This window comes from Pithys albifrons, chromosome 6, assembly GCF_047495875.1.
Source record: "Pithys albifrons albifrons isolate INPA30051 chromosome 6, PitAlb_v1, whole genome shotgun sequence".
NCBI lineage: Eukaryota > Metazoa > Chordata > Aves > Passeriformes > Thamnophilidae > Pithys > Pithys albifrons.
This window is the reverse complement of record NC_092463.1, coordinates 11,366,782-11,597,464: the sequence shown is the minus strand read 5'-3', so window position 1 is coordinate 11,597,464 and position 230,683 is coordinate 11,366,782. Positions and strand designations below refer to the sequence as shown.

General features: G+C 42.5%; 5 protein-coding genes, 1 long non-coding RNA gene and 1 other non-coding gene across 18 annotated transcripts; 4 read left to right on the top strand and 3 right to left on the bottom strand.

Annotated features, from left to right (window-relative positions):
- Positions 1 to 18,770: 18,770 nt before the first annotated feature.
- Positions 18,771 to 65,119, top strand: WDR20 (WD repeat domain 20). Of its 5 annotated transcripts, none has more exons than XR_011697988.1 (4): positions 18,771 to 19,056; positions 47,011 to 47,193; positions 51,663 to 54,735; positions 63,963 to 65,105. XR_011697988.1 is itself a non-coding variant. In XM_071557487.1 (4 exons), exons 1-4 carry the CDS (start codon positions 18,808 to 18,810, stop codon positions 54,672 to 54,674), a joined length of 1,716 nt encoding a protein of 571 aa, XP_071413588.1. In that variant the 5' UTR covers positions 18,771 to 18,807; the 3' UTR covers positions 54,675 to 65,119. The 5 variants fall into 5 exon arrangements, 4 of the variants coding, with proteins under 4 accessions (XP_071413588.1, XP_071413590.1, XP_071413591.1 ...); XM_071557487.1 differs by having other exon boundaries at positions 51,663 to 52,940; positions 54,669 to 65,119; XM_071557488.1 differs by having other exon boundaries at positions 18,802 to 19,056; positions 51,663 to 52,940; positions 63,963 to 64,948.
- LOC139672843 (uncharacterized) lies at positions 60,125 to 89,649 on the bottom strand. 2 transcript variants are annotated; one of them, XR_011697989.1, is made up of 9 exons: positions 89,565 to 89,649; positions 85,102 to 85,209; positions 82,932 to 83,033; positions 82,762 to 82,827; positions 76,989 to 80,439; positions 72,510 to 75,413; positions 65,393 to 71,773; positions 62,767 to 62,876; positions 60,125 to 62,530 (listed from the first exon to the last, which is right to left on the bottom strand). It is a non-coding gene; the product is annotated as an uncharacterized lncRNA (long non-coding RNA). The 2 variants fall into 2 exon arrangements; XR_011697990.1 differs by lacking the exon at positions 65,393 to 71,773.
- Positions 89,650 to 90,830: 1,181 nt separating this feature from the next.
- Positions 90,831 to 90,904, top strand: TRNAI-AAU (transfer RNA isoleucine (anticodon AAU)). Its single transcript has one exon. It is a non-coding gene; the product is annotated as a tRNA-Ile (tRNA).
- Positions 90,905 to 91,722: 818 nt separating this feature from the next.
- ZNF839 (zinc finger protein 839) lies at positions 91,723 to 104,762 on the top strand. Of its 2 annotated transcripts, none has more exons than XM_071557486.1 (8): positions 91,723 to 92,356; positions 93,265 to 94,188; positions 96,174 to 96,425; positions 97,178 to 97,270; positions 97,620 to 97,772; positions 98,841 to 98,981; positions 99,803 to 99,941; positions 101,587 to 104,762. In XM_071557486.1, the coding sequence occupies exons 1-8, from the start codon at positions 91,901 to 91,903 to the stop codon at positions 102,582 to 102,584; spliced, it is 3,156 nt and encodes a 1,051-aa protein (XP_071413587.1). In that variant the 5' UTR covers positions 91,723 to 91,900; the 3' UTR covers positions 102,585 to 104,762. The 2 variants fall into 2 exon arrangements, with proteins under 2 accessions (XP_071413587.1, XP_071413586.1); XM_071557485.1 differs by having other exon boundaries at positions 93,262 to 94,188.
- A 688-nt stretch (positions 104,763 to 105,450) lies between these two features.
- CINP (cyclin dependent kinase 2 interacting protein) lies at positions 105,451 to 112,246 on the bottom strand. Of its 2 annotated transcripts, XR_011698155.1 has the most exons (6): positions 112,209 to 112,246; positions 110,554 to 110,722; positions 109,216 to 109,342; positions 107,534 to 107,663; positions 105,785 to 106,062; positions 105,451 to 105,466 (listed from the first exon to the last, which is right to left on the bottom strand). XR_011698155.1 is itself a non-coding variant. In XM_071559387.1 (5 exons), exons 1-5 carry the CDS (start codon positions 112,213 to 112,215, stop codon positions 105,860 to 105,862), a joined length of 636 nt encoding a protein of 211 aa, XP_071415488.1. In that variant the 5' UTR covers positions 112,216 to 112,246; the 3' UTR covers positions 105,729 to 105,859. The 2 variants fall into 2 exon arrangements, 1 of the variants encoding a protein (XP_071415488.1); XM_071559387.1 differs by lacking the exon at positions 105,451 to 105,466 and having other exon boundaries at positions 105,729 to 106,062.
- Positions 112,247 to 112,284: 38 nt separating this feature from the next.
- On the top strand, positions 112,285 to 218,793 carry TECPR2 (tectonin beta-propeller repeat containing 2). Of its 5 annotated transcripts, XR_011697986.1 has the most exons (22): positions 112,285 to 112,369; positions 114,093 to 114,233; positions 117,298 to 117,582; positions 117,705 to 117,833; positions 118,231 to 118,362; positions 119,312 to 119,469; positions 120,553 to 120,865; positions 121,651 to 121,783; positions 123,075 to 123,503; positions 124,150 to 125,144; positions 126,610 to 126,793; positions 128,789 to 128,962; positions 131,145 to 131,325; positions 132,694 to 132,835; positions 134,150 to 134,390; positions 135,159 to 135,248; positions 136,079 to 136,312; positions 139,915 to 140,063; positions 152,813 to 152,954; positions 153,883 to 154,032; positions 154,288 to 155,166; positions 155,804 to 156,541. XR_011697986.1 is itself a non-coding variant. In XM_071557480.1 (21 exons), exons 3-21 carry the CDS (start codon positions 117,364 to 117,366, stop codon positions 154,443 to 154,445), a joined length of 4,353 nt encoding a protein of 1,450 aa, XP_071413581.1. In that variant the 5' UTR covers positions 112,285 to 112,369; positions 114,093 to 114,233; positions 117,298 to 117,363; the 3' UTR covers positions 154,446 to 156,541. The 5 variants fall into 5 exon arrangements, 3 of the variants coding, with proteins under 3 accessions (XP_071413581.1, XP_071413584.1, XP_071413583.1); XM_071557480.1 differs by having other exon boundaries at positions 154,288 to 156,541; XM_071557482.1 differs by having other exon boundaries at positions 112,328 to 112,499; positions 154,288 to 156,541.
- On the bottom strand, positions 172,525 to 174,266 carry ANKRD9 (ankyrin repeat domain 9). Its single transcript, XM_071557484.1, is given in 3 exon segments — positions 172,525 to 173,616; positions 174,088 to 174,190; positions 174,192 to 174,266. Coding segments are annotated over 3 exon segments (1,104 nt in total). The 3' UTR covers positions 172,525 to 172,690.
- Positions 218,794 to 230,683: the final 11,890 nt, after the last annotated feature.

Here is a 230,683-nt window from a genome sequence, read left to right as displayed (position 1 = left end):
ACCAGCCTGCGAGCCGAACAAAACCGAGCCTCTTGGTCTGTGCGCTTGTGCAGCGTGGAAAGAGCCAGGGGATCGGTTCCAAGCAGCTCAGCAGACCTACATAGCTATGCAGTTACTTAAGGATTTAAGCGCTAATAGTAGACACAAGGCGGATGCCTGTGCTGTTGGGTTTGTAACAGCCCAAAGCCTGAAATCCACTGGGATTCTCTGCCTGAGTGTGGCCTTTGCCAGCTCATCTGGGAAGTTTCACCTGATGTTCAAAGGACACCACAAGAGACATCTTTATGCATACATTTATACATCCTGCATAAAGGCTTTGATATGTGCACATCTCATTATACCCAGCAACCCTGATTGCAGCATTTAGCAGGGTGGGTATTTTTATATCCTGAATGACCTGATCAGGAACAGGGAGTTAAATGCAGGTCTTCGATGTCTCTGGAGAATGATCTGCATCCCATGTGTTCCAGACCAGGCTTCTAAAACTTTCTTCTTGGAGCTGATCCACTTTTGAGGATATAAATACCTAGTGAAGCTACATGTTAAAACTGTACACTGATGTAACTATGAATCTAGACAATCTTCTGCTCTAAAGAAGAGCTATTTCTTGGAGGATTAAAATGGATCTTGTTTCTGTAGCAAAAATTCATCTCAGGTGTAACTTCTTGGCATTTTCTTTTGGCTCTTGGATGTACTCCAGACTTCTTCCTAGTTCAGCATCTGTCTGACTTGGGAACTGATTTTAATATGCCTAATCTGCCCTCCTCCTAGTTAAGCATCCTGAAATACACTGGGTGACATGAATTAGGTATTACAATACTTGGATCCATTCATGCATTTAACCAAGGATCCTCATGCTGAATTTACTATTCTCTGCATCCGTCATCCTGCAGTTTGACCCAGACAGGCAAATCTGATTGAGTTGTAGCCTACAAGGCCTGATTTTGTTGCAGCATTGTGACAAGAAGATACATTAAGTGCAGGTATAAAGCATCATGAAGGACATGTCAAGGAATTGAAATTAAAGCTTGTTTTGTTGCAGTTTCTGTAGTATCTGCATCAGTGTCTGCCTTGGTACAATGACTTACAGGACTGCCCTTCTAAATCCTGGTGCTCCAGCTCTGATCCAAGCAGTTGGCCAAAATACAGGACCCTGCAGGTTATTTTAATTAGAAGGAAAAATTAACTGTGGTGTCAACAAGAGCATAAAAGGGTGTATAATGAGCTGCTGCTCAGCCCACAGGAGAAATCAAACTGTAAGGGTGAGGTTATTTACCCACAGTTCTAAGCCACTGAAAAGCCTGGATTTCAGCCAACACTCAGCCTGGAAAGTTTTGCACTTATGTCTGGGTCACCCTTTTTTACTTACTCCAGCTGCTTGTTTTCTGTATTTTCTTCAAGTTTGATTTTGAGGTGCTTCTCAATTAATTTCTTTTCCTTTTCTCTCAAATACATGCACTTGTACAAAATAATGTGCACCAAAATGCTTTCTTCCTCCTTTCTTTGCATAGTGACTGTGATTTCAGTGATCTGACAGCTGCTTTGCTTGTCTGCTTCCATAAAGCAGCTTAATGGCTTTTACCACTATCCTAATAAAGTGTGGCAGTTGCACCTAAGAACACTGGTGTAAGTTTCATGTTCTTCTTAGTTTAAAAATAGTCCTGGTATGGTATAAATTCTACAGGATGTGCCTTTTACACTGCAAACTTTCTTACCTTCAGTTTGCATTGACTGAAATGCTTTCAACATTTATTTGCATTAAAATAACTTCTGTATTTTAAGAGAACTGCTAAACTATTACAATGTATGGAAATCTATGCAAGCATTTTTTACAGTAATAGCCTACCAAATTTACTTTTGTGCTCTCCTTTTGAGGCGTCCAGAATTATAAGGGTGCCACTTTTATAAAAATATTCAAGCTGTGTAAGAAAATATTTTCCTTTGTAATCTCTTGATTAATGTGGGTCCAGTGATTCAGACTTAGGGATATATGTCATTTCAGACATGTAAAGAACCCATGGAAGGTTTTGCATATGTCTGCAGGATCATGTGCTTTTATACTGTCTAATCTAGCAGTCACATCATTCTGTTTTCTCTTTTGTGGTTGTGTTATTCAGCTTTCAAAAGCAGACTCATTTCTTTTGTCAGAGTTGTTTGACAAGTGCACTGGGAGAATGTAATCTCATACCAAACCATCTAAGTTTTCCCAGCTCTGCTTAATCCAAGTTCCTCTGTGCCTGTGTAAAACAAATATTTTCTTCATGACTTCTGAATACCCTGTATTCTTCTTGTTCTGTTACACAGTGAGGGCTGGTGAAGACAGAGACTTTGTTCCTATGGTTACCCTATTTTAACTGATCCCAGTTTTGTATTGCTTCACTTTTAGGCCTAAAAAGAAATGGTTCCAAACTTGGTTTGTGTTAATTTGGGAGGGAAATCTAAGCAAGATGCATTCATTTTTCAGGCATTATTGTGCTGGTTTTCATTAGGGTAGAGTTGATTTTCTTCACAGTAGCCAGTATGGAGTTATATTTTGGATTTGTGCTGAGCACAGGGTTGGTAATACAGAGATGTTACTGCTGGGCAGTGTTTGCACATCATCAGAGCCCTTTCTGCTCCTCACGGGGCCCCACCAGTGAGGAGGCTGAGGGGGCAGAAGGAGCTGTGAGGTGACACAGCTGGGACAGACCCCAACTCACCCAAAGGACTTTCCACACCGTGCAGCTCCACCTGGCATTGCTGGTTCCCTGAGCACTGGCACCATACTTGTTCTCCATATATGTTTGCATCCTAATAGGAGTTTTAATTACACAATTTCATAGAACTCCTTGCTATGTGAAAGTTACAAAATTTTAAATGAACAAAGTGAAAGTTGGCTGGAAGGAAGTTATTTAACGTTCAAAGTATTGAAACAACACCCAGGAAAACCAGGTTTTATTCAACTGGGTTTTATTCTTTATTCTATCAAAGGCTTCTTCTGTGTTGCTAAGACATTTTTATGTTGTAAAGAAATTAAAAAACATTTGCATAGAGAATTCTAACTCTAGCATTTCACTAATTTTTGAGTGTTTGGTGTTGTAGCCTTAATGCTTTTATAATATTACTTTAAAATTAATTTTGTTTGAGTTGTGACAAATTTTTGTTGTTATCTCAGTACTTCAGTGTTTTCTTAAGGAAAACAAAACAGCAGTGACTGAAATTACTTAAGAAGTAGATTTCAGAAGACTGACATAAGTAGACAGATCTGATAATACATGTCTAGTCTGATTTAACATACAGAATTATGCATGTAAAACTGTGTTATCATAATGAAATGTAAAGCTGGCGAGGGATCTCTGGCTGAGCAAAGCTTCATGCTTGCTTAGAACTGTTTCCCAGACTGTCTTCCTTCATGCTTTCTCATGTCTTGCTGGAAGCTAAAGTGATCATCAGTTCTGTAGGTCACAAAAGAAGGTTATTCATGCTAGAAAGAGGATCGAAAGTCACTTAGAAGAAATATTTTTGCTGTGAAAGAAATGCTTGAGAAGCAGAGAACAAAATCGATCTCATACAATGTAGTTCAATTGTAGGACTGCAGGTGGCAGCAATAATTGCATGGACCCAGGGCAGTGAGTGCAGATTCTTTCTTTTCTAGAAGTTTTTGATTCCGAAGTGTGTGTCAGGAACTGTGAAAATTCTCAGTCGTTGCCCTCAGAAGGAATTTTAAAGGGACTTAAACTGTTGAACAAGAATATATTTGTTATAGCAGAAGTCAACAATTCCACTACTAACAAAAGTCAATTATAGTTTATATCATATATATAGGTGGTGTGGGAAAGCTGAGAGAGTGAGCATGGGAAGACCTGGATTCAAGGAACATTAAGAAGACCACAGAGTAATTGTTTATCTTATAATAAATTACTTCATATGGTGTTTGTTACAAAATTATTAGGTTAGATTAATAAAACTCTAAGTTTATAAAACTCTAGATCTAGGTTTATAAAAGTCTAATTTGATATTTTACATTGGTCCTCATCTTAATGTTCCCTTGTGACTGGAACAAGGGATATTATCTCTATAGTTTTAGGCCTTATATCATGTTTTACACTTTCTCAGAATAAATGCATAATTATACATGACTTAGCTGAAATTATACGTACAAAGCAAGTATTATACCTGTGCAAACTTAGCAACACAAGACCCCTTCATCCTCCAGCAAGTTAAGTGTTTCTTTCAGTATCTGATTCTGCTCTTTGTTTTAAGAGCATTGCAGGGTGACTGCAGTACCTGCTTGCTGAAATGTGTGCAGTTTCTGTCTTGCATGGGACCAAAAATCCAGGACACAGTTTCTTGGTTTGGGGAACAAGAGTAGAATGACATGCCCATCAGAACCCCCTTAAATCAGAAATCTTCCTTAAATCAGGAACAGTTACATAAAAAATTTAGCTTTGAAGGGAGGACAAGAGGTATGGTGGCAGCTGTAACTTTTATTATCTGTAATTAAAAACTCTGTTCTGTTCATAGGCATAAGTTTCAATAGATCCTAGTTCAGAAGGACAAAAGGCTTGGAGAAAAAGCCCTTCCAGGGAGCAGAAGATTTGACTAGAATGTCCCCAGACAAACAAAATCCTAGACTTCCCATGAGGGTGGTAAAAAATGATAGTGATGGTGAAGTTACATCATCAGAAAAGTAAGTTAATAGAACCTCTGCATCAACAAGCGTGGAAATAAACCTGGACACTTTTTTCCCTGTGTAGTTTCAAGTTCTGGGAGTTGGGTTTGGTGTAACAGAAAGGGCTGGGGGGTTGGACTGTGTCACAGCTGAGTGCTATTCCTTATTTACCAGCAGGTGTGGGTATGTCTGGAGGAATTACACATCCCATTTTGTGTGCATGGTGGATTTGGTGACAAAACTCATTCAAGCCACCTTCTGAGCAGTAGAACTGAAGACTCTCAAATCTTAAATCTAAGTTAATTCAAACTAGGAAGCCATATACTATTGGTCAGGAAGAATGTATTTAGTACTTCACTAACATTCTTGATGCAACAGTATTTATTTTTCAAATTAATGAACACATGTCATTTCAGAGTGGAGTTAGGTAATTAGGACATGACAGAAAAATTGATAGTAGGAAATGAATTTTTTATTTGTTTTAAATAGATAGTAAGTTCTAGTCCCAGATTTTAAGCAGGTAAGCAGAAGGATTACATATTTTTTATAAAGATTTTATATAAAGATTACCCTGAGATTAGCTCAGTTGGTTAAAAATTGGTTGTAATAATGCCAAGGTCATGGGTTCAGTCCCCTGTGTGGGCCATTGACTTAAAAGTTGGACTCAATGATCCTTGTGGGTCCCTTCCAACTCAGAATAGTCTGTGAATATGTGAATATATATTATTTCATATAGATAAGTTATATTTGGGATCAAATTGCTCTAGTGAATTCTGCAAAAGCAACAAGAAAAAATGTTGGAAAGGCCTTTATACTTCAGGAACACTTCCAACATATCTACTCCTTAATAAACAGAGTTCCTAGAAACAAAGAGAAAAAACCCTTCCTTGAAAGGTTCACCTAAGATATCAGAGGCTTTAGGGAAAGAGTGAGAGCAATCTTACACTTTCAGATTTAGTTGTGAATGGAATTTTAGTTGTGTAAAGAGGTGAGGAAGGAGGTTTACTAAACAATGATAGCTGGAGTTAGGATGAGCTAGGTTAAAAAAACAATTATGCATTTTTATTGAGTGTACTGATCATGCAATAACCTCAACCATCCCACGTCTAAGAGGGCCCAGAAATGTGAAGGATTGAAGAATCTTGCAGAACAACTGCTTAAATTGGTGCTAATCTGATAAATGTGATTCTAGAAAGAATTTAAAGGGAGGACTTTTAGTTATCATTAAGTTTGAATTATAGCTCAAAGTAGCTCTGGTATCACACAGCCAAGTTCGCTTGGATCTGACCAGTATGGAAGGAGCTGTGTGAAAAAGGTCTATGAGAAGTCTTGGCTGAGGGTGTCCCATCTTACCTTAGGAGCTGCATGGTAGCCTTGGCCCTTGGCTGGGATCCCTCCTGAGCTGTGCCTGGTTCAGCCTTGGGCTTTATTCTTCCCAGCCTTGCCTTGCAGACCTGACTTCTTGCCTCGTCCTTGGATCTACCTCATTATTACAGATTTGTGTGGCAATCAGTGAGGGTGAAACATCACTGGACTGTGTTATGAGCCTGCTGCACTCCTAGAAGTTCAGATTGCATCATGAACATCTGCCAACAAAGGTATTAAAAGTCACAGAAATGTAAAAGATCTGCAAGACCAGGTTCCACATTTCTCAGGAAGGGAGACTGCATTTAAAATAGATGTCCATGAAGTTATTTCTTCCTACTATTTCAAACATAGGATATGGTCCTTGCTTTGGCACTCTATATGTGCAAGAAAATTACAAGAAATTAATTTTAATGTGTCCACATGTTCTGGATAAACTCTTTAGTACATGGTTCATGGATACATTTCATTGTATTAGTGAGATATGGTTAAGGAAAAAGACAAGGTACTAAAATTATGGAATGCTTTCAGATAATCACGGATTAAAGCCTCACAGCTGTCCATGATGAACACCCTGCTTAGGCACAGTTTAATGTTATTTTCTTGCTCTGTCAGATCAAAAGATTTATTTCTTGTGAAAAAAACAGAACTCTGAATCCGAGCTTCTTCACAAAAGAATGCTGAAAAAAAGAATAATAGCAGTAAGATATTCTGATTAAAGCTAACTGTGAGTAGGTACTTGGAGAAATTTTGTCAAGAGGTGTGTAAGTACTTGATTAATCATATACAAATTTATCTGTGGGCTACAGAAACCAGGCATAGTGAATGAGATGGGAAGTCAGTTTTCATCTCTTTCAAGGAGATGCTTCCTGCCATTCTGAGGCAAATCTTCTGATGTAACTTGGCTCTTTATACTGAAATCCTGCTTTGCAGTCAGCTGAGCCGAAGGTATTCTTAGCCAGTTAATATGCAGGTCAGTATAAAGCAGCTGCTCCACACTGGGAAAGTAGGACAGACTACAGTTACCAGAAGTCACCAGGTTATTTCTTCACCAGAGGGGTGCTAGTTAGTACTTGCCAGGAGATACCTCTGCCTTTTTTCCTTCATCATTGACAAAAGAAAAAATGGAAGAAAACCCCTCCAGAATGGCTATTTCAGCTCCCTGGGAGTTGCAATGACTCTTGTGATTGACAAGCTTAAACTCTTTCAGATGCTGACAGCCCAGGATTTCTTCATCTCTGCTTTATTTGCATTGGATATGTCTGGAAGAGTGAAAGTACTTTTATTTTGTCAAAATCACATTATTTTTAAAATGTCTAGTGTTTAAAATAAAAGCAGCAAGTTTAACCAGTAAAGTTCTTTATTATAAAATAAAATATGAAAAAAAAGACAATGCATTTTCTATGTCTTGTTTTTGCTGTCCTTCACAGTAGATCTATACAAGGCTAAATTGCAGGAAGGGGCATTAAGGGATCAGAATAGTAAAAGGAGGGATCCTTCAGATTTCTTCCACAGGGCATAGCTGCTCTTTCTAACAACTTATCTAAAATTGCATTTCCTCAGACCATTTGTTCAGAATGAAATGCCTCTCTTACCTGTGGTTCTATAGAATTGTTCAAGTTTGATTCATCTGACTGAAATACAGTTTTGAATTTATACAAAAAGTAACCATAATGACTTGGCTTCCTTCTCCTTAGTTGTCCAAGACAGAAAATTACAGTGGGACACTCTTCTCTAGAAACCTCTGCATTCACATTCCTACTGTATTATTTAATTGGCATGTTACTTTCAACTTGATGAACTTCCCTGCATGTTGCTACCCTTGTAAGAATTAACAAAATTACAGGTTTGTGAGAAGTATTCCCAACTCTGCTTTGCAGTTTTGTAGAATTAATTCATTAAATTATACTTTTGAAAGCATATCTAAATAAGTCAGGAGATTTCTTTAGCCCCAAAATGTGCAACTTTAGGATATATGAGTATAAAATGCACAGCTGGAGTTTATTGCTTCACCTGCATAATTAGGATCTTCAGCTACAAATGTGTATTTTCATTATCACGTAGTCCAGATTTTAACAAAAGCATAGACTGTGTCTTACTATATCCACACAAAAGATAAATGTTTATGTTTATAAGCCTTCCTCTGGGATGGTGAGTGAGCAGTTCAGCATCTTGATTCAACTGATTCCGGATAGAACTCTGTCCTACACAGGCAGTGTTACAGAGATCATGAGGAAAGCAAACCAAGAAATTTCCACACAACTGATGTAGAGTCCTTCTTGTAAGTGTTAATGCTGGCAGTACAAAGGCAGCTTAGTTAATGTTGTACCAGTAGCATCTGGGAATGATGTAAGGATATTAGGTATGCAACTAGTGTTGCAAAGCATGTACTATTAGCATCTCAAACAAGGCACTTACAAAGAGTGTAAATGGATAGCTGATGAATTGAGAATGCTTCTTCACAATTTGTTTGATTTGCCTTTCTTCCAAATATTCTCCTTGGTCTTCCTTCAGGTTTAGGATGATCTTTGTTCAACAGTCATGGGGTTCCCCAGGAATGAAATACATGAGTTTTAGTGACAGCACAAATGGCTGAATAGCAAACTTTTCCTGAAATTTAGAGTTAATATAATTGTAGTAAGAGATTCTTATCACTGCTGACTACCTGATAATGCTGAACTGGTGTTTTATATCTATTCTGTGCTCCAACAAATGCAACAACTACAGCAATTACACCATTTCAATGTGTATTTTCTCCAGCTTTCAAAACCCTCATGAAGCACAGCAGTACAACATAGGAACTGCAAGAGGGAGTTTATAATGCAGAAATTCATTAAACTTGACCTTTTTCTTTAAATGTTACACAAACTAAAAATGAAGTGCAGCAGGCTTGCTGTATTGTGTGGAACATGTTCATGCTCTGCTATACAAAGTTCAGTCAATGGTTATTACTCAGCCAGGCAAATGTGCTGCTAAAGGTGAGAGACACATCAGATTGTGCACCTGTGCCCCCACCCTGTTCTGCAGTACGTGCACTGCACTCTAGGCAGCCTTGAGATGGAGAACAGCGAATTCTGTTCAGGAACATTTATTGTTATCAGTGACAGCAAGAAAGCCTGGAATGAAAGTGACCTTCATCCTCCCTGTCTCTGCTTGTGACCACGGTCACACCTGCAACCAGGGAGCTGGAGAAGAAGCTGAGACACCAGGGACCAGTCCCAGAGACACCAGCACGAGCAATGTTTCTGTAGCAGCTCCACTGCTGGACCTGAGTAATTATGGGATCAGTTTTGGTCAACCTGTGCTTGAATCCATGACAATCAGGGTGCAATTGTGCTTGTCAGGTCAGTCATTCCCAGAATCCAGCTTGTTTGGATCCGTCACAGCCTTAAGTCTGATTCTGTCCAGAGACCACAACAGAAGTCTTGAGCATTCTCAGGCTAAGCTTTAGAATCCAGGCAGTGTTTTAGGGGCTGAGTCACAGTATTAGCCAGATTACTTGCAACCAGTGATTTGCTAATTGCCTCCCTCAGAAAGTTTTTCTTGCTGGAATAGAAAGTGTTGATGAGCAACTATTTCAGCCTGGAAGGTAAGAATCTTCTCCTCTTCACTCATGAGCTGATCTTCAGTTTGCACGGAGTCAATAAAGCTGAACCCTCACTGAGGGTACCCACACCTACACGTGACTATGGCATATGTATTTTTCAACTGAATGAAAAAATAAAAATAATTTGCCTTGAGAGCACAGGACAGGGAAATGTAATTATTATTTCAGGTGTATCATTAATACTCTGGTATATATTTTAGATTTTCACTTCTCTCTGATTTCTTGCTTAAGATGACTGTAATGTAGGATGAATAGTTTAGTCAAGAGGAAGTCAGTAGGATTTCTAGTGTAGTCAGATTGCATTATAGAGCAAAAAGGTCATCACAAGGTTGGATTTATTATCATTAATTTCTCATGTAAATTCTGAGGCATCCCGGAGATAGAAGTTTTCAGTTATGACAAAATAGCCAGGATTTTCACTGAAAATTTTCACTCCTTTAACTGAAACACTACCTGTACAGGAATAATCTGAGGTAATTCTGTAATTTTAAAAATAAACTTGCAATTGCTCAGGAAGAATAAGAGATATTAGATTAGTTGGTATAATGATGAGACTAATATAGATTTCTTTATAATCCCTTCAAATCAGAATAATACTGCAAGGAAACACATTTCGTTGAAGAGATTTGTTATACTGTAATGTCCCTCTTGTTGATCATTTAACAGAAACCAAGTCTGAAGCCACCTAAACATGTAGATTTTCTATTTAAGCTCCTATTTCATGTTCCTTTTAAAGTTGTGCTTAAACAGCCCCCTTTATTCATCTCTTTTGAATAAAGACCACAAGACCCTTGAGTCTGGCTACTAGCTGATTTTGTTTTGCCCACAATTCTCTCCTACCACAGCTGTGGGAAGGAAAGAAGACAAGAAACAGAATAAATTATAATTTAAACTGACTGGAAAGGTTATGATGAGATTATGTTTGAATTTTCCACAGGGAAGTGATGGAAAGAACCATACTGCAGCTACATCTCAGCTTACATTAGAAGAACAACTAATCTTCATCAGCTCAGTCTGGCAGTAAAAGAATCACTGCCATCACTCATCTTTCTGCAGAATCTTTCTGCAGAATTTATGTGGTAACCTTCAAACCACACTTTTTAAAAAGTAAAATCAGCTCATCACTTGGTTTAGACATGCAGCAGGAAAAGGAGAGTAGAGAGAAACCAAGCGAGATTCCTTAGGCATGGAGCAGGTATAGACAGGCACTGAGAGTAACTTACTCCAACATACCATGTGTCAAGGCTGACTGGGTTTGCTATCCCATGTATTAGAGGCAAGCAGTTACCTCACTGCTGGTTTAGAAACTGTGATCCTGATCCTGCACTCCAAAAGAGCTTTTATAACACTTTATTCTTACAGAAGATAAGTAAAATGCTACCCACTCAAAACAGTGTTGATATATGTTGACATTGCACAAATATAAATTTTATTGTTAAGGGTAAACTTAGAGAATCACAGAGTGCTTGAGGTTTGAAAGAACCTCTGGAGGTCATTTCATCCTGCTCTGCTCAATCTGGGCCACCTGGAGCTGGTTACCCATTACTATGTCCACTAACAGCTGCTCTGAAATTAACTAATTGATGGGCTGTAATTCCATCCCTTTGCAATCACAGAAAGTGGACCACAGCCCTTCTCAGAAAGAGTCTTAAAGGTAAACTTTCCATAGGAGCAGCTGGTTCTGCCCCCCTGGCACTTCCTCAGCTCAAGGAGCAGAAATGGAGGATCTCTCTTTTGGTGAATGGGGACAACCAAAGTGCATTGATGGGCTGTTCATGTTTCTGAGTGCAGATGGAGGCAGTAGCACCCTGACTTGTAATATTAATCCATTAAAGCCAAAGAGAAGCTTAGGAAGTATGTTAATAATATGCTAATGAGGATGGTGCTTGTGCTATTGGTACAATGGGCAAAGGGAGGAATGAGGGTCTCTGTGAGTGCCCCACCACCATCTGAGAGCTGGGACATGAGAGGGCAGCTTCAGGTCTCTCCAGTTTGCAATGCTGTCAGAATTCACCAGATGGGGCTAATACAGCAAATATAAATATTCTCTATAAAAGTCACACTGAAAAAATATAGAGATGGGTAGAGAGAGCAATATATATTTGTGTATATGGCATAGAAGTTTTAACCTTCTAAAAGTTGCATGGGTGTTTTTTAAGTTAACCCTTTATAATGAGTCCATTATTTTTAATAGATACTTTATTACAGTAATTTTCCATGAATTACATGTTTAACTATACAACCATTCACCACCACCCCACAAACCAATAGCTGTGTCAGGAAATCTGTGGGTGAGGTCAGGCTTACTTATAGAATTTTGTAAAATTCTAAACAACTCTAAAAGCACATTTATAAAAATGGAAGTTTTGAGTTGACTTTGATTCCTAGATATTATGCTTTTTTCCTATGTTCATATAAAAATACAAATGAAAGTTGTAAAAATCAGCCTGTTTATAAATGTCTCCAGCTTTTGCTTTTCCTGTGGTACACTGATAGAGGGACTGCTCCTATTGCATAAATCCATGCCCCAGATTTAGTTTCATGTAGTGACTCTGAACGTATTTAGATATCACAGTAAAGTTTTAGTTAGAACTGATTAAAAAAAAGAGAAATCCTACATGCCAGTGCACCTCTCAAATGTCCTCATCTGTTCAAATCACTGAATTGGGAAGTTAGTATTTGAAAATTAAAAGTAATTGCCTGTGAAAGATGTCAGACTAGTGCTCTCTGTATTTTACTATATCTTTAAGAAGCAATTCCATCATTTTTACTATCGAAAGGGATGAAAATACACGAAGATTTATTATGTGTCTACCCTCTATTTAATTTTAGCATGTTATACCTACTTACAAAAATAAAAATGACAGTGAACAAGTAGACTTCAGGTGGTTCAAGCAGCATAGCAGCTCTTGGAAAATGACATAAATCATGTTATATCTAGCACTCAGCCATAGAAAGATGGAGGCAAAAGACAAGGAATGTCACAGGAATGTGCATACCTGATTACTGACAAGTGCATGTTACATAAGAACATAACAATGTGTGAGCTGGATAAGGATGATAGTTTCAGATAAACCAGAAAAGCAGGGACCCAAGAGGAAACTCTACACAGGTAATAATTTAAGCCACACATTTCTTTAGCAATCCCATCACTTGTTTTATGTATGCAGCAAGAGAAAGGGAGTAGAGAGAAACTGAGCGAGTCTTATTAGGCATGGAGAAAGTCAGACTTCCATTTAGACAACCACTTAGGCTGCTGAAAGCCTCAATGCTGGTAATTTTTTAAGATTAATTAAAATTTTTGTGTGATGAAATTATAAAGTACATATGATAATGATGAAAGAATACATGTGTCATAGCTATAAATACCCATTCCCTTCAGCCAACCTCTCTTTGTCTTGTAGATGACAAAACCCTTATCTTAAAAAATATACCACCAGAAAAAATTGTATTGAGAAGTTTTGTCTAAACAGTTACACAGAATCTTTCAGTTCCTTGATATAAGTCCTGGACAGCAGATGGACGGCAAAGACAGGAATTTAACTTAAGTCCTTCCTGACTTGCAAATGAAAATTAATGACCACATGAGCATAATGAAGCCAGCACATAGTGATGACCAGAATGGAGCCAGCACATAATTCAGGGAAATAAGCTCTTATTTCTTTAAATGTGCCATGATTCAACACCACTGAACAAACAGCCTGTGCTGTAGCCAAAGCTCCTGTGCTTCAGTGAGCTTACAGAAAACCTCATAAAAAGTCCCATTAGATGACCATTTATCTAAAACTTCAATGCTTCATCTAAAACAATTTGGAGACAGTCATTCCAGCCATGGAAATGAAATTATGACACTGATGGAGAATCTCCTCCCATGACTGGACAGAAAGCAGCCAGCCGTTCTTGTTCTGAAGCTCTCTGCAGCCTTTGAGATGGTGCTGTCTGATGTGGGAAAGGTGATAAGAGAATGTAGAACATGCTAACAAGTTTTCAGTTCCTCTTTGAGGATTATACCAAAGCTACAGAGAAAGATCTCACCATCAGCTAGGGGGAGACTGAGGGACCTGGGATAAGTTTAAGATGCCCATGCACTTACCTGTCTTAAATGCCAAATGTTCAGAGGCTCCCAATTCTGGTCACCTTATAGAATGTAATCACTTTTTTTTTCTAGGCTGGTAATGCTTCCCTCTCATGGCTATTAAACTGTTCTTTTAAAGGACGCCTTTCTCAGCTTTCCTTATTTCTTGTTCTGCTTATGGACTCTTAAATCACACCCTGGCAGACACTTCTTTTGCAGGGCTGACTGTAAACTGACTGTTGCTCACACCAAATGCAGGTGGCTTGGCTGACCTGCAGCACCCATCAATAACCATGTATTATCATGACTGGATAACCACAAGCTTCCCAAGGAAAATCAGCTGAGTGAAACAGCTGGTTCTGATGGAAGAAAAAGTAATTTTGAAACACTTCCTTACTGAATCTTTTGTTTCTTAAGTTACAGACATGTAAGGGTCTACTCTAGGCTGCAGTGTATGAGTGTTCTTGGCCTTCTCAGTGGCTCTACAGTCTCACACTGCAAGGCTGTCCAGAAATTCCAGTTTTGAAAGAAACTGAGTCATTGTTGCTGGCCAACCATTGGACCTTATTTATTCACAGGTTTGTCATCCCTCAGCTGATTACAGCAACACTCTGTGTATGGATAGTATGTCTTCCATATCTAGGAAGTTTTGAGAAGTACATAACACTGTAGCACATCTTAGGAACACAACCCATTTGTAGGCATAGCAAACCAATCTCTCTGGCTTTCCATAGAATTTAAATTAAATTAATTATCTCAGTCTTATCTTCAGAGAACATAATTTCCAGGACAACTACAGCTTTGAGATAATAACTGTTGGTGACCAGAACAGCACTCTTGGCTATGGAGGTAGGGGAGTCTTTTCGGGACACAACTTACAGACAGCTGATTGCAAACAGCAAAATGAAGTTTTCCAAGGTCACAACAGAGTTCACTGTCATCCAAAGCCAACAACAAAGCAGATTTATTTTACCTTGACTTCTTCAATCCAAATGTTTGTTTTAAAAAATATCCACTTATTTTTCAGTAGTTAAACCCCCAACTATGGAAACAAACTGTTTAACACGCTCTTGCTCTTGAGGAGGGAGGAGAATACAAACAACATGCAATGAATTCTAGCAGAGACTTCCTTGATAACACCTTTTCACTCTGTAATACATAATGCATTATCTCATGTATTTGATGTCAAATGTATGCAGTGGTTAAGAAGAGATTCTTAATGCAAATAAGGGGCTATGAAACCATGTCATAAACAATGTTTTCTCATTATGAAAGCAAGTTAGATGTACTCTAAAGACCGTATAAGTACTTGGATAGTTATTTCCACACTGACATTCTTCTCACCATATCAAAAGGAACTTGCATGCCATCCTCCTCACCAGAACCAAACTTTTGCCTAGTTTAGATGTGTCACTTACACATTTGTAGCCTCTGTCTGCTGGTAATTCACACACATTCAAGAGCTGTTAATACTTGACAAATTGCAAAGCTTTTGACTCTTGGCTCTTAAGCCAGTCACAAAGGAAATACCTAAATTGCTTTGGGCATCCAAAGTCCCGGAAAGACTTGACAGACCTACTATAGTTGACAAGCAGTGCAGAGATGGCCTCCTGATTCCTGCATCTTAATCTGAAGGCAGTGCATGCTGAAATAGAGACTGTTTGCATGAAGGAATATGGGTGCAACCACCACCCTCTTTTTTTTTTTTTTTTTTGTCTCAGGAAAGCTGGTAAAAGCATCACTAATAGCAGTTGTTGCACTTCTTGAGAAGTAACCCATGGCATTCAAATTCAAGCACAGTAAAGTTTTGTTCGTAACTGTGCAGTAAAAGCACTATTAATATTACATTCTGAAAAGTTGCAGGACCAATTTTGCCCTGTATAAAGCACTCTCCACTCTATTTTATTAACATTAGTGAATTTTGCTCATGTCGGTTTTCCAATTTGCCAAAATATTTGTGAGAAGTAAAGGCACAAGTAAAGGCAGTAAAGGAAGTAAAGGCACTGCAGTGATACAACAGGGATTGTGTCTGACTTCACTTTATTGTCTGTGTGGTGCATAAAACTCATGCAGGGGTATCCTCATGGGATCATCTCAGAACTATCATCATTGTTTAGGTTGAAACAGAAAAACTTACAAGTAGTACAGGGAATTTTTTCACAAGACTTATCTCGGTAATCTCTTCCCCCCCCTAGTATTTGATGAGCATTGTTGATGGGACCGTACAATAGTGTTCTTGTGACTTGCAGCTGTGTTTTTCAAATGAATATTTGTCTTGGATTCTCTGCAGAATCTCTCAGCAGCTTTTATTGATGTTTCTTGTAAATGTTAAACACTACATCAATTCTTTGACTTTCTGCACCATCATGTACTGCTGATAACCAGGTACTTGTTAACTTTGTTTATTCTTTGCATCACACTCATTCCATCAGTGATGGATGGTCTGCTGTGGTTTCAGTATGATTTGCATTCCACACAGTTCCTCTACCTAAGCTGCCTGTTTCTTCTTCAAAATGATGTATCCAATGTTGTCAGTGTGTAACAAATAAGACATACTGAGTATGCCTGCAAGGAGCAACACCTTTTTATTATTATTATTATTATTATTATTATTATTATTATTATTATTATTATCATCATCATTATCATTATTATCATCATTATCATTATTATCATTATCATTATTATCCTGTTGTTAGATCCTTGTCTGTTTTGAATATTATTTAGAGATTCTTTTACTTCTTGCGCTTCTTTGCTGACTGAAAATATTCTGACCTTCTCTCTAGAAATCCATTCACGAAATTTCTGTATGAAACAACCATTCTTGAGATTTTTAAAATCATTTCAAGTCTGCTCACTTACTTTATGTGCTTTTAGGAAGTCATCAATACCATCTGGCAGGGCCGGCTGATAAGGTAACAAGGTCTGTTGGTCATTATTGATTGGCTTTATCTTAAGAATTTCAAACAAATCTTCAAGACCTGGCCTTTTGGAAGTCTAATTATCTGTACTTGTTCAGATATTCACTTCAGATATACTCTGCTCTGGAGAGCTTTGGCTGTTTCATGTCTCTTATGACCTACCTTGTACTAATATTTTGATGGTCAGCAGTAAGACAGTATTTATCTGCAAACAAAATCTCTTTGAACTAAATTGACTTGGAACTCAATCCCTTTAACCTCCTGGAGTCTGAGTGGACTTCTTCTGTTGAGCTGACCTAGTGGAAAGAAAGGGAGGTCCTGCTTCCCTCTGGCTCTGCTGTGCATTCCTGCCCCCTCCCTTACAGTCACTGTTTTTCATTTAACCCTACTCATTTCACATTTGCAGGAAGTTTCATTCTCCATCCATTTATCTTTCAGAAATGGCTCATCATGTGTTCAGGGGAGCTGCTGCTGCTGGAGCAGCAGATAGTCACAGTCCAGAAAGAAGAAAGCAGGGCAGTGCCTTCAGGAGCAGCCACATTACAGCAACACAGCTACAGCAGGAAACTCTACCTTAAAAGTATTTTTTTAAATTGTTAATATAAGATGATCTAACTCCGTGCTGCTTATCTTCCCCTAGTTGCACATTCCCACTCCTTCCTTATTTTGGCTGTAGCAATTCTGTGATGCGTTGGATCAGCCTGGTTGCTGATCAACACTTTGCTTCCCTGAGAACCCATAATTTCTTTGTGTGTGTTAGTTTTCCAGTGGATCTGACTCACGCTTTGGTTGCATGATTACTAGAACTGATGCAATGGAGGTAATAGAAATACCTGCCTGAAGACAGAGGGCAGGTCAAAGCCCTGTTTCACAGCTGGATCAGTCTTACATCAGTTTGAGTCAATCATAAGGCTGCAGTCAGACAAACTCTTTCAGCTGAAACTGCTGTAGAAGAAACAATCCTGCCTCCCTGCCCAGTGAATACAATCCTTTCCAGACCTGTGCCAGCCCATCTGACATTGATCTGGTTCACCACTCAACACAACTGGCTCCTGGTTTGCAGGATGATCAGAACAATGAGGTGAGCTATCTGACAACCAGTTTTTCAGGTTAACACTTCAGGCCAACTCCCAGGCCTGGCTGTGCCTGCAGCAGGTTGGAGGCTGGTGCAGAGGTGGAGGGATGGAGGTACCATCTCCATCAGGGCTCTCACCTGGGAGCCACTGCCCCCCAAAGAGCACTGCAACAGCACAGACACACACACAGACACCTGCCAGCTCCGACTGGCACCTCTGGCCCTGCCAGGGACCACCTCACCCCATCCTGAGCCAGCAGAGCCCTGTGGGCCTGCAAAGCCCTGCTCACACTTGCCAGCTGGAGCCAGTCCCACTCTCCCTGTTCCCCTCCGCAGCTGCCCTGTGGTGCCACCACCTTGGGTGACCCTGGTGAGGCCGTGCCTGGAGTGCTGTGTCCACGCCAAGAGAGGCATAGAACTCCTGTAGTGGGTCCAGCAGGGGGCAAGGAGGGTGATGAGGGGCTGGAGCATCTCTCCTACAAGGAGGCGCTGAGGGAGCTGGGGTTGTTCAGCCTCGAGAAGAGACCGAGAGGGGATGTTACCGATGTGTAAGTATCTAAAGGGAGCGTGTCAGGAGGACCCAGGCTCTGCTCGGTGGTGCCGAGCAACAGGACAAGAAGCAACAGGCAGAAACTGATGCACAGAAGTTCCACCTGAACATGAGGAAGAACTTCTTTACTGTGCAGTGACCGCGCACTGGGACAGACTGGCCAGAGAGGGTGTGGAGTTTCCCTCACTGGAGATACCCAAGAACCGTCTGTACGCAATCCCATGCCAGGTGCTCTGGGGTGTCGCTGCCCGAGCAGGGATGTCACCCCCCCGTGTCCCGCTGCGGTCCCTCCAGCCCCGCCCCCTCGGCTCAGGCTCCACCCCCTCGGCTCAGACCCCGCCCCCGCCGCCCAGACCCCGCCCCCACCGCCCAGGCCCCGCCCCCACCGCCCAGGCCCCGCCCCCGGGCGCGCGGGCGCGGCGCGCGCGCAGTCTCGCGGTAAACAGGCCCCTCCGGCCCCGCCCCCTCGCACCGCCCCCGCGCGCAGGGGCCGCGCGCGCGCCGGCGGCTGCGCAGTGTGGGTACATCCGGGCACTGGGGCAGGATGAGCGCTCCTTTCCAAGATGGCGGCGGAGGGAGGAGGGAAGGAGATGAACGAGATTAAGACCCAGTTCACCACCCGGGAGGGGCTGTACAAGCTGCTGAGCCACTCGGAGTACAGCCGGCCCAACCGAGTGCCCTTCAACTCGCAGGGCTCCAACCCCGTCCGCGTCTCCTTCGTCAACGTCAACGACCAGAGCGGCAACGGGGATCGGCTCTGCTTCAATGTGGGCCGGGAGCTCTACTTCTACATCTACAAGGGGGTCCGCAAGGTACCGGGGCAGCCGCGCCGGGGGGGCGGGGGGCGGCAGCCGGGCCGACCCTGAGCGGGGTCCGCTCCCCTCGGGCCCGCACCGGGCCCCGACGCCGCCGGGCAGGGACAGGGCAGGGGCAGGGGCAGCGACTCCGCTGGGCAAGGGCCGGGGCAGCAGTTCCGTTGGGCAGGGGCAGGGGCAGCAGCTCCGCTGGGCAGGGGCAGCGCCCTCCTGGGCCGAGCGCGGGGCCGGCGCGGGGGCCGCTCCGATGCGGGGCCGCCGCCGGGACCGGTGTGTGCTCGGCCTGCGCGGGGATGCGGTCGCTGAGGATCGTGCGGGAATGAGGGTTGGCTTTCCCTCGCTGGGCCTCCTTCACCTGCCGCTTCAGGTCAGAATTTGCTGGACACACTAATGCCTGTTGTGATTATGGTGGTGTCAAATCCCTGCTTCCAGGATCCCTCCAGCCTTGGTTGCGTGGCTCAAGCGTTCGCTGCAATGTTAGGCCTTTATTGTGACTTAGAACTGTGGGCTGGTTTTAGTATTGTTTCTAAATGGGAGCGGTGCAGTGAGCCGAGTCTTAAATACCACATAATTAACAGAGAGAAAGTTGCTTTTGCAGGAAAGAACCATTGATGCACTAGAGAGAGAGACTCCTTATGTGTTGTTGTTGGATGCAGGACAGTGCATGCATTTGATCTCTCAGGTCACCATATTTATGTTGTTGTTCATAACAACAATTATTGTTTCTTAATGTCCCCGATTTTACGGGATTCAGAGAACAATTTGGGATTTGTTGTGCCAAGTGAATGTGTGTCACTCCCAATACAAACACAGATATGATGATTGTCAGATTTCTGTTCTGTTTCAAAAGTGTGTGGTTGTTATTTTGTGTGCTTGGGCTTCAGCTGCCCTGACAGGAATACCTTGAAATGTTCTTGCTCTTTGCCCGCCGTTCAAAGTGGGATGAGGGCACAGGGAACTGGAGAGACGTGCACGGGGCTGTGCAGGAAGCTCGTGGATGAGCAGGGAATTAGGCCTGGATCTGCTGTGTCCTGAGCTCCTGCCTCAGCACTCCTTCTGTATGAAATGCCACCAACAGGGAAATAAAGTCTACATGATTATTTGTTGGCTGTGACCTGACAGATCTGATATGTCCTGTATAGCTACATAGAAAAGTGTATGTGTGTATTTTAGTTTCACCCTTTAATGACTTTTAGTAGTCTAGTTGTGTTTCAGATAACGTGTGGACAGTAGTTTCTTTAAGCACACAAGGAGCATTTCGTGTGAAACTATTTGCTGTTTACAAGCAGTTTCTACCTTTGCAAGATATTGTGGGGATTAAAGTGTCTGAAAATCTGTGTCCTAAATTATTGGCATGTTTGTGTTCTGATATCCTACCTTTGTTTTTAACATGCAGAGTAACTGCAGAGTTCTCTCCCTTAACTCACAGAGCAGACCTTTATGCAGTTTAGTAATGGTACATGTGATTCTTGCAAGTCCTCTTAGTCATCTCTTGCCACACATCTGAAAAATAAAAATCTAAAGCCTGGAACTTCATTGAAAATAGAGTGGAATAATTATTTCAAATTACTGAAATTGCTTTGAGCTGAGTATTTGAATATTTTTTTGATGCTTGAAGTTACTGGTGTGATACAGAGTAACTGAGACATGTAAGTTTGTGAGCTTGTGAACTCTGAGGCGTTTGTGTCTGTGTTAGTGGGTGAAATGCTTTTTTCAGTGCACAGAGTCAAACATGGGCACTGTTAGATCAGAATTCATGTCAATGACCTTTTAGTGTTAACAATTTAAAATAACACTGTGTGTACTATATATATAATACATTAGTAAAGTCAGCCTAGAGAAAAAGCTGAAATAGAATGATTCATGCTCAAGGAGAATGTTTTAAATGAGAGTGGGGAAGATGCTCTGTTTTAAATCTGAAATACCTTCTGCCTTGGAATTTATTTTGAAACTATTCACTTGGAAGTAATTGTTATGTCTGTGTACAAAGTTGACATGGGAACAGGCTGACAGCCTGTCAACTAATCATTGAGCTTTTCAGAAGCAAAAGTTCTCTCCTGTGTCTGTCACAGGGGGGACAGAGCTGTGGTTGCCCAAATGGACAGATGGAATTCTGCCTTAAACTGGGCAGGCTGTCCCACTCTGCCTGCCCTCCTGTGTGTGGGGACAGGAGGGGGAGAGGGACCTGGTCTGTTCCAGACCAACCTATTTGTGATCCTCGAGTAACAGAGAGGCTGATAATGCCAATTTTAGCTGTTAGCTCACAATTATTTAAGTATCTCTTTAAAATTTACCTGATTACTTTAAGACTATAATTTTCATTCTGGCTAATTCATATTTAGAGTATTGAGTTGAATTTGGTGAAACTCTTCTGTGTGAATGTATTAGCTGGCTATGATTGTCTTCTTTTTTTAACATCTGCTGATTTCCTGATGATAAAATGGTGCATTTTCCCTAAAATTAGTGGAAGAACCACCAGGATTTTGTTTTAAGTAACCATGTCTGTTAAACACTGAGGTAATTCTTGCATCATTAATCCATTGCAGATCAACACACATCAGGGGAAAGTAACACTTAAGCCATGAATGGCACTTAAAAATAAATAATGTAATATTGAGTCAAATATACCACTTGAAAGGATATTTCTTGACATCAATGATGCTAATCTTATTTTAGTTTCTCTTGAATCCTGAATGCATTGCATCTGCTACAACCAGTTCATAAGTCACCTTTTTAAGTGAACTGCTGATACGTGTGTTCTGTTTAGGATATTTAACCTGTACAACAAAAATGTTTCCAGGGATGTTTCTGTAACTTTGATCCTTCTTCCAAGACACTTGGTGGAGAAGTTCCATCCAGGAGAGGGATGTGGAGGTTGAAGTACAGATAGACAGTGGTAATAGTTTGGTAGAGAGATGAGAAGAGTTTTGGACAGTATTTTGAGCTGTCTTTGGAGACTTTTTGAAGCAAGAAGGTATTTTCTCCCAGCTTTGTTCTTCGCCTCTTTAAAAGGGCAGCTGAAGTTTCCTGTTTCATGTTTCCATGTTGCTACTAAATTTTACTGTTGCCATGAAATTTACATGTTTCATGTTCTCTGTGTCATGGGAGGTCCATCGATTACGAGCCAGTGCATCGTTGTTTTTATGGTGAAACTCCTGCAGCTTTCTCTGTGTTCATGAAGCGGTGAAGGCTTCCAGAAAACTGCTGTTTTCTGATTTGGATCCACTGAAAAAGGAAACATACAGTTTAGTAAGGAAAAGTTTAACTGTAATAGAATGATCGAAGTATCTAATTGTTCTCAACTGCAGTCAGGGTCGGTGGGTTCTCCCTTTCTGTTCCCCTTAACTTTGGCTTTGAGGTTAGATGTATGCAGTGATCCCTGGTTAAACACAAGGGTATATTTTCATGAACTCAACTGATCTACCAAGAGCTATAACCCATGGTCTTGCAGGGTAAGATCTTCCTGGCAGTGTGCCCCTATCCCCTTGTCTCTGGCAGTGTCCAGCCTCTGGTGAGCTAGTTCAGCTTGCTAAGCCAGCAGAAAAGGACTTTCTGTGCAGATTTTCTCTTGATTTGGTGAGTTGAACTGTGTCATCTTGGGGTTAAATATTAGCAGATACAGTAAGAGCAAGGAAAGGGTTGGGGGGGCACTACCCCCTTCAGTGCCCTGGACTGTCTGCTGGGATCCACTACCTTGAGAAGCTTCTCCTGAATAAAGCCTCTACTTCAGCCTTAGGTCAGCTTCAGATTGATCTGTTCTTGGGGGATTGTTGACTTGATTTTGATTTGGAGAGTTATAGGTGATAAAGGAAGTATTTTCTATTATTTTAGATGTTTTTTTCTTCATGGAGTGAGGATATATAGTAATAGAGGCAATAGTTCACAATTTATTGTTCAAATTATGATGCATTAATGCTTTGGACAGGTTGCCTTTTCCTGCAACCCCAAATCAGGAGTGAGAACTGTTGCTTGACTCTTGCTTATCAGACAGTCATGGAGTTCTTTAATATGGTTTGTGGCTGGGCTTTGCAGAATGATTTATTAGTTCATTCAATAGTCTGGAAAAGGAGAGCACTATCTCATCTTCCTGGCCCTAGGAATGATTGACAAGACAAGACTTTCTAGACTGCTTTCAACATGAAGTATCAGATGCTTTTCTCTTACTACTGGGAAGCTGGTGCATTGTGTGATGCTGGGTGTGATGATGTGTTACCCTCTGTATGTTGTCAGAGTTCCTGGGTGAGTTGTTCTGCTGCTGTCCCTGCAATACAGAAGGCACACAGGGGTGGTGCCCGGTGCACAGTCTTAGCTTTTATATAATGTACTGGCAAGTTATGAAATTCAATTGTATAGTTTAACTTATGAAATTCAATTGTATAGTTTAACTTACTACATCAGTAAAACTTTCTGCCTTGTGTTTCAGTTCTGGCTGCCTGCTGTCTGTAACGTGTGGCAGACTTTCCTAACGTTACTCATTTCACTTATTGAAACTGTCTCACAAATTTTGTCTTTAGTTGTGCTTTTCTCTTGCAGTTCCCTGAAGCAGCAGCCTGTTAATAACCATGGAGTACTGTAGTTTGTTGCAGTGGTGTTGGAGTGGAAACACATGCAGGTGCTGAGCACAGCTCAGTGAGGCACGGAGGGCACAGTCTGCTGACTGTCTTCTTGACCTGATGTAGAACAGGTGGCTTAGAAATTTTGTTTGTACTAAGATGAAAATAATCTCATATCTCAGTACTTTTATTGAGAGTTGGCATATTAGCAGTTCCTGGATATCAGTAAAAAGATTGATGATGTGTAGGATTCCTACACAGTTCAGACAGGATATTGAGGTGCTGGAGTGAGTCCAGAGAAGAGCAACAAGGCTGGTGAAGGGACTGGAGCACAAGCGCTATGGGGAGAGGCTGAGGGAGCTGGGGTTGTTTAGCCTGGAGAAGAGGAGACTCAGAGGTGACCTCATCACTGTCTAGAACTACCTGAAGGGAAGTTCTAGCCAGGTGGGGGTTGGTCTCTTCTCCCAGGCACTCAGCAATAGGACAAGGGGAAATTTAAGTTGGAGATCAGAAAAAAATTCTTTGCAGAGAGAGTAATCAGGCATTGGAATGGGCTGCCCAGAGAGGTGGTGGATTCACCATCCCTGGAGATTTTTAAACACAGATTGGACGTGGCACTGAGTGCCATGATCTGGTAAATGGACTGGAGTTGGACCAAGGGTTGGACTCGATGATCTTGGAGGTCTTTTCCAACCCAATCGATTCTATGATTCCTTTGCAGTTCTCTAAATGACCTTTCTCCTGTCTGACGATACAGGAGCATTTCTGGTCCCATGAGAAGTGTCATCCTTGGTGGTCACTTTCGCTCTATAAACTGTCCCCTTGTTGCAGTGGCAGAGTGACAATGAGTGACATTTGTTACTGTGCTTAATACGTTGCTCTGGGAAGAGCAGTGCAAGACAGTCCTGGGTTGGAAGTGGAATCTGTGGAGAGAACCAGACTTTCTCAAGATGTGGTGGGAATGTGAGTTTGTTATTTTATATTTAGAGATCACAAAGCTCTGACAGGCCTCTGATAAAGCTGCGTGGTGTAATAGCGTACATGAGCTATAAAGTGGTGAGATCTGTAAGGATCTTGGAAGATACAGTAGTTCTGAGGCAGAGGGAAGCAAAGCTATGTCTTAGTTCTTAAACCAGTTCATAAACTTGTGGTAAGAAGAATTCCAGTCTCCCTAAATAGCTTTTTTTGGTGCTTAGTTTTCTTTCTTCCGCCTCCAATATCTGACTAAACTTCTTGTTCAAGTCAAAACCCCCAGAAATCAAAACAGACTGAATGCAGTTATTTACTGTGGGCATAGAGAACAGCTGAGTGTTGCCTTTGGCATTTACATAGTTGAAAACTTTAATTTGTCCTCTCAATTTTCCTAAGGTAAATAAATCTAGTTCTTTTAACCATTATTCTCAGATCATGAGTTCCAAATGTTTGATTGCTCTCTGTGTTGGCTTCTGTTAGTTTGTGTTTGTGGGGCTGTAACTGATACAGCACTTGCACAGGGACTGCAGAGCAAGGGAGAATTATTGCTTTCTGTGTCTGTCTTCTAATATTCTCACTAACATATTGAATAATGTTGACATTTTTGAATCCAGCTCATAGTGATGACTCACTTGGATTGTTTCTTATCATATTGCTGCTTTTCTCCATTTTTATCCTTGCTTTGATTTTGTTGTTGTTTATAAATGTCACATTGCATTTCATAGAATGTTGTTCTACTAAGTGTATTAGTGTTTCTATCTCCAACTCAGTGCTGCATAATGCAAAAAATCCTTCTAATCTTGATGTCATTCACAAATTTGAAGTGTACTCTCTTCCATTAATTAAAGTCTCTCATAGAACCTAAAGATCACGTGTTGCATTTGCTGCTGGTCTTTTTCTCTAGTCCAGTTACTTTTTTCCAGGAGACAAATCAGTTTGGTGGTTGCTTTTGGCAAGTTTACCTGGTGTGGTTATTCCCCCCTGTCTGGAGCTTGCAGTCAGATTTCTTTTTCAGGGCCTTTGATACCAAAGAAAGGTTTGTTACTATGACTGTTGAATTGTACTACAATGTGTTTTGCATGTAAATATTTATTTATACCCGAATCAAACATCGCTGTTATTGCCAAAGAGATGACAGGCAGGGCTGGCTAATGGAAGTGCCACAGTAAAGAGCAGAGCTTTTCTCAAGGGTATCCAGTGCCACCCTGCAGCTGGAACGATGCTGTCTGCTTAAGGAGTTAGCATAATTCACATTTCTTGGGTGTGCTGGATGTGACACTCTGTAAATCTGTTTTGTCCCCCTTCAAAAGGGTGTTGTAGATTTCTTTTCCAAGATATCCTATCATTTCTTGCTGAATATTTTTTCTTCTCTATGTTGTAGGCAATGGTTGCTTTATTGGGACTGGATTAGTCATGAAGGTGTTGTGGTTACATCAGCTGTACTTGTTGGTCTGTAGTTGTGAAGGTATTTGAGAGGTTCTTGGAAACTTGTTCAGGTGTTTAATTCAAGGATATACTCACCACTTTGTGATGTAGAGAGATGTTTTCTTCCTTAATCCTCACTGGGCTGTACCAGGGACTGATAAAACATGTTACAGAATATTCCTGGAGACTTTTCTGGAGGGTTGGTGGTGTTTCAATGACACTGCTGAGGGAAATAGTGAAGATTTAATGTAATTGCAAATATTTAGGTAGATTTCAGTGCTTCATTTTGTGTTGAGGTTTTTATAGAGCAACTAGGACTGTATTGAGTAAGAGGAAAGACTAAAAAGCTGCTTTAAAATGACAATTACACTGTTAAATGTTTCTTGCTGTGGAGGAGGATGAAATATCTGCACTTGACAGAGCTTGCAAGATGATTTTTATCTGGGGTCTGAGTCTGAGTTATAGGTAGTGGTATTTATTAGTCTGTAGGGCTTTTTCTTGTGCTTCAAGCCTGTATCTCAGCTGTGTGACTGCAGTGAGCTGTTGCACTGTGTTCTCTGAAGGATTCTCTCTGGGGTGACACTGCATTTATCTCTGGCTGCCTGTTTGGCTGGCATGTTCGAGGATGAAGACTTGGCTATGCTGGCCAAACCCCCAAATTAGTGTTTTTATGGGCAATGGATTTTTGTGTGTGTGGTTCGTTGGGCTTTTTTCTTTTTTTCCTCTGCAGTTATAATTTGTTTTTTTGTTTTGTATTGAAGTTTATTTGCGGTAATATTGCAAGTACGTGGATTCTGTTGGGAGAATTTAAATTGGTGTGAAACCAGTAATTGTGGCACTCATTCTTTGCAGATTGACACAACTTTAGTCACAATGTTTCACAGATGAATAGTGGTCACTTGTAACAAACACTTCTGTGCCTGCGGTGAGTTTTGTGGGGCAGCATTGTCAGAGTATTTACAGAAATGTTGTGCTGTGTGCCTAAATTACAAGGAGTTTGCATTGTACTTTTGACATCTGACAGTCTGCAAACAGTTAAATAGTTAACTGATAATAGTTAAAATGTACATTGAAGGTGTCTCAGACTCTAATTAAAGCTTGGCTAGACCCACCTCTGAGGGGATTGCCAGCCACAGTTGTCTTGTTTGACGTTCTAGAATCAAATTTAATGCCCTAGTTTGAAGTATTATTGTAGTTTTCTGGCTAAAGGGAACCATCTGAAGTTCTTTCTTTTGAAGGACATGTACCCAAGGGCCACTTGCTCTCCAGTTGTCACGAGTGTAAGTTGACACACTTGGGCAAATTGCTGTTTGACAATGGTGCCATTTAGTGCCAGTAGTGCCCAATATTTCCATTATCTATCCCCTTAGGAAGCTTAAGGAAAAGAGACAGTACTGCAAGGTAAAGTAATAATCCTCGGTTGTGTCCTTCTTGGAAACAGTTTTTTCTTTCCTCACACCACTTTCAGGATATGCCATCCATTTTTTAGCATCCACATCCCAGGCGTTTCTCGCCCCCTGTGGCTTCAGCCAGAGCAGCTGCTGGTGCCTTTTGGGCCCCTTTGAGCAGCTGTTGGAGCACCGGACACAGCCCTGAGCTCTGTGTGGGCAGGGCCACCACCCACTGCAGCTGGAGCCTCTCCAGGGGCACTGGGTAACCCATTGGGATTCCTCTGGCATTATTCAATCCAGCTGTTCGTAATGGAATGATAGATCTCTAATAGATACTTTCTGCAAATTGATTTCGGTTTGCCAGCTGTAATTGGTCTTTAATTTCATGAGTTAATCATAATGTGTGCATGTGGCTGTAATAGTCAAGGAAATAATACTTACAATTTTTATTATTATTTTTTAGCTCTGTGTGGGATTGGAAGGTAGTTCTTTGTTTAATAGTGCATAATTTTTGTACAACTAGAGGTTGTGAAGTGTTGTATTAGACTAAATGCTGGTCTAAGGAAGAAAAATAACTTAAAAATGCTGCGGAGTAGGGAAAAAACACTGGATGTCATGAGCAAACTTTGTTATCCCCGGTTTCCTACGAATAAAAAAAATGTAATTCTTATTATTTAATGGAACTTTACGTACATTTTGTCAGGAAAATGATACCACAGAGAAGTTTGAGAGGACTCAAGTTTATGACTTTAATGCTCTTTCAGCTAAGGAAAGGGAAAGCAACGACAACAGGAGAGAGAATTGATGTCAATATACATCAAACTGCATGTTACAAATCCCCAAGACTGGTGAAATGAACTGTTTGAATGATCCCTTAAGGACACTTTATCCTGCGCAGTCATGAGAATAACTTGGTGAATCTGAGCCATATAAGTCTCTTTTCTTCCTGACTTAGAAATGTAACCATAACAAATACAGAATCCTAAAAGTTGTAGTCTCATCTTCTTTTAAATGTGGGAGGTTTTTTATAATGATTTTTTTATGGCTCTTCTAACTAAGACTTTACAAAAGTTTTGCAGATTTTCTTGATATTTGAGGTGGGTATTGGAGCATGACCATGATGCAAGTTTGAAGCTGTCACTGAAGTGAAATTTTGGCAGAAGTTGTTGTAAAGAATTTTTTTTGTCTTGATTTTTCTGTGTTTCTATTGGTTACTGTCATTACAGAAAAATAATGATGCAATGATTTATTTTTTATGTCAGGTTAATAAGATGTAAATAACAGTTTAGATATTTGGAGTTACATACATTAGTGGTCTGAATGGCAAATAACTGCCTGTAAACATCAATTTAATACTGTATTGTGAAGCCATAGATGGAGGCTTAGTCTGCATTTGCCTTTCTGTCCTACAAGATAGCAAACAGTTGGATTTCCTTTTCAGACTTCCTTTTTAAATGAAAGTATTTCTAGAGGTTGCGTTTCTTTGCCCTTTGTAATTGGAGGGTGGGCCAGAGACCTTCAATCGCTACTTATTTGCACTTAAGGTGTCAAGAGGCTCTCTCTTTAAGAAATGATTTGAGGGCAGGAATAGTTACATGGTTAGGCAATATCACTTTTGAAGTTTGATATCACATACTGCCACATTCAGTTTTTCTTACCTGTCTTACAGCCCACTTTACATGTGTCAGTTCAAATTATTACTCTACTGCCTATAAACAACCCAATTATTATTTTAAGTGTGCCTGGTCAGTGTAGGATATTGATCCAGAAGATTTTCCCAAATAAGACTTTTGCAAATACAGGTGGAGCTTGTAAAGGGAAAATGGTTGACTAGAGAATTGTTGCAGTTTGATAACACCTGTGTATCTCAACAGGTGACTTCAAGAAATGTCTTGCTGTTACCTCAGAGTGTGAACTTACGCTCTTTCCCCTCTTAAGGTGCCTGTGCAGTTACATTCACACCAGTATAACACAGGATGGCCTTTCCAGCAGTGAGGCTGTGGCCTCTTGTGCAGGGTAACTTGTGTCTGTGTCATGTCCTTGCTGTCAGCCGAGTTTGGCAGCTCTAGCTGCTCAGCTGCTCCGGCTCTGCTCTCTGTAGCAGGGCCCGTGTCTCTGGCCTGTGAACAACAGGTAACAACACCTTGGGTTGGGTTGACATGGCCAGGGTTGGTGAAGGGGCCCACAGGGTTGGCTGCTGTGAGAAGCTGCCAGAAGCTTCCCCATGTCCAGCAGAGGCAGTGCCAGCCAGTCAGATCCTGCATGGACCCGCCCCTGGATGAGGCCGAGCCCATCGGGAATGACGGTAACGCCTCTGTGATAACATATTTTAGAAGGGAAAGAGAAGGTATTGCACAGAAGAAATTGCGGCCAGGGAGAGTGGAGCGAGAGTGAGAGAGGAACGACTGTGCAGACACCCAGGGCAGTGCAGGGGCAGGAGCAGGAGGTGCTCGGGCACCGAGCTGAGGCTCCCCTGCAGCCTGTGCTGAAAGCCGTGGGGAAGCAGCTGCGTCCCTGCAGCCCATGGAGGGCAATGTTGGTGCAGGGACTCACCTACAGCTGGTGCGTGAGACCCGTACTGGAGCAGCTGTGGGTCTGTAGGATACCTGTGCTGGGGCAGGCCCTTGGCAGGGACCTGCAGACTGTGGAGAAGAGCCCAGGCTGGAAAAGGTTTTGTGGAAGGACTTGTGACCCTCTGGGGGACCCACACTGAGGCAGGCTGTGTCTGAAGGGCTGTACCCTGTGGAGAAGTGACTCACGTTGGAGCAGTTCATATAGAATTGTCTGTGGGATAGACTCTTGTTGGGGAAGTTCATGGAAGACTGTTGGGAGGGACCCCACTCTGGAGCAGGGGAAGCACTTTTTTTCTAAAACAGTAGCAGGAAGAAGACATGGTGAACTGACTGTGTAACCCTCATTCATTGTCTCCGTGCACTGCTGGTAGAGCTGGGAAGGAGGGAGGGGTAGGGGGGAGGTGTTTTTAAGATTGGATTCTACTTCTGATTATCCTGCTCTGATTTTGTGAGCAGTAAGTTCCATTAATATCCCCAAGTTCAGTCTCTTTTGCCCATGTCAGTAATCAGTGAGTATTCTGTCTATGTCTTTAACTTGTGAACCTTTTGCTGTGTTTTTCTCTCCCCTGTCCAGGTGTGGAGTGGAGTGATAGAGTGGCTTTGGTGGGTACCTGACATCCAGCCAGGGTCAGCACACCTTCTGCAGAAAAATACTAGACTGGCACTGGTCTGGTTGATCTGTGTGTTATGTCCTGTTAGTCCTGAATTGATGGAGGCTTTGTGTGTACATGAGAGCCAAAGGGGAGTGCTAGTGAGATCAGGGCCTTTAGAAGGCCAGTTTTGTGAGGCTAGGAAATGCTTTTGCTGTGCTTTCCCTTCACTCGTTTGGGAACCCTTTCTTCATTTCTATCACCTCTGGCTAGTGAGCATCTTGCAGCTGTGGCACTTTGCAGTGCAAGTTGAGGAGAATTTAGGTTGGACAGTCTGCTGATGTGAGCGGTGGTGGTTAAAGGTGTGATTATCTTTGACAGCAGAGATTCGTAGGGTGGCTGGCATTAGTGTGCCCATATCGATGGGAGGGATGATTGAGTAGCTGGACTGTGTGCTCTGCTGGGAGCATCTTTAGCAAAAGGCCTGAGGTGTGGGCAGTGGCCCCTGAGTAGGCAGCACTGTCTCATCACTCCTTCCTACTCTCGAGGCAAAAATCAGCCTGAGGAAAGAGGCAGTGTTGTGTGACCATTTGGGATGTGTGAAACACTTTTAGCCCTTTGATGGTAATTATTAAATAAAGTGATTAATAGCAGGCAAAAGGTTGTGGGTTTGTTCCACATAATGTCCGTACTAGTGAAACTGTCAACAGTTACTTAAAGTATCTTAATACTTTGCTTACTTTAATATAAGGCTATTGAGAAAGCTGGTGCTGAAATTGGGAACATGTTGCCTTTTGAACTAAAAATTCTGAAGGAGATTTCTACTTTGCAGCTTAGGGGATATCCTAAAACTTGTACCTATGGGATTGTGGGAAATCAGAGTTCCCTGTATCTGGGTTAGGGATTTGGTCCTTGGTATTTCTTTTCTGGTGGCCTGTGCTCCTGTGCTTGTCCTGTAGCACTTTTCACTTGGGTCTTAATGAAATGTCTTCGGTCCCAGAAGGAACACGCATTGCAAATGAACAACTTCAGGGTAATAGTTAAAGCCAAGGCGTGATTTCATCTGTCTGCTGCCACACAACCACAGAAAGCACAAACCGGTGGGCCTCAGCCTGGTTTGGAGCACAGGTTACACATTGACTCAGTGTTTTGTTCACATAACTTCTGTGGCACTGTTCTGGTGCTCTCAGAATCGGAGCCAGATCCATCTTATTTTTAGTACTAAAGTAATTAGGGCTTTGTTCTAGTAATGTTTTCTTACCATGCTGCACCATGGTGGAATTACTGCCTTGTTAAAAACACTGTATCAAAAATGTTCAGCGTTATTGTAGGGCTTGCAAAATCTTAACAGTAACCAGAAAATACCTAAGTTGGACTTGCTGGACAGATGTTACAATGTTGTATTTGAATTTTATTGAGCTTTGTAATGAAAAAAATATTGATTAGCAATTAACTATTACAATTAAGTAAGTCTCTATAGCAACGGGGCAATGCAGGGTACAATTATTCAGTCTGCTTTCCTTAGCAGGAAATTTTTCCTTACAAGCAGTGAATTTACACTGCTGGACTAAAACATTGTTTTGTTATAGCAACGGATAATCCTCAGCTCTTTTGCTGCTACCTTTTTTTTCTTTTTTCCTCCTCCCTCCTAAAGAAATAACTTTCCCTCTTATGAACTGAAAAAGCCTTGTGGGAAACTTTCAGAAATAAGTACCAGTGTGGTAGAAACTACTATTTGCCTGTATGTTATTAGTATAATGAAGCTGTATTGTATATATTGTTTGCAATATGAATTTATACTTCTACCTGTTGACAAGTCTACATGAAACTGAACCTGCTCTGATTTGATGATGAAGATGATGGTGATGATCACACAGGAGCTTGCAAATTTCAAGTAAATCAATTTAGATAAGTTGTAATGCCAATTCCCCGAACTTTTTGTTATTTGTTCTTTGCGTGTTTAAAGTCTCTCTCTATGTGTTTTTTTTGTTTCAATACTTCTGAATACCTTTAGAGAAAGGAATATTCTATTTACGGCTTCACTCTTGCAATTGGGAACCATTCGTGTTTTGTCACGGGACCGCAGGTGTTGGTGGTTTTTTTGCCATAGAACACACTTGAAAAGCCAACTTCTAAATGTTACTATATTTTGATCTTTTTAAAGTTAGAGGAAATGAAACAACTTCAGTGATGAAGCTACAGCAGCCTTATTTTTAACAGGGCACTTAATTTAGTGTTATGTATTTTAATGATACTTTGGATGTGTGATCATTGAAAGAGGCAACAAAAGCAGTTTCTGCCCTTGTCAGTCACCTCAGTGTTTGCTGTTGGTGGGTGTGTGTGTTGCTCAAGTGCATTTTTCCAGTGTCATAACAAAACGATACCAGTGCTTTAGAGAAGAAAGAAAGAGGATTCAAAGGTGAAGTGAAAGTAGTGGCTGTGAAGGTGTGACTGACTGAAACACCAGCCCAACAGGTCAGGTAACTTTATGTGTGTCTGAGGAGCAGACGAGCAACTCGGAGGTGACGCTGCCTTCAAGTCCTGCAATGTTTCCAGTTTGTTCCATGGTTTGGGGGCCATCTAAAAGCAGTCTGCCAGCTCTAATTAAATAAGTGTTGCCTTTAACAAGTGTGATTTTCTAACCAGTTTTGCTTGCAGAGCTGAGCCAATTTAAACAATTTCCCAGTGAAAGTAATTTAGTAAGTGTTTAATAAGTATTGCAACTGAGTATGTAAACTGAGTAAAAACAACTGCTGAATTGTTCCAGAGTGTGGTTTTACTTGAAATCCATTTGATATTTACATACATGTTTTCCTTATTTAGTATATGTATCTAATCTGTTTAACTCATCTGAATCATCATGGCTCATTCAGCATTAAAACAGGTGAGAAAGGACTGATGTTCAGTGCAGGCAACAGTGTGACTAGACTGTAGGAGTAGGAGGAAATTAAAGGATCCACTGGAGAATAAGAAGCAAGAAGGAGATCAGAAAGGTAACTACTACTTTTTTACTTTAGAGCTATGAATCTGTTATAACTATTGAGAAAATATTTATGCTTAGTTAACTGTAATTCCTAAGTGAGCCTTGCAGAATCTAGTTATGAAGTGTAGTTAAGGAAAGAGATAATTGTTGCAGTACACTTCATTTTCTCAGTTCCTCAAAAGTGGAGACTAAAATGTGTGCCTCAGTGCCTTCCAGTCTTTACAGAAGGTGATGTGTTCTTTACACAGCTGGTGACAGCCCTTAAGTGGAATTGCAGCATGAACTTTATTCAGTGCCTGTTAATATTTGGTGTGCTCTGTGCTATCCTGGAATCAGTGCCTTTTTAATTCACTGTATTCCTAACAGTGAAAATATCTGCTAAAACCCCTTTGACTGCCTGTGACTCAGTGACAGGCAGGTGTTTTCTTCAGGCTTATCCTTGATTGTGTTCATGCAGAAGTGCCATTCAACACACACCCCACCACCATAGCAAAGAAATCCCTTTTCTGTTTTAGCTTTTGAAATGCTGACATAGTAGACTTCTGTGTTTTGCTCAAAGTAAAACCTTGTCTCCCTGTGGTGGGAAAGCATTAATGTGTAACATGAATTATATAGGCAGCTTTCTTTGAAGTTCGGGTGCTCAGCCTTTCCAGGGTAACACTTCGGCAGTAAGAAAGAGTGTCCTTGCAAGACGTGGCAAATTCAGATCTGTATAACAGATAGTTAAAGTGAGGGAATTTTAGAACGAGGAAATTCTGTTAGGAAATACTGAGAGAATTAAAAGCTTAGTTCTTTGTATCTGAGACAACTTCTGAGGAGACCTTCAGGCTGAGTCTTCTGGGGGTGGTTTGGGAAACAATGTTTTAGGTGGTGACACTGAGAGAGAGAAGGAAGAACGGGTACATGATGCTCATAATAACTCTGGGAGGCATCACTGTTCATGATCAGTTACTTTGTAACCAGAAACAAGCTGATACCACAACAGCGGCTGAAGTGAAAATTCATTTTAAAAATATGTACTTAGGGAACTTGTGCTTGAGCAATAAAACTTTGAAAAGATAACCAGAGTGTAGTGTTAGTTACAAGCTGAGCCAGCTTGTGATGCAGCTGTGAAAGGCTGGAGGAGATAAACGCAATTCAAAGATACATCAAAGGGGGTTTACCAGGAGAAAAAATGAAGTGACTTTAGTGCCATTGTACAAGGCATTGAGAAGGTGGCTTTAATATTGTATGAAATTCTGGTTGCTTGTGTTGAAGGTGAATTTCAACTCCTGCAACTGAGAGAGGATGGTGTCTAATGTAAAACTCAAGAAAGAAATGTGTGATTTTAAATTTTCTGAGTAAAGCAGTCACGGAACTTTCTTTTAGTTGCACTAAAAGAAAAGGAGGAAGAAGGGAGGGAATAAATACTACAAAACCTTCCCTTAGATGTATGAGACATTACCAGATCTGGCACAAATCCCAAACATGCAAAATTTGCTACTAATTCCGAAGGCTCCTGGTCTTTGACCAGCCCTGCTGTGAGCAGTTGCTGATAGTTGAACTGCAGGACAAAGATCCTGTGGTGTGATAGGCTACAGACCTTAATGGAAGTATGGAACAGATTTTTAGAAGAGGCAGAACGTTTCATCCAGAAGCCTCTTAGAGCTGAGCCAGATGAACAGAGTGAAGAAAGTTTATTTTTAGTGATATGAGTCCAACTCTCTGTGTGGTGCCCAGTGAGGCCACTGTGGGCTTTTAGATCCAGGAGGGGAAATGACTGTAAGAGGCTGAGGAGCTGGAGACAGAGATGTGTGATGCAAAAATGGGTGTGCAGCTGCCTTGGCAGATACTGTGGGGACAGCAGGCAATGCTTAATGGTAACGAAATGGGTACTATGACATGTCAGTAGTTTTGTAGGGAAGCTTTGCAGGGGGGTGTTTTGTTTTGATTAATCTTGGCGATGATTGTCTGTAGTCTCTAAGTCTGCATTTCTATAGATGGTGTTTAAGGTCAGAACTGTTTCATGCCATCTTTAACCGTGAGCAGAGTAAAGGATGATATTTTAACTGTACCACCAGGTAATACTGGGTGCATTCATTCATTCCAAAAGGAGGTGACCAGCCAACCCTTGCTCGTTTGTTTTTTCTACATATGGTGTAGTGAAACTGAAAAAGATGAACAGTGAGCGTGTTTTGGTTTCAGGTTTTCCTAATCTGGTTTTTAGTTACTTTTATATAAAATTTTAGTGTGCTGAGGTATTTGGTATGTTTTGTGGGAATCAGAAAGTATTCCATGTGCTTAAAACAGATGTTTTCTATTCACGATCCTGTGCTTGAGAGAAATGTTTGAAAAAAGATTTTTCCTCAGAATGGAAACTGAGAGAAGCGAGCAGCTGCGGTTTGGCTTTGCCCTGATGGTGTTAATCCTGGAATGTCAAGTTAGCCACTTACCTGGCCCCTCCTGCACCACAGCAGAACAGTTTCCTGCCAAGGGAACAGCTTTAATGCACGGGAACTGTCTTTGTCATTCAAATGTACTCTTGGAGCAAATTTTCCTTTCTGACATGAATGCAAAGTCTTGATTCACAGGAGAGGAGATAAGTGTCAGATAGAGGCTCTGCTGTTCCAGTGTAGCCCCTTATGTACTGGATATCCTCCTCTCCCCACATACTGAGTGCATTCTCTTTATTTGGTGGCTATTCATGCACATCCTTGGCAGTGAAGTTTCCCCATTACCCTCCCCTTTTGAACAACAGAAAAAATTCTTTGATGTTTGCAGTAGTTAATAAGGTGGTTCCTCCAGTGTGAGAATTGCTGCTTCCCTCTTTGGAATGCATTAGGATGTTAATGTATCTCCATCAATATGCAATGCTAAACAGTTCAACAGAATTTCAAGCAGAGGCTCAGGCTGCTTGGTTACCATGGCAAACACAGTAGGAAATTCATGCCAAAGTTTGGAAACTAAGATACGCAAAAGAAAACTTGTAAACTGAAATAATCACTTCAGAGAGCAAATGTACTTGTTTATTGTTTGTTAGAATCTGTTTCCCAAAGAATACAGTTTTAAAATCCTATTTTATTGCGCAAATCTTAATTGCCAGTTCAGAGTTGTGCACAAAGGAGGCAATATTCACAAGAAGGGAAGAGTGAGATTCTTTGTTGGTTTGCCCTCTAACTGTAAGGGCATTGAGCGAGTATAAAATAGGCTCTTGGAGACAGGGAATTACTTAAATACTGTAATCAAGGTTGCCATATTTTCAGTGTGCAATGTCTTGTTCCACAGATGTGACTCAAAGTCTGTCTCTCTAAACTTTATCTATATTCATGATTATATGTGTTAGATCATATATGGGTGATTTAAGTATATTTAATGATTTATCTATATTCATAATTGCACACACATATATATATTAATTATGTATGTGTATTAAAGATCTGGCTGTATTTAATTCACTTTCCCCTAGTTGCTTGTCTCAAGGCTTGCTAACATACCCAGGTCTGTCTGCCAGTGATTTAATGGGGTGATTTCAGTGTGGTGGGTTCCCTGTGCAATCAGCTGTGTGTGTATTTGTGCTGCAGCCCTGTCAGGACATTGTGGCAAAATCAGATACTATGGCATGTGATTGGCTCTCCAGCTTTCCACAGGTGTGCTCGCATGCAAATCATGCAGTTATTTTCCTCTTTCTGCATGTAAATTAGTGTGTGTATTTCCATGCATCTTTTCCAAAGTCTCATCCCCCAAAGGGGAAACTGTGATTTAGAAAGGCCAGTCTGTAGCTTGAGAGAGGCAGAACTTCCAGAGACTTCCTCAAGACTGAGGTTGGAGCTGGAGTTGGGCCTTGAGCTGAGCCTGACGTGTGATTCCACCTCATCGTTCATTGCATAACCCAGATTGGAGATTATGGGAGAGTTGGAGGCTCAGGGAAAGCAGTTCAGGTTATTGTTGAGAAACTATGATGAATTTGCCTCTGCCTTTATAGCACATGGATGCCTTGATGTCCTTATAACTGGGAAGGACTGTAACTGGAACATGGAATGTTGGAGTGATGGAACAAGCAGTTGATGAAATGGTGTTCAGTTCTTGTTATGAGTAGTAACTGTTAGGTTGAATTACAGGGTAGTCTGTGGGTTTTGCTGACCTCTTTAAAAAGGACTTTATAGTTAAAAGTAGAACATGAAAACATCTGAAAGCTTATACTGAGACTTAAAGGATAGTAAGAATTTGGAGGCCACAGGAAGAGAAGAACCATGCCAGTGATTTAAGTTGGAGATCAGAAAAAAATTCCTTCCAGAGAGAGTAATCAGGCATTGGAATGGCCTGCCCAGAGAAGGGGTGGATTCCCCATCCCTGGAGGTTTTTAAACTGAGATTGGACGTGGCACTGGGTGCCATGATCTGGTAAAGGGACTGGAGTTGGACCAAGAGTTGGACTTGATGATCTCAGAGGTCTTTTCCAACCCAGTCGATTCTATGATTAGCCACAGTAAATAGAACTCCCTTCATCCCTGTAATTTTTATATGTGGTAACTTATAGTGCTGTGATAGATCCATAACTTCATGAAGAGAAATAAAGGGGAAAAGCAGCAGAAGTTGAAGATGGACTGATTTGACTGACTAATTTGGGAGATGTAGTTGTGCTACTTGAAGGAGCAGGAGTTTGTGTTCAAGGAAAAGACTTGAGTCAGTTTGGAGCTACTGTGTGGAAAGAGGGGATTGCTGTAGGTGACAGCTTTAACTGATTAATACTTGAGTCCTATTTTTTCTTTATCGTAAGAAATCAAATGAGGAATATTAGAAACAAGATTTGAGTTAATCATATTGCATTGTATAAATCAGTAGGCCCATCTATAAGTGTTCATACAGTCTATAAAAAGTTATTATAGAGATACAGAGATATTCAGAGATGGTGGAAATTGTGACAGCTGAAAACTTTGATGGGAATACTGAGAGGGACAGGACTGCTTATTCCAGTAACCAGTGTAAGTGCTGTGGATGTGAGGGATGTTCGATATCGTTGTCTCTTCATGGGAACAAGAAGGTGTTCAGTAAAATCAGACGGGAACAGAATTCAGAACTGATACTTTTTTCCACATAATTAACTTTATCAGAGTGTCTTGCATCAGTAATCTAAGTGAATAACAACAGGAATTGCATGTTAATCTGGCAATATTTGCAATTCCACACAGTAGTTAATGCAAAAAAAATCCTCTAAGGGTTATTAAACATCCGTATTTGCAATTTCAATGGCTTTGTGAAAGAAATCTTGGGTGGACAATAATCCACTGATGCAAAGACTACATGAATTAATTTACTTCTGGAAAACATCTGCCCACTATGGAAGAAATGGTACTGGAGTGAAAAGTCCTGGATTATGGTCCAGTTCTACAGTCCATGATTATGAAGTATGTATGTGCCATAACTTTTTAAATCTGTATCTTAATTTTTAAGCTAATGAGGGGGACACCCATATAAAAATGTGACCTGTCACCCATGGTTTATACATAGCCCTGAGGAATCATTATTTTGAGCTTAAAACTGCACAGTGAGATCTCTTACATATATTCTTAAAAAGAGCTGAGTAGGGGGAGGAGAGGAGGAAGGTGTCTGCATCACATGCAAACATACGTGATTCTGAGCTGGGGTTTTGCTGGAGAGGTTTTTATCCAGCAGGCTGAGCTGCAACTGAGTCAAAGTTCTGCAGCCACCAGGAAGAGACAGTGATGCTGATGCCAGGCCTTCTCCCTTCTTCCTATTAAAGAAGGGTAACTAATTGCTTAAACCAAAATAGAATATCTAATTCAGTTCACGTCTGTTGGGAGTGTGTGTCATACAGTGACTTTATTCAGAGTTGTTTGAGTTTAACCAGCCTGTTTACAGTTTTAGTGTGGCCAAGTGCATAACACTGGAGTCAGTCTCCATTTTTATCTGAGTTGGTCCTGTCATGGACTGACATCCACAATGAGGTGAACTTTGCAAAAGGAACTGTGGAATATGCTTTTGTTGGCTGTTCTTCAGAGGGTTTACTCTTTATTTAGAGGCTCCAAAGCAAGTTAAAGCTCATAAGCTTTCCCCCCTCCTACTAATGTGTGATTCAAGTGCTTCTGGGGAGCAAAGGGAGCAGGTTTTCTTCTGCAGGTGTAATAAAAAATCGACTTCATTAAGTATGTGGAAACAAACACCTTGTGAAAAGTCAGGTTCCAGTGTCAGTCACTTCCCTGCAGCTTCAGTGGTTTGATTACAGTGCAGCTGAGGATTGCTGGAGCTGCTTGGAGTGCTTCCAGTCTGCTTCCTGGAGGGAGTGGGCACTTGGGTTTCTTCTGGAGATGGAGCTCTCAGACCTTGTCAGGACTGCCCAGGACGTGCTCTGGTCATGTTCAGTGAACACCCTGGGCCTGACCCCTCTTGGGGCAGCACTGGCTCATGTTGTGTGTTCGGGTCTTCCACTCAACCAAAGCAATGTTAGCATAGGTGAACATTTTACCAGAGGAGTGACACTTTCAATTGAAAAGGCCTTCAGTTTCTGAAGGAACAATTTCAGGGACTTCAGGGCTCTGCTGGGCTGTGGCAGGTGGAGGCAGCAGCAGTGCTGGCTGCTCAGAAGACAGGAGGGAGTTTTTTGTGTAGAGGGGTTCACAGCCTTGTTTCAACTTCTCTCAGCCTCCCTGGCCTGGAATAGCTCAGCTGTGTTAATATTCCTGTCCTGCTTTAATGCTCTTTGCCCGGTCTTATAGTTGATTCTATATGTACCTGTGAAGTCAATGGGGATTTGCAAACAAAAGAAATATTTTTGTTCTTTTTGGGAGTCTGCTGTTTGGGTTTTTGAACTCTTTTTAAATAAAATTCTACTTTTCCCAGGGTTATTGGTAGACTGGTGCTTTCACCTTAGACAACTTCCAAAAGAATATGCTGATCTGTAGAGTAACCTGATAAATGTTTTGGTTTATAGCCTTACTAAAATGGAGGTGACATTGTTATGGTGAGTTGTAAATCAAACACTCCTTTATATTCGTTCTTTATGGTGCTCACATCGACTTCCCTGATCTTGCCAATTGTATAACCATCAGTTCAGTTAATACGACAGAAATTTATTTCTAACTAGTGCCTGCTCTTTGCTCTGCCTGAGTGCTTAGAGTAATTTTTCTGGAAAAAGAATATGATTATTTTATTGCATCCTTCAGAAAACTACACTGATCTCTGCCTAAATAGGGATTTATGTCCAGTTGTCTGGACTGGAGCTTTTCTGTGAATGTAGGTGGTCATAGCTGTCTGCTGCATGAATAAATACTGAAATCTTCTTAAGCAATGCTTTTTTCCTTTCAAAAGTCATGTATGTCTTGTATGGCCCCAAGTGAGAATTAAATCTAGAAGGGAGAAGAATATCAAGTAGCTCCGCAAATTGCAAGCAGCTTTGTACAAAATTGATATTTAAGACTTTGTTATGGATGAATTGTGTGGAACACTTGAAAAAAATTAGGTTAAATAAAATTACTTGGTGTCCCTGTTTTACTGGCGGAGCTGTTCTTACAGAGTATCCTGGAAACTGTCACATGCCTTAAGTGTTCCTGTTCAGCATTTAATCAAGTGCTTTGTAACTTATAAAAAACCTTCTGCAGAGATACAGGAAACCATTTATGAGGAGCAGCGTTGCGAGTGGAAAGCTATTGATGCTTCAATTCACAGAACTGAAAGATCAGCTAAATTTTAAAAGGAAAACTGAAAATGAAATAATATTTTTTGATGTTTACAAATGTGACTTTAGTATAACACAGGTGCACTGGATGCAATGTTGCAAAGTGAAGACCTAAAATTTCCTTAGCAATGACTTTGCAAGGCTCGGGAGACACCTAAAACTACTCTGTGTGTAAACACACAACACTTACACAGCCCTTACAGCCAAGCACATCACTCTGGTGTGAAAAACCAGAACATACATTTAAGGAACCTGTTGCAGCTGCGTATAAATGGGGCAACTTCACAAATGGTAATTGTCTGCTGACTTTGTGTGAATCCTGAAGAGAATTTATACTTTCAATTTTTTGTTTCTAAGTGAAACCTGAGAAGCTTTCAAAGTAGTTTTGAGTTTTCTGGGGGCTTGTGAAGTGTCCCTGAACGTGTGCTCACTTGTGCACTACCTGAAGAGTTTGTGCATCTGAAGGAATGCTGGAACTGAGGTGAGTTCTTGCCAGATTTAAACTTTCTACTAAGCAAGCCAGTCAGCAGCCTGTCAGCTCATGTGCAGTTATATGTGTGGAAGCCAGTTTGTTGCTGACAGGCTGTGGCACTTTCAGCTGCACTGAAGCGTATTTTGTTAGGGCTTTACACTTGCAGGAAGTGTTGCCTGGACTTTCTGTTGTGTATCTTAATATAAACTAAGCAGAACTTTTGCTCTACATCAGTGTTTTTTGTAGTGAGAGACAATCAAGTTATTTCTGGAGGTTTTTTTGCTTCCTAAAGCTCCTTTAAGACATAAACCAGACCTGTGAAGTAAGCTGGGAGTAGCCATGTTGGTGCTTTGGTTGATCCTAAGCTTGGGATCCCCGGGGCATTCCGGTAGGAAGGGACCTCTGAGAGTTTGCAGTCAAACCTGCCCAAAGCAGGATGAGCTTTGAGATCAGAGCAGCCTGAAACAACAGTGATGTAACTATAAACTATTCTGCTGCTAATATGAAATTACCTGTATTTGGGCTATTAAAAATGTCTGGAAATCTACTCCTTTCATAATAATTAGAGAGATTTCCAGTTAGCAGTATTGAAACTGGGTTTTCTGGCAGAAACTTGTGTACAGAAACAATGAAGAGACTTTGCCAGAAAGTTCTCCAAGAGTGCCTGGGATAACTCTGCTTTGTGTTCCTCAGCTTTCTCTGTCCTCCGTCTAGTTCTGCAGGGGGGAGAGGGAGACCAGCCCAGACAGGGAGGAGGAATAAACAAGCCGTGAGGGGCCTTCTGTCTTGGCTTTCCCTGTCTCTGCCAGTGCAGTGAATGAGTCTCTGCCTGGCGAGGCCCTGCATGTCCATCAGGAGATCCTGCAGGGCAAAGAGCTGCATCAAGGGCTGCTTTGCCTCCCTTTTCAGCTGGGTTTTTAAAAGCACCTGTGAAGTTCAGTGCATTCACTTAGTAATAATTCTAAGTGCTGATTTCTCCTGTTACTTGTACAGCATTATAACATTCATAGCCTTCTCAGATTGTTCTGTTTCTAGACCAGGGACCAATAAATCCCTGGGCAGCGAGGTATTTGAGAGAGAGTAAGGTACAGATAATCATTTGTGAATTCCAAGCTGCAGAAATGCTGAGGAAATTGTTACCAGAAGTGCATCAACTTCATTCTGTGTCTTCTCCTTTATTGTGCACTAGAGCTCTACATACATAGCTAATCTGTAATCATCTGTTTGAGATCAATTAATTCTCTGGACAAGAGGGATCATCTTCAGAGGGTTTTTTGGCAATAAAATTTTTATTAAATGTTTGCCCTCACTATTCTGTCTCAGTCTCACAGCTATGACCCATTGAGAGCCAGTCTCCTGGCAAATATGGTATTAAATACTATTAAGGTATCTGAAGGAAGCATTTTAATAACTACAGTTGAAATTACCTGAAATTAGTAAATAATTAATTTGTGATCTTGGAGATGTTTTTCATTTTGGAAGGAACTGTAACATGTATGACTTTCATTCAAGTAAAATTTGCGGAAAGCTGCAAAACTAAGTTAGGAAAAGGAAAGATACAGGAAGAAATCACATCTGTCAAGGAGCATGATTAAATACTGATTTGAAATAATGTGATTCACTGTTTAAGCAATCTTGTTATGAAAGCTCTAAGTCTTGGATCAATAAAATGAATCTTGGACAGATATTAATCTGACTCTGACCTCAGAATTACAAACAGCTACAGAACAAAGGTTATTGTTGCCCATCCTAATCAGACATTTCAGACATCAGAATCTGAAAGCTTAAATATTTGCTTCGGACTAAGGTAACTTTGGGGTTTTTGGCCATTTTTTGGTAAGGTTTATGTACTTAAAGCTGTGATTAATATGTTCCCCTTGACTGCCTTTCTACTGGAAGTCATGAATCCAGGGTGGATGGGCTACTTTTAGACTGTTAGATTATGATTTTTTTCTTTCCCTCCCTACCCAGCAGAGTGGGAGTAAGTTTGCTAAAACAGCGTGCTCTGAGAGTTAATGACATGAGACTGGGAGGGCCCCCAAACAGTTACATGGTTCGTATTGTATTTCTAGAGTATGAATTAATCACAAAAATGTAAATGGCAAGTTGGTCAAGTTTTCGTCTATGAGCCAGTGTAAGGTTTAATCTGCTCAGACGGGACTTGGAAGCTGTTGATGTCCAAGGTGCTCCAGTTTTGCTCAGCTGTGTCGCTGACTTTATGCAGGTGTTGTGTGAGGAGGTTCCTCTTGTTGCCCAATAACTGTTCCTCCTCGTTCCTTTGCCCGTGTACAGACTGTACAGAGGAGCAGTCTTTTGGTGCTGCAGGTGTCAGTTGGCCAAGGGGCAGCCCCTTGTCTTGGTTTTCCTCCAAGGCTTACACTGGTAGGGCAGGATGGTGCTCATTCACAGCCTTGCATGGGTGCCACAGCCTCCTTTTAGTCCTGGTTACACAGTGTTGCTCTCACCATGACTCATCCACCGTGGAGCAGGTTTCTCAAATTGGAAAGGCTGGAATAGTGCAGCGTATTTTTTAGAAGAAAACATTAAAGGCACTGGGGCAGGAAGGGCACAAGTAGCTTGATGCCAGCTCAAGCAGAAGTGAGGGTGCCTGGTCCTGTGCCTTTAACCTCCATATCTGGTAACATTTAATCCCAAAATCTTTTTTGGTTTTTTTTTCTAAGTACATTCTTCTAGGAGGGAGGCAGTTCATATCACCTTGTTCTGTAAATAGCGTCAGATCATAGGATTTGACAATTACAGATGCAGATCCCATGTCAAAGCTCTTTCCTGAGAATCACGTCTTCCACAAAACAGCAAATGGATTTAGTGATGAGCTAATAATGCTGAGTCCTGGCCACAATTGAATTTTATGAGTAAGCACTTTGCTTGTCCTTCACAAAATCCAATAGCAACCTTCAACAATGCAGAAATAAAGAAAATGTCTCTTAGTTCTTATGGCCATTGATGCTACTCCAGTTAAGAGAGATCTAGACCAAAGGAGTAGTTTGTGCTTGTAGATGTGACTTATCTCCATGACACAACTGCACTGTAGCAGTAGCTGCATGTAAATAAGAGGCAAGGCATCCCTGTCAGTAGAAACCTGGTTAATTCTGGGTTGAATTAGTTTATTTATACTCCATTTAAGTTCAGACAGATTCTCACTGCCATCTGGTTCCCAGAGAACAGCTAGAACAAGCACAGTGAAGTCTGTGCTTAGATTTAATTTATCAGAATCTCACATCTTGCTCTATCTGTTACCACACAATTTCATAAGAAGGGGAACTTGAGGCACACCAAAGTTGTTGGACAACAAAAACAAAAGCTAGTGATATAAAACCTCTGTCAGACAAAAGAGCAAGGTGTAGTTTGAGTCTGAACAGAGCCACCTATTGATTCTTTGCCGCTTAATGGCACAGTGAGGACTCAGAACACCAACCTGGGAATACCCATGTCTTCTGCTGGCTGGGGGAGTCTGTGGTTCTCTGATCATTCAGGATGATTCAGGCTGGGTTGTGTTTATTCTGGAATGGGTCTTTGTTCTCAGGAATTGGGTCCTGCTGGAACTCCTCCCCAGAGGACACAGCCTCGAGTCTCACAGGTTTGGTTTGATTCTGCACTTACTGGAGATACAGAGGGATGTATCTGTGTGTTTCTGTAGAGTGTCTTCCAGATAGAAACACTACCTCAACTTTGAGTTATCTGTTGACATCACTTGTTTTGTAGTGACCAATCAGGACAAGGGAGTGTTACACAGTGTAAGACACAGCTGTGTGGCCTTTGGATTTGATCTTTCAGCTTCAGATTACAGATTTACATCAGTCTGTGAGTGCTCTGTGCTAGGCATTCACATTATCCTGCAATCTCCCAGTAGAACTACTATTCTATTTAATTTCTCCTTGAAGAGGTATTGGTAACATTCTTTTTTAGCTTGTAATGGATCTCTGGGCTCTGGAGAGTAACTTTTTAATCTGCTGACTTTAGAAGTTGTAATACATCATCTCATTTTGGAGTTTTCAAGCAGGAGACCATACACCTGATTAAACTGGTTTATAGTACATGATGTAAAACAGTATTAAGTGCAACTTTAATACTGTTGTGTGTCTATGGTTATCATGCATATCCTGTAGTTAAATTTGCCTTGGAAATGGCTCACCTCTGTAGCTAGGTGGGATTCTTCCCCACTGACAGGTCCAGTTTCTCTCAGTGTAGCTCCACGCATACCAAGGACCTGCTGCTCTTCACACCTCATCCTCAAAGGTTTAATACACTGGGCAATTTCTTTTATGTGAAGCTTCTCTACTTTCTCTTTTATTCCTGGCCTAATTTCCCCTGACTAAAAATACTGAAAAAGTATATATCAAAATTAGAATCCAAGCCCCAAATTTTAGCTATATCTGAGGCCTGTAATATTGTTGGGAATCTGCAGCTTTCTAATTACAGACTCTGAACCTCATAAATAGGGAGGTTAAAAAAACAAGGTTGAACCTGATGTATGATCTTGCATATTAAATGTGTGGGGTTTAATCTCTGGGTGATGAAAGGCTTAGTTGTCTGTTTAGAAGTGATATGGGGATAAACGTGGGTGACACAACTGAGAGAGCATTTTAAATTGCTTTTCTGTTCCTTTTGATTCTTCTGACACTTTAGTGCTAGATCTTCATTTGTTTATATTGAAGTTCCTCAGTTTTGTTAGCACTTACTTTGTCAGAGCTATACTTAAATTCTGTTTTCAGTGTCAGACACACAATTACGTTGAAGCTCAGTGGTGTAAAATGTATTTTACAATCCCAGTATCAGCAGTCACTGTTCCTAGAAAAAGCTCTCCTAGGATCTGGTTGATTATTTTTGTAACTATGGAGAACAATTTTGCATGTTTGCCTGTTATTAAAAGATAGACTTACAGAGTTCAAGAATCATGTGATTGAGAATATGCTGGTTTTAATGCAAAATCGGTTGTGCTCAATATCGAGAAAGCTGCTACTGGGAAAGTAGAGATATCTTGTCTCTGTGATGGAATGCCTCTTCTGGCAGGAGAAGCCTTCTGGGATCTTGAGGACTTGCAGCAGCCTTTGGTTGTCTGGTTTGTCATGTGCTGTAGCTGCAAAGGCAAGGGAAGCTGTAGTTTGTAGCAAAATTGAAAAACTCAACCATTGCATAATACAAAGAGATCTTGGATGTCTTTGATAAATACAGAGCTGCTTTTTAAGGTAGGGTTTGTGACTGCCTAAGTTGTTGGTTAGTATAAATATTCTTTTCAAATGGATCTGATTATGTGCACACATTGTGATAAACTGTCTTAATTCTGTTTGCTCTCTTTGCAGGCTGCGGACTTGAGTAAACCAATAGACAAAAGGATATACAAAGGAACACAGCCTACATGCCATGACTTCAATCACTTAACAGCCACAGCAGAAAGTGTCTCTCTCCTAGTGGGCTTCTCCGCAGGCCAGGTCCAGCTGATAGACCCTATTAAAAAAGAGACTAGCAAATTATTTAATGAGGAAGTAAGTAGAAATCTTAACATTGTTGCATGCACTGTCTCTGTGGTACTGAAGTTCCTAGGTTTTCAAAGTTCTGTAGCTGCCTACATAGCTTATTGCTCAGCTGCAGCCTTTATTTTACAGCTGTTCCATTGGCTTGGAATATCTACACAAAAATGCTATTCATGAGGGCATCTTGTGGGGTTTAAGATTAAATAAGGACTCTCTAGTTTGGGTAGTACTGCAACTAAAGTTGATGGCAGTTTACTAATGGAAATAAGGTCTACAAATCCAAATGTTTCTGTGTGTCCTCTGCAGCCAGTTGTTGCTGAGGCTTCTGGTTGCCAATGAAGAAGAAAACATTTAATCCCCTATTAACTAAAATATTACAGTCAGAATATTAAATAAGTTAAACCCACCAATTTTTATGGTCAGTTCATCACAGCAGAAACTGCCAGTATTGAGTATTCCTAAAGGCTTGCTTGGAGAGGAGTAGGGTATCAAGCTCAGTGCTTGACAGAAAGCTGAAGGCTTATGAGGTCTCAGCCCTGTGATGTTCCTGAAGGAAACTCTTCTGCTTTTTCTGCTGCTGTGCAATAAGGAAAGATAGAAGGAGTACTGTGGGTCCCACCAATGCCAAGTTACAGGACCACTGGCTCTGCTTACCTTAAAGTACTGGGATCTTAGAAGAGTAAATGTCCAGATCCTAACAAGGAAAGAAATCTGGTAACTGGGACAACTTTGGACAGCACTTTCTGCCGGGGATAAGTTATGGGAATTTGGGTGGTCTGAGGGAGGTGATTTTCGTTTGAGGAGATGATGTTTAGCTTCTTTTGTGTTTTAATCCAGCTCTGTAGAGACATGTGCAGGTCTCTTGTTTGCTTGTTTGTGGTATTTTTGTTTATTTTTCTTTTCTTTTTAGAAGTTCTAAATCTGGATTAGAACTTCACAGATGAAGTTAAGCTTTGCTCAGCTTTCAAACTGAGCAAATATATCTCTCCCTTCTCAGAGAGATGTGTTGCCTTGCCCCTTCTTTGTGCAAAGAACATTGAAATATTGTTCTCAATGGGGATGTTTTATAATTAGAACTAATTCCTCCTCAGCTTTCTAAAAGTAGCTACATGCAGATCAGAAGAGGGGTGTTTTTCTTCTTACCTGGCCTCATCCCAACTGCTCTGTCTCTGCCTGTGTTGAGTTGGAAACGTTGCTGGAGAATCTCTTGATGTTGCATGGAGTACCCTGTTGGTAGAAACCTCTCTAGCACGTTGTCCTAACCACTGACCCTCCCAAGTACAACCTGGTTTATTCCTGTATGATAATGGTGTAAGTATTGCTAATGGGAGCAGAAATACTTTGAACAGCTGATTTCATATCACAGAGTAGTTCCCACTCCTGTAGCTGAACCGTAGTTGCCTTTTGTCTGTGCTGTAGCCAGGTTACCTCACTGTGGGGGCAGTGTGTGCTTTGACAGGTGGAAACTTAAATGAGGTGATCTGTTTTCTACCAAGCTATTGTAATTTGCTCAATGCTACCAAAACTACAGACACAGCCTGCAGTTAAATGACAGATTTGTGTTTCCTGTATTGACCTTATCTGCAGTTATAACCAACTCTGATAAAACTTCTATATATTTTTAATCTGTCAATTACACTATTGAACTTTGCCCTGGATGTGTTTATAAGTTCTGGCTTGTATCTAAAAGCCATTTCAGAAAAACATCAGTGAGCACTGATGTTTGAGCCAGTTAATTTGCTCCTAGATGAAGGTGAATATATTTAGAGTTTAGGTAGTGTTTGAGAATAAACATTCCTTCCAAAGGTGGTCTAAAGGAGTGTTTGCATCATTCAACAGATCTAGCAGAATTCACCACCTGTCCTGTGAGTAATTTGGTGGTTCAGCTAGCCCAGAGCTCTGTTTGGACTATCACCTGTGATATGTGAAATAATTTAACCTGTTATGACATGGAATGTTATGTTGAAAATAAAATGCAACAGCCTTAATGTATTCTATCTTGTTACTCTTCCTCTTTTTTAATTCTATTGGTGTAGAAGACAAAAGGGACTTGAAAGGCTGAGATGAGTGATAGTGTGCAGCTCGTGGCTGCCTGCCTGAATCAGTCTGTATCAACAGTGGTACTCCTTCCAGCTCTGTCTAAATGAAACCAAACCAGCCAAGTACACCTCACAGATTCAGTTGTTTCTGGGTGGTAGTTTTATTACCCAACTAGCCAGTTGTTTCTTTTACCTTATTTTTTTTATCCTTTTTTAATTTAAACTGAAGTCTTAAGCTGCATTTCTTTTCCTAATAAATTTTTTCTGTGTCTGTGTTACCAAAGCTCTTTGTAAGACCTTAATACATAGTCAGTCCTCTATTGCCTCAATTTTTTCAGTCCTTTGTGGCCTATGCCTTTAGTTTTGTCCCTTCAAAACATGACTACCAAGGTAATCTTGGCTTGTCTTTCTGGCTGAGGACTGAAGTTCCTTCACCCACTATTTTTCACCAAACTGAACATAAGCTCCTTTTCCCACCTGCCTCCCTGATTTGCTGATCCTGCATTCAGTCCATTCTTGTAATGCATTTGCCAGTTCTGACTGCAGGTCTTGCTTTGTTGTGCGGCAGAACTTTGTAAGCCCAGCTGAAATCTTACAAAGCTTCTGAAAGTTATAACTTGAGTTTTTATCTTCCTGCTGAATTTAAAGCTCTGCTGTTTGAGAAGCGGGTGAGATGTAGGCACTTGCTACACATCAGTTTGAAGTCTCTCTGCATCGTGTCTCCTTGAGCTGATCTGTTCTCATTGCAAATGGCATTTTTCGCAGCCTCATTGCAGTACAGATCAGGTGTGTGGTTTCCCTGTGCAGTATTTAGGATCATGTAGCCCAAAGTGATTATGGACATAAAATGGCATTTCGGGTATAAAGGCTGAGTGGCTGCTCTCCCAAGTGGAGGTCGTGTGTCAGAATGAGCTGCTTTAGTAGAGGAGAACAAGGAACTTTGCATTTGTTGCCGTATGAGCCAATGACAACACCTGGGCTGATGTTCCCTCTCCGTGTTCTCCTGGTGTGTACCAGGTAACTTTCTGTCTAATTTCTGATATCATCATTATTGAGACCTGAGTGGTCTCAGTGAACACATGATAACCTGTTTAAAATATCACAACAGAATCATAGAGTATGTTACTTTAGAGCTGTTTGTTTGAAGGAAATTTGCCAAATGTAGTTACATCTCTCAGCTCTCAGGTACAACATGGCCAATTTACCAATGAGAAATTACAGGAATTAGACTTTTTGGTTTTACTCTGAGGTTGACAGCAGCAAAAGTACAATATAAAATGACCAGGTGCTGCTTTCCAGTGACAGTTCAGGCCCAGAATAGGTAACAGTCAAGGTAGGATCCATTAGTTTGGGGTTTTTCTGTGTGTTCTAATAGCATAGCAAGGTTTTCAGGGACTTCTTTTTTCTTCTTTGTTTGTAAGGCTTTTGTAATTTGTTCTGGTATCCCTTGGGCTTTTTGTTTTTGCATTCCTGCCTTTTGAGTAGTTCAGCTCTTCTTTCAGCTTATAATCAGTATGCCAAATGCAAATCTTGAATGTGCTTGTAAAGAATTATTTGTCTGCAAGTTGCAGCCGAGTGGTGCCATGGCCAGCTTGGTAAGTTTCAGAAGTCCACCAGAACTGCACTAGCAAACTCCAGGAGTCCAACTTTACCTCTCAGTTCTTAGAACATTAAAGACATTGCGACCAGGAATGTTTGTTTAATATGTGTTCATTCTTTTGCAATGATGGACTCTATTAACATGTTTTACTTTAATGGAAGCTGCTTAATCAGGTGGTAACAGTATTGACAGGTCCTTGGCTATTGAAAGAAAAATAATTGGGGGGTGGGGATTCCAAGGTGAAGAGAATGGTGCATTTTGAATTCAACAAACCATGTGCAGTTACCCACTGACTTTCCAACCACATGATAACAGTCACTGTGTATGCAGCCTTTGCTCTCAGAATCAGTAAAAGCTGCTGGAGGCTCCTAAGGCCTCTTTTTTTCAGAGGCTGGCGTTTATTTGTGATTCCAGATGAAATCAGACCCTGAATTTACTGTTGTTGATTTGTAACCTGTTTGCTGTATAATACGGATGAGTAACTGCCTTTTTTCCCTTTAGCTCGTTCACTGTTTTCCTGATTCCCTTTCCTGCTCTTCAGCCTTCACAGGGAGAAGTAAAGCTAAGAGCAGTACCTTTAGATTCATAGCAACAGGTTGGCCTGATTGGTCTTTGTGGAATGTGACTGGACCATAATAATAACCTTTGAAAGTACTGTCTCTGAAAATAATTTCCTCTTTACTGCCTGATAAGTTTTTGCAAATACAGTAAATAGTTCCTGTCTAGCAAGTTGAGTTCACTTTAAGAATTGCTCCTCATCCCCAGAAAGCTCAGATTTACAGTTAATCATGAAAACTTTAATTTTCAGACTTTCTGATGTGTATCTTCTTTGTTTTTCACAGAGACTAATAGACAAGTCCAGAGTAACCTGTGTAAAATGGGTCCCAGGTTCGGAAAGCCTTTTCCTAGTAGCTCATTCCAGTGGCAATATGTACTTGTATAACGTGGAGCACACTTGTGGTACCACAGCCCCGCACTACCAGCTACTTAAGCAAGGAGAGAGCTTTGCAGTGCACACTTGCAAGAGTAAATCCACAAGAAACCCTCTGCTTAAATGGACAGTAGGTGAGGGTGCCCTGAACGAATTTGCCTTTTCCCCTGACGGGAAGTTCCTGGCGTGTGTGAGCCAGGATGGTTTTCTTCGCGTGTTTAACTTTGATTCGGTGGAGTTGCATGGTACAATGAAAAGCTACTTTGGAGGACTGCTGTGTGTGTGTTGGAGTCCCGATGGGAAATACATAGTGACAGGCGGAGAGGATGACTTGGTGACAGTCTGGTCCTTCGTGGACTGTCGAGTCATAGCCAGAGGCCACGGACACAAGTCATGGGTCAGTGTTGTTGCGTTTGATCCATATACCACTAGTGTAGAGGAGAGTGACCCGATGGAATTTAGCGGCAGTGATGAGGATTTCCAAGACCTCCATTTTGGCAGAGATCGAGCGAATAGCACGCAGTCCAGACTGTCCAAAAGGAACTCTACGGACAGTCGTCCAGTCAGTGTCACGTACAGGTTTGGTTCAGTAGGCCAGGACACACAGCTCTGCTTGTGGGATCTCACAGAAGATATTCTCTTCCCCCACCAACCTCTCTCAAGAGCAAGGACACACACAAATGTCATGAATGCCACAAGTCCACCTGCAGGAAGTGGTGGAACTAACCCGGGAAGTAATGGAAACAGTATCACAACACCTGGAAACTCTGTACCCCCTCCTCTTCCTCGATCAAACAGCCTTCCACACTCTGCAGTCTCAAATGCTGGCAGTAAAAGCAGTGTCATGGATGGTGCCATTGCTTCTGGCGTTAGTAAATTTGCAACCTTATCGCTGCACGATCGGAAGGAAAGACACCATGAAAAAGATCACAAGAGAAACCATAGCATGGGACATATATCCAGCAAGAGCAGTGACAAACTGAACCTAGTTACTAAAACCAAAACGGACCCAGCTAAAACTTTGGGAACACCTCTCTGTCCCCGAATGGAAGATGTTCCCTTGTTAGAGCCTCTTATCTGTAAAAAGATAGCACATGAAAGACTGACTGTGTTAATTTTTCTTGAAGACTGTATAGTCACTGCTTGTCAGGAGGGATTTATTTGCACATGGGCAAGGCCTGGTAAAGTGGTAAGTTTTAATCCTTAATGCTGCATCAAAGAACTAGAACTCTGAATAGATAGTTTTCTTGAAATATAAATGAATGTTGAATATAAAATTTCTTTATGCTTAATGTAAAAAAATATCCTCAGAGCCATACTTTTGGATACTGCATGCCATATTTCTGAATGATTTGAAGTGTCTTGGATACAATTATTAAGTATAGTTGCCTTCCAGCAGAAGAAATAAATACTGTGCATCTAAACTATTGATCAGTGTTCTTATACTTAAGCATAACCACAATATGGTGAAAGCTATTTATGTAAAAATTGAGGTAAAACCTGTCAAACACTAAAATAATTATGATCCTTCTAATGTTTTCTACAAAATACAGCACTCCCAATGAGAGTAGCTTATGAAAAGCTGCTGCTTTTAAGTCTAATGAGAAATGTGAGCCTCTGAAAAAATTAAAACCAAAGTGTTTTATTCCTCCATACTTTCCTGTGGTGGTCTGACATTAATGTGAAACCACTTCTTACTGAAACATCAGGCATTTTATGCACAGATCTGTGAGCCCTGTACTGACTGTGGCTTTTGCTCTTGAAATTGTGAATCAGTATTATCAGGAACTTAATTTTAGCCAGGTCTTGATTTATATACTTAAGTTAGAGAAAATCCTGCAAGCTTTCTCTGAGTAGTTCAGTGTTCTGTTCCTGTCAGGTTTTAGGCAGTTTGGTCATCAGCAAGCTCCTGCTTTTGATGGCACCTGTTCCATCCATTGAACCTACATTAAAATCCATTACTAGTTTCAACTCTTGTTGTTAATGCACTTGAACACCTACAAAACTTTATTTTTCTTCTGTCCAATGTATAGCAAGCTAAATTTTAATGAAGCTGAATGTGGTTTTTATTAAAAAGTACTGTGTGCTCCAGTAGCTCTGTCTGCCAGCAAGAGCTCAAGGCAATACAGCTATGAAAACATTACCAGAGTTACGAGCAAAAAGGACCATTATTTCTGTGAAAATTTCTGAAAGGGGATGTAGATTATCACCTGAAGTAAAGGAAATTATCTGGTAATACCTGAATGTTGCCACGCTGGGCAACCAAAACGAGAATCTGTTGTACATGAGGTTTTAACCATTTGGTTCATGAATCTGACTTGGAGTGGAGGTGCTGTATATACTTGGATACCACATCTTCATTGCTATAAACCTGCAAGTAAAACTCAGTGATTTTTCTTAAAACTGTTTGTATAATGTAGGTTTTTTGAGATGTTATCAAATTTGTCACAACGTAGGTATATATAGAGAGCTGTGTCTGCTCTGCATCTTAATGCATATTTAAAGATTGAATCTCAAACTATGAATTGTAAACCCTTTTCTGGGTAGAAGAGAGGAGAGTGTTACCTACAAGTGTTTTTTTGCCTGAGAACTACAGATCCAGCTTAAAAAAATGAGCACCCCTTGAAATACTAAACTGTTTAAAATGTTTTTCCTAAATGAAAATACTAAAGCAGTTGTGCTTTCGTGAGTCAGTGCACTTCACATCTTATAAATTAACTTCAGATGCTTACAGCAGTGCCTCAGATTGCTATTGTGAGCTGTATTTTCTTTTTGTTCTAAAACCTTTGCATACTACTAAACACTACATTGTTGCATTTATTTTCAGTGGCTGAGGTGGGTTTTGTTAGACTGAGTATAACTTAAATATTTTTGTGTATTGACTTTGATTTGGAATATGACATTTCAAATATTTCAGAGATAAAGTATGCAGTACCAAAAATCAGGATTTATGTATTGGCCAATATGGAAAACTTTAATTACAGGTAAGTAATTTTCATGCTGAAGTTATCACTTTCAAAATTAATATATTGCACACTGATGTAAATGCCATATTGTTTAGGATGTATTTACTTAGACATTTTCAAATTAATTTGTTTTTCTGATTTCACTTGCATTTCTAGTGAGCTCACTCTGCTGGTAAAAACTAAATTTTGGTGGCATGTTTACAAGGCTTTGATAGGAAAATACTTGTGCCAGACAGACGTCATGAGCATCCTTTTTGTTTATAGGAAAGCACTTAATTTTATTTAATGAGAATTGTCAAAGTATAAAACACTCATGGTGATGTCTTTCTTACTGGGTTATGTGCCATCATTTCTGTTTCAGCAGCTGTTTAATCCTAGGCTGTCCCATTACTCTGGGGTTTAAAGTTGCTATTTCCAGTCTTCCTTTGAAATATGGATCCCCAAATGATCTCAAAACTGTCACTTTTTTGCCTGCCAGCTCTGCAGAGGGAAAGCCTCTGATTCTTGCTGCTGCTTCCATCACTGCCTCCAAGGGCCTTCATTAAACTGATGCCACTGCCAGCCTAAAGAAAGAATTGGATGGAAAAGTGAAGGAGGCTTGTGGTGTCCAATGTAATTTCCATTGAGCCAGTGCAACCTTTCCCTCTCATTTCCAATATCCATCAAAAGACATGCTGAATAATTGGACAGTGTATGACAAGTTCTGTTTATTTTTCTGGTTGGGCTGGTGTTGCCCTGAGTGGAAAATAAATCCAGAAGTGTCTCTTCAGCCATGTTCCTTATGATAGTGGGTGGGCTGTGCAGTGCTGACAGTGTCCTGGCAGTTTGTGTGTAAACTTTCCAAATTGCTGCTTCCATGTCTGCAAAATCATACCTTGAGCTTCCTCATGGCATGTGCTGTTCTTGCACTGCACCCCCAGAACTGCTCTGTGAAATCCCAGTCAGTGGGAAGTGAGTGGCAAAACTCAATTAGAAACAAGTTGGATGAGGCTCAGGGTTCACTGGTTTCAATTTTTAGTCTCATTTTTTGTTACCCTGTTTCTGTGGAAGAAGGTTCAGGGTGGTGAGAAAAATAGATTGCCTTAACCAAGAGTATGAGCTTTTCCTCTCAACATGCTGACAGTGAGCTGTCATCTCTCACCACTGTCCTTCCCAGGCCCTGGTGGGAAACCTAAATGGGATTACAGAACTGCTGGATTAATCTGAAAACACAGCAAAAGAATTTTAAAGGACCCACAGTAAACTTTATGTGCTGTCTTTATAGCTGCTTCAAACTGAATTACAGGGTCTGCAGAAGCAATTAAAAAAAACCCAACAAAACTGACCCACAAACCCCCCACAAAACCAAAGTGGTACCTGGATATGCAAAACAACCTTTCTCTGAACTTGGTGGTCAGAGGCACTACCTGTGTGTGACTTCTGTGTTTCACTTTAGAACTGACTATTCACAGCCTTGTACAGCAACTCCCTCTGATGTGAATGGAAGTTGCTGCTGCTTCCTGAGTGAGAAAGCTCAAGGTAAGATTGGCCATAAGCACCCCCAGGTGAAATGACAGTGTATAACCCAGCAAGAGAAACATGCCACCACTTTGTAAAACAAATGCACATGGAATTTATTTATTTGACTTATTGTACAGGAAAACTTAGACTTAAATTATAACATCCTTGAATTTTCTAGTTAACTACAATTGTAGTACAGTATCATGTTTTAGTATGACTTCTGTTTTAGTGAAAGTACTTAAACATTCATGTACTATATTTGAGTGAGACAAGCAGCTATACATACTAATTCTTCCTCAATGGAAAGGAGCATTTCATCATTACAATTGAAGTTCAATTGCTGGTATTTAAGTACTATCAAATAGATTTCTTTCAACGTGATACGGTATCTGTATAAACTTCAGGGATGATTATAGTAAACTGAAACACAGCTATATGACTTCAGGTTACCATGCTAAAATTTGGAGCTTTCTGTAATGTGCATAATAGCAGAGTTGCACACGGCCTACCCGCATTATCAGGGTGAGTTAAGCCTCGTACACTGGTGTGATATTTATAGCAAGGTGTGTGTGATGTGTGTGAGAGAGGTGTGACCGTAGTGGCTCCAGGAAAGCCAGGAGAGATCATAACCCTGTAAAGGCTTTATGATTAGGGTGTCTGGATTAGGAAATAACATGACTTTTACTAAACGCTTTCTAGAAAACCCATGTTCTGAATTATCACCTCTTAAAATTTGAATATGTACTTGGAATGACTGTATATGTCTGCCCCTTTAACAACATAAAGCTACTAAATTAATATTTAAAATGCTGGCCTGCTTATGTTACAATAATAAAATTTGTGTCAGTTAATTTACTGTCAATTTACATGTAAAGATTAAACTATTTTTTCTGCATTTTCTGATTCTGTATACTGGAGTTTGTTAAAGATTGACATGTTAGGTGATACTGTACAAAATTGTATTGACTACCTTTAGTGAAAATCAAAAGTAAAATTCATATGTATTTCCTTTTTACACTTCCATCTAATTTCTTGACAACTTGAATAAATTTCATAGAGCCTTTCTAACATGAACTATTGTTAATTTAACTGTTGCAATAATTAAGCTTTAAGAAGTATTGTTGGTATATTTATAATTTTAAGAAGATCATGTTTGTTTCATACTGCTTATTTTTAGCTGTTCTATTGTCACTGTTACAGCTGAAGAACTTTACTAAATACTTGACATTACAAAATAACTTGCTGGGGTTGTCCTCTGTATACTGATGTTAAATAAAAATGTGTGATTGAACTGTAAATGTAGATAACTTTCAATAGTCCTTTCCACATTTGAGTTTTAATTTATCTTGCAGTCCTTAGGTGGTCTTACGCTGTCACAGTGCTGAGCAAATGGCCACAGTGCAACTGTTAACTTGCCTTGCCTGAAAGTGAGAGGTTGATCACGTCTGTAACCTGCTCTGAGTAAATTTCACTTCATCCCAAGATGATGCAGATGTTTTGATGTTTAAGTCTTGATGATAAGGTCATGTCTCATGACAGCTTTTTTTTAGGACTAGAGTAACATGTAACAAAATACTTACAAAACCACTTTTCAAACTTGCTCAGACTGATTCAGTAGGACACAGACACGAATGTGTTTGGATTCTCTCATACCTGTCAGGCAGGAGCTGGGGCTGATGTTGTTCTTTCTGGGACTCTACAGGAGCTCTTTCCTCTGTGGACTCTGGTGCAGGGTTTGTTCTTGATTCCAGCTTTAGCTGTTGGTGTTTACCCCAGTGAATGCTGAATTTACAGCCCTGAGGATCTGGTTCATATGAATGATCCAACCATTTTCTGCCTAGAAAAACTGTGGCTAGTCTAGAATTAAACTCCTCTGAACTAGAATTAAACTAGTATAAAACTTTGGCTGCAAATTTCTTGGAGCCAATTTCGGTGAAGACTTAAGATGTTGCCCTTCCATCTGAGGGACATGGGAATGTGGCACCTTCCAGCAATGGTTCTGTGTTAAGTGATGAAAGAGCCAAACAAATGGTATTTACTGAAGTGTGTCAAAGGAACTTTTCAGGAATTTCAGTGTAAAAGGGAGTTACTTTGGGCCCAGTCTGGCAGGGAGGACTCTGTTTGTCTCTTATGCAACAACACGCCGTAGACTAAAGCTGAGGGAATCATCTTTCTTTTGTGAACTTGAGAACTTTGTGGTACTTCAGAAGGTATTGATCAACCACTGTCATATGTAGATGTGTACTTAAGAACAGGTGCCAGGAGAGGAACAAAATGCAATCTGCTGGAAAGCCTCTGGGAACATCCAATTACATCAAGTGCGGCAAGAACTGGTTGGTCAAACCAGTTTCTCAACACTCAGTGTGAGCCTGAAAGAAACCCAATTTCCACAGTTTTTGTGGTCAGAGAAGATATTTGGCAAAAAGATGTCTTGGAACAGGGAGGCATCATCTTACTTGTCTTTAATAGTGTTGCACAAACTTCTCAAGGAAATAACTTGTATGATCACATTATTTTCCAGGTTTTAAAGCTGAAATTTAGGTAGGTGCTGATCAACTTTATCAAATTCATTTGGCTCCTTTCTTCTCCTGCTAAGACCACACTCACTTTACAGCTAATCCAGGTGGGGTTGCCTGAAGTCACATGTGGTTTTCCCTGGTTTATCTCAATTTCATTATTTTCTAATCTGAAAGTTTTGCACCTTACTGACTTTTTTAGTTTGAGGAAACTAGAGAAACAGGAGTTCCTAAGCATTTGAGCCCTTGGTATCTAAATGAAGATTTAAGTCCTGTTGTTCAAACCAGGTCAGGTTTCTGCTGGCAAACCCTTTTGTTTGCCTTGCCAGCACACAAGTAGTTGCATCTTTTTCCCTCTTGGACTTGTGTATCTTCCATTCACCAATCATGTATTATTCTTGATGTCTGATACCACTGGGCAGATTTTTAGTTAGTTCTGCTGGTTTCTGCCAGCCTTGACTTTGCTTTTTGTTGACAATGAATGAAATGGCAATACAGGTCTGTTAGGGGGAAAACTCCTTTACATTCACAGAAGAGAAGTTGCAAGTGAAACCTTGAAGCTACTTACAGGTTCTGGTGTCAAATGCTTTAAGCATTTATACTTTTCTGTAGAGCAAAGGAAAAAAGACAAATGGAAGACAAATAATGCATGTCAGACTCATTTGGTGAACACACAAAGTAGTACATAGCTGATAGGGATCCCACTAAATCCCATGCAAACTGTTTGTAGCATATTATGTGAATGTTCATCATGTGCTTTCCTGAGCAACAACTTTATCTCCATCAGGGATTAATACCTGATTAGTGAGTATATGGAGTTCAGAGACTTTTGTTAATAAATGCTGATTCATTTGGATAAGAAACTGTTGGAGATTTTGTTCATGTAAACCTTAAAACCAGTTCAGCTGATTTGACTGCAGAATGTCAAACAAATGTGAGAAATCTCTTTCTGTTTGTGGCTTATTATTGCTCAAATACTGTAATGGATGTGGGCTCTTGTCAAGCAGAAGTCTCTATCTTTGCTACTTACTCCAGGAATATCACAGTTCTGGATAAGAATAAATTACCTATGGAATATTTTACAAACATTAAATTCACATTATTTCATATACTGGCAATAGTAGAAATGGTTTAATAAATCAGTGCCATTTTTGTGTGGGCATTTGTTAATTGGGCCATATTTTAATTGGTTTAATTGCATTAGTGAAGTGTACTATGAGGATTTTTTTTAGATTGGATTGTTTGTTGCATTGAACCCTTTCTTTTTCTACCTTTCACCTTCAAAACGAAGTGGGAAAAGGAGCAGTTTGACGTCCAGCAGGTTCCTCAGCCAGGGAAGCTGCTCCCCTGAGGAGTGTGCTCTGCCCAGGGCGAGGGCAGCGCGTGCCGAGCTCAGAGATGGCTCTCCCCTTGTGCTGCTCACGTGTCCAAACCCGCGTTTGTTATCTAGAGTAGTGAAACTATATTTGATTGCACCTTTGGCTTCAATTAAATCTGTTCTAATTTAAACAAAGAAAATACTAACTTAGGCGTTACTGTTGACTTTTCTCCTGGGTTTTTGTTTGGTTTGGTTTTGTTGATTTGGTTTTTTTAAATGCAGCACTTACATGCTGATCTTTCACAGAATTAGTTTCTGTTGTGAAACCTTGTGTTTCATGCCTTTGGAATAAACCTCCAGACTTTTCTCTGCAGCATATGTGGAATTTTTAAAAATGTATCTCACCCCCTCCCCAGTCTCAATCCCATGAAGGAGGAGGAGGGTTTGTCTTCCCTTTGCTGCAGGTCCAGTCAGACCAAGCTATGAGTGCCCTGGACCTTGGGTGCAAATGACCCTCCTGATCATATTTGTTACGGCTTTTCATTCCTACCCACACAAGCCTATTTTTACCAGATGTGCAAAGTCTCGTGTGTTTCAGGGAGTCAGAGAATGCATGGATAAAACAGGGGCAGCCCCAGCAGCTGGTGCTGCAACAGCCTGTGCTCATATTCACACTGACTGCCTTAGGAGAAGTGACGCCATCCTCTGAAGGCTGCATTGTCCCATTCAGATGGCAGATGGGATGGCACCCAGGTTGGGATGAACATTGTTTTATCAAATTCCTGCCTTGGATCGCATAACCCTTCCATTTCCCACTCCCTGCTAGACCCACATGCTGACAAAATAGTACTGCCACTAGAGCACTACATTTATTTACAAAACCTTTTTTGAGCAGTCTCCTAATTTGTTGGTGCTGCTTTCTCAGAGGATCTGTTTGTCCCTGAGCCCGAAGCTGCTGCACTGCAGGGCAGAGCTGTAGCTGCCATGGCTCTGCTCTTCCATGTTCCTGTCACAGCTGTTACAAGGGGGCAGCGTGGCTGTTGCCCGAAGTTGCTGCTGCTTCTGTTCCACTTTTTCCCACCTGTTGACCAGACTGGGTGGTTCCACCACAGCAGGCACAACTCTTGTGGCTTTATTCTTTCCTTACAGGGAGAAGCTTTTTATATTTTTTTCATAACCCTAATCATGTTATTCCAGAGAACAGTTACAACTGTTCTAGTCCCACACCCTTTGTGTTACAGACTAGACTCTCATAGGGGAACCTTTGTGTCAAAACAGGAATTTTATTTGAGCCCTCAGTTGCTTTTCTAATGTTGTTTTCTAAAGTCTACTGATACACCTCTTCAATAGCCTTGCTTGGAAGGCTCTGGTGTAATGGCAGAATTCTGGAGAATCTTTGTAGTTTCTCAGGATGATGCAAGACCATTTTGATGAAAATTCTGTGCCTAAACCCCAAATTCATATTCTTGCTTTTCTTGTATGAACATCTGAGATGTCTTCTGAAATGAAGTGTTTGGAAGAACTCACAGACTTTCTGGTCTCTCTCATGGGAGTGAAGTTCTGGGCAACTATTGTAGCCTAATCCAAATTCTAAGGCAGGACTTGCAAAGTTTTGTTCCCTCTGCAGAGTGTTCCACATCGGTGTTCCTCTGGCTCACCTGCTCAGAGCTGCAGAATTAATCCAGAGCAAGGACTGAAATACAGGGAGTTCCTGGGACTCACTGAAAGGCATCTGCACTGCAGTGCTGCTCTTTAAAGCAGGGAGCACTTGTGGCCTGGGAGATGCAACTTCTTGTTCCTGCATTTGGAACTTGAATTCCAGGGTGGCTGGTAGTTAAGAGACTAAGGCACCACATCGAATTTGAGTGTGTGCTGCCAGTTTCTAGAGGAGTTCTAGGAAAACAAATGACTCTTCCTTTTGTTTCCTAACAACTGCTTGTGTTACAGTGTAAATCCAATACGAGAATAGTGGTTATTTCTCCCTCTCTATAGAGTGGTTATGAGCCTGTTGAAAAAGACTTGATATTATGCCATCCCTGGTGCTTCCTGTGTGCTTATAAAGCACATATTTGCATATGAACAGTTTGGATTGCTGATTTATTGAAGACTGAAAATAATACCTTTGGACGTCTTTTTCCAGGGTACTTGAAAGTTGCTTAGTGGATGTAATCTGGCAAGAAAGACCTTCCAGTTGCTGCAGGATTTAATAGACTTGTGAAGAATGCTTCAGTAATGAAGTAGAGAGCTCTGATTCATCCTCGTCACTTTCCAACAAAACGTTCTTGGTAAAACATTTCAGAAGTGCTTCAGTGGCTTGTTTGCTCTAAAGTTCTGCCTTCTTTCACCATCTAGTCCTTAACTAGTAACTGGGAAACTTCTTGTTCTGGTGAAATATGCAGTATCTTTGCACAACCCGAATGTCAAGTGCAAAGAACAACCCTCTTCAGTCTACCTCAGCAGTGCTTGAATCACAAAACCCCTGTGTAAACAAGTACAAATGAAAGTGAGTGTTCAAGTTCCTTCAGGTGACATCTGTGGAGGGCACCAAATTAAACGCCACATCCTTTATTATGAATTTATGTCATATGAAATGTGTGCACATGTACACAAACACAGAGTCTGCTATGAATCCTGCAAACTATGCAGGTTCATAACATGTCTGGACTGGTAGACAGATGGTTCTTTAAAAGGAAGGGCTTTTGTTTTAGTAGAAACCTGATGACTTGAATTCAGCCAGTCTGGCCCGTTTCCACCTCCTCTGAGGTCAGAGTTCTCTTCCATCAGTCATGGCCTCTCAGTTCTTGGATCCAAGCATGAAAGAGCTCCTGTAGATTCAGAAGATGGGACATAATTCTAACTTGTATGCTACTTACTGTCTGAGCTTGTTTAGTTTGATGTATCTGAGCCCCAGGATCTTAATTTTGAGGTAAAAACCTAAGCTGGGAGCTGCTTAGGGGAATTGCCGGAAGTGCATTTATCATTTCTGCATGGAGAGGAGTTGCACGGGGATACTGAGTGTTGTGCTTCCTGCTGCCAGTGTGCCCCTCAGCCTGCTGGCACTTGTTAGAACTAACTAATGACCTTGAAAGCAGGCTAAATTGTATTTTCATATTAAGCTTTTCCTAAATAAGTCTCATAAACAGTTACTTTTATGTGAATGATTAAAAAGGGGCTACTGTGCATAAATCTGAAATGGAGTCTGTCCACTGGTATCTTGAAGTCTGTCCATAGGGTGTAGCTGCCTTAATCCAGAGCAGCAGCCCCTGTGCAGTGAGGGGTGCTGTGCAGTCGTGGGGCTGCGTCTGAAAGGAAATGAGGCTCTCCTGATTGGAATGGCAGCGTGGGGAAAGGAGCTGGTAAAGAGTTTTCCTGAATGTGAGCTTAAATTGTAATGGGAAACCTTTACTGAGCTCTTGTCAGTGTTTCATTCTCTCTTAAAATTACCAAAACAAATATTTGGTTAGATTATCTATTTTTCTATTCAAAGCTTGTAATACTCAATTGCATAAAAGAGATGGAGCGTTTCCCTGTCCGGTCAGGTGTCAAACTTGTTTATAGTGGAATAGGTTTGTTTGTCACTGCCCTAATAAAATGCTGATCACTTTTTTGGTGTATGGTTTTTAAAGTTTTGCAGTTCGCAATGACTCAAAGTGCAAGGTAGATTAAACCAAATGCTGGGATCAGATCCATTCCATGTCCTAAACGCACACACTTTGTTCCTGACTGAGAGCTCTTTGTGTGCTGCTTGGCTGAGACCGTGGAGGAGCCTGTGCAGGAGGGAAGGTGCTGATGTCTGAAGTAAGCAAGTGGTTGTAAAGAGAAACTGTACTCATTGTAGGTTCAGGTTAAGAACGTTATAAAATTCATGTCAGGTTCTCTTGCTGGATTAATGTAAACTGCTTTGTTTGCAGGGTTTATTGTCATCCCAAACCCAGGCCAATTCTCCAAGTGGAACTGTAGTATAGCATCACACTACTGCTAGCAAACCTCTGAACGCAGGACAAGAAGTAATGACAGTGGAACCAGGAGCTGTTCTTCAGGCAAAGAGCATCACAAATTGTAATGTGGCAGAGTGTAAACATGGAGTTTGCAAAGGACAAATGCCATGAGTTCTCACTACAGCCGACCCTGGTAGGCTGCTCACCCAAGGAAGACTTTGCATTGGAGAAAAAGCAAAAACCTTCCTTTGGTGCAGCAGGAAGTAGTAACACTTTTGGTTTTCTTTATACTTTTCAAGTCCAGTGTAATTTAATCTCTCTATATAAATATATAAATAAAAGATATATATATATATAGTGTAAAATAAGATGTTTCTTAAATTCAAGTAAGTTCAATGGTTAAACTAGTACTTTCACCATTGTTTATTTTGCACTGATTTTTTTAACCAGAGTTGGCTAGAAGACAGCCTGGAATGCACTCATGGAAAATGAAAGTCATTACTTTCTGGCTTCAAAATGTTATTCAGGAAGATGGATGCTGCAATCATAGATTTTTTTTAAAACAAAATTGTTTTGCACTTAAATAGTTTAATGCTAATAGAAAATTACTTTAAAATTGGTGTCCAAACACCAGAAAAACTATGTTGTGGAAAAAAGATCCTTTGTATCTATTAAACATTTATTTTAATATTGTTGTTTCCAACTACAATCGGCTCTGTATTATATGTATAAATAATGTAATTCAGTGATGGGGGAGGGGAGTAATGGATCATTACACTAGAAATTCTCATTCATTTAAGAAAGTGATATTTCTAATTCAGAAAATACATATTAAACTATCTTGAATATGCATTTTTTGTTTACTTTCTGTTCAAATTCAATCACTTTTCATGTAACCAATCCTTTGTTGAATTAAATGTTTGGTACAGAAATACTATCCAAACTTTGTAGAACACATTCCTTTCAAAAATATATCATCTAGAACGTTGCTTCATATTTATTTAATAGAGTTGAGTTTCAGTTAGGAAAGTGAAATGCAGTTGTTCTGTTCTCATTCCTAATGGTTATCTGCAAACACCTCATGCAGTTTAGTTTCAGTACATCACATAGCACAGGTCTCCCAGACAGCTCCATGGGCTAATCCTGTCGTCCCGTGTTTGGAGCTGGGAAGTGGAAGATCCCAGAGCAGAGGCTGTACACACTTTCTGACTTGGCAGGCAGAAACTGGGTCAACACACTGAGGCATTCTGAGACTCTTGTCTTACATCAGGCATCTCATTTATAATTCAGCGCTCTTAAACTGGTAAGTGTGACAGGGACAGACATATCCATGGATTTGCAGAGGTTAACGCTGCTTGTCTGAACACTGGTCAGTTTTAATCAGTCAGCAACACAACACTTACATTATTTCCAGTAGTTATTGCAAAGATTACACCCTTTCTCCCCCAAAAGATGTTGCTCCAGGTCAAGCCCTGGAAAACAGAAGTATCCATCACATCCTTCCCTTTATCCTATGTAGCAATGTTCACAACTGAGAGTTGTGGAATCCTGCAGGCAGAGTGGAATGGACTCTGCTGGTCTGGGACACTGAACTTGCCCGAAGGTGATGAGCTGCATCTGAGGCACATGCAAATATCCTTCCTGCTCTCCAACAGTAAAGCCTGGTAGATTTTTTTTAAATTACAAGTAAGCTTTAGACAGTTTCTGGCATGAGAAGTGATTTTTTTCCCCCAGAAAATTAATGAAAATTTCAGTAGAAGCAACTGCAGTATCTCCTTATCACTAAGTCTTACTCTTGCAATGCAGGAGCAATGTCGGCAACTGCCAGATACAAGCCAGGAATTGGTTGCCTACTTTATTCAAGCTGGAGCTGTACTTTACAATTCTTACCTATTTGTGTTCTTCTGAAATACGAGGGAGGGATGGGGAACATACTGAAACTGAGAGCAGGATTACTGTTCAGAAGTTTTGTTTTATTAACATTGTGGGTTTACCTGTGAAAATAGATAAACCTCATCACTGAAAACTCCCTGTAGACTTCTTTTATGTATGTGCTTCACACAGTCTGAGTCAAAATGAAACATATAAAAATATGCAATAACTTTAAAAGACTTTTTTCCTTCAGCTGGCAAAATACAAAAGCAGTATGGAAAGAACTGCAGAATCCAACATCAGGGTAACAAGAGCAGCTACTCCCATCTGTGTTGTCCCTGCCACAAATCCTAGTTCAGCAGCACACAAGGAATGTGTGTGTGTGTTTTCTTTTTTCAGCCTCTTCTTCACTGTTTGGGCAATGCTTTAGAAGCTTGAACTGCCCATATGACACTCCATATCATATGCAAAAAATTCTTTTAGGAAGAAATAGGATACTAATAACTTACCTGGAAAGGACTTAAGAGTTCTACTGTAGATACAGCTCTTAATAAAAAAATAAAAGTGAGTGGAACACAACCTCAGTATGGAAATGTAGGAAGATTGAGGGTAGGAACAATATTTGCCAGTTTGCAGTTTAAAGTTGGGTGTACTATACCTATAAAACAGGAGGGGAAACTCACATTTGCCTGTTTATCCACCAGCCAGAGAAGTGTAAATCGTCTCCAGAGGTTTAATGGCAAAGGACTTGTTATGAAATAAATAACTTGAAGCAGTGTATGTGCCAAACTCTGTAAGAGCCAACTAAAAGCATAAAAGAAATGAAGAAAAATTCCAACATGATCCTTCATTTCAGTTTTGCAATTTTCATAGCAAGAATGACCTGCTGAATGTGAAATTGCCATTTTCATGATAACAGCCTGACAGCACCAGATACAGAGTATGTGATAACACACAAGGTGTTACTGTGGCAGCCTTTTCTCTTCAGGTTAAAACTTACCAAAAATTCTGACTTCCTGTTTTCTCTGGTATATGATACATTAATTATGGAAGCAAACAGTGGCAATAACACTTCTGAAATCAGGACGGTACCAAACTGTGCAAACACAATTTGAGGGAATTTTGTATTTTTTAGTTGAAATACTTAAACGTTAGCATCTGTGGTTTGAGGCTTCCAGAAAAAGATTACAGGAAGCTACTAATACAATTAATATATCTCTATCAGGAACATAATTCTGATAATCTGAGCTTTGACCTACGGCTAGGTGAGAGAGCCCTGAGTGGGAACAATCTGTCAAATGTGGGTAGCAGGATTTGTCCTCTTTTTTTGTCAGGAATTAACAACAGTGGAGAGCAAGCTCCCTTGGATCCACTAAGTTACCTATTTTTAGACCATCATTTTTACTGCTGCACACTATGCTCAACTCCAAATATATCAGCACTAAGCAACTCACCATCTTTGTCCCTGGAAAAAAACACTGGAAAAGCTCATGGCACCTTCTGCTCAGAGTTCCAAAGGTAAGAAGTCTGAGGCTACTGTTACACTGTGTTGCCTATGGACTTGCAGTCCTTAATTCCATTTCCTAAGTGTAGCATTACACCTTCATATATATTTATATGTGTCTATGCTAGTTTTATATATATTTTTTTTAATATGTATATTTATATATTTAATATATACATCCTTCCCATGTACTCAGCACTGGTGAGGCCACACCTTGAGTGTTGTGTTCATTTCTGGGCCCCTCAGTTCAGCAAAGATATTGAGGGGCTGGAGCGGGTCCAGAGAAGAGCAACAAGGCTGGTGAAGGGACTTGAGCACAAGTCCTGTGGGGAGAGGCTGAGGGAGCTGGGGTTGTTTAGCCTGGAGAAGAGGAGGCTCAGGGGTGACCTAATCAGTCTAGAACTACCTGAAGGGAAGTCATAGCCAGGTGGGGGCTGGTCTCTTCTCCCAGGCACTCAGCAATAGGACAAGGGGGCACGGGCTCAAGCTCTGCCAGGGGAAATTTAAGTTGGAGATCAGAAAAAAATTCTTTGCAGAGAGAGTAATCAGGCATTGGAATGGGCTGCCCAGAGAGGTGGTGGATTCACCATCCCTGGAGATTTTTAAACTGAGATTGGATGTGGGGTTGGACCAAGGGTTGGACTTGATGATCTTGGAGGTCTTTTCCAACCCAATCGATTCTATAGTTCTATAAACCCGAGGTAGGTATTCAAACTAATACTGGATTGCCTTATTGTTGAAGTTCTCTGCTCTGTCAGTATGAGATGCTATAACAGGAAAACAGGATGAAGTTGGGAGATGATGAACTGGAAGGCTCAGCCAGTCACTGTGGTTTCATTTCCCTCCCTGCACTTTGGCGTGTCCTAGTCAGGAGCACATTCTCTGCTTGGAACTGGAGGAAAGCAGCATCCATCCAGCACGAGTTTCCATAAAATGAGGAAGAGCAGTTTTCTGTACCACTGTGTTCTGCTGTTCAGTTCCCCCTTTGCTATGGTGGTGTCACTCTGCTGGTGCAGAGCATTTCCTCCACTAAAACTGGGCTTATGTATTTGTTCAGTCCTAGTAAGGGCAATCTGCTGCTCCCCTGGCACACCGAGGACAAGCAGCACAGCACAGGTTTCCTGGAGAGCCTTGTTTTACAAGAATTCTTGCCATCACTGGGGTGTTTTTCCCTTCTTGCTATGGAGATTCTGAAAGTTTGCCATGAACAAACAGAATACATTGAACAAAGGTACATGCTGCAGGTGCACAATATTCAACTTGGATAGTCAAATTTCAATCAATACCAAAACCTTAATCCCACAGTATGCACCACATTTACCCTGTGAATAATTTCACATTTTAAAGAATCTGCTAGTAAATGTCACATTGATCCTCAGCACAGTATGTGAAAATAATGCTTTCTTCAAACCATGAGGATAAACATAAACAAGTGCTTTTAAGCAGTAGATGTCAAAAGGTTTCATAAAGAACTTGAGTCTCATGAGCTCCCCCACACTGAAAAGCTACAGTGCAGAATTTGGGCATTTGCAAAGCTGCCCAGAACCTGAATGGCAGAACAAGGAATAGGATCTCATCCCGTCACAACAGTATTGAAATGCCTCTTAAAAAAGCAACCAACCAACAAACCACAATAAAACCACCACCTACTGGAAGACCTCAAACTGAGTGAGAAGAATCATTATTTTCACAAATGCAGAGTCCCAGAAGGAGAGCTGAGAGCATAATGGGCATAACGTTTAGTCAAGATGACTCACATTTTTACAAGGCCTTTATGTTAACCTACATTTTAATGCATTGTTTGAGCTGCATCTTGACTGCTTAGAATAAATAGTTTGGGTTTGGAGCACCAATCTCAAACTGATGCCTAAGGGTTGGCTTAGTGCCTTGGACATGAGGTGCTCCCCAGTCTTTTCCTGGTGCCTCCCACAACACACCCCGTGCCTCCTGCTCATGGCTGAGCTTTGAACAGCAGCACCAACCCCAGTGTTTGGTTATGGAAAAAAATGCTGATCCCTTACCAATTATGAGCAGAATACTTCAATAACTGTTGAAAACCCAAAAAAAGTTACTTGCCAAACCTGTCCTGCATAAACACTTTGTAGGCAGAAGATTTTTAACTCCCCAACTGAGTATGACTTGCACACTCTTTTGTTTTCTAAATAACAAAACAGTTCTGTAACACATCACCAAATTTAAGTATTGCAAATTAATTAATGCAAATTTTCAGATCTCAGGAGTTAAAATCAATGGTATCAAGCTGGAATAAGGATTCTTTACAAGTAAGATAAGGATGTTGCCCTTTAACTCTTACAACAATAGGAAACTCACATTCTGTTAAATTGCTACTGATGGTCCGTGTGCAAAATTTCTGAAGTACAATAAGCTACTTGTCTTCATTGCACTTTTAAGCAACTGCAATATCAGTCCCTATTAACACTTTTGATTAATGTTAAGATCAATGGCTTGAAGCAAACTATGACTAAATTTTACTTGCTTTTGAATCAGATAAAAAGTTAGTTTAGTCTTTAGCTAGATTATGGTTATGTAAAAATATCCAATGGTTACAGAAACTGCATCAAAATCAAGTATCACATATGATTGCACAATCTGAATATTCTCAGTAAAACTTGAGATGGAAGTTGCTGAATGTAGCAGGAGAATAATTTCCAGAGCTGACCAAATACAAAAGTTAAAAAAAAATGCAGCAGTTAGCTGTCACTTGTAATATAATTTGGAAACTTAAATTCTGTAGATAACATTCCATTCCTAATACTTGAGCTCAAAGAATCCTTTCATGTTATTTTTAACCAACCTCCTCCTCCACCAGGTTCTAAAAGGAACAAATTCTTAGGAAGTTAAATGCAGAATGCTCTCTGTGCTCGACCAGAACAATGCCTTAATTAAATATTGACCCACTTCAGGAACAGAGTCCCAAAATTATAGGAAAGCAGCTCTCAAACCTGGTGGGGTTTTCCCACAAATCGTCAGAGCAACCCAAAATCAGGCACTGCTGTTCCTGTTAGATCTGACTGAGTCTCTTCACTGCACAGCAGTGCTTTCCCTCACTCCTCTCCCTTCCAAGGCAGGCAAGTGGAAACGTTTCAGGAAGATTTAAGTGCCTTCTGTTTCTCAGACTGTTGAGAAAGCAACAGAAGTTTGAAATACGCTTGAATGGGCAAGTGAGAGCCTACACCTCAGTGTGTGATCCAACACATCTAACAGGCTGGAATACAAGGGAAAACTGCTTTCCTCAGGGGCCTGGAAAACTGCAGTGTAGGAGTAGGACAGGAAGGCAATTTGGCTACTGCAGAAAAATTCAATTTTGGTAATAATCCAAGAGGAGATCCCGTTTGTTTTGTTTTTTTTCCTTGGACTTCCCTAAGAGAATGCTTTAAAAATAAATAAACAAGATTCAGTTTCTTGCTAAAAACATCCAGATAATCAGAAAAAAATAACTTGGCAAGATACTATTTCAGCTTGCTCTTTTATAAAGATTACTTGCCTCAATTGATGTTTCTTGCACTCTTTCCTAGTGGAACTTCTTACAAAGCCTACACTGATAACTCCAGAACTAAACTGGTGGAAAAAGTGGCTCCTCCTATGGAAGGAGATGGAATGCACAGCAGAAAATAATTTCAAAGCCTTCTTTGCTAATGGAGCAAAGTTTTTTTTGAGCAAAACCTGGATTTGAAAGTTTTTGATGCAGTACCAGCCTCCATCTCACCTTGTCAATATAGCAAACCCTTAAGGGTGACTATGTTGAGTATTTTTCACATAGCTGATATAGAAACAAATTTTTTATCAGATTTTAATCCTTTATTTTGTGTTAAAAACAAGTTTAGGATTTTCGCAGATATCATCTAAATACAGGATAATTAAGTTTAAAAATTTTATATTCTTATTTTCTCAAAATGTAGACTGAAGCCCTGAAAAGGCAATAGCACACTTTCTGTCTGGCACAACTTCATCTGGAAAACTCTTTAACCCAGAGGCAGACAGCAAAGGTTAGTGATACTTAAAAATAAAGGTGGAGCTGACCCTTTAAGTAACAGCAACTCTGACAAAAGTCTAGTGAAGGGATTATGAGGTATCAGAGCTTCTAAATTCTAACTCGTGTATGTCAGGGATTTGGGGGAGGGGGAACTGCATCAGACCAAATAAAGATCTGTGTTTAGGCAGACGGAATAAACCCACGTAATCAGCTTAAGTAAAACATTTGTTTCTAGCTAACAAGCTCAGTGCTACAAATTACTTTCTCTAAATGGGCTGACAATTCTTCCACTTAAATACTACCTGTCTTGGACTTGCCTGTGGAGTTTGGCACCAATACTGAGGTACTTGCCCTAATGTATGTATTCCTGATCTTCATTTTTCGTGCATGGTCAAAGCTTGTGTATCAGCTGCCCTAAAAAGTTTTGGGGAAAAAGAAGAGAAAAACACCAGTTGTGCTTTGGGTGAGGTCTGGACTCAATGCAAAGAATTATGTTGACTTAAGGTCTTTGTATTGCAAGCCAAGAACTCGACCTGGAAGCAAATTTCATTTCAGTCCAGGTCACACTCCCCCTACTTTTTGATTTTAGCCTTCAAGATTGAACTGAGTTCTTGGGAATAGGGGTGCTGGACTGCTGGATGCACAGCAGTTGTCTAACGGGTCAGGTTTTATCTTTGCAGAGAGAGAAACTTTTGGTGGGCAATTTGTGCACAAGAGGAGGTTTTCCTTTTTTTAAAGGGGAAATCAAGACTTGAAATTCTTGACCTGTCTTAAGCAAGTTGAGAAAAACAATTATTCATGCATATTTAGAGAGGATTATAATTTACTGAAAAGAAAGAATTCATCAGATTTACATAATCATTTCTTAGGGACAAATAAGTAGTACTTGGGAAAAAATGTTTTCTTTCCTAAGAAGTTACATTATTGGCCTTAAAGACACTCTGGAAATAAAAGGGCAAATAAGACTGACATGGGCTCAGGTTTCCTCTGCTCTGCCTCCAAGGACCATGAATGGGTGTCTGTCTCTGGAATAGAGGACACTGCTCTTGGGTCAGAATGGAATTCCCAGAGCAGAAATTGCTCAGAAATGCACAATTCTATTGTGGATATTTAAACAGTGAGATTAGTAACTATGGGAGTGCACACTTACTGCTTGAACTTCTTGAGAGCTGTGTTAGCAGGAGAGCCTGTAATGTCATAGAGTTTTTAAATTTGGTCCAGCTCATCAGATCCAGGAAAACTGCAAGGTAAGAGACAGTATTAGCCCTCAAGAAGACACAGTTAAACTAATTTAGTTGCATAGCTGCCAGTTTGATTAAAAAAGGAAGATAACATCTGCCAACAACTGAAGGATAACACATGAGCAGCAGCACAATACAACTGCAGGTTTGGATGGAAAGAGTAGTTTGGGCTTTTCAACAGAAACCTGTAGCTGCACTCTCCTCACTAGTGGGGGGTAAAATATGTGAAGAGAACATCCTTCTTGGTGAAGGGCAGTGAATCTGGGATTGTGTTTGCTTCCAGTAAAGTGGCAGATCCCAGAAGACAATGGGTTTTCCTCATTTTTAAGACAGCAAGAGTCAAACAGTCCCTCTTGCTGTGTCTGTATATAGAAATGTATATTTATAACACTCCAATCCTAACAAACAGGTTCTTTGCAACTGGAAAGATGGGAATTTGAACTGCATTCCTGAGCGTGATCCTCAGTTAATATAAAACTTGTACAGAGTCCTTGAAAACACTGTTATCATAACTGAGCAACCTGACTTTAGTCAGGTCCACTGACATTTGTTTCCTGCATGTTACTTTTTCCCTTGGGCTTATAATTTAAGAAACACTTCAGGAGCATCACATGACTCCTGAAAGCAAAACACTCAGCCCTCTTTATAGACAGGGTGAACTTTTTAGCTGTTTGCAGATTCAATCAAACAGCTGGCTGCACACACTGCTCTGTCTTCATAAAGCTTTGAGCAGAGGAAGGGCAGAACAGATCTGACTCACACTGTAGAGCTGTGTCAGACAGGCAGCTGGGAGTGGCTTCTGTGTGAGCTAAAAAAAGTGCTGTCTCCGAATGTAACACTGTAACATAGTGAACAAACAACTGTGCACATCACAGAAAAGTGCAATGCAGGAATCATGATTTATGAGAACAGAAAGAGGGAGTCCAAGATCTGAAAGATCAGCATGGCTCAGTAAGAGACTAAAAGTCATGCAAAGCATAGAGGCTTCTGCAAACATTGAACAGCAACAACGGCAAGATGCACTGAAAAAGAAACAATCCTGTCCATAACATCCTTTAGCTTGGCAAGTCTGCATCTCTTAATTTGGCATTGCCAAATAAACATCCCTCATTTCTCTCTGAGCACACCTATAAGGTCTCTGAAAATGTGCACTGGTTGCAAAGAGTGAAATTTGTTACATTAAGCTAAAATTACAGGGAAATATCTTTAAGGGGAGGGGTTTTTCCCTAAGAAAACTTCAAGTTTGCAGTGTGTAATTTTCCTGCCAAAGCCCACCTAAATCAAACTGAAATGAAAGACTGTAGCATTTTTTAAGCTTTTGGTCCCAATTGACTGTGCAAGAGTACTGCCCATTTGGGACTTTCCTATTAACAGTTTTCTGGCCCAAGGAGAACTGTTTCTACAAGTCAGCAGGCAAAGCATAATGGTTGTCATTTAATGTGATGGTGGTGGCAGCAGCTGCACTTGCCATGTGGAGGAGGAGGAGGAAAGAAGCAAAGCAAATGTTATCACTCCTGGTTGCATATTAGAGACAGCAGTGTGGGAGGAGAATAAAGAACTGCTGCTGTTGCTAAGGCACAAAGATATTGGAGAAATGCTCATGGTGGTTATTTTTCCTTTTTACTTGAAGACCAGGGACAAATCTTTTGAGTTATACTTTCATCCTCACCAAAAGGCTTAAAGGACTTTAATAATCTGGGTGTTCCTAACTCTTCCTTCATCAGAATCCAATTTCAAAATATTCCAGCACAAAAGGTCTTGAGCAGCACAAGTGTCTTAAACACTATACTGTAAATCAAAGTCCTAAGTCAGAGGGATTGCACTCTCTAATATCCTCTGTTTTTGCAAAAATTACTAGTAAGTCAAAAAAGAGGGAAATATTTCACCATCAAGTGCATTAACTGGACTGAGGATAGTTAGTGATGCTCATGAGAGGAAATGACCCATATTCCACAGAGAAAAGCAGAGAAAATCCAATTTTACTAAATATGAAGCCATTGAGGGGGAAAAAAAGTTCAAAAATGTTATTTTCTTTGCAAATAAAATGGTTATAATATGTTTTCTTGAACATGCAACTGCTTTATCACTAACCTGCCCCAGGGTGAAGAGAGTGCCAAGCCAGGCCGGATTTACGGCCTCCTGAACCCTCGGATTAACCATAGAAGCTTCTTCCACAAATCCATGGAAATGAAGATCGTATTACCACGTGCTCCTAATTTAAGTTATTTACCTTTAACTTGATTAATGATAAGCAAAACCCTCCACTGAACACTCTACCCTGTGATTTCATGAAAACACAGCCAGCACTCCCCATCCCAAGTGTGTACCCACAGAGTTCAGGTGCTCAGTACAGAGTGGGGAGGTGCATTCCAGGTGTGCCTGCTGAGAACAGACTCCTACGAGATTCCAAATCTCTGAATTTCAAGGTATGCTACTGCAAAAATAAATAAGGGCCTTCAACAAAATACAACCAGTGAAATATTCACTCAAAGATTTTCCTTCAATGTGTGAAGTGGTCATCATAAAAGAAATTGTAGATTACTTTAAGAAGAAACTTTCCAAAACACAGGAGTACTGTGACAGTAAAACTGCATTTACATACAAGTAGCTGCAGGCTTGAAGACAATCTGTGTTCCATTGTATGTGCATATACCATTCTGAACATCATTAAGACCCAAGAGTTAATTGAAGAGCATATGGACTATTACTGAAGAGAAGGCTGCTAAATAGGACATCTGGATTAAGTTATTAGAGTTCTTCTGTTTAGCAGTGATATAATAGGTGGCTTTGGCTTCTCCCATAAACTTCTGTGCCTTAAAAGAAAAATAAAAAATAAAATTTCATAAACTGAATTTAAAAATCCTTGCTTTTCAAACAGCAAAATAACCTTCTGCAACTGCCAGGAGAAATTACTCCAAAGAAGAAATATTCTGAAAGCCAGTATCTTCTGCTCCCTTTTGTGTGACTTCCACTAAATGCAGGAATTAAATGCGGAAAGAGCTGCAGAACTGAGCCCTATTGCTTGTTTCTAGGATAACTCAGAAAGGAAAATACACATTAGCAGAGAATAAAGAACAGGTTTTTAGATTGGAGGGAACACCTGTAATGCACCTGAGTTATTTCAGGTTTTAGCCAGTAACCAGCTTGCTGGTTTATTCCCCCAGATCAGGAATACAGTATTAGAGGTAGGTGTCTATGTGTATTTTTAAACTGTACCTTTATTAGTGAAGAAACATTACCTTCTGAGAGTAAAGAGAAAAATACTGATATACTTCATTTTTAGTTAAATATCCTCACATAAATTAATTTCATTTATTATTATGTTTTCTGATTTCACATCTCTCTGAAATATCCTATTTCTATACTAAGATAAAAACACCAGAGAGAAGCATTTAGTAAAAAGACAAAACATTATCAATGCTTCCAATTATTTGGGAAAAAAATCTTAAGAATCTTACAGAAATTAACACTTTTTTCAAAGTTATTAACAGCATAGTAAAAAAGTTTTATTTTGCGACCATGGTGAGACAACAGCAACAGGTATTGGAATGGGGAAGAGGCAAGTCCAGGAAAGGGAGGCCAGACTGTGCTCTGCTCCCACCAGGGCTGCCTGAGGATGGCAAAGGCCACCTCTCCCAGGAGGGCTCTGCTGCAGGGCCCAGAGCTCCTCTGGGGTGCTGGCAGCAGCTCGGGCTGCCTGCTGCCCCCCCTGGGCTCTGCTGCCCCCCTGGGCTCTGCTGCCCACCTGAGCTCTGCTGCCCCCCCCAGGGCTCTGCTGCCCCCCCCCAGAGCTCTGCTGCCCCCCCCCAGAGCTCTGCTGCCCCCCCCCAGAGCTCTGCTGCTCCCCAGGGCTCTGCTGCCCCCCAGGGCTCTGCTGCCCCCCAGGCTCTGCTGACCCCCAGAGCTCTGCTGCCCCCCAGGGATCTGCTGCCCCCCCAGAGCTCTGCTGACCCCCAGAGCTCTGCTGCCCCCCCAGAGCTCTGCTTCCCCCCCAGGGCTCTGCTGCCCCCCCAGGGCTCTGCTGCCCCCCAGGCTCTGCTGCCCCCCCAGAGCTCTGCTTCCCCCTCAGGGCTCTGCTGCTCCCCAGAGCTCTGCCGCCCCCCAGGCTCTGCTGCCCCCCAGAGCTCTGCCGCCCCCCAGGCTCTGCCACCCCCCAGGCTCTGCTGCTCCCCAGGGCTCTGCTGCCCCCCAGGGCTCTGCTGCCCCCCCAGAGCTCTGCTGCCCCCCAGGGCTCTGCTGCAGGCAAAGATGCATCTGGGCAAGGCCTTTTCTCCCCTTGCATGAGGCTGCTGCTGGCCCAGACAGTTCTATGTCTCTGCTTAGGGATGACCCTGAAATAGCTGTCTGCTGCATTTGCTGTACAGTTGCTGCTGAACCAGCTCTCTTACCTGTGTACGCAATCGAGATTTGCATTGCTGGTACATGTTGTTGTTAATTTTTCTCAGGTAATGGCTGTCTCCTTCCTACAACAAAATTTCAAGTTGTACAAGTCCTTTTTAGTGAAGAACAGAATACAAAAACCCTACTCTTCAGCTTCCACAGATGCACTGATACCACCTTTTTTGATTACACTATTTCTGTCATTTTTTTGCTAGCTTTGTAATCCATTTTCCACTCAACTTCAGGCATAATTTCGATTTCAGTGTGCACCAGAATAGCTCAGCTAACAACTGTCAATAGTCTGTAAGCTGCCTTGGCTTTTACTGCATGTATTTATTGCAGTATCTGTTCCCCCAAGTTCCATCAGAAGTGCAATATTTCACTTCTGAACAGCTAATTTCCTCTCTACACAAAGTAATTGTCCTTAAGGTTCAAGATTCATATCAATCACCTCAAGTTACCATAATGCTTAAATGACTGTGATTCACATTTGAATTGCAAATTAAAGGTTAACCAGTGTAGTTCAGCTTGCTGTTGCTGTTAGGCAATAATTACAGTTATAAAATTTATCTATTTTTCAGAGCCATTCAGTAACTGCTCAGCTTTTTTCTTTTATAGGCTCCAAAGGCCTTTTAATCTTGCTGTAATGCCTTTATGTAACGCTGCACTGCTATCAAGGGAGGCAGAAATGATCACATTTTTGAAAAACAAAGCAGGTACTGATCTGCCTGCTGACAGTGTATGAGTAATTGGCCGGGGAGGAGGAGGGAGATTATCAGGACAGTAACTCATTGAGGACAGCGGGCCTTGTGTTCCCAACTGATTACAGGGCTCCTCCAGGCAGCCACATAATCCACTGAGCAGGATTAGATCACGAAGCAGTTGGAACAGAGCACCATTTACATTGGGAATTGTAGTAGTGGTGCCCCCGTAGAGATAAATGGTGCCTTCAATGTCAGGATTTTTGTCACTTATAGTAGAAAAAATTTTATAAAATGCTGCTACTCAAATCAATTTGGATTATTATTAGTATTTAAGAAATCAGGCCTTTATAAAAACGTCATGCCCAACTGCTTTTTCATTACAGGTCACCAGTGAATACTGGAGCAGAGGCTGCTCTGCTTCCAGATTTACCATTAGAGGAACCTTCTGTGGCAGTAAGGGGAGTGAATGGTCAGGCAGTGGCAACTGAGGCCTCTCTCATTTCATCCTCCCCACCTCTCTCTCAGCCAGACTTTTGACACTGCTTGGAATGACCAAACTGTTCTTGATTAAACAAAGGACAAAACTGATTTTCAATTATTAAATGACTTGTGATTCCACTATGAATTAACAGCAAGAAAATTACGACTTCTTGTAAAAACAAATAGCCTTGTCTTCACTGAGGCAACGTGGATCTCTTGGCTTATTAAGGAAAAAAAAGTATCAACTTTCCACATTATTAGCATTACAGTGGACTGTTCTCCTAATTACATAAGTGTCTCCATGTACCTTATTGAATTAAAAATTAATTTTCAGTCAAGCCCTGCTTCAAGTTTTAATTTATTACAAAGTATTGTACAAACCACACTTGCCTTTCAATTTTTCTAACGGAAAGTTTTTTTAAATTGTTTTGTACCTAAATTAAACTTGATTTTGCAAAACACAGAGCAGTCAGGAAATGAGCAGCGTTGGCATTACTATGCACTGTAGAAATTTACAGGAGCCTACAAATCCTCTGAAATGTAACTACTTGAAAATGGTTTTGTGACAGAGCATGGCTAATGAACAACTTAATTGTCCTACAAATTAGTGATGCACTCCTTCAAATCACACTGCTGAAAATTCCAAAGGAACCCCTTCTACTTGCCATCATTACATAGAGATCCTCAGTCAATAAGTGTTCTGGCTCAGAACAAGATTAATTTTCCAGTTTAATTACATACCTGGACACTCTGTCATATTTACTGTTTGAAATGACTGACACGCCTTGTTACATTTCTTGGCTTTGCAACAAGCCACGACTAGAGTTGTTTGGGGAGAAAACAAAAACTATTTCTGCCCCATAGGACACTGTGGTGTTGCTATGTTTAACTCCAAAATTAATTTCTGAAAAATGCATTATGCTTGAGACGAATTAAATGTTTACATACTTCAAAATAACAAAATTTTTTTTGGTACTTATTATATATATCTCCATCAGAACCTGCTGATCATTTTCTTGTTTTAGTCTGTGATTTGACAGGTTCCATGCCAGGTGCCATCACCTCATACAAGATGAAAAAAAGGCACTACCATGGGAAACACAGTCCAGGCACAAAACTTGGAGCATAAAGAAGAATCAGCAATTTATAGAAGTTCGGGTAGACCTGGATTAATGTTCAGATAACTCCTAATCTGCAGCATTTCAGATTATTCACTGTTGAACACAATTTCATTTTGAACTGATTCAACATGCCATAGAACAGGAGGTTATTGAAACTAAGTGGTAGGAAATAATCATCTTATGCAAAACTTGACTTTGATAAAAACTGTATTTTAAAATTAAAAACCCCACATACTGAAACTATGATTCTAATTTCCATCTGAATACAATGCTTGATATAGCAGGATTTTTCCCGTGAAAAGGAAAGAAATACTGAGAAATGTAACCAACTGAATGTAAATACTTTGTTGTAAAAAAAAAAAGGGCAGTTAAAGGACAAATTTAAAAATTCTGATTTTTCATAACTGAAGTCCGGTATCTTTCCTGGAAGAAGATGCAGGACTGTTTTTAATAAACTGACCTAACTTACTATCAACAAGGACTCTCTCCTATATGCAATTATTCTTGGCCCAGGTGGCCATGAAGGCCAATGGGATCCTGTCCTGTATCAAAAATAGCGTGGCCAGCAGGACCAGGGAAGTGATCCTTCCCCTGTACTCTGCGTTGGTGAGGCCACACCTTGAGTACTGTGTTCAGTTCTGGGCCCCTCAGTTCAGAAAGGATATTGAGGTGCTGGAGCGAGTCCAGAGAAGAGCAACAAGGCTGGTGAAGGGACTGGAGCACAAGCCCTATGGGGAGAGGCTGAGGGAGCTGGGGTTGTTTAGCCTGGAGAAGAGGAGACTCAGAGGTGACCTAATCACTGTCTAGAACTACCTGAAGGGCAGTTCTAGCCAGGTGGGGGTTGGTCTCTTCTCCCAGGCACTCAGCAATAGGATAAGGGGGCACGGGCTCAAGCTCTGCCAGGGGAAATTTAAGCTGGAGATCAGAAAAAAATTCTTTGCAGAGAGAGTAATCAGGCATTGGAATGGGCTGCCCAGAGAGGTGGTGGATTCACCATCCCTGGAGATTTTTAAACTGAGATTGGACGTGGCACTAAGTGCCATGATCTAGTAAATGGACTGGAGTTGGACCAAGGGTTGAACTCGATGATCTCGGAGGTCTTTTCCAACCCAGTCGATTCTATGATTCTATTCTGACTTCTTAACAAGTTTATCCTGGAAAAACAAAATGTCTTATTAAAACCAGCAACCACGAAATGTCTACTTCAAACAACTGTATCTCACACACGTATCTAGGTCAGAAACAGAGTTACTCCTTTTGTCAGAGATCTGAACGCTCAATGTCACCAATATCAAGTTCAGAGCAAGTCTGTTCTATTGCACTGAGTGACAGTTGCATGCCAAGTTATTTAAATGAATCTCTCAACTGTTACAACATTACAAATTCTTAATTATTCATTTAAAAAAATCCTCTTTTAAAAATGAATTGTAAGTGCATGCCCCTTCATTGGCTGTACCCAACTCCTTTAGTGTTTACACAAGATCTGCTTTTAAATCAGCTTTATGGTCTCCAACCTGTTTCAACAAACAGCTCCAGAACTTCTAAATAAAGGAGGTGTCAGGGAACAATGTTATTTTATAAAGAAAACTTGGTAAAAGGCATTTTTACTAAATATAGAAACTGAAAATCATTATTGATGGGTTCAACAGTTTTGAAATACATAAGAATAATTTTATTACCTCATTGCAATCCTGACCTAACAAATCACAGAATGTGTCAAGCTGGAAGGGACCCACAGGAACCTATTTTAAGTTTTATTATTTGCTACATAAAGTAATTATTTTCTCTTTTGCAGTCAAGGTTGTTTGACTGTAGAACAAATGGTCCTGGACCTGACTCAGGGGAAACCTGCACCCATGCCTTAAACAAGTGGGTATATCCCACTGACAAGAGCTGTAGGGCAAAGCAGGACAGCACAGAATTGCCCCATGAGCTTTATAATCTGCAACAGTGAACAATCAAGTGAAAAATCATTAATTTCACTTTGTGATCTACACAAGGAGAATTTGTTGCTTCTTGAGCATATGCTACATATCTTTTATCAGCTCATAAATATCCATGTCCATAAATTCACATGTCAGTGAAAGAGAACCAGCAGTTTTATCACTGCAGAAACAATCAGGAGACTTTAACCTAGAAATTAAACTTACATGTTGATTTGTACACAGCACAGAAAAAAGTACTTAGTTTAACCAGAATTAAAATAGAGATTTTAATTTTTAATGGGTACTGTCCCTAATGGATAATGTCTCTAATGGATATGGTCTTTAAGTTTTTAAACTTAAGTGTGAGGTATCATAGTTTTAGTTTATGCTCTCTGAAGTGTCCACTGCAAACGTTACCTGAATTACTACATGAAGATTTTTGAAGGCTTGTTTTCTGGGCATATCACACTGTTCAGTATCAAGAACTTTCCAGTAAATTAACTGATACAATCTTACAATAAAAGAGAGGAAAGCCATTACAGCTCATATATGAAACTTTCTAGTTAGATCACCAGTAGTGTTCTATTGCATGGAAACGAGTATCTGACTGGATATCCCTGTTTTGCTGGTAACAGCAATTTTAGTTCTAATCACAATATAATACATCTGACACTTTATTTTCCATCTCACTGCCCTGCAGAGGCAGACATCTTCAGGTCTTCAGTTTTTCTTGTAAGATAGTTGCATTACAGTTCATCTCCCCTGCAATGCTGTGTTAACCTGGACAGTAAAAGGTGGAGGTACAGTCTGCAGTTCAGCTCAGACAGAGCAGGAGCCCCGTGAGTGCTGAGAGTTCCAGAAAAGACAAGCTGCTGACACGATTACCAGCTTCCCACGTGTTTGTAGGAAACAGGCCAGTCACTAACAGTGCAGTACCCGAGCCTTGAGCAGAGGAATAAACAGCCTGAAGGGCAATAAAGAATATTTTAGAGCAGTCAACAAGTTTTGTGTCAAGTATTTGAATAACGTGTCTGCTGTTGCACAGCAATGGAGTAAGTGCTGCCATAAAACGTGATCACTGTCAGACAGAACGTGTCCCCAGAGGACACTGAAGGGCCTCATGAGGATAAGGAACCCAACCTCATCACTGACTGATCTCTCTCCAAATGCACAGCTCAGCTGCTGCCTCATTCTGAGACCCAAACTTCTACTACTTGCACAAGGGTGTCTGTGAAGTTGCCCATGGAATGGTACCACCAAATAGTTTGCCTCGATCCCAAGTTCAAACTGGCAATTCAAACCACGATCTTTGAAGTACCAGAGTCTATTCCAGCAGAGAAGCTCTGAGTGTGCCTAACCACAGTGCTGTCCCAGCAGCCATGATGGGTAGTAAAAGTACTAAATTGGATATGGGACAAGGGATAAAAACACCAGCAAGTAGTACATATTATGAGACAATTTAACTACACTTAACATGTATTTAGTCTGTAATTTTAATATTGATGTTGAAATATTTTTGGTTTGCTGCAAAAGAGACAAAGGGAGACTTACATTAGACCTCCTTAAGAAAGGCAGGGATGTAGGCCAGAATTTGAGAAATGCGTTGGTTTTTTCATTCTGTTGAAATAAAAAGCTGGTTAAGTGTCTATAGGTTGTCTCTACACCCAAAAGTTGTTCAAATAAAGGAATAAACAAGAAAGAAATGAATGCATCATACTTACAAAATGACTTCATGTAAGCATAAAGATAGTAGGATATGGACTCAGGTTCCTCAGTACTAGCATTTCTCTCAGATTATTCCCTTGTTTCATACTAAAGTTGAACTGAAAAGAAAAGAAAAAGACTCACTTGGAATCAGGGACAGGATTATAATTGTCTGGGTTCCCTGCCATGAGACTGTCAGCACCTACTCCACTCTGTCACTGAACTTTCCAATGCAGGACCTGATAAATGGTTTGCCTGCTGTTTCTTTACTCAGCAAATTGGTAATTAGTAAATGGTTTTATTCCTTCTTGCAGCCTGGAGCAGCTGGACTTACCCAAACAAGAAAAGTAATAATGTGTTGTGCTCCAACACCCGTTCCCATGCCAAGGATCCACCTGGCAGGAATTCTGTGTTGCACAATAGTGTGTATGACACTGTTTGCTCTGTGCTGGTGCAGCACATTCCAAACATTGCTCAGCCTGATGCTTTGCCAAATTTAACATTTACAAAGACGTTTTGATGGTAACCTCTTACATGAAAAATAAACACTACTCAACTACTGTGTAATTATTTTTTTTCCCTCATAGACTTTAATAAACAAACAAAAACCCTCATGTTACAGAAGCTCTGTGGAGGAAGCAGGAAATAAAGAGCTTTGCCCACTATTGAATGTATCAGTGCAGGACACACACGGCTTTTCACAGTCAGACAAAGCAAAACACCAAAACAATACTTTTCACTTTGAAATGAGGATAAATACCTTTCATGGGCAGGTTCTGCTTAAAACATCATTATCTGGTAGTAAAAGAATTCACCAAAAGAATCTGTCAGTCAGTTTATCAAAGGGCTAAAGGCCTGGAAGATGTTTTTAACCTGCTACATGAAGGAGCCTGCCTGAGGAGCCCCACACTGAGCTGTGTGCATGTGTCTGTGACACAGGTAAGGACAGAGTGTCAGTGCTGTTGTGATCATAAACTGGACAATTTTGTCAATTGTGGGTAACGTATAAATGGACCTACACAGCTCTAACAACAGAGAACCAGAAGACACATTACTTGAAGATATTGGAGTCCTCCTTTTTCTTTTTCAAACTACAATCATTGAAGCTCTGAGTTACATTGTGAAACCTCCCCTAAGAGCAGAATGTCCCATTTTACTTTGTACAAATGAGTCATTCCCAGTGATCTATAACTACCTGAAGGGAAGTTCTAGCCAGGTGGGGGTTGGTCTCTTCTCCCAGGCACTCAGCAATAGGACAAGGGGGCACAGGCTCAAGCTCTACCAGGGGAAATTGAAGTTGGAGATCAAAAAAAAATTCTTTCCAGAGAGAGTAATCAGACATTGGAATGGGCTGCCCAGAGAGGGGGTGGATTCACCATCCCTGGAGGTTTTTAAACTGAGATTGGACGTGGCACTGAGTGCCATGATCTGGTAAAGGGACTGGAGGTGGACCAAGGGTTGGACTTGATGATCTTGGAGGTCTTTTCCAACCCAATTGGATCTATGGTTCTGTGATTTCACTGAGAACTCAGTACATTTAACTGAGAATACAGAGTCAGTAACCCAAGAGGCACTGGTTGGCACTTCGATACTTGGAGGAGAATGTCAAGTCTATGTCTCCTTCCACACAGCCCTCTCCTCTCTTTTCCTAGCTAATAAAAAGCACCTATTTTGTGACCATGTAACATCTGATGGATGAAATTAAATATAAATATGAAGCAGAAATAATACCACACACGGACTAAGGACAAATACAGTGGTTTTAACCTTCATTAAAACAGTAAAGTAAGACTGGGAAAAGTATTATCCAGTGAGAGGACTGACATATTTCCTCCTCCAATTATTATTTACAGTTAAAAAGAAAACAGCACAAGTACCTTCAGTGCACTTGGCAAGGCAGAAACCAACCGGGTAGTTTTCATTCATCTTGTTTTACCCTCGACCCAGTGGCCAGGCAGCATTTCATACAGGAATGACATCAGTTAGAGAAGGCAAGGAAAGAAAATAACCCCCCAGTGCCAAACAGGAAGGCCCTGCATAATCAGCAGTGGAGTTTCCTTTCTGTACCACATGCAAATCTTTTTAATACATGTGCATTCAAAAAACTTCACTTTCTCTTAATTTTGTATTTCCCCACTGAATTTAAATAAGATTTTCTGTAGAATTTCTATGATTAATTATGCATACCTTTCCAAATGTTGCATCAGGTGTTTACATGCACAGTACTTTCCATCCCTAGACAGAGTCTTCAGGACATCAGGAAATGCTCCCTCTCCTGTCTTACCAACTGGTGTCCTAAAAACACAAATACACTGTTTCTCTGTGTTTGAAATTGTTATAAGACTGTATAAAAATTCTTCATTGATTTGTTAAATGCTGACTAATGGAAAACTTAAATAAAAGGGACTTTTTTTATAACACATGTTATTTGAGAGAAAATATAATGAAAAACAGCAAATGAAGTTTTGATGCCCATATTACAGAAATGTGTTTTCCTGAAAGTAAAATACAGTAATTCTTAGACAATGAACCTTCTTGCTCAGAGACCTGATGCCTCTGCACAGCCCTTCCTACCTCTTCTCTGCTGCAGCACATTAGCAGCTTATATTTGAATTTATTCTTTCCTTCTTTCACAAAAAATAACCCAACCCAAACCCTTTTTTACACATTACTGAAAACAGAATTATCTTGGAAAGCAAGAGGATCACAGAATCATTGTTCCAACATGGGGATTATTTGGTGGCGTTTGGGTTTCTTTTTTGGGGGGAGGGGAGTGTTTCCTTCTGATTTTGCTTTTCTTTTTAGGCAAAACACTTTCTGACTTTAAATTTAGATATGATATTAAATTGAGATATGAGTTTTGCACTAAATTAATGCTTGGCTTTGACAAAGAAGTGCTCCAAACACAAGGATGTGAAAACTCAGTCCATTCTAATTCTGCAGAACTTTAAGAGATGAAGCAGATAACACAAGGATTATGAAGAAATCTTTACTGATATTAATTTTTTAGTCTTCTATCAGAACTGACATTTCTTTTCTTTCCTCCTTTATTCTCCTTCAGCTTTGTGATTAACTGTTCCTTACCAATCCCAGTGCCTGGTTACCTTCACCCACTTCATCCTCCTATTTCCTTTTATTTTTAGCATCTACAGATTCTGTCCTTGATAATTTTTTCAGTAATTTCATCTGAGCAAAACCTAATTCTGGTTAGCTTTATGCTGCTGTTGCTTTTGACATGGTATTATTATTCAAGAGAGATCCAAACCCAGGCATTTTGAGGGGGGCAGGGCAGGAAACTTCTTTTATCATATTCAGCCTTTATGTCAGAATAACTGTGGGTGTCCTGGGCTGTTTCGACAGCAGTAACTTCAATGTTGCTGCCTGTATTAGTTACTGTGACAACAGTCCCTGGCAGGGATTTGTCCTGCTGGAACCAACACTCTCTGGGGCACCTTCCCTGCCTGGTGTGGGGACTCCTTCTAAGGGCAGTTCTGAAGCAGTTTCTGTCCTGCTGCCTTGTTTTGGAAGATAAGAGAATTTGCAACAGAGATGGAGGCCATTTCATGCCAGTTGTGCCCAAGGTTTCCAGATATGTTTAATTTACAAGTATAAACACACCCCACAGTGGAGAAAGCCTGCCAAGAAACATTGCAGAGGGAAAGTTCCTTAGGCAGGAGCTTCAAACACTGTCTCCCAACTAACAACCAGTTTGTGTTGTCTTCATCTCTTTTGTTCTCCCCAGCTCTCACATTTCTGCTAAAAACACCCCCAAAATGCAATAAAACAAGAACAAAGTGTTTCCTTTCCTTGTGAGCCAAATGCTTGTATTTTAATTAGCAGAAACCTTCCCCTTGTGGACTTCTCTCTCCCATACAGTAGCAGCACTTCTGTGAAATTGTCCCTTGCTCTTCTCATTTTTTTCATCTGCTGCTTTGGTTTTCTGATCAGTGTCCATCATGCTGCATCATAAACTAACTAATGAGGCCATCTAAATTGGAAAAACTGGAAAACACAGAGCAATTTAATATCAATCACCTTCTAATGCACTCTAGACAGACAATTTACATGCAGAATTATTTTAAATGCAGAAACAGAATTTGAAAATCATTGTGGCTAAAGGAGGCAGTTTCTGACAGACTCCAAAACAGGGAGGACCTCATGGGATTGTTGAGTTCCTGGGGCTGTTATTTGGTAACTGGTCAATCAGCTGCTCCTCAGCCTTCACTAACGTGACTGAGGAAATCCCTGGCCCTGTCACAAAAATCACACATTGCACTGTGCCTCCTACCCCCACCTCAGGATTTAATTTCCTATCTGAACTGCTGAATATAAGATGGAGATGGTAAATTCAGAATACTTAAATCCCACTCTTACAGAACTCCAAAGAAAAAGGCAACGGACTTTTTTTGGTACCAACTTCTACTCTCCAATCAGAAACAACCTGACAACATCCCTTGTTCACAGAACATCAGGGCCAGCCCTGAGCCAAAACACAGCCCAGGCACACACAAAACAACTTAACTACTTGCTGACCACCTCTTTTATTCTAATAAATGGCAATCCCACATTTTTATTTTAAGTACCAGTAATTGATTAAAAGAAAATAATCATATGATCTGAAAATAAGAAATATTTATGACATACCAGCCACAGGTGTTAATGAGCCAAAGTACTTAGGCAGGGAAAGCAGCATTGTACAAATTTACTGAAAATATCTTAATAATATAAAGAAATCACATAGTATATGTTTATATAATTTGGTTTTGTTCATATTTTCTTCTATACATGTATGTTACTCCTACAAGACAAGCCCAGATGGCAGGGGAGGGCTCAAAGCAATCTGATCTTTTTTAATTTTAAATTTAAGGGTTCTAAATATGTAAGAAGAGTTAATGCTTTACCTATTTTAAAATATTCTTACAGCCCTGAAGATGTTTTTGTAAGTGTGTAAAGCTTGTTATCATAATTGTTTTATGAGACAAAGCAACACCCCACACATAACAAACAACTGAGCATTCAATTTAAGAGAGAAAAGAATGACATCCAGTGAAAAGAATGACAGCAAAGACCTGAGTACTTTCAATTAATTGAATAAAGTGTAGAATCAGGAATGAAAATTGCATTATTTGAAATGTCTCTTTGAAGCACAAAGTCAATGTGTAAGCCCTGAACAAAACAGGTCACTGAAATGAGGATTTTCTCCTGGAGAGAAAATGAGAACAATCACGTGATGAGTTATTGTTTAATCAGCAGCTGGAGGTAAATCAGGCATTGTAAGAGTAACAGCCTAGGCGTTTATACAGAATAAGATAAAATAAAATTTAGACTTCAAATGTACTAACAATTTGTTACAAAATTTGATTTTGCATCCACAAGCCAAGGCTTATGGAGATTCCTAAAAATCCCCTTCAGCACCATCCTGAAATTTTGAGAGTGACCAGGAGCAAAAACACCTCCACCAAATACAGACTTCAAACACACCCTGAAGAAGAACAGCCAGGTCACAGGCTGGCAATTTTGAACTATGAAACTTAATACAGCTGCAACCTAAAATTTATTACCAGTTAAATTACCTGAATTTGTGGACCTCAAAAATGAAGACTGACAGGTTAAAAATTTTATGACTGTTCTAAGACCAAAAGCTCTTAGGATGAAATCAGAGGAAGTGTTTTAATTACACTTGCACAAAACACTGAATGAAGGAGAGCGAATCACCAGCTGGCAGTTGTTTCATGGCACCTGTAACAAGAGGTATCACCCACCCTTTCCCTTCCCTCTTCCCCGTGTCAGCACACACAGAGGTTCAGGCTTAGAATCGTTAGTGCAAAGGGAAATAAAGGGTAGGAAGGAAAGGCCGTAGCAATATGAACTCACCTAACACCAAAAAAGTGGCCATGAATCATCAACAGAATAACAGTTTGATGTGCAAGAGGCTACAGAACCCGGGAAATAAGGAACAGTCTGAACTAAAATTATGGGCGAGTGATGGAATTCAAAGACAACACCTGATCTCTGTAACTAGAGAGCATGGAAGATTAATCAGAATTTCGAATTAAAGAATCCAAGGCAAAATCATAGAAAAGACAGCACTACAGCAGTCAAAACAGGATATTATAAAAATCTAAAGCAAACACTTGGTTACAAAGATGCCTAGATACTGAGGAAGAAAAAGCCACGATGTTTAAACATGACATTAATGCTCCTGGGAAGAGAGAAGCAGCCAAAGAAATTAAGAAAGCAGCAAGAAGTTGAGCTTCAGCCATGGCAGGTAATTAATTACTGCATTCCGAGCCACGCCAGATGCGCAGGGTGTGACACGGGATGATGTGAAGGATGCGGAGCGATGGAAGGAACGGCAAGCACAACAAGCAAAACGGGGCAATTCCCGAGAAAGCACTTGGAGAGACCAGCAGATAGACAGGGTGATGCTTTACAGGAGTGGGACACAGATCTATTCGTGTCGCGGGACACAGAGACAGCAGCGTTAGCAAGTGGGATCCAGGCGCTGCGGGGACGGCGTTCCCAGGGACTGCAGCAGCAACTACGGCCCCCTTAGCGCGGCTGCTCCCCGCGAGTGCTGCCCCCTCGGTGACCCCTGGCCCCAGCTATCCCTCGGGAAGGGGCCCCGGCTTTCCCCAGCACGGTCTTACCGCGCATCCCGCAGGTCCCAGGGCGGGCGGGCCCTCCGGCCCCGCTCCCGGCGCTGCCCTCTCGCCGCCATGTTGTGTTCCCGTCGCCCCGGCAACCGCGCACGCGCTGGCCCCGCTGCACACGGCACGTCAGGGCGCGCAGGCGCAGTGCGGCCCCAGCGCGCCGCCCGCCGGGCGAGCGGGAACTGCGCGCGTTATCCTTGGATTAGTCTGGTGTTTGCAGGGAAAGGGGGAACGGTCCCGACGGGAATGGGCTGTCTGGGCCACACCCACCGGGAGCGAAGTCAGCGGGACTGAGCAGTAACCGGGGGAGAGGCAATTCCGTCAGCGCGGGGTGGCAACCCACTGACCACGTATTCAAAACAGGCCCCGACTCAGGTGGAAGGACGGACAGCGGACTGATGAGCACGAGAAGAGAGATGTAACCAGCAAATAAGGCTTTGAGTACTAATTAATAGAGATAAGTTTTGTAATTTGTAACCAGTGAACGCCCATACCTGTGTTTGTTAAAATGTATAACTAGTGTAAAGTTTCGACGATCAGGCTTTTATGGGTCACACAGCGCCCGGGCAATGCCCGGGGATGGGCTGATCCCTGGCGGATCCCGCGCGTCACTGCGGAGCGGGACCGGGAGCGGGAGCAGCCGCACAGCCGCTCCCTCTCCCAGCTCGGGAGAGGAGCCCGGGGAGAGACCAATGTCCGTGCTCTCCTCACTGAGCTGGAGTGAGCCAGCCTCAAAAAACCCCTGCATTTTGGGGTGCTGTGCCGTCCCCGCCCTGTGTCCCGCCCCTCGCTAAATGGACAGCGCGTGTTCCAGCGTGGGCTTCAAGGCTGAGCAGAAAAGTTGTCTTAAATGCTGCTTGTGTAGTAAAAACCAAAATACTAGGAACAGGTAAGTCGTTTCTCCATGCAAACTAAGATTCTAAGAGTGCGTTAAACAGAACAATAAATGAGTTTTTAAAAACCGTCCATTTTAGTTAAATGAAGCTGGAATCATATCCTAGAAAACGTGGAAAGTGTTAGCCTATAGACTTGAGAGGCGAAGCTGCCCCAGATCGCCTGTTACCGTTGTTACCTCAGGCGCTGCATCTCTGTGGGCAATGCTCAGTGCTTTGTGGTTTGGCCGGAGTTCAGCAGGTGTCCCACCTGTGGCGGCCCCGCTCCGGCGCTCCCGGGAGCGAGGAGGTTCCTTGTCTGCTATGTCGGGATGGGAACAGTAGGGCGAGCATGCCCTTATGTACTAAGGAGCCGACGCTGCTGTCAGGTGGCCGGTTAGCTCAGTTGGTTAGAGCGTGGTGCTAATAACGCCAAGGTCGCGGGTTCGATCCCCGTACGGGCCAAGGGGTGTCTTTTTTCCCCTTTTTCCGGTTTCTGCAGTTTATTCCAGCACCGCCCTCCCCGCCGCCGCACACGTTCCTCCCGCCGCGCGGTGTGACCTCTGCACAAGGGCACGGCCGCGGTGCGGGGTGCGTGTGCGGGGCCATAGAGCACCTAGGGCGGCTGCAGCACCGCCCGTGCTCCCGCGCTGATGGAGCCCGGCAGGAGCCGCATTTCTATGTCTGCGCCGGCAGCTGCAGCGCGCTCTGGTCACTGCGCCGGGCGCGTTTTCCGCCGAGATCCCCGACACCCGCCCGAAACCCCGCCCGGTAAGAGCGAGTGGCGGAGCACGGAATGGGTCAGGTTGGAGGGGACCACAGTGGGACAGCTGATCCCACCTCCCTCGTCAGGCAGGATTATCTCACGGCACATGATTGCATCCAAGGGGTTGTTGAGTATCTCCAGCGAGGGAGACTCCATACACTCTCGGCAGTATCTTACAGTGCACGGTAAAGTTCCTCCTCCTGTTCAGGTGTTCCTGTGCATCAGTTTCTGCCGCTTGCCTCTTGTCCCATTGCTCGGCACCACTGAGCAGAGCCCGCTCCACCCCCTTTAAGCAGTGACACACATTGATAAGGTCCCCTCTCAGTCCCTCCTCGACCCTGAACGGGCCCAGTTCCCTCAGCCCCCCCTCGCCGCCGGCTGCTGGACCGCCTCCCGGAGCTCCATGTCCTTGCACTGAGGCTCGGCACAGACCGCACCTGCGGGGCGGGGAAGCGCAACTCGGGTTAACTCCGCCCGCGGCCCCACGCGGGGCCGGGCGCTCCCGGCGCACCTCCGCCGCTTTTCGGCCGCCGGTGCGCCACGCATCGCCCCGAGCATCACCCGCACATCGCACCGGGTGTCGCGGGTGCCCCGCGCATCACCCGCACATCGCGCCGGGTGCCCCGCACTTCGCCCGCGCCGCCGCCACCGCCCGGGGCAGCGGATGCGACGCGCGCCCGCCCGCGCCTGCCAAGATGGCGGCTCCCGGGGCGGGGGGTGCGGCGGCGCCACCGCCCCCTGAGGACGAGCCCCCCGGGCGGTGCGGGGCTGTCCCCGGAGCGGCGGCAGCGCCAGCGGGGCGAGAGCAGCGTGGCCCCAGCGCGGCGGAGCAGCGGGCGGTGCCCGAGGAGCTGGCGCAGAGCCTGCCCGCCCTGGAGGGCGGCGCGGCGGGGAGCGGCCCCGCGCTGTACCTGCGGGCGGAGAGCCCCGCGCCGCCCCCGCCGGCCCGGCCCGCCGCCGCGCCGCTGGCCCCCGCCGAGCTCCGGCGGGTCATCGAGCAAGTGAGCAAGGCCCAGGAGCAGCAGAAGCCGCAGCCGAGCCCCGCGAGCGGCATCATGCAGAACGCGGCGCGGCAGCTGCAGAGCGTGGCCCAGCAGGTCGCCCTCCAGCAGGGCCGGGCCGCGGCCGCCCCGCGGCTCCTCCCGCAGAAGGTACCCGGGGCCGGGCAGGGAGGGAGCCCGCGGCACCGCTCGGGGGGGAAACCCGGGACTCTGGCGCGTTTAATCCTTTTCAGTTTTTTGGTTTTTTTTTTGCCTTCCTCCTTGGTTACACCTGCCCTCGGGTGTAGGCTGGAGTCCCACAGCTCAAAGACACAGGTTTCAACGTGGTTTAGGGAAATTCGCGTTTGAACGTAGTTAATAGCTGCTGTGGTCAGTATTTCGTTCTGACAACGTGCATCGAAAACGCGTAGAAGGGATGTTTCATAGCAGTGATGCACAGGTAGATAAATACTGTGTGCCCTTCTCACAAGAAGGTGGCAGTACTCGGGCTTGCACGTTTTGGGGTCCAGGGGTTGTCAAGGGATTGATGTGAACTGAGGCAGAACTTTGGGTGAGGAGGAGAGGCTATGAGAGAGCTAAACAGCAACATACACCTTCTCTGAATCATCACTAGAAAGATTTTTTTGAACTGAGCACATATAACAGCAGGTTCTGGACCGGGTATTTGCCCTGTGTCATGTAGCAGACTGTAGTTCTGCTGCGTTTGGGGTTTGCTGAAGGTTATGAACGTGCCTTGGTGATGGCATTGACTGCTGTTCCAGACAAGCTGCTGGCAGGAGGCAAAGCTGTGACATGGCCTCAGAGCAAACTTTGCTTTAGCGGAACAGCAGTCACAGCAGCAAATCTGCAGGAAAACCCGTAGCTTGAAGGAAGGGAATTTATGCTTTGATGTTAAATCTGTGCTTTGATGCATTAAAATGGAAAACCAGTGATGTGCAGTGGTTTCTTCACACTTTGCCTTAGGGGTATGTGTGTATTATCTTGATAACTACTGTCTTTATTTATTAATACTGTATTTGTGTAATTGCAACTCTTCCTCTTTTTTTCCACAAAAGCAGCTGGAAGCCATTTGTGTCCAAGTTCAGCCAGGACAGATGAAGGAAACTGAAAGACCAATGACATCATTGGCACCAATCCAGTCCAAAACTATAACGCTGAGTCAGCCTGTTGGTAGGAATTCTGGCATACCAGGGCTTGGCATTATTAATCCCCAGATAATTAGGATTCAGCCTGTTTCAGGAACTGAGCAGCAGCAGCAGATATTCCTGCATAGTTCTTCTGAGTCGCCAGTTCAGTTGCTTATGCAGACACCTTTACCATCTCATGGAGCAGTGTCTGTGAACAAGATTCCCACATCTAAGATGGTAAATGGACAGAAAGCTACTTGTGCCACAGCATTTGCTTCAAGTTCACCAAACACTACCGTGGTTGCAGCCAGTTCAGCTAGTACACCATGCCTTGAAAAAAAGCAAAAGGATGACAAGTTAAAAAAATCCTTGAAGGTGAAAACTCGCTCTGGACGCATTTCACGGCCCCCCAAATACAAAGCTAAAGATTATAAATTCATTAAAATGGAGGATTTGGCTGATGGTCATCAGTCTGATTCTGATGACTACTCTGAGCTGATTATAGAAGATGATGAAGAAGGAAAAGTGAAGGGAAAGGATGCATTATTCAGTTCTTCAAATTATAATCTAAAGCCCAAAATGTTTAAATGTCAGACTTGTGAAAAATCTTATATAGGAAAAGGAGGATTAGCAAGACATTATAAACTTAACCCAAGCCATGGACAACTGGAGTCTTCACCTCAAAAAATACCTCTAAATAAGCCTAATGGAAGTATGTTTGTGGGCAGTGCCTGTGGAATAAGAGAGGAAAGGACAAGTCCAGCACATTTGGATTCAATTGCTGTCACTTTAAATCATGAAGATGCACTATCTATCAGTCTGGAAGAAACTGTTGATTCAAAGGCTGGAGAAGAGGTAAAGTGTTACTGGGAAAAGCTGTCAGTTCTGTAGGAAGTAGAATGGCAGTTCTGTAGGCACAGAGTCTGGTTCTGCTCAGAAATAGCCACTGATTCACTACATTAAACAAATTTCCCATTGAAGTGCTTTAAAAATCAAATTGTCTTCTGCAGTGTTGCAGCAAGACTGCTCTTGAAGAGACACAACTAAATGTTTGCTGAGTGTTCATTTGTTACTGTGTTTCTGAGATGCAGTTTTCACCTTGTCTGCATAAATGACATTCTTCTCTGCATTTGCATAAGAACACTCTTATTACAGCCTTCAGAACGACAGCAAGACATCATCTGCTCTGTAATTTCTGTTACTGCAATAGTGGCATTACAGAAAAATCTCTTTATTTTCCACACAGCAGTGGCCTGCAGCTTATCCTAGAGCAGGTTTTCAAAGCGTGGTTTTAAAATCCTGCACACCAAACACTGGTGAAACTTGAGTCTCTGGACTGGAAGCTACTTCAGCTGCAATTTTTTTTCTGTGGTATTTTATGCTGGTCACTTAGGAGAAGTTTATCTTTTAATACTAAAATGACACAACATCCTGTAGCAAGAGCTGATGCAGCTGCTGTCTAGGAAAAAGTACTTGTTTAGGTGTAGGGGTATCACATTTATTACTTTTATTTGTAATTGTGAAGTTATTCTCAGGAAAGTAAAAATTTCCACTTACGTTGCCAGTGCAGCAAACAAGCCTCCCCTCATCCTCTACACTCATCTGTCATCTCTGGAAAAAGAGAGTTGCAGAATATTTTAGTCTGCTTTCTGAATTACCATAGAGTTTTTACTTCCCTGTACAGCACTTGTTTAACCCAGGATGATGGGGATTTAAAAAAGATTTAGTCAGTCTCCTAAGTTACACTACTCCTGACTTCTGGGTTGCTACTGTGCCTGCTGCTTTTAACTAGCAAGTTCTATAAATGTGTTGTACACATTTGCACTTCAACTCATTGATGTGTTACAGGTTTTGGGCAGGTGAAGACTTCCTAGAAAGAACAGCAGGATTATTAAAACTGGCACATTGATACAGACAGGAAGCCAATCAAGATCCCCATGCTCAGCCTAGTCTGATGTCATATTTAGAATTTTAGTAATTTAATCCCTGGATAGAACTGACATAAATTTGCCATTTTAGAGCTTTCCTAATCAGTAGAATAGTAGGGAGGTACTGCATGTTGGGATGCATGTGTACAGATTATGCAAAGAAGCCTGATATACCTCAGCACTATTATAAACTCCTTCCTTAAAAGATACTGGAACATTCTTAGAAATTCTGGCTTGGAAGGGAATATGAGTTCATTAAGAAATCACTGCTTTGAACAGTGAAAAATTTTTGCATTGAAATCACAATGATAACTTAAAAATAGAAAAACCACTTCAAGTTTCCATGTGGTCTTATAAGAGAAGTTGCTTCCTAGGGAACACTAATGATTTTGAAATGTGGAAACTGGTCAATGTATCTTGATATTTAGTTCCTGGGCATAACTAAGTTCATGGTTTCAAGAGTTTTTGTCTTTTCTATAAAGTTTTTATGCCTTGACATGGTTATATTGAAACCCAAATTATTTTTTAGGTGTGTCTTACTACTAATTAAGTTTTATTTCTACAAATTCTTTATTTGAAGATGACACATTTTTCTTCAAAATTATTACAAGTTTTTAACTGACTTAAAACAGCTCTTTAATTATATTCCCTTAATCTTTGTATTTTGTATGGTATTCTGTGGATCAGAAATGCTAACTTTGCAAATAACGGCATATACATGTTGCAGAAGTCTTACTAATGTGCCAGATTTATTCCACAGCTTTTTCTTTGCAAGTTATGTTTGTATCCAGCTTTGCATTGTTTTAATACGCTATTTATTGTTTGTATAGATAACAAACAATTATAAAATTGTCTTTCTCAAAATAGTGTTTAAAATGGTGAATGAATATTTTTCTCTTTCTTTTGATTAAGACTTCAAAGTGTGCAGAAAGCAGACACTTGCTGGCAGAACAACAAAATGAAACCAGCTCAGGACACCAGGGACCAGTAACACCAAAAGGACCTGGAAGGCCCAGACGCCCAAAGAGACGTGGTCGGCCAAGGATGGGTGGAAGATCCAGGTGTTCTGGAAGGCTTAGCAGACCTGGTCAGTCCCCTTCAAAGTCACTTAGTAGTGTGTCAGCAGAACACAATGTATTCAGAAGAAAAGCTAGGTTAAAAGAGGTATGGTTCTCTTCTGCAATTATTCACAAGTATCTTCCCTCTGCCCTCTTTTATTTTTTCTTTTTTTTATCACTTTTCAGTAAATCATTTTCAAAAAAGACTTCTTTTTCTTTTTTTTTCACATTCTTGTGTACTGACAAGATGAAAGCTTAAGATGTCATCTAAGAAGAAAACATTAAGTTGTCTTTTCAGAAAAAAAATATTACCAACAGAATACTGGAAAACAGGAAAATGGGATCTCAGTCTGGAAAGGGACTTTTGACATATAGATGTACTCTTGCTATCCTTTTTCTGGAGAAGGAAAGTTACTAACCATTACAATGTATGTCCTCCAACACAGGAAAAAAAATAAACCCAACTGGAGTTGAACAACATTGAAAAAGAAAAAAACCAAGCCCACAAAGGTCTTGGGGGAGGGAGGATAGAATGGGGATTAAAATCCATGCAACTAACACAATTTGTTCTTTGTTTCCTGTGTTGTAGATCCTTTATGGCTACTAAAGCTACTGAAGTTGCTATTCTTTCTATGAATTGGCAATGTTTGTGGGACTGAGTTTTGTTTCTGTATGAATAGTAACTGTTCTGAAGTTTTTCTAACTTAGCCCGTTTGGGTCTTGGTTTGCATCTATTCTCAAAGCTGCTTAAACGTACAGTGTATCTTTTAAAAAAAGTAGTGATGTTTTATGTTCTGCAAATGGGATGCATAACCTGTGGGTTGCTTTTTCTAATAAACTCATTCTGGCTTTTGACAGCTAATACAACAGTGTGATAATGAAGACTTAATGGAGCTGGCTCTCCCACGTCTTACAAAGCTTGTTACAGTGTATGAATTTCTGTTGATGAAGGTGAGTTTTTATGTAAAAATGTTAAATTTATTTTAGGGACACTTTCATTAGTATACATAAAAAGATTCCTTTAGAGACATAATTGAATTTCCTAAGTTAGAACTGTGCAGCAAGTAGATGTTCACAAGTCACTTCAGTCTTACACAGGCAAAACTCTGCTAGGTCTCAGCTCAAAGCCTTGCTTTTTTCTGCCTGGTTCAGTGGCATTTTGAATATTCCATAATCTTTTGACTTGGATGTTTCTATTTTAAAATGTTGAACGAAACAAACTTGACAGATATTGATTTCATCTTTTTTTAAAACATAGGGAGGGAGAAATAAGCCCTTTCTTTTCTCCTCTTATTTCTAGGTTGAAAAAGGATACCCAGCCAAAGCTTACTTTCCAGATGTGTACAGGGAATTTGAAGACTTGCATAACATGGTAAAGAAAATGGCTCATGATCACCTCAGTAATTCTGATTCTGGGAGTTGCCAGCAGCCTGTTGAAATAAAAGATGCCAAGGTAATAAAACACTGTTTGGAACCATGAGTTTGTTTGTTTGTTTGTTTGTTTGCTTTATTTTAGATGCCTTGCATTTTTAATTTTCTCTGATAAGCTTTATTGTGCTGGTAAATTTATTTGAAGAAAACATACTTTTTGTTTAGCAAAAATAAACATTATTGTAAAAAGTTCAATAACTTACGAAGATAAAAACCAAATCTAGCAGTGCTGGTACCTGCCTTGCATATCTAGGGTAGTGTGAAGCTGCATGTTACTGAAAGGTGTATTGAGCATTAACTGCTAATAAAAGTACATCCCGATACTTGATCAGGAAGGAGGGGCCTCTGTTTAAAATGAGTGACCCTGATTTAAAGGGATAAGTAGTTTCATTGCAAAATGAGGACAAACTGAATGCCTCTATGCAGGTCACAGTCATACTAACAAATGTGAAAGGGAGTGAATGTGTTAATAAAACCACAAACTGTTATTTTAGTGACTCTTCAGATTTGTTGTTTGTGGAGCTGCACCTAGAAAGACAGATAGAACCTCGTTCTTGCTTCTCTTCTGTGCTGATGTGCATTCTTAATATAGAATGGTTCTCTTTGAAAAAGAAAAACAAAGCAAGACTAAACCAAAACCCAAAACAACCCAGCCTTGAGAAGTTGGATAGTAGCACACCTACATAAGATGAAGCACAGGAATGTAATGTGAAGAGGGGAAAAATATTTAACTACTCAGAAATACTCTAAACAGGAAGACTTTAAATGTATTTTATTTGATAGCCTCAGCAATCTTCTTTATTAAACTGTGCTCTGAGTAACTGTCTCCGGATTCTATATATAACCATAGTACTCCTGATTCTTTGGAGTTTGCCTGTTAATAGTCACCTTCAAATGAAGGTCACCTTGTATAAATGTGGAGGCTGGTAGAAAACCCAGGAGTCTAAATACTTGCATTGAACTGTGATGACTTCAGACTACATATGTGAAGTTCTAGTTCAGCCTTAAAAAAACTGACACATGTTTCAGCATTTATGCATTCAGATTTGAGAGGTTAACTTTGACTTTTTTCTTGCATCTGTTTTTAAAGGTTGCTGAATCGCTGGGAATTACAGAAATACTCACTGGAGAACGAAAGACAGAAGGTGCAGACTCTTGTTCCCAATGTATAATTAAAATGGTCAGTGAGCAAGTGCCTGTGGAGATACTGGGACAAAAACGTTTGGCTGAGGTATGGAATGGCTTTGTGAAAATTAGAAGCGAAACTGTGATGAACTAAAACTTGTTAAAACAGATAATTATTCCTTACAAAATCATATTATGATTACCTGACTTCTGTTAAAGCAGTGACAGAAGGATCTTGTTGAGGTGCTAGTAAATGTGGCCCCCACAGATTCTGGTAACTTGTGTTGGAGGCAATGGCCTAACCTACAGCAGACTTGGACGTGGGAGAAGTGATTGCTGTGCTTAGTTGGTGGTAGATGGAGAGGCATGAAAAAAGTTCCTTTCTGACAAGTCAGTTGACCAGCTTTAGTCTGTTTACAGCTGTAGCAGAAAGCCATGTTTCCTCTTCTTGGAAGTCATATCTCCACAGTCCATCCCCTTAACTGGTCTACTTTTTATTTAATCCAGAGTTGTTTGTGGTGGTGAATAAATAAGAACAGTGCTTTTTCCACTTTCTGCCTGTTCTTAAATTTAAAGTCGATGGTGTTTTCTTCATTGACCACACAACGCTGGGCAGGCTGTGCCTTTATTGAAACTGAGAAGAGCTTACAGCAGGTTTCATGGGTACAGCTACTCACAAGGGCTTGGGGAGATGCTTTAATGTTGACGCAAAGGCAGATTGTTTCAACTAAGTATCAAAAGCAGTTGGTGGCAGTTTGCAAAGTAGGGGGTCTCTGTTTAAATCCTTACCTTTGAGGAACACCTGTGGTGTAGATCCCGCTTTTAGGCATCAGCAGTTCACTGTCCCAAAGTGCCCCACAGTTTGTGAGGTTTTCCAGTATTGTCAGCTTATGGTGGCAGCCAGTTAATCATCTCTTGTATTGACAGAGCTCAGGGGAGGAACTGTTGCCACCATCCAAAAGGACCAAGTTAGAAGATGTAATGGAGAATGTGAATAACACATTTGCCAGTCAAGATGAAGTGAAAGAAAAGAGTGGGAATCTGTGTACACTGTTGGAAAAAGATGGTAACCTCTTGAGATTTTCTAATTTGTTTTGTTCATGGAGGAGCTGAACAAATCTCTTAATTGTTCAAGCTACTAAGCTTTTGTCTTAAAGTTTAATTTCTTGCTTCCCATCTCCTTCAAAAGCAGCTGTTTCTCTGGCAGGGCCTTATGAGGGGGGAGATGTTATGGATGATGCAGCCACAGCAGTAGCCGAATTCTGGATGCATGATAATCCAGTTATTGACACTACTGCGTGCTATGAGCACAGTACTGTCCTCTGCTGTGCTTCCTCAGTGCTTCCTGTCCATCCTATCCCTCATACTGAGGATGGTGCATGGCAATGTGTCAGCCATGGGAGAGCAGAGCAAGAGGAAGCAGAGTGTGTGTCCTTCCTCTTTGCTCAGCAGGCTGCAATAGAGAATTACCAGAGCTTGTGGATCCTGGGGGAGTGGGAGAGCTGCTGCAGGCTGTCCTGTATCCCTCATTGGAATATATCCTGTACTGGAATTGAGGCACTGTTTTCCACCACTGTCTTTGAGTGGTGGCCTTTTTATTCCTTCGTTGTCTTTCATGCCCCTGCCCTCAGACTGGCAGGGTAACAGTGAAAGGAAAGTAAATCTCTTGTAAGGTGTGTGTATTGGTACCATCCTCTTGCTTTGTAAATACCTTTTTTTGGTGTTGCTGTAAGCAGCTTTGCTCTTGCCCTTTGCATGTCTTTCAATCAATGGTTATTTTTCCCCCCTGCCTTAATTTGTTTTTTATTCTGAAAGGCTCTCTGCATGACTTATTTCTTGCTGTACTCTGATTTTCTTCTAGGCTGTAAGTTTTTAATTTTTTTTTCACTTCTACCTGCTAGTAGGGCTTTGCTAGTCTACAGTGTGAAACGTTAAAAATAGTCCCTTCTGCAATGTTAGGCCTCTTTTGTTGTGAAGTGATATCTTTCATAACAACAACAAAAAACAAAACAAAACCCCAAACCAACTTATTTGTTCCTTTTGACCTGCAATAATAAAAACTGCCAGGTCCTATCACTGCAGCTTAGTAGCTACTGTTCAGCTGCCTGAGGGGTTTGTGACCTGGCTGTTGGTCCTGGCCAAGTAACTGGTAAAACACCACATTTCTCTTGGCTTTTACCTTTTCTGTCACAGGAAGAAAGTGCTGCTGGGGCTGTTAGCACAGCTAATTAATATGTAGTAACCTGATGATATGTCTGAGTCCAGGATGAGCTTAATTATCAACAGAAATTTTACCAAGTTTAAATGCCTCTGTCAACTTATTAATGGTGATGGGGATGAGCAGCTGAGCAGTTTGTGCCTGGTAAAGTCCTTATCTTTTAATGTTACTGGCTGTGTCACAGATGGAAGAAAATTAACTCTGACTTTCAGACCAGGTTGTTTTCAGGATTAACAGAAAATGATGTATTTTATATATCTTAGTACAGAAATAATAATATATCACTATCCAAAAATTCCTTAAATATTTTTATACTGACTTTGTCATAGGGAAGTCCTGTGAAATTCTTGTAAGGTGCTTCAGGTGTGCTAATTTGTGGGAAGAAGGCATGGAAGTACTCTAGCTTTCCCTCCAAAATTACTGTTGAAAAATAGCTTTTTGGTCATGCAGTATTAGAGTGCCCAACAAAATTACATTTCTTTCCCCTTTTCAGGTTTTAACCCATTAAATGGAGAAATCCTGCTTTCAGAAGATAGGCATATCACTTGCTGTTCAACCAGAAGTCCACTACCAACAGCAGAGGAACATAATTCGCTTGCTGCTTCAGGAGTCAGCATCAATGCTGAACATTCAGGTACCTTCTCCCAGACTGTGGCAATGAGGATAGAGTATTCCCAGCCTGTGAACATACAGGGGCCAGGTGTGAGAGGTGACACAGCTGTGGTGCACACCGAGGTGGTGCTGCCTGCTGGAGCAGAGGGTTCCCCAGAGCTGGTTCAGGCACACTTTGTGAACGTGAATGCGGCAGGAGGACTGGCAGCTCCCGAACTCTGCAACTCCGTGTCGGAGCACACAGTGGGCAGTCAGAGCACTGACTTACCAATGGGCCAGGAAAATGGCCACAGTCAAAAATATCAGGAACTGCAAGAAGAAAACTCTAATTTTGCAATTAAAGAACATTCTGAGCAACTTCATAATGCTGGTATGACTGACGAGATGCAAGAACTTGAAAAAGTTTTTTCAAGCAATGTTGTGCCAATAAACTACCTGCACAGAGCTCAGGCTGAGTCGCACCAGAACACTGTCCAAGGAGCCTCCCTGTCTGCTCATGTGAGCCATGAAAACACTTTTAAAAACCAGAGTGAAAGTGAATATTCTTGTGGGGCAGAGGTAGCACCCGAGCTGGCAAATACAGTTACTGTAGATGACACTGTAGCTTTTGAGATTTCCGATGAGAGCCATGATTTTTTGTCTCAGGGACATGAACAGATTTTTATTCAGACTTCAGATGGGCTTATCCTGTCTCATCCAGACACTGCTGTTTTATCTCGGGCAGAGGGCATCGTTATTGTGACCGATTCCAACGGTACTACAATGCACATTCGCACGCCTGAGGGGATACCTCTGGAAACTGTGGAAGCACTACTGGCAATGGAAGCAGGTGGCCAAAGTGAAGATATTTTGCTCTCACAAAGTGAATTGGAGCCATAAATTAGAAGAACCCTATAAGCTTTCTTCGGGAAAAGACTGACTGTAAAATGTATATTTTTCTAATGTGAATACTGAGATAATTGAAATTTAACTTATTTGTAAACTGTTTCTATGCCCTGTACTTTTTATAACTTATGTTTATATAAATCCAGCAGCATTGCAACCAAAAATTCTAGAATTTAACATCATTCTATTTGCTTTATATGTTGGGGATGGGTGGAAAGTAGAAATCTGTCAACCCTAAGATTGTTGCACTGTTCCCTTTTGTTACATAATTCCCTCTCTCTCTAGCCATCTAAAATACAGTAAGTTGTGCTGCTGTTCAGCAGTGATGTGCTGTGTACTGGCAAGCTGTATATGGGTAAAATAAAAGCTATGTTAAAAATGTGTGTTTTCTGTGCCACTGAGATTACAAAATACTTTGTTATTGCAGTATTTCAAACCCTGAATATTCATTAGCATCTACACTTGATGCACATAAATCTGTCTGGAAAAATGGGCAGTTTTCAGTATAACCCGTGCTTGTGCATTCCCAGAACAATGTGACAGCCTTGCTGATCCTTCTGAAATAAGCATCATAGAGTTAGTGACAAAAATAGCCTCAAACAAGATCTGATGTGTACTGAACTGTTGGAACAGCTTCAAACAAGATCTGATTTGTACTGAACTGTTGGAATAGCCTCAAACAGGATCTGATTTGTACTGAACTGTTGAAAATGTATTTGTTTGTCTAATGTTCATTAACACCTTTAAAAATTGCTGGTATTTAGACATAAATGGAAAGGTGCATAAGTAGTTATCTGATTTTTCCTTAATGAGGTACCAAATTCCTTTTTTGCTTTAGTCTGTGGTGGCCTATGTTTGTTAAACTGGTGGTATGTTTTTTTTTATTTCAGATGATGCATCCTTTGTCAGTTCTATGCTTTGACCTTCCTTGTAACTTCCATACTGCTTTGTACTGTTTAATCATAATACAAAGGTATTGTAATCCCTGTTTCTCTAGACAGGGCGAAAACTTGGCAAATTACTTAGCAATGGCCATCTTGTATTTTTGTCATAGTTTTAATATGATCCTTGGATGATAATATAATTTTGTGGAGACCTCCTAGTAGCTTCTTGTCCAAGGAACTGTCTTGTCTTTCAAGGAGCTTAGCAAGTAAAAAAGAACAGCCTTAAATGAGTAGACATTACTGAAAACCATTAACATATCCTTACAATGTGTGTCACCTCATTGCTAAATAGATGAGGCTACTGAGATAACTGGACAAATCTGCTAAGGAGCTGTGATCTGCCAGAGAAATGTTGTTACATCAAGTATAACAACTGGTATTTTTTTCCTGCTATTGTTACTGAATCAACACTTACTCTAAAACTGAATCTGATCAAGAGAGAGGACAACTTAGAGGTGAAATAATCTGCTCTACTATGTCCCTTTAACATGGTTAGGTTTGGGTTTTTTTGTTTGTTTGGGTTTTTTCTTGGTTGCCTAAGTAGAATATGAATTTGATAAGTTGAAACACTGCCTTTTATGTGTGGTTGTGAAAGATGCTGTATATTAATAAGCTCCTGTCTGGTGGTTGGGTTTATGGTGTAGTATTTCATTTGGGTTTTTCCCTGCTGTTTTTTTTCCAGGAGGTGGTAATGGCCAGAGGATACAGACCTACCCTGTAAGTGAAGATTCTGCTGGTCTTTCAAAGTCTTTGATTGCAGTGAGCAATTCTGTATTACATTCTTTTGTACTGACTGTCTAATCATTACATCTGAGGGCTTCAAATATAACAATCAACTGCTTAGAGCTATAATGACAAAACATCTCTGCAATGATTTTACAGTTATCTTCCTGAGGCTGACAGCAATCAATAAGCAAGGGGGGCTGTGAATATGAAGACCCCTTCCTGAAGAGCTTATTCCCTCTAACAAATGAGAACAAACCACAATTTCCACCTGTGCAGAAAATGAGAATTTGCTTCCATTCTGCCTTTCCTATTGATTTGCACATGCTGGGAAATACAATACACCTACTCTCTCATCTTAAAAGAAGAATTCTATATGAACCAATCCTTGGAAAATATTTTTGAAGTATGAAGGTGTTTCCATAGTGACACAGATCTGGCCCTACTCAGATAAATTAAGGTGGCTGTTAAACTAGGTGGAACACTTGCACTGAAAAATAATAAAACCCAACAAAGCTGTTCCTAAGTGATTGTATTCTCCTTGAGCTACAGCAGAATTGCTTTTTAGGCACTAGAAATTTGGGCTAAGAATAGAACTCTATTAGCTGCCAGAAACAACCTCATTCAACTCGGCAACATGTAGAAAAAACATTCGCAATTCATGTGTGTCTGTTCTGCTACTGCAGCAAACTGATGTATTTCTCTTACCAAGCTTATGAGGTGGTTTCAGTTTGGAGCCAGTTAAGTGACCCTGCTTTTCCTAACAATACAGAGGGACACACCCTGAGACCAAACCCACCTGACATCAGTAACTAATCCAAGGAAAAACTCACTGAGCCCCATGACAAGGAGCAAACAGTGCAGGATATGGCCTGGTCTGAAGGAGGTCTTGGTTTTACTCAATAGATGCTTTCATTAAACATCTCTAAGAGAAGGAAGTTAAAATTAATTAAAAGGGACAAGACCATTTTATATGATGGTGGAATGCTGAGTGGTACTAAACCTTCCCAGTGCGGTAGTTCAGGCTTGGATCACTCTTCAAGGGATGTACCTAACATCACCAGACCCAAAACCAAAGCAGAATTTACACTAATGTTTGCAACAGCATTTCAGAACCACATACCAAACTCTGTGGATCCTTTTGGGTCCTGCCTTTTTTGCTTTCCTTTCCTCTTCTCCACTTAGAAAGCATGTACAAAAGCACTTGTCCTGTAAAACCATGCAAAAAAGCCCCCATGAAACATCAGGAAGTGCCAAATTTCTATGGCAAAAGGGACCATGTAGGTGTTTTAGACTGTTAAGGCTTGGAAAGAAGCAACATTGTTTGCTGTCTGTGTGCAATGAATTCCTCCACACCATCAAGCAGTGCTCACCTCCTTCTGAATACAGGTGACTTAGCCTCCTACCTGGAGCCTCTCTATTGTTCTTAAAATGGATAAAGCAGAAAAAAAGAATATAATCTGAGACAAAATAATAAATACAAACAGAGAAAAATATTTTAATAAGTTTTACAAAAATTCAACTTACTTGGCAAGCCTTGCAATTTGCCATTTCAGTTTCATGTAAGCATCTTTAGAAGCCAGCCCTGTAACCCTTGAAATCCTAGCACTGTCTGTGTCCTGTTTCCAGCAGCATGGCTTCAAGCAGCAGTGTGCTGCTGTTCTCAATGTAAGGCTGGTATAGCCACGATGATAAATACACCATCATCAGATCCTGGTCAGCACAATGAGCAATGCTTTGCGCAATTGTTTGCTTGAGCTGTAGTTCCTTCTTGTACATTTCCGAGAGCTTCAGTGAAACCTCATCTAAAATGGATTAAAAAACCAAGCACATTGGCCACAATACATCAGCAATGCTAAACAAGTTAAATTACACCTGTAATATGTGGATTGTTAAAAAAATGCCTGCCTTACATAAGCTATTGCCCAAATGCAGACACCTTGGTTTTTAGAGCATTAATCATGTTTTTATACTAGAATATCAAATGCTAAACAATTTCCTTGGCTTTGGGATATATTTTACACACTTCTGATTTCAACATGAGTCCCCATTTAATTCTAGAATAAGCACTGGCATTGGTTCTCAGGACCCACCATAACATTATCAATTGTAATTGATAATTACCAATTATAGCCATTCCTCAAATAACTGAAATTTAATTTTAAAATTTGGTAATACTATCCTGCAATACAAGCTTCACATTTTAGAGTCCCTATTGATTTTATCTGATCTAAAGAATGCCCTCAACTTGCTGTCAGGCACTTCAGCAATGCATGATCATCAGTGAGTGATACCAGTGATGAAAAACAAAAACCAAAACACCCAACAGACCACAACTGAACTGTGTAATGTAAAAAGTAATACTGTTACTAGCTATGTTAGTAATACTGGTAGGGGGGGTTAAAATGCATCTGTATAATCTGCACTTCTTTGACTTCCTAAAAAATAATCACATAAATTATTTTTAAAGAGAGACTGATCCTGTGTTTCTAACTTAGCCTGAACTTCTGGCTTCAGAAGGATTTAGTTTCTCATGGAGTAGACAGTATCATTAAATGATTCAGTCACAATGGCTGTTTTGATAGCAGTTGTCTGTGTCATTCTTATCCTTTTAAGCTGGCAGAAACTTAATACATAAGACTGTGGTAGTGAAGTAAGAAGCAGGGCTTCACATGACTCACTTCCCAGAGAAGGCAGTTGGGTTTGCTTGCAGTCAGGCTTCTCTTGAATTCAGAGAGTTTTAAAACTGGGATAATACCAGTTGGGAGGCAGAACCTTTTGCCAACAAGTGAATGCTAAAAGAATTAACAGTAGACAGTAACATTTCTTTACTTGTCTTGACTGACACCGAGATCAGAGGTGTTTTCCTTTGGCTGCCTGCAGAATTAGCTGTGGTACAGCTTGCTCTTTGCATTCGAGGATTTAATTCCATGTCAAGCAGTTAAGCCTACAGCTTAACACCAGCAAGCTGCACATAAGTCTCTCTCTACAGAGGCCAGGGCTGTTGCAGCTTGGACACTGCAAGCTGCTGACAAGCCCAATTCTGTGCTGTAATTGTTTGCAAGTGAGACAATGCTTGGCACCTCACACAAGCAGGGATCAGCAGTAACCCTGAGCCAAGTGGTGCATTCATGTGTTTATTGATTAGTTAACTGAAAAGGAGACACACTCTCTCTCAGGCAAGACATCCAGATAAAAGGGTTTACTTTTCAGTCTTGAATTAGATGACATCAACGACACAATGTAATTAGCTGAGATAATCAATATTTTACTTACAGAAGTATGGTGTGGGCCATGTATGAAAGAGGGGTGCTGTGCAATTCCCAGTTCCATGGTGGAATGTTTCCAAGTCACAGATTGCTTTAGTAGTCGAAGTAAGCTTTTCCATTTTCAGTTGTATTTTTGTCTGAAAATGATGAATGTGTAACCTCAATGAACATCTCAGGAACATTAGGCTACTATAACCTCAAGGTTGTTTTCAAAACACTATTTATGAAGTCTATTTAGTCTTAGCCTTTCTAACTCACATTTTTTTAACTCCAGACAGAAATGACAGCTGGAATCTATATATTTAATATGAGATATCCTGAAATTTTGAATGCTGCGGATAAGACTCTGATTTTGCACATTCTTTTGTTTCCCTCATGTAAAAATACACTAAAGCCCTCTGTCATTTTTTCACCTCTCTCTAGGTTTTTCCTATAGCAGTTTAGTACTGGGGAAAAACATCAGACAAGTGTAGCACAAGCCCTGTGTACATGTTTTCTTACATTACCATGTCAAAATGACTTAAATTTGTTTTCAAAAGATCAGCAGCAGGTGAGAAAGGCAGCTCAAGCTACTACTGACAATATATCTAGGCTGATCTAACAGCTTGCTTCAAAAAACAGGTCATTCCATCCACTTGCTTCATGTTCACCTGACTGTGCATTGCTGATGGGGATGAATATTTACCACAAAATGGAGCTTGCAGGCAGTAGCTTTCAGTCAAGCAGATAAAATACAGATATTTCTACAGACTTGTAAGCTGGTATAAACTCACAAGGAATGAAAAATAAAATAGGTCATAGCAGTTATGTTTAGTATCCAATCTAACACTGCTTAGACTTGTATTACTCAGGAATAATAAAAAATTGCATCAACACACTTGGTAGTCTGAATACAAAACTACATCAAGGGGAAAAAAACCATGATAAACCATACAAATTACTGTTACTTTTTTCCACAGAACAAAATTTGAGGGAAATCCACCTTGTTTCATGCTTTTTCTAAATACTGGAGGACTGGTATCCTGCCTATGTAAAAAAGTAGATAATTTTTTTAATGTGCATCCACTTTGGCAAAAGGGTGTAAAAGTTATTTTTAAGATAAATTGTAAATTACAGTTTCAGGCAGAAAAATACTGTTTGCTTCCTATCAAACTGACAGGTGACATTAATTCCTAGCAATGTATCCTGAAAAAAAGAGTTCCATAGTAATTATCTTACTCTGCTCTCTAGAGAAGGGGATTTGCACAGCAAATGGAGGTGGGCAGACTAAAAATATAACTACATTATGTCTGATCAAAGACAGCTGCAAGGATACCATGGCAGGTAAAGCACTGCTTTATGCTTTGTTGTTTCTTTTGTCCTAAACAGAGGGAATATCCAGGATAGGAAAACAGAAAACAGGTGCAGTTTTAGAATGCATTCTTTGTACAACTTTTTTCCAGATCCCTGTTTTATAAAGGGAGGAGTAGAATTATAAGCAGAAGGCAGATGTAAAACCAGCTTTCAAATTTACAAATGAAGGAAATAAATGATGCATGGTGGATTTACAATCATCTAGGTTTGAAGCCAAAGAACTATGAATGAAAATCCCAGTTTTCTGTCTACAATACTTGAGAACATTTCCTTATGTCATACCTGAGCACACTTGGAATTGATTCACATTAATTAACATTGGAAAATGAGCATTACCATCTGCTTTAAGGTCTCAAGTAATTCTGCACAGCAGTTGTCCAGTTCTTCATTGTATCTTGGGGTTGGGTTTTCAGGTTCTGTGACACTGTTGTCACATGCTATCTCCAGTTTCCTGTCTTGAAATCTGAAATAGCAACATAAGGCAGAGTACGCAATTACATATAGTTTTACTTGAGCTGTGCAATTTAAAATCCATGTGGTCTGATCCTACAAAATCTCTCGCAGACTGTTCACGAGAATTCCTACATAAAAATAGCACAGAGAGCAAGTGGGAATGACACCATAACCTTCTGAGAAACATAGAACTACTCTACCTTAGAGCATATGCTTGAAAAAGGTGTCCTTGCAGCTGTTAAGATAACACTTTTTCCCTCTTTACTCTGCCTGTGTGGAAGTTGTTCTCTCACAAAGGACAAGGCATGCCCAGGCTTCAGCTGCTCTGGGTGACAACCTGGAGCCACCACAAACTCCTGAACGTGCACACTTTAGGCCAAGCCATTAATCTGTGAACCCAGAGCAGCCAATGCACAGACACCTCTCCTGCCTGGCAGACCTTCTCATACAGGCTCTAAACTTAGTCAGGGGAGACAGAGCTGCGAGAGAGCAAAAGCAGCATCTGGCACCATTACAGCAAAATACTCCTCAGCTTGTACCTGTCAGAACCCTGTCAGGCAAACCCTCTTCAGCTGTCAGGACTCTGGAGAAGCTTCTTAAAACCCTGTTAATTACCATTTTTTTCTTTACAGCATGAAAATAACAGCTCTACCAAAGTGGGTTTTTTTTCAGTTTTTCAGTGAGTTTTTGTTTTGTTGGGTTTTAGGTGTTTGGGTTTTTGTATGGTGGTGTGGTTTTTGTGTTTGTTGGGGTTTTTTTAAATCATCACATAAAAACTTTTTTGTCTGTACAAGTCACTGATTCTTAAAATCTGCTGAACTTTTGATTTGTGTGAAACTTGGTGCTACTGGCCTCAGTGTAAAATATGTAAGAGTGTAAGAGAACTTATATGGGCTGAGATTTATAGAATTAAACTTTGCACATTATGTAAGTATTTTAAATATCTGTTATGCTTGACTATGTAAAATAAATGTTTTCCATTCCTTGTAAATATCATTACTTTATGAGATTATCTTAATCTTTATTAGACATTTATTATTTGAATGTAAATAGTTTATATAACCAAAAAGTGCAGCTGCTGAGTTTGATCTAAGAGCTGGCTTATCCACTGTGACATGTTTTCTCCCGTGTGTCCAAAAAGAGCTTTCTAGTGATGAAACCAGATTAATCTCTCAATAAAGGCAATATTTATGCTGTCTTTACTTGTATTAGCATACTTACTGCTCACTGATCTTCATGTTGACTATTTTGTTTGCTGTAGTAAATCCATTATCATTCAGTCTCTCCCATTTCATCATTAAATTATGCCAGTCTGCTGCATTATCTTTAATTTTTCTTGCACTGACAGATAAAACAGGCCTTCTCGGAGTACTATCAGCAGGACTTTTTGCTGTATGAGAAAATAAAGATATTGAAGCCATTTAAAGCATACAGAAATAAATCAGTGTCCATCAGCAGTTTGTGTGAATGATTTCCTTGCTTTACTGGTGAATACTCATTAAAGTAAAATGGAATTTACATTAAATGTCTCTGGGCATGAAATCTAATTCTGCATCTATCAGCTTTATTACTATTTACAAGAAAACTGGGTTATCAAAAGAACACAAGCACATTCTGAGATGTGATATGGCAGCATGGACAGCTTTGCAGTGCTGACTAATCCAGCAGTCTTCTGACAGCCAAATGCTAATGCAGCATATGAAATCACAGCCTGCATGCACACCGTGCTCACACAACGAAGGTCTGAATTAATTCACAGCAAGATGTAGCTGGAGGTCTGGGGGAAGGTCCTGCTGCAGTCGGTGGGTGCTCTCCTGCCCAGCACAAAGCCCACAGCTCACAATGTCTCTCTCCCTGGAGGCCCAGAGAGCAGCAGGAACTGTTGCACATCCCTTTGGAGCACCTGAAGCAGCCCCACCTTCCCACCTCAGGCTCTGCCCCAGCAGCCAAAACAGGGCTCCAAGCCAAGCAATGACAGCCTGGCTGCATGTTTGCTGGCCTTAACTTTTATTCACAGAGATAGGTGGCCATAGAATTACAGAATGAACTATGTTGGAAGAGACCTCTGAGATCATCAACTCCAACTCTTGATCCAACTCCACTATAATTACCAGATCATGGCACTGAGTGCTATATCCAATCTCAGCTTAAAAACCTCCAGGGATGGTGAATCCACCACCTCTCTGGGCAGCCCATTCCAAAGCCTGATTACTCTCTCTGTTAAGAACTTCTTTCTGATATCCAACCTAAACTTCCCCTGGCAGAGCTCAAGCCCGTACCCTCTTGTCCTACTGCCTGTTTGCCCGTGTCACAGACGCAAAGGCCTCACAGAACCACAGAATGGGTCAGGCAGGAAGGGACCGCAGTGGGTCATCTGGTCCCACCTCCCTGTTCGGGCAAGGTTATCCCAGAGCACACGGCACGGGATTGCATCCAGACAGTTCCTGGGTATCTCCAGTGATGGAGACTCCACACCCTCTCTGGTCAGTCTGTCCCAGTGCGCGGTCACTGCACAGTAAAGAAGTTCTTCCTCATGTTCAGGTGTTCCTGTGCACCACCTTCTGCCCGTTGCCTCTTGTCCTATTGCTCGGCATCACCGAGCAGAGCCGGCTCCACCCCCTTCAGATATTTATACACTCTGATGAGGTAACACACATGGTGCGACACGGGTGTCCCCCGCTCCCCCCGCGGCACTTCCGAGGAGATGGGCACCGCCCACACCCGGTGTGACAGCGACAGTGACAGTGACAGTGACAGCTCGGCGGGGCACCCCGGGCACGTCAAACCTCGCCAGGGCACCGAGGGGGCCGTGGCCCAGGCCCCGCTAACTTGGCCCCGCTAACTCGGCCCCTCGCCGCCGGCCCCACCGCACTCACCCGCCATGGCGGCCCCACGGAAATTCGCTCACGTCCGGTCCCGCCCCGCCCGGCCCGGCCCGGCCCGGCCCGCCCCCTCCGCGCCTCGGGGCCCGGCGCTGCTGCCGCCGCCGCCGCCGCTCCGTGCCGTGCTGTGCCGTGCCGCCCCGCGCTGCGCAGCGGTGAGTGCAGCTCCGTCACTGCCGGGCCGGGCCGGCACTGCCCGCGGGTGCCCGGCTCTCGCTCCCGCCCCAGCGTGGCCTGTCGCGGCCGCCTGTTGCGGGCGGGTGTCCCGGCCGAGGCTTCCCGAGGGTGAGGATGCTCGGGGCGGGGAGCGAGGCGGCTGTTCCCGCTGCTGGAGGTGAAAAGGGAGCTCTGGGTCTGGGCGGTATATCCGGCATAAGCCGCAGGAAAGGGGCGGGGGCCCCGCGGGTGTCCGGCCCGACCCCCGGCCGTTCCCTCCGGCCCCGCAGCAGCTCCCGCCCCGCGAGTGTCCGGCCCGACCCCCGGCCGTGCCCTGCCCGGGCAGCAGCTCCCGCCCCGCGAGTGTCCGGCCCGACCCCCGGCCGTGCCCTCCGGCCCCGCGGATGTCCGGCCGGACCCCCGGCCGTGCCCTGCCCGGGCAGCAGCAGCTCCGGCCCCGCGGGTGCGACACGGCACCTGCTGGGAAGGGAGAGGTGGGAACATCTGCCAGAATATAGTGTTTGGTTGGAGGGAGGGAGGTTTAAACAAGGTGTAGGAGTTGCTTCAAACTGGGAGGCGGCAGGTGTGTATTAGGTATGTGTGTGATATTAGCAGGATAGGTATTAGATGTATGTATGGTATTAGGAACAAATTCTCTACTGCGAGGGTGGAACAGGTTGCCCAGAGAAGCTGTGAATGCGCCATTAAGGCCAGATTGGATGGGGCTCTGAGCAACCCCCGCTAGAGGAAGGTGTCCCTGCCCATGGCAGGGGGTGGACCGGGATGATTTTTTCAGGTCTCTTCCAACCCAAACCATTCTAGGATTCTCTGAAGGAGTCCTAGGGAAGCTGCCTGTCACAAGACCATCAGCATAAGTACAGCCAGATTTCCCCTGCTCTTCTTGGGATGTGCAGTGACCTCAGGTTCTCCTTTTTCTATGCTTTCCATCACTTTCATCTAGATTTGTTTGTTGGATTTACTGTTAATTTTTTATTATTTCAAAGAGAAAATAAAGCTTCATTTGAACCAAAACTGCAACCTTTAATGAGTTGTGTAAAGTGAAGTGTGTGTTAATCAGGTAACCGTGACCTCTGTGCTGGCTGGTCATTTTCCTGACCATGGGACACCTGAAATAGAGCTCCTTCAGCGGGGTGTGTGTCTGTGCTCTCCCCTCTGCTTGGCACCAGTTTGCTGTGAAAAGCGCTGGTGATGTGGTAACCTGCTTGGGGGTAAAAGTGTGAGAAGTATTAGGAAAGAAAACCGCTTTCCTTTTTATTTGGCAGCATCTAGCTGAGAACAGAGACTGTTTTGTTTAGCTGTGGTCATATATATGAATTTGTCTGATCTGAAGAACTTAAATGATTTTATGCCAAAGATTAAAAAAACCCAAATGGAGCTGTTGTCCCTCTTGTACAAACAGGACACACGGGCTCAGAGAAGTGCAATGACAGCTTTAGCTTCCTGCAGTCCATCTGTGGCATACGCTGGCACTGAACCTTTAACCACTGCCTGTCTGCTGAACCAGGGGATTATCTCTTGCTTTGGTTGCTCTCCGAGACCAGAGGAAATAAAAATTAAAAAAAAGAAGTCTGCTTTTCAAAACATGGCCTTGAATGCAGTATTTAAAAGCTTATTGTGAAGTTTGTGAGATGCGGAGGACGGACTGTCTGCCTGGGGATTGTTTTTGATGTGGTGTTTTTCTCCACTTTATCTCTGCTGCAGGACAGCTGCTTAGCACAAGCTGATTTGCCCTGTTATGTGCTTCAGAATAACTGTGGCTGACACACAGGGACCGTACACATCCAGTTCCAAAGTCTACGTGAGAAAATAGATTGTATCTACTGTTTGCCTTCGATTAATGAGGTAGGAGAACAGATAACAATTAATCCTAAAGCTATTAATAAAGAAGAAGAACCTACATGTGATATACAACTGTCATTAGAGGAGTATTGAAGACTTCAGAATCAAAAGCAGAGAATTGTGGCATTTTTGCAGATACTTGAATGTATAGGCCATATGGGAAGTTTTCTAGTCCCTTATACATTTGTTTTGTGTAGATAAAATTAATTAATTAATAGTGGGTTTAGTAAAGTTATGGTTTTGAGCTTTCACTTATGTGTTTTACACAAGCAGTGCAAATAGTTAGTCAGTAAACCACTCAAGGTCAAACTAATTTGTGTACCATGGCAAAAACTTATAGTTTGTTAATAAATTTTTACCTTTTTTTGGTTGTACAAGGTGAATAGATTATAAAGAACAAAAATCAATTTCATTTTTTTTACAATTTTACTGTCAGAGAATATTAAAATAGGATTGTATGTACATTTTATGAAGAGTGAGAACCCTAACCTAGCAGCAGTTTTTAAATTTGACTGACTGTGTGACACAAAAGAATTACTGCTATTGCTTTCTGTGGATGGGAACAAAAACCCTATTAATAAAAACTTACAAAACAGGTTGCAGATGGGGTGGTTGTAGAGGAAAGAGTAATAGTAATTTTCTGGGTAATACAAATTTGCATATTTCCACCGTTTGCAAATGAATTACAATGTTTTTAATGGTTTCATTGAGCTGAAGGAATAAGTGATGAAGAAACAGGATGAATTCTGAGGACTTGAAAGGTCCTTTGGCAACTGGGGAGTGTGTGAAGTGGTTCCAGCTACAAGAGCAGCTTTGAATGCTGGCAGGTGTGAATTGTAACAGTCACAAAGGGGACTTGAAAAACAAAATACCTGAAATTCATGAGACAGTAGCTGGGTAGTGGTAGAAGTTGAGATCAGACAGGAAGATTTGTACATGTGAGATTCAGGATTGGATTTTATTTTATTGGTAAAATGGGGAAAAAAAGAAGAAAAGGCCATAAACTTGCAAAATAGCCTGTTTAGAACAGCAAACAGGAGACTTTAGCAGTGGGCTCTCTTTTTATTTAGTTGACTGTAGATAGGAAGTAGTAACTGCAGGAGACCTAAAATAGTGCATAGAAAATAGATGCTGTGTGAAAACATTGTGAAGGGTTACGATGTACTGGGATTATCTGTTAACCCAGAAAACATCTCTGAAAGGAAGTCTTCATTCAAAAATAGTTTAGATGTGTAAATTGGCTAATTTCGTGACATTTTGTGAAATAGGTGTCATGGGAGGTTAGTAAACACTGTAGGGGAGTGGAATTAATTTCTAAGCTCTAGCAAGCAGTAAAATTTAGCACAATTAAGAACATCTACTAAGTGGTGTTGACTTAGTTAGTGGTAGTTTTTTTAACAGGTTAAATATGAGCCCAGTAACCAATCTTTATTCCTGCAGTCTTGCCTAACCTGGATTTGCAATGGGTAGTGCCATGCAAACAATCCCTTTTGAGTTAGTGGAATTGTATGTTGACAATGAGCATTGGCCAAAATGAATGTGCTAAATTCTCTTGCACAGTAACTGAAATAGTTTGAAAATTGAGATGTCTGAGCCTTTCACAGTAATGGAGATATGAAACTAGAACAGCTATTTTTTTTTCCCTAATTTAGTTAAAATACACTGTAAGCAGTGTGTGAAATGACCAAACAAATGCCATTTTCTATCCTTAGAGAATTCAAAACTAGGCACAATAGCACATATCACAAATTGCAGCAGGGAAACTTCGCAGAAAAATTTTGAGCATTTAGAAGCATTTCTAATATCAATGGGCAGATTTCTGTTTTTCATTTCTCTAAGGAAGTTATAACTTTGCTGAAACTAAAGAAGATCTTCAACATTAAGATCTTAAACAGTCATAGAAGACTTTTGTCTTTACTGAAATCCAAAATTCTTGTCTTGGAAAACTGCAAGTATTTTTGGCAGATTCTAAACAATTGTGTTAATTTGTCTTGCTCGTGGCAAAATAAAATGCAAGAAGTGAAGGTTGCTCCTCTTTTCCCTGTTTCAGAGTCATCCATGAGGAGAACAGCTACTGCTGCAAAATGTTCTTGTCAAGGTTGTCATGAAGAGCATAATTCTGGGTTTAATGAAATATTTTGAATATTTTTGTGTTCATCATGGTCATACCACCTTTTTCTGAAGGAACCAGTACGTTATGACTGTGATGAGCTCTGACTGCATTCTTTTCTCAAGGAAGACAAACAGACTCTTTGTTTCCGTTATTCTTAGATATTGTCCCCTAAGTGTATTTACAAGGTCGCTCACAAAGTGTGAAATTATTTGCTTATCCATAAAAGGAAACATGGGCATATGGTATTTTTTTTATTCCTGTTTGCTCCTTATCTATTTTAAATTAATTTGCTACATGGATGTTTTCCTAGATCTGTCAAAATGGGAGTTCTTTAATTTTTGCTTTGCCCTTTTCTTACCAGACAATTTTTATATTTGGGTTATTATTTGATTATATAGCAGATGCAGCTTTAACTGAAGTGTTTCTCAGCTATGTTTTTCTTTTGGGCTATGGGGCCTTAAGGAGTGGAACACAAATATTAGTTTGCTGCTTTGCTCTCACAGAACTGTCTGACACAGGGAATGTCCCATGCTCTTGACACCAGTTGGATTGGGGGTAGAGGTTGCAGATAGATGAAGAAATACATCACATGGTTTGTTCAGTGTCAGAGGCCTTGTGGTTCTTTCACTAGGCAGAGGAGAAGAGATAGTGCATTTGAACTCAATTTTAAGAAGCTTACAGCTGCTGGAAAAGGTGGTTATCTCATGTTTAGTGGTTATCCCATATTTAGTGGTTACTGTGCATCCTTAGATGTTCTGAGAAATACACTTAATTGTTAAGAAGAAGGTTCTCCTAAGGACAGCTATATTCACTACAAGAGTTCAGCTTGCTTTTTCTTCATAAAAAGCAAAAAGTGAGGATTTTTTAGTCCCTACTTGCTAAATGGTGGCTTTCTGTTAACCTTTTACTCTCTCCAAACAAGTTCATGGCATATGTTTTGCTTTTGTCTTTCAGATTTCCATATGTGGTCGAGTAGATGTGTTTATCTCAGCCTTAATATTGCTGGTGCAGATCTTTGCTATGGCATCTGTGGCTTCACCAGTTATATTTAAGGAATTTTGTCCCTTGTATTATCTCCTCAATGCCATTCCTACAAAGATCCAAAAAGGCTTTCGCTCTATTGTGGTGTACCTCACAGCACTTGATACCAATGGAGACTACATTGCTGTGGGGAGCAGCATTGGAATGCTTTATCTCTACTGCAGACAATTGAACCAGATGAAAAAATACAATTTTGAGGTAAATACCAACTTTTTGTCTTGTGTCTCTTGTCTCTTCTGATGAAGCTGAGTTGCTCAGAATTGAGCTGCTGTTTGTGTCTCATTAACTTTGTGAGTTCTTGGTATGATTTGTTTCAACAGGGGAAGTGTGAATCTATTACTTTTGTAAAGCTGCTGAGTTGTTTTGATGATCTAGTTGCTGTTGGTACAGCCTCAGGTCGGGTTGCAGTTTTTCAGCTTGTGTCTTCACTACCCGGAAGGAACAAACAGGTAAATCTTTGCATTTGGCTAAATTTTTGTGAGGTTCAGTATGGCCAATCCTAGTAGAGTGTTAATACTGAAACTCAGCAAGTTTTGCCTGATTATCTGTGAATATGCTTTAGGCTTTGTATGTTAAGCTTAAAGAAATAGTAATCTTAAAGCATCCTTTGCATTACAAAACATGTATTTAATCAAATATGCTTTTGAGAGATTTCTCCTGTGTAATAACTGGCTGATTTGTTCAGTGGTGAGGTTTTTGGATTGTTTGCTTAGGGGTTTTGTGCTAAATAAACATTAGAATGACCTGCACTTTCGTACTTGGTCTTCATTTAAATCAGGCCTGAGTCACTGGATAGATTTTGTGCCTCCGTTTTCTCCTCACCTTGTTCTTGGTGTCCTTTGACAGCTCCGGAGGTTTGATGTTTCTGGCATTCACAAGAGTAGCATTACAGCTTTAGCATGGAGTCCCAATGGAATGAAATTATTCTCTGGAGACGACAAAGGCAAGATTGTCTACTCTGCCCTCGACCTAGACCAGGTGAGCATTTATTATAGAAACCTTAATTCACACTTACACTCACCTGAAACAATGCCCGTGTGTTTACATATTTAGCAGTTAAATTGCTTAGTCTCATGTATGTAGTTGGATGGCCTTATTGGTGAGTGTACACTTGGCCAAGCATGTGCACACCCAGCAAGACAACCATTAGATATCCTTCACAAATGCCTTACCTTTTTAAAAAAGTAATATATATATTAAAAAAGTAGTGATCCTTCTCATTTTTCGTACTTCTGAAATAACTGTCATATCTTCCTTCAGCTTTCAGCCAGTACTTTCTCTTTTGTTTGGAAAGAGTGTGACTTTTGTTTGAATGATGTGACTTTATGGGTGAAGTCCTTTTACCAGAATTGTTCAGCATCTTGGTCTAGAGTGCAGAATGAAAGCAATATTTGGGTACTGCTGGCTCACTAGCATGTTCCAATAAATGGAATTTTTCTAACATCTTGTTCCTTATACAGACCTGGGATGTCAGCAAAACAAATGCTAACTTGAATTTTTATATGGGAGAAACATTTAGACAACATCTGTCCTGATTTATCTGTGACTGTCCCTTGAGTAGTTTGATAGAAAGGTTTAGCATCACCAAATGTAAAATTGTCTCAGCATTGTATGACATGACAGTGGAGAAGAGGGAGGAAAATGTGTCCTCCCAGACCTTCTATTGATTTCAACTGAAATGTGTTAGCTAATATTCCAAGAGAAATTGGATTTCATGGTGTGCCACTGTGGCATACACAATCTAACTCCCCTTTGCCTACATAAATGAACTCCACGTTCATTAAGTGAACTTTGTGCAACAGGAGTTCAAAAGCTTGTGTTTGTTTATTTGTTTTCTCTTGGGCTTATAAATGTCTTTGGAGTGTTAGCTACTACCTTTTATTTTTAGGAAGGTTTGACTCTTGGTAATTGTATGTATCTTTGAAAGGGTACTTGCAACTCCAGCCTTGTATTGGAAGAGCCATCTTCGATTGTCCAGCTGGATTACAACCAGAAGGTGCTGCTTGTGTCTACTTTACAACGGACTCTGCTTTTTTACACAGAGGAGAAATCCGTCAATCAAGTTGGAACACAGCCCAGAAAAAAGTAACCCTGATAAAATCTTGATGCAGGCACATCTATTAATGGTAGCATTTCAGAGTGGATTTCAGAGAGAGTGATCTAAGCAGTGAGATTAACACAACACAGCAGTCTGCTCATAAAAAGTTACAGTAGCTGTGTGTGATCAACCATGAAATGACAATTCTACCTATTTAGAAAGTGTGTGTTTGCAAATATATGACAATCATATTTTCAAGGCACTATTATGCAAAATCATTTAAGATGTTTTCTCATTGTTTACACTAAAATCGCTGCCAAACTTCCTGTGCTGTCCCTCTTGGTTTACTGTGACTCGGTATGAGCAAACATTGTAATCAGGTGTTTCTAATGGGTGATGTAATACTTGATGCTAAAACAAGTCAGCATCCCAACTTTTCTTACATACTGAAGTGAATTAAAAGGAAAAATGTACAGAAAGCACTTAAATCTGACTTGAAGACTAGAAACTTCTTGTGTGGCTTTGATACCCTCTATTATATAGTCTCTCTCTTGGATATGGAGGAAGAGGGAACCCAGTCCGAGAACAGCATGGTTGACTATACCTGTAAATAGAGGAAATTGACACTTAAAAGTGTGATGTATCTGTGAGGGGTGTGAACAGTAATAGGCCATCTTCTGTGTGATGGTTTTCTTGGGTGATAGTAATCCTGTTTCTGTGTACGAGAGGTGAAAGTTTTAACAGCTGAGGTCTGTGCTATGCTTCTTGTAAGTAGAGGTTTTCAGTTTGTTGCATTGGTTTGAAGTGTTTTGCTTGTTTTTTATTCTGGGAGAAGGATGATCTTTCTGAGATGGACAGAGTGCCATTAAGGCTATGTAGCTTATTAGGAAGTCATCTAATTAACCTGATTGATGTAGTGTCTGACATCCACAGCTGAGGGAAAACCTTTTATTTGAAAGCGCTACACTTGTCTTACTGTATCTAAATTTGTACTTCGGACATTTGACTGAATGCGTTAATCAAAGACTTTAATTTTTGATACTTTGTGGTTGTAAATTTGTACCATTAGATTTAAAGATTGTTTCTAAGTTGAGTATAAAGCTTTTAAAATAAACTCTTTTGCATTTTAGCACTGGCAAATTTGGAGCGTGTTTTATACCTGGCCTGTGTAAACAGAGTGACCTGACACTGTTTGCTGCCAGACCTGGGCTTCGTCTCTGGAAGTCTGATGTTCACGGAACTGTTCAGGCCACGTTCATATTGAAAGATGTATTTGCTGGAGGAATAAAAACTTTTGAACTGTATCCTCGCTTAGAACCACCTGACAGAGGGAGCTACAGCTCTCCAGAGAAACACCTTGGGCTTGTTTCATGCTTTTTCCAAGAAGGATGGGTGCTGACCTGGAATGAATACAGCATCTACTTACTGGATACTGTGAACCAGGTAGATAAACCTCGTGGTGCATATTTTGTTCCTTGGTTTTGTTTGTGCTATGCCATGAGACTTTGTTTGTGTTATCCGTTACACTTCTGTGACTTAACTCCATATTTAAAACTAACAAAGAAGACTTTATTCTTTACCTTTTCAAGTTGTTATTGCAGTGATACACTCACAAACTAGCTTGGTATGTTATATATAAAAACTACATATATTTAAAGCTTTCAGTTGAGGTGTTAACATCATAATCAATTCTGATCCATAGCAAAGCATAGAGAAATCCAAGATCTAATAATTAGTGCAAAAAGATTTTTTAGGCTTACAAATTGTGCCTGAAACTATTTTTTCCCTTCTGCTACTGTTGGTGTCTGCAAAAAACAAGTATTACATTTTATTTGGGATAGAGTGAGGTGGTGGTTGTCATCTTAAAAGTCCATATGGAAGTGAATACAAGCCAGTATCTTTTTGTCTAAGTAGTAATTGACATTTATACTATGGCATTCTTCTGCCACCAAACTGGGTATTGCCTGAGTTGTTACATTGTTGCTATTTCGGTAAAAAAAAAGTGACTTATCTATGCAGTTGAAATTAGAATAAAAGTAAGTTACATTGTGATTGAAAGGTTCTTCCCTGTTGCTTTTTTCTATTTTACTTTTAATAAGATAAAAATATTTATCCTGTAACTGCATATGTTGATTAAAATTCAGTGAACACTTTTGTTGAGTATCATATTTTGCAAACAGTTTTTTAATCTGATGCCAATTATTTCTTTCTCTGTTCGCTCATTATAGGCCTTGATTGGTGGCTTGGAAGGATATGGTGATATTGTGTCTGTGTCCTGTACCAACAATGAGATTTTTCTCCTGAAGGGAGATAGAGACATAATAAGAATTTCAAGTAGACCTGAAGGACTGTCATCAATAGGTTTGTATATTTTAGCAAGCTTTAATATGTGCCTCATGGAACATGGTGCTTATTGTATTATTGTAATATAGACCCAGGCAAACCAAAACCAACAAAGCAACCCAAAACAAAACAAACCCCACACATAAACCTTCAGATTATTGCAAAAACCTACCAGGTTCTTTAGAGTTGCTTATCTGTTTTAACAGATTATATTTAGACATCTGATTTATCTGCTCATGTGAGCTGCTTTGGCTGCAGTGAGAATGGGGGCATTAAGAAATTAAATATGGTTCCCTTCTTTGAGAGTGGACCAGCATTATCCTAATGAGGCATCTCTAATCTGTGCATTTTTTTTGAACTGTGATGCTGAAGCAGTTTGGATTCCTGGTCATGGTTATCCCTTTACTGATCAATCTCAATGGCTGAGGACATTGATTCTGTGCCACCTGTCACCACCCACATGCTGGAGAAAAGCTCAGCCTTCCTAGCAATGAAAGAGAAAGAATGGACAAAAAACCCCAAGGAACGCTTGCTAAAATTCCAAAAAGAATTTGAGAGTTTATTGTTTTATTTGTTGCCACCTAAGTTCACCATTTATGTTACTAGAGCTCTCTAAAAGGGACTACTAATGTGTTTAAAATACTCAGTCTTAGCTTTGTATTAGCAAGCTGCTGGTAAACATGCTATAAAGTCTCATTGAATGCTGGAGAACTTTCTTATTATTGCATATTAGCAATAGCTTGAGTCATTTAAGTTCTTTACTTACAAACTTCTAGAGGCTGTTGTTTATTTTAATCTCAGCTTCTAAGGATAGTTTGAAAGGAGCCTTCTTGAAGTATATTTTCTTCTAATCACCACAGTGGTTTATCTGGTAATTTTCCTTGATATTTTTCAAGCTACTGAAGGTTTGATTGAAGAACTTAAAGATACAGGGTTGGCACTTCAGTGTGTGATACAGTTGGGTCTTCCAAGCTGCAGAGCTCTGCTGTTCTTTATACATAAATTCAGAATTTTGCTAATAGAATTTTGATAAAGGGTTTGGGGGATTGATTTTACTAAAATGTTTTCAAATAGATTAACTTAGAGGAAGGTTACATTGTGTGTGTTCAAATGTTTATATACATATTTATATTTGAAATGTTGCAAATTTAGAATATTTTCTTTTTGCATAATGGTTCTTTTCTTTTCATGGTCTCCAAGAACTATGCCCCTACTCACTTAATCATAGTATTTATACTTGAACTAGTGTTTATACTTTTCTTCTGGACAGTTTCAGTGTGAATTCAAAAATTATTGAATCCTTTAACAGATACAAGTCCTAAATTGCTGACACCATCATCAGTAGTCTCATCTGTGTCATCCAGCCCTTCAGTGGAAACAGATAAAAGAATGGTTGCTTCCCCTTCGGTTCCTGGTGACAAAAACGGTTATTCTTCAGTGAAAGATGATCTGGAAATTCCAGCACTGTCGGAAAAAAGTTTTGATAGGTTGGGAGACTTGAGCAATGAACCCAGAAAAAGGGGCTGCTCTGTAGTAAGTGAATCCCGAAGCAGGAGCAGTTCTGTGAACTCTGTGGACAGTGGCTCGAGCTTTATGATGTGTGCAGACCAACTTTCAGAAGCTCACAGAGAAGGTCAGCTTTCTTCACAACGGTTCAGCACCATCAGCTCTGAAGATTTTGATCAGGAACTCATTGTAAAGCCAATTAAAGTGAAAAAGAAAAAAAAGAAGAAGCAGGGTAGGTCTCTCAGCACTTTCCCTGGCACTGCTCGTTATTAGAGCATGGTCACTTCTGGTGCTTCACAGGAGAGAGTGGTTGTGTTTGGCATGCTTTATGTGTGTTGTCATGCTTCTGAAATAGTCTCAGAGGTTCTGCTGGGACATTTCATTTCAGATTAAAGCCTATTTTAAAAGTGATAAATCGATTAACTCTTTTTAGATCTATTTGTTTTTTTTGATTTGTTTTGCTTCATTCAAATGTGCTCAGAGTTCTAATGTTTGGGTTAATGACAGCATAATAGGTCTCTGCTTCCAGTTTTGTGTTGGAATTGTGTAATATCTGTTCATCCTACTCTGAATATTTGGCAGTGTTTTTCTTAGACATCCCTTTTAGTTTCCTAAAAAAGTGCGAGTACTTGATTATTTCAATTGTTTACTATTATGGTGTTGCAACTTCTCAAAACAGTTTGCTATTACAACTTTTTTTGGGTTTATATGCATCATTTAGTGTTAAACTTTTAAAAAAAGGTAGTATGTCAAAATTCAAATTTAGCTCTGTTCTTCCCTCAGTTATAAAAATATTTTTATTTCTTGCTTTGCATCAGAATTTAATACATTGTATTAAGATTATTTCCCCCACCCCCCTTTTTTTTTTATGAGAACAGAAAGTGGGACAAGGAAAAGCCACAGCTCTCTGGAAGGCACACCAATTTATGAGCGTCAGCTTTCTGGTGACAGTCCACATTCCTTGAATGCAGACTCCTTTTCCATGACTTCCAGCATAATGAGTGGCAGCATTGATCACTTGAGCACTGGATCTCCAGATCAGGAGAGCATGTGCAGTGTGGAGTCCCATACAATCCTGCAGGAGGATAATGGTTCAGAAACTTTCAGTGTCCTGCAGTCTCCTGAGTCAGCGACTGTACTAATTAATGAAGAAAATGGAGAGGTGGTTGATTTACAGAACCTTCCAACCTGTGACAGTGGCATGGGTACTTCAAGTGTTACAGACACTTTGGCACCTGCATCTCCTCTGATCCTCGCAGAAGACTTGATAAGCAGTGTGGATGGTGAATGTAATGGTAGTGTGGTGTCTGCAAGCCATAAATTCTGTCCTGGAAAGCTGAGCCAGGAGGAGGAGCAGGATTTCCCTACCTTGTGTAAAATAGATGAAGATGTAGATAAAATGAAGCTGCAGGATACTGAAAAATCTTTTGAAGAGCCAGACTTTACAGACCAGATGTTTTTGGATTGTGACCAAACACTTGATGTTCAGACAGCACTAACACCAAAGGAAAGTGGTGAAACTGGCAGGGAAGACCAGCAGGAGCTTTCTTTAATCCACAGTGCTCTGTCAGACCCTCCTGCACTCCACTTTGACATCTCTAACGATGTTTGTTCGGATAACGCTTCCATTTCTGGATGGAATTTTGGAAGTGTCATCAAAGCTAAATCTGGTACTAGCACTGCTGAATGGGTAGCAGACTCTCATGAAAGTAAGACTGAGAAATCTGCCTCAAGTGATGAAGAGGATATTTATGGCCATGGATTGCCGTATTCATCCTCGGAGACCAGCATGCCTGAAGTTGGTGCTGTGCCTGGTTCACAGGATGTGGCCAAGACAAGCCTCGATGAAGTGGTGCTGTTAAAATCTGATCAGGTATTTCTTTTCAGTTTAGTTAAAATACGTTTTAACATTCAAGAGAAACAGCTTTTCAAAAGCAACATTCCTGTAATTACTGCCCTTTAAATCTTTAGAGGGCAGGGTTTTTTCACTTGATTCCAGTAAGGAGGTAAAACATAAAGCCAAACGCAGTATGTGTTGTGACTCTTGTGAAATGTGATGTATCTGACTTCAGAATGGGTGATGTGTGCTGACAATGCAAAGAAGCTGCTCTGGCTTTATTATTCCCAGATCAACAAAAATGCTCTTAAAAACCCATCCACTAAAGCATGAACAGTAAAACCAAGTCATGTGCAAGGGCTGCACCTTATTTGGCTTTTCAGTAGCCCAAATTCTGCATGATACTGTTACCAAATGCAACTGACTTCATGGGGAACTAATGCTGGTTATCTCACATGGCTGGCTCCTGGTTAAGGATTATTTTACCTGTAAATACTCAAAATAAGGATTAGTCTTTGTGCCCTAGACAGCAGTTATTAAAATGCTGGCAGTTTCTTTTTTCTGTTACCCCCTTTCCTTCATTGTTATTTCGTGGGTGAACATTTCCAGAAACAGTAATTCTCACAAAGACTGTAGAAAAGAAGTACTAAAGTTAATTGTAAAATCTGCAAAATTGCCAAAATCACTGGTAGTTTTAGCAGAAGTGTGAAGAAGGAATTGCAATTCTTCTAAGATGGGATTTTTTTAGATCTGGGTTTTTGGGTTTTTTTAGATCTGTTGCAGCCTTACATTGAGAGCAACCAAAGATTTGTTGATAAAGGTTCAGTTAGAAGTTGGTGTTCTAACTAGTAACAACTGTAGCCCAAAGTGTGGAAGGCTTTTACTTCCAGGTTATGGTATTCTTTACCCTCTGGCATGTTCAGGAAAGCTCCACTGGTCCTTACCTTGCAGGTCATGTGCACAGTGCTCGAGTTCACCTCATGTAAGCCATCAAAATATAAGACAGCAGTCTGCAAACCAAATTTCTGCAAGACATGACTCCTGTACCATGCAGAGAGTACTGGAGTTGAATATTTAGCTGTCTCTGCGCTCCAGCTGTCTTGTTCCCTTTACTCATCACTTCTAGGCAATGAATAATTTCCTGGACTACAGACAGACTGTGCATTCTTATGGATTCTTTTTTTTTGCACCTGCCATTGGCTTTAGTATGTGCTCTTTAACTAATAAGAGAAGATTTTCTACTTTTTGGACGTGGATGACAGTGTGGAGGGGTTCGGTTTTTTTGCTAAAACTGTTGTTCTAGCAGTCTTACTGTGCAGTACGTTGAGAACACTGACAGATGTTTATTTTATGGAAGGCAAATTTATTCATTGATTAAGGTTACTTAAGGTTCTTAAATTCACCAGTTTTTACTCAAAACACAGGAGGTGCTGTACTTAAATACCCATTTTCTTGTGCAGTTTGAAATCACCTGACACTGTTCTGACCCTACAGTTTTTAGTTTGCAGAGAGCTGGATGGGTTACTCTGGCCCTGGTTACGGCATCCTGAGCCTGGTGGTCTCAGAAAAATACATTTGGTGCCTGGACTACCGAGGCAGCCTGTACTGCAGTGCCCTTCCTGCGGCCGGGCTGCGCTGGCAGAAGTTTGAGGATGGAGTCCAGCAAGTGGCAGTTTCCCCTTCAGGTGAGTTGGTTTCTGCTGCATTGTCACCTTGTAAATGTAAAACCTGCATAGACTTGGGCATTTTCTTTGCCTTCTTTTCTTTTCTTCAATAACAGCTATTGTTTAATTAGGTGAAACTTGTCATTTTTATGAGATTACAGTTCAGTCCATATGTAATTTCCACTTAGTTTAGTGGTTTGTATTTTAATACAGTTCTTACAAAAACTTGCTTGTTTAGGGCTTGTTTCATGTAAAAGTAGTGTGTTGGTTTTGGTTTTTTTTTAAAAAGTCACAGTTATATGACTTCATCTTCACTACATCTGCATCCCATGTTGTAGTTTAAGTGGCTGTCTTTCTAATGGGTTCACATTTCATTTTGGGAGGTTTTCAACCTGCACTTGCCAGATTAAAGTGAACTTCAGAAACAGCAATTCAGTGGTAGGCAGAGATGACTGAAGAGCTCCTTGTCTATGCCAACCCTTGATTTTTGTTACAAAACTACAGAACCTCTTTACTGTGGGGGTGTTGAGGCACTGGAACAGGTTGCCCAGAGAAGCTGTGGCAGCCCCATCCCTGGAAGTGTTCAAGGCCAGGTGGGATGGGGCTTTGAGCAATCTGGTGTAGTGGAAGGTGTCCCTGCCCCTGTGAAGGGGGATTGGAACTAGATGATCTTTAAGGTCCCTTTCCACCCAAACCATTCTGTGATTCACAAATTTAATTTTTTTTTTTTGTAAATGTTGAATTGATTTTGTGTGTGTGGATTTGTTGATTTGATTTCTTTTTAAATACTGAGGAAAAGATACTTCTAAGGCATAGTACATTTGCATATACATTTATTGTAGGTGGCTGAGAATAGAGATTATGTTGGATTAAAAATAAGCAGGTTTTGTTTAGAAACTTGTGGCACTTTTGGCCCTCTGGATTGTTCCAGTACTGGTGTAAAAATACAAGTTTCTCAGCTATTTTCATTACTTTATCCCCTCCCTTGCCACTACTTTTCTTCTCTCTCATCTATAAAAGCACATGTCAGTCTTCCCTTTTCCCTGTAGAGGAGGACTACTATCTGTTTTAAGAAGAAAGAAACTCTATTTAGTCTGTAGCTGAGCCTTTTTGTGCCCAGAACAATCTGGGAGCAGTACTGGGTGACAGTGTAGGTTCATCCAGCCCAGATCTTACCCATAAGAGTGGCCCAAAGGAGGTCCCTGCAGAAAAGTCAAGGGAATGGGGTGTGTGAGATTTGCCCTCGGTAGGTTCAGGTACAGTTGTTGGTGGCTCAGAGGCTTCCTGGGCAAAAGGTTGTTTCTCTGTCTGTCCTTCAGTTCTAGGAACTTACCCAGCTTTTCACTGAATCCATGCAAGTTTCTAGTACCCACTGTTTGCCATGCACTAACATGGGAGCATGTTAATCACAAATGTCCAACAATTGTTTAGTTTCCTTTTTCTAAGCTATCCTGGCTAATTCAAATGAGGGAAGAATTCTCCACAAGGATTTGTGCAGTGGCTTTTCTGAGTAACAAGCAGGTCATAGCACTGTCCACTGCAGGGTGGGACAGCACACCTGGTCAGTCACTTGTGGCTGGTCCAAAAAAGTTGTGATTTACTGCTAATATTTGTAAAAGATGAAAGTACCAGAATTAACTGCTTTTCCTTTATGGACTAAGGATGTGCCAAACTAGTACAGAAGCAAGCCTTGAACTTCAGTTTCTGAACATTGGCCCTGACCTGGAACTTGTTTGTTAGTTTTCAGTGTTCAACTGAGAAAAAGTAATTTGCTTTGGAACATTTGAAAATCACACATATTCTAATGGTAAATTCATTTCAGCAGTTCCTAGACAAGTTAGTCACTATTCTGATCTTGCTTTTTAAAAAAAATTGTTTTTTAATATTTTGTTTTTCTTTAATGCTACTGCTTTACTCTTTCTCTCCCATTAGTTTAGGTGTAGGTAGGACACATCATCTGTGTCTGTTACAGTAATTGCTGAGTGCTCTTACGTTCTTTCTTACCTCCTCATGTAGGGGCTCTTCTCTGGAAGATTGAACAGAAGACTAACAAAGCATTTGCTTGTGGAAAAGTAACTATAAAAGGAAAACGCCACTGGTATGAGGCTTTACCCCAGGCTGTATTTGTAGCTTTAAGTGATGACACTGCCTGGATTATCAGAACAAATGGAGATCTGTATCTGCAAACAGGTACCTGAATTAATTGCAGGCACTTTGAATTTTTTGCAGGCTGAGATTATTACATTTCAAATCTGTGGAATGTTCACAACTTGTCATAAACTTTTATTGCAGCTAGGACATGGAGAAGCCTTTTTATCCTGAGGAAAGTTTGGAAACAGTTCTGAGATTGTCTATAATTAGGAGAGTGGAAAAGCCAATTCATGGACACCTTTGGTGTGCCAAGTGAAGTTCATACAGTCTGGAGAGTTTGACATGGGGAGAGGTACAGGATGGATGGAGATAAATGGAAGGGGATTGCAGAAAAAACCGAAATAATATCTTTGTTTTGAAAATGGAATGGTGCACTGAAACAACTGAGCCCTAAGTGGGTTTTCTTGCTTTAAGGATTTTAACAGTTTTAAGAAGGACTTTAAAAGGCGATGCAATACTGTGTGGCTGTTCAGAAGGAATTTGTGTGCAAGGGCAGAAAAGGGGAAAGTAGAAGCTGTGTGTTTTGGAAAGCAAAGATCTCTTGAAGATAATAATTACCACTTGATAATGATAGGAAAGTGTGCTGAGACAGAAGGTCATGAAGTGCTTTGGAAGTATAAACAAGTGGTATGTATTTTATGTGACAGAGAAAGCAAAGCCGTGGAGGAATGGGATGGGCTGTGGGGCAGCATCTTCACAGCTGCCTTATTGGATGTGAATGAGGCAAGAGCTGGAAAAAGGGATACTGCAGTGGCAACTTTGAAGTCATGGCCTTAGTTTTAAGTTCTTCAGTGAATAGAAGAGGATGCATTTGGAAGGTGTTATGCAAATAATATTCAGGCTAAATACAAGGAGCAAGGACGAAGGATGGAGGTACAAGTTTTAGAGTTAAAGAAGGAAAGTATCAAGGACTCCTGGCCATGCTAGTGTTGCACAGAGAGCTGAGTTGGTAAGGAAAAAGGACCAATAACTTGATGAAGGAATTATTGGAGAATGAAAAGGATAAACAGGGTAGAGGGGAAACTGTGAGACCTACTAAAGCAGGACAACATTTCAGAGTGGCTGTCAAAATTCTTAATTTAATTTTGGCATTCTCATATTTTCTATTTTAGATTTAATTACTGTAGCACAATACAGAAATTCTTTGTGATTAAGAAAACTGTTTCAAAGATAATCTATTAAAATGATTTTCTTCTAATTAAGTATAGTAGTTACAGAGAAAATCAAGTGGCCTGCCCACGGTCACATGCATAGTGCCAGCAAGCTTGGATAGTGGTGATCAAGAGTGAACTTCTGATGCCAATCACACAGGGCTCTGTGGACATTTGAATCAATATTTTTAGTCCCTCTGAGCGATTGGTTTGCTTACATCAGCTTACATTCTGCTGTTCTTAGATTTTTAAATTTGTCTTTTGATGCAAGAAATAAACTTGCAGTATATCTGTCTTGCTAATGTGAGGTAACCAGTGGAAATTGTTTCTCCAGGATTTTTTCATTCCCTTCACTGCCTTGTCTGGCATTTATAACAGAAGTGTGTGCTCAGAGGTTTAGAAATGAGCATTCTTACTAATTTGGAGCATCTTACAGATGAGTCTGTTTGTGCTGGCTTTGGCAGCGTGAGAAGATTAAAGAAAAGCTGTGTCTCCTGAGGTGTTTCACACGGAGCTGTGTAAATCAAGCTTCAGTGTAATTGTGGAGAACACATGTTCCTGTAGATGAGATGTGTAAATGTGTGCAAAGTGCCTGTAAATCTACCAGAACCTCTCTGCTCCGTTCAGTACTCAACCCTGTGAGATGCTCTTTGGAAATTGCTCTGCTGGCGCTGTTCAGATCAGCGTGCTTGTCTCCCTGGCATGTTTTGGGCAAAAGTTCTTCCTTTACTGTCTTTTTGTTTGATGCTTCTGTCGGGTCTTATAGAGGTTTTATAAATGGAGATTCCTGGTACTGACACTAGAGGGAGAAAAGGAACAGAAATGACAGGACATGACTCCGCAGGATGTTGAAGATGTATGGTGTTTTATTCCTTAAAATGTAAACTCAGCTATATTAGAGGAAATTATTAATGGTTTATAGAAAGGAAATCATGATCAAATGACTGACAAATGTGAGCGTGCCAAGGATATTCCCCTCCTCATTTTCTTTTAGTGAGTTGCTTTACCTCTTTTCTTTTTGTTGCAAAAAGCCAAAGTTTGTAACGCAATCCTCATTTTTTGATTTCTAGGCCTGAGTGTGGATCGTCCTTGTGCCCGAGCAGTAAAGGTTGACTGCCCTTATCCACTGTCGCAGGTGACATCCAGAAATAATGTGGTGTGGGCGCTGAGTGAGCAGCGGGCGCTGCTGTACCGAGAGGGAGTGCGCAGCTTCTGCCCCGAGGGAGAGCAGTGGAAGAGTGATATTGTCAGGTAAAGGCACTGTGGTGGAACGGTCTTCTTTTACTGAATACTGCTTCTTTAATTTGTGCTGTGATGGTTTTAATGAGCTCACCAGTTATTGTAGGGTTTGGTTTTTACCCTGTGATTGTATCTCAGTGTTTTCATGGTCATCCACGCAGCTGGATAACACTTTTGCACTTCCCAGTCAAATATTTTTATAAATAGTTTGTGTAGAACCCTGAGATTAGCTCAGTTGGTTCAAACTTGGTTGTAATAATGCCAGGGTTATGGGTTCAATCCCCTATGTGGGCCATTGACTTAAGAGTTGGATTCGATGATCCCTGTGGGTCCCTTCCAACTCAGAATGTTCTGTGATTCTGTGATATTCCAGATGTCAGGAATGGCACAGTGGAACCGTGTACAGCATGACATGAGTTGGTATTTGGCTTTGTAGTTGATCCTATGCTCATGGTAGTTATTTTGTGATAAAGTTAAAAGCACTGAGTCTCTACTGCTGGCTTTGAGAATCTAGAAAAGTCTCTTTTGTGAGACTGTATCAGCCTGAAGCAAGTATAGGAAGAAATTCCAGTTCCTGCCATCATATGATTTTATCTCCTGAATAACCTATTGTGAAACTGTACTTGTGTTACCTCACAGCCTGGTATTTTGGTCCTTGCAAAGTCTAAGGAACTACTCAGTGTCTTGTTCAAATCTGAAATTTGCATGTACTTTAATGGGTTTATTTATTGAAAAAGCTGCTTGACCTACACCTTAGGTACATATCATGTTCTTGAGCTTGTATTAAAATTGCTCAAAGCAGTCACTATTTGTTCTTAAATTGTTGAGAAAGGTTATCTGAAAGAACTTGCATTGTTTGCTACCTTTTCAGTGTCTGATACGATCACCTGTTCACTTTCTGAGCCTGCAAACTCTTTACTTAGGCAGAAAACTGGCAGTTCTAAATTCAGTATTTATCTTTGCCATATCGTTAGGTTGAGTTTTCTATTTATGGTCCCTGAACTGCTAGTATTGTTCTCAGAATAGGTTAAGGAAGTTGGAGGAGACACATTTATGAGGCTGTTTTATGAAAAACTCAAACACAGCTTTTGATGGCTTAAAATAGGTTTTGTTTAGTTTTGTTACATATCCAAGTTTCAAATACTGAGTAATCTTCAAAGGGCTATTTTTTTAATTGTTGAATGTTTTTACTTATACAAACTAATGAAATATAAATTAGTGAGTAACTGTGAAAAGTTGGTATCAAATGGGTTTTTGATCTAGGCCCCACTGAGTTCAATCATTTTATACTGCTATTAGCATTGTAACAGTTTTCTTAAAATGCCATGAATAAAAATTTGAATTAAAATTTTCAATTTTTTTGCTTGTTTACATTTCCAGTGAAATGCAAGCTTTGGAGCCAGTGTGCATAACCCTTGGAGATCAGCAGACATTATGGGCTTTGGATATCCATGGCAATCTCTGGTTCAGAACTGGTATAGTTTCAAAGAAACCACAAGGAGATGATAACCATTGGTGGCAAGTAGGCATTTTTTTATTTTGCTTTCAGTTTAGTGTTTTAGCTTGGGTTTATTTTTTTGTGTTGTTTTCCCACAAGGTTCTAAGATAAAAAATAATTGCTTGATGTATTATAGCACTCTTTATTCAGTATATTAAAACTGCAGTGTGGCTATGGCTGAAATCCCTTTTCATGTCTGCTTTGAAGAGGTGGGGGAAAAACATCCCGTGGTCATCCAGAGCAGCATCACAGGAGTTTTCAGGAACATAAGAAATGCTCCTCCAGGTCATACCAATGGTGAATGTAGCGTGGGGCCTTCACAGTGGCAGCAGCACATTCTGTTGAGGCCGTGCATCAAGGGAGCTGCTGAATGCAGTCTCTTGTCTTCCTGTGCCCATCCCTTTCCTTAGCTAAGTAAAATAAATAATAAGTAACCATGAAAAAAAATGTGTAAGGCATTTTTCCATTCACTTGAGGTTTCTTTGAACCGTCTGGAGCTTTTTGCTTCAGTCACAGCTTGTGTGGGTAAAAACAACACAGTTACTGCAAGTACTGTCTGGTATTGATTTGGAATTCCCAGCTCTGGTTTCTCCAGCTTTTCTTGTTCTCCCTGGAGACTCAGATGGGGAAGATGCAAGTACAAAACCAGTTATAGAGAGATATTGTTTGTCTGCTTGCCTACCTAAGTAAAAATAATTTCAGTTTATGTGCATATGTAATCTCTTCTTGCATGTGGGCATCATGAGTAGCTTGGCCTTGAGGTTATTGGCAAACTGCTGCTCTTTTTGTGCTCTTAGGCATTTTCTTCCTTTGTAGGAGTATCCCAGAGTGTTGCCTACCTCGTTGTCCATGGCAGAACTTGGGCAATTGCTTATTTAGACCTCCTTCTGAATTATGAATTAAAATGTCCAAGAGGTGGTTAAAAAGGAATATTACATGCAAGTTTTTGTGATGTGGTTTGAATTGCACAAGTTTCTCACTTCCTTTGGGAAATTGAAAATTCACCTCATAGTTTGCAGAGTTCAACATGTTTTTATAGGGAGAAAAGAGGTGACATCCTAAAATGGAGGGGTTTTTAAAATGCAGAATTCTAAGTGGATTGTTGGGTAGGAGGGAGCTGTAGACTGATGTTTAATATGGATTGATAATTTATTAGCACGACACTTCTTCAAAATGTACCATTTTTATTTTTCTCTTCCTGCACTTTGAAGCTTTCTAAATTCTTGGTAGATTTCATGTTCATAAAGAACACACACCAAAAAGAACCTTCTGATGAAGAAATGTGCAATTCAGCCAAAAGCTTAACTAATTATCAAGAGCACTTTTCTTTTCCCCCAGGTGAGCATCACTGATTATGTGGTGTTTGACCAGTGCAGCCTCTTCCAGACAATAATCCAGGCAACTCACACAGTGGCAACAGCAGCTCAGGCACCTGTGGAGAAGGTGGCTGATAAGCTTCGAATGGCATTTTGGTCACAGCAGCTTCAGTGTCAGCCCAGCCTCCTTGGAGTTAATGGCAGTGGAGTCTGGATCTCTTCAGGCAAAAATGAATTCCATGTAGCAAAGGGAAACTTAATAGGTTGGTGTGCTTTTACATCTAATATTTTTAAGTTAAGAAAATTAAATAGTAGGAAATAACTAGCTACAGCACCACAAAAATTACCCTTGGCAAGTCAGGGCAGCATTAACAAACATGCTTAAAAATTAAGTTAAATGATTCATTAGCATTTGGTCTTAAATACTTTCTCATTTAAAGGGAAATATTTTTCATGGAAAAGTCATTGTCAGCTACTGTATTGTGCAAAGTTACTCCTGTAAACACCTGCACTTGTCTCTTCTCTGGGATGAGAAGGGAGTCTTAAGGTGTTGTATGTGTTTTATTTAGTACAGTGGAGTCTGGCTCACCATCAGTGTGACTATGCAAAATAAGAATGTTGTGGTTTTACAGTGCTAATAGAGGAATTGCTTGGTTTTTCTTGCTTTATTTCTCAAAATGAAATTTTGGTTTGGTACATTTCTTTGACCAGGTAAAGACTAACAATAAACCAAGGACATTGTTCAACCTCATCACCAAATTGCTCCCCTGTTGAAGACCATTAATCTTGTTGATCCTTTTCTGCATTCCCAGTTTTCTCTGTGTGTGTATATACATTTGTGTCAGGAGGAAGCTTTCCCCTTCCCCTCAACAGCTGCTTGAAAGATTTACATAGAAAATCTTGTCTAAATTACATTATATTTAATAATTGATTGCAATAGAATTTCTTTTAAACTGTAGCATTTTAAGTAACAACAAATTTTAATAGAAAATTAAGTTTTGTACTAATACCACCATATCCGTTCTCTCAAGGCACTTACTGGAATAATATTGTGCCTCGTGGTACTGCTTCTGCCACTAAATGGATTTTTGTGTTGGCTTCCACAGCTTCATCCAAAGAAGGTTAGTGAATCAACAGTGCAGGTGTATATCTCATTTTTAAATAGGCTGGAATTTATGGCATAAGTAATTAAATATCCTGAATTACTTAAGATTTTGCATGTCTTTTCTATATGCAGAGACCTAAAGTATTTGAAGTAGGGTGGAATAGTGTCTGTAAAGCTACTACAGATTAAGATAACATTTTATTCACTCTCACCTTTGGTGTGGAGTGGCATCCAACAGAGAAATGGGTAGTTCTTTAAGAGCAGTAACTCCCTAAATTTCTAAAGCATAAGTTGTCAGAATTTGTAGTAGGGAATCTTGGAACATGCTCTGCTGGAATGCCTGTCCCAACCAAGTGTCAGTGCAGCTATTGCAGCAAAATTGCACATTTTATTAGTAAAAAAAGAGACCACCCTGGAGAATTGAGCTGCTAGTTACCGTAGTTAGCAATTCTATTATCTGAGTACAATGGCTTTATTGGCAAAAATATGTGATTTAGAGCTGGAAAAGAATGCTATTTTTTCAAAGGCCAGTATGAAAGATAAGAGCAAAAGAATAAAGGGAGGTTTTAGTGCACTGTTACATGTGGCTTTTATCTATTCCTTCAAATGAAATATTTCTTCAAATGAGATCACTTACCACTTGATTCGAGAAAGGGAGTATTTAAGTGCCTAAATAAGGGCTTAGGATGTTTATTTTTACTTCAAAGTCTTACCCTATGGACATAGCCAAGAAGCTTTAATTTTTCTTCAAATGTACTGAACTTTTTTTTTCAGAAAAAGTAGATGTGTAAACTTTCTCAGAGTGGATGAGGAATTATGTTAATAACAGAAATGTCCTTTCCATAGGAAGCTTTCTGTGGCTGTGCCAAAGCAGCAAGGATCTGTTTTGTGTCAGTGATCAGAATCCTCAGTTTCGCCCTTCTACGGTGCAGCTGCCCCCAGAGGCTGAAATGGTGCACTACTCTGCCTGCCAGGATGCCATCTGGGGGTTGGATAGTCTCGGGCAGATATTCATCAGAACACTTTCATCCAGCTGCCCAACAGGGATGCATTGGACAAAACTGGATCTCAGCCAACTAGGTATGACTTTTTTTATTGAGTATCTCTTAACCCTTAGCATATTGTCAATAATTTCCAGAAGTATCCCTCAGTTTACTGATACAGGATATAACATTTACTGGGTTAAACTTGCAGTAATGGGCCTCATGGCAGAGGATTGCAAAACATCTGGAACAGCTGTGGCTTTCAAACAGTGTTCTGTTTAGCATTTTCCTGTGGGCAGCATATTTACTGTTTGCAAGATACTTGGTGAGTGTCTGTGCATCTTGCAAGTGATCAGTCTGAGATGGCTCAGCCTGACACGGTGCTGTGCAGGTTTCTCAGCAGCTTTGACTGGCTCTTGTACTGCAGTGTGACCGTAATCACCTGGTCTGGGGCAGTTCCATACACAAAGCCCTGAATTTTGTGATTAAACACGTTTTTAACAGAGTCATCAAAGCTTCATTAGGATCCTGTCAGAGAGAAATTATGCTCCAAGAGTTGCATCATCCATGAGTGATACAGCTATAACACTCATGTTCAGGTTTATACTGGTCTAATAATTCAGCAGAATGCTTAGAATGTGCTGCTGGTTAATTGCTCTTTTCATTTGCTTATGTGGTTGGCCATGTTTTGATTATTAAAATGTACTTCCAGTTTGGAGTTTGGCTCTGGGGTAGTCAGATTACTTGTCAACTTCATCAGTAGTATTCCAATCAGATTTATTTCTGTGCTACCCTGTCTATTAGAACACTCCTCTCTCTTTGCTAACCTGCATTCCTGTTTCAAGTGAAGATAAAAGAAACTGAGACTATGCACCTTTCTTGCACCATTTTAAGAGTAATTCAACTGTTTTGCAATTTTTCCGTTTTCAATAGCAATGTTCATGACTAGTCTGAGAACAGAGAAGCAATTTTAACTTCAGGTTTTAAGGAAAGGCAGATGCAGCTGGCAGACTTTGAGCCTCAATTTGTACAGTTTTAGTGTACAATTTGTAATGGTTCATGGAAAACTTTTTAAATTGTGTCTCTTAAAATTAATTTATTTGTCAGTTTTACACCAGGCTTTTCAGACCTGATGAATTGGTTCCAAATCACTCATCATACAATAGTTTAAACACTGATACTTTTTACCTTCACTGACCTACAGGATGTAGTTGTCCAGTGTCCCTCTCACGTTCCTTAGTACAGTTTGAAACCTTTCTCATGAACCATGTCTTTCCAGCAATTCAAATAGTAACTGTTTAACTGAAATAATAAATAACTCCTTGCTATTGTTTGAAAATCTCAAAAGAATTCATAAAGGAAATGAGCAGAATTGGTGTTAGTGGACTGTGATATCTGGCCTGTGAACTTCAGCAGTTCAGCCTTTACATTCAGCTGTTCCTTTCAGCTCTGTGTTACGTGGTGGTGGAATAGCAGAGATCTGGGGTCAGGAAATACTTCAAACACTCCACTTTACCTGTCACTTGTGGGTTAATAGTGAAGTGTGAAAATGTTTTAGGGATTTTTCCTCCAATTGCATATGGTATATCACTGCTGCCAAGTCTATATCCATGACTGTAATCCAAGAGCCTTTATTTGCTCTAATGGAGCTGAAGAAATGGGAGAACTGTTGTTATTGTTCAAGTGTACGTTTAAGTTTACTCCTGAAACATTAGGGCTATAATTGGCAGGGCATGAGGGAGTGGGAGCAACTTGCTGAACAAGGTAATTCAGAATTCTGTATGGAAGTGATGGGGTTGCCAGCATTAAGGTTCAAATACTCATATTACATTGGTAGTATCTTCCTCTTGCCTTTACATTATGTACTGGGAGGAGTACCTAGTGAATTATTTTGATTAGAGTTCCACTATTGCTATCAAGGTTTCTAAACACAGTAGAATGACCTTTAGGTTTTAACAATAAAACAATGCCTCTGAATCCTGCTGCTTGATCAAAACAGTAGATGAATGTGGTTAGCATGACCTTCTCCTAAGAGGCAGACTGTGAGGGGGAGGAGGGAGGAACCCCAAAACATTTACTTAAGGGCTGCTTTTTTGAATGTCAAATTGTACTCTAGACATAACTAATATCAGCTCTGCCGAGTAGGTGATATGTGATTCTGTGTGTGAGTGCTCTGATGCTTGTCTGGATCAGAACACTTCAACAGCTGTGGGATCATATGACAAAGCCATTGCTTCGAGTAATATGTTATGTCAGAAGGAATAATAAAGTTTAAAGTAAGATTTTGACTTTGTAGCTGAATGTCAAGCCCTGCCTGCAAAAATAAGGTTGTTATAGGTATTCTTAGAAGTTTTTCTGTATAGTTTTGTCATTTTGTTTTTAATGTGAAGCTGTAAGATTAAAGGAAAATTTGAGATGATATTAATTCATATTCATATTATTCAGAAAGTTAAATAATTTGGTTAATGATATCTATTTACTATTAGAGGTAACTAAAGGATAAAGCTGTGTTGTCCTGTTGTTCTTTCCCTGAGCAAACCTTAACGTCAGGGAATACTGCCTTCTGCAGAAATTAAGTGCTTTGAACTCACACTCTGGGGGATAAAATTCCACCCTCTTCTTTCAGGAATGCTGAGTCTGATGCACTTTACAAGGATTTGTTGCCAGATTTCACATACCTGAGGAGTGAACCAAGAATGTTACCAAGAGTGGGGTATCCCAAGCACCACTGGCATGTTCAGTTAACCAGCGAGGCCTATTTTTAGAGTCTTCAGTTTGGAGTCCGACCAGAGCATTCCCTCTGTAGTGTGTCTGTACTGATTGGGTCCCTCTTTCTTTGGAACATGTTTTCTGTTACTTAGCATTGTGTAAAAAGAAAATGCAATGTTAGGTATATTACATTGCATGGCTATTTTAAAATGAATGTGAAAGAGTGTCAGTAGGCAGTTAACTAGGAGTCCTTTTTAGTCTAAAATGTCAAGTATGCTTCTCTGCTGTCCCTGTAGGAATCTAGACTAAACCTAAAACACAAACCATGCCAAAATTCCAAAGCACACTTATTTGGCAGCTTTGTTTCCATAGTGCTGACTTACACAGGGTTAAAATACTGCTGCACTTTGGATATGGCTGTAATAAATGTGCACACTGGTGAATCTACATCTCTTTGAAAATGAGTTCCTTCATTTACAGATGTGACACTGGTATGTTAACACTGAAATGCATAATCCATATGGTCTCATATTTTTGAAGTGCTGGCGTTAGGAATGTTCTTTGCTGAATGTGTACTAGCAGATCAGCACCTTTAAAAGTCTCCAAGTGTGGCCAGCCACAGAAGAGTTCATGTTAGGTCATGTGAAAGTTTGTCCAGGCACTGATAACATTTGTCATGGAATGATTCCCTGCTTGAATTTGGTTATTTTAATAGTGTATTTTAATGTGCTTTAGAAATTACAGTACCCTGTGACTAAAACATTTATTTTCAGATTTAGGAGAGAAATTACTCACATACACACTACCTGTTGGTTTTATTCATTGTATCCAGTGATTTTTTTTCCTTTCATAAGTTTTACTAACTTTTAATCATTTTTATGTGACTGTGTTTAAAGCTACTTTAATACAATGAAGTCTAAATAAAAGTTCTCATTACTAGCTGAATTTGAAAGGATAATGCCAGGTTGCTAACACTCTCCTTGTTATTAGGTTCTGTAAAGCTGATCAGCTTGACCTGTGGAAATCAGCATGTTTGGGCCTGTGACTCCAATGGTGGCATTTATTTCCGTGTAGGAACTCAACCTCTTAACCCAAGTCTGATGCTTCCTGCGTGGATAATGATTGAGCCACCTATACAGGTAAAGTGTTGATTATGATTCTTTGTAACCTGGTGGTTTAGCTTTATGCTAAACAATAATTGTAACACTCATGGAAAACAGTAGAGATGGGTTTTGTTTTCCTTCCCTAATGAAAATTTACTCTTCTTGTAGCACACAGCAGCTTTACAGGCACATAGTGGAGTGCAGGCTTGAGCTGCATCCTGAGGACCTGCTGTGTGCTAAGCAAGGGGCTGGATGGGCAAACAGCACAGTGCAGAGGGTGAGGGAGGGCTCTGCTCAGGTGGCTGGTGCTGAAGTGCCTGCCTACCTCTGCCTTTATCCTCACCCTTGTGAGTCTGGGATGTTTGCTGGGTGCTGTGCCTGCTGATGTTGGGAAAGGTGTCAGAGCCGTGACACTCGCTGGGCTGTGCAAGGGCTGCCAGGTGTGAGGGTCTTGCTGTGGTTTCCTGTGGCAGTTTCACCTGTGAAGGGGAGGGCAGGCACTGATCTCTTCTCTGTGGTCACCAGTGATAGGACCTGAGGAAATGGCCTAAAGTTGTGTCAGGGAAAGTTTAAGTTGGATATTAGAAAGAGGTTCTTCACCCAGAGTGTGGTTGGGCACTGGAACAGGCTCCCCAGGGAAGTGGTCACAGCACCAAGGCTGGCAGAGTTCAGCAACTGTTTGGATGACACTCTCAGGCACATGGTGTGACTCTTGGGGGTGATCCTGTGCAGGGTCCCGGAATTGGCCTTGATAATGCTTGTGAGTCTCTTCCAACTCGGCATATTCTGTGAATTTGGGGACACTCCTTGCCATCCAGTCATTTTTAAATATACAGTACAAATGCAGCTCTTTTCCCTTGTTCTCAAAATGGGCAAACCTGATATCCTTTCAGAGGATTGGAGAGGAAAGAAGCCTCCTAAAGTATCCTGGGAGTGTATTTTCTGAATATAAAAAACCTGACAAAATCTGTTTCTCCAGTGTCTGTTGTTTGGGTTGGTTTTGGTTGTTGTTTTGGGGTTTTTTTTTAATCTCTCCTTAAACCCCACAGGTTGCTTTCATTGCTGCTCTAACACTTTGCAAAGTAATCTATGAAATGAGAGTAATTTCTGTGCTGTGGGTTGGGACTGCTGTAGTGGAGCTGACCTCTGACTGCTGATTTCATTCTTTGCCCCTTGGCACAAAAACACTTGAACCGAACTGTCTGCTGATTTGACAGGGTAGCACTGGATGTGTTTACATACTTGATTGACATTTTATGATGTTACAGCATTTCTCTTAAAGATTTTGAAATGTGTGGTACTTTTGAAAGGACGTATTAAGAAATTTAAGTAAATCTGTGGCAGTGGAGCTGCAATAGTTTAGTTGGTTTTTACATAGTTTGCTTTTAGTTCTGCTTGTCTTTCATCAGCCAGTTACTGGCTCCTTTGTATCTCAGGGTGTAGCAAAGAAGGGCAGGGGAGCAGGGAAATGACTCTGCAGATCTCCATCCCATCAATTAGCACAGCACTGGTTGGATGATGTTCTGTACTGGGCACGTGATCCCCCAGAATGGTACCTTGTTTTGCAGCATAGCAGAGCTGACTGATAAATAGGTGGCAGCAGCAGTTGTAAAAAGGACTTGGTTACACTGCTCATTCTTTGCATGCTGCGAGTGGGTCTTTCTGGTGTAATCTCTGAGAGACACATTTTCCTTGCTAACAAAGGGGTAGGGGCAGCAGGAAGAGGAGCCTGAAGGTGTCAGTGGTGATGTCTCCCATGAAGGAAGTATTCTTAAAAATGGGGGGGAAACATTCCACTTAAACTGAGTTTGCCAATAGACAGAGTGTTAAACTTGCGTAGTGTGTTCTTACAACAGGCGGTGCCGTGATGTAATGGAGAGAGAGCACTCCGGACTCTGAATCCCAAGGACGTGGGTTTGAGTCTCAGTGGGGACCATCCCCTGGCAGTTAAGCCTCCTTGCCATCCCATCCCGTCACATCTCAGATGCTCAGCAGGGTCAGCCCCGGTCAGTACCGGGTGCTGTGACAGTCCCAAGGACTTCCCTGTCACTGTCCAAGCTCGCTTGGCCGTGGCAGATGGACCTTAGGACTGAAACGGTGGGGTCAGTTCTGCGCACGCTGTGCCTCACCTAAAACATCCCCGGCGCAGGCTGGAAGGGCCCTGCCCAAATCTGCGTTCGTGAAGTCTGGCCATACAGACATACGTACATCTTCTTATCAAAGGTGTATCCAAGAAAATAGCCTGAAAAGCTGTTTCCCTATGCTGAGATTATTTTCTCTGTATCAAGTGATTCTCTACTCCTCCACTGAAATTAAACTACTCAATGCAAAGGTGTTTACAAGAACTGGGATTTGCTGTGGCTCACAATTTGGCAATGATTTCCTTATGTAGCAAGTGGACAAGGTTGAAAATCAAATTATTTCCTGTTGCCTTATCAAGTTGGATGATGTTGCCTTCCAAAAATTATAACCTTCTGACACCAAGAGCAGTGTCAATCTCTTTCCTGTTATCTTGCCAACTCCTGACATGGCAAATTTAATGAGTCAATATTAAAGGGCAAAAATTCAAACATGGCTTGCAGAGATGAAAACTTGTGGGTTCCATGCTCATTTTGAGACAATTCCAGCGTGTTAAAACAAGCCATTAAGGAGCAGCCATTCATGCTTTTACAGAGGTTTAATGCAACATAAGAGAAATATGTGAACTTTAAAAATATTTCCACACTCTAGCATAGTGTTTGGATAACAAATATAACACCATGTCTGAGAAGTGAACTATTCAGTGAACAGTATTTGCTTATTAGGAGCAAATTACTTGCTGTTATCTGTCCCTTAATTGACTTTGACATAGTTCATGCTGCCTTGCTCCCTGCAGAATAGAAATACTGTAAGAAGCATTTGTGAACAATTCAGCCATTTTCTGTTTGAAGAAGGAAATCAAAATTGCCTTTCACTTGCTTTAAGTGAAGGAGCACTCTCAAATAACATAATTTAAAACCAACTTTGGATATTTCATTCCCCAGTAAATGTCAGAGCCAATATGACTTGCCTATCCCAGATCTCATGACTCATGAGCAGCTTGTGAGCAGCTGCAGACTCTGCTTTTATGGTGTCACCTCTCCTTAAAGGAGTGCTGCACTTGCACAGCATCCGTCTTTGCACAACTTCACAAAGGTATTCAGAAACTGTAATTTTGATGAGATTTTGCTCATGCTAAAATGAGTGCATATAATTTAAGTTCAGTCTTTGCCTCTGTGATGCTGTATTTTTTCTTAAATCCAGTGTGAGCCCATTCTTATTTGTTACTCTTCCCTCTGTACCTCCCCACTGCAGCATCTCTTGAGATAAAAAATAACATGTTCTTTGCCCTCCCTCTTCTTTATTTTATCCAGTACTTCAGAAGTGTTTGATAACATCATTAGAGTATCTTGAGCAGTAGTAGTTTATATATAGATGTTTTCTGTGCTTCATCAATTCCGTTCTGCAGTCTTAGAAGGCAAAATAATTACGGAGTTAAGCAGCTTTGAGGAAGCTGCTTCAAGGACATTGACAAAACTGATCAAAATGGTTTGATGAAATTATTGTAGACCAGGAAATAGAAAATGGTCTTCATTCTGGTATTAATATGCAGCATAAAACTATGATCTGCCATAGTATGTCTCAATATACATGGTACTTGATTTTAAAAAAGAGGAGAAAATATAAATATTGTTTAAGATACTATGAAGTATGTTTCTATATGTGTGTGAATGCATATTTATTATGATTTAAGGCTTTTCAGATTTCTGGCCTAAAGGAACAATAATAAAAAATGAAATAGAAAATTAGTGTAGGCTATAAGACTAATTTAAGTGATTATATAGCTGAAGTTGATAAAAAATTAAAAATCATTAAATTACTTAAAAGGTCCCCAGAAATTTGACTTCTTGAAAATAATTCTTTCAACATTTCAGCTTTGATTTCTGGCACTTTCTGGAAAAGATGCTGAGACAAGATCTGCTCTTGAGAAATTCTTAACTTCCTGCAAGTACAACTTAACATACAAGCTGACGTTAAGAACCACCTTCTCAGATTTACATTAATGGATCTATCAGTTAAACAACTTTATTGGACAAGGTTAAAGGAGAGGTTAAAAAAAAGATCATAACCAGTATTTGTAAGAAGTGACTAATCATCTATTGATTGTAAATAATGTGTCTTATGCTAAAAAAAATTTGAAACATTTTATTAATTGCCATTTGCTTAATTGCTGCTCTTTTGTTCATTTGTAACCAAATTTCATAGAGAATAGGATTAGGAAAGCAATTTTATTAAATCAAGAGGTCTGCCTAAATATTGACACAGCTTGTCTGCCCTGTGGAGTACCAGGGGTTTATGTAAAGAAATGTTTCTATTTGTCTACTGCATAAAGCTTTAGTTGATGGCTTGCAGTTCCAGGATCTCAGCAACCAACACTACCAATATATGCATTTCAAGTCAGAGAAACTTTGGATTTACTACTCTTCCCATAAACATTCTGGTAATTATATGTTTATATTTTCAGGTTCATATCATAGGTAAGAAAATTCTTACAGGTAGCAGAAATTCTCACTGATCTAGGAGGAGCTATTATTTTCTTACACAGACTTAAAAAAAATTTGTCTGTTCATGCTTTCGCAGTAGTTCAAAAACTAGCAAATAGTAGTTCAAAAATATAATCTGAAATTTAGGCAAACTCTAATTCTGAGAAATCTATACAGGATAGATTTCATTTCTTTTGAATACCTTACTTTGAACATAGATTAAGAAAGGTTAAGGAGGTTGGTTGTACCTTGTGGATGAGTGGTGACTTGTTAGAAATGGTTGTCGTGATCTTTGTTTCATTTCCTTTCTTTAAATAGAATTCTGCTTATCTTACAGAACACTTAATGTGGATTTGGTGACTTTCTGCCTCTGCCATCTGCCTTGCTTTTGCATTTTTTAGTGAGATTCATATTATTATTTAGCCCAGTGCTGTGTTAAGTGGTACTTAGAGAAGGAAGTGGTGAGCACTCCTCAAGATCAGATTTTGCCATTAAGCTGAAATGTAGGAAGGGTTTGTTTGAAATGATCTTCAAGGCATGGATACTTGGGGGAAAAGGGATTTTTCTGTTCAAAGTGCATCATAACTTTTACTTCAGAATCATCTACGCGGCTTTTGAACTTACTTGCCATGGAAATCTCTGTTCTTTCTGATGCATACTCCACGTGACTGTTCTTTCCAAGTCTGATTGTTTCCCCTGGCACAGACTGGCTATTGCACAGGCAGCTTTTTGAGTTGCCTTGGAGTGCCCAGATGAGATTCAGACCAAGTGCCTTTTATTAGACCAAGTCTATGCAGGTTTGAGAAGGAATGCACTCATTAAACCTTCTGGTTATCTCTGGACCAGACTAACTGTATCTTTATCACATGAGGCCTCTGAATATAACAGGGAGAGGATTTTCCCTGAGGACTGCACTTTTCAAGAGGACATAGAAAAAAGCTGTTTAGCAGTAGTCTGAGCAGCTGTCTTGAGGTGGGTTGCAAGTAAGTATAGAAGATCAAAGCTCCTGCAGCCATGTATTTTGTTTAGCTCATTTAGAATGCCGTATCGTTTAAGTTCAAGTCTGAGCTGTTCTTCATGAGCATGCCTTTCTTAAGTAATGTAAGTTATGTAAAAGGTGCTTTTAGAGGCTGAAAAAATGCAGTTCCAACATTTGTACTGAAGTTACCTCACACCAATGCCATTGCTGAGTTTAGTACTTATCTTCCTTGGTGTTTTCAGTTAAGACTGTCACTATTTCACTGTATTTTGCTGCTTTGGAGTTTTAGCCTTCTGATATTTGTTTTAAGGCACTGCTATCAGCACGTTCAGAAAAGTGTGTGTGGAGCCTGCCGCCATAGATAGCAGTTGCTATCAGCACCAGAAGCTTCAGATCCCAAAGAGGGCACAAACTGAGGTACACCCTGAAAACTGAGTAGGCAATCCTTCCATGTCCTTCTGAAACGTGACCTCAAGGTGGTGATTTGCTTTCTGACAAGACAGGTTTCCGCTGAGCACAATTAGGAAAAAGAGAACCTTCAGTTTTCATAATTTTTTCAGTACTGGAAACATCCTCAACCTGTGCTCTTCCAGCATGCTGATATTTTGGTTTGCCAAAACAGAATTATATATTTAATTATTTTTCAAAACAATTAAGAAATATATTTAATGTTCAATTGGGCAAATAAAGTAACTACAATTATCATTGAGGTTTGAGAGTTTTACAGAGTTACCCTATTCAAAAATAAAAATGTCATGGTGTAAAAATTCATGGGTAGAGAGTGCATATTGTGATTTAGCATGCACATGCCTTGGCTGCACAGAGTAAGGAGACACCCTGGGATATCTGCTGGACACATCAGGCTCTTTGACCTCGAATTACGAATTTGAAGGCCCCTCCCCACTGTGTATTAGTGTCTCCCTATTTTATGATGATGCTGGAAGCGGACAAGGTGCTGAGAGCCTCTCTTTGCAGAGCAGCCTGGCAATCCTCCCTCCTCCAGGGACGTGGAGGGCTGGCTTGTGGTGCCTTTCCTGCCCCTGTGACCCTTCCTAGAGATTGCCAAATAGTCTGGCCTGTGGGAAGTCCCTGTCTGCTGATCCCAAATCCAATGAATCCAAGAGCTAAGCAAAGCAGGGGAGGTTGGGCTATATATAGTGTAGTAAATGGATCATCTCTGTGGGAGGCAGTGACGTGGGTTCTGATCCCTGACCCCGGAGTACTATTGTTTTCATCCGGTAATTTAACACGTCTATAGCCTTGTATTGGGATCCATGCTTTGCCTGAGACAGTGCCCAGTTCCCATCTTCAAGTGCCTGAGTAAATTTCCAGTGTTTCTGTGCCTCACATAATGTATTTTCCATCATGGCAGGTTGTAAATTTTCAGAATTGGTCAGTGTTGATTTTTGTAATTTTGTTTTTATTTCTTATTTGTTTACTCCCTCTCTGAGTCCATGGGGTTTTCTTTCACAGGTGTGCTGCTGGTTTTTCCCCCCTTTGGTTGTGTAAATGAATTGTAGCATGGGAAGGTTATATGCATTTGTTCACAAACCAGAGCAATAATGAAATGGGGATTTCTGTTACTGTCAGAGGTGTGTGGTGTTTTCATCACAAACATGTTAAGGATCACAGACAAACATTAAAAAGCAAAACAGCAGAAAAAGCAATAGTTTGGTAACTGGTTAAAACTGTCTGAGCAAAGCAGAGCCGAGGCTGAAGTTGAAATAAATGCTTTGTGCTTTCCTTGGTAAGGTATTTAAGTTTCAAACAGTAGAGGGGTGCACATTACTGGCATAGCCACCCATAGAGGGTGTTTCACTGATGCTCGTTAAAAGTGTGTTTATAAAAAAAATAAAAGCCTTGGTTGCTCAGAGCTTTGCTTGTACAAGGGTTATATTACCTAGTGTTAAATTATATTTTGTTTCATGGGAAGTTGCACATAGTGTTTACTTAGCATGCATTTCTGTAAAAACTTAGTTAATCTCCTACTAGTTGAGTTTTTCAGTATGTTATTAAAAATATCTATAGTGGTAATTACAGCCAGAGTATCTCCTACATTGCAGTTTATAGTCTTAGTTATAAGATTGTGACTAGAAGACAGTTGGGCAAACCTGACTAGGCCTGTAGTTTGTACAGTCCTTAATGTGGTTGCATGACAATTTAGTTATTTTTTTAATTGCTTGTAAGGAAGAGTTGTACTAAATATTTTGAAGGTATTTTATGGTTCTGTTGAGCTTTATCATGTTGAATAATTGCATGGGTTGGGTTTGATCTTTTCTGTGATTTGATGCTGTGTATTGTTGTCTTTCCCATGTTTCTGCAAGAAAAAATGTTGGAATATAGAATTTAGAGATAACAGAGGGGAGAGGTCAGGGAATTTACTCCTTAGCTTTGCCTTTTCTTCATGATTGAGCTTGCCATAGATAGCACAATAGATATCTCCTTAATTGGAGACACCCAACTAAGGCCTTTGTCCCTTTATTCACTAAAGGCAAAAAGTGAGGGAAAGGGTGATGTTGTTCTGAGGCTTCTGAGGAAAATAATCCTCCAGTTTTTCAAACAATAAATAATAATGTTTTTCTGACAGTTTACTGCCAGCATTACTGAAGAACAACACATGGCATTGAAAGAGACCAAACACAGATTCATCTTTCCTGCTCCTGTATATTGCCTTGAACTTCTCTGCAGAGAAAAAAGCAGCACTTAATTTTACAAGCTAATGCTGAAAGTGCTTTACAGCCTTCATTCAAACAGACCTCAGAAAATAATACGCAAATAGGCACAGATTAGGGTAGGGCCTCTCTAAGTTGGTTCCTTGTTTGTTATTTGTGTTAATGGGGTCTTGATGCTGTTAGTAATGAAAATAGATTAGATAATGCTCAACAGTGTGAGAACAATCTCTGGTGTGACCTTCTTACAGCCTGACCTGGACCAGCTGAAGGTGTTTCTGATTTGTCTTTTGAAAGCAAGGAGTAGTGGCTGCATGTAGTCTCCAACTCGTTATGTAAAGAATTTGGGCTTGGACAGACCCATAATGTTATGTTTAGTCTTCCTTATCCTGAATAATTGCAGCAGAACAGAGATAGTGGAGGTTCGCTGGTACATGGACTCTGTGCTCCTGAAAAGTGACGGGGAAAGTGTTCTGGTGCCTTTTTTGTACGTGTGTGTTTGTCCTTTCTTCCTTGACAAGGCAGAAGTGATTTGAGTTCAGCTGTGACCAGTAAGACTAAACTTCTGAGCAGTATGTTGGGGTACGTGTGTGTGTTAGTTTTTACTTTGGATTTTGTTTGATATTGTGGTTCAAATGGAGTTCTTACACTGAGGCTTATTTCTCTGTGGTTTGCAGAAACAAAGGAAATTACTTGCACGGAATTATAAAGCTAATGGCCAACTTGATAACAAATACATTTAGCATAGACACTGTTTCTTGATATCATTTAAGAATTTGCCAGTTAAGTGCTTGCTTCTAGTTTGCTTCATTTTATCAGCACTGTTTTCTCATGAGACCTGTGGGTGCTAGCAAGCTCTTTTTTGTTGTTTTTATTTGTGGCAGACAGCAAAGATATTCACGGCTCTTAATACGAGGTTTTAATGTTGAAAAGTACATAGTTGTACTATGTAATGTGTGTTGCAGTTCATGGATGTGATGGGAAATCCTTCATATCAAAGGACAGAGAGTGACTGGGGTGTTTGTAGCCAGTGCACAAGACCAGAGGGCAGGAGGATCTGCATTCTCTTCTTGGCTAAAGCAGTCAGACTACTGAGATTTTTAGAGTTAAGAACTTTTTGGCACCCCAAGTAAAAGGCAAACCATGTTCTGCCATGTTTTTTATCAAGTAATGCTGGATCCATTGATGATCCATAATGAGATGATCTCTCACAGTGTGGAGTATTGTGGATAAATGTATAAGCAGAGTTTTGTGTGTCAGCATTAGAGGAGGAAGGCTGAGAGACTGGTGTGAGTCTCTTTAAAATTTCAGATCCTTCAGTAAGTTACAAATAGGACATATTTCACAGTAAAGGTGTATCAATCTCATAAATGCTGTTGGTAGTTAAACCAGCTGAGAAAAGGCTATACTGAGATAATTTATTAATTTTCATGGTTATCAGTCTCTGAAATGTTATCAGCAGATTTATGAATTTGCACAGATCTCTCTCTTTACTGCTATGAGAGAACTCTTTAACCTTTAACTGCAGCTGTAGAGACTTTCTTGTTATATAGATTATAAAACACTTAAAGCAGGCTTATGGTAATTAAAACTTAGTGAAAATGGGGGATAGCTGAGATAATGTCAGCATGATTGTTCCAAAAAATGGTACATTATGTCAAGAAAACTGTAATTTTCTCCACCTTACTGGGGTAGCCATGAGAACAACTTTTTGCTGTAACTGGCTGCTTTCTGGATACTAAAAAAACCCAAAAGAGAGGTCAAACCTCTGCAACAGGCTCTAAGAATTGCCTGTGCTTATTTCCAGTGTCTTGTCCCTGGTTTGTGCCAAAAGCTGCTGTGTATAATAGTGATGTCACTTTGTGTTCTGTCAGTTGTGTCCTTCGCTGCTGTTTCACAGCAGAAAGCTGCGGGGGGTGGAGGTGAATTCCCTGCACCTTTCACAGGGAGAGTAACAAGATTGTTTTATTGGTGCGAGTTTCTCAGGAAGAGCTGAGTAGCCTGAAGAAGGAAGAGAAGCTGGAAGTGAAATACCCAGAGGGCTCACTTAGAGAAGCAAAGAATGAGAAGAATTTTTGGCCAAGCTTGTAGACACATTACTTTGAATTTCATGATTCCCATTTGTTTCTTGGATGTGTTGGTGCTGCAGAATAGGGGAGAAGTAATTGCTCTGATTATACCTAAGCTTGCAGTGGTGTAAGAAGCAATCTAGTTGAGATTCATGCAACTGCTTTTGTGGCACTCCTTTGGGGTGTTTTGTCTGCTTTCCTTGGCCTCCACTGCCTGTACATCTGTAGTAATGCACAGGCTTAGGTACTGGGTGTAAGCACTCAGGAGGTCTTTTTGGATGGAAATACTCCTCCAGTACTTTCTGAGAGAATTCTTTTCTAGACAAATGTCAGAGGAAGAGAGGAATGGGGTGCTGACACTGGAGAGTGGAGGGCAAAGGGCACAAGTCCCAGTGGTTCAGCAACAAAAGTCACACCAATCTGTCGGACACAGTTTGTGAAGGACCCTGGTTGGAACATGAAGTGTATTGCAGAGCACAGGCAGACACACTGTCAGTTTGTGGTGTGATGGACATGGAGAAAAGGTGGCAGAAAGTCCTAAATCTGAAGAAGAGGTGATTGTTAAAAGAACATGATAAGAAGGAGATAAGTGGATTTTAAAATATAAAATAAAATTAAAAAAAAAGAGGCAAAAGTCTCCTGCTAGTGCAGTACTTCAGCCTGCACAAGTTAATAACTGCACAACTTCCTTACTTGAACACCTGGGACTCCAAGAGCAGAAATATGGAGAGGGATGTTACACAACTGGAAGCAGCGTGGGAGTGAAGCACCACCCCATGACAGCAGTGTAGGGAGTGATCAGGGAGAAAAGGGAATTAGAGCCAAGGAAGCTGGAGAAAGAGGCAGATAAAACATGGAGGGGAGAAACAGAAACAGGCCCAGGACTAAGGATCCCTTCCAGTGAAGGGGCAGAAAGTCTAAAGGGGAAAATGGCATGGGGTTTTGGGGTGTTTTGGTTCTGTTGTGGTTTGGGGAGTTGGTGGTTGCTTTTGGATGTGTTTGGAGGCTTTTATGGTGGTTTATTGTTTTAATTTTTTTAGTTTAATGCTAAATTGAAAGTAGCCAAGCAGCTACGTATTCTGTGTAGTCAGTGCTTTTCAAGACAATTAGTGCTTTATTTTTAAGTGTTCAAACTGCAGGCACTGTGAGTTTACCATGAGCAGAAGTAAACAATTGATCAAGCCTCTGCCAGCCTCAAGCTTCCAACAGAGAGCAAATACCTAATGAGAATAAAAACATGAGAAGATAGTCTGTCAAGGGCCTTGAAACCTGAATAGACAGGATTGATTTGGTGATGCAAGTCAGACTGGGTTATAGCTGGGTCAGACATGTCAGCACCAGAATTCTGAAAGCAAAACCAAAGCAGGTAACTGTTATGTACACAGAAGGCCCATCTGGGATTGGGTTGTTTGCTTATATCTATATATATATATATATATATATATATATATACACGTGTGTGTGTGTATATATATATATGTACATGCAGATTATGCTTCTGTATTCCTAGGATTATACAAGCAAATGGCTGTTTGCTCTTCTGTTTATCACAGTGGAAATTCAGCTTTCTCCTGTGAGGTTAAAGCAGGGAATGCAGTGCTGCTTTGTGAGGAGATGATGTGTTTGAGGGCACTGTACTGTCTTCTGCAGTGCCTTCATTAGGCTGGTGTGGAGAAAAAACTTTTTTGTTTGTTTTTATCCATGTTTTATTTCAAGTACATGTTTTGCAGGATATTTGCAAACATGCAGCCTGTTGGCTAATAAATTTTACCACCAAATCACCATTGTTATGATGTCAGTGACACTGATTTTGAACAGTAGGTAAGGCCAATCTCCATAGAAGCAGATGGAGTAAGGACACGCCTGGGTGCAGAATGGGAAGTGCTTCACTTGTGTTTGCCAACAGGTAGTGTTGTGGATCCTCTCCTGCAGATGTGTCTGCCCCAGTCCTGCAGTCTGCAGCAAGTTCCATCCTTGTATTCCTGTAGGATGGAGTACAAGGAAGAAGGCGGATCACCATTTCATTGCAAAGGGGAAACACACCCAGACTGTAAAAATTGGACTGCTTATATATGCTTAGAAATAAAGTGCAAAGTTAGTTGTGTGAGGAAAACTTTCAGGAAGGCAAGAGGAAAATAATCCATTTTGTGGAATTTCATTGGAAGAGTTTCCTCCTCAACTTTCAGTTGAAACTGTATCTGATCGGAACAGCAGTGGTTAAGCAAATATTAATATTATTAGACTTGAATGCTGAACATTAAATATGAATATCATTATCAGCAGTTGGGTGACATTCATTCATATTCCTTTCCTATTGAGAAAGGGATTGACTTTTTGGAAAATGGATAATTTTGTACAGTAACATATAAAATATCAGTTACATTTCTCCCTGTCTTTAGCGTCTTGTAAATATTTTACTTTGCATGTGCTTCTGTGAAAAACAAGTGATACAGTAGTACAAAGATGCAGTAGTACAAAGTTTAAATACTGTGCTTAATTTTTATAGCCAGTAGGAATCAACTTGGTCAGCATTCATTCAAGTCCAAATGATCAGATGTTGTGGGCAATTGATAGCAAATGGAATGTCCATGTACGAGTTGGAATTACAGATGAAATGCCTGTAGGCACTGACTGGGAACATGTACCAGGTAAAAATTAATGCATCAGTTCCTTGTTGTTTCTGCCATTTTCTCAGTTTTTGTTTTGTTTAGGGTTTTTTCTTGTTGCTTTTTAAATTGGATAGTAATGCTTAAATAAAACATTTCTCTTGGCAATCAAGTGTTTGATGAGGGTTATCTTTTAAAGAGGACCTTCGTGTAACTTAAAAACACTTAAGTAGTTAACTGGGAGAAATATGATGATTTTTAGGCTGCTGCCACTGAGTTAATAAGTGGTACAGTTCTCTTTCAGATAGAACTTAGCAGGATTCCTAAGCAATAGGAGACTGTTGTGCTGTGGGAAGTTTTGGATTTAAATGGGGTTACTATCTAGATGTGGGTAACAAAACCTAATGCTATTTTGCACATCTTTCTACTAATCCCGAGTGTTGGATGTGTTGTGGTTTAAGAACTACACTTTTGCCTTGCCTGTAAACAAAACTACATTTTACTTTTTTCTTTCTAAATAACTGCATTGATTCTGTCTGCTTTTTAAATATTTGTCACTGCATGAACACGTGGCACTTAGTTGCAGTGTACTTGTGGAGAGGCAGAAAAAAATGTCCACAGTGTCTATAATATTCACCATTTTTAGACAAATTAAGATTGTAACTGTTGGATTATTCCCCATTTGGTAGTAACACACAGTGAAGGCTCCAGAAGTGTGTTATGAAGGTCCTCTAATTAGATGTTGCTTGTGTCTGTGGCCACATAGCAAAATGTATCTGCAGTGTGATAACCTTATGGCCAATTGATGCAGAGCACAAAATCTGCAATTGAAAAGCCTTTTTTTGTTCACCAGTGCTTCATATAAGAATGCATAAAAACTATTACACCCTCGACATCTGCTCTTAGTAAATTTTTCTGCGGGTGTATTTAGTACCCAGGAAACCTCCTGTTCATGTGCAGTTCTGCTCAGGTTTGCAGGCTTGCCAGCTGGCCATAAGTACCAGGACTGTCTGGGCACGCTGCCCCAATGGAGATGTGGCTCGTCGATACGGCGTCACTGACAAGAATCCTGCAGGAGACTACTGGAAGAAGATTCCTGGAAATGTCTCACGTTTAACAGGCAAGTTGGTTCTGTGTGACAGTCCATCCAAAAGGTTGTGATGCTGCTTTGGCTTCGCTCTGATGGTGCTCAGGCTGACCCAGGTGCAAGGTAGAGCTGTGCACTCCGTGAGAGTTTCACCAAGGGTACTTTTATTGCATTAGTAAAAAACCTTCTCTGGGTATAATTAGAAAACAGATACAGATATTATTTATTTAATGTTTCAAATTGGAACCTGCTACCTTAATTAAAAGATGGATAATTTATGCTTTGCAGTGACCCCTCTAGATGAACTGTGGGCGATCAGTCCTTCGGGATCTCTGCTCCAGCGCCTCACTAAGACCTTTAGCCATTCCCATAGTTTGCAGAAAAATAATGACACTTCTGTTCTGCTTCACCCTGATGATTTTGAAGATGAATGGGAAGTGATATGAAGTCTCTCAAGCTTGTGAAGCAGTGGAAAAAACAGGAGGACAGAATTTCTGTGATGTATGTACAGAGTATTGGATCTAAAAGCCACTCATATTGGACCTGTGATATTAGCACTTTTCTATTGAAAAACTGACCTGTTAAATAGCCCCCAAGCTGTGAGTTCTGATGTTTGTTATATTATCTTTTGGGAGACTTTAGGTGTGGCATACTGCAGTTGTTATACTGTGCTACTGTAGAAGCTCCTTTGGAAATATAACCCTTAAGTTAATCTTACTAGCAATGGAAGTGACTACTTCACAACAGCATGCACACTAATGTACTCAGTTTGAGAAGGAATTCTGTTGCATTAAATATTTCTCTACAGCAGAAACATGAAGCATTTCTCAATTTCTTCTTGTACTTGGAACTCCAAACTGATGGGATTGCTCTCTGACTCTTGTACATATATTTAGAATTATTTTTCCTTGCAGCATGGAAGAAAATATGGTGAAGTATTTCTTAATAAGATCTGAGAACATCATGATTACACAGTATTGGTATTGAAATTAACTTAGTTTGATCCATTTTCATATAAGTATTTGCAAGGCTATACTAACCTTCCATTTCAAGAAATTTCGTTTATAATTTGGCTTCATTCACAAGGGAGAAGTTTGGATTACACCTAAAACCAGGGGGACTTTTGCTCATTTGCATAGCCATCAGGAAGCTGACAGATTTTTGGGGGTAAGTCCCAGTTTGGAATAAGAAGAGGTTGTTTGTTGGGTTTGTAGTACAAAACAGGAATGTAAGTGCAGCTTTTGTAATTCCTGTTGTGCTGTATTTGTGCCTCCAGCCAGTGCTTTAACATTTGGACTCATATTGTTTTGAGTACCAAACTTAGATTATTAAGAGAAAAAATGGTAATACTTAGAATTACCTATATATCCCATTAAAAATTGTGATATTGTGAGAAAATACTTAACAATATTCTGATTTTTAGCTATGTTAGCTAAATTTTGAAGTGTCTTATACTTAACAGATGTTGCAGCAGGAGTATGTGATGAACTGGGAAGTAACTTAAGTTAAAAATTGCAGTTTATTTTTCTTTATACTAAATCTTCTTTGACAGATACCTCATCTTTTTTTAAGCAATAGAACTATAGATGAGAGAACCTGAGTTCAGTATGTAGGCGGAGGAGTTACTTTGTGTTTGTTCTAAGCTTATAAATCATCAGAATGTTTTAAGCAGCTGCTAACCAATACTGTAAAAGAGCCAGCTTCAGAAAAGGCCAAGAGTTGCAAAGTGGGGATGCTTCTGTTTTGAGAACTTAATACCTATGAGAAAGGACATGTTTTCTTTTTAACCTCTGTTCTCTTTCAGAATAGTTCATGCGTGTACTGCACTAAACTTGGAACAAACATGGTGCAAGGTGAGAATGTGAATCATGGAGAGGGAACCAAGTTATGGTGTGACTTTTAGTAGCACTTGTGATATTGGCTGTCAGTTCTCAGTCTGATCTCAGTCTTAGAGGGAGGACAGATTTGTTTCCCTTTAACAGATGATGTAACATTTTACATTTTACAGACGAAGCAAACACTTCTTTAGTATCTCATCTGTATACAGAGAGTACCCCAGAGGGCTTTTTCAGCCTGTGTGACAGTGGATGGTAATGGAATCAGCTTGTGAAGTAACCCAGTATGTTTTATGCAAGCATAGCTTGGAGTCTTGAGGACCCTAAAGAAGCTGAAATTCAGCTTAAATGTATCTTGTGGCAGCTCCTGAGTCCATCACTTTGGAGAAAGGAGATGAGTACTTCTCTGTGCCCTGCCAAGCACCAGATGCTCAAGTACAGTGGCATTATTTAATAGTGACACTTTTGTATTACATTTTTCAAAGTCATCTTAGTAATTGTTTGAGCTTGCTAGTTGTTTATTTACTGTATAATATTGTTCCTTGCTATGGTTGTTAATATTCAATTGGTGTCAAGAGCTCTTATCAGACTACTTTTTAGGGTAGTTTTAATAAAACTAGGATGGGTTTTTTTACATTTATTTCTGTACTTAGGTTTTTGGTTCCATTTGTGCTTTGAGACAAGTGCAATAAACTAGATTTTTAAGAAATAAATTACTGTGGTAAGACTCATCTGTTGTACTATTCACAGGAGAGTTCTCTGTGTCTGGAAATTGTCTTGTGAAAGACAGCCAGGCTTATGAAATCCCGCCCCTAATGTTACCCCAGACAATGTGGTAATGACAATGTAAGGACCTGGATATTGTAAAGTTTATTTCATATATTTTTTTAAATTATGACAAGTGTTTCAAACCAGTGAAATGGTTGTCTTTCAAGCAAAGACAATTAAGCACTTCTCGTATTTGAATATTAAGCTTGTTGCCTCTGTATTAATATGGTTTTGCTGTTACAGAAGTAAAAAAAAATCCTTACGTTCTGATAAAAATTGCATGTTAAATATGCATGTGGTGTTCTAGCTAGAAAATGTTCAAGCAGAAAATGGGTGATAGTACCACGTGCTGTAACTGCACCCTTCCTTGAATTTTAAATTATCTGAGGACTTCCTGTGTTTCTGGCCTTTAACTGGACCTCCAGCTGGGGCACCTTGGCTTCCCTTCTCAGAGGAGAAAACTGTTTCCTGACAGAGTCAGGACCTGGGTAACTTCACACAAGAAAACATAGCAATGATTAATGAGGCTTCTGACTCTTAAACACACTTCCAGCCCCAGGAATCCTGTTCAGATTCAAATGGCAATGTCCTTGCTAATTATCATAGCTTTTATCTTGACAAACTGGTTCAGCTGCTTCTCTGACCCCTGCAGGGAAATGGTAGTCTCCTTACAGCACTGGCTATTATTCAGGAGTAATCTTTATGTCACAGCTTAAGGAAGATGACTGTGATGAGTTTTTGTGAAACAGCCATCTTAGATATATGAGAAACTCTTGGTTTTCTTTGTCTCTCAGCAGTAAAAATAAATAGGATCATGTTAAATGGTGCAAAGACAATCTTTAACAAGTGTCAAAGAAAATGCATTAATTTTTAAAGTAAGATAGTAGAACTGTTGTTATGAAACACTGCTACTACTGAGAAAATTATAATGAACACTTGGGTCATTGTCTAAATATAGCTTTAATTTACAGGTGCAAAGATTCACATTTCTTTGGCCTTTGTACGTGTTCAAAGAGTGTCTGATGCAATGGATAAGAATCCCCCCTTCTTCCACACACACTTTGAACATCAGAAGGTCTGAACCCCATAACTACCCTACATTACTTTCCCATAGATGAGTCCTGTCAAGTATGTTGAAGGCACTTGTGGGTCATTTTAGACTAGTGTGGCATTGTGGCTTATATTTTTGCTTTTCTCTTCAAACTCTTTAATGAGTGGGCTGTTGATAGTTGTTTCTGCTGGAGTTCTGGATCGATTTAAAGAAAGAACCTTGAGATGACTTTTCAGTAAATTCTATTGTGAGTGTAAAGGCTTGAAATTCAAGTGCTTTTAGGCCTTTCCTGACAAGTTAGCAATTAGTAACACATAAATAGCATATGGAGATATCCTCATGACCTTGGTGTAAATTCTCTGGTCTTCAGTTTTCACCTTAACCAGCCCTGTCCACAATCCATCCCTACTGTCAGAAGTAGATAAGATCTGGATTGAGGATTGCTAGCTGTAAAATATGAGGTGCAAGCTTTATTCCTCTTGCAGCCTTCCTGAAAGTGAAACCTGCAGGTTGGAAATAGTAGGGTGGCAAGTAGCCAGCAAAGAAAGCTGATATATGTCTTGCCAAACAACGTAGATCACCCTGATTGCTTGATCATGAGTTATTTGTATATAAAAATAAACACTCTCACATCAGCAGGACTGAAGAGAACTTGTAATATAGAGGACTAGGTTTTAATTACTGGAAAGTGAAAGTTGAGTTGCAGTCATTATCCTTTGTGAATTACTACAACCAGAGCTCCAGTGATAAAGATTAAAAAATCTGGATGAATGCAATTATGTCCTTAGTCTGCTAAATAGCAATATCTAGGTTTGTCAGTGATGGATTTCTCATCACTTGAAATCATGATAGGAATCGAGGTTTGGGTTCAGTGCACGAAATCTTTTAGAATATACTGTGGCTTGTATTGTACTATGAACTGGGTGAAATTACCATGATGATTCCTTTGGTTTTTAAATCTGCCTGACTTGAAATCTGTTTAAATATATCTGTCAAAGTTGTTAGGTTAGCCATAAAGTTAAAATCCTGCTTGATGCTAGTGGGTTAAAAAAGAATAGAAAAAGTAAAGATCTGTTGAGAATCTTTGTTTTTACGGATGGTGGACTTTTTATTTATGTATATATATGTACATATATAAAAGCTTTGATTTCTCTCTATAAAACCTAATACAATGATTATAAAATATCAAAAATTACTAAATCCTCCAAACTGAAAAACTTTCCATCTTGGCTCTGAGAAATTTCTTTAAAATATAGTGATTTTTATAGTCTGTGATTCCCTGATAGAGGCACTGAATAGTGCAAACTGAATAGCACTGAGTGGAGCTGCAGTTATGAATTAGTCTTTCAAACTTTATTCACTATTTCTGATACAGAAGAAACTGGTCACTTATTTTTCCATTTTAATATACTTTTCTCATAACCTCAGCTGAGATACACTTAGAGCAGATAAAGGAAGGAGACTTCAATTTACAACACTTGTGTTTTGAATCTCATATCCAGGGAAAATATACCAAAGGATGTGTACAGAATTGAATTATCATCCTGTACTTATTGGTTTGAGTTTGCACAAGTTGACTGTGTGCTTTATGTGTGTTCAGTGGACCTGCTGTCTAATCAGCGTGGTGAGCCTTGGCTGGGAGCCCTCTGTGTTCAGGTGTGTGCAGAGGGATCTTGTATACGGAATGGAGAAGTGGCACAGGTGTTCTGTCTTTTATAGCATGAAGTGAGAATGCTCAAGAGATGACTCCTTGCTGAGGCTGCTGTATTTTGCCTTACTGTGGGCTGGATGAATTCGGCTAAGCTCTGCTGGGTCAGGGGAAAGATTAAGCTAACTAGATCTCTCCCAGAAAAAAATAACAAAAAATAGGAGGGAAACCCCCAGCAGACTGCCTGGCACGTGTGCCTGGCTGCAGAGCAGGGGCATGTAGAGAGGAGAATGAATTTGCTTGAGCTGCATGGGAAAAACTGCAACTGCCAGCAAGAAACCCCACAATCCCCGGTTGTTCTGGGGAACAGAGCAGCCAGCTGATCATGGGAAGTGCAGAGTAAGTAGGGTAATTGCTAGAATGAGTGAGATTTTACTTGCTCAGCTCCCACGCTTGTCTTGCTAAATCCGTTCTGTACCTCAACAGATGGGCCATAGGCTGTTCCCTCCGTGAGCCGCACCAAGCATTCCAAATTGGGAATAAAAGCACATGAAGTGGTGGATCTGCACTTTGTTCCATGGTGCTGTGGTGAAAGTCAGTCCTTTTAAGTTAAGGAGAACATGGAAAATGATCAGTGTAACACTTTGAAGGAACATGTTTAGCACTGTTGATTCATTTTGTAATTGCTGTAATAATAATGCTGACCTTGTTGAATATTAACATCAATGCCATAGGTACTTGTGTAGGAGATCTTCTGTTGGGCTTCAGGTCTAATTAGCTGGTTACTTAAAGTACTGTCAACATGGGGTCTGTTTAAAACAACAAAAAAATCTGAAATACGTTTGCCTGTACTAGGAATAGATACTTTGGGGAGCTGAATCTTGTTGCTTTTAAGGCCTGCTAACTGCTTTTTCATACTGTTCTTTGCTTAGGGGGGAGATCTTTCTCCTGTCCTTCCATTTCCATGCACAATTACATGATTACATGGTGCCCATATGGAACATTCCTGGGCAGAAAACAGTGTGTAGTGCAGTTCTGAGTGTTTTGCATGGCACCTGCTTTCCTTCCTCCCCATCTCGCCACTTCTAATTGCTGTAGGACAGGAGTTGAGCCCCAGGGAGGTAGTGAAGCAGCTCTTTCTAGTTTAATTTTGGTTTAAATAAAATACCAAAGCTTAATCCAGCAAGTTTCTGTGGTAGCTGAAAACCTTGTGCATAGTCCTTTGCAGCATGTTTTTCACCATTGCTGGCTGCTTGCAATATAGTAACTTCTTAAACACTATTTTAATAGAAGACTTTCAAGACGGAAGGTGACAGATGGTTGGTTGGTTTTTTTCTTTTTTTAATGGGTGAGATGAGTTTTCAAAACACACTGAGCAAGGTGAGCTCAGCTTTCACTTAAAAGGCCATGCTTCATTCAATCCCTGAGTTTCACAATCACACAGCCAGTGATTTCTCAAAGCCAGTTTTGGAAGCAGGTTGGCATCTATCTTGCTGTCAGCTTCAGAGACCTAAAGAATAATACTGTCTCTGCAGAACTGCACTGCCAGGAGCCCAGACTCCAGTGTCTCCCTTAGCATGTTTGTTCTGGGCAGCATGGACAGGCTCGTCGCCTACACAGGATTCCCTGCCTGGCGAGTTTTGCCAGCTGCTGTGGTGAATAATGGGAATCTTCTGCAGATCTTGGCAAATGTGTGGTTTCTCATGTCTGTCTCTAAGGATTCTTGCTTTAGGGTTCCCTGCTGCAGTTCCTGAAGTCAGCCAACGTGGAATGTCAGCATAACAGAGACATAAATCTCATCCTTTGAGCAGTTATTACAAATGAAACTTTGTTTATGCTCTCTTTGTAATGAATTTCACCAAATCTCATGCAGTTTTTCATTTAAAAAGTTAAAGAAGTTATGATTGAAGGGAGAAACACAGCCCTTACTCTATCTACCATCTACAATTTTTTTAGGACATGAATGAGTGACAGTGACTTTCATTTTGAAATGGGTAGTTTTGAAACCCAGTGTCTGATGGACCCAACAATTAGACTTCTCACCCAGATGATTTGCATATTACTATCCTATTTGCATTCTGCATTCAAGATTCCCAGGTTTCGTTATTGACCTCTGTTAGTTTCACAGGTACCAACTTTTACAGAGTAAGTAGATGGAAAATAGTGATTCCCCAGATTCTTCAGTGGGTTGTCCTGGGTCACCACGGAAACTTCCTTACAGATTTTCCTGCATTTTTTCCATCAAGCTTTTAAGAAGAAGCACTGCAAAAGTTGTACACTTCTGTAAACAAATGTGGCCCACTTGTCAGTGCTTGATGGAGCATCTTTGAGAGTCACTGCTCCAGAAACACTGCTGCAGTGGGAATATGTACAGAGCTGTTAAAAAAAATCTGACAATTACTGAAAATGAGTTTACTTTTCTTTATTAACACTGGTATAATTGATCTCTTAGCTTATATTTACCTGTTTTCCCAATAGCAGATTTACAATATCTGAATTCAGTTGTCATGTCACTCAGGAAATACTGTTCACAGTTATAACTGTACCATGGTGACTAGAGAAAAAAAATAAAATATTTTAACGATTTTGAAAAATTATTTTGTGCAAACGCAGCCAGACAAGTGGAACACTTGTCTTTCATATTCACTCATATATATCCATGGCACAGCTTTCACTACTATGGATCCTGGATATGGCTGCAGGAGTATTATTAGCAGGATCTAACACTTTGCCATATGACATCTCTGAAGGCAACTCCGCTTCTCTTCAGCCAAGTATGGGATGTTTTTGGAAGCCATCCCAAGCAAGTGATTTTGCAAAATAAATACTACTTCTTTCTATGATGTGATAGGTACCAAATGTCTTTCTTCTTTGGCAATGACTCATAAAATTTTAACATGGAGGATACTTAGGGAAGGAACCATCTTGTTTTTCCCTCTCTCTATCCCAGTGTTTCTGCTGTAGTTCACATCAGTAAGGTGTATCTTTGGCAGCCATTCCATGCCACTGGTTGGGAAACAGGAGCATATCTTTTCAAAAGATAGCCCAAGTTACAGAGGCCCTGTGTAGTCAGTGTTGTGTAATATTTGCAGGTTTGGTCCTGGTTTGGGGTGAAGCTCTTCTGCATAGCACAGTGCTAACCTAGCTTTGTTTTGCTCTGATATTCATGTGTTCACATCTAGGTTACTAAAAACAGCTGAAGGCACCTAAATTTCAGAAAAGACATTCTGAGAAAACCAGTATGAGCAGAGGTAATGCTCTCCCTTGGAGAGGAGTATGAAAGTGGAAGAGCCTTTAAAGAACACCTGCCTCAATCCATGGTTTCTCGGGAGAGTAGAGGTAAGATGATGGTTTCAGGGCATGCTGAAGAGAATAATTCTGATCTATAGGAGAAGAATGAAGAAAGAAGAATCAAGCCTAATGGCAGGAAACATTTCCTTATAATAAGACTTATTAGGTTGTGCTGTTGTCGGGAAATGGTGGCAGTTCCATTCCATAATGCATTTAAGATTGGAGGAAGGGAACAATCCCTGTAATGATAAAGGGATGATAACATCTATTTATCAGAGGCATTTAATGTTGTGTTGCTTTCCTTGATTCTTTTATGTAGGTGGTATCACCTTGTTTTCACTTCTTTAAGTATTCTTAATGTCCTTTTGTGGATCTGAAAGGCATTAGCAGAAAGTCAGGAATTTTGAAGGTGAAGAACATGTGCATCTTTCTTTCATGTTATTTTCACTGACTGACAGAATATTCTGAGTTGGAAGGAACCCACAGGGGTCATCAAGTCCATCTCTTAAGTGAACAGCCTGTGTAGTCACTTGGTGCTGTGAACACTCAGTATTTCTGCACACGAGTCCTCCAGCAATTCTCTTATCCTTGAGAACGTTCAGGGCTTGTTGATATCCTGTGTGAAAACAACACAGTTTTATTGTTGAGGAGGCATGAAAGCGACACAATCAGCTGGCTAATAACACATGTAACATCACCTGTAATAGCTGTAACATAAAGGGGTTGGTTTGTTTGTTTTTATTTTTAGAATCAGTATGTCAAGAACATAAATAAGAGAAATTAATTTGACCACTGATGATTTGGCATTACAGAAATACGGAAGATTTGTAAAGGGCAAGTGGTTAACCTTGTGTGGTAAATCCATTTTTGTCAAGCTCTGAGTGCTCATTTCAATAGTCTTTCCCCACAGGGGTGATCCCTCCACAAGTGGATGCTCACATAGAGTGTCAGTGTTGGATTTCAAAAAGCCTGAGCCGTATGATGTAACCCTTTTTCTACCAAACCAGCCATCTCATGTGTTTCTCCCTGTTTTCTTGTGGTAGCAGCATTTTCCAAATTGGCAGTAGATTTGTCTTTACATAGAAGGAGAGGAGGCAAACTAGAAACAGGAGTTGAAGGTTTGCTGCTAACAGACTGACTGGTTGGACCGTTCCCAAAGGCTGTTCAGGAAGGGAAAAACCTGAGTGGTGAGCAGGGAGGGGTGACCCTTGTGAATCAGAAGTTCAGCAGAGCATCAAGCTTGGAGCTACAGTGAAGATGTGGGTTTGGAAGCAGCATGATGGTCAGGGCACGTACATCCTACATTAATAGAAAAATGAGCAACAAACCAATAAAGAATTATGGTTTCCCATAATTTCACACAAAATTATGTTGCAGAGGCTGGGGAACAGGAAGGCAGGCAGAAATGCCATGAGCATTGTGTTAGTTTCATGTTTTGATACTTCAAAGAATACAGGTTCTCTGTAGGCTCGGAGCTCAGGATTTGCTGTCACAGAGCATGCAGCCCTTTTGCCAGCTGAGATTAAGAGTCATGGGCTCAGTAGCCAAACTGTGTTTTTTCTTCACAGACACCGGCCAGAGGGGTAGGACATGTCTTTCTGCCACACTGTATTTAATGCCTTGTGGTCAACATGGCATTATAACAGCATATTTGGTATGTGTCCCATCAGAAAGGGTGTCCCCTATGGAGTCAGCTGGATCAGTGTCAGGTTTGGATCTGAGTGAAGCTTCAGTGTAGCCTAATTCATGAATAGGGCCTGGTAAGGTCACAGCCCAAAGCAGGGATTTGGTTGCATAAATTTCTATGCTTTTGTTTCAACAGGGAGTCTACACAAGATTTGTTTGGTATCTGAGCAACCAGTTTCTAAAGCATCAAATCCCAAGTAGGAGGCAGGAAAGACTTCTTTTGATTCTGAAACAAAAGACTTCCGAAGACCCTCCCAGCTCTGAGTCCTTAGTTGGGTACAGTACAGTGCCACTTCCCATGCACGAACTGCAAATGCTGAAAAGGTGAATAGATGCAGATCCAGACTAACAGCTGGGACTTGTTACCTCCCAGAGTGAGTGCACAGTGCTGCCAAGCACCCTCTGAAAGGCACAGAATTTGCTAAGCAGAGCTTTTCTCTCTGACTTGGAGGTGGGCAGAGACTGTCAGTTCTTCCCTCTTCTGCTTGGCTCTAGTTTGGAAAATTACTGCTTCACCATCGGGGTAGCAAAGCAACTCGCTTGCCCTTTATTCTTCTCCCATCATTCAGCTAAAGTGGAAAGAGGATGGGGACGCCTCAGAGTCCTGCTGTTTGAGCAGACCATTGTGGTTCTCTTTCTAGCTCCAGGGGGCTTAGCTGCACAGTAGAGAGAAACACCTGCCTGATACCAGCAAAAATGCTGATTGCAAGTGCAGCATGGACTATTGCAGGGCAATGTCTGCTGCTAGCTGGCTTGTGTTGTGAGTGTCTGTGAAAACTGAGAAGTTAAAGGCCACTGCTGTGGCCACTGCAGGGCAATACTGAGCCAGAGAACTCTGGTGATAAGAATATTTGCTGATGTTACTGATAAGAACATTTGCTGATGTTACTGATAAGAATATTTGCTGGTAAATAGCTCAGAAAAAGCTCAAGCTCAGAAGCTGGGATTTAACATCTCGGTATCTCTCTAAACTGGCAAGGGGAGTAGATGTGATGTGAGCTGGTTATTCATCATGTGGGCAGTGGCTCAGTACCACAGGCATATCGTTACTAGGTGTATCTAAGCACATATGTAAGCACAGCTGATACTGTGTGGTACTAAGGAATTAGGACCTCAGGTTCTCACAGCATTCATGATACAAGTGTTGAGGTGCTTGGCCCCACTGTCTGCCTAGCCATGCTGTTCTCCCAAACCCCCAGCTGCCTCCTACTCTGTGCCTCCTCAGGGGCTTGATCTCACTGAGGAGCTGGGACTTACTCAGTCCCTTCAGTAGGGAAAGATAGGTTGGATGCTTTTGGCCCATTACCATGCCTGTGGTGGGCTTCCCCTGTGTCCTAAGAGCAGGGGGATGGAAGGGTTCAGTGGCAGAGAAAAGTCTTAGGGCAGACGGTGCTGGTAGAGAGGACTTTATTCCTGAGAGAAAGAATAGAGGGTGGGGTGCCTGCCACTGCACACCTAGTCTGGAGTGACAGCCCTCGGGCAGAGTCATAGTCTCATCGAGACCAGACTGACTGGAGCAAAGGGTTATGAGGAGGTACACCTTAAGTCTTTCACCTAGAGTATGATACCACAGCCCTGGCTGATGGCATAATAGGCTTGATGACCTGTCACAAAGGTTGGGATATGATGTTGCTGGATGTGAACCAGCCATCTCTGGCTGGTACATTGTGCAAAACTCCGAAAGGTGGCCTGGGTGATACATACTGAAGGTGGCCTGGGTGATACATACAAATTTCACTTTGAAAGAAATGATCTGGTTTTATCCTTCAAAATATTCTACCTGACGAGTGAGTCAGTGAGTGACTCACCTGGTCTGCCCTTCCAGCAGCTCACAGCTGTCATAGAAGGTGTTTTTTGCCCAGGTGTTTGTGGTCTAACCACAGCCCTGCTGCTGCTACTGGCAGGGAAAATGAGGTGGCAGCAAAGCTGAGTCAAACCCTGGGCATTTGAAGGAGGAGGCAAACCCAAGGGAGTGCCACATTGTTCCCACTGGCATGTGTTTTTCCCTTGGCTAACACTGAGAGCTCTGCAGTGTCTGTGCAGCCCTATGGTGCTGTCAGCAGCTTTCTGAGGACCAGGGTCCCTAGAGTGCCAGCCCCACTCCTGCTGGGCAAGGCTGCAGATGTGATGTGCACAAAGTGATGTGCTCCTCTCCTCACAGAAGATGTGGACAAGCAGTCACCTGGGTCACCTTCATTACTAGTTTGGGAATTTTATCCAGCCTGCCTTTAACCACAATCCTGACTGAACATGTCATTAACAAGAAACTGAAATCGGTTTGAGTCTGCATCCCTCTGTCTTGTCACTTTGAGTCACTAACCAGCAATGGCTTTCCTTATTGCAGGAGTGCGAGAGAGCAGGAGAGCACTAGCAGATGGTCTTGGAGGAAAGCATGTTCAAAAACCCAAGGGACTTCATTTTCTCTCTTACTGGGAGTTAGAAGTTACTTACCTATTTAGGCTTTGCTCTAAAATGCTGCCTTAAACATTGTCAGGGAAATGACATCACATCAAAAATATGAGTGTGATGTTGTGTGTGTTTACTACAATTTACTTGCACTATTTAAAAGAAAAACTCTAGTGATTATAAAATAAAGCCTGAATATTAAGAGCATGATGCCAAAAAAACATCCTGTACATCAAAACAGTAATTACCAGTGGGGCTGGAACAAAAGAGCAGAGGGACAATTTTGGGCAAAGGAGCTTTGCTGGCTGAGAGGGAAGATGGGGCTGCCCAGTGTTCCAAACAAGAGTCAGGATCTGTGGACACTGCCTGATTACTGGTGGGAGGACAGACAGTTCACCCTCAGAGCTGTGAGGCTGTGGGAGAGGAGCCGTGGTGCTCATAGCAAAGGGTGCAGGAATCAGGGAGCCAAGTGGCAGGCAGGGCACTGCCCTCCTCGGAGCTGGGAGCTGCTCCCTGCCCGGGCTGAGGCATGCAGCCAAGTGCTTTCTGCCTGCAAGTCTCTCTCCTCCCTTGGCCTCCGTCCATTGCTTTCCACAGGGGACCCTAAGGGAAGGACTTGGCTGGCCCCAATGCCTTGTTCATCTCCCTGTTGATATCCACAGAGCTTATTGCCCTTGTGTTTGCTTTAGTTGGGGAGCACAGGGAAGGAAGACTGACTGGTCCATGGTCTCTCCTCATATTCCAGGCAGGCAAGTGTCTTGCCATGGCTCAGAATAGGTTGCATCAGGCCTGAACTGGGGAATTGAGCTTTTCAGGCTTAATATGCTTTCCTGAAGGAGAGGTGTTGATTTGCATTGTTTCCCATGACATTTGTAGTACAGGAAAAATAAGTTTACAATGGTTGGTGTGACTGGAGCTCACTCAGGGTCCTGACTTACTGGCTCGGACTTGGTGAAACCTTGCTCACAGAGCTGAGGTCCAGGTGTGGGACAGATCAAAGTCCTTCTCTGCCTTCCCTGCTTCTCAGAATTGGGTCTCTGCCTCCCTCCTCGCTGACTTTGATCCATTTTGGTCAATTCTTGCATTTGCACTAGGAAATGAGTGATTTCTCCTACAGAGTACGGAGACAGGGTTGATAGCAGGGGATGTTGTGGGGTTTAGGGACTGACAAGAGATTGAGGTTAACTGGATGGGACCTTTGCTTGGCTCAGCCACAGGTTCCCAGAGAGCCTTGGATGCTTCACAGTTTAAAAATCTATAAAACAGGGTTGGACTTAAAGCAGATGCTGTCAATCAATCATGTGGTAAGCCCAACATGGGAACTGCTGGCTTGCATCATACACAGTTTAGACTAGATGACTAGACTCTTTGCCTATATCAATAATTCCTAAACATGATTAGTTTCTCTTTGAGGAGTCTAAAGATTTGCTTTGTTGATTTATGTGATTTTTTTTTCATTTATCAACTAAGCCACTGGGCAAAGAGATACCAGTCATTTCAGAGGTCATCAGGGCAAGTGGGGGCAACCTTTGTATTGCAGCTGAACTTGGGTCCATTTCTTGTAGCAGCAGTGAGGATCTCGGATGTTTCTGCAAACTGTTCTGTTTTCTGCTGTGACTGCTGAGTTAGGTCTTGTGAGGGAACTCAGCTCCTTCTGCTCTGGTGGTGCATATACACATGCACCTGCATGGTGGAATAGAGCAGGAGTAAATCAGTGCAAGCAGCAGCCTTGTAGCAGCATAGATGTGATTCTTGTGCATGATAATAGAGGACAGTTTCATGTGGTCTGAGCAAGTCATAAGCAGAGCTTCCTTTTCACACATTGTAGGCAGAGGAGGAAAGACCACTGAAGCCAGACCACTGTGAAGTAACGGCGATGTAGCCTGACAGGTGCTGACACCAAGCAATGATGGAAGTACTGCCATGAAAGTTGGTTTGCAAGGATTTACAGTGTTCTTTAAATATTGAGCATATGGCACGAGTACCTTGTTTGCCTAGACAGGGTGATGCAATACACAATGATCTGCTGATGTCAATAGATTTCTTATATTGCAAGCCAAATAGGGATTAGGAAACAAACCTGGAACCCTGGCCCATTTTTACTATCTATCTTCCCATGCCTCTGTGCCAGATCTTTGGCCTTACTGTTTTGAACCTCATATTCAAACCAGCCTATAATTGCAGCCTTACCTGTAGCCAAGGCCTCCTCTCCTGGCAGGCTTTCCTCTTGCTTTCCTCCTTCCTTTTCTCTTTTACTTAATGTCTGCTTTAGTTTGCAAGGCTTGTCTGCAAGGAGGAGTCTGTTCATTAACAGCCCCCTTTCTCTCCCTCCAGAGCTGTACAAAACGATTACCTGTTTGCAGCAGATATTCTTTATGTGGTCCTGAGTGTGAAGCTGATGTTAGGCTTGATATTCTGTATCTGTGTGTATTCATGAAGCAAGTGGTTTGCAGGTGTGCTTAATAACTTCTGCCAAAATCAGGCATGGCCACCTCTGGCAGTGCTCACAGCAGGCCACGACCATGGCAGGGACCAGGGTGCAGTTTGTATGGCAGGACAGTACATCAGAGACAAATGTTACAGTAAGGGATTTTTTAGACTATTTCAACCGCCTAGTTTTGTGTTTATGTTAGTTTGAATTCTTTAACTACTTAATATTTTGGGTAAAAGAAGGCTGTTAAAAATCACAAATCCATCTTTTAAATGAGTTACTCAAAATTGCAATATGGCAAAATGGCAGACTGTAGAGAGGCTAAACTTTGAGAGCTGCAGAGAGGAGTCAAGTGCAGAGTCAAAATTAAAAGTAACTCAATACTTGTCTTTCCCCTTGCTTTCTGAATGAAAACATTTCAGGCCCCTTTTATCTGTCGCAGCAAATAAAACCACTTTGTACTAAAAGGTGGGTAGTATATGAATATTTTGATTTTAAAGTGCTTGAGCAACCCATGGGAAATATTTATTAGATTTCATCACTGATGATGGAAAGTAGTTTTCATGATGTTTTTAGAAGACTGACTGTAACTAAGCTTTTAAGGAATGCTGGCTCTGTATACTGCCTTACATGCTTTTGAAAGCTTTTCCTACAGATGAGTAATTTGCCTTGTGTGATTAGATAACCTGTGCAGGTAAGACAGAACTTACCTTGCAGGTATTAAGTATATCTACTTACTCCTGTGCTCTCATAGTGTTAGGACTTGGTGAATCTTGTTTCCACACCTTTGTGGCTCTAGCACCGCAGTGACATAATCACTGTCAGTGTTTGCTTTAAGCTTGTCAATAGTGGTGCAAGGGGCACTAATTGGCACTTCTGTTGGTACCTTCTCCAAGAGAGGGAAAACTGAACAGGCTGTGGAGTCTGCACTGTGCTCCAAAGGTGGCAGAGGACAGAGACATGCTGGCAGGTCAGTCTGAGGAAAGCTGATGCTGCTATTACTTGGTCTATAAACAAAGAACTTCTGTTTCCAAAGCCATGGAAGCCCAGCCTTTTTTCAAGCTGTGACTCTGTCTGAAAAACAAGCCTGGACCCAGTTGGGTGAGTGATCTGCATAGGCACCAGTGCAGTTTGCCCACAGTTCCTCTCAGCCTCTCCAGATTAGGCATCACAGACATCAACCAGGTCCATCAGTGACATCCAGCAGAGCAAACCACAGTGTGGGCTCAGCACTGACTTCTGTCCCAGAATAACAGGAAGGGCACAGCAGTTAGCTGGCTTTGGACCCATCACACATGTTGAGGGGATCAGTTTTGTTTGTTGAAATTAATTACCCGAGAGCTGGTAGGAAGGCAGTAGGGACTCACAGGGCAGCCTTTGCCTTGAATTCATGTTTTGTTAAAGGGCTCATTTTAAGGTGTAGGGTGTCCCGCCCAGCCTGTCATGCTGTTCCACTGTGTAATTACCCTCACAGCTTGGGAGCAGCAGCGTCTTCCCGCGCTCAGTTCAACTAACCAACTCCCCACTGCTGAATCTCATTATGTCTTTGTCAGCAAAGCTGATAAACATTTCCTCCCACCCTCAGCTCTGTTTCTTCCCCCACCTCACAACACTTTGCCATGTGCAAGTTAGACCTGGTTGCTTTACTACTTGTCTGTTTTGAAAGATACTTCCACACTATTATCACAGGAGCAATGGGGAACATGTACTCAAATAAAGAATTTAGTAATGTAGATATTTAATTTTTTTAAGTGGCTAAGTGAGGGATTAGTTCTTTGGATTTCTGTATTTTTATAATCCACAAGGTAGCTGAAGAGAACAGTTAGAATTGTTCCATGCTTTCCAGCAAGGGACGTAAATTTCCCATGATAATTAGTTTGAGCATGTATCAGCTTGGTTTCTTGGGAGAAAAGGAACATTTGCTCTTCCAGGAAACATTTTCAGTGCCATCAGTCTAAGAATAGCAATCTTCTTCATGTTTCTTCTCAAATTTCAGAAGTATGGTGGCTTATCTTTTATTGTGCTGCAGTACGGAGATTATTTTAGATGAAATACCACTCTGTTCTGCTGAAGCTTGAACACTTATAGTGCCTCATTCTGTGGTTTTCTTTTTTTTTCCCCATAACCAAACTTAATTCACAAATAAAGAAATTTGTGCCTTGAAGATGGCCTCTTGGAGCACATCAGTTCCTTGATGACCCCAAAGGGAACAGCAGTGCTGAAACAGTTCAAGTGGCAAACAACTCCCTGGTTACGAACTTAAGCACTGAAACAAAATCCTACAGTTCCAGTGACAACTTCCAAGAACAGAGCCAAAGCTCCAGTGCTGTGGCCTAGGAGATGACTATCACTGCAGTGCTGGTGGAGCCAGCACAGCTCCCTGCAAAGCACAGAGGGCCAGTGCCAGTTTAACAGGGACTGCCTGGAGTGTTGCAGAGTAAAGGTTGCAGAGCAAAGAGGTGAAGCTGTACCCTTGGCTTGGTCAAAAGAGAAGTGTTGGAAGCAGGACATTACCCGTAAAGAGCTTTTTGATCTGGAGCAGCTGTGAGGGTTGGGGTTTTTTTGTACCTCGGAGCATCATAGTTGGTGGAAGGTTGGATATCTAAGCTACCCCTCTGGTACCCAGAGTGGACACCAAGACTGCCACAGTGTCCACTGCTCAACCTATCACATCCTGCTGGGGAGCAGCAGTGGAGGGACCAGAATCCACAATCCATCCAAAAAGCCATGATCTAGGGGGTCCTGGGCCACTGCCATACCTCCTTAAATCCCTCTGGGAATAGTAGAGACCAGGCATAAGCAGGTTGGCCCTCCTCACCCTGCACCAATCACACAGAGGGGCTGCAGGGTCCAGCCCTCCCAGGGCAGGAGCATTTTTGGCCAGAGCAATGTGTGTACTTCTTTTCTCCACTGCCTGACAACCACCTTGGTCCTCCAAGAGGATAAGAGAGAACTTTAGAAGGAAGCCAACTGTTATTTATGCACATTTTAAATATATTTTGTTCAGATGCACATCTCTGGCACGCTTGTTTAGAAAAGTTGTAACAGTATCTGGCTTCTCTTTGGTCTTGTGTAGAAGAGGAGGAAGTTTTCATCTGTGCCTTTAAAAAAAACCCGCATCTCTGCCAAGATGTATTAGGAGAGCTGTAAAAAAGGAGTCATCCTGTTCCAGGATGGCAAGGCTTATGTAACAGGGAAATCCTAGCAAAAAGATACTCCCCCACCCTGCGCACACTTTTCCAAGGCACATGGCACTCCAGGGTTTTCAGTCACTTGATTTGTATTTTGATCACATCTGCCACTGGTTTATTCAGATGTATTTACAAATACGTACTTCCATATTACCCTTATTTGCACATGCCATAGAACATCTTTATAAAATGCAGCACAGCCTTCACCTCATCACAAGGATCTTTAAATAAAATATATTGTAAAGTGCCAGATATAATTCTTTTAAAAACACAGTTCTCATTAAAACAGACACTTGGCCACTGCCTTAGCAGCTTTGTATACTGATACACTTTTAGCACAAGTCTATTTCTGTCAGGTGAGCGGGAGGCTGTCATACTACCCCTCTAGCTCTCCAGTTTCAAGTCCAAAGGCTTTAGAAAGGGAGGCAGAGGCAGATTGTCCAGAGCCTCTGGGAAATGTTCAGGTGAAATGGTCCTGATCAAGACACGCATGGCTCCGACAAACAGTGATGGGGGAGCTAAGCCCACGAGGCACTGGAACCTGTTCTCCCCCAGGAGGTCCTGCCACTGCTGCCGGTTGTCCAACAGTTGCTGTTTCATTGCAAACTGGAAGTCCTGAGGCACGAAGAAGAAGAGGCAGTCGAGGCAGAGAAGCTTGGCACGCATGTTAGCCGCCGGCATGTGGGAAATCTGCTGCAGGAGGGTGTCGAGGGGGGTGTTCCCGGCGCTATCCCGCAGGCAGGGCGACGCTCCGTGCCCGAGCAGCAGGAGGAGGCACTCGGGACGCACCAGCTCGCAGGACACGTGCAGGGCTGTCTGGCCGCCCTCGACGCGACCACAGCCCCGGCGGTCCAGGTGGCCGGCTCTGTCGCCCGGCGGGAAGGCTTGGATGGCCTTGAGGATTCGGAAGAGGACCCGAACCCGGTTGTAGCGGACGGCCATGGCCAGGTGCGGGGCCGACTGGCAGCAGCTGAAGCTTTGGCTGGGCACGGACAGGGCGCTCTGGGGGAACTTAGTCAGCAGGTGCCGGGCGTAGGGCTGGTGGTCGTGCACCAGCGCGTACAGCAGCGCCTCCGAGGGCGAGTACACGCTCACCTTGCCCCCGTCCTCCCAGTGGAAGACCTCCATGGTCCGCATGTCCTCCAGGAACCAGACGGGCAGCAGGTCCCTGACTGCCTGGTAGAAGGCGAAGGAGGATTTCTTGCACTGCTTCTGGGACTCGGCGCCGCAGCCGCCGACCCACCGGACGCTCCAGGGCATGGCGGGCGGGGGGGCTCCGCCGGGGGCTGCCTCCCACCATCGGCCTGGACCTGCGGGGACGGACTGCGGTCAGTACCGGGCGGCCGGGATTCCCGGACCGGGATTACCCGGGGGGCTGCGGCGGGGGCTGCGGCCGGGATTCCCCGGGACTGCGGCCGGGATCGCCCGGGGGACTGCGGCCGGGATCCCCGGGCTAGCCGGCGCGGGGCACTGGGAGCCGCCGCGGCGCCCCGGTGCAGGAGACATCCGCATCCCGATGCACGGGATCTCCGTCCCTCCTTCCCTCCCTCCCCTCGGTACACCGGACGCCCATGTCCCCGCCACCCGGCAGAGGGGAACGGCCTCCCCATAGGGCACAGGACGCCCATGTTCCTGGCGCACAGAACCCGGTACACGGAAACGACCTCCCCGCGGCGCGCAGGACGCTCCCGTCCCTGGAGCACGGCCACCCGCTGCGGGGGAGCGGCCTCCCCGGCGGGCACACCAGGGCCCCCCGCCGCCCCGGTCCCCGCCCCGCTCACCTGCCGCCCGTGCCGCCGGTGCCGTGTCCGCCGCGGGGCCGGAGCGGGAGCGCCGCGCGCCGCCGCGGGGCCCTTTTATCTGCCCCCCCCCGCCCCGCCCGGCGGTGAAGGTCGGTCAGGACCGGGGAACTGTCCGGCCGCCGCCCATTGGCCGCCGCCGCGGCGCCCCGCGCGCCCATTGGCTGCGCAGGGAGGACGGGGCCCGGCGCCGGCGCGTGCGTCACGGGAGGCGAAGTTCCAAGAAACTTGGCCGAGGGCGCGGAGTCCCGCGGGGCGGGGCGGGAATGCCGCGGGGCGGGTGCAGCGACCGGGCATGGAGGGGCCGGGGCACGGGGGCGTGGGGGTCCCGAGGGCGGGGGGGTCGGGGGTCTGCGGGCACGGGAGCCCAGGAACATGGGAACCCAGGGATATGGGGTCCCGGGGATATGGTATCCTGGGGATATGGGGTCCCAGGGACATGGGGTCTTAGGGAAATTTGGGTCCCGGGAATGTGGGGTCCTGAGGTCCCAGAGGTATAAGTCCAGGTACGTGATGTCCAGGGACACGGGGTGCTGGGGAGAAGGGATGCACAGAGCAGAGAGCAGAGAATCCCTGGGTCATGGGGTCCCGAGTCCGTGGCCAGGGCACGCCAGGACCTGGACGCATGAGTCGAGGGCACTTGGTGCCTGTGCAAGGGGCTGCGGGACAGCCAGGCTCCTGGGGGCAGGACATAGGTGCCAGTGTCACACCCCCACCCGCCCTGGCAGCGCCCAGCCTGGCCTGTGCCAGCCCTCGGCTTGCCCTGCCCGCCCCAGTGGGTGGCTCTGGCGGAGCCTGGCACTGCCCTTCGGCCGGAGCACGTGTGTGCACATGTGCACCTTGCTAAACTTGTGGCTCTCCTATTTCTCACAGAGTGACATTTGCCTTGCACAGAAGAGTGAGGACTTAGTCATGGCATGGGGTGAGGCTGGCACTGCCCACAGCCCTGCACCAAGGACTCCCCTTGGGCGCCTGCAGTCCCTTGACCCTAAAATGTGTGTGTACGGGTAACAGCCATGCACTGGGAAAGCAAGTGCTGGCATTACTGGGATCTGCTCTCTCATAAGGGCTCCTTACTGATAGCAAATCCTGTGATCTGCTCCATCCTTATCTCCCCCAAGCGAGTTCAGAGCATTTCCCTCTTTCTCAGTGTGTGTTTAACCCCAGAGTCTGTCTCACTTGAAGTCATTGTCCTCTCAGTCAGGAGATCAGACTCTGCAGGTGAGCGATGCCAGTCAGTGATGAGTTCATGGCTAACAGCTCTGGTTTCTTCATCCTTGGGGTCCCTCCAGCCTTCCCCTCACCAGCATGCAGCTGCTGTTTGCTGCTGGAATGGGAGACACTCTCCATACAAACACGACCTGTGCTTGTGCACAGTGTGGGGGATTGCCAGGTGTGGGCTGAAAAGCACAGCTTCCCTGCAGCCCTCCCTGTGGAGCTGCTCAGTGGGAAGGGAGGGAGATCACAGCAGACTCTCAGCCCTTCCCTTGAGCCTGATGAGCCTGAAGCTGGTGAGGAACAGCTGTCCTCTTTGTCATGCCTCTTCTGAACCACCATTCAGCCAGGGAAACAATGCTGAAACTGTGCTTGCTTTGCTTTGTGACTTCTTCCCCACAACGTGATGCCCACACCAAACCCCAGGGGTCTCTGTGAGGGGATGAGGCAGGAAGGTGAGCCAGGCAGGACACTGCCCGCCACTGCCACACTTAGAAACTCTTGGTGACTACATCTGAGGGGAGGTAATAAAAGAAGGATAACATGCACTGAGCTGCTTTGCTGGAGGGAATTACGTCCAGTGTTTGTCAGCACGATTCGTCATCCGAGGATCCCCGTGGAACCACCACAGCTTGTGGCATCTTGGATGTCAGCCATGGCACGGAAAATCCTCTTTCACTGCTCGTTTCCGATTCCAGGTGAAAACTCATTAAAGGCAGCCGCTTCACCACTCCCTGCTCTCGTGAGGGCACTCCCCTGTCAGTCACATTCTATCACTGCAGGCATGGGACAATTTGTAGCAAAGTGTAGGATCAAAACAAATGGCTTAAAAATAGCGAATTCTACAGCCCTTCCTTCGTGTCTGCCACAGCCTCACCTGCCTGTACCTTACCTGCCCGCTGCTGATGGCAGCAGTACCTGCCACATCTCTGTGTGCCACCTGCTCTGGGAGATGGCCTTGCCCAACTGTGAATCCTAAATCCTTTTCTAGCCGTTGCCAGGACATTGTCATTGATTTGGATGTCCAGTGTAGTGACACGCCAGGTTGCCCAACTCTTTCTACTCATCATCCACACATGCCTGGGCAAGCCAAGTGGTGTTGGGAGCCCAAAGGCAGGGGATTAGCATAGCTGCAAAGCAAATTGGCTTTTGTGTAGGAAATTAATGTCTTTGGTGTGAAAATGGGACTTTTTTTTGCAGGCCAAGTATTCCTATGGAGGTAGGGGGAAAAGTTAAAACCACAGGGTGCTTTGGACTCCAGCACTGGCTTACAAACAGGCTGAAGTGTGCTGAGTCCTTGCAGCCTCACAGCCAGGTAAGCCATAGGCTGGCCTCTGTTTGCAAAATGTATTTGTCACATATATTCAAAGTGGGAGCCTGCCTGTAGGAAAGGCAGCCTGTTTGTGAGTTGCACTGGTTTACATTTGCCTCCAAAATTGTTTATAGAGTGCACAGCACCAGTCATGAAACAGGACAGGCCAGAAAGGTTTCAGTTTTGTGATAATATTTTTTTTGCACAGTCTCCTGGACATGACTTTCTTGTTTGAAATCCAGCCTGGTTTTAATCACTTTGAATTAAGTAACTGATCTTATTACTGATCCGACTATGAGAGGGCTTATCACAGGTTCCTTGGCACATGATGAAGATTACTCCATCGGTGCAACCACATCAGGGTAATGTGACGTGTCCTCTCAGAGCTATATTTGTCTTCACCCTCCTCTGGGACCTTGATCCTTTGGTTTCTCCAGCCAGTGACCAACTAAAACCCTCTTAATGCTACGGAAACCCCAACCACGTAATGGGGCAAAGGGAAAAGCTCTGCCATTTCTTGTTGCAGACGTCATTTGCTTCCTAAGGCTTTCATTAAATTGAGGGCAGGATCACACTGACTTAATGAGCATGGTTGTGGGTGTAATTAAAAGCAAAGTGGAAATAAGCAGAATCAGGGAGCACACTGAACATGGTTAATGTTTAGCGCTAGGTTTGAGCATGAGATGAAAGATGGGCAAAGAGTACACCCCTCATTCTTGAATAGGGCTGAAGGATATGGGATTTACTACAGTTCTTGCAAGGATTTTGTGTGTGGGTTTGGCTGAACATTTACCAGTGTCCCCTCAGGGGAAGGCAGGCTCAGGTCCGAAGGTCAACAGAGTTCAAACAAGAGCTCCAGACCCTTGGTGAGCTGGAGCAGCACAGCTGCCACTTTGCTTTAAGCCTTCTGGGATCTTCATCAGGAAGTCAGATAGAAATGCCTAATGTCCTGTTTAGCTAAAATTAAACATCTTCAGAGAGAAGTAGGGAACAATAAAAGTCAGGGGTTTGCAGCAAGGGCACTGGGCTGGAATATGCTGTATGTCCTCCTCTCACTGAGGGTACATCACTGATACCCAGCATCCTGTGTGCAGAAGGGATGCAGTAATGCTGCTTCAACTGTCTTGCTTTAGCTGGTGAGTTATTCAGGTCATGGATCATATGCGAGTATATAATTTTGGTCCTTGAGGCCCTGGTTCTGTGTGGGGAACCCTCTGCTTCCTGTATTAGAGAAGTCATCCTGTGGGAAGACAGGGCAGCTGGCAGTCATTAGACAGGATTTGTCCTCCTTTGGTGAGGACATGCCATGTGAGGAGGCGGATGGCAGCCCCAGGCAGTCTGTTCAGCTGGTGATGAATAATAGCTGTTGCTGACACCTCGTGGAAGCCTTACACAAATATTTTCTCCAGAAACCTTTTGGTTTTGTTTCTTCTGCTGCTGGTTCCCCACCTTAGGATTTCACCCTTTGCTTTGGTCATCTCTGGAGCACCCAGGTGGGAAGCAGCAGGGCCCTTGTCTGCCTGCAGCACCAGGGATGGGAAGGCAACCAAAGAAGGCTGCCCAGGGCTGTCCTTTTCCTCCTGGAAACAGTGGTGAGTGAGGTCTGTTCACCATGAATATCTGTTGCACATCAGATGCACAGAGGAGAGCACTCCCCTCCTATAACCAGCTGGGTCTGTAACACCCATCATGTACATGTCTTTTGTGTGTCTGTTTGCCCACCTCCGTTTTTCAGGCGAGCATATTGGCAAGTGGCTGTTACAAATCCCTGTGTCCTTCCATTTCACAATCTCAAATCACTTTGGAAAAGATACAGAAGATTTCCTCAAAGTGCAAAAAATGCTTTCATGTGAGAAACAAGACCACTGAAGAAGCTGCAGAGTGTCAGTGGTGATCTGGGTTGGGGCATTGCTCCTGTCTCCCTTTCTGGAAGTCTCAGACAACATCACTCCATCCAGGGGAGGAGTTGTGGCCTTAAACCTCGCCCTGTTCTCACTGCTCACCACCGCACTGTCTCTCGCAGCCCCCACCTCTTCTTCCATCTCAGTATTCATTTGTATTACAGTCACTCTTTACTTGCTTGACTTTGTATGAATCACCATTTCACACTGAGCCTGAGTTGCCCATAACCTCAGCTGCTTTGCTTTCTCTGCTGTGTTATAGGGCCAGCTCCATCCTGACCCATGGCATGAAAAAAGTATCAGCTTGGAAAAAACAAAGTAAGCAGGTCTTCTCTTGTTACTCTTGTTTCCTGGTTGCTGCTGAGTAAATTCCAAAAATCTGCATCCTAAATGATACTTGCAGGTTGCCCAGAGAGGATGAAGAGTCTCCTTCTCTGTAGATATTAAAAAGTTGTCGGGACTCAATTCTGAGTAATGTGTTCTAGGAGACTCTGAGCAGGGAGGTTGGACTAGATGACCTCAACTGGTCCCTTCCAACTTTACCCATTTGTAATTCTTGGGAGCCCAAGCGATGCTCTAATACACTTTGTATTGGAAAGGAAATGTCTCCACTGCCTCTGGAAGAACTGTATAGGGTGATGGTAGACCACTGTCAAAAATCAGTCCCAGCTGATGAGAAGCTGAATAAATGGCTTAACTGATGTCATGAATTTGTTGAGGCTGTCAGTGTCCACTGGTGGGATAACCCAATTTTTAAGGCTTTGAAACTTACTTATTATTCTGGTTCCTTGATAGAAGTGGTCTTGCAGAAGTGAGATGGGAGCAAGGTGATGAGATCCTTCAGCTTCACCTGGCTCACAAGCCCTCATGGATGCTCACAGGCTGTCATAAGTGTTCTTTTCACTCTGACTAGGTTCGTGGGCCACCCCTCATTAAGACTTGATTTTGACACCTGTAATAAAAGAGTTGCATTCATCCTTTTGGAAATTTAGGGAAACTCTCAGAGCTGCAGCCATGATTAAATTTCATCCAGCATATTACAGGAGGAAGCTGAAAAGTGTACTTGTCCCTTAAAAGACTGAAAAATACCCTTTGGGGAGCCTTTCTGTTTCATAAGCAAGCAGTCGAGAGGGGTCAGAGAGTGTCTGGTGCCTGTGGAGGATTTTGGCCTTCAGCTTGATGTTGGTTGTTAAAAATATTTTCCCAGATGTATTAATACAACCAGACTGGATTGCATCTGAGCTGAACATTGTGAGCCTGAGGCAGGACATAAATATAGAAGCAAAACAGCCTGACATAAGAGTCATCTGTCCTCTTGTACACAAGAAGTGAAGGGGAAAGAGAGGGAACTTATTCTGTTGCAATTTTTAGACACTTCCAGGAATTAGTCTGAGCCTCAGAGAGTGGCTGCACCAGGGTCCTGGGGCACAGAAGCCCCCACATATCCCTCTCTGAGCTCCTGGTGTGCTATGTCACAGGACTGCCCACTCAGCACATTTTTAACCCAGGGTTAGATTTGCCTAGACAAGGTCTGCAGTTGGGAATGACTATTTGTTTGATGTGTTTGCCTAACAGGATTACCCTTATCATAATGATAGAGCAACCTGGCCTTGGCAGAGCAAATCCCAAGGGCTCAGGGGGTCAAACCCTTGCCTCCATTGCCCCAAATATGCACAGCACAGCTTGTCTCTTATCATGCAATATCCAACTGTGCTTCAGTTGGCATTCAGATTTTGGAAAGAGCAATGCTGCCTGCTGACATCACACTTGGCATTTGTCTCTCCACACCTGAAGAAAAAAATCAATAATATTCAAAGGTTAGGAAAATGATGCAGTGTTTTACAATTAGAGAATGGGATGCCTTGCCTGGTGGGAATTGCTTTGAGCAGATGCCTGATTGAATTTAGTGCAAATTTATTGCCCTCTGTCTCTCTAAGAACCAAGATGTTGCTTGCTTTTGTATTATTTATCTTCAAATCATTACAAAATCATCTGTTCATCTGTAAAGTGTACATGTGATTATTACAGTTTGTTAACTTAAAAGACTTGAGGTAGGTGCAGGAAGAAATCTCGGCTTTCCCACAAATAAGTAGGATAAAGGCTTTGCTAAAGCAGAGCCTGACCCCACTGGTGATCGTCACCAAGGCTTATCCACTGCAGTTTCTGGCCAGGCTGGGGACACCTCCTGGCTCCCCATTGGTGTCATTTTAACCCCAGCACTTCTCAGGCCAGCTGACGTGAGCCTGTCCTTACCAACTCCTGGGCTATTTGTGGAAGCAGAACCTGCCGCTCGCTGTGTGCCGTTTCCAAAACAAGCAGGATCCTCTATTTATAATGTGCTATAATTGGCCTGAATGAAACCTGTGGTTCTTCAGGCTGTAGGGCTCCAGGACTGCTGATGCAGTGGCACCCTAATTCCAAGGGATGCTGCCAGGAATGCTGAAATGGCTCCACATGAAGCTGAGGGATGCGTAGGTACCCAGTGTGAGCGATGCGTTCACAGGCCCCTGGTTTCTGGAGCAGCCTGTACTTGTCAGGGCTGTGTAGATCCCCTTCGCTAAATGAGTTTTTGGGGGATGGAGCCTCTTTGGAGCAAAGCAGAGAGATATTTTTGTGCTGCAGAAGTTTCACTGTGTAGATGCTTGGGTTGCCACAGAGAGGATTACCTTTTTTCCCCAGGGCATTTATAGCTGGGATGTGAGCAGGGCTCTGCAACTCAGAAATTGTCTATTCAGCCATTGGGTCTAAATGATTCAAGTTCACCTGTGATTAGTGTACATGTAATTTTGGTGGGGTGTGTGGCTGTTCAGACCCTGCTGTTCAGCATGGAACTGTTCTGATCTCATAGATCATTGCAGGCCAAACTCCTGTCTAGGACAAAGCAAAGCAGCCACCTCACTTTTGCTCAGAGGCTGGTACATACAGTATAACGCTCACCCAAGGGTCATGTTTGATCTGGCTTTGCTGTAATAAACCCCTTCACCATGTGAACCATAAAACACAATAGATATAAGGCCAAGCAAAAAGATTAAAAAAGAATTGGCTATTGCTTTGCGTGTCCTAGAGGACTTATTTTTATTCCCTTTTGTTCATTCCCTCTGCTCTTGGCTGCTGCTGGGGCTGTTGAAATAACAAACAGGGATGAAGAAAGAGGGTAGCTCTGTCCTGAGCTTCCTTTGGTGGGAAGTGGCTGCGGTACAGCAGTTAACTCTAACGGCAACAGAAGCCTTCAAAGCTCCATGGCTTACATCCCAGCAGGAAACCTGTCTTGCTTTCCTGAAAAAACAGATTGGATTATCAGTCAAAAGTCTTTTTGCTGCAAAGTGGTATTTAGAAAGAGTCTGTCTTTCCCTCTTGCTTCGTAAAAAAGTAATCAGAAGTTTTCTAGCCCTGCCTGCAGCTGCTCTGCTGCCAAGAAAACCTGCCGGGTCTGGTGATGAGGCCTCAGTAATATTTCCGGTTTCTCTGTAATTATTTTCTAATTAAATTTTCAAATCCAAGTACAATCATGAGGTTAAACCATAACGAGTTCACAGTAGGGTCTTTCTGTTTGCTTTTTCTTTTTCTAAATCAGTAGCTGTCCGCTATGTAGAGGTGATACATAATTTTGTGTACATAAAGGTGTTTAAAATCAAGGTAGCAATGCCTTTTACCTGTTGAACTCAGCACTAACATCACTTTATGCAACTCTCCATTTGGAAGCATTGCTTTTGCATGGAAATTATTGTAACTGCCTGATCAGATTTGTCCACTAGTATGTCTATTTATGGCTTATTAAGTGGCTGGGGCATTAGGGTGCAGCTCCCCTCGATGGGGTTTCCCTCTGCTTCTCCACATACAGTTTAGGGAAATGGGAGGACTGATGTTGCCAAGGTGTTGCCAGTGTTTTGTGATGCCTGCAGCCCAGGAAACAGAAATAAAAAAGGTCTAAAAATAAGATGTAGAGATATGGTGAGATGAGGTACATGACAAAAACAAGCCATGTGTAAATAGTGAAGCTGAGAAACACCCAAGCCCAGCTCCTAAGCACATCACAAAGTATGGTTTGCTCCCTTGCCCTGACCTGTGCTGTGCAGGGGCTCCAGTGATTTTGCCTTTGCTCCCTGGACCTCTCCTGCTTGGATACTGGGACCAGGACAGGCTCATTGGGCTCACCATTGCCTTCCATCTCAGCTGCTGGGCTGCCCACAGTGGGGCAGCCACTGTTGACATGAACAGTGTGTTTGGAGGTTTTTCATTGTAGAAAGGTAGGAAGCACACTCAGACAGCATCTTGGGCTCCTTCAGCATTTTCCCAGAGCTGTAGATCTGGGCAGAGCTGGTGCCCATGCTGGGTCCCCCATCCATTTGTGCACCCTGCACACACCAGTGTGGTCCCTCACAAACAAGGGTGGTTTGGTGGCTCCTGGGAGTGCTGCTGTGTGGCAACTCACTTGGAGCTGGGCACAGCAGCACCTCCTGAAACACCCAGCAATGCGGATGGGAATTACACTCATGATAAGGAACACTGCAGGAGACAAACAAAATACTCAGGCTCCCCTCTTCATACCTCTGCTCTGTTGCTGCCAGCCTCTAGCCCCCTCTCCTGCCCCCAAATCAGGAATGCCAGAATAAGAAGTTCCTGTGTCCCAGTTTACAGCCAGATGTTTCAGCTTAAACTACTGAGGAAAGTGAATTGAGGGTAATATATCAGTGTGATAAAAGAATGTAGGCCTTGGAGTAAAGCCTGTGCTTGGGAGAGCTAATGCAGTTGGGTTGGGTTTTTTAAGTGATGTCAGCATTTGAGATCCCCTAGACTTGTGTTTGGGTTAAGCCCATGGGAAATGTAAGATTTTGTATCAGTTTACCCTGGAAATCTTGCTGCTCTTTCCGAGGCACAAGTGCTCTTGGAGACAGCCTGCTCTTGCAATTCATGTGTTCTGTGAAGCAGAAAGAAAAACATATTGGCCAGAGTTCAAGCACCTTTCTTGGTTGTCTTGGTGATAAGTGCCTGATAAGAGTTCAAGGTCTGTGCTTGCTTGTGTAGAATAAAAGCAGCTTTTCCTAAGTTACTGCTGGCATCCATGGCCTCCCAGAAGGTGCTGATTGGTTGTTCCCAATGTTTGGGCTGTTGTTGGTGAGTAAGACAAGGTTGTGCTGTGTGAGTTGTAGTTTGTCCTACAACGGAGGTGACTTTCCAGGTTTTCAGTCTCTGGCATGCTGCAGTGGCTATGCCATGGCAAGCATTTGGGGCAAGGTGGATGCTCCCTGGCGCTTTATGGAAGGAGTGACACAAGCCCACTGCAGTGGGTCCTGGAAGCAAGCCAAAGACACCTGCTGTGTTAGCCATCGTTAGGTTTCAGAGTTGACAGCCTGTGCAGATGTAAAGGCAAGGCAAGCCTTCTTGGTGCTGATAATTCCAGGTTTTTGTTGTCTAGGGAAAAGGGACTGGTTCTCTGATGCTTGGTTTGTGCTCTTAGAGACCAAGCATGTCTGAGGGCTGCATTTTTTTAGCAGGAGTGTGTGGATGGTGGTCTGGAGAGCAGTGAGGCAAGGTCAGGGCTGCGGGATGCGGTGTTCAGGTTTGCTCTCAGGACTCCAGTGGGCTGAAGCAGATGTCAGAAGCTGAACTCCTTGGGTCACCTGCAGTGGTGAGGATGGAGCTGCATCCCCTCTTCTGCCTCCAGCCTCTGCTCTCACGGGGCTTCCCGAGCCCTGTCTGCCTGACACCACAGGCAGCTTCCCAAACCTGGAGCCTCAACTGCTTCCGTTTCTGCACAGGACACTTAGTCATTTCCCACGTATAAACAAACATTTAGCAACACTGGAGAAGCTGAGCCACCAAGAGGACAAAGCTCCTTTTAAAGTAGCTTGTTCATCAGTGAGTTTTATTGTGCAGCAGCTCAGCCACTGATGAACTGAAACCACCCTCTGCTTGTTGTACAGGGAATAGGAAAATGTGCCTCTGGAGGAGGCCAGTCTTTCAATCTTTAGCTTGACTTCCATTTTAAGTGTTGTAGTTGAGGTGCCTTTGTTCTGAGATTCTTTTTCTTTTCTTTTTTAGTGAGGCCTGGGTTTGTCTCACTGCCTTTCCACAGGTGAGCTCATGCTGTCTTGAGACCTCTCCTTCTCCCTTACATGCAGAGGTCTTTCTGGGTTTTGCTGAGGACTTGCATTGGTAAAGCACGGGAGATCTGAAATGTTGTTGTTGCTGCAATCTAAAGGCAAAAAATTCACCTGAGTCCTTGAAAAAGGCAGAATCTGCTTTCCCAGCTTTAACTGCTGCCTGGCTTTGACACTTTTCTAACCTTCATTTCCACTTGTGTGACCTGCCCAGAGGTGTCGGCCTACAGGTTCCTCCTGCTGACCTGGGCAGGGCATCGTGTGCTTGGTGTGCGGTTCCACACTGATGTGGTTCTTGAAAATCCAATGTGACCAAGGGCATCCACAGCTCAGGGGTGAATTATTGCCAGGTCTCCTGGAGCACTACCCAGCAGTGCTGGAAACAGCCCTGGGGGTCAACTCTCATGCAAATGATCAGCCAGTCCCTTCCTCAAATAAGTCCTTCCAGGAAAATATTTGTAGGGCTTAAATTGGAAAATTCTTTTACCAAAAAAATCCCAGAGAGAGGGATAAGTAGTCAAAAAAACAGTGGGAAGTGTTTAAATCAAATTTTAAACACCATATTGGAGACTGTAGTTGAGAGATTTATTCTTGTCTCATTAAAAAAAGGATCTAAATGTCGTTATTTACCTAAAAGCTGTATCGTGAGGGCAGGGGCTGCCAGCATGAGGCAGGCAGAGCTGTGGGGCTGAGCCAGAGCTCCTGGGTCCCACCTCTCCTGCTCTGCCCATGGGCTGTGGGCTGGCAGAGGCACAGAGGTCCCTCCTGCCCACTGGTAAACATGGCTGGCTTGTGTGCTCGCTGCTCAGCTCAGGCTGGGTCAGGCACCTGATAAATCTAAGCCAAAACTGAAGTGGATTTGGCTGGTGAGGATGGAGTTGCTGTCAATTTGTTTTTCTTGGCTCAGCAGTTTCCCCTGAGATGTCTGTGGGTGAATTGATGCTTGGTTGTTGCACCATCCTGCCACGGCTCCTCATCTGGGAGGTGCGTGTCCTCGGCTGGCCCTGGGGGATGTGTGGCCTCCACCATCTACCCAGAGAGCAGCCTGGGGCTGGCTCGACACCGAGCTTAACTCCCACCAGAGCTCAGTGTGTGCCAGGTGCTCTCTGAACTGGCACACCTCCCTAGGTTCTGGTGTGAGGGGTGCATCGCTCTGTTACATAAACCTTTGGGTTCCTCCACTTTACTGCACTCCATTAGGAGCCAGAAAATAACATTTTCAGGTGGACTACCCCCTTCTGCAGCAACAGCCTGGCTTTGTGTCCGTGAGGCAGATTCAGGTTGATTGGTCAGGCACAAAAAATATGTGTTCTGAGAGAAGCAAACCAACAATTTTAGCTACCTTACTCCAAATGTCAGATTCTTTCTGTATGTTTTTTTTTTTAATGATTTTTATCTTTAAGACTTTTTTGACAAGCTATTTAAAACTAGAAAAACCAGAATATTGTCGTAATTAAATTGGGGGCACGGTACAAATCGCCAGGCTCTTCCCGCCCGCGTTCCTGCCCAAGTTGACTTGTGGTGCCTGTTCCAACTTGCAGCAGCCGCGAGTGAATCGGCAGCCAAAGGTTCCCCCCTGCAGCACAGCGACAGCTACTGCAGGTGCCCCACGAACTGGAGCTCATTTATCCAATTGGAGTTTCATGTTTTAAAAAAAATGGGGGAACAAAAGACATCTTACTCTGCTAAAATCCTGAGAAAATTCTACCGACTTCAGCAAATGCAGATGGGATTGTTAATGGCATGGAAGAATTTGCAACTATTGGCACTTTTTTCCTTTGGGAGCCCCAGTATGGGGAGTTTCCCAGAGATTTGTCAGACCATGGGTCATGGTATAACAACTACATCCATGAGTCAACACCAGACAGAGTTTTGCCCCTCACCCATCAGAGAAAAGGGGGCTGAAAGTTTACATGGTTCAAGGGACAACTGAAAAAATTCATGCCAAAACTTGCTGAGGGATACTGAGGCAACACCACAGCCCAAACACATGTCTATAAAATCAAACTGTTGGAGTGGGGGTTTTTGAGGAAGCATTTTTGCCAGATCTCTGTTTTTGTAGTACACCCTCCTCTGGGTGCACCTTCACATGATCCAGCCCCACGGATCTTGTTCTCTTGTGGGCATCTGTGCCAGTGCTTGCCAAAGCATCTGAGTTTGCTGGTGCTGCAGACTCTGACTAAATTTAGGCAAATGCAGCTAAACATACTACACAGAGGTCACAGAGAAAGTGCCCTTTCTAACTTTCCCTGGTTAGATCCTTTTCTATAGGAACGCTGAGCTCCTGAAAAATGTGCTGATCCTGTGCATCACCTACACCATGGTCTGCTGCCCACGTTCTCCATCACCAGGGGCATATACCCGAGTGAGTATATATTGACCTGCCCCATTTTAGGGACACAATGGGGTTTGGCCAGTAGTTGGCAGAGACTCACAAAGCAGTTGGGGTGCTTTGTTCCCCTTCTACATGCACATACAGACCCCCATAGCTCTTAGCTGGCTGCTGGCACAGCCCTCAACATAGCACAGACTGTGTTTTCTCATGTGAAATTCAATAAATTCAGCATTTTCAGGACCTCGGCATAATCAGGGTTTTCAATCTTCTCCTTCATTGCCTTCTAATATACCCTCCTAACAATTAACTCTGTGTGTTGGGAGAACGCCAAATGCAGGGTAAAAGACTTCGTTTTTCTTTCCCATAATTAAATGTCGTGTTCGCTGCTGTCTCTCCCACTCGATTAAGTGTCCGTGTATGGTCTAAAACGCTCTTTGGTGCATTAGCATAAAGTCTGTCAGGATTTCAACCAACATTCTCCCTCCCATTGCATCTGTGCAGCTCACAAAGAGCCGCGTTGGCCGGCGCTGAGGGCTAATCCCCTGGCCCTTGTCGAGAGGTCAGGCTCAGGGTGCACTATGAGGTTCCGTACCCACCTCCCCTCACCGCCTTCCCAAAGCATTTGTGCCTGGAGACAGAGCCTCTGACCCTCTGCATGGAGCTGTGGATATGCCTGGCTCGCTCCCACAGGAAACTATTTGGATGTCAGAGGAAACAGCTTTTCACTGCAACTCTGTAAAAACCACTTGCAAACCTCTCTCCCTGGTCTCCATTCGTGCTGCAGCCTAATTGGGGCAGCTGGCTGATAAGAGCCCTTTTTTTAATTACATCTAAAGATATACTGGAGAAACTTCCCCAAGAGAGACTCTGGCAACATCTACAGCACTGCATGTGATGGCAAATAATATAGTAGGGTGTCACTGGACAAACAGATATGTGAGTTATGGGTTGGGAGGTGCAGTATCAGAATTTTTGACCAGCTCAGTATGGAGCTGGAGGTGAGATGATGGCTGGGGTCCTCAGCACAAGATGAGTAGTGTGGTTAATCTGCCTGGCAGCCCTGTCTTGAGGAATGGATCATTCCTGCTTGGAGAGTTTCCCCAAAAAGCATTTCCTGGAGCTAGTGCACTTCTTGTCACATCCCCCCGGCTGCTCTGTGCTACCCAACTCCAGGTAGAGGGTGCTGGTTGGTACCGGGGTGGTGTGACATTCCCAAGGGGCGTACTCAGCTTCTGCTCATCTCTTCAGCACAGACCCATCTCCTGCTAAGAGCCTGTCCTTGTCCCCTGTACATTCTGCAGTGCCCAGCCCCACTCTTTACCCTTTAAAAGGTTGCTGGAGCATTTGTCCTCCCACTGTGCTCATTTGTTTATAATCACAGGGCTGTTTAGGCTGGAAGAGACCTTTAAGATCATTGAGTCCAACTGTTGGCCCAGCTCTGCCAAGTCCACCACTAAACCGTGTCCCTAAGTGCCACTTCTACACACCTTTTTAATACCTCTGGTGACTCCACCACTTCTCTTTGCAGCCTGTTTCAATGCCTGACCACCCTTTCAGTGAAGCAATTTTTCCTCATATCTAATTCTAAACCTCCCCTGGCACAACTTGAGGCCGTTTCCTCTTGTCCTACTACTTGGTTCTTTAATTTTCGTAGTTCTTTAATCTTCAGAACTTCAGGTTTGTTACCAACTTCAGAAGCATTCTCTGACACAGGAAGATGGTTCATTATAAGTTGGGAGGAGACTTGGTGGTGAGGGGAAGAAGGCTGGAAGAAAAACCTGGAATGTCGCTGCAAGTCCCAAGCCCTTCTTGCCCGGAGGTGCCTCTGCTCCCTGCGATCTCACTGAATGGGATCTCATAACACTGCTATTTCCCCAACTCCTCCTGTAGCTCTCTCTATGTCCTTTGGATAAACAGCTGCAGAAAGGGGGCCTTTGTTTGCAGCAGTGCTGGGGGAATGGCTCGTGGTGGTACAGATAACCCTGCCTGCAGACAAGCTGAGAGGCTGCACTGCAACCGGGAGGGTACACAATGTATTATTCACCAGCTGTTTCCTCTCCATTCAAGGCATTTTCTGTAAAACCAGGGGCTGGAAGTGGTGCATGTGAGACGTGCAATCAACTACATAGGAGGAGTTTGAGCTTTTGGCTTGCTGGGTACTCAGACCCTCCTGGTCACAAGGAACTGGTTCATGCAAATCTATGTCTGGACCTCCATGGTGTTTGACCACAGGTGGCCCATAAGTGTGTTTTCTTTCCTCTCTACCTGCCTGCTGAAGGCCTGAAAATCTGATTTACAGAAGTGCCAGGTGCCTGCAGCTTTGACAGATGTTAGTAGGAGCGATGCTTTAAACATACATAGAGGCATTCCCATGGCTGGGGGTTTGGGGCTTTCTGTGTGGGCCCCTGGGTGTTCACAGCCCCTCCTTTGCATGGCCCAGTTCCTAAGGAGGGGACAATGACAGCCCCCTACTCTTTGGGCTGCTGATAAAGGAGGTGCTCTCACCTGCATTGGTGAGGTGCTACAGAGAAAAGCCCATGATTAAAAAAATACAGGTCCTCCTGTCTGAGTACAGCACTGAAAAAAACAATTTCCAAAGATGTGAATAAAAACCATTGTTTTTGTTTTCCTGTCTTCAACCTGGCTATTCAAATGGCCATGAAAAAGATGTCTGTTCTTTTCTTTTATAACCTCTTACAAGCTCTCAATTTTAGCATCCACTCCCCAGAGTCCATAAAATAAATGGGTTGAAACACTATAAAAATGAACAAAATCCAAACCCATAGCCAGTTCATATTCTGTCTCATTAAATGCATATTAAGAAAAATGCCTCATCCTACATAAATATGTAATTGTTTATAAATCTGTAACTAATTTTAAGCTATTTGAAACAGTCTTACTGTAGAATGACCTTCTAGAAATGGAACAGGGTGCCAACAGACCACACTAAAAGACAAGAACAGATTAGATGTGAAATACCTCTATTTTAATATATTTCAAAAAGTTTTGCCTAGAAAACTTACATGTAAAAAAAAAGGTAAAATTCATGTATTTTGCTTTAAGTAATATTTCCCCTCTAGGTGCTCAACACCCTGCCATATCCAGGAACTGAGGAATTCATCCAGGAGTCATCTGGCCAGGCCACCTTCCTCTCCAGCTTTTCACTTTCTAGCAGTGGGTACCCAGTCTGCTTCTGCCAACACCTCCACCTCTGTAGAGCAACAGCAAAGCCTTGAGAGAGATTATTGGGAAAGGACTGTATCCTTTTGTACTGCCTCTCCTGTTTGTATAACAGCTATCTCAGAGCTGGAAAACAGCCTTTTGTGCCTGCAGTTTCTCTCAAGAGAAGGTGGAAACAGTTGAGACGGTAAGAAGACAGTACAGCCCTGTCCTAACTGTGCCTGGGATCTGGCACTGATTGCCTCTGCAAGTGCCTGGGAGGGGAGTGAAAATGTTGCTGTCCCTTTGCTGGAGCCTGAGCTGGCCCCAGAGCGGGGATGAGCTCGTGGTGCTGCTGTGCTGGTGGGTGCACGATGACAACTCACATGGTTATGTTCCCAGCAGTGGGTACAGCAAAGTGCTGCCAGATGATGACACCTCACACGGTCTCAGGGATGCTTTTAGATTCATCTATGAATAACTCCCAATGTTTTCATTTCCAGAAGCATAAATATGTATCCCCAAATGCTCCTGATTGTCACACGCCTGGAAGCTGGTAAATTGGTGACTGATTTCAGATCTGTCCAACATAAGGCTCTGTGATTGATCGGCATGGCCAGAGCTGTCCTCGGCTCACTCCTGTGCCAAAATCCTGGGAGCGCGTGCTCATCACAGTGACAGGCTGGGAACAAGCTGAGGAGGAACACTGCAGGAGCTGGGTCAGTCCTGGAGCAGGCTGGCATAACTTCAGCTGATTAGAATGTGAATTACATCCATTTAGGCCAGGCCTGGAATTTGCTCCTGGCATGGGCTGGCTCTCTGCAGTTTCACTAAACTGCATTGTTTGTGCCCCAAAATGCTGTCTGAGCAAAAGCTGATCGTGGTGCCACCCTGGGCTGTTATTTTGCCTATGAGAAATATGACTAATATGAGCAATTCTTTCTTCTTGTGATCTTAGATTTTAACTTTTTAAAAAAATTGCAGTAGTTAATGAGTACATGGGATGCAAACACATAAACTCCCACCCATGAACACACACTCTAAATACTGGCTGATTTAAGTGTAAGTGTTTTCTTTCTGGATGCAAACTCCCTCCAGATTTAGTACTTTTGTAGTGGAGATTTTGTCACACTGTCCTGCTGAGATGCTCAGTGAAAATACTGGATGTGATCTGGTTGCTGCCAGTTTCTTGGGTGATTTGGAATCTGGGCTTTGTCACATCATTCTGACTCTGAACCCAAAGATCTCTTTGGGGTCTGGACTACCTGAGCTGCTGGTTTTGGGGTACAGGGGTGTTGGTAGGGCTGCCTGCCAGACTGGAGATTGGCATTTCCATTTCCCTGAAGGGTCCCTTTTTAGCATTTTTTAGCTGTTGGGTGACTAAATTAGCATTCAACCTGGTGGCAGCATAGGAGGGATATCAGTGACCTCACTAATGGGAACACACATGCACGTGTGTGTTTAAGACCAAGTACAGTGTAATGTCTATCAAGAAGATATTTGCAGGTGACAAATTAAATCTGCTGAGACAAGAGCCACCTGAAACTACCCACAGCTGGTGGGACCATGTCCCTGTGCCCAGCACTGCCTCTGCATCCTCCGTCACCATGAAAATCACCCAGGGTAGCTGTCACCTCCAGCCAGCTCAGCATGGACCTGCCAGCTTCACCCAGAGTCATCATCTGTTACAAATGCAGCTCTTTCTGGGATCAAAGAAAGCAACTGGCATCAAAAAAAGACTCATCAGAGCTTTGACTCGGTGTCCCCTGCTGGGGCAGGACAGACACCCACGAAAGTGACAGAGGGCACAGCCATGCCCTGCAAAAGTGCTTCACTCCAGGTGCAAATGGCACTTTAGGGCACTCTTCAGCCTCTTTTAAAAGTCTTAATAATTTTGAGTCCCGCATTTGGGTGAGGTAAAACAAATCTCAATTCTAGTCACTCACATGAGAGTTATTTTAGGATAAAGAGCAGCATCATTTGCAGTCTGGTGAGACACTCCTTGCAAGTATTAATTTGGTCTTGTTGCTGGGGGGACTTTCTGGAGAAAGGAATGGCAAGAAGAGGAAATGAAAAAAGCAGAGAAGGAAACTGGAAAGCGGAGGTCTTGTATCCGCAGTCTGGAGATAGTCTTCCCTAACGGAGGTAAAGTGTCCTTCTCTAGACCTCTATACTTGGGCAGAGAAGGGGAGAGAACAGCATTTTGACCCTAAAAATGCAGAATAGGAGGGTGATATTTTGCTTTCCTGCTGCTCGTGAGAAGTTACCCAAAAGCCTACTGCAGTGGAGAGCAAAATGTGTGAACTGCTTATCGAGCTGGGGAGGGCCTGAAGTCAACCAATTTGGTAACAGCCTGTGTTATGTAATCCCATGTTTGTCTTTAAAGTAGTAAATCAGGAGTGAAATCAAGATTTTTCTCACCACTGGATTTAGTTTCGTCTTTCCAAATGGGATAATACAGCAGAATGCCACATTTATTGGAGCTGCTATATTTCATTCCATTAATTTCCTAGCTAGTCTTGAGTAGCCAAGGACTTTCCAAAAGAACAGCTTTGTGCTCTGCAGACTGCTCAGAGCAGGTCATAATAACCAACCGTGGGTAATGTCTCAGATACCATCTTAGAAACCAGAGGCTGTACCTCCAACTCGGCCTGCAATCTCCCGGGCTATCCAGTGCCAGGCTTCCTTATTCCAGCACCAGTTTTCCACAGCAGGACAGAGGCTGTATGAAACAAGCTGTTGATGAGATAACTGCATGGCTGGGCTTTGCTTCTAGGGGGCAAGAAACTTCATTAAAGACCTAGTTCAAGTTGCAGAGCAGAACTGGGTGGCACTGGTTTGGAGGCTACTGGTACCCAGGGAGCAGTGGGAGATGGTGTGTCCTAATGTTTAGTCCCTATGTGCTAAGGCTGTCACAGGATGCATGACTCATAATTCATGGGTCTGCAACTGATTTTTGTTGATGTTGTGGCCCAAATGGCCTGGGAAAGGGTGGTAAGGAGAGATCCCATGGCAGGCAGTCCAAATGCAGCCTCCTCTGCCACTGCAGTGGGATTGGAGGGAGCTCCCAGGGAAGGGCAGCAGGCTCAGGGGCCTTGGCCACCCTTGCCTGCCTCTGCCTCACCTGGTCCTGGAGGCGTCCTTTCCCTGAGGGGGCAGAAAGGTACATGTGCATTGCAAGAACATTTTTGGGAATTCCTTGCCTTTGGGTTTGCTATCCCTTGCCCCTGGTTTCTGCCAGCCAGGTGTGGGATAGCTTTATAGCAAGAAGGACTTCCCAGCCTGTTCCTTAGGACTGGTCTGACAGAGGCATCCTGTGTGCAGTGTTGAGAAATTCAATCTGTTTTTTTTCTTCTGTGACAGATCTCATTTTACCTGCCCATTTCCTGCCCACCAGCAGCTCAAGGAGCCAGCTGTGACTTACACTGAGCCCTTGTTTGAAGTCAGTGGAGTTTCCACAGCTTTCAGTCACAGATCTGCATGTGCTGATGACTGACTACAGCTTGCAAGGACCCCTCCATGCACAGTCTTCTCAGTCCATTGTGAAACAGAGAGGTGTGACAGAGAGATGACAAACTGAATGAATCAGCAGACACACTGTTTTCAGTTATTTACATTCAATAGACCAAATCTTCAGGGCTGAATTTTTCTTTCAGTTCCCCTTGGGTGCTTAAATCACATACAATACTTTGCAAATATAGATTTCCACCTCATGTGTAAAAACAATGACATGAATAGTTTTAGAACAGATGGTTCTTGTAACACTGTTCTTATGACAAATATTCAAGGATACTTTGAGACCCCTGGGTCCTCATTCCTGGTATTAGAGTCAAACCTTAGATTTCATTTTATTTTAAATTCTATTCCAGCTGTCAACTTCCAGCTTATAATTTTGCCCTAGAAAGACTTAGGAAAATGAAAAAATTAGAAGACACTCTTAAGTAAATTGCTTTTGAGATCATTGGTGATTATGACATTAGATAATTTGAGCCTGGTGTTATCTTTGAGTTCTGGAATCACAGCTAAATAATGTCCAAAAAAGGGTATTCAAGATAAAGTCCCTTTTACACAAATAGTAGGTAAGGAGCTGACCAATATTAAAACTTCTTGAAAAAAACATGTGACACAAAGAAAAGTAGATGGTGTGAGTGCAACCCAGCATGGTTTCTGTCTGGTTCCACAGGATGTTGGGTAGGCAATGGCCCAGACCCAGACCCAGACCCAGACCCAGACCCAGACCCAGACCCAGACCCACCTACACCATCACTGCCCAGAGACCCACAGAAAAAAGCTAGGCTGCTAAACCCCTCAGCAAGTGGGTGGTTTAAGCTTTCATTTAGACATCAAAACCCCTCCTAACAACTACAGCTCCTACTGATTACCCTTCAGGTGAATGCTGTTAGCTACGTGCTGGATATAGAGGGCACCTAGAAGCTGGGGGGTTTGGATTGGGAATCCTAAAGAGGTAGTGCTCCCTTGGGGTGTTGATCTTTTCTAGTAAGTCTGGTAGCAGTGTGGCAGTTCTGGGATTTGGGTTGTAGAGAAGCTTGTTTTGTTAATCTCTCTGCTGGGGCTGAGTAGTGCCTGCAGGGAGCCTTCCTCTGCCCTGGAAGATTATGGTGGGCTTGTGCCTCCCTGGAGGGTGTAAGAGCTGGGCTGGAGGCCAGCGAGGCTTGTTTGTGTTTTGGAGGATGGAGAAGCAGAGCCTGTGCAATGAACAAGGATTGGAGAGCTCTGTTCCTTGGGGGGACGCCTCCCAGAGGTACCTCACAATAACTAGTTAGTGCTTTCAGGATACTGTTGCTGTGCTGGGTTCTAGTCTGCCTGGACAAAGTGATTGTTACTCTCAGAAGTATCCTTGCTGCTTGAGATATGTCACTTTTAGGCTGACTTGTAGCTGGGTCTGGCCCTTCCAACAGCAACTGGGCATTAACAGCTGAAGGCTTAACAGTAATATGCTTAGTGTAACAAGATCAATTATTTCAAATGCCTGATTAAGAGCCCAAGGGACCAGAATCATCCCTTTGCAGGGGCACCAGTGAACACCCTTGCACCAGTGGGTGAGGTTTCCCCTGCTCCAGCAGGTGTGTATTGTGTGCCTCACTCCCATGTCCAGCCTGCTTTGAGGTGTAAAGGGGCATTTTGTTCTGTTCCTACCACTCTTCACTCCTGGTGCGGGTTGCATCAGGGACTTCTCTGACGTGGGTTTCTGCCCTTTGAGCTGGATGGCCATGGCTGAGTTGCTTCATCATGGGTGGGAAACAGGGTGTACAGGAGGACACTTCTAGTGTGGGGCTCTGGGGCACAGCCCTTTGCACCTGAGCAGCTGTGCTCACATGGGGAGCAGTGCTGCAAAGCACCTGTGCATGGCAAAGTGGTGCCACCTGTGAAGTGTTCCAGAAAGGGAGAACTAGCTCAGAGCAGGTTGGGAAGGAACATTTCTTGTTCTAGCAGCTCAGCCTTTGCATTCCGAGACAAAATATAAATTTTAGATTGGTGATAAAGTATATTCTAGAAATATCTCCAACTATCTATTCAATATATTAAAGACTCACACCAGAAGTTTAGGAAGGAATTGAATATGAATATTAAACCAGTGATTCCCCAGAGGGAAATTTTCTCAACTTGTCTGATTCTCCAAGGAGATAGTATTCCCAAATAACTAATTTTGTAACTAATGATCAGATAAAATCAGGCTCTATCAGAGGTTTAGAAGACCTAACTTGGCACCAGTTGAACACATATGGAAATTGTCATTAGTAATAATGAAAAAATTGTTTGAAACTTTTTCATTGAACTTGCATTTTTTTCATTGAAAATGCACTTGGAACTAAAACCACTTTTCCTCTCAATTTGTGAGATGAATAGATGTTTTTGCCCTCTGAAACCTCTATCAAAGGGGATGCTCTACCTTTCTCTAGCATTTTCCTTTTATTGGAAGACCTTTTAAAGAAGCCCATGGAGGGTGTCATGACGTGAGAGGCAGAAAAGTTGCCAAATGTCTTGGAAACACAGGCAGCTACTTCTGGGAAAGTGGATAGCTAAGGGCTAACAGGAAGGCAACTGCTTGATTCCAAATTTAGATTTAATGTCCCAAATAACATAAATCTGCTGAATTCCTGCTCTATATTTTCAGACCTCTTAAAAATCTTGTGCTTGGGATGCTGTGTCTCAGGACACTTGAAGGTAAATTCTCTCCCCATTTGTTCTCAGCAGAGTAGATCAGGGATTATTTATTCTTTATTACTGGCATGTGTTGCCAAATGTACTAATTTTTCAATATGCTCTGACCTGTCCAGTGGAGAAACATGCAGAGCACAGGAGCTTTGACCTGGGTTAGTTGAAGGAGTTGGAATGAGGGGGCTGGGAGAGGAAGGGGTGCTGCTGGGAGAGGTTGGTGCTATTCCTCCTGTGGGTGGACTTTCCTGAGTGGGAGAAGGTGCTCTGCCTCCGCTTTCACTCAGCAAGAGTGGATGACCTGTGTGGAGTGTAGGCCACTGTGTGATTGAAATGAGCCATTGCCAGGTGAGTGTTTGTTGGGTTATGGCTGGGACGATCTGAGTGGATGTATGAAAAGGGATAGGAATAAAACTGGGACAAGATCAGGAAAGAGAAAGATCAGACTGAGGGGCTTGTGAAGAGTGCTGTAGAGTCCCATAAGATACCCAAAGGTGGGTAAACAGCTGCATCCCACTGCCAGCCAAAAGGGACTGTGCACCTTAGCCCAGTGTATTGCACAGCATCTGCTTCCAGTTTTCAATGGAAAACTGAGAGCTGTTTGCCTACACAGTTCTCTCAGCAGGGACAGCTGTGCTGTTATCCACTGTGCTGTTATCCACTTCTTGTGCACTGACCTTTTTTCCTTCCTTTTCTGCCCAGTCTGGGATAGACAGTGCACTAGGGCCTCACCTATATGGTGTTCACGCCTGAACAATGGCTTTAAGGAGTACAGAAGGAGAAATTAAACCCAAAAAGCAGTTATGGGCACCATGTGCCCAAACATCCTTGAGTGTTGGTGGCAAAGAAACAGCTGAAACTCCTTCATGGAGGGGTATGAACCCTTCTGATTGAGGTGGATGAGGAGATGGAGAAGACTTTTGCTGCCCTTTGCATGTGGGTCCCTGCCTTCATGCCCTGGTGGGATACAGTGATCTGACCTGTCTCCTGACTGGGTGACACTCCCAGAAGACATGAGGATCTCCATGCTCCAGCCTACAGGCCTTACCTCTCCAGTGGCTGGTGATGCCCAGAATGATCACAATATGCTCTTATGGGAGTGGAGGTTGGGAGTGTCCAAGGGGAACACCGGCCCTGGGAGGTTCTGGTCAGCATCTGAGCCAGATAAATTTCCCCTCAGCAAATGCTGGATCGAGCTGGATGACTTGGTGGTGCAGTCATGCAGTGGCAGCCTTCCAGCCCTGCAAACCACAAAGCAACAGAAACTTTAAACAAAAGTTGCTGAACAGCACTTGAGGAGGGGTTGAAGAAAGTCCAGAGTACTCTGGTTGGGCCATCTCTCCAAGGATATCTGGGATAATACCCTGACACAGCATGGCCCTGAGCTCCTGTGTGTCTGTTGCCATCCTAGAGTGGGTGAAAACTTCTAGGGAGCAAAGGGTGAGGATTGTCTGCTGACCTGTAAAGCAAGAATAGCCATTTTTCCCTTTTCTTTTGAAGGTTTCTTTTACCTTTAACTATTTTTAGGTGGAAGAGTGGCTTGAAAGTCTATTTCTCCTCTCACTTGTGCTGGTTTTCCACCAAGCCCGGTCAAGACCCTGACTTGTTCCTTGGAGGGAATACAATTAGCATGCCAGGTCTTGACCCTCCCTTACTGGATTTGGAGTCAGGTTGCAAAGGAAATCAACCTCTTGGGAAGGTGGGCAGCTTTCATAGTGGTTGGTGATGCCTCTTGGCTTTTTGTGTCTTCCCTTGAAGCTTCTCCTGCGGCTGTGCTCTGAGGGAGCTGGTAAAGATTCCATGCTGAAATCACTGCTGAGAAAAGGGGCTGCTCCAGCCTCCCCCAGGCTTTGGGAGTGCCTGTGTCTCAGGACTGAACTGTGGCTTAAGGACTTGGCCCTTGGCACAGGGCACCCTATTTGTCAGTGACAGGGCCACCAGCTCCCAGCTGTGCTGCCCTTCCTTTGGAAGGGATGGACTGCTGTCTTGAGAGTTCTTAGGTCCTGAAAGATGCTTTGAAATCTTGTTCTAAGGGGGGATGCCCGTGTGGAACCTGCTGGGAGGCTGGAGCAGCTTGGAGACACCGCTTTGTTCCCCTCACTTTGAACCCTCCACCTCGGTCGAACCATCGGAGAGCTTCCCTCTCGAAAAGTGTTTTAGAGCACCACGGAGCAGCAAGCGCTTGGCTCCGTTGTTTCTTACAGCGTGGCCAGCGCTTCCCTGGGCTGGGAAGGCTTCCATTCTCCTGGGGCTCTGCGCTGGGATCGCTGCCTGTTGGATCCTGTTCTCGGAGACCGGCTCCGCACGAGAGGGAGGAGCTTGGCTGGGAGCAGCTCTGCTGGGTTTGGATTTTTTTTTTCTTTAATTTCCCCAGTCATTGTCATCGCTGCTGGTGGCTTTTTGTAAATCCAGCTCCGCTAGAGGGCAATGTGATCTGGCGTGGGAAAGGGAGCGAGGCGGCCACGGAATGTCACGAGTGCACCTATGGATGGGATGGTTGTGGGCGATTGTGGTTTCTGTGCGGGCGTGAGACTGAGCCACGGGCTCGGCTCATCCCTGAGTGGGACCCCGGTGGTGTGTGAGAGCATCTCCTGTATCGCTGCCAACCCAGCACAGAGACATGACAGGACTTAGTCCACGAATGTCTCGGAAAAGAGGGGGAAAGCCCCAAGTAGCGCTAAGCAGTGCTGAAATGGCAAAGCAAAGGCGTGGGTGGGGGGATGGATGACATAGACAAGTACGTGTTCCTGCTGCGAGCAGAGAAGCCTGCTCTGGACACATCCTTCTCCTCCCTGGAGGTGTTAAGGATGATTGCTCTGAGCTTTGAGCACTGTACAGTGTGGTGAGAGGTGACAGTGCATGTCATGAGTTGTCTATTCTCTTGTTCTCCCCGAGGTGAGGGGGAGGTGGTGCAAGGAGCACTTCGTTTTCATAGTATTTGGGGGATTATATTTCACTCAATATATTGAAGGTAAAATAGAGGGTTGGCTTCCTTCCCTGGTCTGGGTGAGTAAGGTTTGTTATAACATCACATCACTCTGTTTTGAGACAGCATGTGATGAAGTGTGGCTTCTGCTGGGGGCCCAGAAAGCTGTGACGATGGAGTTTCATTGTGGGGTTTTTAATTTTTGCTTTTTTAAGGGTGTGGAGGTTAGCCGACTAAATGTCCTTTGTTACACATGACCAGGCACAACAAAACCAGCAGGAATGGGCCCAAAGGGAATGGAGGCAGGGGAATGCTCCAGGGCAGTGACCAGACTAACTGTGGAGTGGAGGACTGGCAGTGCACAGGGCTGGCTGGATGGGGAGGTGAGGGTGACTGGGCTCCTTCATTGAGGAAAAGCTCCAGGCTTTGCCAGCAAGGAGGGCAGCCTTGCTCAGTGGCTGTGGCAGCTGTGCCAGCAGCTGTGTGGTGTGGCTATAAAGTGCCTGCCCTGTTGAATATGGATTGATGGCTGCAAACTCATCACTCAGGTGGTCCTTCCTCTGCACAGGGTCATTCTGTTCCAGGGCCAAATGCTGTCCCAGCTGTTATGGTAGCTGAGCAACATCCCTTGCCTGTAGGTAAAGTGTGAGGAAGATGATGATCTGAGAAGCCTATACCTACTCCAAATGTGGATCTGAGATTTAAGGCCAAGTCTCCATATAAGTTTTGGAGGGATGTGCTTTGGCAGTAGACTCTAATGCTTCAACAGTGACTTTTGACTTTGACATTCTTGCTGTTCTGTCAGAGCTCCTGCTGTTTGCTGTCCATGATGTGCTGACCTCTCTCCCCAGGGAAGGCTGTGAAGCAGCATGAGCTGTGCTGGGAGGGTCTATGGGACCCTCTCACAGCTCTTGGTGGCCAAACACTTCCATTCCCAGGGTGGCCCTGGATCTGCCCAGAGCTGGTTTCTGGAGTAGATACAGCCAAACCCAAGGGCTCCCTATGGGAGAGGCGACACCACAACAACTGCTTGTCCTGATGGAAATTGCACCCATTAAATTTAATGTGGAACCTGCTGGAAGATGGCACATCAACAAAAAAATCTGAATTGCTGACTTTGACATTCTCTCACATGAAAACTGACCTTGGAAGATGATAAAATGCAGCTGTGCTGAGGAGTGACCTAATGAAGTTTGCCTTTAGTTATTCTAGGCTTTCTTCAACTTTTGGTAGGTGTTTTCACTGCATTAACACTGTAGTAACTCTTCTCTCCTCCTGTCCAATGCCTTGGGAACTGGCATGTGGGACCTGGTGACCCCTTCCAGAAGGCTGGCAAGGAAGCAAAATTAATTCCAGCTCACTACATTGTGTCATTTTGTTTTTCTTCTGTGGTTCATTTTTCTTTAACTTCATCTGCTCCAGATTTGGTTACGCAGAAATTTCCACCTCAACCCAATCTGTGAGCTTTTGACAGACAGGCTTATTTAAGACCTAGAGCTGGAAGAAGTAATTAAGGTTTCACTGAAAATGCAACTTCTTGACTTAAGGCAAAAGTACTAAATTTCAACTTAGTTTTACTTTGTAATCTCAGGTTCAGCTTCCGAGCTGTGTAACACTTTATTGCTGATTGTGGAAAGAGCATGCTTGTGTCCCCCTTTTGTTTTTGTGGGGGAAGCTTCCAAAGGCATAAAAAGCCCTTGAAAACACATTTTTCTCCCTTCACAAAGCCCATGAGAGGTGTCTGCCAGTGGCAAGGAGGCATTATATTTTGTTATCCAGTAATGTTTAGTATTAGAGGTGCTGGGCAGGGCAGGATAGTCCTCATCCCAAAAGCTCTAGAGAAAGGATAAGTGAGGAATGTGGGCAGCAGAAAGTGTGGTGAGTGCCTGCCATGTCCAGAGGCCTGTTGGATTCTCAAAGCATCTTCAACAGGTGATGTTTCAGTGGGGGCTCAGTGTGTAGCATGTAGGTGGCAACTGAAGGGTGTACAGGTCCAGAAGGGAATGGACAGGGAGCAAGCTTTGACTTCCCTTCTAGAAGCCTGGTCCAGTCTGGGTTTGCATCACCATGTACAGAGCTGGAGGGGGTGTGATGAAAAGACCCAGCATGGGAAGCTCGATCCCTTCCCAAAACATGTTTCTGCCTCTAGTCTTGGCTCCTTGCTCTCCCACTCCTACCTCCATGGGGCTGCTTGTGCATCCTGGAGAACGTTTTGGAGTTTGACCTCCTTAGCAAACCCTTCAGGGCCCAAAGGGTCATGTCAACAGCCTGGGTGGGGTCCCAGTCAGGCACGAGGGGCTCACAGCACACAAAGCTATGGAAATTTCTGGATACAAATACACCCAGGTCCTTTGTGGAGCAGCACAGAGAGGCAAGGAGAAAACTGCCAGGCTGAGAGGGGTTTCAGCCAAGCTGGTGTGGGGTATTTGCCCTTTGACAAGGTTTACAGGGGGGGAAATGCACTTCTTCAGTGGTTTCCTTGTGAACCAGGATGCAGCCTGTTGGGTTTTAGGAATTTGATTTGAAAGGCCACTTTTGTGTGTGGCTGTTGTCTGCCACTGGAATGGGAAGCCTGTGTGGGCTGTGAGTTGACAATGGTGACTCTAACTCCAGGTATCTGTCCTGTTCCTCTACTCCAGACGGCTCAGACAGCCCTTGGCAGCGTACAGTGAGGAACAAGTCTTTTAAAAGCTTCAGAAAATACACATTCAATGTGGAGGTTTTTTCCTATTTAGGGTGCAACAACCAAGATTTTTAAATGTTCATGTCCATTATAGGACTGGTGTTGTGGGAGCCAGGGTTTACCCTTGATTCACCAGGACTGGGATGAGTCCTGTCTCCATGCCTGATTCTTCCACTGCTGACATCAGCTTTGGAGCTTCCAGCCCTGAGACCTGCCTCAATACCTGCCCCAGGGCAGCTGCAGCCCTCGGAGCTCTCAGTGTTCTACCAGCCCCTCACCCAGCTTTGGCCATTGGGGTGGGAGGGGATGCTGCACCTTGCCTGCATCTCTCCAAGAGCAATTTCCATGCCAGAGTTGGGGGAAATTTAGGCCTAGCTCAGGCAGAGGGTGTGTAAAACTAACACTACAGCTGTCTGGAAATATGTCCAAATGGAAATATACCAAAATTTCTAAAAAATCAGTAAAAAAATAAAGTAGTTTGGAACCTTTAGAAAATCAGATGCTCAAACAGAACAGCATTCCATGCTGATTTTTTAATTAACTTGCAGACATCCTTGAACTGCCTTCTTCCTCCCCTTCAACCTTTCTAAAGGTTTTCCTGGAAAGAGTGGACAAGAAAACTGCTGATGCTTAATAGAAAACTTAAAACAAACTTTCAGAATGAAGACTTTTTCAAATAACTGTAGGGACAAACCTTGCTCTATGTTCCAGAGAAACTTGGTTAACTCTCTTGGATGAATCACTGCTGTTAACAGGAAAGCACTGCTAGTCTTGTCTCTACTGCTTCCTCTTGCACCAGTACCTCATCTCCAGAATATGTGTTGTTAATTCCATCTGAAGTCTGTTGCTGCTTTAAAATTCTCCCTTTTTGGCTGGCCAGGGTTGTTGCTACTGTTTAATAATAAGCACAGTTAAAATATGCTACTGCTTTTCCCTTCATGCCAGGATGCAGATTTGTCTGACCTGAATACCAGAAGCTAGAAGAGAGGAGAACCATGAGCTTGGTTTGCTGATGCAGTGAATACCTGGAATCTGGATCACTGCTGTCACAACCCCCTTGCTACAGAGCAGTGGTGCAGCATGAGCTCCTGCTGCACATCCAAATGGGCTTAAAACATTCTGACAAGTAAACTGTATCAGCTGGGTTGGTACTAGATCAGATAGAGTTTGTCAGGGCTGCTCCAGCTTCATGGTTCATTGGAGATTACCCATCTTCCCACAGCTGGCACAGCCCTGGCACGTAGCACCCAGCCAATCACAGCATTCAAGGTAATTCAATTTCCCTGTGCTCATACCTGATCAGGATTGGTTGTGGACTGTAGGTAATGTGCTGCTGGTGGTGGTGCTTGGTGAGGGTGATGCCATGGCTGGAGACAGGCATGATCATCCCACCCTGCAGCTGGCAACTACAGCAAAGGAACAGTGTTTTAGGTGGGCAGAAACACAGATCCCAGGGGACTGCCAATGTACTTGGGCAACCCAGCCCAGGCAAAGCTCTGCTGAGGCATAGACCACTAGCCCTGAAATGGGGAGGAGCTCATGTGGTCCTCAGTCTCCACAAACCCAGAGGCAGCAGAAGGGGTGTAGCCCAACCCTGGAAGGTCTATTCCTGACACAGTGAGAAGTGTGGTATTTGTGGAAGAGAGGAGGGGCTATGTTGCTCAGTAGTCCCAGCTGGAGCTGTGTCCTGGGGAGCAGAGAGTGGGAGGCAAAGGGAAAAGCAGAGAGCAATTTAAAGTAGTCTTTCATTTGCTGCCTGTGCTGTGAGGTCAGTGAGGAGGCTGTTTGGGAGTATATGGCACTGCCACTGTACTGTGGTGTTTGCTAACACAGTTTTTAAAGCCAAGGGAGAGAGAGAGAGAAAGAAATCAGCTGAAAATTTTGTTTTAATTTAAAATAAAATCCTTTAGACTTGGTGATGTAAAAAATGAGAACAACTTTATCCCTGTCAAAATATTTTTTGATATGGTTTTGTGTGCAGAGTGCTTCATTTTCATCAATTTTGCAATAAAAGGCACCCGACTTCTCACTGGGGCTGGCTCTGGCAATATCCCTCAGTGACGCATTTGCAGTTGGCAGGGGAAGGAGGGAGAAGGTTCATGTGGGGTCAGACACATCCCAAGCGGGTGTTCCTCCAAGCGGGAAGAGCTGCAGTGCAGAGATGCAGCTGCGGTGGCTTGTTGTCCTCTGAAAGGCCCTGCAGGGCTGGGGAGGGACAGTGGTGTCCCTGTGCCAGCTGTCATGTATGTTCAACAGAGCCCTTTTCTGGTCTTTGGTCCCGCTGGCTCCCTGTGGGCTCCTCATGGTTTGGGGAGGGGCTGTGATGAGCTGGGGCAAATCTGCTAAAGTGTCTGCACAGCCTGGTGCTCTCAGCAGTGAGGCTGCAGGTGGGGAACTGCTGGGGCTGTGCTCAGCAAAACTGGGCTTTGGGTGACACACTTGGGTGGAGTTGACCATGCACTTACATGTCTCAACACTCAGTTCCTCAGTTACCTCCTGTAAGCTGGTACCTGCCATCCCCTAGAGCCTTTATAGGCAGCCTGGAAAGAGGCAAAGTTTGGGTGTTCCAAGCAGTGCTGGCCACAGTGGCTGTTCCCCTCCTGCATCCTCAGGTGGATTGTGTGTATGAGCCACTGCTACTGCAACATAAGTGATGTCTCAATGCTTTCAAAGTTTAAAAAATTTACTTTTCTTGTTCCAAATGATTCCAAAACATCAGTTAATTGTCTAGATGATTACCTTTGCACCAGAGAGGTCATAGTTTCATATTTAGCACAGTCAGGGGCTTGTCCAATAGTAGGGCTTTTGTTGCTCTGACAAATGATGATCAGGAGGAAAAATGACCTTGACATTGAAACAAAATATACTGAGCTGAACTGATTTTCTTTGCAAGCATTTTGCATTCTGATAGCTGGAGAAATCTTTGCCTGGGGATCCCGTGGTGAGAAAAATACCCCTGGGAAAAGCAGTTCAAAGGTGTTTTTGGGAGGGAAAACTTTCTTCCAACCCAGCTTTGACAATACTACAAGTGTAGTAGTACAGACCCCAAACCCCTCTGACCTCACCCAGCAATGGGCTGGGTTCCTCAGCAGCCACAAACCTCCCCTCTCTGCTTCTTAACTAGAGCCATCCCAGATATCAAGGGTTTGGCATCTGAGTCCTACAATTTATCAGTGACCCGAGCTATTTGGAGACTTGGGAATGTGCCACCAGGATGCAGAGCAAGACTCTGTAAGTCACACTGCTGCTATAACATATGTCCTTGAGGGCAGCGACTCTGAGATGAAATGCTCCTGTGTAGCTCAGCTCCCCCTCACAGGCAGAGAGGCGCAGCCCTTGCCGGCAGCCGCATTGGCTGTGGTTTGGGTCTGCAGCGGAGGAGTTTGCATGCAGGGCTGGGGAGGGATTCTCGGGGAGGCAGACGGTGGCGTGGCTGTGCTCACACAGCCGGCGCTGGCAGCCTGACCTGCTGGTAATGATCTGACCTCCTTCCCTTAATTAAGGGAGCGAGCCCCGGTTGGGCGGATCATCACTGCGGTGGCTCCTCGCCGGTGCTGAGCTGCACACGGGGGCAGACGGACACGTAGCGTGGGGATGGGCAGCTCTCTGAGCAAGGTGCTTTAACAGGGGATGTCAGAGCCCACCCAGACCTCCGGAAGCACTGGGTGACCTCTTCATCACAGGAGGGCATTAAAGGCAACCTCAGAGGGGAAAATGTTAGGACGTCATGCAAGGGAGAGAGGGGGAGGGGAAGCAGAGAAGATATTTGCCGAGGGCCTAATTAGCACAAGTGAAAAAATGATAATAGGGCGAAGATAGACTGGGAAGGAAGAGAGAGCTGTGTGTGTGGAGAGAACAGGTGGTGGAGAGAAACCAGATGAAAGGGAAGAAGACAGAAGCAGGAGAGGAGCAGGGATGGGGAAACCGGAGGTGGGAGGCAGAGAGAGAAGGCAGGAAGGATTAGTTATTTTGAGGGACTTTTTCAGCAGAAGAAAATTAAGGTTAAGGGAAAAGGAATCTGTGGAAAGTAGAGAAGAGATGAACTGAGGGAGAAAGACCGGTGTTTTAATATTTCTCCTCTCCTGGGAGAGGAGAAAATGGTTTCAGGATAGTTATGTGTTTGGTTACACTGAGAGGAAAACCTGGATAGTCAAAGCAAGAAAAAGAGGACCAAGGTCCATAGGAATGGAAAAAAAGGAAAGGAACAGAACCAAACTATCAAGCTGCTTATTTCAGAGAGAGTGCAATTGAATTTTCTTTTCCCTGCTAATAAGGATAAAAGTGGACTCACTTCTCTCTCTGGAGTAATCCTGGGGTGGCTGTTTTGCTGTTTCTCTGTTGATTATGCTGCTGTGGTTATATCCATGCTGTGCACACATGAGCAGAGCTTGTCCCACGGAGCTGTTTTCCATTCCCAGATCTGTACCAGGAACTTCTCCTGGGTATGAGCACTGGCTATGCCTAGATCTGCAGTCCCAACACCAGGCACAGGGCTCAGAAAGCCATGTTGTGGTGGGAGGGCTCTCCCTTGTCAGCTACACCCCAAAGAAGCTAAACCTCTGCCGCAGCCTCTCCTGCTCCATCTCCCAGCACATGAGAGCTCAGTTTTAGTTAATGAGCAATAAATTTGGAGACACCAGTGCTCAACTATGCTGGTGTGGAGTGCTCAGGATGTAGCTACCATGCTCGTACCATAGAGCAGGGAAAGAAATGCAAACAAGGGAAAAGTCCAAATCACAGGGATGTGGCTGTGGTGCGACCATCTCTGCTGTTTGGCAGGTAGGTCTCTCCTGTCTGTTGGTTTCTTTCTGCAATATCCACCCTCTGTAATTCTGGTTACATGGGTGTAATTGTGTCTGGAGGTCTCAGTTGCTGCTCTTCCCAGCTTGTACAGCAGTACAGGTTATAGGCAGAGGAAACTGGGGTGTGATACAGGAAAACTTTTTACCTCCCAGGCAGAACAGATCCTGCTCATAGCTGATGGCTGAGCACATGCAAAACAGCACTGGTATCCTGGAAACTGGATTGTAGGAATTTTTTGCTGTGAGTATTGTTTTTGCATCTTCAGTTTCTCTACATGAATTTCTGACAGACCTGGTGAAAACGTTTAACAGCTTCCACATCACTTAAAACACATTCCTTCCCTGCTCTATTACTGTAATAGGGTCTCTGGGAAAATAGAATAACAGCTATCCATGGAGTCTATCAAAGGTGCTTATGGAAAGGGTCCTTCTCTGAAATATAAATAGTTTTCCATTTTAATGCATTTCCAGAGAGCTTTTGGTTCTGTGTGAGGTTTGCACTCAGCAGAGAGGGCAAAATATCTGTTAAGCAGAAGTTATTATCAAAATAATGACCCAAAATACAGGCTCAAATCCTGATCCTTGTCACCACCCAAGTAATCATGAGGGACCAAATGCAACCAGAAGTGAAGTGCCATTCCTACAGGAATCTCTAAATCAGCTGTAGTGGTGGTGTAGATCAAAAGTGACTCCAAAAAGTCAAAGCATCACCTTTCCACACATGTCCTTCATGGGAAGGGCATGCTATGAGCTGTGCAGTCAGGCATATGAGTTCAACGTGGTCCCACACACCCCAGCACCCTGGGCATGGTGTATCCCCAGGAAGACAGCAGTGGGGGCATCCCTGGCCTGCAGCAAAGGGATGCTGGTTTGCTGCCCATGTTCCTTACCCTTGATACACAATGTACACCACTGTGCAAACATGGCTTTGCCTTGGATGGGGGAAGGGAAAATCCAGGACTGGGCAAAACAGAAAGCAAAGTCATCTCCGATGAGTAGAGTGAATCCTGTATGAGGATGTAAGTTATGGCAGTGGCCATGGGTCTTATGAGAAAATCCTCTCTACATGGCCACCTCTGCAGTAATATAACTGCACTTCAGGCAAAAGCCACATCTAATTTGGCAAGAGATAAAGGCTGTGAAAAAGCGAAACTTTCCTTGTTTTTTTTTCTCAGCTTTACAGCTCATAACTGGAGTGGTTGGGTTTCTTCAACAAAAAAAGCAAAAATTCAGTGACATTGAAATGGCTGAAAGGTAAAGAAAAGTAAAGCTGAACAGTTTGCTGTTTTTCCTAAAAATTTCAAACAACTTTTTTTTTCAATTTTTTTTCTATTTTTCACTCCACTCTTAGTAATTTTAACTAAGAACATGAATTCCATGTTTCAGCACTAAACCAAATATTTAATTTCACACCAACCTGAAGTACCAGTAGCAATAATAATCATATAAATAGCCATTTTCATAATACAAAGAAAGGTACATGCTGAGGCTGGAGATTTTTTTTGGAAAGGGAGACTCAGTGGGTACCCTGTTGACAGCAGTGAGAACACAAGTGCAGGCAGTGGTCTGTCCCTTTCATTGCCAGAGTAAGATCATACAGTCACCAGCCTTACAGACAGTGGGGCTCTTCTGGGATGGAATAAGGAAACTACAGTCCCTCTCTAACAGCACAACCAGGCTATGGATCACACTGATCCCCTCCCTTCTCTCCTTTCAGTTATAGGAGGCCAAAGTGATTTTGCTTGGTAAAAAAACCCCTCAACCCAAAGCCTCATAAAAAAACCCCAAACTCCCTCTTCCAGCCAAATGAGGTATTTTTATAGGGTGATATTTTGAGGGAAGCAAACATCATGAGAGACAGCAAGCACCAAGAGAGCTGTACGTGATGTGTGATAAACTGAAACTATAGCGGGTTGGGGTGGTTTAACTGTTTTAGCAGCCAGCACACAGATGCAGAAGGGTGGGAGGATGGGGGGATGGACATACAGTCCTGCTGCCCCTCAGGACTCAGCCTGTGATCAGACTGACCAGCAGGTGGGTCTCTGACTTCTGCTCCCAAGACTGCCTTGCCCTCGGCTCTGCCCGTTTCCTTCACTTTTGAGGGTTCTGTTTCCTGCCCTGTGGTGGATGGATCTGCAGGCAGAGCTTCCTGTCAGGCATCAGTTGTGGACCACAAACCGAGGCAGATCAATAGTCCCACTGCTGGGACTTCCTTTTGGTCAGTGCCGGGACTTGGTGGCCAGGTCCTGGAGTTGTATCAGCTTCCCTTGGCTGGAGGTATCAGACTGAGCCAGGCTCAGCCCCTCTTGGAAGTGACAAGGTTTTCTATAGCATCCTGTTATTGGCAATGTCTCCTTTGTGACAGACACAGACAATAGATATGCTGGTTTCCCTCTGCCAGAGGAGAAGCAGCTGTAGATATCTCCTCCATGCAAATATGTGCAGCCAGGCAAAGAGCACAGCCACCTGCAAGTCTTAGGGTCCCCTCATGAGTCTCCAAAGGCCTCTCCAGTTTTCTGTTCATGAATCATTGTAATAAAACCGACTTGCTTCACTCTTTCCTTCCATCTTTAGAATGAAAAGGATATATAAAGGCAAACCCCCATTACTTCTAAGTCCTCTTCTTGGTCCCAGCTTGGTGTTGGGAGAGTGCTTCCCCATTTGTTTTATAACTTAAAGCTGAAGGATTATGTTCAGTCTTTGGCTATCCAGTTTCCTTTCTCTGCTCCTTCAGAGAGGATGATTCTGAGATAAACCTGCTGGAGGAGACTTGGCCCAATTCTGTGCTCCAGCTCTGAGAGCTGGTGCCTGGCAGCCTGCGTACGTCAAACTGCTGGTCAGGCAGGAACTTTCTCAAGCACTGTATCAATAAAAATGGATATATATACTGTTCCTGGCCTCATAATGGAAAAAAGATATTTTTATTGCACTGCTTTTTTTATTTTTGTTCTTACCTTTGCAAGCACACATGGGTAGTGTGACAGGACAGAGACTGTGCTGGGAGGTGCAGATGTTAAACTGCTCAAAGTAGTGAATGTTTCACCATTTTGATCAAGAGCGTTCTTAAAAGTGAGGAAAATCTTAGTATCAGCTTGAAGCACAGAGCACTTTACATTTCAGTTTGCCCCTGAGGCCGAGTTAGACACCAGTTGTCCCCCACATCAGGAGCGTGCCTGGGCTGCCAACCTCTGACAGCTGAGACCCCTGGCAGGGCAGGGGGCAGATGCCATCAGCTCCACCTTTGCAATGCCCCTTCCTGCTACCAGAAGGCACTGGCATAGTCTAATGATCTATTACTGTTTGATGTAATTGAGGAAAAATGCTGTATTTATCTTTTACTGGTCTTAACTCAGTTTGAAGTATTTGCTCTCATAGCTTGACGAAAGTGCTGTCTAGAGAAGTTAACAATAGAGGATGTTTATACAGGAATGGAGCCTCCCAAGGAGGGAGGTGGGTGGAGGACGTCTTCTCTAGCTGTCATTTTAATTTCCTGATCTTAAATGATTGGTTTCAGCCTTTTAAGAGGGATGTGTGTTGGATCTGTGCTTTGCCACTGTGGTGGTGTAAAGTGAACAAACTGATGCCCCTGACCCCACTCATGGAGGCCCTTGAGGCTCAGAGGCCTGCCATGGATTGGGTGGCCCTGTCTTTGGAAAACAGCTGCTGGCGGGAGGGCCCCTTCAGTTTAACAATGGTAGGAGTGCACCAGTGACACGAGAGACATGTTCTGCCTTCAGTGCTGCCCGGTATGGTACGTGCCCTACAAGAGCTATAGGGCAGTTGAGTGTGGGATCCTGAACCTTCTTACTGCTCACACCATCACAGGGGTTGCACCCAGCCCTGTAGCAGCACCCAAACATCTTACAGTTCTGCAGTGGTACTTTGCCAACCTGCTAGCCAGGAACAAGAACAGAAAAAGACATGCTGGCCATCCTCTGGCAGTAGGGACTGGAACAGTCTTGTTTTACCAAATGCCCTGCCAAATTTATGCATCAGCACAGCCTCTTTCCCTACCCTGAAAGCCTGAGAGAAATTGTTGCATCACTCTTCTGCAGAAATCACCTTGGAGAGATGGAGACCTAAGCAATTTTGGGGCACAATTACCTGTGTAAAGACCTCAGCAACAGCCTGGAAGATAGGTGTGAGCCAGTAGACTGGAAAGGTCATTCCTGCTGCCCATGGTACTGGACTAAGGTTGGAAATATTGATGGGGCAGGGTTGTTTATACCAGTGAGGGTTGCATTATAATGGGGCTAGCAGATGGATGCTTAATATAAAGGGTTATCCAGTGCTGACCTGCACTGTGGGCAGCCCTTCTGAGGGCGGGCATGGAGGGCCAGACAGCTCCCAATTTGTCTCAAGTGAAGCCATTATTCTAGTTGGACTTTATAATAAAGTGTGGGATTTGCTGTGTTAGTGGGTATGGGATTTATATAGAAGACACTGCACACAAACAGAAGTAATTTTGCAGGTTTTCATGATTTGACTAATATTTCTGGGCGAAAAAGGCTCTTGATAGTGATGCTTATTTAAAATTTCTGCTAGGTAGCTGCATCCTGCTGTGTCCTGCCCTGACCCTACATCATTTTCAGCTGTCACCAGCTGTCCCTTGCTCCTGCCTTGTGAGCTGTGTGAAACAAAACAAGAATAAGTATAGTGTGAAAGTGTGAATGGCCTGTGCTGCAGTCCACCTTCGGCCTCCCTCCAGGAACAGAGGCTGTGAGTCAGCAGCTCTGGAGACATGCCCTGTGCCAGCTCCAGGAGGGGCAACCTGCTCCCCACACCAGCAAAAACCCTGCATGGCTGAGGGGCACCAGGCTCCTGGTGTTCACTAAAGCAGCTGGTGTGAGGTTGGGGCACAGAAATGCAAAGCCTTTTTGCTGTCTCTTTGTTGTTTCCAAATGGATGGCCTTGGACTTCTGGGCAGGCAGTGCCTGCTGAGCACGCTGCTTTCCTCTTCCCAGAGCAGCAAGGGAATGGGGAAACTCTTCCTTAACTTCCTCATACGTCAGAAAGTCTGTTAATGCTGCTCAGCCTGGCTCTCAGACAAGCTGCTCAAAGTCTGAGCCTGGCTGACTGCAAAAAATGTTACCCAGCTTTTGGTCCGTGGCTTTCCTTTCCTTTTTTGATTTCCCTCTATTTATTTATTTGTTTGTTTCATACTGAGTAGAAGGAGCATTTGAATCCCCACCAAAGACAGATTTTAGGCAGCACAGAACATATCCACGGCTTTCCTGTGGTCAGAAGAGGCCAGCAGAAGGACTGTGCTGAACTGCAGTGACTTGGGGGGCCTTTATTATCCATGTACATCAACATTGGAGCTGACAGACTGCAGGCAGCAAGAGTGGCCACAGGTCCCTCTGGCTGCTGCTGGACTCATGCCCCCTCTGCCTTTTCCTCTTCATCAGAGATATGGGTCTGTGTGTGTGTATATGGATATATCTGTCTGTCTGTCTATTTTCTACCTACCTACCTACCTACCTACCTACCTACCTACCTACCTACCTACCTACCTACCTACCTACCTACCCACCTACCTACCTATTTATCACAATGAGTAACAGAAGCAACATTAGGCTTACCTTCGGGTGCCTGTGTTTTTCTTGGCACAGTGTTCATTTGACCTCTTCCTGCTCCTCAAGGAGAGGAAGTTGACTGAATGTTTATTACATTTTGTAGATTACATATGCTCATCTACAGCATATGTTTACAACAAATTTATAGATCCCTATAAAGGGGCTTTCAGGTATTATATTTAACTAATGTGGCAGAAATTATATCATTGCAATAACTGCCTGGCCTTTAGAGGTAAAACTCAGTGCCAAGGATTCCCAGATGAATCATCTCTGATAAGAACCAGAAATGACATAGGCCATATATTGTATGGTGAATTTGTTTGGATTGGTACCTTTAGGGTATTCAGCCTTGCCAAGTCTCTGTGGTGCTGACACAGTTTATTACACATTTTCATTTATTAAGAGATTATTTGACTGCAGTTTGTTGTTTTATTGTACAGCAGGTGATAATTTTACACTAAATTAACTGTAACATCTCTGTTAGGAACAGGCCGAAGAGGCTTCTTGCTATGATGCTAAATACTAAGTAATGGCTTTTATTCATCAAGGGAGTAATTTACTGCCATGTGCAGGGCTTGAATAAGACTCTCCACCAACCTGTTATTAGTCTGTTCATGTTCATGTTAGGGTTAATAGTCTTGTGCCAGTGCAGGCTGCCTCTTAAAAACAGATATCTGTGCTTAAATCACATAACTTGCTACTTTCAGGCTTGACTGAAAAATGGTTTGAGGCTACCAAATCTGCACATATGCAAAGAAATGGCCACCAAACTCTGGAGGTGGGTGATGCCTGTTCTGTCAGCCCACAAGCTTGTTTTTTAGCATCGAAGAGGTTATAGCTGGGCAGGCAAGAAAGTGAAACTCCTTGCACAGTCTGACTCTTCAGTAAAATAAAAAGATGTTGTTTCCATTCCTGGCTTAAATATTTGTTATTTCAACCAAAGAAATAATTCAACCAGAAAATAATTTTCAAACCCTTTATGAAAACAAAGGAAAAAATGAACAACAATAACCATCCCTCTTTTCCCACAGAAATCAATAACTTTTGAAGGAAAAATATTTATTCAAAAGCCCTTTTTTCCATTTAAATTAGATTACAGATGAAAATAATTTGTCTATCCTTTAATGAAGTCCATTATACCAGACAAGTTTCATAGTCTGTCTCACACAGATACCATTGAGTTAAGCTTTGTGTAGGGAGATGGGAATTCCACACCAAATTGAATTGGAGACTGAAGCAGGAACAATTATGGCTGCAAATTATTAAAGCTTTGCTATATTGGAAATTCACAGCATGTTTGTAGCAGTAACTTACTATTAAGAAGGACCATACTACAAAGCTAAAAAATGCAGAAAAAATTCAGAACCATATTGCTTTGATCACAATTTCATATTTAGAGAAAATAATCATTGGCAAAATAATCCCCTTCCCAACTGTGCCATGGATTAGCTTTGGTTAATGCTAACATTTCCTTTCTATGGAGCACATCAAGGGAAAAATTATCAAATAAAATCTAGGGCTGCCCAAGTAATTCACAGTAAATAATGTACTCAAGGGAAGCCCCTGACACACACACACACACACACACACACACACACACACACACACACACACACACTCTCACAATCACACTTTTTTTCTCACTTAGGACTTTTCTGAGATTCAACTCTGATTTCCAGTGAGTGATAACTTCCTGAGAGGGTGGCTGTGAGTCACACACACCTGCTCTGACTGGACAAGCAGATGAAGTGTTATATTTCTAGCTGCTGAAAAGCTGATCAGAGCTCCTAAATTAGGTGTCCAGTATGAAGTTTTTTATGATTAGCTACTCCAAATTGTCTTCTGAGATATATTTTCTAGCGCTTCTTTCAAAATTTGCTCTCAAAGATCATTCTGCTGCAAGCTTGTTAGCTGGAGTGCTCATGGAAAGCTGCTCCCAAAGCAATGAACATCCACACACAGAGAATATGAAAATATATTCCTAACTACTTCTTTGCAGTATTCCCTATATCTAAAAGCAGTGAATGTGTTTGCCTATTTTGTTTATTTGGTGTTTGTTATTGGCTTTAGATGAGGGAATGTGACACTATATAAATGGATGTTGTCTTGTTGCCTTTTGGAAATGATGACTGATTACTCCCCCCGCCCCCCCTCTTCCAAGTTTTTTAGAGTTTCTGTTTTCTGTGAAGGGAACGTGCAGCAAATTTCCAGTTCATCCTTAATGTGGGATGTGGGGGTTTTTTTCAAAAGTAGGAGCAATATCAGCCTATGAAACAAAACTCTCCTGGGCCCCCGGCCTGGTAGTTAAGTGTTTGAGAGTGGGAGGCTCTGCCCGTGCATCCCAGATCAGGTGTGAACTTTTGAGGGAAAAACCTTCATCTTTGGGAGCAAAGGAGGTGCATGGGTTGGACTCGATGATCTCGGAGGTCTTTTCCAACCCAATTGATTCTATGATTCTATGAGATCGTGTGGACACCACAGGCATACCTGCACAGAAGGGTTCCTTGAGAATGAATCCTTTGCTGGAGAGCTACAAAAGCTGCTGCTCCTAAAGCCACCAGCAAAAGGAAGATGAGCAAATCTGGGAATAAGCTGAGATTCAAACAAGTCTTTTGTGTAGATTCATCATAATTTTTGTGCATAGTTGAGAATTTAAATGCACTCAATCCTTCAAAAGAAGTTTCAGTCAGTGTGTTTTTAGAGGGATGTGGCCTTGCACCTGGACTGGAACCTGCAGGTCCTTCTGCCCTTGCCTCAGCACCAGCCAGTGATGTACATCCCTGTGGTTTTTAGCTGGCACAAAGCAAAACAGGAGCTTCTAAAGCCCTGAGAGATCCCCAAGCTGGGGCTGTTCTGCAAGGGCCCTTGGAGGTTACAAAGCCCTGCTGTGTTCACACAGGGTTACAAACTAGATCATGCCTACTTTTAACATCCAGCAAAATTATTAGAACCACTACTGTTATCCTCTGCAGGGCTAAACCCCCCCTAAAAGGACAGGGTATTGTGGGTCATCCCATAGAAAATGATGCTTGGAGGTTGCACCACAGTATATGCTATTACATTACATTTCTACACGTCTGGCATCCCTGTAGCCTGTTCAAAGAACTGTAAGTAAAAGCTGAGCTGCTGATGACCACGTTACAAATGAAAACCTTGATTTTATTTGATGGTGTAAGACTTAAGAAGAAAATGGGGGAGAAAACACAGAGCAGAATAAATTTTATTAGTAGAGTAGATGTGGCAGAATAATTACAGTTTCTGGGAGAGTGTTGGTAATGGCATAAGAAGACTGGAGAAGAAATAGCAGCTTAAAATTTGATTGTCTGTTTGGGGTGATAGTAAAGTCAAGAGTGCCATTTCCAGTCTAAAATCCCTATCTCCAATACTAAAGAGCATTAGAGCCTAAATAAGGATTTGAATACAAATGTCTCCAACTCCGTCTCACCAGAAAATTAAAGGATCTGTTCCAGGAAATACAGTGTCTGCATGAAGAGACCCCCTAGATCTATGCCTTTGAAGCTTAAATTTTAATTTAAGATTAAAAAAAAAAGTTGCACAAGGCCCTGCAGAAGTCTGACACAGTATCCTAGAAGAGGTCCTCTGCCACTGCCATCTCAAGCAGAGCTGGGCTGGGGGTCTGGCCTCTCACATGCCTTAGAGAGGCAACACTGCCCACGGTGATGCTGCTGATGCAAGAGTGATTCAGCTGTGAACATGGAAAGAAATGCTGAATCCTGGAGACAAGCGCTGAATCCAGGACATGCAGGATGGCACACAGGCTGGCTGAGCCTGACTTGTGCTGGCTTAAAGCCAGACACACATGGTTTGGGGTAAGGACGATCTCCCTCCGTCCAAATGCATTGCAGATTATGGATGATGTGGGCTTTGCATGAGTAATTTTTTCTTTTTCATCTCAGTATAAGGCAGCCCAGGAGACACTATCACGTATGATGAGAGCATTTTTCTTTTGCTCTGTGTTTCATTTAATTGAAAATGCTTTCTTAGCAGCCCAGATACACGGGGTGACCACTTCTACTATTCTCAGCATTTTACATGATTGTTTTGCCTGTCCTCTTTTATGTGCAGGTTTCAGTGCACTTGGATGCACCAGGCACAGCTCACTGCTTTAAGGACATCTGAATTGGGATAAAATAAGACACTGGGTAGCTTTTACCATTGTGCCTTTACCTCCTAATGTATACAGGGCTGGCAGTAGGGTCATCTTCAACAGGTGCCCATGGGTGGCCCTATCAAACAAGGGGCTCAGTGCTGGAAGTGCTGTGTCCCAGCAGCAATGCTGGCAGAGTCCTGGGATGCAGGGCATGTTATTGGCTGAGCTGCTGGGATCTGAAGCTGGCCCATGGCTCCAGTGCTGGGCCAGCTGCTGTTGGGGTTTGTGGCCTCTGCAGCGTTCTCCCTGGGTAGATGTCACAAGCACCAGGAGACTCTGCCTCAAAGTGACAGTGTGGATTCTCTGCTCTGCAAGCAATTCTGAGATTGAGTTTTGGTTTTATTTATTTCATTTTATAAAATACTAAAATTTAAAAAAAATAAGCCCAAATCATAAAAATTACCTATATCCGAAGACATTTCCAGAGAGCAATATTTCCCTTTTGCTCCTTCTGGGCAGGGTCACTGTCCCTTCAGCTCATGGTGCAGCAGTTTCCATTTTGAGGTCTGAAGTTCTTGGGTCAGACTTGGACACAGGAACCTGTCCAAAACAGAGGCCTCCTAAGACTGGTTCATGGACCACTTGCAAGCTCCCTTCCAAGGTGTGTGTATGCAAATTCACTGATTGTACTCCTTGTCTTTCTGGAGCTTGTTGTGCAACTAAAGATTGGTTTCTGAGTGATCCTACTGTGGATCCCAAGTCCTGCAGGGAGACATGCCAGTATGAGCCATATTGGTACAAAGATCTAGTAAAGGGTCAGCAACTTCATTTTAACCTGTGAGAGATTTTGTGCACCACAGCTCAGCTTTGGAGCAGAGGGCATGGAAACCTTTGGTGAGGGGCTGCTAGAGGTAGATGAGGGTTCATTTTTTCACCTGGAGGAGCTGCATCTTTCTGAAGAGGTAAGAGCCTCTGAATCTCTCATGTGAGCTCTGGAAAACATTTTGAAAATTTTTTTCTTCTTCAAATAAAGAACTCATTAAGTTTTCTGTTGCTCTGAGTCCCCATGCCTCCCATTCCCAGAGGCATAATATTGAGCCTAATCACCAACTAGAACAACTGAGGCCTTTATTTTGGTGTAAAGCTGCATGAAAAAAGAAAGTCCCCTGTGTATGCAGCTGTAACACTTGCATAACTGTAAGAAATATGGAGAAACTCACAACTGATTTCCAAATCTGCATCTTCCTTTTCTCCTATAATGAGTGTGATGCATAATTTACACAGGCAAGAAAACATATGAAGCTGATTGCTTTTTTCTTTCTGTTTGTTTTCATTCAGTTGCAGAAGGGCTGGAACTGCAGAAAGCTGAGATAAGAGCCCTACCCCTTTTTTGCAGTGAACACAATAAGGAGGATGAAGAGGAACTCAAGGTGCAGCTGTAAGGACTTAGTTGGGTCTTTCCAGCAGCTATCAAAAACCCAATATGACTCGTCTGTTTCCTGTCTTGAGAAGGAGGAGCATGAGAGCCACGGTGTGAATGCTCAGTCATGTTAGGGGCAATCACAGCTTCAGCCACTGAGGTACCTGCCCACACCCACGACCGGGGCAATAAACTGCTGACTACAACCAATATTATAAAAATTCCTCCCTGGATGCCTAGACACGTCGACAGTTTTGCATATGTCAAAAACTCCCTGGCTAATGACGTATTTCCTCTTTGGGCTGACTCATGAGCTGCTTCTCCTGGTTGCTATGAAAGTTGGAAGCACTTTAAGGCTGCCTGCTGCAAGTACATTTCATGAAAAGAGAGGAAGGTGTCAGTATTATTTCTGGATGCACGAATTTGACCCTTTCACTTTTGCAGTCAGTAAGCTTTGCCACTTTGACACTTATTAAATAGCTTGTTAGTGGCAGAAGCAAGGGCAATAATATTTGTGTGTATAATTTAAAGCAAACAATCTCCGCTGTTAATCCGGCCTTCGCGGCCTGAAGTAAACAACCACATTTCAAGGGAATGCTGCTGTGAAAAGGAAAGGTCTGTGGGGTGCTACTTGTTTTTAAACATTGAGACAAAATGTTCAACAATGTAAATGCTCTAAGCCCCGTGTTGTTATGGGAAGATAACAGCTCCATTAATTAGATGATCAAATATTACTTTATTAGTATATTCTTATATTGGTCTGGCATGGCTTGTCCTTGTTTATGAGACATGTGACTCTCTTCTTTTGAGCATTTAAAATATTCCACTGGGTTATTTAATGTAATTGCCATAATTCTCTAATTCACACATTTGCCTCAATGTTGTGTGTTGATTATGACCTGGTTCAGGGTATTTATCTGTGCTCATTTTCAGCAGCTTTCAGGGAAAGAATAAAAGGTCTTTTCATGATGTCCAAGTCTGCCACTCTGTCAGATCTTGTTTTCTCTCCCTCCTGAGAAGAGGTGAGGCTTGTGGGTCTGTGTACTTGAGCTCATTCCAAGTTAGCACCACACCAGCACATGGGCAGAGGGAAAAGTGAGAGAAAAGAGGCTGGATAAAACCTTTAGGGCTGCTGACAGACAGACCAGGAGCCGACCTAGCTCCCCTGCCACTGACTTCTGAGCAGGGGTAGTTTATATGGGGATGGATAACCTTCCACTGCATCTGTTTACTCTGACCCCCAGGGCAGTTAAATCACCTTCTGAGCTGCTGATGGCCAGAGCTTACAGCCTGGGGGTCTAAGGGAAACTAAAATCACTGCTAATTCACCTTGAAAAATGGGCTGTAGGCAGAGTGCTCAGGGGTTTAACAAGAGCCAGAGTGGGGAGCCAGGGGATGGTGTCAGAGCTCTGCCAGGAGAAGTCACCCAGCCCTCGAGCCAGCTCCAGGCTGTCTTGCAGAGACATGGGCTGCCCAGGTTGGAATTGTTGGTGGATTTAAATCAGTCCTAGCACTTCACAACACAACCTCTCCCTCTAGCTCCCTATGCAGGGCAAGTACGCATTTGTGTATCATAGAGCTCCTTCACAGTCTGCAGTACTTTTAACACATAATATACATGTTAATCTCAAAGCAGGATAGACACCAATTAACACTGCTCATTAATGAGGGCACAATCAACTTGCATGACCTTGAACCACTGAGTGCACACAGTGATGTGTGAATGAGAGGTTAACTGCAGATGACAGCTCATTTCTTTTTGCTCTTCTGCCCAGAACATCCTGCCAATATACATATTATAAATAACATGTTCTTGTGATGGTAACAGGGGGCATTTCAGAAGCCAGCATCGCTTCTTCGTTTTAGGAGTGATTAGATGATATTTGGGGTTTCAGCCTTTATACCATCTATTACCTTGGCTGCTGGGATCAGCTGTTTCCCCACCAGGATCTCCACTGCTGGTACCCTTGACTGCAACCCAGTTCTGTTTTCTGAATTAGAAAGTTGAATGTGAAACGGATTAATATAAAAACCTACAGAAAAGGGTAAGTGGCATTTTTGACGTTCCTGAGCCACCCATGCCCATGTGACTCACAGTTCATGACTCGCAGAGCGGTGCCATCGGTAATTCACCCACACACAACCGTGTCAGACACTGCTTTTCCATGGAAAAGGCACAGCCAGCAACAAAGCTCCGTTAGCATCACGCTACCTCCGCTCTCACACAGATTATGCCACATCAGTGTTCTTTCTGTGGGGAATATATTTACTTGCTGTAAGGAGCCATCTAGTGAGGGTTTACTGCACATAAAAACAAAGTAACTGTTTCTATACTGTTTCCAGGCAATTCTGAAAGAAAAGGTGCTATTTTTTTCCCTTCTTACCCCCCCCCCCCCCCCCGGCCTCCACTCCATGTGCTCCTGACGCACTCCAGCCACAGCTTGGGCAGGTGAGGCTGTGCAGGACGGAATGCTCATTCCTGCCGCTATCCCTATACAGAAGACAGGGAGCACATGGGCTCACCCTCGCTCAGCTCTGCTCTCAGGGGACATGCCGGGAGTCAGGCACAGTCCCAGAGGACCTGCCTTGTGCACTGGCAGGAGCGAAAGCAAAGTGTGTGGGTGGAGAATACAGGGAAGGGCCATGCTAGGCAGAAGTGAAAGGCCTTAAACTTGGTCCCTTTTTACTGTACAGGGAATTGAACGGCAGAGCCAGCCAGTGAAGTGCCTTCTGTCACGCAGGCAGCAGTGGCATAGCTGGGAACTTAATGTCATTGACAGAAGGTTGAACCAGAGCCTCAGTCAGCAGACAGATAAAGAGAGTGGTGTTTGAATGCTGGGCACTTCTTGCTAGTTTGCTTTTTTTGGTTGGTTTTTTTCTTTAAAGAACAATGAACTTGTGCAGATGTAAATGCGAGAGTAGAGTTGAAAGTGTCCGTGCCCTGTGGAAATCTGAAGTTACTGCTCCTGGAGCATCAAAAGCACGGCTACATTGCAAATCCATATTGTTAGGAATTGTACAGTCTGCAGAAGGGACCACACACACTGAGTTAAATATTAGCAAGACAGGGAAATAACAGCAGTTCTTCCGGTTAGAAGTAAGACTTCTGACTTCAGGTTAGAAGTAGGATTTCATGTTATGCTCTGAAACTACAACCAGTGAGTGCAGGAGGGTGAAGGGGCAGCATCATCCATTTTGGTTGTACTGAATCAGCCTCCAGACTAAAACTGAGCAGGTAGTTGAGTCTCCATCCAGGTGTACCTGCGATGCTCCAAAGCAGGTGATATTCTGGAGTTTCCATCATGACATTCACTGTGGAGTCTCCTCCAGCCCCTGCAAGCCTCCTGAGGTGGGAGTTTGCAAGCAAGCAGCTGTGCAGCACTTTGAGCAGCCTTATGCTGTGCTGGCACTGGAATAATTCTCTCCATCTCCTGTCTATCTCCAGTGCTGGTTCTAAGTAGGCAGCTTTTCTTCCCCTTGGTAGCTCAGCTCTGTGCTCTCCCACATTGTCCTCAGCTTAATTCCCCTTGGCACAACTGGCCAGCCCTTGGTGGGAGAGCACCAAGAGAGAGCTACTCCAAAGGGCTGGAAAAAATGGGCACACTGGAGGAAAGAGACTCTGAGACGTTTGACACTGTGATACACAATCCACAGGACAGTCATTTTTCATAGCTGCACTGCATATCAGGATAGGGAAAGTAATCCAACTTTAATAAACAAGTCTTTATTCTACAAAACCCAGACACTCTCTCACGCACAAGAAAATGCTCTGAATTATGAATGCCTGCCATTTTACAATAGCTATTCCTTGCTTTTAATTTTTCCCCTGAAAATACAATCAATTAATTATTTTTTTTTTTTACAGTAAGAAAATCCCCATTTTTAGTTGGTGGAAATTATTTGACTACATCAATGATTAATAGGTTTAATGTAATAGCTGAAATGGAAATTTAAAAAGCAAACACGCCAAACAGAGCTGAATGGATTTGTTATAATGATTTCATTAGGGATTTTTAAAAGTTTGCTTTATACTTGCAGTTTGTTGTCAGAAGGAATTGGCTGAATTCAGTCAAAATGGTTTGTTCTTTGTCTGTCCGTGGTCACCATAGCTACCATTTCAATCTGTTAACATATGTGGTATTATTTTGTTCCTTCCTCTTAAACTCTGTTCACAGATGCTGTCAAGATTTTCCTTTGTACATATCTGATCTGTTCATGCCAGGTTTGGCTCCATGCCTTTTCAGGGAGAGCCTCTGTGATGAGGACAAGGTGGTCAGGCACTAAGTGCAGCAATGGAGACAGGATTAGAAGCTGTGGTGGGGGTGGCTCATACTCCACTAAGGCATAGTAGCTGTGAGAAATGCCTTGGGAGCACATTGTCAGAGGTGTATCTTTTTCTTTCTGGAGAGACAGGTATTCCCTGGATGTGCTGTGGCAGCTCCTCAGCTGCCATAAATCAGTATAAATGCACTCATTTTAGTGGAGGTGTCGTGTCTGCTGGTACTCAGGTCCTGTGATGTTGCTCATTACACAGGTTTTGGGTAAGGAGCCAAGAGATGAAGGGAGGCATGGCTACAACATTTTGAATAAATAAGTAATAAGACTGTACAGTCTCTATTCACTTGCTTTTTCCAGTCTTAGAAAAGGTTCAGGTTGCCACTGAGTATGGAGGTATATCCACTCTGTGCTATGGAGCGGATCGGATTATTTATTGGACGTCAGATTATCCATATTTTGTATTTTAATTGGCATTGAGTGAGGAAAAAAAGTCAGTTTTCTCTATTGCTGAATGTGAAGATGATTGAGATGTCTTAATTTTCTTTCCAGCTGAGAAGCAGGTAGGTAAATATATTGATGTACATATGCAGTACAGTTTATAGTGGTGAAGCTGTAAGAGAAATCAGATATTCTGGAAAAGATACAATTTTATTTCACAACAAAGCACTCACAGTAGAGTAAAGTTAAGTTGTGTCTACATATTTATATTTTTAATAGTATAAAAGCATTTGTTTAAAGCTCTGTGTCTCTGATTTTTCAGAGTTGCTGAGCACCCTATTCTCTGATTTCTTTTAACTGGAGATGTAGATTTTCAGCAATTCTGGCAGCTGGGTCCCCTCTACTAATGCCTGAAGAGAGTAGCTGGAGAAAGAGTGAGAAACATTATTGTAATGAGGGGCTAATTCTGCCTCTTCTTTCTGGCTCTCAGTGCAGATGAAAGAGTGCCTGCGAGTCATGTTATGTGCACTGGGAAAGGGAATTCTGATTACTGGCTCTGGCTCCCCAGGGGCAGGGATGCTCTCCTAGCACAACTCACAGTAAGACACATCTGCATTTCCAGTATAAGGCCTGTTTTTAAGGACTCCTAGTTTGGCTATAAAAATTCACTTAGCATGCATGAATAGAAACCAAATTGACAAGATAGACCATAACTGCTCTGAAAGGGCCATTAGATCCCGTCGTACGAAAAATCCACGTTTTAAAAAAGCGAGTATTGTTCACATTTGCACAACAGGCTGTAACTATTCCTTCTAAGTCATTATAGCCTGTATGGAAATAATAATTTTCAAAATCACTATTGATACCACAAGCACAGAAACAGCAGGAGGCAGATGCCTATGCTTGATATTAATCCAGAGCCTTCCAGTGCCTCTGAGCAGGTTGGGATCAGTTTAAACCCCCAGTTTACACCAATGTAACTGAGAAGAGGTACAGCACAGAATAAAGATGTGGTCTCATGTCTGAATTTGATGCAAGGTTTCTGGTGTCATCAGGTGAATCCCACTGGTGCAGTGGCTGTGAGAGGGTATCAATAAGTTGTCTGTTGAGAAACACCATCCATCTCCTGTGCTCATTGCTGGAGGGGAGAGGAAATGCATCTGTATTAGGTGCATTCAGTGTTTAATAAGGGAAAATTTGGGGGCAGATAGCAATGTAGCTTTCTTACTTAATTGTGATTTTAAGAGGTACTAATTCACGGCTATTTCTAAAATTGTTTCTTTTGGTTTTTGATTAGTTCCTCACTTGATTCTAAACAGAGGTTTCTTTTTTTTTATTTTCTTTTTTGAGTTTTCATGTGTTGGAGGTTTTCTTTAGACAAACAGCAGTGAAGGACTAACCTTGACTTGTCTCTCCTCCCCCTGAGATCACTAGCATTTGAGATTTCCAGATTCTGTTTGGACTGAACGGAAGAGAGAGTGTATAATCAAATGCTGGCACTAGAGTCCTGATGAGCTGTGCTGCCTTAGGGGTGTGTTCACAGAAACACTGGGCCTGAGCCTTCTGCTGGTTTTACAACAAAGGGAATTTCCAGGGATTTCAGCAGAGTGATCTCCATGTACGTCAGAATGATGTGAAAGGCAATTTTCTCCACTCCTTCATACATGTATGGACATACCAGCCTGTACATTTTTACTGTGTTACAACAGTTTTCTTGGACATATGACTATGAATTTTGAGGGGAATTACAGATTAATTCAAATAGTTCCCTTTCCCATGGGAATACCAGTGGCCAGAGGCCCTTTAGGATACCCCTGGCTGCATTTCCCAAAGAACACCCAATGTCATGGGAAGAGATTGGGCTCAATGGTGGAGTAAAGAGGACTGTGTTGGCAGGAAGTCAAAATGGGGATTTTTTGGTAGGATTTCAGGAGCAAGCAGCTGCCTCTCAGCTGGACCTCTCTTTTCCATTTCTGGGATTACCATGAGAGATGCAAGACATGTGGAGGACTCAGAGGGAGGCCTGGCTGAAGGACTTCACTGCGGCTGCAGCCCTGGGCACCACTGTGCGTGGTGCAGGTGGGGGGATGTCTGCAGGTTGCAAAGGTGGGACACCTCTCTCTGGGCAGCCTTTTCTGCTCCCAGTGTGGACTGCAGCAGTGTGGAAATAGCCACCATGGAGAGGCTTACATAGAGGAGTTTTCCTGCTGGATCTGGGTGATGTTTCTCACAGCTGGTTAGCCTTGCCAAAACAGCATCCTTCAAAGATAATGCCACAGCACTGCACAAGTAGCTGCTGCGGGGGAAAACTTTTTCCCTCACTCACTCAAAAAACCAAACTGCAACAGATGTTGATTTAAACACTGAAATGCAAGGGATTGGTATTCCTTGCAAATCTCTTACAATGAATATCTACTGATAAACCTCAGTCTTTGTCTCACTATGTCTTGTGACAAAAAGCTACTGAAAGAGATGGTATGCATTTCTTGTTCAAAATCACCTTTTAGAAAAATTATGATATTCAACTCCCAGTCACCCTAAAAATGGTGGCAGCTGTCCCCTGCAATTCTGTCTCCCCTCACAGACTTTAGCATTGTGCCCTGCTGCTGAGATGGTGATGATGAGACGAGTGAAATGGAAGTTTATAAAAAGAGAGGGGTACCTTCCCAGGTAAGTGCTGTGCCAGCTCCAATCATCCCTACAATGAAGTGGTTCCCTAAAAGGCAGTGTATTTTCCCCATTTGTTTTTTTAAGGAGTGATGAATCTGTTCACACTGTGTTTCTCTTCAGATACGGAGATTAGCTAAACAGAACTGAGCAGGGCAAACCCATTAGTTGTCTGAGGCTTTCTCCTCTGATTTTGCTTCATGCCTCTTCCTCATTCTCAGGCAGGGAAAGGTGCTTGTCCCACCTCATTTGAGGTTTGGATTTTTTGAGAAGGCACCAGCTGTGGAGGGGTTAGCACCACCAGAGACTAGCTCCTGTCTCATCTCCTCTCACTGCTATCCTTACCCACTTTCTCCTCCTGAGCTCTTCTCCAGGGCTGATCAGGAGTGCAGAACTGGGGACAGAGAGGGGCTTCCTGCTCTGGGTGCTGTCTGCCAAGGGTACCCCACTCCGGAACCTTGCTGGCTGGGCAGGTGGGGAAGCTGAGGGGGAACAGGGCTCCTTGACAGCCTCATGTTTAATTATCTGAGATAAGCTCCCAGAAGGAAAGGGAGGAAGTGGAGTCCTGTGAGAGCAACCCAGGGTGGCAGAGAAACCCATACACCCCAGAAGCCAAAACCCTGCCAAGAGGATGCTCACAGTAGCATGTACAGATGGTGACTCCTGTTCCCATCAGCTTCACAGGCTGTGAAACAGCTCCTAGCATGGACGCTGCAACAAACACACTGGAGTCTGTCTCCAGTGTGATGGGATAGACAGGGTGTTTCCTGCAACTCTGCCTGCTCCAAGATGCTGTGTATTTGTGTGCTCTCCCTGGCATCATCAGCCTCTGTCTGTGCTGGATTTCAATTTCATCCTCTCCTTCCCCCAAGGGCCAGCCCTTAGTGCCTCCCCTCTGGCTCAGCCTGGAGCTCTACTCCAGAACAAGACATGGTTTCCTTGGCGGCTCTGGCTCCCCTGGTCCTGCCATGCTCACCTGCAGCTGCCAGCATCCCTTTTCTTGCCTCCTGCTGCTGATCCAGCACCAGCTACCTCTCTGCACCCTCTCACTCTCACCACGGTCCCCTCCATATGTTTTCTGCTGGCCTCCCACTCACTACAGGATATGAGCACTTTTCTCCAGTGGGAAATAAAAGTTTGGATTGAAATTTGTTATACTATTCTTTCTCTAAAAGAAATTTTCAGGCTGAAAGGCTCCAAGGACAAATTTCCAAAGGCCTGTGAGAGACTTAGGGATAGATTTTGGAAGTCTTTTAGATACATTCAAGTGAAATTAGATGCCCCTTGGGTATTTTTCAGCTGGAGGAGGTGGTTTTGAAATTTGCACATGATGCCTGTTTATACCTTTTAGGCATGTAAATGCTTCCAGAGATTTAGGGTTTGCACACCCAAGTCCCCTTAAAACCTAAGAGAGCCAGACATCAATTCCTGTGCAGTCCTTCCAAATTCCAGCCAAAATTGTTGTCGAACTTGGAGCACAAAGTTCTCATGTAAGAGATTACAAACCTGATTTCCGCTCTGCATTAGCAGGCAGCTTAGCACCAGGGGAAAAGAAAACAATCCATAGTGTTGACTGTATAAACATCTTGCTCAAAAGGTAACATTTTCCTGATTAATAGCCTTTCAGTATTAAAAACAATCAGTCTAGAACGTGATTAATTGTTCCTTTTACTACTAGTAACCAAATATATGTGTGTATATATACATACATACACATATACATATATACTTGTGTAGACACACAGGCACATTGTCGCTGGGGGAAGCATTTTTACTGTGTCTGTTTTCAAGGAAATACAGTACAAAAGAGGTGAGAGCTGCTTTTTACAACTCCAGCGAATGGGAAGGGTTTTAGCTCTTGTAACCCTTTGTTGCATTTCTGTCCTGTGAAAAGGCTCAAAACAGTCACCTGGGCAGGAAAGAGGACAAGAAAGAGGCAGAAGACGCTTCTTTTTCATTCAGGGAATGAAGGCTGCTCAGGACGTTGGGCATCCTGACTGCATCTCTACTTCATCTGTATTTCACTTGTGGCACTGACAGGGTTAATATCATTAAGAAAGTTTTCATTTGAAAACTGGCAAGCAGAGGTGCTTTTCCCTTGACAAAGAGAAGCAAATTTCAAGAAATTATTTAAAAACACAGTCCTGCCTGTCCAGCCTGTTAGGTTACAATGCAACAGTGACACACTCTTTATACAGATGAGACTTTTTTTCCTTCCCACCCTTTTTGGTCAGATATCTAAACAGCTGAGCAGGTTAAGCACTACATTACAGTAATGTCCAGAACTTGCAGTCAAGCTTAGGGTCTAGAAAAAATACCATCCCTGCTTTATATAACTCAGTCTGTTGCACATCATACACAAACCTCCTCTTGATGAGCCTCGGCAGGTCATACGGGTGTGCACAGTCCCATACTGGATCATGGCCTAACGTCTCAATGAAATTTTGATCCAGGTAAACAAGACCCCATACCCACCAGAGGCTCACTTAGTGCTCAAGGGGTTTTCTCCTCATCTGTCCCACCTTGCAGAACTTAAAAATAAGTGTTAGTACAGGTTTTCTCCAGAGCAAGTGGCATAAGCCAGAGGAATAGAATTTGCTCTTTTGGCATTTGCATTAGTTAGAGGCTGCAAAAAGTGTATTCACTGTTGCTGCTAAAAAATAAAACACAATTCTGTGTTTTGTGTACAGTCTCTGTGTACATGTTTGCCTACCCTCTACAGAGTTTTCTTTATGGCCAGAAAAGAATTTTTCAGTTTCCTTAAAGAACAACACCAAAATCTGTAGTGCTATGTTGGGACACCCTCAAAACTTCAGGTTAAAGCCTAAGCAGAAAGAAAACCAACACCACTGTGCTCAGGAAGGAAAAACAAGCAATAAAAATTTTCTCAATGGTTAGAAACAAAAAGCTCCCATTAGCATCCTGTGTTATATTCAGGGCTCATGAATTTCTACAAAAAGGTTTGAAAACAAATAGGAGCCCTGCTGTGGGTGAAAAAGGTGGTGTTGGCCTGGGACAACACCTGTGACAGGTTGTCTTAGTTTGAGGGGAAAAACCAAAATGTTTACCAAAAAGCAGACGAGAGAATTTCTCCACAATAATCAAGTCACACTTTATTAAATTTAAGAAAAAGGAAGTTTAATTAGAAAATGGATATAAGAAGGATACTGTCCTTAACTACTGTATATATACATATATATGTGGATATAGATATAACTGTAAACAGACCAGAGCAAACTACTCCCTCAGCACCAAAAGTAAAACCAAAAGAGAACAACCCACAGAACGGTAGGTTCCTCCTGGAGCAGTTATATTTATGGAGAGTGTCAGTGTCACACCTCGGCTGGCTGCGAGGTGAATTCTGTCTTTTCCCAGTGAGGCAGAGATAAGGGATGAACTCACATGGACTCTCTCTCTCTCTCCTTGTCCTCTGTACCAAATGAAGAAGGAAAAGCTGGGAATGGAGGAAATGGTGATAACTCCCAGGAATCTTCTTGCAGTCCAAATCGGTCCCCAGGAAGAGGGAAAAAAGGTCTGTAGTGTCCTGAAGCAGCTGTGTCTCTCCTCTCTCCTCTCTCTCTCTCTCTGAAGCTCAGGGAGCCCAGAGATGGAGGGGGAAAAGCAAAGAGTAGAGCCAGGAAAAAAAAGCTCTCAGCAGCAAGCAGTGGCTCTTTTTCTGCAGCTGCCCAAAGCAAACCCCCCCAAAAAGTCAAACCAGCACACACCAAACAAAGAAAGAAAAACTCCCCACCTCCAGGTGCTGGGGTTCTGTTTTCTCACCTCCACCCCAGCACTAAGCTTGAATCTAGAAGTCATCAGCTATCTTTTGTCCTCAGTCCTGGGACTCTAAGCCTAAACCTTTTGTGTTGGTATGGTGAGAAAAATTCTCTGAGGGGGCTTCTCCTGTGTTTGAACCTTTAACACAGGCACAAGCTGGCAGTGACAGTGACAATGCCAAGACTTCCTGTTTTGAGGACATACATACATGCACAAAGTGCACAGATACAGCCTTTGGCATCCAAGGGAGAAGGCACAGATCAGCTGCTGTTCTGGGCATCTCCTTCTCCTCTGCTGGGGTCATGGAGACGCGTGGTGAGAGGACAGGAGGAGCAGAGCATGTCCTGCTGTCCCAGGGGATGGCTTTGGCACAGGTGGCCTCCCGCATGGCACTGCCAAGCAGAACTGGGGACACAGGGAATGTGCTGCTCCCCCAGCCTGCTCCAGTGGGATAGTGCTGCTCAACCCTGCTTCCAGGAGGGGCTGCAGGGGCCATGGCTTTGGGAAAGACAAACAGTGGTAAAGTGCCAGGAGTAAAGGTTTCAACACTTTAAATGAGTGAAATTGTGTTATAAATAATTTAGATGATTGATTCAAGATTTTAATCCTTGGGTTTAAGTGGGTAATGGCCATGAAGAGAGGAGGAGGGAGGGAAGGAGAGAGAGGAAGTGAAGCAAGACCCGAATCAGGTACTGATTTGCAAAGCCGTACACGTGTGTCTCAGTGTAAACTGTACACACATTTCCAAATGTCATCTGTGGTCTCAGGGTCAGGTTCAGGTGTGCTTCAGATTAAGTCTTGGGTGAACCTTTTTTTTCAGTGCTGAGACTTTCAAAAGTGATGAAGAAACCTTTTGAATTTCCCTAAAGCTCATTTTAAAATTAAAACTCGGGTGTTCCCTTCCTACATTTCTGGTGTAGAAATCCTAAAGTACAGAGAAGGATAATGAACACTCAGCCATGTTTGCATTCCTGTCTATCATGAAAATATATTCTGCACTACAGAAGTAATACATTTTTCACTGGGAAATATTTGTCAGTGCTGGAGTTTAAGAGCATCACTAATTACTCCCCTGATTTAGAGCTGATATTTTTAAAGAGTGTGGGATCAAGAGTCATCGTCACAAAATTTAGTTTTGTGAGCTACAAAAAGCTATTTTTATGCAGTGAAAGAGAGCTCATTTTTTCTGTGGTAAATAAATACTCACAAGTACATGAAGAAAACTGACTGCATGTCAGTATGTACACACAACACACATACCGAGTGCAGAGGAGAAAGGAGATATTGTAAAGACGACAGTGTGCTGAAACAACCTACCACGCATTTCAAAAAGGTGTTTGTAGCCCTAATTTTAATGGAGAAAATAGCGTGTCTAAACTAGAAGTGAAATAACTTTGGTAATCTTAGGAACAACATAGAGCGAGAAGGGTAAGCCCAGGACTCCCCCTCGGCAGCTCTTTCCCCCTCCCCCTGTGCAAATTCTCCTGGATTAAAATGGCAGAGGGAGGCGGGGAGAGGTTGGGGACAACTTGGCTGATACGAGATAACCGCTGCTAGTCAAATGACACTTTTAATTGCAGGGGCCAATAAAAAAAAAAAAGGAAGAAGAAAAAATGAAGGAAAAAAGAAAAAAAACTTGCTACAGAAGTTAATTTGAATGAAAATAGCAGACACAGCCCACAAGCTGCTTCCCATGATCG

Excerpts from the sequence above, each read along its gene's own strand:
- WDR20 (XM_071557488.1), top strand. The coding sequence starts at position 18,808 with ATGGCGGCGGAGGGAGGAGGGAAGGAGATGAACGAGATTAAGACCCAG. Across the intron at positions 47,194-51,662 it reads GCAAATTATTTAATGAGGAA|AGACTAATAGACAAGTCCAG; the intron begins GTAAGTAGAAAT and ends TGTTTTTCACAG. Across the intron at positions 52,941-63,962 it reads GGGCAAGGCCTGGTAAAGTG|GGTTTATTGTCATCCCAAAC; the intron begins GTAAGTTTTAAT and ends CTTTGTTTGCAG.
- ZNF839 (XM_071557485.1), top strand. The coding sequence starts at position 91,901 with ATGGCGGCTCCCGGGGCGGGGGGTGCGGCGGCGCCACCGCCCCCTGAG. Across the intron at positions 97,773-98,840 it reads TTGAAATAAAAGATGCCAAG|GTTGCTGAATCGCTGGGAAT; the intron begins GTAATAAAACAC and ends CTGTTTTTAAAG. Across the intron at positions 98,982-99,802 it reads GACAAAAACGTTTGGCTGAG|AGCTCAGGGGAGGAACTGTT; the intron begins GTATGGAATGGC and ends TTGTATTGACAG.
- TECPR2 (XM_071557480.1), top strand. The coding sequence starts at position 117,364 with ATGGCATCTGTGGCTTCACCAGTTATATTTAAGGAATTTTGTCCCTTG. Across the intron at positions 128,963-131,144 it reads AGATCTGTATCTGCAAACAG|GCCTGAGTGTGGATCGTCCT; the intron begins GTACCTGAATTA and ends TTTGATTTCTAG. Across the intron at positions 154,033-154,287 it reads AAATGTCTCACGTTTAACAG|TGACCCCTCTAGATGAACTG; the intron begins GCAAGTTGGTTC and ends TATGCTTTGCAG.
- CINP (XM_071559387.1), bottom strand. Across the intron at positions 107,664-109,215 it reads TTGAGACCTTAAAGCAGATG|ACAAAAATACAACTGAAAAT; the intron begins GTAATGCTCATT and ends CATCATTTTCAG. Across the intron at positions 106,063-107,533 it reads ATGGCCCACACCATACTTCT|ATGAGGTTTCACTGAAGCTC; the intron begins GTAAGTAAAATA and ends AATCCATTTTAG.